At 37.9% G+C, this 285412-nt stretch overlaps 1 protein-coding gene and 2 pseudogenes across 3 annotated transcripts; 1 reads left to right on the top strand and 2 right to left on the bottom strand.

Moving 5' to 3' along the window:
• Positions 1-143935: 143935 nt before the first annotated feature.
• Positions 143936-146696, top strand: LOC118520828 (piezo-type mechanosensitive ion channel component 1-like; annotated as a pseudogene).
• Positions 146697-157913: 11217 nt separating this feature from the next.
• On the bottom strand, positions 157914-159370 carry LOC118520820 (cofilin-1 pseudogene; annotated as a pseudogene).
• Positions 159371-161601: 2231 nt separating this feature from the next.
• Positions 161602-272120, bottom strand: HACE1 (HECT domain and ankyrin repeat containing E3 ubiquitin protein ligase 1). Of its 3 annotated transcripts, XM_078054936.1 has the most exons (25): positions 271794-271874; positions 266036-266090; positions 265084-265172; positions 264567-264656; positions 263705-263809; positions 258306-258381; positions 239312-239443; positions 230666-230748; positions 221876-221972; positions 220793-220894; positions 219612-219718; positions 212764-212914; positions 205643-205977; positions 205059-205127; positions 204727-204814; positions 191228-191339; positions 191041-191138; positions 190786-190873; positions 186648-186797; positions 185937-186133; positions 178146-178277; positions 170979-171077; positions 170631-170701; positions 162874-162987; positions 161602-162337 (listed from the first exon to the last, which is right to left on the bottom strand). In XM_078054936.1, exons 3-25 carry the CDS (start codon positions 265110-265112, stop codon positions 162235-162237), a joined length of 2628 nt encoding a protein of 875 aa, XP_077911062.1. In that variant the 5' UTR covers positions 265113-265172; positions 266036-266090; positions 271794-271874; the 3' UTR covers positions 161602-162234. The 3 variants fall into 3 exon arrangements, with proteins under 3 accessions (XP_077911062.1, XP_077911061.1, XP_077911063.1); XM_078054935.1 differs by lacking the exon at positions 265084-265172 and having other exon boundaries at positions 271794-272120; XM_078054937.1 differs by lacking the exons at positions 239312-239443; positions 265084-265172 and having other exon boundaries at positions 271794-272120.
• Positions 272121-285412: the final 13292 nt, after the last annotated feature.

The following is a 285412-nucleotide window of genomic DNA, read 5'->3' as shown; positions in this document are numbered from 1 at the left end:
CACAGGAGATCAGACATTGTTTTCTTTTTCTTTGATTACAGTGAAACTTAGGGGAGAGAAGGTACTTGAGGAGTGACATAATACATATTTTAAAATACATAGAATATTTGAAGACAACCCAGAGTCAAGCGCATAACTTTAACAGCCATTACAAGAAATAGTGTAAATGTTAATGTGAAAATGAAAATAGGAAAGACTGAGGGAAGATGAGGCAATATTAGGAGACTAAAGATATCCTGCCAGTGTAATGAAACAAAAAAAAGGGGCCCTTGTATCTTTTCCCTTGTCTAGAAATTTTAAACTATTTGTTTATAAAATGTTTGTGTTTATAATGTGAGCACATCCAGATAGATATAAATCGTGTTTGGGCCATTGTCAACCTCAGGTTGCCACTTCAGACATTAGAATCTTTATCTGAAAAATCAAGTAAGAATCAGAACAGGTGTCTACCTCTGACCTTTCCTGCAAGGGCTCTTTCACCATGTCAATAGACAGCCAAAAGCCTTGTTGAGAAGAGGATTGAACCAGAGTAGGAAATAAGAATTTACTTACATTTAGGTCTACCTAAGGAAAAAAAGAAAAGAAGGGAAGGGAAGGGGAGGGAAGAGGAGGGAATGGGATTGGAGGGGATGGGAGGGGAGGAGAGAGGAGGGGAGGGGATGGGAGGGGAAGGGAGGGAGGGGGAGGGAAGAGGAAAAAAAAAAAGGAAAGAAAACAGAAAAGAAAAGGAAAGCTTTGCAGAGGGTGTCTGATTTCAATTTCCTGGTCATCCGGCCAAAGAAGCGGTGAAAAATCATACTTTAAGCATGGTGACAAGAAAAATCTCTTTTCAAATTGGGCATGAATTAATTTCTTCTGCCAGTCTTTGCTAAGCCTTCTCTGTGTGTCACACACTGTTTGTCCCTTGCTGGTCTAGGCTGACACTGACTTCTCTGTGTATGTTCCAGTTTACTGTGAATACCAGGTCTCTGCCACAGAACTGCTATGCGTCAGAGAGCTCACTCAGATGCTACCTGCTTCACGTTTTTACCCAGGGATGGCCTGGCATGACCACAATAACATGTCATCTAACTGTGTTCTATATTCTTGGCTACTAGAAGAATATTTTCTTAATTAGAGTTAAAACAAAATAAAAAAATATGCCTCAATGGGACAGAAATATGATAATAGTGATACTTCCTAGGAGTTCCTGATAAACATCCGCCTGAGTTATCTTTCTTGAAGTTCCTGCTTAACTCTGTCTTCAAAGCATTTTTAGCAATAGCATTTTACCAACAGCCCCATCTAACATAAGACATTCAGCCAGTGTCTACACAAAATATTACTTGAAACATTTGTTCAACATTTTGCTTTGGTTTTGCATCGCTGTACATGTATAGCCTGCAGCTATCAAAGTAGTCTAGGGCGCCTGCGTGGCTCAGTCGTTAGGCGTCTGCCTTTGGCTCCGGTCATGATCCCAGGGTCCTGGGATCGAGTCCCGCATTGGGCTCGCTGCTCGGCAGGAAGCCCGCTTCTCCCTCCCCCACTACCCCTGCTTGTGTTCCTGCTCTCACTGTCTCTCTCTGTCAAATAAATAAATAAAATATTAAAAAAAAAAAAAAAGTAGCCTAAGGTCGGGGGGGGGGGGCGTCTGGCTGGCTGTCAGCAGAGCACATGACTCTTGATCTCAGGTTTGTGAGTTCAAGCCCCACAGTGGGCAAAGAGCTTACTTTAAAAAAATAAAAATAAATTGGGCGCCTGGGTGGCTCAGTTGGTTAAGCGACTGCCTTCGGCTCAGGTCATGATCCCGGAGTCCCGGGATCGAGTCCCGCATCGGGCTCCCCGCTCAGCGAGGAGCCTGCTTCTCCCTCTGACCCTCCCCCACTCATGTACTCTCTCTCTCTCATTCTCGCTCTCTCAAATAAATAATCTTTAAAAATAAATAAATAAAAAATAAAAAAATAAAAAAATAAAAATAAATTTAAAAAAAAAGCCTAAGGTAATGGCAGTGAATGCCTGCAAGTGTGCAGTACTTCCTGTATCTACATAGCCATTAATTCCCTTTACAAAGCCCTGCTTCAGTAGATTGGCCACTCTTGTCAATAAGGGTCATTCAGTAGTTGCTTAAGTGCTAAAGCCTTAAAGGGAAGCAGTCCAGGAATCTGAAACACTACAGAACTAATCCCTTACCATATCTTCAAAATTTAGTGAAAATATTTACATATTTTCTGATGTTGATGATTTGCTTGCACTTTCTGCCCTTTAGAGGCTGTTGCAGAGACCCTACCCTGAGGTTGACTGCCTGGCTTTGGGCTGCTGGTTGAATCTATGCCTCTGTGATTGGAATGCAGAGTTGGGGCATGTTGACTCCATTTAACAGTCTTCAAATAGTGCTGGTAGCTAGTAAGTTTGACTCATGATTAGTCATTTCAAGAAAAAATGATAAACCTAAGCATTTCATTATCTCCAACTAATTTAAAAGCATCAGGAAAACAGTGGAGAGACAGAAGAAACCAGGACATGATGTGAGGAAACCTCCATTTCATTCTGAGAGCTGTCTCCATGTGACATTTGGCCAGTCGTTTAACCTCTCCAGACTGCAATTTTTTCATCCATTACATGAAGGGCTCACAGGAGATGATGACTCAGCTGCCATTATAAGATTCCAGACAGAAAGAACCTTTAGGAAAGAAATCAAGTGGAACAACAGCTATGATGGAAGGCCATCTATCCTAGTACTTAGAGCGTGAATCTGAAGTTGGAGAGGTTTCCGGACCCAGCTGGATATGAACCTGAGAGAATCACTTGTCTCATCACACAGGTTGGTAGAGAGGATTCCATAGATAATTTATGTCAAGCACTTAGCACGATGCATGACATACATAACTAAACCGATGATAACTGTTATTACTATTTTACATTTACGGTGTATAGTTTGGAAGCTGAATAGTGCACCAGATTCTTATAGTCTAATGTTTTAATAATTTAAGAGGTGTTGACATGACCCAGAGTTTATCCCAATACTAAGGGAGAAGAGAGGAGAGGTCCAAAACTAAGGCCTGGTTACTGCCTTAAACAGCCGCTGTGAGGACTGGAAATGATATATGCAATGCCTCAAGTACAGATACTTATAAAATGCTAGCTCTTAATCCATTGATGAACACAGGAAAATGTTAAATATTCAAAAGCCCATTGTCTTGGGTTCACTGTAAATAATTATATTTATAATGCACATACTCTACTGCTCTAAGATTTTATTTCTTGGTTTAGATTTTATACCCACTCACTGGGCTAAAAAGAAATTCAATATAAAAAGGGAATAATACAAAACTATCAGAGGGCAAAAGAGTATACTGCCAAAAAACAGTTATATTTGATTCCTTTTCTTAAATCATCCCCCAGAGAAACCTAATTCAAACATTTTTGGATTTATGCATGAATTGAAAACTTGCAAAGGAAAGTCAATGTGAAGAAAATATATCTTAAAGAGAAGTTAAAGATTTATTAAGATTGGAAAAAAGGTAAAAAAAAAAAACAGTTATATTTTTCATTACATATATCAAAAGATAGCCAATTTCTGTTTCCTGGATTTAATACTTATGGTTTCCCCAACACAGCTATTTCACATTTGTTGTGGAAGCAATTTTTTCCATTTCTTATAGTATACCAGGAATAATGACCTAACTTTGCAATACAGGTTAATGTTGTCCTTACATATAAAAAACGTACCTTCTATGATGGTAATCGCAATTTCTTACCTCACGTTTAAATTATCTACAAAGTAATCCTCTGCTGTAATGATTTTACGTATCTAAAGTTCCCCTTTGACTTTGTATTGCCTTCAAAATAAATATTAAATTCCTTGTCTAGATTGTCAACATTGTCTATCATGGTGCTTCTTGAAATCACTCTTCCATTGTTTCCCTCATGCCAGGTCTCACTAAGATTCAATCCTTCTTTCCTGCTTCCCTCCTCCTTCTTACACTCTCCCCACATCCCTGTATATCTGAATGTGGGTATGTATTCATCTCAAATATTTCTTCCTTCCAAATCTTTGTTCTTCTCACCTTTAATCTAATGCAAAAATTTCCAAGCTCTGAATTTGCCTTTCATAAACATATATCATGAAGAAGAATCTTTTCTCTAAACTTTCTTGAGTGCACTCCCATAGTTCACCATGAATCTTCTTTTTTAAATAGGGCATGAGTGGATGGCTTTTGAGTTAACCTTGTGCTTCTACCTTGTGCCTACCCCACTCTAATATTCAGTAAAAATATGTAATTACCCAACAGGAGTCAGTTGGTAAATATTTATTGAACTAAGCCTTGTTTTAGGCACTGGCAATCCAGCAGTAAATAAAAGTCTCTGTGGTCTTGGAATTTATATTCTAGTGGAGAGAGAGAGACAAACACATAAGCAACAACAAAAGCAACAACTAAAAGGATATTTTAGATAGTGATGGGTACTATATGTGTTTCAAAACCTGCACAAAAATGGTTTTGACCGTCACCGTTTTGTGAAGGCCCTGAAAATATTTTGTAAGAAAAACATCCCCAAATGTGTTGATCATAGATACTTCATTTATACATAGTACATTCGGACATCTTACAAAAGATCTTAACCAGCTACAACTACAACAGCATAATTATAAAATTTTGGTAGCAAAAATCTTGTGAAGGGTATGAAGCGAGATACTATTTCAGTGCCATCTGGTAACATTCCTTTTTTTGTTTGTTTTTTTTTATTTTTCTTAGCTCTGCACTCAGCCCAAGACCCACTTTTTCTCTTGCTTAAAACCTGACAGGTAATGGGGAGGCCTCAGGCACTGTTATTTGCCTTGAGTGACAGCCAAGGTAAGTGTAGCTTCACACAGTCGGAGACAACATTGCAGGAGAGCCCACCTAGACAAACATCAGAACTCCCACAATCACCTTGGTTCCTTGGCTTCCACCTCTAGGACAGAAATCTAAAGCCTGAGAGAAGGGTACCACCTATCTGTCTGCATATGTTTTCTTGGAGTGTGGTACTTCAGTAGAAAAATCTGAGAACTAGTGCAGGAATATCAATAATCCTATAAATTAAGGAAGTATTTTTGAAAAAATGTAAACTTGAGACTTACAGATCTTATTTAAGGAATTTTGTGTGAAGATGTTTGTACCACATATATAAGAAAAAGCTCAGTATTTAAAAGTAATAGAGTTTTAGGGATGCCTGGGTGGCTCAGCTGGTCAAGCGTCTGGCTCTTGGTTGCGGCTCAGGTCATCAGCTCAGGGTTGTGAGATCGAGCCCCACATTGGGCTCTGCATTCAGCCTGGAGTCTGCTTGGGATTCTCTCTTGTCTCCCTCTGTCCCTCACCTTTCTCATGCTCTCTCTAAATACATCATACATACATACATACATAAAATCTTTATTAAAAAAAAAGTAGTAGCATTTTAGTTTCCCCATACAAAATGAAATAAAGGATATGGAATAGATATTATAAAAAAGATTATTCATAAGTTAAAATTTGCCAATTATGTAATCATTGAATAAGATTTTGCCTTCTATTAGTATGTATATAAACTAAATTCAATAAAAATAATCACTTTCATCAAATTTATATAACATTAATGGAAACAAAAAGCAATAAATATTTTCAATTAAATATTTATAGCTTCTATCTCCTCTCCTACCTATCTTTATTAATTTCCTACAGTTTCAGGAAGAAATTCATTTCTAAAAGACCAACATTCTACCAGCGTCCTCTAGCAAAATTCAATTTTAATTATGATTCATAATTATTAACAACATAATTTATCTTTCTTAAGAGTGCAAGTAGTCTCCTAATCTGGGCAAAACCATGTGTGCCTCAGGGATCTATAATTTATTTCCTCTCAGCAAGATAATTAACCTATGAGGGTACCCTTATTTTCCTTAGAACTACAGGAAATTATGAGTAAATCCATGTCCCATGTGAGAATTTTATAAAGCATGTTTTGGTATGAGACTCTACCCCACCCATTTTTGGCCTTTGTATCAATTATATCATTATGCCCCATAGCAACCATTTCAAATAGTTATTATTACACCCAATTTTAAGATAAAAAAACTTAAGACAGAGGTCAGGCAATATACCAAGTTCATAAAATGTTTTAATAGGGTTGGGACCTCAATTTTTTTCCTCAGCCTCAGGTCCTTACCCCTCTGTCCCTGAGAAAATCTTAGGTGGTATCATGGGCCGAGCTGGAGAACAAAGCCATGGAAATGATACAAAGCAGGGAAATAACACCAGGACACAAGAAGAAGTAATTCCCCAGTGGTCACAATTAATACCCAGAGTCACAAATAATAGCTAAAATCCCCATACAAGCCTGTGGTCACAAGCCAAGGAATTGATCAGAGGCCAGGAGCTTCACCATCTGTGACTCACTGATCAGCAGGCTCCCTGGTCAACAGCAGAGGCACTGGGCATGGTCTGTTTATGAAGGAGGAGAGAAGTAGAGAGGGAGCACTTGACCAAAGGGGTTTAAATCTGCCTCCTATGGGTAGGCCATGGGAAACCTAATGGAAACAATATCTCCCCAACAGAAGATTTACATTTAACTGCCTCTACAAAGTACAATTTCTCATTTATTTCCTTTATTCATTTAATATTGAATATGAGTTTAAAAGTCCTGATAGTTTTCTTTTTTGATGTACTTTCAGACATCAATGCAAGAAATGTATAGTTTTATCAGATAGTTCAATTTGAAAAAAAAAAATATGTATATGAATGATGGCAAACATGGTGTTATTTTTTTTAATTTTAAAATATTTGAAAATAATACGTTATTTCCCAGAAACTTGATGGTAATAAGATTTTATCAAAAGTTCTGGCCAGAGTCCTTAAACTAATTATCACTAAATGGAAATAACATAGAATTGTTTTGAATAGATCTCCCTATTTTTCATTTCATTCTCTCTCTCTCTCTCTTCTTTTTTTTTTTTTTTTTGGTTATTTGTATCTTTACTTTTTATTATGGAAAGTGTATGCAAAACATACACCAAAGAAATAATAAACTTGTGGGGCGCATGGGTGGCTGTCGGTTAAACGTCTGCTTTCTGCTCAGGTCATAATTCCAGAGTCCTGGGATCAAGCCCCACGTCAGGCTCCCTGCTCAGCAGGGGAGTCTGCTTCTCCCTCTCTCTCTCTGCCCCTCCCCCTCCCCCTGCTCATGTTCTCTCTCTCTCTCAAATAAATAGATAAAATCTTAAAAAAAAAAAAAAGAATAATATAATAAACTTCTGTGTAAGCACTACTCTGCTGCACCAATAACTCCTGGTGTTATCTATAACATATTCAGTGCTTCAAACTCCAGATTTTTAAAGTAAATCTCAGAAATATCATTTTATCTGTACTTCTAAAATTTATCACCTTAACAATTCACAGTAATTATGTAATATCCTAAAACATTTGGTTACTCTTCAAATTTCTCCAACTGACTCATCTTTCTAAATATGTTTTAATTAAGATTCCAGTAAATTCTAGACATGTTGATTGGTCAACAGGTCTCTTATGTTGATTAATCAAGGTTTCCACTCTTTTTTTCCTTCTTCAAATTTATTTGTTCAACAAACCACAGAGTTCTCCATCATTTGGATCTTGCTGTTTACTTCTCCATGGTGTTATTTCACATGCTTCCTTGTCCCCTACATTTTTGCAAAATGGTAGATGAATGGAACTTTCTTGTTGTTTCATATACTCTGTGATTACTGCTAAGAAATTCCATCTCTCTATGCATAAGCTTTCCCACTTTCTCATATGAATGACTCACCCTTCTCAGTGAACTTGCTCATTCATTGATGGAGCAACATTGAGTACCTGCTGCACGCAACCCAGTGTGGAGTCGGTAAGATGATTGTGGCACTGAAGGGAGGTGCTCATAAGCTAGAATTGTGCTTACAAAGAACACAAAGAATTGATGAAAACTTCCTTTTACTTCCTTCCTTTTAGGACTCAAATAAATAAAATCAGAAACAAAGGAGAAGTAATAAAAACTGACATCACAGGAATACAAAGGATTATAAGAGAATATTATGAAAAATTATAAACCAACAAATTAGACAGCCTAGAAAAAGTTGATATATTCCTAGAAACATATAGCCTCCCAAAACTAAATTAGGAAGAAATTTAAAAATTGAATAGACTGATTACTAGCAATGAAATTGAATCAGTAATCAAAAAATTCCCAACAAACAAAAGTCCAAGACTAGATGGCTTCACCGGTGAATTCTATCAAGCATTTAAAGAGGAGCTGATACTTACTCTTTTCAAACTACTCCAAAATATAGAAGAGGAAGGAAAGGTTCCAAATTCAATCTATGAGGCCAGCATTACTGTCATACCAAAACCAGATGAAGACACTACAAAAAAAGAGAACTACAAGCCAATATCTCTGATAAACAAAGGTGCAAAAATTCTCAACAAAATATTAGCAAACCAAATCCAACAATACATTAAAAAATCATTCACCACAATCAAGTGGGATAAATCCAGGGATTCAATATTCAATATTCACAAATCAATCAACATGATACACCACATTAACAAGAGAAAGGAAAAAAATATGATCATCTCAGTAGATGCAGAAAAAGCATATGACAAAGTACAACATCCATTTTAGTAAAAACTCTCAACAAAGTAGGCTTACAAGGAACTTACCTCAACATAATAAAGGCTGTATATGAAAAACCTATAGCTAACATTATACTCAATGGTGAAAAACTGGGAGCTTTTCCTCTAAGATCAGGAACAAGAATGTCCACTCTCAGGGTGCCTCGGTGGGTCAGTCGGTTGGGCATCTGACTCTTGATTTCAGCTTAGGTCATGATCTTGGGATTGTGGGATCAAGCCCCACATCAGGCTCCAAGCTCAGCTCAGAGTCTGCTTGGGATTCTCTCTCCCTCTCCCTTGGCCCCTCCCCCTCCTCTTGCTCTCTCTCTCTCTCAAATAAATAAATAAAATCTTAAAAAAAAAAAAGAATGTCCACTCTCACCACTTTTATTCAACATAGTTGTGGAAGTTCTAGCCACAGCAATCAGACAACAAAAAAGGCAATAAAACTGTTAAGGAAGGCATCCAAACTGATAAGGAAGAAGTAAAACTTTCATTATTTGCAGATGACACGATACTAGATATAGAAAATTCCACCAAAAAACTATTAGAAGTAATAAATGAATTCAGTAAGGTCGCAGGATACAAAATCAATATACAGATATCATTGCATTTCTATACAATAATAATGAAGCAGCAGAAAGAGAAATTAAGAAAAGTCCCATTTACAATTGCACCGAAAACAATAAAATACCTAGAAATAAACTTAACCGAGGAGGTGAAAGACCTATACTCCAAAAACTAGAAAACAGTGACGAAAACAATGAAGATGACACAAACAACAGGAAAGCTATTCCATGTTCATAGATTGGAAGAACCAATATTGTTTAAATGCCCATACTACCCAAAGCAATCTATAGATTTAATGCAATCCCTATCAAAATACCAACAACATTTTTCACAGAACTAGAACAAATAATCCTAAAATTTTTCTAGATATGTCTCCTCAGGCAAGAGAAACAAAAGCAAAATTAAACTATTGGGACCATACCAAAATAAAAAGGTTTTGTACCACAAAGGAAAGCAACAACAAAACAAATAGGCAATCTACTGAATAGGAGAATATAATCACAAATGATATATCCAATAAGGGGTTAATATCCCAAATATATAAAAAACATACAACTCAGCACCAAAATAATGATAATAATCTGATTAAAAATGGGCAGAAGACCTGAATAGACAGTTTTTCAAAGAAAACATATAGATGACCAACAATGACCAACATATAGATGACCAACAGACACACTTTCCCTAATCATTAGGGAAATGAAATTAAAACCACAATGAAATATCACATAACACCTGTCAGCATAGCTAAAATCAAGACAAGAAATAACAAGTGTTAGTGAGGATATGGGAAAAAAGGAACCCTGATGCATTTTTGGTAGGAATGCAAATTAATGCAGCCACTATGGAAAACAGTATGGAGGTTCCTCAAAAAGTTAAGAATAAAACTACCATATGATCCAGTAATTCCACTACTAGGTATTTACCCAAAGAAAATGAAAACACTAATTCAAAAAAGAGTAATATGCACCCTTATGTTTATTGCAGCATTATTTACAATAGCCAAGATATGGAAGCAACCCAAGTGTCCATCCATAAATAAATAGGTAAAGAAGATGTGTAATATATATGCAATGGAATAGTACTCAGCCATAAAATAAGAATGAAATCTTGCCACTTGCAACAACATGGATGGATCTATTGGGTATAATGTCAAGCAAAATAAGTCAGAGAAAGATAAATGCCATATGATTTCATTCATATCTGAAATTTAAGAACCAAAACAAAGAAAAAAGAGACAAACAAAAAAAGAGACTTAAATACAGAGAACAAACTGGTAGTTTCCAGAGGGGAAATTGGTGGGGTGATGGGTAAAATAGATAAAGGGGATTAAGAGTACATTTATTTTGAAGAGCAGTGAGAAATGCATAGAATTTTTTAATCATTATATTGTACACCTGAAACTAATACAACACTGTATGTAAACTATACTTCAATTTAAAAAATAAAAAACAGGGCACCCTGGGTGGCTCAGTCATTAAGCGTCTGCCTTCGGCTCAGGTCATGATCCCAGAGTCCTGGGATCAAGCCCCGCATCGGGCTCCCTGCTCAGCGGAAAGCCTGCTTCTCCCTCTCCCCCTCCCCCTGCTTATGGTCCCTCTCTCTGTGTGTCTCTCTCTGTCAAATAAATAAATAAAATCTTTAAAAAATAATAAAATAAAAAATAAAAAAACAAAACAACAAACCTTTTAGAAATACAAAACAAAATAATTTAATTTTCTAGCAGTGGTTGAGATGCCTTAACAAGTACTTTGTCTTGAAGATTATTGCATTTAATTGGGAAGGCTTCCTAGATCAGGAGAGCCTTTGAGTCTGATATGTTAGCAAGGTGAGGAACAAGAGTGGGAGAGAAGGAAGGAGCGCTCACAGCAGAGAAGACCTATAAAGGGAGGCTGATGGGCACGACTTTCTTAATGAGAAATGGGATCCCTAAAGCCCCCCATGCAGGTTTGGTCATTCTTTCCTATTATAATGATTGTCAGAAGTGAACCCAGAAAGCATGTTGGCGTGCTGAAAGCTATTTCATATGTTGCAAATAAACACAGCAAGAACCTTGCTAACTTTGACCATTCAAAAACAAAGCCCTGCTAGCTTTTATACTTGACAAAGGAAAGTGTATGAGTTTCCTAACTCGATCAGGACACAAATATATCCATACTGCGTTTACAGGTGAGAATGATGCCAAAACAACCAATAGAGGTGTGACTATGAGCTAAATCAGCTGCTTGGCACCATGAAGACTGTTTAGCTCTTTCACGCTGTAAAACCTGCTACTGGGCTACCTTAAATGGAGAGTTAAGATGCGGAAGTAAGGAAGCTAATGTCCACTCAGGAGCAGTTCACTCTCCACACAGCTCACAGAGATTCATAAGCCTGGAAGCACACAGCAGTCATCTGGCAACCGGACAGGAACTCCAGCGATCACTCCCTCCTAGGGGACTAGGGGCCTCCATCACTGGCTACTCAAGTGCTCTCACAGCACCGTGCTGGGAAAGGTTTAACAGTCAGCTCTGTATAAGGAGCCTTGATGCGAAGCTTTTGCCAGTTTCTTTTGGGTAAAAGAATTCCCTTCAGGGCCACTTTCAAGCTGCGAATGTGCTGTCCCTGAACTCAGAGATGGGAAAAGAGGAACACTGTGGGTTTTTGGGGAACCACTGCCGGTGTCTCAAAAACGGACTCAGCTTCTCAGCGCTCCTACTCAATGGATCAACCTCTTGCTGCTGCACCCATCTCTCCTCTGCTCCGAGCTTTCCTCTTACTACTTCATCTCTGTGAACCCTCCTGCCACCAGCAATAGGTCTCATCGTTGAAACTCTCTGAGAGGAGGTCTGATTGAATTAGCCATTCCCCAGCTAGAAGGGAGAGCTCCACACAGCTGGAATTCTCTGCCAGGCTAATTGCATCTCCAATGCAATCAGCTGTGATTGTGTCAGGGGCTGATGCCTGCTACCAAGACAAAGAGTTTGTTCTGGAAGGCACAAGAACATTTTAGAAGGGGATGGTCTGATATGGCAGGCACCTTGAACGGGCTATCCAAAGCTTTACAACATAAGCAATTAAGCACCTGATTTGTGTTTGTGTTAGACCAACTGCTTCAGTATCCTTTGGAAACATCTTTACCTAAACTCCATTCCCACTGGCTTGCCCAGTTTCACACTGATCAGTGTCTGCCCAGAGGGGGAGGCACTGCAGAGAACTGCCAAAAGCTCAGAATGGGAGATCGGAGACCTGGACCTAGGGGGCTTGACAGTTACTTTGTCTTTTTCTGTGACCTTAGACAATCTCACTTAAACTTTCCAAATTTAAGTTTCCTCTTTTATAAATGAGAAAATTGCTTCTGCCCTACCAAATTATAGACGTTTTACTGAAGTGAAAAGGAGGAGAAGGAAGAGGAGGAGAAGGAGGAGAACTTCCCTTATAGAAGTGAATTTTAAAAATTTTAAAGCAAAGTTAACTTTTTTTTTTTTCAAACATGTAGGTATTAAGTGTGAGATTGGAGCTACTCTAGTTGAAAGAGGTGGCAGCAAGGAGAAGAGGCTACGACCCAATCTGCATGGCCTCCCTCCTGCATGCTCCACCCTCCCCCAATTTATAGAACCCCAGCAGGCCTCAGAACACCTCCAGAAAATGACTAGCCTATACAAATGAAAGATATTTTGATATCCAGAAATTTCCGTCCTATGTCAGCTTGGAACAAAAAAAGTATTTCAGTAATCCTAGAAACAAAAACATTCAGTAATCCTAGAAACAGCAACAACAAAAGTATCTCTGGAAATTTTTATTGTGAACAAAATTAACTGAGAAGTATTTTAAAAAGAAAGTGTTGAGACTACTGGACCCACAATTTCTAATCTCCCACTGTGAGCTAAGTCATGAATAGCCATTACTTCTACCAAAGTTACAATAAAATATGTGGTATTGTTGTTGCAGAGGGAGGAAGACAGAAATAGGTTAATTTTATCCTAACCCTCTATCTTATTTTGCTTCCTATATTTCTATTTACTGCAATGCACACCAATCTGACCTGAATTAGAATGAGCAGGGAAAAAGCCACATATGCAAAACTGCTTTTATTATGGTTGTTGTTAATAATAATACTATTTTTAATATTTTTACATTAGCCTCCAAAACCATTTTCTTGACCTTATCAGTGCTTTGGATATTATTGGATAAATACCAAAGGAGGCTTTAAGTGTTTAAAAAATAGGGATGCCTGGGTGGCTCAGTCAGTTAAGTGGCTGCCTTCAGCTCAGGTCATGATCCCAGTGCTCTGGGATCGAGTCCCGCATCGGGCTCCCTGCTCAACAGGTAGCCTGCTTCTCCCTCTGCCTGCAGCTACCCCTGCTTGTACTCTCGCTCATTCTCTCTCGCCCACACTCTCTCTAACAAATAAATAAATAAAATCTTTAAAAAAAAAAAATATTTGAGTTGTTGGCTTTCTATACAGCAAAATGTCAGTTTCAAATCTTTACTCCTATTGAGGGTACAAGTCTAACCAAAGTGAAGGTCGTGGAAAGAAACAAATATAATCATAATGTTAACGATAGCAAAAGTGCTTTTACGCTGTAACCCTCTACAGTCACCTTGAAATCAGATGAGAGTAGATCAACAATGTTCTGTCATCCATAATTTCTAGTCAAAGGTAGAAGCCATAGTTAACCTGATCATCTACCAGCCTATGTCAAATAGTTATGGTATTTTTCACGGTCCCAATAGGAAACAGAATTACAGATCTTCCGGGTGCCTGGGAGGCTCAGTCGGTTGAGCGTCTGTCCAGCTCTTGGTTTCAGCTCTGGTCATGACCTCAGAGTCATGAGATGGAGCCCTCCATAAGGCTCCACGCTCAGTGGGGAGTCGGCTTCACAGTCTCTCTTTCCCTCTCCTTCTCCCCCTGCTCACACACTCACTCACTCTCTCTCAAAATAAATAAATAAATCTTAAAAAAAAAAAAAATTACAGATCTTCCTCAACTATAAAATGGGGGTCATAATATCTGCTTCTAAGAACTGCTGTAAGGATTTAATGAGCTAATATAGATACATGTCTTGCTTCTATGAGGCCCTAAAGAAATGCTAAAAGTTATTATAAATATTTTCATGCAGTTATTTAATAACCACAAATTGGGCCTCCTCAGGGTTACATCCCAGTAAACACACCCTAAATTGAAATTTTTTAAGTTGAAAATGTAATTAATACACCTTACCTACCGAATATCATAGCTTACTAGCCTACCTTAAACATGCTCCGAACACTTACATTAGCCTACATTTGGGCGAAATCACCTAACACAAAGCCTATTTTATAATGAAGTACTGAATGTCTCAGGTAATTTATCGAATACTGTACTGAAAGTGAAAAACAGAAGGGCTGCGTGGGTACAGAATGTAAGCGCATGTGCTGTGAGCCCTCCCGTTGGTGGGGTTGACCCGCAACTGCAGCCCGCTGCTGCCCGGCACCACGAGAGTATCTACCACACATCGCTAGCCTGGGAAAAGACCCAAATTCAAAATTCAAACTAAGGTTCCTACTGAATGCATATTACATTTGCAACATCATAAAATCAAAAAATCATAAGTCAATCATAAATCAGAGACAGTCTGCATTAGGAAAAATTCCAGGAAGGATTACTTACAAAAATTCTAATTACAAAATTAGTAGAGTGGGTAGGGTATGAGGGAACTACCAGGGATAATGCAGAAACTCAGAATTAGCAGCCCGAGAGCTATAATCACACCCAGGCCTGAAGGGATAGGGGGGAGAATGAGATTATAAATGCCCAGGAGGGGGCGCCTGGGTGCCTCAGTCGTTAAGCCTCTGCCTTGGGCTCAGGTCATGAACCTGGGGTCCTGGGATGGAGCCCCGCATCTGGCTCCCTGCTCAGCAGGAAGCCTGCTTCTCCCTCTCCCACTCCCCCTGCTTGTGTTCCCTCTCTCGCTGTCTCTCTCTCTCTGTCAAATAAATAAATAAAATCTTTAAAAATAAATAAATAAATAAATGCCCAGGAGGAGAAAGAATTCCACAGGCCAGTGTTGTGCAATAGAAATAGGATGAGGCCCATACATAAAATTTTAATTTTTTCTACTGGTCACATTTTTAAAAATTCGACGTGAAATTAACAATATACTTTATTAATCCAATGTGTCTTTTCAACATTTAATCAATAGAAAAATTATTAATGAGATACCTTACATTGTTTTTTCATAAGTCTTTGAAATCCAGTGTGTATTTTGCAATTACAGCATGTCTCAATTTCAGCTCGCCATATATCAAGTGCTCCGTAGCCACATGTGGTTAATGGCTACTATGCTGGACAGTACAAGTGTACGGCCCCAACCGCCTTGATCTCCTTTTGTGGTAGGGGTGATAGGAGGAGGGACATTGGCCAAACCTAACCAGAAGCCGGTGGCAGAGGAGCCCACTGATGTAGTCCATACAGGTCAGAAAGTCTGAATGGAATAATCATTACCTTTAACCATCACACTGCGTGATAGATATTCTCAAGATCTGAAATGCAGAGGCATGGATGGAGAAGTTTGCTAATTGACTATACCAAGTGTACCTACCCTGTATGATAACTGTTCCTAGAAGTGCTAGGAATGAGAGATAGGGGTGTGAATATGCAAAGCAGGCAACATTCCATGAAAAGAATCACTTGGGATGATTTGGACAAGAATACACTGATACCAGAATTCACTCAACATATTAAGTATCCTCCATGAAGGGGCCAGGCACTATGACTCGTTAATGACAGTCTTCAACATTATACTAAAAGAAAAATACTTTAGGGGCACCTGGGTGGCTCAGACAGTTAAGCATCTGCTTTGGCTCAGGTCATGATCCTAGGGTCCTGGGATCGAGCCCCGCATCGGGCTCCTTGCTCAGCAGGAAGCCTGCTTCTCCTTCTCCCTCTGCCTGCTGCTCTCCCTGCTTGTACACTCTCTCTCTATCAAAAATAAATAAAATCTTTAATAAATAAATAAATAAATGAAAAATACTTTAGCCTATTAAAATATGCTGTCTAAAAAGAGACATAAAAGAAAGGGAAAAGCCCAAAAAGTATGTTTCCTAAGCAAAGACCTTATTTTGTTTTATTAGATCAGTGCTGTGATTATATGAAATATGTATTAGCCTCTTTAATTTGAAAAAAAACTGTCACTTTAGCATCAAAAGTAGTACAAAAGTATATGGAAGGGATGGGCTTAGATTCAAAATATCTAAATCTTCTCTACTAATTAATAATAGACTACAGTCAGAGAAAGACAAATACCATATGATTTCACTCATATGTGGAATTTAAGAAACAAAACAAATGAGCAGAGGGGGAAAAAAAGAGAGAGATAGGCAAACCAAGAAACAGACTCTTAACTATAGAGCACAAACTGATGGTTACCAGAAGGGAGGTGGATGAGGGGATGGGTGAAATAGGTGATGGGGATTAAGGAGCACACTTGTTGTGATGAGCACCACATGTTCTATGGAAGTGTGGAATCCCTATATTGTACACCTGAAAGTAATACACAGTATGTTAACTAACTGGAATTTAAATAAAAACTTAAAAACAGTAATAGACTATGTAAAGTTGAACATAACAGCAGTCTTCTCATCTATAAATTGAAAGTATAACAATATACTTTATGTTATGTAACTTATGTAGCCAATATTTTCATCTGTTCAACAATTTAATAAGCATCTACTATGTGCCAGACACTGTGTTAGGTACTAGGTATACCCAGATGAGCAAGATATGATCTTTGTCCTGAGTTTAGTAGGAAATTCAGACATATTAACCCTAAGTCTGCTCATAAACCTGGGTCACCGCGGGTAGATTCTCTTGAATTTTTTCTCTTTAATTTTCTTTTCTTTTTAGTCCTTATACCTCTAATTGCTTTGTCTTGTCTTACCTTCATTGTCTAAGAGCTCCAATACAAGCAGAATAGAAGTAAAGATAGAATTCTGTGTTTCGATCCCAACTTAAATGGAAATCATTCTAAAATCTCACCATTAAATATGCTTACTGCAGGTATTTGATATATATGCTTTAGGGTTAAGGTCATTCCCTTTAATTCCTAGTTTGCTAAAGATTTTTATCATGAATGAATTTTGGATTTCGTCAAATGCTATTTCTGTAGCTATAGTCAAGAACTGAAGGATGTGAGATTTTACCTTACTTGCAGGTTAAGTTAGCTTGTCACAATTCCATGGTGGCTGGCAGAAGACATGAAACTCCAGGGTCAGAGTCAAGAGACTTTTTTACCCATGGCACACAAGCAGCACAAATGTCAGCATATTTGTGTCAGGTCCCCTTGCCCCAAAGTCCCATGGGAAAAATAGATGGCCTCATGTGGAGCCTGCAAAGGCACTAGGTTTCATCACACGAAATGAAACCTGAGTTTAGAGAACCCAAGTCTCAAAATGTTTGCCCTCTGCTCCAGAGGGAGACATCCTTATTATACTGGACAGTAAGCATGCCTGCCTTTTGCTTCAGGGAGAAACACTATCTCTATTTTCCAAGGCTGTTCACTTTACATGCATACTTATCAGACAGTCCTGAACAAAAAAGAGTCACTGTCTCGACTTGCAAGATGTGCAGAAACATGAGAATTGTGTTCCAACAATTTTTCCAATATGGTACATAGTAACACCAATACATTTTCTAGAGTTGAAAAACTTCATGTTCCTTGGATAAATCCTCCTTAATTGTGGTACATATCTGGATTGTGATTTTTCCCATTTTTTTTTAATTTTTGTGTTTTGCTTATATGGTTAAAAAATAATTGTATCTATAAATTACATTGTTTTTATTGTTCTTGACCAGTTTTGGTGTCAAACATACACTAGCCTTATAAAAATGAGGTAGGTAAGTTTTTCTCTTTTTCTAGTCACAGAGTGAGTATATATAAAATAAGAATTTCTGTTATTTGAAGATAAGGTAAAATTAGCCTAGAGAATCATCTACACTTTGTCTCTTTAAGGGAAAGAAAACCGGATTATTGTTGGGGTTAATGTAGATCATGAAATCAGCCATAATACCTGGCTTGCTAAAATGTAACACAGAGGCTGCTGAGGGCAAGGGAAGGTTTCGGAGAAGGACGTAGGCCTTTGGAATGCAGGGGCCTGCATGAGCACTCTGCCTTAGGAATGCCGCGGGGAGTTGCCTTCCCCAAAGCTTTCTTAGCCCAAACAGCCGCCCTGTGATCTAAGAGACGTATGCATTGTCCCTTAGTCTGTGTTTAGCAGAACTCGTAGAACACGCAGATTAGTATATCGTATCTTTCCCGCAAACAGGTCCTCCTAGTTCCAGTAAGACCCCTTGTCACACATCACATGCTTGAGAAACAGTGATAAGGATTTGTGATTATCCTGAAGGACCAATAAAAGTGGGAGTAAAGAAGGGCAAAGTGTCTTCGTCTCTGAGCACTGACTCCCTTGCCTTCTCCTCTCTTTCACAGCAAAGTTCAGATTAATCTTTCATCCGTCAGTACAGGGATTGCTGGCCATTCCCAGCAGATTATTAATTCCATTTCTCTAGTAGTTATCTATCTAATTCTTGTGTTGATTTTGGTATTATATTTTTTCTCAGAAATTATCCATTTCCCTGCATAAAGTTGCTCATAGTATTCATTTATGAGTTTTTAAATCTTCACTTTTATACTCATATCCTTTTTCAAATATACCCATATATAATCTATATATCTCTTATATACTCTTCCAAAAAAAAAATCCAAAATGTTTCTTTATGTCTTTTTTTCTTTTTTCTTCATCAGTCTTGCCAAGACTTTGTTATAGAATTAATTCTTGGGGCAACTGGGTGACTCAGTCCATTAAGTGACCAACTCTTGTTTTCAGTTCAGGTCATGAGATCAAGCCCCACGCCAAGCTCCACGCTGAGCTGGAGCCTGCTTAAGACTCTCTCCCTCTCCTTCTGCCCCTCCCCTGCTTGCTCTCTCACTCTCTTGCTCTCTTGTTCTAAAAAAAAAAAAAAAAAGAATTCTTTCAAATTACTAATTTGGGATTATGTTGATCTTCTTTGTTTATTTGGTCTTTTACTTCAGTAATATTTCTCTCATCTTTATTATCTCTTGTTACAGTTTTATGTTCATCTATTCTTATTTTTATCCTTATAGTTTCTAGGATGGAACATGAATCATTTATCTTCAGACTTTTTTCTTTTTAATAAAGTTACCTCTAAATCCTGCTTTAGCTCCATCTCATAAGTTTTGATACATAGTTTATTTTTGTACAGCTTTTGAATTGTGTTTCCTTCCTTCACCCATATTATTTAGAAATAGAATTTAATAGTACCAAGTACATAGCAATTTTTCAACTAGCTTTTTTACTGACTTGTGGTCAGAGAATTAAAAAAATATTAGAGATGATATAAAGAGGTACATACGGTACATACAAAGTTAAAGATATACAAAGAGATTATTGATTTTACTTTTTTTGAGAGAGAGAGAGCATGCACACAAGCTGGGGGGGAGGGGTTGGTGCAAAGGGAGAGGGAGAGAGAGAATCTGAAGCAGGCTCCACACCTGGCGTGTGGAGCTCGGTGTGGAAATCAGGAGTCAGAGGTTAGCACCAACTGAGCCACCCAGGCACCCCTTAATTTTACTTTTTAATGTTTACATAACCTTACTTGTTTTTTGTTTTTGTTTTTTTAAAGATTTTATTTATTTATTTTGAGAGAGAGAATGAGATAGAGAGAGAGAGCATGAGAGGGGAGAGGGTCAGAGGGCGAAGCAGGCTCCCCGCTGAGCAGGGAGCCTGATGCGGGACTCGATCCTGGGACTCCAGGATCATGACCTGAGCCGAAGGCAGTGGCTTAACCAACTGAGCCACCCAGGCGCCCCACCTTACTTGTTTAATATTCTTGATCTATTGGTTTCATTATATATATATATATATATCTTTTAGTTTAAATGCTATTTCACTTGAGGACCTCAGCTTTCTTTTTTTTTTTTTTTAATTTTTTTTATTGTTATGTTAATCCCCGTACATTACATCATTAGTTTTAGATATAGTGTTCCATGATTCATTGTTTGTGCATAACACCCAGTGCTCCATGCAGAACGTGCCCTCCCCAATACCCATCACCAGGCTAACCCATCCTCCCACCCCCCTCCCCTCTAGAACCCTCAGTTTGTTTTTCAGAGTCCATCGTCTCTCATGGTTCTTCTCCCCGTCCGATTTCCCCCCCTTCATTCTTCCCCTCCTGCTACATTCTTCTTCTTCTTTTTTTCTTTCTTAACATATATTGCATTATTTGTTTCAGAGGTACAGATCTGAGATTCAACAGCCTTGCACAGTTCACAGCGCTTACCAGAGCACATACCCTCCCCAGTGTCCATCACCCAGTTACCCCATCCCTCCCACCCCACCCCCGACTCCAGCAACCCTCAGTTTGTTTCCTGAGATTAAGAATTCCTCATATCAGTGAGGTCATATGATACATGTCTTTCTCTGTTTGACTTATTTTGCTCAGCATAATACCCTCCAGTTCCATCCACGTCGTTGCAAATGGCAAGATCTCATTCCTTTTGATGGCTGCATAATATTCCATTGTATATATATACCACCTCTTCTTTATCCATTCATCTGTTGATGGACATCTTGGCTCTTTCCACAGTTTGGCTATTGTGGACATTGCTGCTATAAACATCGGGATGCACATACCCTTTCGGATCCCTACTTTTGTATCTTTGGGGTAAATACCCAGTAGTGCAATTGCTGGATCATATGGTAGCTCTATTTTCAACTTTTTGAGGAACCTCCATACTGTTTTCCAGAGTGGCTGCACCAGCTTGCATTCCCACCAACAGTGTAGGAAGGTTCCCCTTTCTCCGCATCCCCGCCAACATCTGTCGTTTCCTGACTTGTTAATTTTAGCCATTCTGACTGGTGTGAGGTGGTATCTCATTGAGGTTTTGATTTGGATTTCCCTGATGCCAAGCGATATTGAACACTTTTTCATGTGTCTGTTGGCCATTTGGATGTCTTCTTTGGAAAAATGTCTGGGAGAAGATATTTGCAAATGACATATCAGATAAAGGGCTAGTATCCAAAATCTATAAAGAACTCATCAAACTCAACACCAAAAGAACAAAGAATCCAATCAAGAAAAGGACCTCAGCTTTCTTTAATTTGTATTTACACATTAGATTTTTTGCCATCCTGCAATTTCAACTTTTTAGTATCATTTTGGTTTTGATATTTCACTTGGATGCAGGGTAAAGCTAACGGAGTTGTTTGGGGTTTTTTTTTAAGATTTTATTTATTTAAGAAAGAGCGAAAGCAAGAGAGATCACAGAGGGAGAGGGAGAAGCAGGCTTGCCACTGAGCAGAGAGCCCGATGCAGGGCTCAATCCCAGGACCCTGAGATCATGACCTAAGCCAAAGGCAGACACTCAACTGACTGAGCCACCCAGGTACCCCAAAGCTGACTGAGTTTTAAAGCCAATCTGATAATCCAACTTCTAACAGATGAGTTTAATCAATGTACATTCATTGTGATTGTAGCATTACTGGTGAATTTGGACTTACTTCCATTATCTGAATTTTTTTCTTTTTGCTTTCTTTTTATCATATTGTTTCTTGGTCCTTTCTTCACTGACTTGCTTCCTGTTGGACTGATATTTTTATACCTGTATTTTTTCCTCCTGTTCATTTAAAAACTGGATTGCATTGCTATTATTTTGGTGATTCATTTTAGCATATTAAAATTCATTTTTTAAAAGATTTTATTTACTTATTTGAGAGAGAGCACAAGCAGCGGGGGGGGGGGCAGAGGAGGAGGGAGAGGGACAAGCAGACTCCACAGTGAGCACGGAGAGGATGCGGGGCTCGATCTCAGCACCCTGAATCATGACCTGAGCCAAAATCAAGAGTCAGTAGTATATTAAGATTCAAACTTAAAAACTTTCTAACAAGATCTTGAATTATGTAATATTTCTATTTGTAATTAAAACAATGACTACATTACATTGAAAACCCTTGAAAGCTCCACATCTTATTATTTTTACATAGAGCTTCACTTTTTACTATTTTAAACAAATAGAGCATTTTTTGTAATCAATAGTTAATTAAATTTGCCAAAATATTTCATTAATGCCGTGTTCATTCTTGTTTCTCATGCTCCACATCTTCCCTCTGTGGTCACTTTTTTTTTTCTTACCAAAAAAAAATTCTTTTAGTGGATGCAAATGAGAAATTCTCTTACACTTTATGTGACTCAAATTCTCTTTATTTTGCCCTCACTCTTGCATGATTTTTTGTATATGCAATTTGAAGTTTATTTAGATTTTTATTCAGCACTTCTAAAACACCACTCCATTCTCTGTGGCATCAGTTGTCAAAAGTAAAATGTTGCTGTTTGTCTAAATGCTGTTAATCTGCAGGTAATTTTTGTACTTTCTCTGATAACTTTTAAGATTTTCCTTTATTCCTAATGACCTAGTATCATTATAATATTTCTAAAAGTGAATTTCATTATGATTTATATGGTTTTATCCTCAGAGTATATGAGGGATCATCTGAAATTCTAAAAATTTTATTTATTTATTTATTTATTTATTCACTTTATTTATGAGAGAGAGGGAGCATGAGTGGGAGGAGGGGCAGAGGGAGAAGGACAAGCAGACTCCCCACTGAGCAGGGAGCCCAACACAGGGCTTGATCTCAGGACCCTGAGATCATGATCTGAACCAAAGTCAGTCACTTAACTGACTAAGCTACCCAGGCACCCCTAGAAATTTAATTAACAGTTATCTTTCATGTATTGATTCTTTAATATTTCTTCCATTTTTGCTTTTTTATAACTCATATTAAATAAATATTGGAGCTCCTCAATTAATCTGTCATGTTTCTTAACTACTCTTCCATATTTTGTTTGTCTATGCTGCATGATGAATGAGCACTTGAGTTCTCCAAGTTTACTCTTCTCTTTTTGACTGTGTCCCTTCTAGAGCCTGTCCAATATATTATATTTTTATTTCACTGACTACATTTTATTTTCAAGACATTTGATTCAATCTACCAGTACATTATTTTATCCTCTCTATTTTTGTCTCACACTTTACTGTTCTTTTAACAACCATTTCAAAGTCTTTCTCAGACTTCTCTAAAATTAATCAGGAGTTTATGTTCTGATCATTTGTTTTCTGCTCATGTGGTTGTCTTTCTTAGCATCACATTTTTTTCATAAGTTTTGAAATTTTGGGGAATAGGCTAATTTCTAGTAAAGACTTTTTTTAATTTTATTTCCCTTTCTTCTTTCCATTCTTATTCCTGCATGTCTAATGGATTGAACTGCAATAGCCTCCATCCAGCCGATTCAGAACTAGTTCTGATGACAGCGACTGCCCTGTGTGATATTAATACTACTTCTTCAGAACACCTTTTGTGAGATCCAAATCTAAATTAGGTGCCACTTCAATGCTCTTCTGCTTGGATACTATAATTGCTATTTACTCTTGATTTCTGCTGCCAGCAAGACTATATGCTCTATAAGGGCAAGGTCCTGGCCATCTGTTCACTGTTATATAATCCAGCACCACAAACGATGCCTGAAACAAAGTAACACTCATTAAATAGTTGCTGAATGAGAGAAACAAATGTTTGCACCACTGAGTAATGTGTCTGATGGTATTGCCATTGTGCCATTTTCTCAGGACCCATGTGGTTAATTTTGGAGCTCTATGGGTCATGACTTTTCTAAGTGGCAGAAGCTTACTTCTGAATAGTGATTTAGTAAGCACTTGGCTTCTAATTCGATCAGTACTTCTTTCTTTCTGAGTTATTTTCACACTGGGTGGATCTGATGGGCCAGCAGCTATGAAACCTGGCAGGAGAAAGGGATAATATCTCTACTCTGCATTTTGTTCCATTGGTATAATTACTATGAAGATTATAGATTAATTAAACAGGCTCCTAGTTACCATAATACCCTCTTTGAAATCCAAAGATGAGGGATTTCATTCTACACAACCTTTTCATTTCTTTCTGAATAGAAACCAACTAAAATTAGCTCCAAGTCATTACTGGGCTGTCAAAATGGAAGTGTCTTCAGCATACTCACTTCCTGTCACTACTACCTGACAATCCTAGAATCATTTAAACCTCCTCACAAGTGGCTGTGGGAAGCACATCATTTCATTTTAACTCTAGAGCGTACTGAAGGTCACACTGAGATAGTCTGTAAAAACATGAGACAATGTCTCTTGATGTTTACAAAGTATTCTAAGTTTATTTATGTATATTGTTTTGTTTCCAAGACCTCTGATAACTACTATAATGACAAACATACACATTTCCTTTTTACCCATAGGAAAATTGTTTTGGGTTTGCTTTCTTCTCTTTCAGGTTTAGTAGTAATCTTGACCCCGATATTTATGATAAGATTTTTTTCTTAAAAAAGCTAATTTTTATCAAACATGCTCTTTAATTAGAATAGACACAGAATGGGGCGCCTGGGTGGCTCAGTCAGTTAAGCGTCTGCCTTCAGCTCAGGTCACGATCCCGGGTCCTGGGATCAAGTCCCGCATCGGGCTCCCTGCTCCATGGGAAGCCTGCTTCTCCCTCTCCCACTCCCCCTGCTTGTGTTCCCTCTCTCGCTGTGTCTCTTGCTGTCAAAAAATAAATAAAATCTTAAGAAAGAAAAAGAATAGACACAGAAGCACTATCTACTAATAGGCCCTAAAATCTATATGCCTCTGAGATAACACTGAAAAAAAAATTCATCCTATTTCTGTTTTTCTTTATACATTAGGGAAAAAGTAGATTTTTTTGTCTCTGAGACATTTGAATATTTTCCTAAATTTATCATTTTTCTGATAAATATTCAAGTTTATCATAATTATGCATAGAAAGGTCACAGCCATGGTTTCTTCCAACTATTACAGCCATCTTTATAGTACATACTTCATTGCATTTAGACCAGCTTAGTATATAATTTATGTTCTCAAACCTTAATTTACTTGAAGCCTTCAAAAGTTATATATATATATAGTTATATATATATATATGAATATATATATATAGTCATTCATTCCATGGTTCCAATTTCTAAGATTTTTTTCTAGTTGTACATCTTTTCATTATAAAAGCCAGTCACAGTCCTTACTGGGTTACAGATTAGATTTTTTTTTAAGTTTTTATTTTAATTCCAGTATAGTTAGCATACAGTGTTATATTAGTTTCAGGTGTACAATATAGTGATTCAACAATTCCACACACCACCCGGTGCTCATCACAGCGAGTGCTCTCCTTAATCCCCATCGCCTATTTCACCCATCACTACCTCCCCTCTGGTAACTATCAGTTTGTTCTCTATAGTTCAGAGTCTGTTTCTTGGTCCCTCTCTGTCTCTCCCTCTTTTCCTTTGTTCATTTGTGAGTGAAATCATATGGAATTTGCCTTTCTCTGACTGACTTATTTCACTTAGCATTATACTCTCTAGCTCCATCCATGTCATTGCAATTGCAATGGCAAGATTTTATTCTATTTTATAGTTGAGTAATATTCCAGTGTGTGTGTGTGTGTGTGTGTGTACCACATCTTCTTTATCTATTTATCAATACATAGACACTTGAACTGCTTCCATATCTTGGCTATTGTAAATAATGCTGCTATAAACATAGGGCTGCATGTATCCCTTTGAATTACTCTTTTTGTATTCTTTGGGTAAATACCCAGTAGTGCAATTACTAGATCATAGGGTAGTTCTATTTTTAGCTTTGTAAGAAACCTCCATACTGTTTTCCACAGGGGCTGCACCAGTTTTTTTCTCAGCAACAGTGCATGAGGGTTCCTTTTTTCTCCACATCTTCACCAACACCTGTTGTTTCTTGTGTTTTTGATGTTAGCCATTCTGACAAGTGTGAGGTGATATCTCATTGTAGTTTTTTTTTAAGTTTTTATTTAAATTCCAGTAGTTAACATACAGTGTAATATTCATTTCAGGTGTACAATTTAGTGGTTCAACATTTTCATACAATACCAGGTGCTCATTACAACAAGCGTGCTCCTTAATCCTCTCTCTATAGTTTTGATTTGCATTTCCCTGATGGCAAATGATGATGACCATCTTTTCATGTGTCTGTTGATCAGGTTACAGTTTAGACTGATGGAAGAAAACTATGATCAGGGAAAGAAGGTAGATACACCTATTAATTTCTCTCAGAAGCTGCTCCTTTAAGAAGTTGTACATGGACAGTCACTGAAGTTCACATTTTCAGTACAATCACATTAAAAAATCATAGGGGCACCTGGGTGGCTCAGTCGGTTAAGCATCCGACTCTTGATTTCAGCTCAAGTCATGATCTCAAGGTTGTGAGATCGAGCCCTGCATTAGGCTCCACACTGGACGTGGAACCTGCTTAAGATTCTCTCTCTCCCTCTCCCTTTGCCCCTCCCCACTCCAAAAAATTATAATGACATCACGAATAATGTTTATTGCAACTGTGGATTATGAAACCCTCACAATTCTCAAAAGTTATAAATTTACATCTGAAGACTATCAGAAACAAAGTATATTTAAGTAAAGTATAGTATTGATTAAAGTATATTTAATGTTTAAATGTAGAAAGAAAAAAGGAAAAGTCAGATATTAAAAAACATAAATTCATATCTCATAATATTAACCATCGGCCTAGGGAACAACAGATTGGCTATAAACTATGTGAAGAATTTGAATGTCTATTCTTAGACTCCTGTGTGTGATTCTTTTCTTTTTTTTTAAGACTTTTTTTTTTTTTTGAGAGAGAGAGTGAGAGACAGCAGGAGCAGGAGAGAGGGAGAGGGAGAAGCAGATTCCCCACTCAGCAGGGAGCCCGATGCAGGACTCAATCCCAGGACCTTGAGATCATGACCTGAGCCGAAGGCAGACGCTTAACTGACTGAGCCACCCAGGCGCCCCTCCTATGTGTGATTCTATGATGATAAACACACCACTGTAACAAAAAATTATTCATTTCTACGCAAATTGATGAATACCAACTACGTGCATAGTGAAAAAAACACTGTACTCTGCCTCAAGGAATTCACAGACTAATGGAAAATAAAGACAAATTCTGATGTTAGATACATTTTTCTGAATAAATCCCCAAGTCTTCCCATTAATAAAAGACACATGTGCTTCTGTAATTTATAATTACAAACAAATGATCTCTTTATTTTAATAAGTAAAAACTTCCATTCCAATCAGGCACTAATGTAAAATAGTCACTCACTTACCACCTGCCATCCCATTTGCTAATGCACACTGGAAAAGGACACTTTTTGTTGAGTGTCACAAACTGGATATTCAGTTTTGAAAACTAAGTATTATGAAATGCTTATAAAATATTTTGGTTAGAAGAAATAACCAGGCGATGAGCCTTCATTTATTCCACATTAACATAACAAAAATTATATGGCTTCATAAACTAACAAATTACAGAGAATCCTCTGTGTCTGCTATTTTCTTATCCCCAGCAGGTCTCTTCAATTATGTCTCCCATGTTTCATAAATTTAAATAATGAATCATCACCCACTCCAAAAAAGTTCATCAAAGATGGTAACATTAATGACTGCCAGTATCTTCTTCTGCAGACAACATTAGCTAATACTCTCAGAAGAATGGATGCGTACCATGGTCTTCCCTCAAAAGGAGTCTATACCAAACAATTGGACACAGGAATGGAATAGGAAGCATCCTTGTTTGTTCAGATGCCCACTGGCAGGCAAGGGAGAGACTGAGCAGAGCTTCCTTGCAGCATGGCCATCTCTGGCTTCTTAGTAATTCATAGCAACCAGACTATCCTCTTCAGAGCCTCTCAAGGACTTCTAGCTCATTAGAAATGGCTTGATGTCCTTTGTTTGTGTTGTGCATACAATATGCCTGGCACAGGCAACCTTCATCTTGCATCTGAAGGTTAAAAGGGTCCTCCCTCTAATATAATTCAACCACCACTTGCACAATCTCAAATATTCTGCAACTAGATAACAACCTAATGTCAAATTTATCAACTATATCCAAGATAAATTTTCCAGGTCACTTCAGAAGCTGGCTGCCAGTCTTAGAAACCTCTGTCTCTAGGTGATATCCTTTTCTCTTCTAGGCCTCTTGTGAAATTATCCACACTATTTTTGTCATTCTGTAACCTACAGACTAAATGGTCATCTAACCACTATCACCACACTGGATATACAACTGTGAAAGAATATCAATGACCTGGCCACTGCAACTTCTACTGGAAAGGGGAAAAAGAAAAGGAAGGAAAGGGCTGGAATGAATAGGAGTGGGGAGTTGGTAATTTTTAAATTTCCAAATACCCATGCAGTGAAAAAGAAAAAGAAACTGAAGGGTAGAGGAAGCCACCTCTTTCATCTCTGCAATTGAACACAAGGCTGGGGCTTGAATGTAGGTCTTTCCTCTTCTGCAACCTGTTCTGTGCTCCTCCTGCCTTCAGCCAGTGCCTCACAGGACCATGGTCTCCTGGGATAAGCCAACCCAGTGGAACTGAGCCCTCAATGCTACTTAAAGTTGCAGTTCTTTTTTGTTCACTTTTTTGCAAAAAGCAGGAAGCACTAATTCTCCTTGGTATGATTAAATAAACTGTCTAACAACACAGTCTTTATCTCTATGTAGTTCCCTAATGGCTCAAGGAGCCCCTGAATCCCCAGGTAGCCATCTCAGGTTCAAGTTAAGTGGGATTGTTATAAAGTTCTGATGGGGTGTGAACCCATCCTCTGCTCTAGATTTATACAACTAATTAGATATAGAGTTACTTGTACATTTGTAAACCAGTCCTGACAATGATACCTCTTCATCCTCTCTCAAGTCCATCCCCTCATCCCACCTCCACTGCCACAGCTTTAGTTCAGCGCTTCATCACTTCTCATTGGGGTTATGCACTTATCACACAGCCCTGTGGGTGATGATTTGCCTATATTTCTATGAGACAGTATTATAACTTCCCTGTGGGCAGGCATCGTATCCTACATGACTTTTTTTTGCCAGCACATTATAAACTGCTGGGCATATATTAGATACTCAGGAAAAAAAAAAAAAGTTTGTAGAATGAACTCATTTCTTGGCTTTTCTTCCTCTCACCAGTCTCTTCCCTCTAATCTACCTTCCACAATGCTACCAAAATAATCTTCCTGAAATATAAATCTGATCATGCCATGTGTCTGGCTAAAATCCCTTTACAATACCTAAAAGCCTTCAGGATAACATGCAAAATACTTGTCTTGTATTCATGCCAACCCCTTGTCTGTGTTGCCTGAAGGGAAATCTCATTAAACTCCGTCCCTACCAAAGCAGTTCCCTACCTCCCATGCTCTGTCACGCACACCTCCAAGACATCATTCAGGCAGTTCCCTCTGTCTAGGATGCCCTTGCTACCTTGATTCCCCAAACTAATGTCTTCATCCTTCAGAATTCGGATCAAATGTCAGTCTCTCCTGGAAGCATGCCCTAACTCTTCCATCTGGATTAGATGCTTCTCTGGGCTTTCAAAACACTCCACGCACAGTTTTAGCACAGCATTTATCACACTGAACAGTAATTTTCTGTTGACTCATACATCTCCCCACTTAGACTGAAAACTCCTTGAGGGCTTGGGGATATCTCATTCATGTTTGAATTTCTGCTGCCTAGCACAGTGTTTGGAATAATACCAGTTGTTTAAAAAAATCGACAAATGAATATAGGAATAAGTAAATCATGCTTTGCATGATTTGTTATTTCCACATCCACTGTTTTGTTTGATTCTCACTTTAGTCCCATGAAATTAAATGTACAGATACCAGAGTCTCTATTATGCTGATAAAAAGACAAAAAGGGTATCTGCCACAAGATTATGCCACTAGTAAATCAAAGATTTAGTTTCTTTTTTTTTTTTTTTTTAAGTAATCTGTACACCCAACGTGGGGCTCAAACTCACAACCCTGAGGTCAAGAGTTTTATGCTCTACCAACTGAGCCAACCAGGTGTTCCCAAGGATCTAAGTTTCAAATCCAGGTCCCTCTGGCTTCAAATGCAGTGTTTATAATGGCAATATTCAAGGATGCCTTAGCAGCTCCTCAGCACAGAAATTTAGCCACCTCATGGGCCAAATTGCCCAAAACTTGTTCTGTGCTCTATGAAGTATCTGGTTATTAACCTCAACCTACCTGGATTATTCTGAATTTCTTCTTCACTTATCCCTAGTCAGCGCTATGTTGGTTCTGTCTGTAAATGGCTAGCTCAGATGATCACAGCACAGTGCCAAGGAGAGAAGAATTATAAGGTTAGGATGTGTCTATGAAGCTAGGTTGGATTAATTCATCCAACACTATGCACATGTTCTTAACTCATACCAACTTCCTAGCAAACTAAGTATCCTAGGCTGACAGAGACTAGTTAAGATAATGTGAATTGATCCTGGCAGATCCTGAAATTTGTTCTTTGAACCCTACATTTTAAAGCAAATAAGAAAATGAAGCAATTCTAGAAGCCAATTACTCTACATATCCAGGAAGACAGTGTTACTGTGGCAAAAAGAGAGAGAATTTGCTCCAGCTTTTGAAAATATTTTCTTAACTTCTAACATCTGCTCATTACTGTTGCAAAGAAAATTAATAATATCTTCAAGCTTTTAAGTCCTCAGTATCACCCACTGATACCATTTTTTTCTCTCTTTTTACTTAAGTTTTTTGTAAACTAGTAGGATTCTACACACTGCATTTATACACGATTCAAAGGAAATTCTAGAACATTTTCAAAATAAAAGCTATAGTTATAATAACTCCTTATTTATAGAGAATCTACTCTGTACCAGGTACTGTGGTAAAGGCTAAATATTTGTTGACTCATTTATGAACTCAAAAACCACAAAAAGAAGCAGTATTTATCCCACTTTAAATATGGGATAAAAAATGTTCTGAGAGGTTATACGGCTTTCTTAATATCCCAAGTCTGCTAAAGTAAAAGAACTTGACTTTGAACTAGTATATCCAGCTCTAAACACCATGCTTTATGCTACTGAATCACTATGGCACATAGTAAGTGCTCAGTATTTTTGTGTAAATAAGCCAACTGTGGTTGAACCTGTCTTTACTCTAAGATGTTGAAGCTATTCATAAAAAAAGAAGCTTACTGACACGACATTAGATCTGACTGTCTAAAATAACTTTGTTAAGGAATGTACTTTAAGGATTTCGGGTTTTGTTTTTTTTTTTTAATGTACTTTAGGGTTTAATCACATTACTTTCACCTCAGTGGCCAGTGTAACCCTGAATGTTTAATTATGCTACTAGTTTTATACCTAATTAATCTTTTTCATTAAAATCCAGTGAAGCAGACAACTGAGATAATTACTGCAGAATCATCTTAATTAAAAATTTTAGCTTCTAATTAAGAGTCATTGTTTATCTCATCAGGGAACAGTTAGGATTCATGACAGGGCTGCCCTATTCATTAAATTTTTTAGCCTTTTTTGAGGTTGGACATAGCATATGATACTCCTACCTATGTGAGCATTTGTGTTTACACATGCACATATGCTCAAGTATACTTAGGAGTGTTTTAACTGTAGCAGAGGAAAATAATAAATAAAAAGCATGAACTCCAATGGAAATTCTGTCAGTGAAACCCTTGATCCAGTATTTATGTCTCAGCTAATTACAAAATGTTCAAAAGTGAATTATTTATACTTCCATTGCTAGTTGAATACATAATTATATTCACAACTGAACAAAAGCTGCCCTAAAACTTCTTACAAGTTATGAATTTAAACAAGGACTGTTGAACATCCACTCAAGTCTTGGCAGCATAAAGAAATAATTATTATTTCCCTAGATTCCCATTTCTGGAAATTTTCTTTTCACCATGAGAATCATGCAGACAGGACTTCAGAAGTAAGTCACAGTCTCCTTAGAGTGTAGGAAACTCCATCCAATCAGATGGTAAATACAGCCATGATACCTTGTCCCTCGAGAAACCCAGCTTCATTACTCACTGCAGCTGCAGTGAAGCCTCCAAGTGTATGTGTATTGTTGTGTAATTCATAACCAAATACTGGCAAATGCTTTAAGTCACTATCCTTTGCTTTGACAGTACAAGACCATTCTTAAAATTTCACAATGGTAGTTCTTCCTCCATTAAACTTGGGTAAAATTAACCACTGGAATTGGCTTAAGGATAATTGAAATTTATGAATATAAACCACACTAAAAGTTCCTATGTGGAACTATTTGGAAGCCAAATGGTTTCCATCAGCTATGACAATGACAAGCATGGCCTCACACAAAATCAAAGTTGACAACAGGCAATCAAATATTTTAAGCTCACAAGGAAAAATCCCACTCAATTTTTCATGCTAGCAGTTAGCTCACATAAAAGCTATGGGAGGTGGGGGGTAGGTAGAGGCAAGAAATAAAGTTCAATTCATCATCTACAACTAAAGTTTTAAGATTATCCTCTGAGGGGGGAAGATGTAGGAATTTGGGGAAATGACAACCTGCCCCCAACAACCAAGTGCTTTCTTTCTCTCCCTACAATTGCCATTGCCCTCCCACCCCAAGAACAGTGGACATACAGCTTTCTAATGAAGTAAGCAAGTGCTTGCTTTGCACTTACTCTTGGACAATGGACATATGATCTTTAAGTGCTCAGCATCCTCGTAAATGACATCAAAAATAATTTCAAACTGGAAAGGGGACTAGCATCAAAAGATAAAAATTCAAACTTCCCTTGAAGAAATCTTGGAAGTAATTACTGCTCTCAGTATGAAAAAAAAAAAAGAAGAAAAGATGGAGGTAGAAGAGAATTATAGTCTAGGGTCGGGTATTTTCCCTGAAAGTTACTAAACACACCTGATTATATTATACTCTTGTTATGAAGCTTTATTCCTTGGACATACAACAAACAGAAAGCATAAGATTAAATATGCATAAAAACCAGACTTCCAAATGAACACCAGCATTCAGATTTTTACACACATTCAAAGGTGCATTTTCTTCTGGGAACAATTTGTACATAGTTCCAGATGTTTTCCCTTCCAGAAAACAACAAACACTACTCAGCATCCATTTTGCCACTGTAAGCAATAGGCACTTTAACTCCTGTCTGCTGCACCATGGCCCACTGTTATTACAGCCAATGCCTCACCCGGACTTGTACTGTATATTGATGCTGAAAGAATCCATTCAGATAAATTACTGACTGGCAGCAGATGAGCTGATAAGGAGAGAGCATCATTATTTTACAAAATGGTCAATGCAGAGTACTGTAAAATAAAAATATAACCAAGGAATGCTTCACAAACGTAGCACATTTTATGGCAAAGGGGCTGATGAATAATGTGCCTCTGGAGACCATGCACTCTTCTTTCCCTGTACTGATTGTGACATGCAGGACAATGTTATGCTGCTGGAAGTGTCCAGCCACCAGGGTTAATTGGCTTATAAATTCTTTTGGCAGCAGAATACTGATGGCTTGATAAACGGATTATTAAAATAAAGGAGCACAAGGGCATAATGAGGAAAATTCTCAGAAAGGTGTTGGGGCTTCCAATTCCTAACTCAGCTGTTATGGAAGGATAAGAATAACTATCATTAGAGCCACCATTTCTTGAGTATTTACTATGTTCCAAGCCCTGGATTCACATACTATGATGGTTAATTTTATGTGTCAACTTGACTGGGTCATGGGATCCCCCAATATTTGGTTAAGCATTATTTCTGGGTGTGTCTGTAAGGGTGCTTCCAGAAGAAATTAGCATTTGAATCAGTGGACTCAGTAAAGCAGATGGCCCTCCCCAGTATGGGTGGGCATCACCCAATCCACTGAGGGCCTCAATAGATCAAGAAGGTGCAACACCCAAAAAACAGATAAACCAATTTAAAAATGGGCAGAAGATATGAATGGGCATTTCTCCAAAGAAGACATATGGATGGCCAACAGACACATGAAAAGATGCTCAACATCACTCACCATCAGGGAAATGTAAATCAAAACTACAACGGAGATATCACCTCACACCTGTCAGAATGGCTAAAATCAAAAACACAAGAAACAACAGGTGTTAGTGAAGATGCGGAGAAAAAGGAACCCTTGTGGAAAACCCAAAAGAGTCTACCCCAAAGCTGCTAGAACTCATACAGGAATTCAGTAAAGTGGCAGGATATAAAATCAATGCACAGAAATCAGTGGCATTCCTATACACCAACAAGACAGAAGAAAGAGAAATTAAGGAGTCGATCCCATTTACAATTGCACCCAAAACCATAAGATACCTAGGAATAAATCTAAACAAAGAGGCAAAGGATCTATACTCAGAAAACTATAGAATACTTATGAAAGAAATTGAGGAAGACACAAAGAAATGGAAAAATATTCCATGCTCATGGATTGGAAGATCAAATATTGTGAAAATGTCTATGCTACCTAGAGAAATCTACACATTTAATGCAATCCCTATCAAAATACCATCCACTTTTTTCAAAGAAATAGAACAAATAATCCTAAAATTTGTATGGAACCAGAAAAGACCCCAAATAGCCAGAGGAATGTTGAAAAAGAAAAGCAAAGCTGGCGGCATCACAATTCCGGACTTCAAGCTCTATTACAATGCTGTCATCATCAAGACATTATGGTACTGGCACAAAAACAGACACATAGATCAATGGAACAGAATAGAGAGCCCAGAAATGGGCCCTCAACTCTATGGTCAACTAATCTTTGACAAAGCAGGAAAGAATGTCCAATGGAAAAAAGACAGTCTCTTCAACAAATGGTGTTGGGAAAATTAGACAGCCACATGCAGAAGAATGAAACTGGGCCATTTCCTTACACCACACACAAAAATAGATTCAAAATGGATGAAAGACCTAAATGTGAGACAGGAATCCATCTAAATCCTAAAGGAGAACAAAGGCAGCAACCTCTTCGACCTCAGCCACAGCAACTTCTTCCTAGAAACATTGCCAAAGGCAAGGGAAGCAAACGAAAAAATGAACTATTGGGACTTCATCAAGATAAAAAGCTTTTGCGCAGCAAAGGAAACAGTCAACAAAACCAAAAGACAACCAACAGAATGGGAGAAGACATTTGCAAATGATATATCAGATAAAGGGCTAGTATCCAAAATCTATAAAGAACTTATCAAAATCAACACCCAAAGAACAAAGAATCCAATGGGCAGAAGACATAAATAGACATTTCTGCAAAGAAGACATCCAAATGGCCAACAGACACATGAAAAAGTGCTCAACATCACTCGGCATCAGGGAACTACAAATTAAAACCTCAATAAGATACCAACTCACTCCAGTGAGAATGGCTAAAATTAATAAGTCAGGAAATGACAGATTTTGGCAAGGATGAGGAGAAAGGGTACCCTCCTACACTGTTGGTGAGAATGCAAGCTGGTGCAGCCACTCTGGAGAACAGCATGGAGGTTCCTCAAAAAGTTAAAAATAGAGCTACCCTATGACCCAGCAATTGCACTACTGGGTATTTACCCCAAAGATACAAATGGAGTGATCCGAAAGGGCATGTGCACCCCAATGTTTATAGCAGCAATGTCCACAATAGCCAAACTATGGAAAGAGCCCAGATGTCCATCGACAGATGAATGGATAAAGAAGATGTGAAGATGTGGTGTACACACACACACACACACACACACACACACACACACACACAATGGAATATTATACAGCCATCAAAAAATGAAATCTTGCCATTTGCAATGACATGGAGGGAACTATAGAGGGTATTATGCTAAGCGAAATAAGTCAGAGAAAGATAAGTATCATATGATCTCACTGATATGTGGAATTTGAGAAACAAGACAGAGGATCATAGGGGAAGGGAGGGAAAATGAAACAAGATGAAACCAGAGAAGGAGACAAACCATAAGAGACTCTTAATCTCAGGAAACAAACTGAGGGTTACTGGAGTGGGAGGAGGGGTGGGAGGGATGGGAAGGCTGGGTGATGAACATTGTGGAGTGTATGTGCTATGGTGAGCGTTGTGATTGTGTAAGACTGATGAATCACAGACCTGTACCCCTGAAACAAATAATACATTATATGTTAATAAAAGAAAATAAAATAAAAAATAAACATGGTAATAAGGTAAAAAAAAAAAAAAGAAAGAAAGAGAAAGGAATACTCATGCACTATTAGTGAAAATAAAAACTGGTGAAACCAGAGGGAGACAAACCATAAGAGACTCTTAATCTCAGGAAACAAACTGAGGGTTGCTAGAGAGGAGAGGGGGTGGAAGGGATGGGGTGGCTGGGTGATGGACAATGGGGAGGGTATGTGTTGTGGTGAATGCTGTGAATCGTGTAAGACTGATGAATCACAGACCTGTACCGCTGAAACAAATAATACATTATATGTTAATAAAAAAATGGTGCAGCCCCTGTGGAAAACAGTATGGAGGTTACTTACAAAGCTAAAAATAGAACTACCCTATGATCTAGTAATTGCACTATTGGGTATTTACCCAAAGAATACAAAAAGAGTAATTCAAAGGGATACATGCAGCCCAATGTTTATAGCAGCATTATTTACAATAGCCAAGATATGGAAGCAGTTCAAGTGTCTATGTATTGATAAATAGATAAAGAGGATGTGGTATATATATACAATGGAATTTTATTCAGACATAAAAAAAGAATGAAATCTTGCCATTTATAATGACATGGATGGAGCTAGAGAGTATAATGCTAAGTGAAATAAGTCAGTCAGAGAAAGGCAAATTCCATATGATTTCATTCACAAATGAACAAAGGAAAAAAGAGAGAAAGAGAGAGCAAGAGTGAGATAAACCAAGAAACAGACTCTTAACTATAGAGAACAAACTGATAGTTACCACAGGGCAGGTGTGGGGGGGGGATGGGTGAAATGGGGGATTAAAAAGTACACTTATGATGAGCACTGAGTAATGTACAGAATTACTGATTCACTATATTGTACACCTTAATCTAATATAATACTGAATGTGAACTATACTGGAATTAAAATTTAAAATTTATTTTAAAAATAGATGAAGAAGGTGGAAGAAGAATTTGGCCCTTCCTGCCTGGTTGCTTGAACTGGAACATGGATCTTCTCCTGGCCTCAATGTTCCTGTCTCTCAAGCCTTCAGAATTGGGCTAAATTATACTACTGGCTTTCCTGGTTCTCTAGCTTGCAGATGGCAGATCATGGGACTTCTTAGCCTCTGTAACCGTATGAGCCAATTGCTTACAATAAATCTCTTCCTAGATATATCCTATTGGTTCTGTATTTCTAGAAAACCCTAACATACATACATTCTCTTAATCTATGAGGAATACTCCTGTGAAGAAGATATTATTATTCCTATTTTATAGACAAAACCCATATTCTTAACCACTTTGCTACACTGAATCTGATATTCAGAATATCTTGGAATATAAAATTCCAGTTTTTTAGAAGGCAAGGGTTTGTAATTTTCAATAGAGATGCTTTAAAAAAAAAAACTATGGGGGTGCCTGGGTGGCTCAGTCGGTTAGGTGTCTGACTCCTGATTTTGGCTCAGGTCTTGATCTCAGGGTCATGAGATTCAAAACCATGTCAGGCTCTGCACTCAGCAGGGAGTCATGCTTGAGATTTTCTCCCTCCACCTCTCTCTCTCTCTCTCTCTCTCTCTCTCTGAGTCTGCTTGAGATTCTCTCCCTCCCCCTCTTGCTCTGCCCCTCTCCCCATTCATGCTCTCTCTCTCAAATAAATAAATAAATCTTTTAAAAAAACTATTAAGAAAATAACCAGGAGGCATTTAATTCCATTTTTTAAAACAACCCAGTAGAAAAAAAATCTATTCATAGAATAAACTTCACTAACTTAGGCTAAAATGCAACACAAAATAATTTTTGTGAATTTCACATTATATTTTTAGCCCCATTAATGTTGGCAAGCACGAGTTGATCAGGTATCTTTCAAAGCATTTCATAGATAATGTAAAAACAACCCAAAGCACATCTAATGGAAACACAAAATAATTTATTATTTTTTGGTAAATATTATATTTATCTACCTGCACCCTCAATAGTGAAACAAAATAATTTATTTAAGAGAGAATACAGACCTTCAGCCAACATAGTATAAGTCTCATGTTCACAAAATGGTAAAATTACCCTAGAGAACTAGGCAATTTTAACAATTTTGTAACTTATTTTTATTTACCAGAAAGAGAGAAGATGGATAGATGAATGGATGGATGGATGGATGGATGGATGGATGGATAGATGATAGATAGATATAGATAGATAGATAGATAGATAGATAGATAGATAGATAGATAGACAGATGATAGATAATAGAACAATTGAAAGGAATCATTTATAAGCAAACATCAGAATTTTAGACCCTTAAAGGTTACCTATTCCTAGTTCCCCAAATACAATTTAGCCCCTACAGGACAAAGTAGACAATATTTAGCTTAATAGTTTCCTATAGCTGGTGTAACAAATTACACATAACAACAAAACAAATGTAATATCTTACAGTTCTGGAGATCAAAGGTCCAAAATGGGTTTTATGAGCTAAATTCCAAGTGTTGGCAGAGCTGCATTCTTTCTGGAGGCTCTGGGAGAGAGTCCAGTTCCCTGCCTTTCCCAGCTTATAGAGGCTGCCTGCATTCCTTGCCTTATTACCCCTTCCTCCATCTTCAGAGAACATCACTTCAACTTCTGCTTCCAACATCACATCTCCTTTTCTAACTCTGACCCTCTTGCCTTCTTCTTATAAGAACCCATATGATTACACTGGGCCTACCTGGGTAATCTGGTCTACTCTTCCCATCTCAAGATCCTTAACCCCATCTACAAAGCTCCTTTGCCATATAAGGTAACATATTCACAAAGTCTGAGGATTGGGACATGGACATGGACACCTCTGGGGAGCCCTGATTCTGTCTACCACAAACTCTCTGTAAGACAACTATCACAGCTGGGGGAAGGAGGGAAGCCAGGACCTTCTTTATTTAAGGAACTAACTTATTACCTATCATAAACGTGGCCAAAGGAAGGTAGACCTAAGGGATGATCCCCAGAACTTCTCTTATATATTTATTGCACTTGGTAATCCCATCCAATTTGTCTTAAATACTATGTACATGCCAAGGATTCCAAAATTACCTCTCCCAATCAGAGTCTATAACCAACTACCTACTCAACACACCCACTTGGATGTCTACTAGGCAGGCAACTCTGACTCAGTACATCTAAAATTGAGCTCTTCACTCCCTCTCTCCCAAACCTGCTTCTCTTACAGTCTTCCCTACCTCCATTAAGAACAAATTTCTCCTTCCAGTTATTCAGGCAAAAACCTTAAAATTATTCTTGACTCCTTTATTATTTTCACAGCCTACATCTAACCCATCAGCAAACTCTGTCAGTATTCCATTCAAAATATATCCAGAATCCCATATCTTCTCATCTCCACACCCTGATCCAAGCCACCACCATCCCCCTCCTGTGTTCTTTCAATAACCTATTAACTGGTCACCTTCCTTTTACCCTTTCCCCCTATGGCATATTCTCAACATAGCCGCCAGCATGGTCTTGATAAACCCTGAATGTGGTGGATGTTACGGGGTACCACCAAGATGCCCCCTTCAGAACTGAACTACTCGCTATGCCAACAGCCTGGAGCATTGGCTGCCAATGGCCTGCACCTGAGTCTCCTCTTGGAATTGCCCTCACCTAACAGGAGCTGCCTCGCTCAAGTGTTGCCTTTCCCTTCAGGCATAAACAATGACTGATCAATGTGGAGATACAAAAGCTCCACCCCTTTTCCTCAATGTGAGCCATGGCAGCTGCAGGGCTCCCTTCAGATCAGCGGAGGCCTCTGTTGCAACTGTATCACATTTCATCTCCTCCCCTGGCCAGTCCTGCTCCCCAACTCACTCAGAGGTGTTGCTTCTGAGAACATTTCCAAAATAAACCTACTACATGTAACTAAGCATCTCAGAGCCTATTTCCAGGAGAATTGGACTTAAGACACTAAATCAAGATCACATCCCTTTCCTGGTCAGAAACTTCCAATTACTTTCCATTTCATATAAAACCCACTGTCCTTATAATGGCCTAAAAGTCTTAAGTGAAATGGCCTTAAGTCTTAAGTGAAACCCACTGTCGCCTCATCTACTACTACTCTTGTCCCTACTACACTAACCAACCACATGCCAAGCACACTCCTTCCATTGGCTGTTCCCTTATCTGGAACGCTCTTCCTCCACATATCCATACTGTTTACTCACCTCTTTCAAGTCTTTACTGAAATGACACTTTGCTAGAGAAGCCTTTCTTGATCATCCTATGACACTGGAATTGCCCTACACTCCCATACTTCATACCCTACTTTGTTTTTCTCCATAGTGCTCACCCAAACATATGCTATAATACGTGGTTTGCTATATGTATTATCTTGCTTATCTCACTATGAAGCATTTTGTGTGTGTGTGTCTCTTTCATTCACTGCTGTATCCTCTATGCTTCAAACAGTGCCTGATACATGGTAGGTCTTCAGAGTACTTGTTGAATGAATGAATGAGGGCCGATTGTGTACCAGACACCTCTCTAGACTTATTTGCATATATCATCTCATTTCATACTTATAACAACCCCTCGAGAGAGAGAGAAGTATTATGACATCCATGTTTCAAATGAGAAAACAGTCTCTGATAATCAGAATATCACATACAGAAGTGAAAAAGCCCAGATGTGAACCCTTGTTGGTCTAAATGCAAAGTCACATTCTTTCCACTATACTAGGTATTCAGGTACACAATTTGAGCACATAAGGATGACTACCTGACTCACTCAGAGAACCTGTCCCACTGCAGTTACATTACTCTGTTCCCAAACAAATGTAATCTCAACTGAAAGGACAATTCTAAAAAACAATTTCATTTTATAAAATGTCCATGTGTTCACTGTTACTGTAGATATTCCACAAAATATTTAAAATTCCTAGCTTTGTAGTAATTGCTGTTATATATGCCTACAAAAGATTAATTAACATGCCGATAACTTCGTGCACACACCGAAACCTTCCCCAAAGCTAATTACATTGTTAGTAGTGTTTGGAACAGTAGGGGGCGGGCGAGGGGTGCAAGTGTTGATAGAAAACAAAAGCCTGGGTTTTATATCTGAGTTAATGGAAAAAAATAACTCTCTTTTTCCTACTTAGCAAAAGAAAGCTCTATAAAGGAAGTGGGATTACATGAGCTTTCTAAACTCCAGAGAGGAGGAAGTTTGGCAAGTTGACACTATGGTCTTATTCAGTGCTCAACACCCATTAACTTCAGAGAAAACTTCTAGCCTGGATCAGCTGGGCAGGATGCAATGCAAATGGGAAATGAGCCTGACCCCATCACAAAAACCTTCAGCTCCAAACACATGTGGGTCTGATGGAATCCACTGACATAAAAGGAAGGTGAGAAAGCTCCAAATTGGCTTTTACCATCTAAGGATGTTCACACACAAAGCGTGCATTGTACCCACTAATGAAAGACATGTGCTAGAGCGGTTACACATTGCAACTGAATGCAAAACTAATGACATGAAAGCCACGGTGCCTCTACACTGACCCCTGTCAAACCTCGGGCCCGACTTGTAACAGGCAGAGCTAAACCAATTTATCACTGAAGTATGCACCATTTAATAAAGACTGGTGAGACTCAACCTGCCACAAATGCTGAAAGCTTGAGGAAATGGCCTCCCAAGTCCCCTTGTCCTTTTCCCAAGCTCATCTTTAACCCTTCAGGGATGGACGGACTGACTGAAGTAAAAGTTTAAATAACCTTAGGGTAGCCTGACCTTGTGGATCCTGGGGTCACTTGAAAATTACTACTCTGGCAGAGTTAACGCCTGTTTCTGTAATTCAATGGAGTGTGAATTAAGTGGAAAGGAGCCATTCTCTTTTTTGAACCACCACTGGCATCTTGAAACTGTAGGTCAAATGATGTTTCCATATGCCAAAAGCCAACGTTGGTTTTACTAGTGGCATTTACAGAGTCATTATCGAAATATATTTTAATTTAAATAAAAATGAATCCTATAGGCTTTAGGCTCTGCCCAAAACTTCATATTTTCAAGAGAAATAAAAAATCCTGCTAACCCCATCACTGTCATAGAAACAGAAAAATCAATGCATTACAGGAAGATGTTTCAATAGGAGTGAATCATGCAGGGCTGAGAATAGGGACATCCACATCAATTTTAGACCACTAGAGATAAATGATTTTAGCAAAAATTCAGCTGAAGTCAAGGAAATCATAGCAATTTCTACCATCAGTCCCATACAGAAGCTTTTTAGTAATAGTCAAAGAATATATAGTTAGATAGGCTCTAAGAAGTTAAGAAACCTCCCAAAATCTTTCCTTATTTTATTTCTCTTTTCAGTATACAGTCATTTTTTATGACAAATTTGTACGACTGTAGGAATTGTTTAGGTGCCTTGAAGTCTTATAAAGCTTTTTTTTTCTTGACAATGCACCAAAGATCATGTTTCTCTTTAACTGAACCAAAAAAGTGGATGAAGCCAAAATGCATTTATTATTAAGTTCAGCAGCCATAGATTATGTTGAAGACTGTAGCACTTTTATGCTCCTTCATCTGGGAAGACACTATTAAAAATCTGCCCATTGTGCTTTTGCATTTCATTCCTCCTTTTTCTTCCACCAAGGTAATGGAAGTATCAAGAGTCTCTGAAATATTGGGTAAAGAAAATCAAAAGGAGCATTCACAGCCCAGAAAACTGTTACTAATCATTAAGAGTTTGTTACTTTTATTTTTCTTGAAGTACTTTATCATTTAAGATGTTTTAGACCAGAAAAAAAATCTGGGATGAGAGACAGAAACTGTTCTAAGCACTTTATGTGTATTAACTCAATTTGTACTCAGAACAATGTTATAACAAAGATCCTATTATTATCCCCATCTTACAACCGAAGAAACCAAGGCACAGAGAGGTAAAGTAATTTATCCAAGGTCAATACCTATCAGTGGTAGAGACCAGATTCAAATCAAGGCAGCCATACTGCAGAGCCCATGCTCTTATTCACATCATATTATCTTCAGAAAGGCAACGAGAACAACTCGAAGCTTTCATCTTAATAATAAACAAAAAAAAATCATTCAGTTTCTGTGTATTCTTATTAAGGTCCCAAAAGGAGAGATTATACATCTCAGTGAATTTCTCTCAGGTGAAATAATGTGGATCCTCAATTCATTTCAAAATTTCGTACAAAATATGAAGTATTCTTTTTCTAGGGTAAAGGTGGTTAATTTCTGTTAAGACAAAAAACATCATAATGAGAAGAGCAAGGATGAGATGTTCACTCTTTTAGCTTCGTTATTTTTAGGGTTTAGTTTCATGTTTCAAAATCACCACACCAGAGTCTCAAAGCAGATGGCCCCAAAGCAGGTTTTGACTATCTCCAACCCAATCATATTTGGGAAGTAAGCAACATACAAATTAGAAGTCTAGCAAACAGAAAATCAAAACAAGGCATGTTCTTCTGCAAAAATTAAGTAAATTCCAAGCTCATCATTTTAAAATTCAAATGTCTACCTTTAAAAAACAGCAGAAAAGGAAACAAAATAAAATTTGGCAGGAATATGGATCCTCTCTCTCCAGTCTGCTCTACTCCATATGATTCATCACAAGCTTTCCCCTCCCATTTCCGGATGCTTGACCACCCAGCAGCTTTTATTTCCATTTGCCATGATTTGAAAGGACTTTACACATCTTTTAAGCATTCTGATTGTTCAAATGGAAAATTCAAAATCAATATCTCCAGAAACTCTTGAGAAATCTGAAGGGGGCAAAAACTTAAAATCGATTTCTAAAAACAAGTATTTGTAGGAAATTCCAGAGTGGAATAATTTAAGTCAAGTCCACCAAACAAGCAGAGAGATGATCAACCTCTGTAGTAAATATTACTTTCTTTGAACATTTTGCCCTCTCTTATTACTACAAAGAATGAAACAAATGCACATGCATGTGTGTGTGCACTCACACACACATTCTTTCCTTTTCAAAGGATTTGCCTTTGGCAGAAAAGACCAAGGATCCTATTGAAGGTCTTGGTTCATGAGGGAAGTAGGTGGGTGGCCACTGGCTTGGCTTCTGTTTGGTGCCTGAAGATGATCCAGAAGTGATACTGAAGGATCCATCCCTCTCCAAGGTACTGGAGGCCTGAGGCAGTCTATTCTTTATTTTACCTTCTTCCAATCAAGTATGGTGCTCTGCACTTTACAGGAGATTGATTACTGTTGACTGGTTTATATTGTCTGGCAGAGTTAGAGGGAAATTTGAAAGTTAATGAACAATTTAATTCTCCAGAGGATGTCTGCATCGTCTGGAGAATTTTGGTCGTATAGACAACAACAGCTTTTAAATACAGCTGTGATATAAGTAATTTCATATAACACTGAGGGTACCTTACAGCCATTTCTTATCACCCAAGTCACTGTAGAATGAATCTTGACAATGATCAGTAATGATACATTATGGGTAGCATGCCAATAGAAGCCCAAATGTGAGACATCAACCATGAGCTAACGTTTCTGATAGGTATCATTTAAAGATAGACCATTATGGCCTTCAACTACCCATAAAGATCCATCTTATAAAATATTATTATTATTTAATTATGAATGTGGCAGTAGGCTCCAGGTTTTTATGTATACCCTGAAGCTATCACTAAAATATTTCAGATAATATAAAAGCATGTACCTGTGTAAATGCTAATAATAATAATACCATGGCAGAGCAGAGCAGAAAGTTAAAAAAATAGACAGAGCATAACTGTGTGTGGGGGCTCTGGTAATTGGAAGAGTCAATGGCCATAGGATTCAAGAAAATAGTCTCCCTCGAGAAGGAGACTGATTGTCCTGCATTTATACAGCAGCTAACCTACACTAAGCACACTTTCCTTTGCATATTATTGGTGCCAGCCCGATGAGGCAGAAAATTGCATCGTGTCATTTAATTTCCCAATCTTTGTTTTCATTGTATTAATCTTTTGGCTTTGCTTCACTTTATAATTTGAAGGCTCAGCAAGAAGCAAACCAAATGGAAATTCAGCTTACTTTCATGTCTAGCTGAATGTGTTTGGTGCAGTTTCCAAAAGTTTAATTCTACGTAATACTGTCCATGAATAATAATAGGCTGCTTCTGCATGCAGACTTATTAGTGTTTATTAAGGGTTGCCTTAAAGTTTCTGGGAAATATGCCCAAAAGTCAGTCACCAAAACATGATTAACAAATTGGTTACAGAAGGAGAACAGATAATTTTTAAAAACAGAAGTATATCATCCTGTCAAGAAATAAGAACTAAAACCGTCAAAAATGGATTTACCCTAAGTGAGCTTATCTTTCTTTCTTTCTTCCCTCCTTTCCTTCTTTATCTTCCTTCCTTCTTCCCTTTCTATTATTCCAATAAAGAAAATAAAAGGAAATAAATATTAAACATAGAAGATTCAGACTCTAGTGAGTTGCACAAGAAGTTAGTATCTTAGAATATAAATAAAAGGCATTTACAGCATTTAGGGGGTGGCCCTGGAGTGTAAAGCTTTGAATTGCTTGGACTTTGGAATCAGACCAACCTGACTTCATCTCCTGCCATCTCTACTTCCCAGCAATGTGTGTTTTGGTGATTATTTAACCTCTCCAAGCTTCACTCCCTTGTCTGTAAGATAGGGAATCTATAAGGAGTGTCTGACAAGTTGTTAGGAAAAGCGAGTATGAAATGTGTATAAACACCTAGCGCTGGACCTGGCATCTAGAATATCCTCAAGGAGGGGCATGTGACATTGCTGCAGGGACTGCTCACTGTTGCTGCCATTGATATCAATGTGTACTCAATAAAAGTAAATGAAAGGGTATAAGAATCAGCCAGGGCAGGTCCCTAACCTCTACCAAAATAACTCCAGTGTCACAAATACTGCATTTGAGAATGCTGAGCCTTGGAGATGGAGTTCCCTTTTTCTCCTGACTTGTGTTATTTGTAATGATTGCAAGCTTGCAATATATAACTGACCTTAAAACTGGAATATACCTTCTACATAACTTCTTCACTGTTACAAATGTCATTATCAACCTATCCACTTAACCAAAGATATTAAACCATTGATTCTTTTATGTCTGTGGGTCCATCCAAAACATGGTTTATAATGAGTCATAAATAACAAAGAAATACCAGCGAACCAAGGAGGAATGTATGAAATCACATCTGAAGTAGACAGCGGGCTCACTTAGCTTCTCAGATCTCACAGTCACTAAGTCCTTCTTCAAGGCAATATTTTAAGAAGTCCAATGGGTCTCACAAACGTGGATAAGAAGAAAAGAAATGGAGAGAGGAATTCACTACACTTCCTCAAATAAAAATAAGGTTCAGCTAAAACTCCCTTTCCAGTTAAGACTGTCTAGTTCTTCACTGGTCACCAATTCCTTTGATAGATCTCGACACATGTGACACACCAGCCAAGGGAGGTACTATTGAGTCCATTTTAAAGATGAGAAAAACTGAGGATGGGGAAGGTTATATGACATGTCCAAAGCTATAGAGCTACTAAGTGGCAGATTTGAAGCTTGAATCAAGGTCATCTGACTCCAAATTCAATGTTCACACCTTACATTGGTGCTGAACACTTCACAACTTAAAACCCCTGCCATCGCTATTCAGAGGAAAATGTAGTGATTTGGCCTGAATATCCATAGAAATGGACTAGTGAAGGCTACTTTTTTAAAGAAAAAATATCAACTTTGATTTAATTGTTTGCTTTTAAAAAAATATCTCCCAGTCAGAATCTCATCTTCCCCTGTGTACCCACAATCCCTGCTAATAAAGTCTAACACGTTAAAATATATATATATATATGTCACTCTGAGAAGAGATATGGGTGGAATTTTGCTGTTTACTTTTGTTAACTTTTCTTTTTAAAAAAAAATTGCAGCATCACATTTTTTTTTCTTTTCTCTTTAGCTCAAAAGATGGGAAACGCTGTTTTCTCATTTTCCTCAGATTCCTATCATGCTATTTGTGCCAACCAACCCATTACAAATTGTAGAAATGACATCCTTCCCTCAGCTGAACTCCCCAGGCATCCACAAGTAGCAACTGAAAGTCCCTAGGCTTCCTGCGACTTAGACTTTACTTTTTCAAAAGCCCCTGGAAATAATGTCAAATTACAAGAATTTGCACTCCTAGTCAGCTCAAAATACCTGCTAAGTTTGTTACTATACATCCTTCTCAAAGTGAGTCATCACTGTTATAAAATGAATTGGTCTTATATAAATGTCAATTCTGGGTTATATTTGTCAAGAAACTCAACCTGTTTCTAATACCTTGTTTGAAATCAGAGGATGGATGAGTTTCTGTCATACAGTATGACATGGTATTAATTTATCGAGCCTTTTTTTGCCCAACAGTGGAGGTGCCTTAGGAAGTTGATTACCAGCACTTTGTGCTAACTGACAAGCAACTTCTTAGCTCCATGAATGCTATCCCAAATAGTTAATCATGAAGCTAATACAGATAAGGTGGAAGTATGTATGCATCATCAGGACAAGCAAATTATAAAAGAAAAAAAGATCATTATGAGTTCTGTAGCTAATGTTTAAGGTTGTTCTTTAATGCTATTACCAATTGCCTTTTCAATTTTTTCCTCAAGATTTTTTAACTGTTAAGGTATCTTTTAATAGCTCAATTCATTTCCTATTAGTCTTGGAATTTAACAAGGCTTCATGGCAAAGCAGGTCTGGAAGAAATCTTATTAACTTTCCCTCAGGATAATAAGTCCCATATGGAATAAAAAAAGAAATCCAACTCCCAAAAGACAGCAGTCATTAGAGTCAATGGAGAGTTAATGTGATTTTTAATAGGAGAACCATTACAATTCTCAGGACCCATAAAGTTGGTACCACACTGGGCATCTATTTAAATATAATCAGTGATTCCATTATTATCCTCCTCTAAAGAAAAATTAACATCCTCTTCTATACAGTCTCAGATTTTTCTCAGGGAATTATATAAGTCCTGTCATCTCTTTTCTTATAAATAAACAAGACACTCATGCTTGTCTTTCCTGAAAATTTTTCACTAATTACAAAAACCTTTATTCCATTGCTCATTAGAAAATTAATTTGAATTGGGAATCAAAATAAGTGGCTCTAGTGTGAAAATCAGTAACATAAAATTGACATTTTATATAATTTTATATCAGGTATACAAGCATCAGGTATATCTGGTAATACATAAAAATGTTTTCTACCATATGTATTGCTGAATATCCATACTTCATCTACAGCTTCCTCTGGAAAGCATCAAAGCTAAGATGAAGAAAAAATGACAACACAATTCAAATAACTAATTCAGAAAACTAAGAATAATACTCATCATTGAGACTGCATGAGAAAATAAAGATCATCATTTGGAAGGGCCTCTGGAAAGTAAAAGTATAATCAAAGAAAAGTTATATTGGGGATGACAGGACAAATGTTAGTTTTGGATTCAGAAGACCTGGGCTTGAAGACCCTAATCAGAATGTGACTTTCACCAAATCATTTCACTTCTAAAAGCTTTTATTTCTTTGTCTGTAAAATGAATTGTTAGACATGATCAAGTACAGCAAATAGATATCATCTGAAACCCCATAAATAATAATCTAGCAGAAGCAGCCTGGACGACCAGATTGAATCCAGGCTCAGTAGGAAGAGTGTTGTGTTCAATTAGTAATGTCTGCCATGGAAGGAGAAGGTGGGGGCATATGAGCATGAATTTACTATCACCAGATTAAAGGATTCTTAAAACTTTCTTTCAAATTCTAACATTCTTTGATTCTATTAAACTATAACCTAGAATTTTTTTCTTCTTTTTTAAGATTTTATTTATTTATTTGTCAGAGAGAGAGATAATGAGAGAGAGAGAGGCAGGCAGACGGAGATGCAGGTTCCCTGCTGAGTAAGGAACCCAATGCAGGACTCAATCCCAGGACCCCTGGGATCATGACCTGAGCTGAAGGCAGACGCTTAACCGACTGGGCCACCCAGGCATCCCAGAAGAATTTTTTTTCTTGTCTAGTATTTTTACTTGCTACAAATAAATGTCCATCTCAACTCACAGCAGAAAGATCCAAGCCACTAACTTTGGAAATATTGAACGATATGATGACCAATTTGACAAAAGAGAGATTCAAAATAAAAAAGTGTAAAAGGAAAGTTGGGCACAGTGGGTCTGAAGCTTCCCTATGAGTCTGAGAAGTTTCTGGACGGAAAAGAGCACTGTTACTCCAACTTGCCCTCCCTCACAGACTAACAGGCAAACAGCTAATTAACTCCGTAAAACAAGAAAATTGTTTAAGTTGGTAATGATTTCCCTGGAAATGATCCATTTTCCCCCAATCCAATGACATAGCAATATTCATTGCTTATAATGAAGTATAAAGACTGGATAATGCAGATTAAAGTATTGCCAACTTCAAGGTTTACCAATAAGCTGATTTGCAAGACAACAATATTTCATATCATGTGCTGTAATATTATATATCAATGTTTAATAAGCATTTCATAAGTTTTGGCAAGCAAATGAGAAATGGATTACCATAGAGAGGTGATGAAATATTTATAATGCACAATAGCTACTATTACACTGTATCGGTTCAAGAAATCTTAATAGTAAATTGAATGGAAATATAATACAGTAATGGATGTGGAAGTGTTCAATAGGCCATTTATAATGAAATATGGAAGTGTTTAAAGAGAGTAAATACATTTGCAATGGTTTTTGATTAGCTATAACTATATATGATTCAACCATCCCTTGTGAATAGTGTGCAGATATTATGATGGCTTATAATACTTAGAATAAAGTGGCAGCCTTGGAGAAATTTTTTAGGAATCCTTAGTAACTTTCAATAATTAAATCTGTATCATTACTTTGGAAAAAAATTATTCTTTCACTTACCATACTTTCCTAAGAATTTTAAATTGCATTTCTTTAATAAATGGTCCTTATTTGTGGTTAGTGGTACTGTTTTTCATTTTTTATAAATCATAAATTTGACCTCTGTTTTTGTTCATATGACTTTCTACTTATAGCAAATGGGCCAAAAACAACAAAGAATTATATCATACACACACACTCACACACATTCTACCAGGAAAGAAAATATTCTCTAAAATTAAGACAATTGTATAGAATCATCAAAAATTCCAGTCTCTCTATATTGTTTAGTACAGTTACCAAATCTGTGATTCATAAGCCCTTCATTCCTTCAACAAACACTTCACACCTCTGCCTAACACCCTGCAGTAGCCTTCCGGTTACCACACGAAACTGACAACAGTCCCTACTGGGCCCACAGAGTGTGACAAAGCTCCTGTCCACCCCTGCAATCTCATAATTCCATTCTGGCTCTCTAAGCTTCAGCTGCACCTGTCTTCTTTTGAGGCCTCAAAATAAGTCCATCCAGTTCTTGTCTCAGGTGCTTCGCATATATTCCCTCTGCCTGAAACACCTCTCCTGCCCCATCAGCCCCATTCTTGCTTCAGAGCTCAGCTCCTTCATCACTCCCCACAAGTTAGGTCAGGTTCCTACAAGGATCTCACAGCACTCTCTACTTCTTTAATTAGTCCCTTGTCACAATCGTCACTAAATAATTAATGGTGTCTATAAGTTGTCTCACATTTAACTCTCCTACTAGAATGTGAACTCCATGAGGGAAGGGACTGTGAATCTTTTATGTCTTAATTGTCTCCAGCCTTGGGACAGTGTCTTGCACATAATAATGTTCAATGAATATTAATTTATTATGAATTAATGGATATATAAATAAAAGCCCACTCACAGACATTGTGTCAGTTACCGAGAGGAACAAGGTAGAACCCAAAATTAGTTCATTAAATCTGAGTTTAGTTTTATAGAAGCCAACTGTTATAATCAGAATATTATTCACAAATTCAAACATTTGGGTTTCTTTTTTTTTTTTTTTTTTTTAAAGATTTTGTTTATTTATTTATTTGACAGAGAGAGAGAAACAGCATGAGAGGGGATAGGGTCAGAGGGAGAAGCAGGCTCCCCGCTGAGCCAGGAGCCCGATGTGGGACTTGATCCCAGGACTCCGGGATCATGACCTGAGCCGAAGGCAGTCGCTTAACCAACTGAGCCACCCAGGCGCCCCAAACATTTGGGTTTCTTTAGGCTTTATAAAGTGTTTCTGCTAACAGACTGCAACTCAGAACCTATAATATTTTCACCCAACTCACTCATTTGCTAATTGAGATAGATCCTCGTTCAGGATCTGGCCTATTTTCTCTGTCCTTGATTCTATTAATAACTAAAACTGCACTCTCTAAGGGTAAGTCCTAATTGTGCAAAAGAAATATTCTTGTATACTATACCTCTCCTTTATGCTGGGTGAGGTAACAAACAAGAAAACAGCATAACAAGAGTAATAGGATTGTACCAGTCAGAGATATCCAGAGAAAGAGAACCAAAAGATCTATGTATCTATCTATATCTGTCTATCGAAAGAGAAGAGGAGAGAGATTTAAGGGAATTGGCTCATTTATTTTAAGAGGTCACTTGGCCTCTCAATTGTGGGGACTGGCAAGTTCAAAATTCAAAGGGCAGATCAGCAAGCAGGAAAATCAAACAGGATTTCTATGTTATGATCTTGAGATAAAATTCCCTCTCCTCCAAAAAAAACCTCATTTTTTATTCTTAAAGTTTTCGATTGATTGAATGCATCCCACTCATATTATGGGGGGGTACTCTCTTTCACTTAAAATCAACTGATTATAAGGGTAAACCACATCTACAAAATACCTTCACAATAACATATAGACTAGTGTTTGACCAATTGGGTAGCACAGCCTATCCAAGTTGACACATCAAATTAACCACCACAAGGACTCTAATAGATTTGTATTTTTTTTTAAATATTTTATTTATTTGACAGAGAGAGACACAGTGAGAGAGGAAACACAAGCAGGGGAAGTCGGAGAGGGAGAAGCAGGCTTCCCGCCGAGCAGGGAGTCCGATGTAGGGCTCGATCCCAGGACCCTGGGACCATGACCTGAGCCAAAGGCAGACGCTTAATGACTGAGCCATCCAGGCGCCCCTAGATTTGTATTGTTAATAACAAACATTCATTCCCTCCTATCCCCAGTGAGAGGAATATAAATTTCCTGCTCTATGAATTGACATTACTTGCTTTGGCAAATGGAATACAAGCTCATCCTGAGACAAATTTTCCAGTGTGATTTTATGGTTTGAATAGCTCATTTTGACTGTTCCCTAGTGTCATGAGAATGGGTTTGTTCCACAAAAAGACTTTCTTTTATTTTAGACCCTAGAATTAAGACAGTTTGTAGAGCAGACCAAAATCTAACCACCAATCTGGATCAGAGCTGAAGGATAAGCAAAGTCACCATCATCAACCCACTACTACTGACATATAACATGAAGAAAAATAAACCCTTATTTATTTCATAAACTACTGAGATTTGAGGATTGTTACACAGAAAAATCACTAGCAAAAGCTAATTAATACAAATACTTTGGGGAAGCCTGCCACATTTGATAGTACAGCTGATCCTTGAACAATGCACGGGTCAGGAGTAACTAACCCCTGCACAGTCAAAAATCCATGTATAACTTTTGACTCCCCAAAAAGTTAACTACTAATAGCATAGCCTACTGTTGACCAGAAGGCTTACTGACAACATAAACTGTCAATCAACACATGTTTTGTATGTTATATGTAACAGATACTGTATTCTTAGAATAAAGTAAGCTGGAGAAAAGAAAATGTTAAGAAAATCATAAGAGAAAATACATTTACAGTATTATATTTACTGAAAAAAATCTGCATGTAAGTGGACCCATGAAGTTCAAAACTGTGTTGTTCAAGGGTCAATTGTATAAGGCATCGTATCTAATCCATTTATGCTACCAATGACAAATATACATTAGCTATATGAAGCTCATTCTTAACTAGACAGATGCACAGCATGGCCTCTATGGTGGATATTTTGTTTTACAAAACATAATGTAAGTAGAGCTATTTAAAATTTATTTAGGACTCACTGTGTTTCAGAGAATCTGAGCTCAGCATGTACAAAGATGAATGTGACACAGTTTCTCCATTTAGAAGCCACTAGACTAGAAAGGAAAACTGTACATGTCAATGTATAGAACAAGAGCTTGACATTAAAGTATACCTCATGAGTTATGGCCTCGCCTCTCTGCTAAAGCCTTCTGACCAAAGCCTTCCTCCCATGCCTTAAGACTTGACTTGTTACTGTTTTCTTCTATTGGCTCCTGAGAAAAATCCATTGCCTTAAAACCAACATCCATATAATCCATCCTTTCACCTAAACAGAAAAATGGTTTTGTAAGAGAACACAACTGAATGACAGACACAATCATGACTCAGAATCCCATCCTACCTCCTCATCTATAAGTCCTTTATGAAATTCAAATCTAAACAGCTCTTCCAGCATTCAAAGTTGTCTGCCACCTGTCCCAGGCCCCTACAGCCTTACCTCCTACCACACCCAACATGAGCATTCCACTCCGGTCAACTTCCTCACTGCTGCCCCAATGTGCCCACTGCGCTGTTTCCAAAGTAGCTTTTGTCTCTCAGCTTCACACTCAGACTTCTCCACTTGGCTTTGTGGTGCTGGCACTGGGCTCTGCAAATCATATCTCTTGTTTTTTGCCAGGTGGGCTCTGCCAGTAAGGGGCACACGGGGAAAGGACTGAGAAAGGAAAGGGATCTTGCGCTTTCCTATTTGCTCCCTGCTTGGGTCAGCATAAGGAAGAGTCCTTTGCCCTGAAAGGGGCAGTTAGTTTGGTTCTAGTTGCAGTGGCAGTTTTAGTTTGCTTTTTTTTTTCCCCAGACTTCCAGCACCAACTTTAGCATGCCCCTTCATAGATACCAGCACCAGTCCCTCTTCTGTGGCTTGAGTCCTACCTTCTTGGGATCACTCCTCCCAATGTCTAAATTCTAATAATCCCAACTTCCCTTGGGTTCCACCAACCCTAGAGATGATTGTGGCTTCCTGCAGTCACTGCCTCTCATGACACCTCTGAATCCCCTTTTGCCTTTTCAGTTCTCCAACTTCTGGTCAGTAATTCTTTACAGGAAATTCTCCCTGCTAAATAAGTGGTATGGATTCTGCTATCTGACTAGATCCCAACTGATAGAGCCTAAAGTAGCATCCTTACTCTTAACTCTTGATTTGGTTTTGGTTTTGCATTTATTCCATGCTTTTCCCTCAAGTCAAACGAATAGTTATCCCTTTCTCATCCTCCAGGACTTGACTCTAGTCATGTGTCCTTGATGAAGGCTTCTGCCCCAACCGTTCTCTCCCTCTGAAGTCGAACAGTATAGTTATCACAGGAAGATAGACTCTCTGTGGAATGCAACATGGAGGACTGGAAAGGGACATTGACCAGGACTCAGAAAGCCTGGTTCAAGAGCCAGCTCTGCTAGTCACTAGTCCTATGAATTTGGGTCTTTCTAGGATTCAGTTTTCTCCCTATAAAAGAGGGAAAGTTAGATTAACTAATCTCTCAATCCCGTTATAACTGCACTCTTTCAGAACTCTCTATTCTGTTTCTTACTGGTAAATACTGTCTTTCCAAGAAGATTATAACCCCCTTAAGGCCAAAAGCTTTGCCTGAAACTATCTTTAGCATGCCTCCCACTCCACTCCCATCCTTAGGATGCCTGGCACAGTTTTGTGGGCCAAGCACACAGTGAGAGCTCTCTAAACCTCTTCTAACTAAAATCTCAAAATTATACTGAAAATCTGTGTGAACCAGAAATTGCAAATTAGTGGGCTGGAAACCAAATTCTGCCCATAATCATGATTTGCTCGGCCCAGAGTGAATTTTTGGTAACTAGTTGCCATGATTTTAAAACTGGGAGATTTGGGGGTGCCTGGGTGGCTCAGTCATTAAGCATCTGCCTTCAGCTCAGGTCATGATCCCAGGGTCCAGGAATCGAGCCCCGCATCGGGCTCCCCACTCCGCGGGAAGCCTGCTTCTCCCTCTCCCTGCTTGTGTTCCCCCTCTCACTGTGTCTCTCTCTGTCTAATAAATAAATAAATCTTTTTAAAAATAAATAAATAAATAAATAAATAAAACTGGGAGATTTTATATACAAATCCAAAATGCAACCTTCAGATTTCACAGATGAGAAAATTTAGGATGAAGAGGTAAGGGAAATTGTCCAATGTCAAGGACTCTATCAAGAGGAAAATGGTCACTGAACCATAAATACTTCTTTTGATTTGGGGGTTCCTGAACCTCCTTGCTTCTGTAAAATGATACCATGAAGTGAGGATGGGGGAAAGAGTGCTATAACAAAGGAAAACTTAAATCTTGAACTATATTTGTCTTTGTCGTTAGCCAAATCCTCTCATTTATCATTAATGTACAGCAGGTTTTAATACTCTACATACCTTAAAACATTTTGAATGCAATTTTATTTTCAAGTAGTTTTAAATGATCAACAATTCATTTCATTTGTATTGGCATTCATAATTCACAGAATTCACTGTGATTGATTTTGAAGAAAACTGATACCAAAGTACTTACTCTCTGTAATGTAAAATTAATAGCAGATGCATGACTGAGGAAAATTTTTTCCTGCTGCTTTCATAGCTTTCAAAACTCTTGGACTCTACTCTGTTTATATCCCAGATGCTATGTTGTCCCCCTTACTAATTTAATTCCCTGTAGCATTTAAAAGTGGTGGCTACTCTCTCTAAAAACCCTTTTGTGGCTTTCTGCTTTGAAGTAATAACAGCAGCTACCATTTCCTGAGCCCTTCCTACGTGCTACCCAGCAAATTAAGTGCTTGGTAAATGCTACCTTAATTAATACACGAGAGAAGCTTTGAAAGTAATATTATCCCCATTTTACAGAGAAAAACAGATGAAGCTCAGAGACGATGAGTAGATTGCCATCAACGACCCTGCTAGCATGTGGTGGCACCAGTTTTCCTGATGTGATACCATCTCTCTCAGTGTTCTTCCTTCTTCTGTTTCCTCTACTTCTTAGAATCTTTCACAGGCCCCTCTTCTTCTGCTGGATCCAATATGTCCCCAGGCTTCCATCTCCACCTATGTCAGTGACAAATACAATAACACCAGCTGTACATGGCCATTTCAGAACTCTGTCCTAAGCTCACGGCAGTACATAGTTGTAGTTGGAGCCCCATAGCCCTTCAAACTCAACCTGTCTACAACAAAGGCTTCATTTCCTCTTGTAAGCCTGCTCCTCCTCCACATTTCCTTTTATGGTGAATGGCACTACCATTCTTTACTGATTCATTCAAATCAGAAATCTAGGTAATTCCTGCTCCTAATACATGCACTCTCCTACAGGTTGGAAGAAAAATTGCCCCAATTTTCAGCTAATCTCTAGAATCTATCATCCATACTTGCATGAGCGGGGCCTCTTTCAAAATTTCAAATCTGTCCACCTCTGTTCACCTTATTTAAGCTCCCTCAATAGATCACCATGATCTTTAGAATGCGATCCAGGTGGTTCAGCAGAGCAGGCACAGCCCTTCCACATCCGGTCTTTGCTGATTCTCCAGTCTAACCTTCTACCCCTCCATTCCCCAAAGGAACAAAATTACTACTGCTGCCCTGAACAGAACCGAGTCATTTGTGTCTTAGTATGCTAGCAAATACAGTTTCCAGGAGTCAAAATTGTCCTCCTAGCTAACCCTTCCTGCCCTTCTAAATGCTGCTCATGCCCTCCTCTTTCCACATCTCTGACAGTTCCTAAAGTCTGTTAGGCTCCTCCTGGGCAGCGCTCCCAGCCTGCCCTTACCTATCCCTTAGCTGGTTCACAGAGAACCCTTGCTGCTGGTTGCTGCTCAGTCTTACTTACTAGACTCTGAGATTCTTTAGTTGAGTTTATCAGCCCTATAACCCAGATCCAGACATTATCCAAGAGGCACTTGACAAGGAAAACTATACTAGAAAGCCAACTAAGTTCTAAAGTAAAAAGCAGGAATGTTCACAGTACAATTACAAATCTGTTTGTGCAAATATAAAATTGTAGTGCTGAGAACAACTTTGCAGGTCTAATCAAATCCTTTTAACTTACATATGACAACCAGAGAACTTAGCTCAGTGACTTATTCTATGCTAGACTCATCCTAGAACAGCAGTTTAGAAAGGGTTAAGTGATCTGACCCTATGTCTCAAACTAGAACACAATCACCCTTCAAGCCCACATAAATAATGTATTTACATATAATCTGTCATGTTATAGAAAAGGTCTTGGACAGTTTGGAGACATACTTAAGAGAAAATCAGACTTCAGTTTTCTTACAGCTAATGAAAAAGTCCTACAGTGGTGGAAGATGGAGATTGTGAGGTGGAGAGGATTATGAAAGCTGAAGAGAGGTAGGCTAAAATCCCTAGTGAGATTAACATTTAAAGCCCTGCTATAAGAGTTGGTGCATTTTCTGAAAGTGGATTACAAATTTGCCTGCAAGTTATTTGGCAGCCAACATAGAGAGGTAGGTAGAATCTATCTTGAATCAGAGTAGAAGATAAAAACAAACCAATGGTTCAGGAGAAACATTCCTGATGCTGAAATCTGAAAGGAATTTCTCCCATGGGTCTTTAGGAAGAAAAAAAATGTGAAATAGAGTAAGCAATGTCTTTCAAATAATTCTGAGTTTCATAATATCATCTGTATAGTATTATTCAATAAAGGCCCAAAGCCTTAAAAAGTACAGTTCAGAAAAATAGGAGGGATTGGGTGGAGGGCAAAATCATATGGAATATATACATATATTTCTCTACATAAAACAGGTTGTGCACTCCATGAGGGCAAGCAGCCCTTGTCTTGTTCACTGTTGTGTTCCTTAGTGCACCATCTACCAGAGTAGAGAGTCTCAATGGTTCAAAATGTTCAACAAAAAAACCAAACGAATTAATCTATATAAACAGTCAATACCTCAGTCAATCAAGTAAGAAAAGTAAAATGTAAGAAGTACAACTTTTCAAGGCAGAGCCACGTTATTGACTAGGATCCCGGCAGATATCAGTTCCAGGCCCTACATTGGTATGCAAAGAATTTGAACAACAGTTTCAGAAGAAACATTTCAAGTTTGCAGTTAATATTAAATTGGAAGGGACAGCAAATAATGAGAAACAAAGGAGGCAGATAAAAGGGTTTTAGATATTTCAAGTACCCACCCAGCTAATAAATGCAAATGAAGTTCTGTGCAGATAAGCACAGAATTATGAGTCTGGAAGCAAAGAAGAAAAAGGAGGACTATCTGCTTAATGGAAATGAGCTGCACGGTGCTGACCAGGAATGAGATCTGGAGAATTACTGCAGAAGAAATCCCTCAAGCTTTCAACCCAGTTTGCTGCAATGGAAAAGAAACATGATGATGAGCTGTATTAAACCACAATACACAACTATCAAGTCATGCTCCACATTGGGTGAAAATGAAACCACAGCAAGGAAAGAATAAGATTTTTTTTTTTTTAATTTAAACTGTCATTCTATTCAGGGCAAACCATTCTCAATGATTTTTTTTTTTAATCTTGACCTTAAGTAATTGTCTTCTCCAGATGTATTGGAATGTGGTTTCTTATGATTTGCTTGTATTCTCTGCCACTTTCTACGCCATCCCACAGTTATTCAAGGGTTCCCCAGAACACAGCCATCATACCTGATAGCAGGAGCTATCACTATAAAAATTAGAAGTCACGTGGATTACAAAGGTTGAGTGTTTCTTCTGCCAAAGCCTTACATTTTCTTCATTGGTCAAAAAAAGAAACATAGATTCATAGCTTTTAAAGCTAGAAGACATTTTAAGTACCCAGCAACTATGACTAGTTACCATGTTACAGCTGAATTTCTCAGATTCTAAGGTGCCGTAATGTCAGCTGACCACATTACAGTCTACTCTAGAACTGAGTCAAACTTAGCACACAGCTGAAGGAGACAGGTATGGTGGAAGGAATACCCAAAGACTTCCTTGGTCAAAAATAGTTCTCCCTTTTCTGGTTTTTGTTCCTGAAATCCTATATTCATTCATTCAACAAATATTTCTTGAGTCCCTTCTATGGACTAGGTACTGTTCTAAGTACTGATGATAGAACAGTAAACATAAGAGATAATATCCCTACCTTCATTGAGCTTAAGTTTTAGGAAGGCGGGAGAGACAATAAACCAATAAACACAGAAATGAGGCAGACATTCTCAGGTAATGGGAAGTGCCAGAAAGATAATTAACTGGATGATAAAACCAGCGAGGGGGCAGGGACTACTTAAGGAAAATGATCAAGAAAGACAATTCTGAGAAGGTGACATTTAAGGACTTAATGAGGAGTCCATAGGGAATTACAATTACGACCTGGACAGGTTAAGGCATTAAAAGAATAATCATTTACTAAAATCGCATTCTGAATTGATTTCTCAGATTTTCAATCCAATCACTTTGTAGGACTATGTAAAAAAAAAAAGAGAAGAGAGAACAAATTCTATTTCATATGAAGGAAGGATACAATGGGTTAGGAAGACAGGATGTGAATGAGCAGGTCCTCGACCTTGGTAAAGAAGGAAATAAGGGAAAACGCTTCCTGAAAGTGACCAAAAACTGAAGGGATAGGATTTGAAACACAATCATCAGAGCACGCTCCACCAGATTTAGCTATATTTTCCCCAGTAATAACCTTACTACAGAGATGGCAGTTTTTTCACTTCATCAGTCACTTCTACATACATAACTTACATAAACAAATAGTGATTCAATTTTCTTTTGAAATAGGAAAAGCTGCAGGATGCTGTGGGGGCAGCTGATCCTCAATGGCCCCTGCCTCCTGGTATTCATGCCCTATATAGTCCTCCCTCCTGAGTGTGGGTTTGACCCTGACATTCACTTCTATAAACAGAATTCAGGAAAAGTGATGAGATGTCACTTCTGAGATGAAGTTGCAAAGAGACCATGGCTTCCTTCTTACTCGCTCACTCACTCTGAGACAAGTCAGATGCCATGCTGTGAGCTGCCATGGAGGAGCCCATGGAGCAAGAAACTGAGGAAGGACTGAATCCTGCTGACAACCACGTGAGTTGGAAAGCAGATCCTCTCCCAGAAGAGCCTTCACACAAGACTGCATTCCCAGCCAGTACTTTAATTGCAGCCTTGTGAGAGAAACTGAGGCAGAGGCTTCTAGCCAAGCCATGTGTGGATTCCTGACCCACAGAAACTTTGAGATAATAGATGTTTGTTGTTTTAGGCTGCTAAGTTTGGGGAGTTATGTGTTACAGAGCAATAGATAACTAACCTATATACCAAGAAGGCGCTTTCAAATTGTGTCCCGCCTCCCTTTGAAGATCTTGTACTTTTACCCAACACTGCTTATATAGTAAAATTCTGTCTCCCCATACCTTCTTGAGCAAAGAGAAGCTGAAGTTTAGGCATGGAATGAGGTTACCTACAAAGGTGGCAAGTTAAAGGACAATACTAACAGCCATTAAATTCCTTTTCATTCTGAATATAAATCCATAACAATATGACATGGGATATTAACAAACCCTAGCAAAGTGTCTGCTGCCTATAATTTTAATTGTTTGCTCAACCAGACAGAACTTGATGATTTTCTTTCCTGGGGTTAGTCTGGAGCATCCTTAAGTTCAGATAACCAAGGGATACCGCACCCTCTCCACCTGAAGAAGAGCATCCCCAGTCCCCCAACCAACTGGAAGTATTACAGCCAATCTCTACTTTAGCCACTCTTTTCTGGTAGCCCCCTGAAGTTCTCACCTTGACTTCACCACTCACAGAACCAAATAAAATGTGATAAACTCCCAACTAACACCAGCAAAGAAAATTAAATCAATTAAGATCATTAAGAGTTTGTAATTCAAATTGAATTACTTTTGGATTAAATACCATCATTTCTCTAATATAAACTCATTTATTTAGCTGAACCAAAGAAGAGCTTTATTATATCTAAATGAATAACACTCTCCTTGCTTATCTTTGAAAAGCTAAGGAATTTCTCCAGAACACTGTACAAGGTTGCTCCTATCATCCCAAAATAAATATAATACTAATCAAAACAGACAGCCCCTATAGAGTACTGCCACTGGCTATTAGCTCTAAGGCACTATACAGTAGGTCTTCTTGAGCACAGCAACTACAGTGATACTAGGTTTTGCAAATTCAAAGAGGCAGTTCTGGACTACAGAGAACTTCCAAATATGAAGACAAAAAATACATTTAATAGACTTTGGAAAGCATTACTCCCTTGCCCCATGGCCTTACCATGAGGGGAACCAGTCCAACCAGGACAATCCAAAGGAGGAAAGGCTAAGAGAATTTCCCTATTACCACCTCTTTGTTTTTTTGTTTGTTTTGTTTTGTTTTTGTTTAAGATTTTTTATTTATTTGACAGAGAGAGACACAGCGAGAGAGGGAACACAAGCAGGGGGAGTGGGAGAGGGAGAAGCAGGCCTCCCACGGAGCAGGGAGCCCGATGCGGAGCTCCATCCCAGGACCCTAGGATCATGACCTGAGCCGAAGGCAGACGCTTAACGACTGAGCCACTCAGGCGCCCCCCACCTCTTTGTTTTAATCTTTCCACAGCATTGGCCTACTTAAAAATCAATACATATGTCAACCTTTCATCATCAGCAGTTCTTTTAAATAGGCTTCCATTCCAGGAATAGCCACAGATTTAAGGCCAAACTCTCTGCTGTGGCACCACTGAATGCCAAGTAGGAATACCTAAAATAGAATTTGGCCACAACAACACTGATCCTCTCCAACCACCATTTAAATTTTGCTTTATGGGAAGCAGTGGAAAAACATGCTTTTCCTATAAACCACTCCTGATATAGTTCATCTACAAAGAAATCCAATTTCAACTTTAAGGTTTCCTTTGCCAGATTCAATAAAATTTCAAGCCTACATTTTTTTTAATGTATCTTTTTCTCCCCAGTTGTATTGAGTAATAATTGACATACATCACTGTGTACATTTAAGGCATGCAGCATGACAGCCTGATTTATATATATTGTGAAATAATTACCTCAATAGGTTCTCCTAACATCCATCTTCTCATTTAGATACAATAAAAAGAAAAGAAGAAAAGGAAAAAAATCTCCTTGTGATAAGAACTCATAGGATTTACTTTCTTAAGAACTTTCCTATATATCACACTAATTATAGTCATGTTGTACACTACATGCCTACTACTTATTTGTCTTATAAGTGGAAGTTTATACCTTTTGACTATCTTCCTCCAACTCCCCCTTCCCCCCACCCTCTGCCTCTGGTAACCAAGAGGTCTGATCTCCTTTTCTATGAGTTTGGTTGTATTTGTTTGTTTCTTTCTTTCTTTGTTTTAGATTCCACATATAAGTGAGATCATACAGTATTTGACTTTGTCTGACTTATTTCACCTAGCATAATGCCTTCAAGGCCCATCCATGTTGTCGCAAATGGTAAGATTTCCTTGTTTGTCTATTTGTTTGTTTGTTTTTAATGGCTGGATGATATTCCATTGTGTGTGTGTATATATCACAACTTCTTTATCCTTTCATCCATCAGTGGACACTTAGGTTGTTTCCATGTCTTGTCTATTATGCTGCTATGAACATGGGGGTGCAGATATCTTTTCTAGTTAGTGTTTTCATTTCCTTTGGATATATTGCCAGAAGTAGAATTGCTAGATCATATGGTAGTTCTATTTTTACTATTTTGAGGATCCTCCATATTGTATTCCATAATGGCTCTAACAATTTACAATTCCACTAACAGTGCACAAGTTTCCCTTTTCTTTACATCCACAGCATCACTTGTTATCTCTTATCTTCTTAATGAGAGCCATTCTAACAGGCATGAAGGGATATCTCATTATGGTTTTAATTTCCATTTCCCTAATGACTAGTGATGTTGAGCATCTTTTCATGTACCTATTGGCCTTTCACATATCTTTTCTGGATAAATGTCTATTTAGGTCCTTTGCCCACGTTTTAATTGGGTTATTTGGGTTTTTTTACTACTGAGTTGTATGAGTTCTTTACATATAATGGATATTAACCCTTTATCAGATAGATGGTTTGCACATATTTTTTCCCATTCCATAGACTGTCTTTTCACTCTGTTGATGGCTTCTTTTGCTGTGTGTGTCATTACCAAGACTCATGTCAAGGAGTCTTATTTCTATGTTTTCTTCTAGAAATTCATGGTTTGAAGTCTTACATTTAAGTCTTTAATCCATTTGAGTTAATTTTTGTGAGTGGGGTAAAATATTGGTCCAGTTTTATTGTTTTACATGTAAATATCTAATTATCCCAGCAGTCTTTATTGAAAACACTATCTTTTCTCCTAAACACTATCATTGAGTATTCTTGGCTCCCTTGCCAGTATTAGTTGACTGTATATGCTTGGGTTTATTTCTGGGCTCTCGATTCTGCTCCACTGGTCTATTTGTCTGTTTTTATGCCAGTACCATACTGTTTTGATTACTATAGCTTTATAGTATAGCTTAAATCAGGAAGTGTGATGCCTCCAGTTTTGTTCTTTCTGAGGATTTCTTTGGCTATTCATAGTCTTTTGTGACTCCTTATAAATTTTAGGATTGTTTTTTCTACTTCTGTAAAAAATGACATTGGAATCCGGATAAAGATTACATTAAATTTATAGATGGCCTTTGGTAGTACTGGCATTTTAACAATGTTATTTCTAATCCATGAACACAGGGTACCTTTCCATTTATTTGTCTTCTTTGATTTTTTTTCATCAGTGTCTTATAGTTTTCAGACTAGAGATCTTTCATCTCCTTAAGTTAAACTTATTCCTAAGTATTTTATTGTTTCTGATGCTATTTTAAGGAATTGATTTATTTCTTCTTCAGAAATTTCATTGTTAGTGTATAAAAATCCCACTGATTTTTGTATGTCAACTTTGTATCTTTCAACTTTACTGAATTCATTGATTAGATCTAAGAGTTTTTTGGTTGAATCTTTAGGATTTCCTATATATAAAATCATGTCATTTGCAAATAGGGCCAATTTTACTTCCTTATTTTCAATTCTAATACCTTTTAGTTCTTTTTCTTGCCTGATTGCTCTAACTGGGACTTCTAGTACTATTTTGAATAGGAGTGATGAGAGTGAGCACCCTTGTCTTATTCCTGAAACATCGACAAAATCTTTAACCTCTCAACATTCACCATTGAGTATGATGTTGGCTGTGGGCTTTCCATACACCTCCTTTATTATGTTGAGATAATGTTTCTTCTATGCCTAATATGTTAAGAGTTTTTATCATGAATGGATGTTGAGTTATATCAAAATGCTTTTTCTGCATCTATTGAGATGATGACATGATTCTTTTCTTTTATTCTATTAATGTGATGTATCACATTGATTGATCTGCATATGTTCAACTATCCTTGCTTCCCAGGCATAAATCCCATTTGATCATGCTGTATGATCCTTTTAATGTGCTACAGCATTCAGCTTGTATTTTATTGAAAATTTTGGCATCTATATTCATCAGGGATATTGGTCTATAATTTTCTTTTCTAGTAGTGCTTTTTTCTGGATTTGGCATCAGGATAATGCTGAACTTGTAAAATTAGTTTGGGAGTGCTCCCTCCTCTTCATTTTTGAAAAAGTGTGAGAAGGATTGGTGTTAATTTTTCTTTGAATGTTTGGTAAAATTCACATATGAAGACATCTGGTTCTGAGCTTTTCTTCATTGGGAGACTTTTGATTACTGCCTCAACCTCCTTAGTGGTAATTGGTCTATTCAGATTTTTTATTTCTTCCTGATTCAGTCTTGTCCCATTTCTTCTAGGTTGTAACATCAGGTTCTTCCATCAGTTGTGATACCTCCCTTTTCATTTATAATTTTGTTGACTTGATCTTCTCTTTTTTCCTTGGTTAGTCTAGCTAAGGTTTTGTTAATTCTGTTTATCATTTCAAAAAACCAATATTAGTTTGTTTAATCTTTTCTATTGTTTTTCTGTTTCTAATTTTCATTATTTCCTTTCTTCTGCTGACTTTGGACTCAGTTTGTTCTTCTTTTTCTAGGTCTTTAAGGTGTGGAGTTATGTTGCTTATTTGGAATCTTTCTTACTTCTTAATATAAGCATTTACTGCTATAAACATCACTCTTAGAACTGCTTTTGCTGCACCCTACAAGTTCTGGTATGTTGTGTTTCCATTTTTGTTTGCCTCAAGAAATTTTTAATTTCTCCTTTAATTTCTTCTTTGGCCCATTGTTCTTTCAGGAAAGTGTTGTCTAATTTCCATATGTTCATAAATTTTCCAGTTTTCCTCTTGTTATTGATTTCTAGTTTCAGGCCATTGTGGTCAGGGAATATAGTTGCTATGAATTCAGTCTTCTTGAATTTGCTAAGCTTTGTATCCCAACATATGGTCTTTCCTAGAAAATGTTCCATTTGCACTTGAGGAAAATGTATTCTGTTGTTGTTGAATAGAATGTTCTATATATGTCTGTAAGATCCATTTGGTCTATAGCATTGTTCAAATCCACTGTTTCTTTATTGATTCTCTGTCTGGATGATCTACCTATTGTTGAGAGTGAGGTAATAAAGTTTCCAACTATTGCTGTATTACTATCTATTTTTCCTTTCAGCTCTGCTGAAAGGTGCTCCAATATTGGGTGCACAAATATTTACAACTGTCACATCTTCTTGAAGTATTAACTCCTTTGTCATTATATAATTACCTTCTTTGTCTCTTCTTACCATTTTTAGTTTAAACTCTATTTTGTCTGATATGAGGAGAGCTACCCTGCTTGTTTTGGTGACCATTTGCTTAAAATGTCTTTTTCTATCTCTTCCCTCTCAATCATTATGTGTCTTTAAGACTAGAGGGAGCCCCTTGTAGGCAGCATATTTGGATCTCAGGGGTTTTTTTAATCAATTCAGCCATTCTATGTCTTTTCATTGGAGTTTAATCTGGTACACTTAAAGTAATTATTGGTAGGTAAGGGCTTACTATTGTCATTTTGTTAATTGTTTTCTAATTGTTTTGTAGATCCACTGTTCCTTATTTCTTATCCTTTTTATCCTACTTTTTTTTTGTATTTTGATGTCTTTTAATATCACTTTGTTTGACTTCTGTATCATGTTCTTTTGTGTAATTACTATAGAATTTTCTCTTGTTGGTTACCATAAAGCTTACATAAAATATCTTAAACTTACAACATCCTATTTTAAACTGATAGCAATTTAACTTCAATAGCATTCATAAACCCTACACTTTAATTTCTCCTCCTTCTCACATTTTAAGCTATTGCTGTTAAAATTTACATGTTTTTTTATATTGTGTAACTAATAACAGGTTATTTTATAGTTATTTTTAATACAATCATTTTTTAAAAACTTTAAAACTAGCATTGTAAATGAATTAGGCACCATTGTTACCATATTGCAGAATCTAATTATGAATATATATTTACCATTACCAGTGAGACTTAAACTACCTTTGTATGTTTTTATATTAACTAGCATTCTTTTACTTTCACTCAAAGAACTCCCTTTAGCATCTCTTGTAAGGCAGGTCTGGTGGTAATGAACTCCCTCAGCTTTTGTTTGTGCAGAAAAGTCTTCATACCTCCTTCTTTAGTGAAGGACAACTTCACCAGGTATAGAATTCCTGACTGACAGTTATTTTCTTTCAATATTTTGAGTATCTCATCTCATTTTCTCCTGGTCTGAAAAGTTTCTGTTGAGAAATCTGTTGATAATATTATGGGGGCTCCCTTCTATGTAACTTCTCTCTTTTCTCTTGCTGCTCTTAAAATTCTTTCTTTGTCTTTGACAATTTAATTATAATGTGTCTCAGTATAGCCCTATTTGGGTTCAACCTATTTGAGATCTTTTGAATCTCATAGATCTGGATGTCCATATCTCTTCCCAGGTTTAGAACATTTTCAGCCATTGTTGCTTGAAATACAACTTTCTATCCCTTTCTCTTTCTCTTCTGCTTCTGGAATTCCCATAATGTGAATACTGTTTCTTTTCATTGTGCTCCATAGATCCCGTAGGCTTTCTTCACTCTTTTTCATTCTTTTTTTCTTTTTTGCTCCTCTGACTGGGTAATTTCGAATGTTCTGTCCTCCAGCTCACTGATTCTTTGTTCTACATGGTCTAATCTACTTTTGAAACTCCACTGAATTCTTCAGTTCAGTTACTATATTTTTCAACCTTAGGATTTCCGGGGTTTTTTATGGTTACCATTTCCTTGTCAAATTTCTCATTTTGTTCATGCATTGTTTTCCTAATTTCATTTAGTTGTCTGTCTGTGTTTTCTTATAATTCACTAAACTTCCTTATGAGGATTATTCTGAATTCTTTGACAGTTCATAGATCTCCATTTGTTTAGAGTCAGTTATTGGAGTTTTACCAGTTCCCTTGGTGGTGTCATTTACCTGATTTTTTATGATCCTTGATTCCTTATGTTGGTATCTGCACATTTGAGTAATCAGGCTCCTCTTCCAGACTTTACAGGTTTGTTTTGGCAGTGACAGTTCTTCACCACTCAGCTCAGTTTGGGTTTCTGGGTTATATCTTTGGGCAGGGGGAGCCTGCTAACATGGTCTATTTGGGGGCAAGCTCTGAGGACAAGGATGGCGGGGGGTGTAACACTGACTGATAACAATTGGATAAGACTGTTGGTTTGGTTCCCTACCCGAGAGGCTGTAGGATGGACTCCATGGCTGCCTGGATTTTTTGGGCAGGCTAACTAGATAGTTGGGACTGGGTATTAGATTCAGTATCAGATGGTACTATGAATTAGCTTCCCTGCCCTGGTAGGGCAGCAGAATGCGACCCAGGGCCTATACAGCTCATTGCTTGTGGACCAGAATCAGGCCGGAGTGTACACTAAATTTCCTGGTCAGGGGAAGCCAACAGTTTTGCTCTTCAGATAGGGTAAACCATGGGCTGTGCTCTCTATTCAAGTGCCACTGTACATAGGACTGTTGGATGAGCTACACAGCTTCCCACATGCTCTGGTTAGGTCCCTTGGTCAGACAGTCTAAAGGCTATATTCAGCAATTGGCAAATTAAATTCCCTACCTGGGCACAGTGGGAGAAGCAGCTCCAATGCTGGTAAAGCTCTTTGTTGACTTAATTTATGCTGACCTGCACCCCCAAGTTCCCTGACCAAGAAGGGCCACTGGCTTTGCTCTGCAAACTATTGGCTCTGCCCACCCACCTCTTGGCTCAAGTGCTGCTGGACCACACATCTTCCAGCAGTTGTCTCCAGCCCTTCTGGTCAAATAGGGCTGGCAGACACTCCACAGCAGGTGGGGCTATGATTTAGCTCATCATCTGGGTGTGAGTAAACAGGGCTCTCGGGACCTCAAAACTCATTTGAGGATCTACATCAAACAGATCTGCACCCTGCTGAGTTCCCTAGTTGGAGGGCAACCCAATTTGGTTCCCTAGTTAGAGAGCAAAACCTCTGGTTGGGATTACTACTTGGACACCATAGGTTTGAACTCAGCCTGCCAAGATCCATATACTGTTTGCTGCAAGCACCTCCCCACTTCCCCATGACAGTCAGATTCCCATTGGTTGAGCACCACAGATTCCCCTGCAATCCCTGGAGGTGTGAGATCAGAGTAGGGGCTCCCACAAAACAACCCACAATGCTGGGGAGGAGCTGGTTGTCCCCACTGTGTTCTTTTTTCCCACTGAAGGACTGGAGGCTCAGCAGAGATCTGTTGGTGTGGTGCTGCACTGGCCTGGGGGAGGGGCCATTTTTCTTACTCTTCTGATGCAATGTCTCTTGATCTCTGTGGTACAGGAGATGCTTCAACTTCACCTATGTATTCTAGGATGCTCTCAGTGGTGTCTTGTTCTTTAATACTTGTTAATTGTTCTTCTTGTGAGGGGAGTAAAGTCAGGAACAGTCTATGTCACCATTTTGGTGACATGACCCCCCCACCCCTACCCAGGCATACACTTTTTAACCTATGTCCCTTACACGGGGCAGCTGGTGGCTGTCGGTTAAGCATCCGACTCTTGATTTCAGCTCAGGTCATGATCTCAGGGTCCTGAGATGGAGCCCTGGGTCAGGCTCCCAGGACAGAGTGTGTTTGAGATTCTCTCTCCCTCTCCCTCTCCCTCTGCCCCTTCCACTGTGTGCTCTCTCTCTCTCTCTCTCTCAAATAAAATAAAATAAATAAAATCTTTTTCTAAAAAAATCTATTTCCCTTACATTTACACTAGTTCTCAGGTATTTATGAAAACAGACATTTGAAAAGTCAGAGAGCCAAGATATCATACCTACACCAAGCACAAAGAGCACAAAAGAGCAAAGTGGGACAAAGACAATGGGTTTTTTTTAATATATTAATTTAAAAAATAAAAAATAAAATAAAATAAAGTGTATTAATTTGTTAAGCTATCAAGTGAAATGAAAAAATAGAAGGGTTAATGTAACATCTTTCTATGAAAAAAACAAAATTATTTACAGTATTTCCCTACACACCATTGTATTTATCTCTTTATTCATCAGACTGTTTGTTGTGCTTTTTTATGCATTTTTTAAAAATAAAAATCACGCTAGCTTTCATCAAAACTGGCAGTATTTTCCATAACATGCAAAATTCATTATGTTTACAGGAGAAACCCTGTGAGAGAGTCACTAACTTTAAAGACTATAGGATGAAAAAAGAGATTGTTGTAGAAATTTCCTTATGTTTACACTCCTGACCTTTAAGAAGAGCAAAACTACATTCATTTGAAAGAAGCATTCATATAAACAATACTATATTCATTATATAGAATAATAAATATATTGGTCAGAATAATCAATTCTGTGGATCAAAATTAAAATGCCAAATGTTTTTATGTTCTCATCTTATAAAATTATTTAACATCCTTCATTAACTTTTCTGAGAAGTTCCCAAAACTATATCTACATTAGATTTCCCAATCCCTTAAAGGTGTAATTTAATTAAGCCTTTTTACTAAAATAATTCTGTACTCTATAAATAAAATGATTTAAAAGTCTATCCTTCACAGGCAAAACACTTGTGAAATCCAAATAAAGTCTATAGTTTATTAGTATTATACCAATGTGAATTTCTTACTTTAATAAATGTACCATGGTTATGTAAGATGTTAACATTAGGGGAAGCAGGGTGAAGGATATACAGAACCTCTCTGTACTGTCTTTGCAAGTCCTCTGTAAATTTTAAGTTATTTAAAAATAAAAAAATTTTTAAAGAAAATCAGATTTTGAATTTCACTTGGAGAAGAAAAGGTCCTAACATTTTATATGGAACCTATTCATAAACATGCAATTAACAGACAACATGTGTTCTCAATTGACTTCTGACATTAAGCCTATTTTATAGATCTAGAGACCACACTAAGGCAATAGGGTTATGACCAACATGAGCACAACATATCTGTATTCTCACTAAGACCACAGCTTTTCAAAGTCTCTGTTAACCAACATCTATTTTCAGTCACAGAAAATAGGGGAAGCAGTTATTTCTAGATTAAAATTCTCCTAATGAGGAAAGCATTTTAAAAAGCAGGTATTATGAAAAATTGTATTCATAAACAAAGCAGAACATTGAGCTTACCTGTCCATGTTCGTTATTTACATGGAAATATTCCATGTAGAACTAATATCTACCTTGACTCATGAGAATGTTGAAGTCTTTATGATCAGCAGGCACATTATTTAATCCTTTAATAAATAGTGAAATCCCATTGATAACCAAGGTGTAACTGTGTCTACACATCTGTCCAATGAAGAACCCCACTGTCAGCTCAAACCCAACACAGAAATTATTCTTCTTGGCAAAAAGCCAAAGGAACCCATAAACCTCCTCTCCACTTTATCACAGAGCTAAACAAGAAAATTATTCAGATGGAAATGGACAAAATGCATAGCTGAGGGTGGTGCCTGGGTGGCTCAGTCAGTTAAGCATCTGCCTTCGGCTCAGGTCATGATTCCAGGGTCCTGGGATCAAGCCCCGCATCGGGCTCCCTGCTCAGCGGGAGCCTGCCTCTCCCTCTCCCTCTGCCTGCCGCTCTGCCTACTTGTGCTCTCTATCTCTCTGTCAAATAAATAAATAAAATCTTTTAAAAAATGCACAGCTGAGAAAATAGGAAAGTTATATTGAAATAATAGTGGACATAAATATTTTGCAATGTTACCAGAGAAAGCAACCCATGGAACCTATAAATGACAAAGGCAAAAGAGATCAAATCCTTACTTTACTCAAATCTGCAAGTAATAAAAGGCATCCCGGACCAGGAGGGTTCTGACTCCAGCACAAATGAATGGGACAAGACAGAACAGCATGGAGAAAAGAGGACACGGAAAGCCTGAACAACTAACAAATAGGAGAAATGGGAACCAGATCAGAACAGAAACAGTTTCCATGGTGGGCAGAGATACAAAACTACAGGTCATCAATTCCTAGTCAGGAGGGGCCGGAAATGAATAGCTGAGTCCTTTGGCATATCATTTGATACTTTTGTTCAATATAATTGCACTTAAAACAACAGTATAATAATATAAAATAATATATATAATAAATAATAATAAAGTGCAACTCACAACCCACAACATGGGTTCACTCATTCTCCATATATTTATTGTCTTAAACCTGAGTTAAAGAAAGTTTCCAGGTCTTTATAACCCTGCCTGGTCACCAGACTGAGTGACCACACTGACAATGGTATTCATTCTGTGCCTGGAGGGGCCCAGGAGGGCAGGGGGTTATAGGTTGACCCACCACTCACCCTCTAATGCAGAATGCTACTCTACGAAGCCTTGTTTCTGGGTGCTCCAAAATAAACATCATTCACTTGACTATGTTTTACATTTAAAATGAAGTGGGGGTGGGGGACACCTTGGTGTCTCAGTCAGTTAAGCGTCTGACTCTTGATTTCAGTTCAGGTCATGATTTCAGGGTTGTGGGATTGAGCCCCACATCAGCCTTCATGCTGGGTGTGGTGCCTCCTTAGGATTCTCTCTCTCCCTACTCACTCCTCTAAAAAATAAATAAACTAATTAATTAATTAAAATAAAATAAAATAAAATAAAAGTAGCAATTGTCAGCAGGCTCAAAGGAGCATAATGAAGTATTTGTTTTAGGGACACCTGGGTGGCTCAGTCAGTTAAGTGGCTGCCTTTGGCTCAGGTCATGATCCCAGGGTCCTGGGATCGAGTCTGGCATCAGGCTCCTTGCTCAGCAGGGAGCCTGCTTTTCCCTCTGCCTGCCGCTCCCTCTGCTTGTGCTCTCTCTCTCTCTCTCAAATAAATAAATAAAATCTTTAAAATACAATAAAATAAAATAAAAAATAAAAAGAATATTTGAGATTTATCCATGTTAAGAACTGCTTGTTTATTATCTCAATAACACTGAAAATATGTTACAGATGTTATTTTGCATAAATATTTCATAATTCAAAAGAAAAAGGACTGCTAAAAGTTCTAGAATGACATTTACATACATATGTGCATATGTACGTAACATAAATGTACATAAACATTTATACAGATACAAAACATATATATTAGTCTTTATATTTGTTCTTCCAAAACTGTTTTTCAGGAAGATTTCATTTTCACTCTGCAGTCCTCCAAAGAGACAGCTAAAAGTACTGCATATTATCTTAGTTTTAAATACTCAATGCAAAAGTCACAAAACCCTCTGCAGTATCATGCAGTGAATCAGTGAAAGATAGAATAAGGAACAACTTTCAAAAATTACAATAATTCCACAGTTCATAAAAGTTGTGTACCTTATTAAGATTTCAACATAATTTAATATTAGTAAAGATAATTATTTTTTAAATCCATTAAATTATAAATGCACTACATTTATAGACTATAGTCCATTACACAGGTCTCCAGAAGTCCTGAGTACGCACTGAAATAAAATAAATGTTCATATCATTTTCTCCTCACTTTCATGACTTGAGGTTAATTGTAAGCTTCTAAAAACAATCTAGACTTCACTTGAACTAGCTTCAAATGAGAGGTCAGCAATGAAATAAGCAAATGTTTTGAGCTAGAGATCTGGTTTCAATGAACAAGTATAAAAACACTTACTCTTTAATTCTTTGAAGCATTTTTTTTAATCAAATGATTTAGTAAAGGTGTTTGGCCTGCTTTCCTAAAAGGATTATAGGTGCTAAGAAAATCAAACTATAATGGGAATGCGGGATATTTTAATAAGATGTAAAATCATTACTATTCCAGACTAAAGCTTAAACTTGCCCAAAATATCTCCACATCTTCACCTTCCCTGGGGAGGCCAGCCCCTACTAGAAGGGGCAAATGGAAGAACAAAAGAGGTCCAAACATGGACTCATGAACTTTCGAAGCACTCTTCATTGTTCTTCAACGAATACTTGCTGAATGCTCGTATGTTTAGCACTGGGCTACAAACACTGATGAGCTAAAGGATATAGCTAGCACCTTCCTCCTGGAGTTGTCCCCTAGTAGGAGAGGCAGACAACAAACAAAGTATTTGATTCACCCTTCTGATAATGGCTAGGAAGAAGAATTTGAGAAGGAAGTTCTCCAAGCTAGACAGAAGGTTAAATACATTTAGGGAGATGGGGCAAGTAAGGAGAGGAACATTCATCTCCTTAAATAAGAACAGCAATGACGATGAACCCAGAAACAGCTTCTACATGGAGAGATGGTTCTATGCTACCAAGTATTTCACATGCATTATCCCATTGAATTTTCACAACCCTGTGGGAGAGGGAGAGGGTAGGTTTTATTGTCCTGATTATTCCAACCAGGAAACTGAAGCTCAGAAAGTAAGGGCACTGGCCTAAAGTGCCACCACTTGGCAATGAACCCTCTATGGCTAGACTTCACTGGGGTGAACCCAGCGAAGACCACACACCCTAACCACACAATGAGAGGAGTTTGCTGCACTGCTGGACAAGACAGGTACAGCAGAGGCCATTCCCAAGAAACATCCTCAAGACCAGGATTTTCCTCCTTAAATAACCCTCAGTAAGTGTGAGAGTAGGCATGTCTTTCCTCGGGGGCCCAAAGAGGAAAATATCCCACCCCACAGTCCTAGAGACCCCAGCAAAACAGAAGAATCTCTTATAAATGTACTTTGTCAAAAGAGACCAAGTAAAATCATTTTAAAATATGATATTTATTTCATAATAACATAAAAAAGTTTAGAGAGAAAAAGCAGGACAGTGAGTACATTCTCTCCCTTTTAATATTTTTCAAGGAAAAATAACAAAATTAATCAGACCAAAACAGCTTCCTGTATCTACCGTCACATACTAAAGTGAGAACTTGCCTTTCTCCCACCACCTCGTCCAAAACTGCAGCACTGGATAAGACTGGTAGGTAACTAAATAAACATTGGGTTTTTCTTTTCTTCTTATAAAACTGTCATGCTGCACACATCTCAGCAATGTGTCTGTCTTCTCTTTATTAGAAGCAGGTCTATAAAATCGAAATACAATGTAAAAGATGACCTCAAGCGAGGCTCTGTGGTTTGGCTATAAAAGAGGCCGTGGTGCTTTGGCATGCAGTCCCACCCCCTGCCCGTGGTTCCGGCTCCCTGAGAACTTTGCAGGACTGCAGTGCAGTAAAGGGTCTCCATAAATGAAAGGAGATGGGAGAGGGGGAGGGAGAGAGGGAGGTTGCAATTTCCTTGTGTGCATTGAGCCTGAGCATTTTCTATTTCAACTAAATATGAAGAATCATGGCCTTGTTTTAAGGATTTCAGCAAAAGAAGACAGTTTAAAACCAAATGCCTACTCTCTGCTATGGCAGTTCTATTGGCAGGCTGTAATTTGTCGGAGAGAGATAATGGAAATGCAGTTATGTTTGTATAATCCATGGGCTGTTTATCAGCTAGGTAAAGCCCAAAGATAGAGGTAGCAGCAAATCTTTCTGTCTGGAAAAAAAAAAAAAAATCTTTTGATTCTGTAGAAGAAAAAAAAAGAAAATGCAGTTCCATTTCATTTCTTTAGAGGTAATTCTGAAGCAAAGGGAAGAGGTTAATGGAGGAAAAGAATCTGTGGGACTATAGGTATGTCTCATATCATATATGGAGCATGAATGTGCATTTCTCAAAAAGAGAGATTTCCATTCATGTCCTGATATATCTTTAGCCCATAATTTGGAGGCAAGTAATGTAAATGACAGCCCCACACAAATCACTCCTTTGATACTAGGACTGCAACAACCAGAACCTTCTTCTGGGGGAAAAAGTTATTGTAATCAATGCAGGCAATAATGTGTTACCTTTGTTTTGTTTTGTTTTTGTAATTTTTGGCTTTTCTGGAAGAATCAAGCCCTAAGCAAAACCTCACCCTTATCTGAAAGTATTAAACAAGCATTCACTAGTTTTGTCGTGAGAAATAACATACACAGATATAAATGTGATAGGCTCCTTAAGAACCATGTAAAGTAAACTCTGAAAATTGCTTCTTTATTCCGATATCAGTATTTACTTCTGAGCTTTTATTTTCTAGGCTGCATGTTTTACTCTGAGATATAATCTTGCTTCATCTTTTCAATGTCAGTATGTCAGTCTTCGATTGAATCAACAACAATGAATATAGAGCTTATTTAGTAATAAACAGAAGGTACATGCACAGACTACAAAAACGCCGTGTAAATACATCTCAGAATACGGCAGCCCGAAATTTCCAGCGTATCTCACAACCACACTGCATACCACTGAAGAGACTAGAGTGAAATGACATTGCAGACCGGGGCTTCCCTGCATGGTTTCTATCCTGATCAGTGTCTGCATTTTTAAATGCAAAGAGGACAACACATAAATCATAAGTTTTTTCTCCTGCTTAAACATCCCTTACTGATATTTCATTCTCTGTATCCTCAGGTGAGCTTCAAAAATGAATCCAGCCATCAGCATCCAGCCACACAAACTGCAAACCATTCTAGCTTTTCTTCTTCTGATTCTTTGGGGGAATATTTGCTCCCTGGACTCACACAGTCCAATTTTACCAAGCTCTGAAAGTATTGGGGTGCTTCTCCTGCACAGGGTGTTGGTCAGGATTCAGTGCAGCAATCCCCAGAAAGAACATCACACAGCACTTCATGCACAGCAAGTACTCATTAAATCATGAGTTATATTTGGTATTATCATAATTAGTGATTTTCTAGCTATTTTACCTAGACCAGAATTTCTCATTGGTCCCCCAGAGAAAGACTGCTACAAAGGAAACTGCATGATTTTTAGGGGACCTGTATTCAAATTTTGGCTTTGCCACTTAACAAGCTCATGACCCTGGGTAAGTTACTTTAAGTCACTTAACTTCAGTTTACCTATCTGTGCAATGGACATGGTAATACTTAGTTCATAGGCTTGGTGTCTGGATTAAATAATAAAGCTCCTCACTCCAAAAGGCAGGATGGCAGACAGTGATAGAGTATGGAAACTGGGTACAAATACCCGTACTGCCCATTACTGTGTAACCTTGAGTTCTTTAATCGTGTCTCAGTTTCCTCATCTGTAAAATGGGCGTAATAATAGTGAATATGCCTAATACGGCACTGCGAGGATTGAGTGAGTTATAAATGACCTCCAGAAGAGTGTCTAGAAGGCAGCAAATGTTAGTTATGGTGATAATTGTCATTTTTTTTCATTTAGTAATGAGGAATTTATTGAGGAATTACTATGTATCTGTCACTGTTCTAGTCACTGAGGACACAAAAACAGTATAATCCCTGCACTCATGAAATTTAGAGTCTAATGGGAAGATAAACAATCTAATAACCACAAAGATAAATGTATACTTACAAACTAAGATACGTGCTTTGAAAAAAGGGAAAGGTTTTATGAAAACATAACTAAACAGGGGAGTGTTATCTTGGGGAAGAGGCATTTGAACCCGGAGCTGAAGGATGAGATGTTAAGTAGGAAATGAGGACTGGGGAAAGGGACCCCTGTGTGCAAAGGCCTTGTGGTGAGGGAGCATGTTGCATCAGAGGAAGTGACTGGAGACCGGAGAAAGGGGGAGCATAATAGAAGAGACTGGCAAGGTATGCAAGCGCCACACCATGCAGGGCTTGGAGGGCCAGGGTGAGAACTAGAGATTTTATCCTAGGAGGATAGGAAACTTTATGGGAATTTAAGCATTGGAAGGCAAGGGATGTTGATGGTGACATAATCAGATTTGCATCCTGAGATGATCTCCCTGACTGATATGCTTTGGATACAGACCTAAGTGTATGCCTGGGAGACCAGTTCAGAGGCTATGGTGGATGGTACTAGAGCTGGTGGTGGAGATGGAATCAAATGGGGAAAAATGAGTGAATTTAGTGTTTGGTCCATTAAAGTGCACTACAACAGTTCCCTTCTTCTGCCGATCACTGCCTGACACAGGTTTTCTATCCCTACACCAAGGGCGCGGCTAGAAACAGACATGTATTATCACACCATGGAGTGGGACATGACCTAAGGGTGATCTGGGTCAGAATGACAGGAGTGAGCTGAGGCAAGCACTCCCAAAGGAGAGTTTTCCCCTGGGCTCCCCAGACCAATCCCAGCCAGCCCGAGCAGAGGCCACCCTACCTCCCAGGAGTTCTGGGGACCATAGTAACTCCACATATGGGGCAACACTACAGCTGCTTTCTGAGCCCACTGTTGCCTCTTTGCCACCTGGCAAAGGAAACCAGCCCTGATCCACCTAAGACCCACTCCTAGGTCTACGTCCGTGATCAATCCAAACAGTATCCATCGATCTTCTTTGTTGTTTATACCCACTTGTTGCCAAAACACTGCAAAACGCGACTTGTGGACATTATCCAGTAGGTCTCTTTCTTGGTCACAGAGAACAGGTCAAGTGTCAGGTTCAGCCCCTGTCATTACTGACATGTCCCTGTGGAATATTGTTACAAAGCCTGACTCTCTGTGATGAAATTGGTTTTCTTTTAAGCTGCCACTGACTGTGGCACTCATCTATTACTTTATACTGACTTTTTTTTTTTTTAAAGATTTTATTTATTTATTTGAGAGAGAATGAGATAGAGAGAGAGCATGAGAGGGGGGAGGGTCAGAGGGAGAAGCAGACTCCCCGCTGAGCAGGGAGCCCGATGTGGGACTCGATCCTGGGACTCCAGGATCATGACCTGAGCCGAAGGCAGTCGCTCAACCAACTGAGCCACCCAGGCGCCCCTATACTGACTTTTATAAACAGATTCTCACTCAACAAGAGTCTAATATTTATTGAACATGTACTATGTGGCATGCCTATGTCAGGTGCAGGACACCATAAGATGAGTGGCCCATCTCCAATGTCAAGTTTCAGCAGTCTAGTGGGGAAGACAGGTATAAACTGATTAATTACAACATGATATGGGATTGCAAATCTGAGGGCATGAATAAATTGCAGAAATCCAGAGCTGGATATAATTAATTTCTGTCTGGGGCGGTACATAAAATCTCCACAGAATTTGTTGCAAAACACAATAAACATTAGATAGCCTTTCGATTAACAACTTCCTTCTGGCATTTTGTTCTTACCCTTTAACCTCGCTGCAATTGCCTTGTAGTTTCTGCACTATATTATTAATGGAAATGTTTCCCCTCATTATCCAGCAACTTTGTTACATAGACAATTATGTTCTGGAAGATGCTTGAGAACTTCTTTAGCTGATAAAAGAATTAACCTTTTAGACTAAGGCACCACTTGCTGCTGGGCACAACTCGCAAGGATTCTGATTACTTGGAAAATACATAGCATCTGTTTTGCATGTGTATGTAGTATAACCTAGTAAATAACTATTCATAAGGGTAAAATTTTATTACAGCTAGGAAATTAAAGAATGATAATCCTCAAATCATGCTTCTAAAACAGTCAAATCTTAATTTTTTGAGCTTCCAAAGAATAGAAATGTCACAAAAACTCTCTGGGTCTCAGGGCCAACACTACAGGAACAGAAGAGGCAGCTATCTGCTAGTGACTTAAGGACTGTGGAAAACCTACCTGCCCCAAAGTATCTTCCTCAATGACTAGGCTACTTGGTCAGTAGTAGAGATGTGAAAACAATGTCCTCTTACATGCTCTGAGAAAGAAATGAATTTAAGAACACAAGAATTAGGGGCACCTGGGTGGCTCAGTCAATTAAGCCTCTGACTCTTGATTTCAGCTCAGGTCATGATCTCAGAATAGTGGGATTGAGTCCCACATTGGGCTTCACGTTCTGCATGGAGTCTACTTGAGATTCTCTCCCCCCCCATCTCTGCCCCTCTCCCCACTTGCACTCACGCACACACATGCTCTCTTTCTGTCTCTCTCTCTCTCAATAAATGAATAAAATCTTTAAAAAAAAACAACAAAAAGAACACAAGAATTGGGGGACACGTGATATAAACAGACAGGTGACTCCTACTCTGGATTCTCTGGAAAAATGTCCTTTTTCCATCATATCACTCTTAATAACCCCAAGAACAGAATCCAAAGCTTTACCCATGCACTCAAGGCCCTTTATAATCTAGTGCCACTTACATTTGCCAACTTGTATCCCACCTTCCCTACAAAAGCCCTTTGTTCCAGACTAGCATAATCATTGTCCTTAGTTCATGCTTTCCTCTTTCCCTCCATGTAGAGATTGGGGCAGGCAGAGTTCTGCTGGAGGCAGCTACAGAACCAGCTCCATTCCTTGAACTCACACCATTCAGTGAATTCCAGCGTCCCAAATTATACTATCTATAATCAAATTAGTAACTGAACCAAAGAGTAACCTCAGAAATAAACATCTAGAAATAGACACCTGACCTAGGTAATGAAATAAAAGAACTGGTAGTCTTCCTGAAGGATCTAGGTTCTGTGCCTTTAAAGGCATTACAGAACAGATCAGGCTTTAATCTGAAAATGGCATGTTAACCACAGCTCTGGTTAACAAAATCTTTGTTACCAAATGAAAGATAAGGGCATAATAATAACAAAAAGAATAGCTGTTTATTGAGAACTTGTGAAGTACCAGTGCCATTCTAAATGCTTTACATGTATTGATTCATTTAATCCTCACAGGAGTGCCCTGAGGTAGGTAATGTTTATTATGCCCACATTATAGGTGAGAAAAATGGAGCTGGGGGTTGAGTCATTTGCTCAAATTCACACAGAGCTTAAGTAGAGAATCAGAATTTTACCTCAGGCTCTCTAATTCTGGAATCTATGCTCTTGACTCAGTAGCCAGGTAGAAAAATGTCAGACTACAGGTAGAACTATATATGAAGTGGGTCTAATGTTTCAGGTTTTCTGGGATAAAATTTACTGATTAAAAGTCAAGAAAAAGGATATGCTTGTTATTTTCTATAATTGCTGAATTCTTTGTTTTATCCAACCAAAATGCAAAAGAATAAAAAGGCTTCCTACCAAATATACCTTCAGATGCAGGAAAAATGAGCAATGCCTTTTCCCAAATTACAGTTAAATTTAAAGAACTGGATTAAAATTTTCTCCAAAAGTCTAGATGAAAGATACACAGCTTGACCTACAAGGTTTACTGTGAATTTATCCCATTTGGCAAATGTCTTAATCTAAAGCAAGTTCATTATTTTATTAGAAGAGTTTTCACTGAAAGAAAACATTCAATTTTATTGAACTTTATATTTACCCTAATAGTTCTGAACATGAGTCATAACAATTGTTGTATATATACAAAGTGAATATTTCACTGGCTTTTTTCTAAGTTACACAACGGAATAATATGCATCTATTAAAAATTAGTTTTTTGAGTAGTTTTTAGCAAGGGATAAAGAGCCTTATCCTATAGTGTCAAGTGAAAATGACAAGATTTTATATTTAGAATGACTACATCACTGGGCATATATATTCATAAAAAATAGGCTAGTAGAAAAGGTTAATATTAATAAAATGGTTGTCTTTGGGTGGTGGCATGTTGTGATTTTTTTTTCTTTATGCTCTTTTGTTTTTCTGTTTTTCTAGAGTAAACATCTTTACATTTGTAATGAAAAAAAGTAAAACTTTAAAGTAAATATGAACAAGAAAGTCATTAGCAATCCAAGTTCTGTTTCTATGCTCAGCTCTTTTAAGGAACATTTTACCATCTACTTAGGAAAATTCTCTTTGAACCACACACCAGATGTAAGTTTACCTTTATGAGACCTATCAGCATTTTATAGACAACCACTAATCCAGAATAATAAGGAAAATCAGGCATTCTTTCTGTAGAGGGGAAAAAACATTTTTTCTCTAACTGAGAAGAAATAAAATGGGCTTTGTACTACATCTGAATTGTGGTTCAAATACTTTAGCAAATTAGTTAAGCTCCCTGAGCCTGAGTTTTCCCACATGTAAAAAAAGTTGCTATTAGGGGCGCCTGGGTGGCTCAGTCTTTAAGCATCTGCCTTCCGCTCAGGTCATGATCCCAGGGTCCTGGGATCGAGCCCCACATCCGGCTCCCTGCTCAGCGGGGGGCCCGCTTCTCCCTTTCCCACTCCCCCTGCTTGTGTTCCCTCTCTCACTGCGTCTCTCTCAGTCAAATAAATAAATAAAATCTTTAAAAAAAAAAAAAGTTGCTATTAGAATTAAATTCAGTAGCATAAGTCAAGTGGCTAGCTCAGGTGACTGCAGCCCCAACTGACACCTGACGGCAACTGCAATGCTAGTTCCTTTATCTCACGCTCGGCCCTGAAACCCGGCACCACGTCCCTAACTGGGAGGAAACACAAGTGAATCTCATATAAGAACTGTATTTTAGATTCATCTAAAATACCAGTGGCTACAAATTGAAGGATAGAGAAAATTCTATAGTATTTGCCGGTCAACACCAGTTATTTTTCTGGTCAATGTAGAATAATTCCAGTTCTTAATGACCATTTAACTTTCTGAACAAAAATGAAAAATTGGGTTACTTGATTTTAAACACAGTTTTCACAACCTAACTTGTGTTACATTGAACACATCTTGTTTATTTTCTTTCTGTCAGTCTGATTTTCCTTCCCGGTATTTCTGTTTCTTTCTTATATTATTTTGGACATGTGGACAATGCAACAGTTACTTTATTAAACACCTAAAATGCTAAGTATATTCTTATAGCTGGATCATTTATCAGGTACAATTTGATCTAAATAATGCTAAAATATGTTATAACCTCCAAATGTCAAGAAGTACATCAAAGAAAGATTTTCTTCTGTTTAGTGTAAATGATTATTAGAATGGGTTAGAACCCTCCTGTGATGTTTATAGTGGGCATTTTCTCCTTGTGAACATTCAGTCTCTGTCTTATCTTCTGACCTTCAAAGTTTCCTTAAAAGCATTCTAGTCCTTTATAATATAGTTATTTTAACCAGGTTTTATAGATCATACAGTCCTTCTTACCTAGTATCAGTGACAGAACAAATATAAAATAGGATTAGATGAGCATATCTGAGGTTTTATCATAAGTATGTCATTTCTATTATTAGCATTCATCATTCTTGTTATTTGTGGAGTTGGCAATTCTTCTCTCTGTCTTGCTAATTCCCACTTATTTTTTTCAGTTCTCATATTAAATAAGACCCATTCTGGAAAGCCTTTTCTGAACACTTCCCACTCCTACGATTCCCCCCAACTTACCACCTCAGATGAGGTGGGGGGCTCTAATTACATTCTCTCATCATACACTAGATTTTTACTTTATACCACTGTCACAACAACAAATAAGTCATTACTAGTATAATCTATCTATCTGAGTAAACTAAGACTTCCATGGGACAAAGATGTACCTGCCTTTGTACCCCAGGTCCTCCTGTGGTATCTGACTTAGAAAAGATGCTCAATAAGTAATTATTGAATAAATGAATGAACAAAGCCAATACTTGCTGCCAGTAAAAATATCCAGGTTTATGCTTTCAGCTCAATAAAACAGCCTGAATCTCAAGAGTTTTGTATTTATTGTGTAGTTTAGTAAAATATGTCAAGGAACCATTTTTCAGCTTCTAGTAAATATCTACACCAAAATAAGCAAGTCTGGCTGCCATTTACTCAAGCATTTGTGTTACCAAAGAATATTTACAACCACAGAGTTGACAGCAAAAGATGCTTTCTAAATTCAGATACATATAGGCTACTGTTTTATCAAGTACCTTTTTTCTTGAAGATTTACTATGAGAATCAATGAAATGTCTGCTTTGAGATATAACAAGGGTGATTTCCGATAGTTATCAGGAAGATGATATCCAAAGAAGATAGAGTATATTATAAGGCATGAACAAAATTAAAATCGGAAGAATTTAAGTTAGTGTGCTCGGAAAGAATATAAAACAGAAATTTCTCTAGTGAACCAGGGTCAGATCCTCAAAGTTGCCCTAAACTCCATAATAATAAACAAGCCCACACAGCCAATAAGATCACTTTAGGGAGCACAGTGAGTTTTTTTGAGCTGATGGAATATTCACTGTGGAGTAGCCTCTAGGTTTACACATTACTTTAATAACAGGGTAATTCAGGTTATTCTACTTGCCTTCTGAAGTCATGATAAACAGCTTCATCTGGGACAGGAACTAGGCATGGCGTCAAGTGGGTAGCTTAAACTCCCACCGTGTGCTAAAAAAGAAATAATGAGAACACAAGAGTGAAAAGCAAAGCTTCAAACCCTCATTATAGTAGGCACCAAACAATTAACAAAAAGCAACACCAAAGGTTTTAAGACAATAATATAGGTTTTTTCCTTTGTTCAACAAATAATTTATATGCCAGGCACTGAGCATGATTTTAGTGATTAACACAGGTATGATGCATGCCTTTCACTGTATTTACACAATGTCTTATGAAATACAAAATAGAGGCACTAGTATCTAAAGAATATTAGTAAATGTTTTTTTGTTTATTATTAATGAAATGCTATAAATGGCATGTCATGTGTACCAATCACTTAGAAAACTTTTCAAGAATTCAACTAGACTTTGCAGTCACAAATGACTACAAGAGACAAATGAGTGCCCCAAATGATAAAGGCTAGAAGAGTCCAAAACTGGAGGTTCTCATGTCTGACACAGGACTAGAGCTGGGCTTTGGGAAAATGAAGACCTGGAGAAAAGGAAGAGGACCTTGAGGACCTGAAGAAAGGCACAAAGAAGACATGGACACAGGAGTGTTGATGGCATCCAAGGAGAAGTCAGTAGGCAAGTCTGACTGAGGCAGAGGGTACCAGTAATGAAGCAATCAAAGATGGGGTTGGAAAGGTGGGCAGATTCCTCAAATATCTTATACCTTATACTATAAAGTCCTCAGCATTCAGAAGAGAACCTTGAGGAAATCCTTGCATTAGAAAGACTAATCTGGTAGCAGTTCCTAAGATCTGATTTGAAAAATGGTGCCAGCTGGCCTAATTAGAATCACCTGGAGCACTTTATGAATACCACGGATCCCAAGTCCCTCATTCCTAGTAACTTAGAGTATGTCTAAGAGAATGAATATATCTATTTTATTATATATATAATATATATAATTTTAATATATATAATATATATAAATTTTTTTTTTTTTTAACTAGTACTTTAAGTGATTTCTTATGTGATTCTGAGGCACAGCCCAGCATGGAAAGCACAGCTATAGAAGCTGAAATGACTACACTGGCCTAGGGAAAGTGACAAGGACCAGGCCTAGGGAGTGCAGACTGGCCTGACTTGAAAGACAGACAGATCACTCAGTCTAAGTCAAAACTATAAGGTTTAATTGACATCTGGAAATATTTGTAGGAACTTTTGACCCCCAAAAGTACATTACTCTCACATTGCTGTGCTCAGTGTTTAGAGTAAAAGGTTTATTATGCAAGGACTCTAAATGAATCAAAAAACTGCACATCTTGACTCCATCTGTTTTCTCCTACCTTCATCCCATGAGGAGAAGAAGGCAAGTTCCTCAAGTCAGAGAACTTACTCCCTGCCCTATCCCAGCCCCAACAATGGCAGTAACACAGACTTGACAAGCAGTCATTTTTTTTTTTTTAATGAATGCTTAAGTGAATGAAGAAGAATGAGTCTTTTCAATCGCTAGAAAAATCAGCTGTCATTCACAGATCTTTGGAACCATGTCTAAAATATCCATTCCCCAGGTGGAAACCAGGACAATTCAGCTATGTCCACCATGGATATTGAGTGCTTTTGTATACTCTGCAGGGTTCCAACACTGGGAAGAGACCTGGGGAAATCTTTTTTAAAACCAATGTTGAGGTCACAGAGGCAGTAAGAGTAGCAACACTGTCACAGTCGATTTCAGCCTGATTATAAAAAACATCTGCCGTCTGCAAACATCATGCCTTTCTGGATTTGTTGTGGGTTTTTTTTTTACCCCCTAACATCTGCAGGAGAATTTCTGGTCCATGAAGGAATCCCTCCTCTTCCCATTTGAATTCCAGAAATCTGAGTTTAGTATTTGAGAGTTCTAGAAATTCAGAGCTTAGTATTTAGGAGTTAGTAGATCATATTTTTTTTTTTTCTGAAAATGAATAAGACTGTGATGGCTATATAATCAACTGTTACTCCTTTAATTCAGATTTTTAAAAATCATTTTAATTTGGCATAATTAGCTAAAATGACCATGTTGTAAAGTAACCTGCCTAGTTTCTTCATTAATGACCTCTGAGAACATCAGCCTGACTTTAAAAGAGGGAAACTGAGGCCTAGAGAGTTGATGCCATGCCTGAGGTTTATCAGCTTCAGAGCCACCGCTACAAAAAGGTCTTTGCTTTCAAGAGTAAATTCTACAGTATGATGCTGCCTCTCTTAAAATAAAGAAAAGCCTAGGAGTTCATGTATTTTAAGTCTAGTGCTTTTTATTATATAGGCATTTTTCCTTCAGTAATCAAGAAGCAACTCAGTGAGAAACAAGTTTTAAATTTCTGTGGGTAAGATTCCTAATTTTAAATAATTCTGTTTGACCAAATAAGAGAAATTAAATCATCCTTGAGACAAATTAGGAGGGGAAAGCATAAAATATATAAATAAAGTTTGCTTAGTTTCTCCAACAGGAGTTTTTAATAAAGAGCATGGCGGGGGGCAGGGGTGTGCAAGTGGCATCTCTCCCAGCAGGTAGGAGTATGTTTATTACTGGCATTGTTTAAAATCACTGAAGCATGATAACAATAACAAAAGAAAGCAGAGCACCTACTTTTATTATCGTTTTTAAATTCTCTACAGATAATGTACCCCCTGACTGTCCTTAGTAGGCTTTTACGGAGGGCCAAGTGGGAGCTGTGTTTAGAGATAATCCAAGGACACAAATCACTGCCACAAATATTGTCACCAGGGGTAGAAATAATATTAGAGAAACACTGGAAAACATTTAAGATCTTAGTAAAGAGTATAAAAATGAGTAGCAATGAGTGAGAAGCAGTTCAAAGTATATCTAGGTGATATGTTGGATGAAACAGCTCTGAGTACATGGCACAGGAAAGCTCCACAGACCAAATGAAAGACTGTTCTAGATTGTTCAACCTCCTCAGACCAAAGGAATTGGCCTCAGTTCCTCCATTAGGATCAGGGCCTGGTTTGCCCTCACCATCCATTCACTGATGTATGAATCATTAACTGATAGGTTAATGTAAAAAAAGAAAAGAAAAGAAAAATAGAAAGTGAATGTAAATACTACAGAATAAATTCTATGAAGTTGAAAGAACAACTCAAAATGTGACGATGAAGGAAAAGTCCTCATGCACCTCATCCAGCCTCTTCCATTCCCAACTTTGTGCTGTTCAGGATGCCTGTCCGGGTCATCCATTGCTTCTAAGGTCCATCCTGTGTGGCAGGGAAGACACTTTAGATTCCTGGGTGGAGGTCCTACAACCTGGTCCTACTAGGCAAGTGTCACTTTCTGCACTCACAGTTCAGATTCTAACCCTCATCAGAGGTAGATGATGACCTTCACAAATAGGGAAACTGACTTCAAGCAATACATTCCTCCATCCTATGATGAAGGACTCTACTGTCCAGGGTTTCATGTCAAAGCTAAGTACTCTGTCCACCTCTGAGAGAGTCACAATGTACATTAGTCATACCATAGGTTCTAAAGAGTCATATTCTGAAGAAACATGTTTAACTTTGTTTTACCAGGTATTTCTGCAAAATCAGTAGGGCACAGAACCCTTTTTCCAAAGAGCACCTATGAATGTATGTGTGGACCAGCATTCTACATTTAGAACCAGATGGAGTTAGGGAATTCACCCTTCTTCTTAAACATATTTTCTGAAACAGAACAATTCAAAAAGTCCTATACTTAACATTTGATTGTATAAATAAAGGAATGACTTGAATTACAGAATTCCAAAATATAAAGGCAAGGCTAAATGGTGGCGAATCTTGAATGTAGACACCCTCTGTTGCATTACTGGTGTTCACATACGTGTAAAATTTAATAATAGTGGAACAATGCTGAATATTTCATTGATCTTATATACTCATATGCACAGGGATATACAAAGCCCATGAGTATTTATCGTTTGCCTCAACCTTCCCCGCCTCTTTCTTTTTCTGGTTATGAAGTATCAAAAGGTTTAAAAAAAATGAGTTTTACTTTTTTTTTATTTTTAATTTAAGTCAATGACAGTTTTCTATTGTATTTGGATTTAGAGTATCTCTACAAAAACAGCTACACATTTCTTCAAATGTATGCAATCACTTAATGGGAAGTTTTAAAGTCTTAATTAATGTGCTATTTAACACCTTTTTAACCACCTGTTATTCAACACTACATTTAGCAGATGTTATCTCTGAGGCCAATTAGGTTTTTTCATCTGAAAAGGGTGTGGGAGGTGATAGATTATTGTTGCCATGTAAGAGGAAAACTTCACATTCATTACTATCAACTTACAGCCTATTTTTTCTGGCACCTCTAATTTTTTTTTTTGTCACATTTTTCCTTTAGCCTTTATAACAACCTCTAGTAGTGGACTGTCTCTCCCTGGGGGCTGTCAGTTACAAGATGCCCTGAATCAGGTGTCATTAGCTGATAGAACATTCATCTTCTTTCAGGATTAGAAAAATCACCAAATAATGATTAGAGACAGAGGATTTTTAAATATCCTAACCATATATCTCAATTCAATATTGATTTAAGTGATTAATTTTTCTATGATGATATAGCATCGTGACCAATCAAATATAATGTTTACAAGGTGTATTAATCATAGTTTACAGTTTTCTTAGAGGCATGATGGATAGCGAATGTTTCTTTGAATCAATAAATGCAAAAAACTATTTGCACTAGAAATATGGGAGCAGACACACGACCTGCTTAATTTATATATGTTTTCAAAATTCCAGCAGTTTCTTAATTATAAACTCCATTTTAGCTTATATTTAAGGGTTTCTTCCATTAGCTTGTTTTTATTGTTATGGAGCAATGGAAAACAAGTTCCAAACGTGGAGCTGTTTCTGCACTTCATACAATGTCAAACTGCAAATAACAGCTAGCCATACGAACTATCCAGAAAAAACAATATTTTACGTAGAACTATATAAAACAATCTGTGTATGTTTTATTTCCTTGGAGAACAGTCAAGATTTAAAGATTATACCTAAAGTATGGTCAAAAGAAATAGATCAAGATTTTATTAAGCAGAACTGAGATCTTGTAACAATAAAGGTTTCCTCTCACAATTTTGAATTATTATATTTCTTTGTTTTTTTTTTTTTTTACTCTTTACACAAATTCACACATTCACACCATTATCCTATGGATAACTGATTGATTTTTTTAATTTACTTCTTTGTGATTTTGTTTGTTGCCACTTTCATCTTGTTTGTCCTTCATTTTTTGTCCTTCTTGTTGGAACCCAGTCATTACATACATTCAATTTCAGAGGACCTTCCAGACTCTCAGCTTAGCCCTGCTTCTAACACGAGGCAATTGCCTACATTGTTCCAATGGGTGCTCCTTCCCTGGAGCAAATTTCTCAAAGGTAGAATTTTGAGCAGGGATCCTTTCATCTTGACATGTGCTGGAATAGAGCTTCTAAATATGCGGAACTTGAAAGGGGATCTCAAGATAAGCATAGGGATCATATCATTTGTTTTCCAGTATCCCCTGGACAGCGCCGCTACAGAAGAACATAATTATGTGAGAACAAATATCATGACAAAGGTGATGTATGACTGGTCTCACAACCATGATACATGTAGCTCCTGAGTATCTGGAGCCCAGGCTGATCAGCCCAGAGGGCAAGGTGGAAAACAGTGCCCACTCCCTGCCCACAAACAGTACCCCAGGACCAACCCCATAGACAGTGCTTGATCTTAGGAAACAGACTGAATTTATCTGGAAATTTATCTGAATTCAAAACGTTACTTCTCTAAGTTTTGCATTCAGTTGGTTCCTTCTGAGAGTTTTAACCAAGAGATGTTTTACTTTACTCAGAAAACAGCCCAGTGCTTCAGAAAAAAAAGAATCTGAAAAGACCCAGATGCCCCCCAATGATATCTCAAATGTAAGATTCATTTATGAAAGCATCCTTTTGGGGTACAAGGTTAATATCAGAGAAGGCAGGTTGAAAACACTATTTTGTGACACCAGTTTTTTACTGTTTCATTCAACAGACACTTATCTAGAACCAGTTACATAACAGGCATTTGCCTTACACTGAACACTGAAAAAAAAGAATGACTGACTATTCCTGCTCTCAAGGAGTTCAGAATCTAGTGAAATAAGTAGACAAGAAAATAAATACTTTGGAATAGAAGCAATAGTGCTGTGACTCAGAAACAAATAAAGAACTGTAAATGTTTAAGGTCTGAGCAACTAATCTGCCCGAGGATGTCATAGCCAACCCCAGAGAGGAAGTGAATTTGAATTGTGTTAAAGAATTTGTAAAAGATTTCCAGAAGAGGAAATGTATTCCAAGAAGAAGGAAGACCATGCGCAAAAGCATAGTCATGCAAGAAGCTGGTATATCCTAGAAATGATAAAAAGGTCCCTGAAACAATAGTGTGGGGTGTTTGAGGATTAAAGCCTTGGCAGGAAATGAAAGTGAGGCAGACAGATGTAAAGTCCCTTATAGTAAACATATGTTGTCTGCCTATTATTGGGTCTTTTGACAAAGCACTCCCCTACTCCTCCTAGTTGGGAAGGCTGACAACACCTTGTTTTAGGCCCTAGCTGTGGACAAGTAAACCAAGCTTGATCCACTGGGGTGCTCCATACACTGGACCAAGTGATAGGGTCAAGAATAGATACATAACCCCTCTCCGTCCCTCTCTGCCCCCACCTCCTCAAAAAAAAAAAAAAAAAGAATAGATGCATAACCGAAACTTAGCCAATCAGAATCCTTGTCAAGGCTACCAGCAGACCCAGCTTGGTGTCTATGACCTGTTCGATCACAAAGCCTCTTTATTCAGTTCAAAAGGGTCCTGCACTTGGTTTAATGCTCTGCTGTTGCCACTTTGAAATTCTCAATAATTTTACCTTGTTTGGAAAGTGAAGTCCCATAGAACAACAGGCATAACATGAGCAAAGAAAATACACACTCTGTTTGCAGGATAGCATTTATGATGCCCATAAGCACAGCCTCCCAGTGGACCCACATGTAGCAGTTCTGTAAGACTCAAAGGATGAGGTAAATATGTTACATTTAAAATTGAATAAATGGGGGTGCTCACAGATCCAAGAGGCCAGGCTTTCCATTTGAACCAAAATTTTCTTCCAATGTAGAAAGAATGCAATGGCATTTTAAGAAACAAGACTTCATCATATCCTTTCTTACTTGTGTCACTTCCCTTTATTAGACAAACTCACTAAGAACAATGACATGGAAGGAAAGGAAAGATAGGGCAACTCATAGTTCCTTTTCCTTTCAGTTATTTCTGACTCATCACTAAACTGAAGGGAACAACAGAATGTGAGTGTATCCAAGAAACAAGAAAGGTCTCAAATACACAACCTAACCCTACACCTAAAGGAGCTGGAGAAAGAACAGCAAATAAAGCCTAAACCCAGCAGAAGAGAAATAATAAAGATCAGAGCAGAAATCAGTGAAATAGAAACCAAAAGAACAGTAGAACAGATCAACGAAACTAGGAGCTGGTTCTTTGAAAGAATTAATAAGATTGATAAAACCCTGGCCAGACTTATCAAAAAGAAAAGAGAAAGGACCCAAATAAATAAAATCATGAATGAAAGAGGAGAGATCACACCCAACACCAAAGAAATACAAACAATTATAAGAACATATTATGAGCAACTATATGCCAGCAAATTAGATAATCTGGAAGAAATGGATGCATTCCTAGAGATGTATAAACTATCAAACTGAACCAGGAAGAAACAGAAAACCTGAACAGACCTATACCCACTAAGGAAATTGAAGCAGTAATCAAAAATCTCCCAACACACAAGAGCCCAGGGCTAGATGGCTTCCCAGGGGAATTCTACCAAACCTTTCAAGAAGAATTAATACCTATTCTTCTGAAACTGTTCCAAAAATTAGAAATGGAAGGAAAACTTCCAAACTAGTTTTATGAGGCCACCATTACCTCGATCCCAAAACCAGACAAAGACCCCATCAAAAAAGGAGAACTAGAGACCAATATCCTTGATGAACATGGATGCAAAAATTCTCACCAAAATACTAGCCAATAGGATCCAACAGTACATTAAAAGGATTATTCACCACGACCAAGTGGGATTTATTCCTGGGCTGCAAGGTTGGTTCAACATCCACACATCAATCAATGTGATACAATACATTAACAAAAGAAAGAACAACAACCATATGATCCTCTCAATAGATGAAGAAAAAGCATTTGACAAAGTACAGCATCCTTTCTTGATCAAAACTCTTCAGAGTATAGGGGTGGAGGGTACATACCTCAATATCATAAAAGCCATCTATGAAAAACCCACAGAGAATATCATTCTCAATGGGGAAAAACTGAGAGCTTCCCCCCTAAGGTCAGGAACATGGCAGGGATGTCCACTATCACCACTGCTATTTAACATAGTACTAGAAGTCCTAGCCACAGCAATCAGACAACAAAAAGAAACAAAAGGCATCTGAATCAGCAAAAAAGAAGTCAAACTCTCACTCTTTGCAGATGATATGATACTTTATGTGGAAAACCCAAAAGACTCCACCCCAAAACTGCTAGAACTCATACAGGAATTCAGTAAAGTGGCAAGATATAAAATCAATGCACAGAAATCAGTAGCATTCCTATATACCAACAACAAGACAGAAGAAAGAGAAATTAAGGAGTCAATCCCATTTACAATTGCACCCAAAACCATAAGATACCTAGGAATAAATCTAAACAAAGAAGCAAAGGATCTGTACTCAGAAAACTATAGAATACTCATGAAAGAAATTGAGGAAGACACAAAGAAATGGAAAAACGTTCCTTGCTCATGGATTGGAAGATCAAATATTGTGAAAATGTCTATGCTACCTAGAGAAATCTACACATTTAATGCAATCCCTATCAAAATACCATCCACTTTTTTCAAAGAAATGGAACAAATAATCCTAAAATTTGTATGGAACCAGAAAAGACCCCGAATAGCCAGAGGAATGTTAAAGAAGAAAAGTAAAGCTGGTGGCATCACAATTCCGGACTTCAAGCTCTATTACAAAGCTGTCATCATCAAGACAGTATGGTACTGGCACAAAAACAGACACATAGATCAATGGAACAGAATAGAGAGCCCAGAAATGGGCCCTCAACTCTATGGTCAAGTAATCTTTGACAAAGCAGGAAAGAATGTCCAATGGAAAAAAGACAGTCTCTTCAACAAATGGTGTTGGGAAAATGGGACAGCCACATGCAGAAAAATGAAACTGGCCATTTCCTTACACCACACACAAAAATGACTCAAAATGGTTGAAAGACCTCAATGTGAGACAGGAGTCCATCAAAATCCTAAAGGAGAACACAGGCAGCACCCTCTTCGACCTCAGCCACAGCAACTTCTTCCTAGATACATCACCAAAGGCAAGGGAAGCAAGGGCAAAAATGAACTATTGGGACTTCATCAAGATAAAAAGCTCTTGCACAGCAAAAGAAACAGTTAACAAAACCAAAAGAGAACCGACAAAATGGGAGGAAATATTTGCAAATGATATATCAGATAAAGGGCTAGTATCCAAAATCTATAAAGAACTTATCAAACTCAACACCCAAAGAACAAATAATCCAATCAAGAAATGGGCAGAAGACATGAACAGACATTTTTCCAAAGAAGACATCCAAATGGCCAAAAGACACATGAAAAAGTGCTCAACATCGCTCGGCATCAGGGAAATCCAAATCAAAACTTCAATGAGATACCACCTCACACCAGTCAGAATGGCTAAAATTAACAAGTCAGGAAACGAAAGATGTTGGCGGGGATGTGGAGAAAGGGGAACCCTCCTACACTGTTGGTGGGAATGCAAGCTGGTGCAGCCACTCTGGAAAACAGTATGGAGGTTCCTCAAAAAGTTGAAAATAGAGCTACCCTACGACCCAGCAATTGCACTACTAGGTATTTACCCCAAAGATACAAATGGAGTGATCCGAAGGGGTACATGCACCCCAATGTTTATAGCAGCAATGTCCACAATAGCCAAACTATGGAAAGAGCCTAGATGTCCATCAACAGATGAGTGGATAAAGAAGAGGGGGTATATATATACAATGGAATATTATGCAGCCATCAAAAGGAATGAAATCTTGCCGTTTGCAACAATGTGGATGGAACTGGAGGGTATTACACTGAGCAAAATAAGTTAATCAGAGAAAGACATGTATCATATGATTTCACTGATATGAGGAATTCTTAATCTCAGGAAACAAACTGAAGGTTGCTGGAGTGGTGGGGGGTGGGAGGGTGATAGACATTGGGGAGGGTATGTGCTATGGTGAGTGCTGTGAAATGTGTAAGACTGTTGAATCACAGACCTGTACCTCTGAAACAAATAATACATTATATGTTAAAAAAAAGAAGAAGATAGTAGGAAGCGTAAAATGAAGGGGGGGAAATCAGAGAGCGAGACGAACCATGAGAGACTATGGACTCTGAGAAACAAACTGAGGGTTCTAGAGGGGAGGGGGGTGGGGGGATGGGTTAGCCTAGTGATGGGTATTAAAGAGGGCACGTACTGCATGGAGCACTGGGTGTTATACACAAACAATGAATCATGGAACAATACATCAAAAACTAATGATGTAATGTATGGTGATTAACATAACATATAAAATTTAAAAAAAAAAGAATGTGAGTGTATTAAGAAGTGAAATAAAAACAGTTGAGCTCATTTTGCACAACATTTCCTTTGGTGTAGTAAGAACAAAATATACATGAATTATATGTATGTATTATAAATGGTATAATTTCAGTGCTTCCATCTATGAGTTAAATGCTCTTATATTTGCATTGAAAACTGGTGTTGCACAATATAATGATAAATGGTGAGATTCATACTCATTCTTAAAATTTTAGTTTTTCTTTACTTGGAAGGACATTACATAAGAAATTTTTAAAAAACAGAATGACAAGTTGAAAGAGAGCATACAGAATTTTTTTTGAAAGCACTTTATATTTTAGTACCTTTAATGACACTTTTTCCTGGTGTTTGAACAAGAGACCCCACAAATTACATAGCTAGCCCTGGCTATTAGGAGAGATGTTTCTTTTCCTCTAGGATCCCAAGTTAGAAGGGCAGTGTGAGCTGTGACTCTCATGTGACTATCTTCCTTAGCCAGGTGAGTGAAGTCAACTATAGTAAGAGAAACAGAAGCCAAAATGCAAAGAATAACATAGATGAAAGAACCCATACTGTCATTTTAACTTCTGGGTGTGGCCAGACCAAAGTTAAGGGCACACTTGTCCTTCTTTGTTATGTAAGTCAACAAATTCTTTTTCTTTTTTTTGTCGGGGGGGGGGGGGGGGGTGGAGTGCTTAAATAGTATGAACTGGATTTCTGTCACTTGCAACCAGAATGTTGACTAATATAGCCTCGTATGCTAAGCATATGGAGTTCTTAGATTCATACTCCTGGAAGCTGAACAGAGGCTTTAGAGAGCCAAGAAGACAGGTGATTTGGATTCTTTTTTAAGTCAGTTTTATAATTTCAATGAGAAAAAAATTTTTTTCTTATCAAGATTTTATTTATTCATTTGACAGAGAGAGACACAGCGAGAGAGGGAACACAAGCAGGGGGAGTGGGAGAGGGAGAAGCAGGCTTCCCGCAGAGCAGGGAGCCCGATGCGGGGCTCGATCCCAGGACACTGGGATCATCACCTGAGCCGAAGGCAGACGCTCAACAACTGAGCCACCCAGGCGCCCCTCAAATGAGAAAATATTTATAAAATATATAAATAATATTTGTAAAAGGTGGAAAATACCAATATAAATTAATATGCATATACTTACTACCCAATTTAAAAATATCTACCAGTGCCTTTGATGGCCCATAAGACCTTCCCTAATTAGTCCCCTGACCATTTTCACCCACCCACCTCAAAGGTAACCACTGTGCACTTTGCAAATAGCTTTCTCTTGCTTTTTCATATAATTTGGGTGTTTTTTCTGGGGAAATGGAGAAGAGGGATTGGACGGGGCTAGTCTGAAGTCTAGGAGACCAGGAAGGAGATAGCATAAGTCTGAGCTCACCTGATCATTTGTGAATGCTTTGTGTAACCACCAGATGATGTTTCATCAAATAAAATTCAGGCAACTGATTAATTTATAAAATTATGTTTTTTTAAAAGGCGAAAAGCGTCTTGTCTTTTTTTTTTTTTAACCACAGGTAACCATTTAATCAGAGCAAGAGTAAATACCTTACTATACCATGACTCAGTTATTCAACCACAGAAATGAGCTTTGTGTTTGGGGGGTGGCACAGAGGGTAGTGGGTTTGCTACCTGCCTCACCAGTGATGCCAGAAAGAGATGTAGAAAAGAAAAACAAGAGGAAGGAAGGACAGGAAAGGACAAACAATTCTATGTTTCATGCTATGTTACCCTCTCCCAACAGATAAAAAAGCTACCTGACACACATTATGGTATTTCTCATGACTTTACATAGGACTGTCCTTCTCCTTCTATCAAATTCATTTTAATGAATCACAGGAATAAAAGAAGGAATAGTTAGCCCAGGGAAATAATCCCTAATTGTAAAACTTTGTGCAGTATAGTACTGAGTTAGAGGTCCATAGGAACTGAGCTTCCCAGTATATGTGAAATCTTCCTTTCACATCCTCACATTCTTGCTGGTCACAAAATGAGAACTTCAGGGGTGCCTGGGTGGCTCAGTTGGTTAAGCGACTGCCTTCGGCTCAGGTCATGATCCTGGAGTCCTGGGATCGAGTCCCGCATCGGGCTCCCTGTTCGGTGGGGAGCCTGCTTCTCCCTCTGACCCTCACCCTTCTCATGCTCTCTCTCTCTCCTTCTCTCTCTCAAATAAATAAATAAAGTCTTAAAAAAAAAAAATAAGAACTTCTGCTCCAGCTGTAAACACTGTAGCTACCTAAATACTAGCAGGAGGAACATTTTTTTCTGTGTTTTGTGATGAGAACCTGATATCCATTAGTCCACTTTGCACTGTTGGGTGGATCAATGGGTTCAAGGCTGCTATACATGAGTGGCCTCTTACTCAGGTTCTCTGAGCCCAATGGGTATGAGCTGGTCCGTAGTCCTTCAAGGAGATGGCAGAGGAACTATCACTCTGCAGACCCAACCCCTTCCCCCATGCGTGTCCTACACTTGGAGAGGGAGTAGGAAGCCCATTTGGCCCACATCTAGGCCATATTCTACAGTTTTATGCTTAATAAAATTCCCATGTTTATGTTTATTTCTCATTGTCCATTTCCTGTGTCTATTTCTCAGTTGCTTTAGAACTCAGACGGGAGATGGGATGGACTGATTGGCCCCTTGAAACCTGAACATACAACATCCCTCAAATTATATAATTCAGTTAACTATTTATGAATACAAATACAAGTACAAATGAATATATAACACAGTTCTAAGGAGTAATAAAAAAAAAAGACAGACATGTAAACTCTAACTATGAAAATCAATCCTATCGCTAACTCATAAGGTCTTCAATAAAACAATGTGATTTTTTTACCCTCCTGTTTTTCTATAAGCCATAGCCTCCTCAAATACAGCCTCAGGATTTGTCATGCTCTCCAGACTCCATGCAACAATTTCCAAATACTTAAATCAGCAAAACAAACTTACCCATGAGCAACCTAGGAGCTGCCAGCTTCAATTAAAAATAAGTGGCGTACAACAGACGGATGAAGGATCATTTTGATGCAACACCATTTCAGTTTATACAATGCCTTCCATCTCTAAAAATAAGCAGACCTGAATAACAAAAAAAAAAAAAAAAAATCCCTAAGAAACAAACATTTGTTCCATTCAATAAGAACAAATTGCTTTTATGTTATCTGAAAGGGTTTAGTCAAACAGAAATACTGGCATTGAACCACAACATTTGAATATTTTGGCAGAGGTGATTTTAAACCATTCCTTTACATAATTTAATAAAAATGGCAGTACCATTGGAAAATAACGGAACAGAAAACTTTGCAACATACAATCAAGTTACCATAAAATGCGAACATTATAAAAGCAGTTAAGTTTTATTATGCTGTTAATAGCTTATATGGGACTTACTCTTTAATGCCCTTGAAACCATATTTTTTAAAAGATGATTTTTAAAATAGAATAAGATGACTTCAAATGCTACAAAGTACAGTTTTCTATTTTAAAACTGTTATCTCCAAATATGTAAGGAAAAGCTGTTTCTAACTAAGTCCAGGGGCACCTGGGTGGCTCAGTCGGTTAAGCAGCTGCCTTTGACTCAGGTCATGATCTCAAGGTTCCTGGGATCAAGCCCCACATCAGGCTCCCTGTTCAGTGGGGAGCCTGCTTCTCCTTCTCCCTCTGCCTCTCCACCTGCTTATACTCTGTTTCTCTGTCTCTCTCTCTCTCAAATAAATAAATAAAAACTTTTTAAAAAAATAATAAATAATTAAGTCCAGAAATCTTTATGTACTCAGTAGTTTTCAGGGCCAGTTTCCCACCTCCCACCCCAAGTTGAGGTGTCTTTTCATTAGTTCCTATTATGATTGCTCCAAATCGTCTCCATATTGCCCAGCCCCCAATGCTGTGTCCTCCACCAGACTTGCAGTGATGAGCCTGTGACACTGAGACGAACAAACAGGCTCTCATCTTCTCTCCTCTCTTCCCCCAAATCTCTATTGCCAACCATCCTTCTTTCTCTCCTTACTTTTGTGTTCTTCCTATTTCAGGCTAATCTGGAGAAGCTCTTCCTTTATTCCACTTGCCCTCCATCTGTTCCAGCTTCCTGCCTCCCACAACAGCCTCAACCCAGACTTCTCCCTACCCATCTCCAAAGGTGCACAGGGCTCTCTGACAAACTACCTGACAGATTTGGATCAAATCCAAATCCCAAACTCACTTGCCAGAGAGGTCATGCAAATGAGAGAAATAAGCAAGGTGGAAAGGATAACCATCAGGGATGGGGGCTGTATGGTGAACCCAAGAAAGCACATTGTTTCAAATTCGGACAACCAATTATTGCCAAGAGGAAGCAAAGGCCATTGCTGTCAGATCTCCCAGTTTTTTCAAGAGAAATAAAAATTTATATTTTATATGAAACCTCCCAATTTTTAAATATTGGAAACTAATTTTGGGGGATCTTTGAACACCATGGAGCACAACAATCAGTTAAAGCACATTGTGAAGCATGTGTGCGGCCAGTCTGTCGTCTCTGTCTACACCTGCTACCTCCATGTCTCCAGTGTCCTACTCCTTACCTGTTTTGCAGTCTGGCTTCCAACCACATCACTATATTGAAACTCAGTGCAACACTCTCTGGCTTCATCTCAGTTCTTTTCATCCCTAAATTGCCACAGCAGTTGACATCAGTCACTGATACTGATGACCGACTCATGCTCCTGGAAGTCCCCTCTCTCGGTGTCCATGACATCATGTTTTCCTGGGTCTCTTCTTCCTTCTCTTTCTTCTTCTCCAGTCCCTCTTCCTCCTCTTCACCTCCCACATCCTTCTCTACTACCTTGTAGGGTAGTATGGGGAGGTTCAGATGGAGAGAATGCTTCCAAAACAAACTCCACAGGGCAGATTTTGAGAGGACAATATCATCGGTTAAGCATCAATTGTGTTTCTCACACAAAGGGGATATTTGGCAGTGTTTCTGACCCTAGGACGTACATTAAAATCACCTAGAGCGGAGGGATTTAATTGGTCTGGGTTGTAGCCTGGCCTCGGGATGTTTTAAAAGCTCCCCAGGTGATTCTAATGTGCAGCAAAGTAGAGCACCACTGGTATACTTGGTGACTAAGTAGGTGGATGACTATTCAAAATTGATGACTCTCACCTTGTGCAAATTGCTGCTTTCAGGCTCTGCCAGACAGTGTGGCTCCACATATTCATTGAACAGGATTTCTGAATGCTAAGGTGTGCCGGCACCATGGCCCTCAAGGAAGGCAGTGGGCCTGGCTGAGCCAGCACCGGCTGCTGAACATCCTCTCTCAGAATCGATCCTGTATAATCGGAATAAACTTTTCTGTGAAAGCAAACTGTTTGTTTCACTGGAATATAATTTGTAGAAACTTCTCTTATACCAAGGCCTTTCCCTCGGCTTATAAACAGAAACCTTCCAAATCTTTTTTCTCTCTCTCCAACTCTGAACACCCATATCAACTTTACTTCTGCATTTCCAACTACTTGGTGGACATTACTACTTTTCTTCTCCCTACCACCCAAATCTTCTCCTCCTCCCAATTCTCCATTACAATGTTTTCATTCTCCAGCCCACTGGAGTGTGAAATCTTGACACAATTCTTGACTCTTCTTTCTAGCTTCTCCTTTACGTCTAATATTGTTTCTTCTCTCACACTGTTACTGCCATCTTGCTGTGTCTCCCCATTCCCACTACACCTTCCAACTTAAGACACTGCTATTTCATGCTTGACATATGGCAATGGTCCTTAGTACGCTCACTGCTCCCAGCCCGTTCCTCAACTGTTCTATTGTGCTCCATAATCATGTTTCCCACTTCGTACAAACCTTTGCTGCACCCGGAGGAACAGACTTAGGCCTACAGCCTGGGTCTGCTGAGCTATGTCTTTCCACCCACTGCCTTGAGTAAAGACTCAGAGATGTGCTGCGCCTGTTTTGGAATAGTGTCTTGCACCTGGTGAACAGGCAAACCCAACCTAGAGTCTACCGCATAGTCAGGCAGGTGGCTATAAAATCTCCCAAGAATGCAAAGGTGAGCCTCTCCCTCCTGGCCAAATCTTCACCCACAGAAATAGATTCAGCAGCAGCAGTGACCTCTTTAGGAACTTTGGGAGACCCATGCCTCCACTTGAGAACATACCAAACAGTCTCCTGTTTTATGTAGTTAATTCCAAATGGGTATGTTTCTGGATCCTTTTACACTGAGAAACTTTCATCCTCTTGTTGCATCTATTGGCATTTTTCTATATTCCACATCATCCTCCCCAAAAGACAGCTGCACAGATCTCCAATACGCAACAGTTAAGATCCATTCTCCTTGGAGCTGGCATCCTAGGTCCTTCCCAATCTGGCCTCACTAGTCCTTCTGGCCTTATCTCCCACTACACCTTTATTCCTACCCTCTGCTCTGGTCCCAGTAGGCTGCTTGCCACATTCATTAAGGTCAATAAGAGTCTGAATCACTGAGATGCCCCATCCTAAAAAGGGTATGGCCTTTCATACTTTCCATTTATTGAACTATAAAAACGCATTTCTGAAGCTAAAACTCCAGCATAAGGAGAAATGTTGGAGATTATCATGAAAATTATTCTTGTTGATTTTAATAAGTTCTGTCCTTTTCTCACTTCAACATTATGATTATAGTTTTATATAACCCTTGACAACACTTGACAACATACTTTGCATACATCATCTAATACACACAACAATCCTGTGAACACCTACAGATGAGCAAATGGATACACAGAGATATTATTTTGATTTTCCCAAGGTCACACAGTTTATAGGTGGCACAGATGGTTTCCAATCCCATTTGTCCTGATTTTAAAATCCTATTAACATTCTACTACCCAGTCTTGCTTTATTTACTTATATAAATCTCCACACTGTTCACCAAAACTTAAAATGAAAATTAATAAACTACCTATCTTTGAGAATTTCAATGCTTTGTGGATACTGTTCTCTTTTAGAGCTGTAATAAGGAGAATATGCCTCTCTGTAGATCTGCATCATTAGAAACCTCATGTACTCAACCTGGACTCTCCACAGATGGAGAAATGAAAGCTTGTAAAAGGCACTGGAATTGATCAAAAAAGATAGTAATGAAAAGTTAAGAAGACAAACAGCATTTCAGTGATTACATTGTTCTGCACAGAAAGCTGTCCATCATCAAATACTGGCCTCTTTATGTTGTCATGCAAAAATCTAATTGCACCATTTACCTCCTAGTGCTGTAGAGAGAACAGAAGAGCCAAGCATCATTTCTTTATTACTGTCATTTGCCATGGATTCCAACACTAGAAGGAAGGAGTAGAGATTATACAGAACTATAAGAATCTACTCTGTTTTAATACTGGTAAAGATAAATTTGTGTCCCTTGAAAAACCCTTGGTATCCAGATGGGATGGAGGGTTGGGAACAGCTGAAGTGAGTGAAGGAGGCATGGGATGAACTCTCAAGGCCCGTCTCATGGCACACTGCTTGGAGGGCTCAAATGGCTCAATTTAAAAGCAGTCAAATATGAATATTTTTCACAGGAACAAATTTTATTCACTTGTAAAAATGAATGCTTTCTAAATCTTTGACTTAGCTATCTCACTTCTAGGAATTTAACCTAAGAAGAGGAAATACACAGATACATACACACATACACACACAGAGTCACTCACACATGTGATAATAGTGGTTGAGTATGAAGACAGTAGCAGAGGAAAAAGAAGGAGAGGTGAAAAGAGATTTAATTTTTACTGGGTCCTTTGGTACCTTTGCACTTTTGTCAAGTGAATACCTATTACATATACATGAAATTAATTAATTTAACAGGATTATTCTTAATTCATGCCTCAAATACATAGTCTGTAACCCAGAAATGTCTCTTTTAAAAATATTTACAAATAAGCACCAAGAAATCTGTACAAGGATATTTAGTGCAGTAGTATTTATTATACAAAAGATTGGATGGAATCTAACTTGCATCAACAGGAGAATGGTTGGATAAATTCTAGCACACCCATTCAGTGTACACTCCACAGCCATGAAGAATATATCCAAATGCAAAGTACTCTGCAAAACGAATGTTTGTTTTTTTTTTCCAAAAAAAGCACCAAAGTGAAGAACAACATGTATAGCTTATTACCATTTTTTGTAAAAAGTAGAGAACATAAAAACAGAGATAGAGATACAGATATTCCTGTATATACTTAGAGACTTTCTAGAAGGAGACTAAGGAAACTACTAACAGTGGTTAACAGTTTGGGGGGGTTTCTGAGAGACTGATGGTTTGGGGCATATATCCCTTTTTGCTTTTAATTTTTAGTCTTGGTATAATTTTTCAAATAAAAAGGGGTTTTTAAAAAATCAGTGCCTCAACAGAATGACACAAAGAAAACCTACTTCAGTTACATATATTAATCAGCCTTGTTCTTTATTCATAAATCTGAGCAGACAATTCAGCATTAACAGTATCTAAGGAACAGCAACAATCCAGAAGAGAAGGACCAACATGAGCAAAGAAAACAACTGATCTGATCTGGAAGAGAGTCACTTAATATTCCCAGAGATATTTGGGATACCTGGGTGGCTCAGTCAGTTAATCGTCTGCCTTCAGCTCAGATCATGATCCCAGGGTCCTGGGATTGGGCCCCCCACATCAGGGCTCTGTGCTCAGTGGGGAGTCTGCTTCTCCCTCTCCCACTCCCCCTGCTTGTGTTCTCTCTCTCTCTCTGTCAAATAAATAAAATCTTAAAAAAAAAATCGCATTTCTTATCTTCAATATAACTTGGATTAAGTTATGAATTATATTTTTACATTTCAAAAGTACTTAAAATCTTCACATTTCTCATATAGGTATATATACCAAAATCTCTTTGGGAAGTACATGTTTCTATTTACCAACCTCAAACAAGCCTCAGGATAGTACATATCATTAAGATAACTCGAAATGCATTCTTTTTTTTCTGAATCTTTTTCATAAACTCCATGGTCAGATATTTTGCAGAAGGCTCTTCGGCTTAAAGTAGAAAATTCTCTTCTAGAGATAGCTGAAGAAAATTTGAGATGAAGAAGTTTAACCACTCTTTTGTGGGTCACAGCACTGACGTGCTTCAGCCCTCAGGGCACAGCTGAACTTTTAGTCATTGACTGCATTAGTTACCCATTTCCTTCTTTCTCTCAGTGTCTTCAAGCTGAGTTCATTTAGCACATTGGTTTACAGTAAATTCATCTGGCGGATCCTCCCAATCCCTTCGTAACAGTGAAGTTTGATTAGAGATGAGGGAAAGGATGCCACCCATAGTAGAAGTGACCAAAATCCAGCCCTCCCTTCCCCCTTGCTAAAAGGATGCCTGTGTTGTTTGGGTGTTCCCTCTCTTCTGTATATGCTGGTACGTCCCTATTTCCTGTTCCCATTGCCAAGGATTAATTTGAACAAGGGCATGTAGTATAATTCTGAATATTGTGATGTGTAGGAAATCTGGGGAAGGCTCTCCTTATTAACAGTAAAAAAGTCTAGGGATAAACATCCCCTGCTGCTGGAGGTCGTTGTGTCTATGAGGGCTCTCAGAGCTGTGGCAGTCATCTAACAACCATGTGGGGATCTAAGTCAACAGATGCAGGAGGGCAGAATAGAACGACGCAAAGAACTGAGGTTCTTGTTCTTGTCGAGCAACTGAATCAATCAATCTGGAGCTGTTCCATATTCACACTTCTGTTATGTAAGATAATAAATGTTTCTCATTGTTCAAGCCATTTTTAGTCCGTTTTCTGTTACTTAGCAGATAAATCCATCCAAATTGGTACATATGAATTATTTCTCTGTGTTATCCCTCTCTTCCTCCATTGAGCCAACATTTTAAATATTCTTAACATAATTTAATTGGTATTAACATTTTTATGTAGGTAGATTTTGGCTTTCTTCAGGGACAAATTCAAATTTATCCTGTTTTATACTTTACCTTGGCAATCTACTTCAAGAAACTGAATCTTATCAAAGATATCTGGTTACCATACCCATGGGGTACTAATTATGTTAAGGTCATGCAAATAGCAGTATAAGACTACAGTGCTTTTTGATAGCTGAACATATCCATTTTGACCAAAGACCCTTTCCCTTATTAAAAAAAGAAAGAAAAGAAAAAACTTAGTTATACGTGGAAGCTAATTCTTATCCCAAACTTTTTTTGAATAGACTTTCATTACAGCAACTCCTTGAAGCCTATTTGGCTTTCACAGTTTAATTTCTTTGCTTTGAGTTGATATTATTCCCTTAATCCCACTAATCCCCTGAGGAAGATGAACATAATGGTGAACTTCATATAAGAAATATTCTATTAAATTTTGAAATGATTGAATTGTATACCTAAAAATAAAATATGAATCCACATTGAATTTATATAACTTCCTGCCCAAACTTCTGGATTTAAGCCATCTTTTTACCAATACTATTTCCAAACATCCCTCTATGTGAGCTTTATCAAGACAAGTGTCAGAATTCATAAAATCAACCAGACCAATTGAAAGGCCTATGTTAATTACAAATCATAACACAAGTCAAGGTTAATTACACTTAGATTTTAAATGTTTTGCTTGAGGATGCTAAGCTTATTTAGTCTAGAACAGATTTTTTAAAATAAAATGCTTATGTATGAAAAATATAACAGTTTACTACAGCTGTGGGATGGGGGAGGAAGCACTACCCAACACTATTTAAACATTACATATTCATCTCAAAACTAACAAAAATAAGCACTGTGAATGTAAATTATTCTCAGGGCTTTTTAGCTCTTAAAAGGAAATGTAAAGGCCATAATCTCTTAAGCACTTCTGAGCAATAGCAATTTTTTAAAATTCTAACCTGGACGAAGCTAAGATGGCAACATTCATTTCTGGCGTTCACAGCCAATTTTGTCATACAAGTGCTTAACTAATATTTTTTCACTCCTGCATTCTGTTCTAAGGAGAGTTTTCCAGAACAAAGTCTTAAGTTTAAATCACAGTCAAATTACTCAGAATCCACCCTACTATATTTTTAGCAGCTCTCTAGCTCCTTATAAGGAAAAATATTGGAGGGGGAATTAGAACTTCTAGGTAACTATAAGAATGTGAGAGAGAACAATCTTACCCAGTCTGGAAAGTGGGCATGGGATTTCTAAATCCAAGAATCCTGGAAAGTCTAATATGAAACTGAATGGAGATATTCTACAAGTAAAAAAAGAAACGCTTTCCTTAAGGGAAATTCAAAGTAATTTTAAGAATTGTACTTTAGCTATGCAACATATAAACAACTAGGGGATCTGGTGGAGGGTATATAGAGATCTTATTTTTGTAATTTTTGAAAAATCTAAAGCTTTTACAAAATGGAAAATGTAAAAATGCTTTAAAATGCTTAAAAATTATTACTGTTTTGGTATAAATTAATTCAATTGTCTAAAAGGTTTTTTTCTAACCAGGTTCAAAATAGATTAGAACGTTATTGTGTTGGGAAAACCTTCAATCTGTACTCCATGGCCTCAATTCTTATCTTAGTTCTCAGTGGTATTTAAAAACATCAATCCCCATAGATAGACAGATTTTTATTTTCATACAGCTGAGTTCTACATAGAAGAAATACTAAAAACTCCATGAACATAAGCCTCAGTTTGGATAGTATTTGAAATCTGACTTAAATACATTGCTCTTTTATTTGGTAGTTTATCAGTTCCTGTCAAATTAATTATATAAGTTATATAAATAAGTATATATGATATACTATACTTATATTTAATATATACTTATAAAGTAAATAGATTAATAATATAGATAATAATATAATGATAAGTTATAAAAAATAAGTGTATTTCCATTATCCTTATTCTTAGATGATGCTTGATGTATTTATGACCTTGGAACTCATTATTAATTTTCAAATGGTACAGCATATGCATCTGTGTGTTGATATGTGTGTGTATGTTACCATATTGAGAGAGCAAAATAAAGAAATTATGAAAAAATGTTAAAAATTATTTTATTTACATGGAGAGCACATGGGCAAATTTCTGTATGTTTGAAAATATAAAATATCACTGTACTTCACCAAAAACCACAATAGTTCTCACAAAGATAGTACTAACAACTTTGTTTAGAGCATCACTGATTCTTTTTAAGCAGACAGTTCTTTAAAAAGTGTTTTTTCTGTTTTTCTTAACTACAATAGATTAGAAGCCAAAAATTAAAAGAGAAAGAAATGGATGTTAGAAGCAGTCATGATCCATTTGACAAACATTTATGAAGTATCTACAGACTTGTAAAACAGCAATGGCCAAGATATGATCCTGGTCCTAAAGGAGCCCATGATCCAGCTGGCAACAGAGACATGCAAACAAATAACCATAATGATAACTAAGATAACTAATACAGAGAAAGAACATTAAATAGCAGATACAACTATATTGATAACCAGTGAGAAATGAAACTCACAATGATGACCCTGAATTGGAAGTAAAAGTTCAAATTTCATTTCATATACATTTAGAAAGTTAGAGTAATTAATATATTTTATAAATATTATTGTAAAAATATTTTAATAAACTAAAGATTTAAAGTTTACAGAGGAATGTTTTTACTTACTAAAAATTTTACGTCTCTGGAAGGGGGAGGAGCAAGATGACGGAGGAGTAGGAGACCGAAATTTCGTCTGGTCCCAGGAATTCAGCTAGATAGTTATCAAATCATTCAGAACACCTACAAACTCAACAGAAGATTGAAGAAAAGAATAGCAGCAAGCCTATGAACAAAAAAGTGACCACTTTCTGGAAGGTAGGAGGTGTGGAGAAGTGAATCTGAGGCGATATACAGGAAGATAGACCGTGGGGGAAGGGAGCCTCCATCAGCCGCTACCAGAAAGTGATAGAACCCCGGAGTACGAAATCGGAACTTATAGAAGTCTGCCCTGCTGAAGGATGTCACTCCAGTGGCTAAGTGGGGGGGTGGAACCCTCGTGGGACAGTGTGGTCTCAGGACCCTCAGGGGCACAGAAAGACTGGGGGTGCCTGAGTGCAGCAGAGCTCCCAGGTATCGGAGTAGGGAAGCCGGCTGCAGAGACGGAGCCAAGGTGTGGGCTCTCAGCTCGGGGTTGCCATAAACCATGATCTGTGGCACAGTCGGGCCACTGCTCGTCCATCAGGGACCCAACAAGTGGCAGATCCGGGGAGACTCCCTTTCCTCCCCGAGAGGAGCAGCGTGGGAGTGCACCGCAGGAATGGGCTGGGTTTGGAGACTCCAAACAGGGTCGGGTGCCAGAGACAGAAATGCTCGGTCACAGGTCGGGTGAGCACAGAGTGCAGCCGGAGACCAGGGAGACGGGAGTGACTGACTGCTTTTCTCTAGGGGCGCAGTGAGGAGTGTGGCCCCGAGTTCTCGGCTCCTCCGGGGAGGAGATTGGGAGGCCGCCATTTTCACTCTCGTCCTCCAAAACTGTAGGGAAAGCTTGCAGGGAACAAAAGCTACCCAGAACAAACCCGAGCAGATTACTTAGCCTGGACCGGCAAGGGCAGGGCAATTCCGCCTCCGGCAAAGACATTTGAGAACCATTGCAACAGGCCCCTCCCCCAGAAGATCAGCAAGAGCAGCCAGCCAAGACCAAGTTTACCAATCACTGAGAATGATCAATGAGAACAGCAGAACTCCAGCACTAGGGGAATATAGCACATAGAATTCATGGCTTTTTTTCCCCATGATTCTTTAGTCTTTCAAAGTTAATTTTTTAAATTTTCTTTTTTTCTTTTTCTACTTTTTTAGTTGAATTTTTCTTCTTTCCTTTTTCAACCAACATCTTACCAATTCTTTTAAAATCTTTTTTAATTTTCATTTTTACAGTCATAGTCTATCCCTTCATTGTATTTAACCTTATTTTTTGTATATATGTAAGTTTTTATTTCTTTAAAATTTTGGGAGACAATTTCTTCTAACAGACCAAAATACACCCAAAATCTAGTGTGTGGCTCTGTTCTACTAACCAGCATGATCATATTCTTTTTTTTTTTTCCCTTTCTTTTCCCCCCAGTTTCAGGTCTCTTCTGATTTGTTTAGTGCATATTTTTCTGGAGTCGTTGCTACTCTTTTAGCATTTTGTTCTCTCATTCATCTATTCTCCTCTGGACAAAAATGACAAGACGGAAGATCTAACAATTGTAAATATTTATGCCCCTAACATGGGAGCAGCCAATTATATAAGCCAATTAATAACAAAAGCAAAGAAACACATCAACAATAATACAATAATAGTAGGGGACTTTAACACCCCCCTACTGAAATTGACAGATCATCTAAGCAAAAACTCAACAAGAAAATAAAGGATTTAAATGACACACTGGACCAAATGGACTTCACAGATATATTCAGAACAGTCCATCCCAAAGCAACAGAATACACATTCTTCTCTAGAGCACATGGAACATTCTCCAGAATAGATCACATCCTGGGTCACAAATCAGGTCTCAACAGGTACCAAAAGATTGGGATTATTCCTTGCATATTTTCAGACCACAGTGCTTTGAAACTAGAACTCAATCACAAGAGGAAAGTCAAAAAGAATTCAAATACATGGAGGCTAAAGAGCATCCTACTAAAGAATCAATTGGTCAACCAGGAAATTAAAGAATAATTTTAAAAATTCATGGAAACAAATGAAAATGAAAACACAACTGTTCAAAATCTTTGGGATACAACAAAGGCAGTCCTAAGAGGAAAGTATATAGCAATACAAGCCTTTCTCAAGAAACAAGAAAGGTCTCAAGTACACAACCTAACCCTACACCTAAAGGAGCTGGAGAAAGAACAGCAAATAAAGCCTAAACCCAGCAGGAGAAGAGAAATAATAAAGATCAGAGCAGAAATCAAAAAACAATAGAACAGATCAACGAAACTAGGAGCTGGTTCTTTGAAAGAATTAATAAGATTGATAAACCCCTGGCCAGACTTATCAAAAAGAAAAGAGAAAGGACCCAAATAAAAAAAATCATGAATGAAAGAGGAGAGATCACAACCAATACCAAAGAAATACAAACAATTATAAGAACATATTATGAGTAACTATATGCCAGCAAATTAGATAATCTGGAAGAAATGGATGCATTCCTAGAGATGTATAAACTACCAAAACTGAACAGGAAGAAATAGAAAACCTGAACAGACCTATAACCACTAAGGAAATTGAAGCAGTCATCAAAAATCTCCCAACAAACAAGAGCCCAGGGCCAGATGGCTTCCCAAGGGAATTCTACCAAACATTTCAAGAAGAATTAATACCTATTCTTCTGAAACTGTTCCAAAAAAATAGAAATGGAAGGAAAACTTCCAAACTCGTTTTATGAGGCCACCATTACCTTGATCCCAAAACCAGACAGAGACCCCATCAAAAAAGAGAATTACAGACCAATATCCCTGATGAACATGGATACAAAAATTCTCACCAAAATACTAGCCAATAGGATCCAACAGTACATTAAAAGGATTATTCACCACGACCAAGTGGGATTTATTCCTGGGCTGCAAGGTTGGTTCAACATCCACACATCAATCAATGTGATACAATACATTAATAAAAGAAGGAACAAGAACCATATGATCCTCTCAACAGATGCAGAAAAAGCATTTGACAAAAGTACAGCATCCTTTCTTGATTAAAACTCTTCACAGTGTAGGGAGAGTGGGTACATACCTCAATATCATAAAAGTCATCTATGAACAACCCACAGCGAATATCATACTCAATGGGGAAAAACTGAGAGCTTTCCCCCTAAGGTCAGGAACACGGCAGGGATGTCCACTATCACCACTGCTTTTCAACATAGTACTAGAAGTCCTAGCCACAGCAATCAGACAACAAAAAGAAATAAAAGCATCTGAATCAGCAAAGAAAAAGTCAAACTCTCACTTTTTTTTTTTTTTTAAGATTTTATTTATTTATTTGACAGAGAGAGATACAGCGAGAGAGGGAACACAAGCAGGGGGAGTGGGAGAGGGAGAAGCAGGCTTCCCGCAAAGCGGGGAGCCCGATGTGGGGCTCGATCCCAGGACCCTGGGATCATGACCTGAGCCGAAGGCAGATGCTTAACAACTGAGCCACCCAGGCACCCCCAAACTCTCACTTTTTGCAGATAATATGTACTTTATGTGGAAAACCCAAAAGACTCCACCCTAAAACTGCTAGAACTCATACAGGAATTCAGTAAAGTGGCAAGATATAAAATCAATGCACAGAAATCAGTGGCATTCCTATACACCAACAACAAGACAGAAGAAAGAGAAATTAAGGAGTCAATCCCATTTACAATTGCACCCAAAACCATAAGATACCTAGGAATAAATCTAAACAAAGAGGCAAAAGATCTGTACTCAGAAAACTATAGAATACTCATAAAAGAAATTGAGGAAGACACAAAGAAATGGAAAAACGTTCCTTGCTCATGGATTGGAAGATCAAATATTGTGAAAATGTCTATGCTACCTAGAGAAATCTACACATTTAATGCAATCCCTATCAAAATACCATCCACTTTTTTCAAAGAAATGGAACAAATAATCCTAAAATTTGTATGGAACCAGAAAAGACCCCGAATAGCCAGAGGAATGTTAAAGAAGAAAAGCAAAGCTGGTAGCATCACAATTCCGGACTTCAAGCTCTATTACAAAGCTGTCATCATCAAGACAGTATGGTACTGGCACAAAAACAGACACATAGATCAATGGAACAGAATAGAGAGCCCAGAAATGGGCCCTCAACTCTATGGTCAACTAATCTTTGACAAAGCAGGAAAGAATGTCCAATGGAAAAAAGACAGTCTCTTCAACGAATGGTGTTGGGAAAATGGGACAGCCACATGCAGAAGAATGAAACTGGGCCATTTCCTTACACCACACACAAAAATAGACTCAAAATGGATGAAAGACCTAAATGTGAGACAGGAATCCATCAAAACCCTTGAGGAGAACACAGGCAGCAACCTCTTCGACCTCAGCCACAGCAACTTCTTCCTAGAAACATTACCAAAGGCAAGGAAAGCAAGGGCAAAAATGAACTATTGGGACTTCATCAAGATAAAAAGTTTTTGTGCAGCAAAGGAAACAGTCAACAAAACCGAAAGACAACCAACAGAATGGGAGAAGGCATTTGCAAATGACGTATCAGATAAAGGGCTAGTATCCAAAATCTATAAAGAACTTATCAAACTCAACACCCAAAGAACAAATAATCCAATGGGCAGAAGACATGAATAGACATTTCTGCAAAGAAGACATCCAAATGGCCAACAAACACATGAAAAAGTACTCAACATCACTCGGCATCAGGGAAATACAAATCAAAACTTCAATGAGATACCACCTCACTCCAGTGAGAATGGCTAAAATTAACAAGTCAGGAAACAAAAGATGTTGGTGGGGATGTGGAGAAAGGGGAACCCTCCTACACTGTTGGTGGGAATGCAAGCTGGTGCAGCCACTCTGGAAAACAGTATGGAGGTCCCTCAAAAAGTTGAAAATAGAGCTACCCTACGACCCAGCAATTGCACTACTGGGTATTTACCCCAAAGATACAAATGGAGTGATCCGAAGGGGCACATGCACCCCAATGTTTATTAGCAGCAATGTCCATAATAGCCAAACTATGGAAAGAGCCTTGATGTCCATTGACAGATGAATGGATAAAGAAGAGGGGGTATATATATACAATGGAATACTATGCAGCCATCAAAAAAATGAAATCTTGCCATTTGCAATGATGTGGATGGAACTAGAGGGTTATTAGGCTAAGCAAAATAAGTCAATCAGAGAAAGATAAGTATCATATGATCTCACTGATATGTGGAATTTGAGAAACAAGACAAAGGATCATAGGGGAAGGGAGGGAAAAATGAAACAAGACGAAACCAGAGAGGGAGACAAACCATAAGAGACTCTTAATCTCCGGAAACAAACTGAGGTTGCTGGAGTGGAGGGGGGTGGGAGGGATGGGGTGGCTGGGTGATGGACATTGGGGAGGGTATGTACTCCGGTGAGTGCTGTGAAATGTGTAAGAATGATAAGTGACAGACCAGTACCCCTGAAACAAATAATACATTATATGTTAATTAAAAATAATAAATAAATATTAAAAAATAAAAATAAAATTTTACTTCCCTGGATAGTGTTGGGGAGGAAAAATATTTTATTCTAGTCTTCTAGGTTCTTTGGCTGGTCTAATAATCAAATTCACATAAAACAGATTAACAGGAGAAAAACAAATTTAAGTATTACCAGGGCCCTCTAAGAATATAAGACCCACAGGCAGTCAGGCAAATGAGGCTTATATGTTACCCTGAGCTAAGAAGAAGGGGACAGAGGTATGGGACTCCAAAGGGGAGGAAGATGATTCACAGGAGATGGAAAGAACAAATGTTTCAAAATCAAATATTTGTCATGCTATGAGGAGAAGTCTTTCTTATGTAAAACAAAGTCATCTTTGGTGATAGCTCTCTTCCTGGTGCACACTCCTTATCTATCTAAAGTATTTTGAGTAATTAAGGAAGAATTAAAAAGAATAACTTCTTGAGTCTTCTGTGTCTTAAAAATAATCTGTCTAAAATAATCCTAATGCCAAAGAGACACATTTTGGAGTGGCAAATTTTGCTCTCCTACAGTAGGAAGCCTCAATATTCTTAAGATGTCAGTTCTCCCTAACTTGATCTATTGATTCAGTGCAATCCCAATCAAAATTCTCAAAAGTTACTCTGTGTATCAACAGGTATACAAAATAAACTTTATATGAAAAGACAAAAGACCCAGAAAAACCAACACAATATTAAAGAAGAACAAAGTCTGAGGATTGGTACCAACTGACTTGAAATACATACTATAAAGCTAAAATAATTATCAAGACAGTGTGATATTGATGAAAGAATAGACAAATAGATCAAGGGGACAGAATTGAGAGCTCAAAAATTGACCCACATAAATATATGTCAACTTATCTTTGACAAAGAACAGTCAATTCAATGGAAAAAGTGAAGTCTTTTTAACAAATGGTGCTGTAGCAACTGGACATCCACATACAAAAAAAGAAAAAGAAAGAAAGAAAAGAAGAGAAACAAGGAAGGAAGGGAAGATGGGTGAGAGGGAAGGAGGGAAGAAGGAAGAAAGGAAGGGAAGAAGGGAGAAAAGAAAAAAAAAATCTAGACACTGGCCTTATACCTTTTGCAAAAATTAACTCAAAATTAAAATGGGTCATAGACCTAAATGTAAAAAGCAAAACTATTTTAAGACCTCTAGAACAAAGAAGAAAATCCAGGTGACCTTGAGTTTGGAGATGAGCTTTTAAATAGAATACCTGAAGCACAACCCATGAAGGAAAAATTAATAAGTTGGACTTCACAAAACTCAAAAACTTCAGCCCTGCAAAAAGAGAATGTTAAGAGAACGAGAAAATAAGGCACAGACTGGGAGAAAATATTTGCAAAACATCTAATGAAAGACTTGTATCCAAAATATACAAAGAACCCTTAAAACTCAACAATAAGAAAACAAGCAACCCACTTACAAAGTGGGCAAAAGATTCAAATACCTCACTAAAGAAGATGTACAGACGGGAAACACGTAGAAAGATGTTCGACTTCACATTTCAGAGAATTGCAAATTAAAACATTGATGAAATACCACTATATTCCTATTAGAATGGCAAAATTAAAAAAAAATCATCAATATCAAATGCTGGCATGGATGTGGAACAACAAGAACATTCATTCAGTGCTGGTGGGAGCACAAAATGATTCAGCCACTTTGGAAGACATTGTAGCTGTTACTTACAGAACTAAACAGTTTTACCAGAGAATCCAGTGATCACACTCCAAGGTATTTACCTAAATGAGTTAAAAACCTACATCCACACAAAATCCTGCACACAAATGTTTATAGCAGCTGTATTTATAATTGTCCCAAACCAGAAGCAACCAAGATGTCCTTCAAAAAGTGAATGGATAAACAAACTGTGGGACATCCATACAATGGGATATTATTCAGCAATAAAAAGAAATGAGCTATTAAGCCACTAAAAGACATAAAGAAATCTTAAACGCATATCGCTTAGTGAAAGGAACCAATCTGAAAAGGCTACATACTATATGATTAGAACTATATGACACTCTGGAAAAGCCAAAACTATAGTGATGATTAAAACATCAATGGTTGCCAAGAGTTCAGGGAGGGGAGTGGAAGAGGGATGAATAGGCGGAGCACAGGGGATTTCTTAGATCGGTACAACTATTCTGTAGGATACTATGATAGATACAGAACATTATGCATTTGTCATAACCCATAGAACTGTACAACACAAAGAGTAAACCCTAATATAAACTATGGATTTTAGTTAATAATAATGTATCAACTACAGATTTTAGTTAATGATGCTGTATCAATATTGGTTCAATTATAACAAATGTACCACACTAATGTAAGATGTTAATAAGAGGGGAAAGTGATTAGGGGAGAGAGGGAGTGTATGGGATACACTGCTCAATTTTTCTGTAAACCTGAATTGCTTTAAAAAATAAAGTTTATTAATTTTTTTATTTTTTTATGTAATACACACTTTCCCCAAATAACAAAGCTCTGTTGGAATAAGCATGTGCTGCTCATAGTTAAGTCTTTATCTACACTAAACTGGCTTTTTATGAATTGTCAATCACTTTTAGATATGCTAAAATAATGAGCACATAAATTATGGGTAGGCCCTGGGCAGAGTTTGGAAAAGTGTGGTTTTCAAAACACCTGCACCAAAATCATTTAGATGCTTGTTAAAAATCATGTCCCTACTAAATCAGAGCCTCAAGGAGTGGGCAATCTGCATTTTTAACAAGTTCCCTGGGGATTGTGATGCACGGTAAGTGTGGGAAGCACTGCATTAATAGTGTATAAGGATAGTTAAGGAATAGTCCTTTTATTTTATTGCTTATAAAAAGCAAACAATTAAAACATACCAGCTGCCCAGTAATTGAGAACAGGTTTCCCTTCATCTCTCTGGCACAGGAAGACAATCAGTGACTTATTTTGCAATTTCAGGAATTCTAGCCATAAGGACTAAATTCTCCAGAAGTACTTTGTCATATAACACCTTGTTTTTTAAAATGCTGGTTTTTCAAGAAAGAAATAACTAGATGGTGAAGACTAGACGGATGCTTATGGTCCTTTTGTATGTTTTTAATTGAAGCCTTATGAATCATAGTTTTAATAAAGGATTAAAGAAAAAGCTGATGCTTAATCATTTATTATTCCCCAAATTGAATAAATATTTTTAATAATATTTTCAGATGGCATTGCCAATTCCTTTTTTCCTCAAGAAAATTAATTTCTATGAAATAATTCGGTCTTGCCCTTTTCAGGAAGATATAATTTTACTGTGTCTATGTCAAAGAAGGTCACGGAGTCAGAACACAGGGCAATGCTTCACAGCAAAGACCTAGAACAATGATAGAGTGAGCCTGATCAATCCTAGCTGTCATCATTTCTTTCAGACTCTCCACCTTGCCCTTTTGTGATTTTAGCAATCCACCTTTAAGCTGTATTGTATTGTTATTACCCAGATTGATCCAGTGGTCAAACTTCAAGCAATCTTTGCCATTCGTAACACAGCAGAAACTTAGGTCTTTCAAATCTTTGCCTTACCCTGCTGCATCCTTTCCTGGGGCTCTGACATATCATTTACAATCCTTCCTCAGTAGAAATGATCTGATGGTAGTCATTTACACTGATCAGCTAAGCAGAGCTGCTCAAATTGAAGCGTGTGCCACAGTCATCTGGAAGGCTTGTTAAAATGCAGATTGCTGGACCCCACCCCCACAGTTTCTGATTCAGTGGGTTTAGGATGGGGTCTGAGAATTTACATTTCTAATGAGTAATGCTGATGCTGCGAGTCTGGGGGCCACACTTTGAGAATCACTAATATAAGGTAATTTGCCACTTTTCTTCAGGTATTTGTTCCAGATAAAGTGACCGGTGTTATAATTTATGTAAATTGTTCCAAGACTCATCAGAGTGAGCATCCTAATTAACAACCCCTAGATGGTATATTAGAAATGATGCGAGACACCTGGGTGGCTCAATCGGTTAAGCGGCTACCTTCGGCTCAGGTCATGATCCCAGGGTCCTAGGATAGAGCCCCGCATCCGGCTCCCTGAACAGTGGGGAGCCTCCTTCTCCCTCTCACTCTGCCTGTAAGCCACTCCACCTGCTTGTGCTCTCTCTATCTCACTATCTCTCTCTCTGTGTCAAATAAATAAATAAAATCTTTAAAAAAAAAATGATGCAAATTAGGGGTGCCTGGCTGACTCAGCTGGTAGTGACTCTTGATCTCAGGGTTGTAAGTATGAGCCTCATGTTAGGTGTAGAGATTACTTAAAAATAAAAATCTTAAAAAAGAGAAAAGAAATGATGCAAACTGACAACTCCTTTTGACAGTACAGTGGTCAGAGCACCCTATTAATTATTTTTTTTATTTTCCAACAAAAATCTCAAGTTAGCACAGGAGAACTCTGGCCTTTTACTTGTTAACCAAATCTTAACTAGCCAAATCTCTCAGCTGTCCCCACCTTGGAAGCACTTTCACTCAATTTCCACTTGCCTGCCTGTAGTCTTCGCGAATCTGTTGGACATGGGCCCACTACGTGAAGACCTGCCTCTTCCCACCATGAATCCACACCCACCCCCCCATGGCCACCCTGCAGAACCCAACCTACCTTTCTGATCTCATCATGCATCCTCTCCATCAGAGCTCCCTAGAGGACCTGAGGAGTTCCAGCCCAACTCCCTCCAGGGTTCCCAGGACTCGTAGGTGTGTGATAAATCCCTGGCATCAGTCCTCTTGGCTGCCTCCCGCTGACACGATTTGGAGGAGGATGTTTACTCTCTTTTAAAGGGAATTAGAAGCATGCCAAAGCTAAGGTGAGGCAAGACCCATACTTGATAACTCAGTAGATGGCAGGAGAAAAGGGAGCTTTCACACAAAGGAGTGTATTGTTGAAGAAATATCATGTCCTGCTTTCTTTGACGTTCTCTGATATTTTCCTTAAGTGAAGGGCCAACCAGAATGTTCTCTCACCTTCAAACAAGAGTGGCAAACACGGAGAAAAGAGGTTGCACTAAGAAGACCAAGATTAAGGCCAGAGGAAACCAAGCAACAAGAAAAGTGAGCCACTTTGCCAGCAGAGGGCGGCAGACCACATCACAAGCAGGACCCCATCCACAAGTAGCAATTCACAGGAAGTCCAGGTCTGCAACAGCCGGTAATTATGGGTATGCTGAAGGGAGTACACTGGACTATTATTGTTGCTTCCATGTTGTTATTTCTCATGGCTAGAATACTAACAGGGAAATGTCAGCATTGTATAGAAAAAGAGCACAGGACTTGGAGTCTGGAAAGCCGGACTCCAGCATTTTCTAGCTATTTGACTTGGTCAACAACCCAGAGCCTCCATTTTCTTTTCAGTGAAATGGAGGGGAAAAATAATAAAACCAAATAGCAATCTCATGTGGTTCATCAACATCACAGGTTTGCCCTCGAGGCCGATGAGTAAAAGGAAAGAAAATCTATATGCACAAACATTAGTTCTCTCTCAGAAAATATCTGGGCTGTGAACTCAAGACAAAAGCAATGTGTTAACCCCAAAAGGCCACCTCAGCTCTTCACAGGTTCCGGTGCTCAAGAATTCTTTAACCTTATCACTATTGTGCAAGGCTATTTGGGGCACTGGCCTGCAGAGATAGAGGGGATTTCTGGAGTAGAAGTTCATTCAGGAAGACACCAAATCCCACTCAGTAATTAATGGCACAGACCAATCCACCCCAATCACAGGTACTTAAGTGACACTGGCAAAAGAGAAGCCAGGAGCCACAGTGCAGATAATTGAGGTGGGGGAGATTAAGAGAAAGACCAAATCTACGGCTGTCTCTTCCAAACAATTACTGGAAAATTGCAGAACCAGTCCGCCCCAGGACACCTCAGGGAAAATATTACTTTGATTGTGTGATTGCATCTTTCACAGAGCACACAGAGCAGTGCCGGGCATTGCAAGGCAGAAGCTAAGAGCTCCAGTAGTTATATTATGCCTTTGCGGGGTTGCTATGCTTAGTTAATGTCGAGAGAAGCACAAAATTCAAATGCCAAAGTTAAAATCACAAATTCTGGACTAAACTACAAGACAGAGTTCCAGATGATTTCATTCTATTTTTATGTGGCAGGCTATTAATTGCAATCACTGCACAGAATTTTTATTTTAGGACAGCTAAGGTTTCTCTTGCCTTCAAGTCCCAACCAACATAGTCCCCTGTGCTGGAGAAATTTCTCTAACCAATTTTCCTGTCATCTGCCTCACAGGTTTGTTCAAATTGACACTTGAGAGTTAATTTACACCTTCCTATTTTACAAAAACAATCCCAGAAGAAGGTACCAAATGATCTCTCCCATTTGAATTAGAAGTCTAAATTTTGATTTTCAGCCTCTGCTACATATTATGTAAACGGGAACCCTTGAGGAGGACACTCAGATGAATTAGGAAAATTTTTCTATCCTTTAAATTATTTTCTCAACATATCCAAGCTGGTTACTTTTTACAAAAGATTTTATTTATTTATTTGAGAGAGAGAGAGCATGAGCAGGAGGGAGGGGCAGAGGGACAGCAAGCGAGATCACAGAGGGAGAGGGAGAAGCAGGCTCCCCACTGAGCAGCGAGCCCTCCCAGGACTCTGAGATCATGACCTGAGCAGAATACAGCTTAACTGACTGAGCCACCTAGATGCCCCCAAGCTAGTTACTTTTAAATCTTCCTCCACCTCCGGTGCCTGAGTGGCTCAGTCGTTAAGCGTCTACCTTTAGCTCAAGTCATGATCCCAGGATCCTGGGATTGAGTCTCACGTCAGACTCCCAGCTTGGCAGGAAGCCTGCTTTTCCCTCTCCCCGTGCTTGTATTCTTGCTCTCGCTATCTCTCTCTTTGTAAAATAAATAAATAAAATCTTTAAAAAAAAAAAAAATCTACCTCCGCCTCTTCTTTAAAATCAAGCTGACAAACAAATCATTATAAACAGTGCCTTTTTAGGGAAATGAAAGATACCACCACTGAATTCTTCTACAAGGAAGTCATTAACATAGGTAATTGAAAATTAGAACAGTCTCTGAATAATCATATCTTTTCTGAACCTTAGAATAGATCTAGGGACCTTTTAAAATTGAAACTAATATGTATTAGAATTTTTTAAGCTAAAATATATTTAAGACCAGCACAGGATTCTTTTGAAAACACATGGTATTTATCTTATTCAATGACACTGGCTGTTGCCTGTCTTCCTGCCCTCTGGTAGTATTAACACTTCCCTGCCCTTGGTAAATTAGGCAGGGCCAAGTGAGTTGTTTCAGCCAATGAAATTAGAGAGTAAGAGCACACAATCCCTTCCAGCAGAACATTGTAAGAGCCAATGCCTGATTGGCCTATTCCCTTACCCAGCCACAGTATCCAGCTATGTAGCCTGAGCTCTGAGTGAGAAAATCACCACTCAGAGGCTCCTCGGAGAAAAAAATAGACATGTGGTACCCACGACTGATGGGCAATAAATATTTGCTGTTTTAAGCCACTGAGATTTGGGGGTTCTTTATATACCACAGCATAATCCAGCGTATCCTGACTGATGCCCTTTCAGAAGATCATACCTTAATAATTCACCAGGACACAGGCTTTGTAGCAAGCAGAGGTCAGGGAAGATATCACTGGGCAAGGCTACAGAGGGATTTGGTTCTCAAAAAGTGGTAGGAACCTATAGAAAGAGCTAGGCTTTCAAAACTGAGACAGGCCATGTTCAAAATCTGGCTCTGAAACCTACCTACCCTAGATTACATGGCAAGTTCTTTCATATCTCTCAGTTTCCTCCACCACAAAAATGAGGATAATAATACCTTTCCTAAATAAGAACCTATGTGTAAAATACCATTCACACAGTAAAATTTCAATATAGCTTAAGAATAGTTGCTATTATTATCACTTGTTCTTATAGAAGAGTATCTGAAAATGGACTTGAAAGAGCAGAATAAATAGTTCCACTTGTTCATCCTTAAAAAATGTTATGTTAAGCACTGACACTTATATTTTCTAGTTAAACAAGCCCTCTACAGGAAATATAAATTTTATTAATAGCAGTACTGGCATCTTATGAATGCAGAAAATAATGAATATATAGATGTTAAGTACACAGCAAGTCGATGATGGAGAGGGATTTATTTATTTACTCAATTTATGAATTTGTGACCTTGAAACTCTAATGCAAAAAAGCCATTAATCCCAATTTGTAAAGTACATGAAACTAGCAATACGAGTGGTAATATAGATAAAGGACAACACAAGAAGAATTAGAATGGCTTTTAAAGCAACATTTGTCTGCTCCTTTCTCATTAAGCCTGTTTTAAAAGGTGAGGTATATTCCTGACCCTAAAAATTAAAATTCCTCACCCCAATCAATCTGGTCTTGTACACTGAGATATACTGCCTTCCTCCACAGGCTCTAAAAGAATTCATAAACCCTGAGGTAACCAGAGATGAATTTCTTAATAAAAATTCAATTTGCAGGGTTTAGATATTATTTACTTCTTGATTGGAGAGCAATTTGTGAACCTTACCCAACATGGCTACATAACTTCTTCCTCTGGCAATGGGAGTAAAATTGATTGGATCTTTTCACAAAATAACACAGGGGTTGATCCAAATTTTTCTCTCTCACATCTCACATATGACCTTGCTATTTACTTTCTGTCAAAATAATCCTAGCATGCCAGCCACCAGGCAAAACATAGATTTTTATCTAAGAATTTTCATCTTTGTTTAGTAAATGATTCTGTCTGTAACAGATTCCTTCTGCTCACCAAATCCGAATAGGGAGAAAAAAAAAAAAAAGGATAACTCGTGTTTGTCCATTTGTTTCACCTTCATCAAAAATTTGCTGACACTAGTTCTTCCTTCTCACTTGGACTCAGGACTCCTTTCCTTATTTTGCACTTCCAGAGCTATTAGTTCTCTTCAATAATCACTCAGGACTTAACTATACCTTCGAAGCTAGAAAAGACGCATCTCCCAGCCACAACCACATGCCCGCCTATCAGCTGCACAGGCCCGTTGAAGGCCCTGGCTCTCTGGACTCAGCCATGTTTCCTGAACCGCTGGCAGAACAAGATAGTCCATACGGGCACAGCAATACAGGACTTTCAGAGCCTAAAGGAAAATACAACCTATTACATTCTCTTGGAATTTATCAGCTTAGGTCATAAATACTTGGAAAGAGCCCCTCTTTCCCATGAGGGAGTCGTTGCTGGGAATGGGAAGCATGAACACAATGGGCTCTGCAATGACATCCCCAGTAAGCTGTGCTCCCAGAATGACCTCACTGACCAATGGCTGAATTTAAATTCAGGGAAAAGTAACAATACTAAAACTAAAATGCTCATCTGTCATAGCACATGGTAGGATAATTTCATGCAGCACCCACAAGCCCAATAACTTGGAGGGTGTACTTCAAAGTTGAAAACTGCCTTTGATTCTCCCAGGGGCTAGGACAGAGGACACAGTAAAGGAGACATCTAATTGAAACTGCTCAGAAGCCTCCAAGTGCTTCAGGCTGAAAGTTACCAAACACGATGTGAAAACTGGCTGGATAGTCTGCATTTCCTTTATGCTACATCCTGGGGATCTGGTTATAATCATGGATGTTATTGATCAGAACTAGACTTTGGTTGATGGTATATGAAGTGGTATGAGGATGTATGCTCTTATGTGTGAATGTACACAGCTCATTGACTTTTACTCTCCAACTCCTACACCGTGCTCATCAAAATAGTAGAGGAGCTGCCCCAGAAAGGAATATCCATCCAAAACAGTCCGTTTAAAGATAGGCCAAGGACAGTGCTGCCAGAGAAAGGAATTCCAACATGACAGATGTTTGACTGTTATAAGTTCAAAAAAGCAAAGAAAATGAGAAACAGAAGCATGAAGCTGAGATTTGAAAGGCTTCTCTCTTGAAGGCCGCACCCAACAGCAGCTGCTAAGACTGCCATTAAGGCACCTCTAAGAAGACTATCAAGAAGGCTTTACCCAAAATGCTGAAGATCAGAAATCTGCAGACATCTTGGTTCCAGCCTAGGACATTACAGGTCAGAAGAGCTGGCTTAGAAGCCTCTGGTAAGAAATAATAATAGTTTATTTTGATAACATGCAATCCAAATAAAGTTGTGTTTGCTCCTGCTCTGGGACCAGCCTCACTACAACTATATATTTAAAAACAGAAAACAAAATCCTAGCTCTGGATCACGACCGAAGGTTTTCATTAAGGAGAGATGGTTGGGAAGCAAAAGAGGTATTAAATTACAATACACAACACACACTGATACTTTCTTTTTTTTTTTTTTTTTTTTTTTAAAGATTTTATTTATTTGAGAGAGAGAGAATGAGAGAGAGCGAGTACATGAGAAGGGGGAGGGTCAGAGGGAGAAGCAGACTCCCCGCTGAGCAGGGAGCCCGACGCGGGACTCGATCCAGGGACTCCAAGACCATGACCTGAGCCAAAGGCAGTCGCTTAACCAACTGAGCCACCCAGGCGCCCCACACTGATACTTTCTAAAAATCCTCCTTCCTCATCTCTGCTCCTGAAAGTCCTACTTCTTGGCACAGCTGGCCCTCTTCTCATTCTGTTTCTTAAAATGTTCCAGAACCAGTAGGCTCGACTTCTCACTAGCCTGTCAGCATCTTTCCTTTATTTTTTTTTTTTTTTTTTTTTAAAGATTTTATTTATTTTCTTGACAGAGAGAGACATAGCGAGAGCAGGAACACAAGCAGGGGGAGTGGGAGAGGGAGAAGCAGGCTTCCCGCAGAGCGGGGAGCCCGATGTGGGACTCGATCCCAGGACCCTGGGATCATGACCTGAGCCGAAGGCAGACGCTTAACGACTGAGCCACCCAGGCGCCCAGCATCTTTCCTTTATTCCTCAGATAGTTTCAGGCTCTTTCTTATGTTCCGTCATCAATGCTCTGCAGTGTCTTCAGTTTTTATCTCTGACCATTTCCCCAACTAGATCCAATAGCTTTGTAAGGAAGAATCCCAGATCCCAATAAGACAGAAGAAGGAAAAGGATTGTATAAATTGCTCTTTGATTATTCATTTTTCATTGCACACACACACACACACACACAGGTACACACACACTCATACAGCACAGTGATAGGCTATATGGAGAACTAAAGTCAAATATTCACTAACGAACTAACTCTGTTTACCCCACACCCTCACAACAACATCTATCCACTCCTGTGCTCTCTGAGGTCAGCATTTTGGCTAGCATCTGGCTATATTAGTTTCATATTACTACAAATAAGTGACTTAAAACAACACAAAATTATCCTTCTATAGTCCTGGAAGTCAGAAGTCTGAAATGAGTCCTGAGGGGTTAATACCAAGGAGTTGGCAGGGCTGTTCTATCTGGAGGTTCCAAGGCAGAATCTGTTCCTTGCCTCTTCTAACTTCTAGAGGCAGCAGGCTTTGATTGGCTGGTGGATGCATCACTAAAATCTCTTGTTTCCAGCCTCAATCCACTCCTCACCCTGATCTCCTGCCTTCCTCTTATAATGGCCTTTGTGATTATATCAGACCCACCTGAATCATCCAGGAAAGGATCCTTATGATCTTAAGAGCCTTAACCTAATCATATCCACAAAGTCCCTTTCATATAAGGTAACATTCACAAATTCAACGGATTAGGATATGGACCTGATTGGGGAGGCCATCATTCAGCCTACCACACTATCAGATGTCACAAAACTTATTTTAAAAAACCAGTACAAATTGGATGCAAGACAGTCACAAAGAGAAATTGCCAGACTTGCAAAAGATGAGTGAATTCATAGTCAACGAAGTTATGGTTGAGAACTGCTGGGATTATGACCAAAGCCATTGACAAATGATGATTCAGCAGAGATAGAACCTTTTACAATTGAAAAAAATAGAAAACCAGCAGGAAGAGTAACAGCTGGGTACAGCAAAGAAAAAATTATGTAAATACCACCTGGTTAAGAGAGAATCTTAGAAAACTGATGAAGTCCTCAAATTTTTTGCTTATGATGCAAAAGGTGAAATGATATCATATATAATCATACAATTGTCTTAGAAGTTTTTTCCAAGAACAAATCAATCTTGATTAATGCCTTATTGCCTCTAAGTTCATAATTATAATTATTGTTAAAATTTTTCCAGTACAAAAACTTATTTTCATAAGTTTTAGTTTTAGTTTTCAAGGCAAGAGACCAATTTAGACTTTTTCATCTTTTACTACGAAGTTTTGGTCCCTACTCTAAGTGGATTCATTTTAAATGGCTATTTTCTAGTAAAAATTTGCCTTGGGAAAAAAGAAGGGATTGGGGGAACCCACCAATGAAGACAAAAATGTACTCTAAAGGGGCAGGGAAGAGGCCCAAAGCCATAGTGCAACTGAATAGGGAAAGCTGTGGAGACCAAGGCCATATACTACCTTAAAAAGAGCCCATTTCCCTATCTGGGCCAAAGATTTCCCCCTTATTATAGCCTGAAACTTTAGCTGTGGGGGGAAAAAGTCACCAGTCTGGAAAACTTCACCCTACAAAGTGATCCCAAAATCACAATGTCATATGGGAAAGTATTTCACATTTCTAAAGGGGGGCAATAGCTACCATTTATTGAATGCCTCCAAAATCCAAATAGGGTAGGGTACATTCTCACTAATGCTCTACAAATTAAGTACCATCCACCACTTATTGAAGCAGCAGCTGAGTTTCTACAAAAGTTGAATTATTTTCCCAGGATCTCACAGATAGGAAATGGCAAAGTCTGAGAGGAACTGGAATCTTCCCCACTCTGAAGCTACTTTTACTACATCATGTTTCTTAGCGTGGTTGTGTGTCATGACAGGTGCACCCTTGGTCTCAAGGACCTACCTTTCCCTGTCATAAAAGGATAGATGAGACTGACTGGATGGGTAGACATTATAACCATAGAAAAATCAAGAGTATAAAGGGAGAACATCTGGTCTTAGGACTTTTTCAAGATTTGTAACTTTTATGACTTTGAACAATAAGGATGTTTTGAACCTCTAAAAAGATTTCTACTTCCTCTATAAAATGAGTTATTAACACTTGTCCTCATACATTTGTTGACTCCAAGGAAACTCACCTTAAAATTGAGATGAGTAGCTAGAAAACTCAGTATTAAAATAAAGATGTCCATTTAATGCTACCCCAATAAAGATACCACCAGCAATATTTGGAATCTAATTCTAAAGTTAAACATGGAAAAATAATCTTGCAAGAATATTCTGAGAAAGGAAAGTAATTAGAAGGTAAGCCCAACTAGGGAAGATATTATAAAGCTACACTAATTAAAGCAGTACAGTATTATGCCTGAAAAGGACAGAACAGAGTCCTGAAATGGATTCAAATACATTCAGGAATTTAAGATATGATCAAAGTATCCTTACAGATCAGTAGGCAAAAGATGAACTGTCCAGTAAATGTTGTCAGAACAACTGAGTAAGCATCTGGGGGAAAAGACATTTCTACTTCTTACCTTTCACAAAAATAAATTTTGGATGGATATATGATTTCAACATATGAAACAAAACTATTATAATTGCTAAAAGAAAGCATGGGAGACATTTTTACAATCTCAGATTAGGATGGTTTTGAACTTACATTACAACTGTAATATAAAAAATAATGAATTTGACTCCATAACAATTTTTAATTTCTGCTTGAAAAGAAATCACAAAGTGGAGAAAATTAGCCCCACTGTTGTTTCTATTCTTCTTGCATGCCTCAGGGTATTTTCACTTGTTATTCCCTCTACCTGAAAATGTTCTTTCTCCGGTTTGCAAAGAACAAACAGGAGAACCTATTTGCAATACAAATAAGGATTCCAACATATCAATCAGAAAATACCAAAAACTCAAAGGAAAAAATGGGCAAAAACAGTACATCACAGAAAATGAAATACAATGGCTTTCCTACATATTAGAAAGTAGTCAACCTTACTCAAGTTAAGTGAAACTCAAATAACACTATGATTCCATTTTTTAACAATCAGATTGGAGAAAAACAAAATTTTGACTGCATATTATATTGGAGAGGTGAAACAAATACTCTTATAACAATGTTGGTAGGAAGGTAATTAGAACAATCGTTGGTTCACAACCTCGGGAGTGCCTGTGTGAAATCTGAAATGAGCTCCCATAAACGAAGGGCAAGGAGAGAACCAAGAAAGAAGCAGACCACTCACTCCAGACTGGTTGGTGGCAGGTTTAATAAGTAAGGGAACTTACATAAAGGCTTGACTTAAGTGGCTCCAAGACAAGTAGATCTCCACACCCACCCATCTGAATCGTAAAATTTTATATAGAGGCCTTAAAGGGGTTGTCATGTATACCATCCAGATGGTCTCAAGAACACATTACTCTCGCAAGGTGGTGTCCTTGAAAACGGCTCCAGCTGTGGGCACGGTGCGTAGAACATATATTCTAAGGACAAGGGAGGGGGTGAGGAGCCTCCAATTGCCCAGGTCCAGCTTACAGGTCAACCAGCAGTCACATCCTCTCCATGATCTTCTCCAACAACATCTTTACAGAGAAATTTGGGAGTGTCTACCAAAATGTAAATGTACAAATTGCTGACACATAAATTCTAGTCATACAAAAATTAAATATCTATGAGGCACCTGGGTGGCTCAGTCAGTTAAATGTCTGCCTTCGGCTCGGGTCATGATCTCAGGGTCCTGGGATCGAGCCCTGCATCGGGCTACCTGCTCGGTGAGGAGTCTGCTTCTCTCTCTCCCTCTCCCTCTGTGTGTGCTCACTCTCTCTCTCTAGTTCTCACTCTCTCTCAAATAAATAAATAAAATCTTTAAAAAAAAATTAAATATCTATTAAAAGTTTACATATACATAATCTAACCCTAATATATCCTATAAAAATACTCTCACATATACACAAACAAGTAAGTAAAAGGGAATTAAAATGTAACTTTTTTTTTTTTTTTTTGGTAACAGAAAACAATCAGATAAAAACCAAACACCCTTGGGCGCCTGGGTGGCTCAGTTGGTTGAGCGACTGCCTTCGGCTCAGGTCATGGTCCTGGAGTCCCGGGATCGAGTCCCACATCGGGCTCCCTGCTCGGCGGGGAGTCTGCTTCTCCCTCTGACCCTCCTCCCTCTCATGCTCTCTGTCTCTCATTCTCTCTCTCTCAAATAAATAAATAAAATCTTTAAAAAAAATAAAAATAAAAATAAAAATAAAAAAAAAAAAAAAAAAAAAAACCAAACACCCTTTGGTTGAAGGACTGGTTAAGTAAGTGATTGCACACACACACAATAAAATATTCTGCAGTCAATAATGGTAGCAAGATAGTTCTAAGTGAATGAGCTCCAAGTTACATTGCTATATGAAACGAATGAAGGTGCAGAACAGAACATACAGGATGCTACCACTTGTGAGTGTTTTAAGGGATATATGTATACAGTTACATGTGTTCATTGTGGGATCAAGGATAGATGAAAACTTTTGATCATGTTCATATATTATCTATTCAAAAAATTAAGGAAAACCATGTTCAAGCAAGGCCTTGAATATTTGGGCAATTATCTGTGATTTACCATTGCCGGCACCACTGAGCCTTGCTGTTGACACAGGTAAGGAAAAACTGAATGTATATAATCTCTTACCTTTCGCTGAACACTGAATTCAGCGAAGTCTGAAATGCAGTGGGAGATAGCATAAAGCAGTGCAAATGCACAGTACGCATCTGGAGTTAGAAGATTCAGGTTCAGTCTTCAGCTCCACGTCTTAAAAGCTGTGTAATCTAGAAAAGCTGTGAAATCTAGGAACTTACATTTTGAACCTCAGTTTTCTCAACTATCAGTAGGAACAAATGTATAGGGGTTTCCTGTGAGGTTCCAACAGGGTAATGATAAAACTAAAAGTGCCATGTCAGCCTAATGTGACATAAACATGCTAGTTAATATCTAATTCCTATCTAAGAATTTAGTGCCATATAAACTGAAAGTGACATAAACAAGCTAGTTAGTATGTAATTAATTTTTAAGAATTAAGAAACTCAGTGGCCTGAGTAGAAGACAATAATCTGGAAAGTCTTGATGAAGGTCATATGATAATGAGGATTAAATTTAAAAACCCTCAGCTGCAGCAGGCAAAAATGTTCAATGTGCCCAAGTAGAGGGCACTATCACACATTTGTCCAAAGAGTGGTGTAGGGGGTGGTGTGTGTGTGTGTGTGTGTGTGTGTGTGTGTGTGTGTGTGTGTATGTGCATGTATGTGCATGTTGGGGGGAACATATGTATTTTTTCCTTTCAGCTTGAACCCCAATCAAGAAGTATGTCTTCCTCTTCGAGGATTTTAATGAATTCAGCCCCTCCTTCTGCCCTGGCAGATGCTGAACACAAAGTGACACAACCCAGAGGCAGCTGGCTACAGAACACAGAGCACAATGAAAGACAGAAAATTATGACAAGCCATTTCCAGGTGGACCAGAAGCATTTGGTCAAGTAAATTTGAAAGTCAAATTTCCATACAATTGTTAAAAACACGTAATTTAAAATCTAAATATGACTAACCTCAAATGAAACTGAAAAAAAAAAAACCTTGCAAATAATACTAAGGACTTTACAATAAGGAAAGGGTAATATACACGAAGTAAGAATGAACAGAATGATCAGCAGAACACAGAAAAGTCAAAAAGATGGAAGAATCAGATGAATCTGGATATGAGGATTTTAATACCTATCTGCAAATTCTTTGACACTCCTGTCCTCGGAAGTTAGGTTTCTATGTTCTCTGCCTTTGAATCTGGGTTGACCTTCTTGACCAGTTCACCTATAGCATGGTGAGGGTGACTTTCCTAGTTATGGGACCTAAGAAGCCATAAAGGGCCCTGTGCTCAGAAGGGTTCCTGACTTGGTTTAATGCTATGCTACTGCAATCTTGAGATTTTTAGCAACAAAGGACTCACATTTTCATTTTGCACTGGGCCCCGCAGATTATGCAGCCAGTCTTGCTTCTGAACCTGGGTCATAAAAGGCAACAGCTTGCACTTGTTTCTCTGGAACACTTGTGCTAGAGCCCTAGGCCACGACAAGAGCACTCTGAATTAGCCTGAGGCTACCATGCCATGAGGAAACCAAACTACCCCACCCAAGGAGACCATAAGTGCTGAGTCTACATGAAGAGAGAGGTGCCCCAGGCTGCTGATGTTCCAGTTCCAGAAAGCAAAGACTGTAGACCACTGAGAGACTCAGAGCCAGAACTGCCCAGCCAAGCCCTCCAAATTCCCAATCAGAAACTGTCAAAGATCATATAATAGTTGTCAATGTTCTAGGATTTTAAATTTTAGGGTGATTTTTAATTTTTTTTTTAATTTTTATAGAACAACAGTTAACAGGAACATTGGGATATGCCAGACTAGATTTTATTCCTTAAACTATAAATTCTTAATCTTTTTTATAAATAAAGGAGAAAAAAGCAGTAAGAAAGAATAGAGACACTTTCTTTAGCCCTTTCTCTAGCTATTAGTCATTAAACAAGAAAGGGAGACAGTTTTGGAGAGTAACTAGGCCTGGAACCCAAGAAACAAGGCACATTCTGACCAGTCAGTGTCTAGGATGGAGCCTTGTCCTGGATCCTGGTGAGCCAGGGGTGCATCAACTCCCAGAGCCTTAGTTGAATGGGATAATAAGAGTGAAAATAGACTGTCTCTTATTAACCTAAGTAATCTCCATTCGGTTTGAGTGTCTCCGGTTGAGTGTCCACCCTCCCACTGCTGAGTCCTTCTGAAACTCCAGCCTCTGATGGGGTTTGTAGGGCTAAGGGATAATGGCAACCATTCATCAGACTTATCATGAGCCAGACTCTCCACCTACACTAGCTCTCATTCCACAAACAACACCATGGGGAGGGTTTTACTGTCCCCCTCCTAGGAATTAGGAAAAGAAGTTTAGAGTAATGAAGTAACTTTATAAAGTTGATGTCTACTGAGTGCTGATTATGGGCAGGCTCTGCTGTATATTCCATATGCATTATCCCACTGAACACTCACAGCGCGCCCTAAAGTAGGGACTAACATCATCCTTGTTTTACAACAAATGATACATGTTTCAGAGACGTTAGCTAACTTGCCCAGAATCACAGAGTGGCCTTGAGAAAGTAGGGTTCCACTGGTTCGAAATCCTGCTCAGACCCTCTCTTCTCTGACAACTCCAAAGGCCAGACTTGGCCCAGAGGACACCTTGTTGCCTCGTTTTCAAGGTTCCTCTTTAGAACAGGGAAGGAGAGGCAGTGCCCTCAGCATCAGGACTACGGTCTTTGGGACATTTCCCTCAACTCTCATGGCCATGTTATGAGATTACTGAAATGTATGGGCTTTACAGGTTAGGAGATGCGTGAGACCTATTTTATAACAGATATCATTATAAAACTTCAGTGAGTTCATTTTGTGCCCCACAAGGGCTTCTGCCAGTGGAGTGTGCCGTTCCGGTTCATAGTAGCCGACAATAGAGCACAAGATTTGGCAGTGGCCTGGGGAAAGCTCTCTAGAAACACAGGAGTTCATCTTGCCTCTAGCTGCATGAAATGTCTTTGTGTGTTTGTAGACCTGAGTGTTGTTTGGCTCCACTTCTCGATGACAAGCAAGGCAGTGGTACTATCATGACTGGGCCCTATCACCATTATGCAAGTGATGTGAAGCAACAGAGAACCTAAAATTTCCTGCCTTCTTGGCTTATATTCACAAGTTTTTTTTTATAACCTTCAGAGCCAATTTTGTTGGCAGTTCCTAAGGTTAGCAACATCACCCCCATCAAACACCTCTTTTCTATCCCCTAGATGGGATCTTACACTATCTATTCCCAATCATTGCTTCTTGCTTATTGTGTAAATTGCATTTATCACTCTAAAAGGACTTGAAACATTTTGACTGTTTTCTTCTAGGTGGAACTTGAAATGCATCGATTTCTGTTGCTACAGACCTAGCTATATGTTTATTATCTGTCACTTCTAGTTTACTTAGAAGTTGCCTCTGTAGAACCTAACAGTCTAAAACTAGTTCACAAAAGACAGAGAATCAACAGCCATATTTCATCCACCCTCCCAGTTCTATCCAACATGTTTCTTCTGGAAAGGCCCCTGGCATCAGAGGGCTCTCTCTCCTTCTGTGGCAACCAGAAAAGCCTTCTAAATGCCTCCAGCTGCTAGAAATCAAATTCAGATCAGAAATTCAGATCTGTGATCAAACTCAGAACTTCCTGTTATTGCTCACCGTCATGACTGTATGCTACAGAGCAAAGCCATGTGAACCTCTTTCCAGGACCTCCATAAAGTCAGGACTATCCTTCCCTGAGCTAGATTCTCGGAGAAGTAAAGGCAGGTCTAGAGGATGGAGCGTGGGCTTTGAAGCCAGACAGATGTGGTCTTGCAAAAGTCACTTAACCTCTGGTTTTCTTCTCTGTAAATGGTAATAATAGCTCACTTGCAAAGTTCATGTAAAAATTAGAAATAATGTCTGAAAAAACTTGTTTTCATGCTTAACAGATGGAAGCTCCTCAGTAAACAGTAGCCATTATTACTATGAAAAGAAACTAGTATAATAGCTTTTCTTTTCAATGTTAGTTTTATTTTTAACAAACTTACACATGCACATACTTTATGTGGTCAAATAGGGCTCTCAGTCTTGTCATAAAAACACTACTCCTTACATTAGGCCTATTTTCTACTCAAAATGCAATGCCAAACTGTTTTCTAAATTGGTTGGATCCATTTACACTCCCATGAGTCCATGGGCTCTTTGATTCTGGAAACTCCTTTCCTTCAAAACTGAGATACTTTAAAAGTTATTTTTTGGTCTACATTCTGGCTTATTCAACTTTTTCTTCTCACCCTTCTGATGAATTTTTTTTTTTAAGATTTTATTTATTTACTTGACAGAGAGAGAGCAAGAGAGCACAAGCAGGGCGCAGATGGAGAGGGACAAGTAGACTCCCCGATGAGCAGGGAGCCCGATGCGATGCGGGGCTCAATCCCAGGACCCTGAGCCAAAGGCAGATGCTTAACCGACTGAGCCACCCAGGTGTCCCTTCTGCTGAATTTTTATTTCTTCTTTCATAGTTTTAATTTTTAGGATCTCTTATAGTTTTCTGAATGTTACTTTTTTATGGCCAGTATTTTTTGTCTATGGCAGCCATATCTTCTTTCACCCCTCTGGTTAATAATTTCCTTTGGTCATATTTTTCTTATTGCCTTCCTAGGGCCTCCTCCCTCCAAGATTCTTTTTTTAGGTTGTTTCTGTCAGCCTTACTGGATGCTTTCTTAAAAGGTCTGACAACTCCTGGTTGTCTGCCTCTAAAAGTATTGCACTAACAAATTTATTAAAGCTCTGTGTGCATGCTGAGGCTCAGCAATTTCATTCTGTGGCGTCATCTACCTTGGTGCCTCACTGGCAAACACTGAATATCAGGAAATGAAGGCCGTTGCCTTGGGCTGATCAGATCTTTCAGACAAGACTCTTCCAATCACCTGCATATAGGTGAAGTCTGACTCCATATTCTGGGAACCAGGAGAAGAAATAGAGGCGGAACGGAGTCACAACAGTCAGTGGGTAAGCATTCACTTAATCTCCCTGTTTTTACTACAGTCCTGCAAAAATAAACCTAATTTCCTGCCAGGGTAGGTGAGAGGCAGTCACCTGTTGTGCAAAGTGGGAAAGAAGGTCTTAAGATCTGTTTCTGTGTTAATTGGGAAGATAGTTTACTTTTCCCCAAAACAGTTCAAAAATAGGCAGCTGGTCCTGGATGAGTGGACTTTGCCCCTTGAGAAGCGGGGAGGGGGGCGGGGCGGGAATCGAGGTGTGTTCTATTTGTTGCTCCACCTTCTTCTAGGAGGTCCTCTTCACGTGGTCCAAGTGAACTCAACACATGATATCTATATGCCAGCTCACAGGAAGTGAGGAGAGAGAAACTGAAGGGCAATTAACTTCTTCTCTAAGAGCCTGAGGCATCACATCCTATTTAGCTAGAATTTATTCATGTAGCCATCTCTCCCTGCAAGAAAGACTGAGAAATGTCATTGATAACTGAGCAGCTAAAACTTGGTGACAAGGGGGTTCCAAAAGGAAGAAAGGGAGATTGGATTTGGGGACAGGAGACTTCTCTGCCATAGCTTCTCAAACAAATTTTCAATCAGTCCTTCTGTTTTTAGCCCCACCTCCACTTCCCCTTCTAGAAGAACCTGTGACACCAGTTCAGGAGCTTTCTTGGGATTTTGTAGTGTTAACAGGATTACTTTTTTAACTTTCCCAACTGTAGGCCAGGGTTGAGGTTTCTCCAATCTGCTCTGGCATTTGCAAATAATCCACCTGTTCTCTACTTTCCTGAATTTCATGGCTGTTGTCTTTCTCTGATCTCCTTTTCCTTGAGGATGTATTCCTTGTTAAATAAAACCTTTTACACTTATTTTATTGGGATTGGGGAGGGAATGATGGTTAAGTAAGTGTGCTCCATCTGCCCATTTGAAACAATTCTGGTTTCACCAATTCTAATTTTTAATCAGGATTAAATGTGATAGGCATCTACTTTTGGTCCTTTCATTGGTTATCTTTCATTTACTCATACATTCACTCCACGAGTATTTGTTAAATGTCTGTTACACGGCAGTCATTGGGACAGACAGTAGAGAGACAATGGCTTTAACAACCTCATAGCCCAAAGAAATAAACAGACAATAAATACATTTTTAAGAGATAAACATGCAATAAAAAACTAAGAAACATGCAATAAATAAAACAGTACACTGAGATAGAAAATAAGGAGGTAAGAGAAGGCTTCTTTGATGTGGTAACACTTGAGGTGAGATTTGAAAAAGACCTAGAAGCCACCAAGCAAAGCACTGTGCTAAATTTGCTTTGTTTCAGGAACTAAAGTATGTTACTGTGAGCTTATGGATTCCTACCTTTACAACTTCCTACCTTCTGACTTCTAAATTGTACCATAAAATTTTTTCTTGTTTTTCCTTCTCAACTTATGTTAGTAGTGATAATAATGACATTACCTTTTGACTCAAAAGACAGGAATTCAAATTCAAGTTCTGCCATTTTCCAGCTATGTGACTCAGTCAAGTTTTTCAACTTCTCAGAACTTAATATCCTCAGTTGAAAAGTGAAAAATTATATAAGGTTTATAGTGAGAATCAAATTAGATGATTCATGTGGAAGTACCTGGCATAGAGTAAGTACTCAAAAATTGTTGAAACTAAATTCAAATATTGAACACGTTCTCAGATACATTAACTTGGATTCTCCCCCAAACAGGCAAAAGAATCATGAATTAGTTTTCTAGTCAAATAAGGAGAAAAAGAAAAAAAAATACCACCTGTGAATGTTACAAACAAGTATCCTAGGTAATGAAATCAGAATGAATGGGTCAGAAACATGGCTTTCCCGCTTAGAATTTCATCTGATGGTGACATCCAGAACTGTGCTGTGTAGGGCAGCAACTGTGCCCCTTGCCATCTGTTTCAAGGGTGGGGATGTAACATGCCTCAACACCTACCCTCCCAGAGCCTATTACAGAAATACAGTTAATGGGCTTACCTAATGTGCTTTGAGTAATTCTTTTTCCAGCATGTATAAACTCTTGGTAAGCGTAAGCTTTGTTAAGTTTGAATTTGAAGTAATCTTATTTATTTTTCTATAACTTAATGTCTTGTATAATGCCCAAAGTGGTATTATTTAGACTTAGTTCAAGAAACCTTGATCATTCACTTCCCAGACATACAATACTGTGTTAATGTGCTGGGAGATGTACAAGGATGAACTTAATATTTATAGTCTAAAATATAATAAATTATAGACAATTCCAAAGTCCTTTTTCAGTGATTCAGAGGGCACTTTAGGATCTTACAACATTCCAGAGTAACCATTGTGAATGTCAGCTACTATTCTATATGGTCATGCTTATAAGGAAAGGCTGAATAAGATCTATAAGATACAAAATCGTAACAAAAGAGTGAGTTCTCTTCTTAGAACTCCCACAGACAGTACTCAGTTCTATATGGAACTTGGGAGCTTTGTATTGTAGTAATCCAAATGCTGAGAGAACTGCCCTCCAGATCCTGAAGTATTCAGTAGCCAGGTCGGTGTCCAGTCCTTTTTTGCATTCTCAGTACTAAAATCAGGTGAGCATGCAGTGTACACTCAAAAAATGTGAAGGATTGGATAAATGGATAAATATCTAATGCTTTCCTTTTCTATTTATTGCCCTAGGAAACATACAGTGGTAAATACTGATATTAAAGACACTCTACTAGTACATTGAAACTTAGCATTAGCATTGCACATAGTGATGCTACCATTTTTTCAAGATTTTGTTTTTTAAGTCATCTCTACATCCAATGTGAGACTCGAACTCACAACCCCAAGATCAAGAGTCACATGCTCCATTAACTGAGCCAGCCAGGCACCCCATGATGCTACCATTTCTACAGCAGCATGTATGAGTGTGAATAAAGGGTTAACATCAGGTCTGGCTGAGGCAGGCCAGCCTGAGAATGACCTCCGGTCTCCCATGGTCTTGTTTCCTTAGAAACAGTAGAGTTAAGATAAATGGGGAACAGTTGTTTCTCCCTCGGCATTGCGTGAAACAAAAACCTGAGCTTGGGGATCTGCAAGCTGGCGTGCAGACCTCAAGCTTGATGAAAACCATATACAAGATTGGTGGGGGAAGTGGCCACTCTGTGACAAGGTGACCCCACAATACCCTGACTCTCACACCTTGTTCCTGGGTGAGACTGCTACTAGGTAGCTGCAAGGCCTCCCCACCAGCTGACGGCACTGTATCTCCTTGCTGGTATCCTGCTTGTTTCCTTCCAGAAAGTTCAGTAAGAGTAGTATTGATTAAAGCCTGTCTGTGTCTCCTGAGTCTAATTTGCCAACTTGGATTCATAATGGCAACCTAGCTGTCACAGTCGGTAATCACACCTGGCTCTCCTGCTCCCAAATGTCACCTTCAGCACAGAAAAGGGGGCAGTTAAAAAACAAAAACAAAAGAGAAGAAAAATCTCCAATACTATGTTCCCCAAGATGGAAAATAAAATGTTTGCAAATATTTGGGGATGCCATGAACCCCAGGCAAAACCCAGACTGGCTCCCAAAAGGTCAGCACACTTGATGGTCACATCCCAGCAAAATGAGACTGGAGGGGATTAAAATTAATCCAAGTGCCAATGTCTGGAGTAGGCGCTGCACAATTTAAACTGTATCACCAAAGAAAGGCCATTTGGGAAAGGAAGTGCAAAGGAGAAAAAGCAGGATAAGGGTAATTTGATGACTAGGCAAAGGTCAAAAGGGCATATTCGAGAAGGTCCCTCTGGATCTGTGAAACAAGAGGGAATAAAAGCATATGCATGTTCACTGAAATTAAAAACCCTTTTAGATTGTCTTCTCTGCTAAATTCTTATGACTTGAAAGATTTTAAATTCCTGAAAGGAACTCCTTCACCTCTGAGTCAACGTTTAGCCACTTTAATGTGCTCTACCTGGGAGTTTGGTTCGTGCCTTTAAGCCAGGAAAAGAGTTTTAAGAGGGTCTAATACTCCCTTCAGGCATATGTATTTTTTCAAGCACCAAACAGAGCCCACAAGCTAATGAAGCCTAAAGAGGCCGTGTAAGTGATATCAGACAGAGCACCACCCCAAAGACCTGGTTCAGAGCACTTAGAACTCATGACCATCTTTACTATCATTGATCCATTATCATTCATTTTTTTTAATGCACTGAGAGCCCACCCTGAGCAAATCAAATTGGCCCTAAATTTCTTTTACTTAATTTATCTCATGCGACAAGTTCCAAAGAGAAGTGTGCTACAGGTCATTACTCTCCATATATTCAAAAACATCTAAACAACCTACAGTGGATCAATTTCAAGAAATATTGAGAGTTTTAGTTATATCAATATAAAATTAATGTAGATGTCTTTGAAATGACACATCTCCCTCCAATAAAATCCTAGACGCAATATATTTAAGGTTATCTATACATACTGATATTAAGTAAAATTGTTTATGCTCCTATAGCCCTTAATACATTTAAATATTTTGCATAACTCATCCCATTGATATTCTCAATAACCCTGCGATGTAGTAACGCAGATATTATTACTATTCAGCTGTCTTAGAAACAGAAGGTGATTTAAAAATGTCCATAAGAAAACAGAAAGTTGTTAAATGACCTTAAACTACAAACTAAATAGTATGACTTCCAGCAAAATCCTTTTTCTACTATATAACTTAATAAAAATTAATGCAAGAAATTTTTTTCAGTTCACTTCTACAAAATTTCGAAGTTAATAAAAACAAATGAAAGTTGGGCGCCTGGGTGGCTCAGTCATTAAGCGTCTGCCTTCGGCTCAGGTCATGATCCCAGGGTCCTGGGATCGAGTCCCACATCGGGCTCCCTGCTCAGCGGGAAGCCTGCTTCTCCCTCTCCCACTCCCCCTGCTTGTGGTCCTGCTCTCGCTGTCTCTCTGTCAAATAAATAAATAAAATCTTTAAAAAAATTTTAAAAATAAATAAATAAATAAACAAATGAAAGTTGTTAAGTACCTCTTTCCCTCAGAAATAAGATAACTAAGTAATTTGTAAGTTATTATGTAAAAATTCAAGCTTTTAAAAAACACAGAGCCATTTTTCTGATGCTACTGGGTAAGGAATTCATTCTGTTTCCTTTTTATTTCCCAGGAGGGATTTATTAGACAAATACCAAGTTTAAAAATTCATATACCTCAAGCACAAGTTCAAAAATTTAATTTCAGCACTATGAATACTTTAATTTCCTGGGACTAAAATTTTTAAAAATCAAAATCTAGACCCACTAACTTTAGCATGCATTCTAACAGTTTACCAAGCTCCGTATTTTGTTTCAGAACAGATCTAGTGGGCATTTCAACCCTTTGAGGTAATCTTCAGATTTGCATTAAATTCTTCTGGAAGATTCACACTTTTATAGTTGGGGAAAAAATTAATGACTTCTGTAAAGGATAGAAAAAAGTATTTATAATGGGATTGAGGGGCAGGAGCTTTGCAATTAAAAATACCATTTAAACATTTTACTTAAATCCAACCAAACTGGAGTGTCAGCGCAATTCTATTCGTTAATTTTGACATGATTTACTGAGTATAATCCCCTTAAGTCAGAAGCTGACCTCCACAGCATTCAAGCTTCCTGTGGGATCAAAAGGAATAATAAGAAACATGTTACTACTGTAAAATAAGCAAGTCTGGTGTTGTGCCGCAGGTTTGTTCCTATGTTGTCAAATAGACAAGCATGCAGCAAATACTCAGCAATAACAAAATAAATGTCCAGAGACCTTTTTCCAACCAACAAGCCGACAACTCAGCAACTTCAAACAGATTTTTTTTTCTTTCAGAGCCAATTCACTTGCAGTGTAGGCTGATAAAGCAGTATTAATCTCCTGCTTTAAATCAAGTTTCTGTCACTGGGCTCCATTAATCTCCCCCCCGTTATCAAGTGTCTCCATGGCAGGAAATTATATTTCTAAATTGAATTTTGTTCTGTTTCGATGTAGTAAGAAATATTTTCCAGACTACTAATAGGATGCATAAAGATTGTGACTCTGACAATACTGTTAGATAAATAAAAGCTATAAATTAAACCCACCTTCGTTCACCAGCAAGCATAATAGCAAAATAGAAAGCATTGATTACCTGGAAAGAGTAATCAAATAAAAGATTTTAAATGAAAAGTGAGGTAGCAGATGGTTAACTTTTTAATTTACCTTTTTATTGCTATTGCCCATAAAGGAAAAAAGAAAAAAAATCAATTCAATGAGTCTCCTGGTGTTAATAAAACACATATTGATTCTTAGTGCATATGCTTACTCTACAAGATGCTCAACCTGGTTCTACCACTGCTAATGGAAGCAGATACTGTTTATGAGCACGTCAGTGGAGACAAATTCACAGTAAAGAAATGTCTCTAAGCTAGATTTATTATTAAAGAACAAAAGCTTATAACCACAAGTAACAAAGAGATTTCATTTTATGGTTAGAGATCCACTCATAGGAGGCCAGGACAATTCAGCCAGATCGCAGTTCAGTCACTGGAAGAGGTCTTCAAAATTATAGTCTCCCTTTTTGTCAGTGAACAATAATGATTTCAATAAGGTTTAGTTTTTTTCCATTGATATAAATTGCCATATACTGCCTCCCTTAACACGTCTAGATTCTCTTTGACAGTAAAAATTTGGAAAAAGTCTCTTCAACTTGTTATTGAAAACATGGCCTCAAGGTGGTCCATTAAAACTTCCCATGTTTAAAGAAGCATTGCATGAAAGAAGCTTTTCATTGTGCATCCATGTATGAGGCCTGTAGAACACATAATTAATGCTACCTATACCAAGATGCTTGAAGGGTAAGTAGAATCTGACAAATGTACAAAGGAATGGAGGGGGGGCAGTTTTCCAGACAGAAGAGAGATGAATGGATACTAGCACTTCTTTCCCACCCTCACCTACAGATCTTGACCTGAATAGATAAGATATATGGATCAAATCGCTATAACTTCTTTAACTTCACATTTAGAATACTTCAAGCAGAATTACCATGGTGGCTTAAACCACTGTTACACATACTATCTTCATCAACTTCAGTATTTTGAAGTTCCATTAAATTAAACATGTAAAGCTTATTCATAACAAATAAAAGAATAACAGTGTAACATCACAGAACTTAAAGTTTATAAAAGTAAAACTAAGAATCTGATGAAAATTATAAAGAATACCTTCAAAATAATAAGCAAGTATTAACCAGAACTAGACAGCAAACCAAAATGGAATAGATTATGTTCAGAAGAAGAACTACAACATGTTCTTTTCATAAATAAAAGCAGGTAGTAAAAAGAGAAGTCAGCATTTGAAAAACATACATCCTCCTCCTTTACTCTCTGTGCGGATCTTACCTACATGTGTGAGAAAGAAAAAACTGCAGCATCACAAACAAGAGGTCGTAAGTCACATTCCTTAAGAATAACCAAGTGGTAATGGTAAGTTTGAAAAACTCTGAAGCTTATTTATTATTATTACTACTACTAATAATAATAATATAATTTTGACCAGAGTGCAGACTATAATATGCTCCTGGGAAGAATGGCAGCAAAAGAGAATGATGATCATTGTTTTTCTATATGCTGCAATTCGACAATGTATTACGCATAAACCACAACACCAGGTATCTAGCCTCTGGACTTACTTTTTTTTTTTTTTTTTTTTTTTTTTAAGATTTTTTATTTATTTGACAGAGAGAGAGATAGTGAGAGCAGGAACACAAGCAGGGGGAGTGGGAGAGGGAGAAGCAGACTCCCTGCCAGGCAGGGAGCCCGATGTGGGACTCGATCCCAGGACCCTGGGATCATGACCTGAGCCGAAGGCAGACGCTTAACGACTGAGCCACCCAGGCGCCCCTGGACTTACTTTTTATCAGAAACCCATCTCATCAAGTGTGATGTACATTTCAAGTATTTCTACCATGCTCTGTTTAATACCAAAAGGTTTGGTGGGGTTCCACATGGAATTAATTTGTGATCCTAAAAGCCAATTCAGGACAGTCTCAATTTCAGGCTAAGTCCATCTGCCAAAATGTTGCTTCACACATGAAATGCACTTGCTAGTCACTAATTTTCAGAAGTGTCTCTTAGTCAACTACCCATATGTAAAACATATAGTTCAATTGTGATTCATTAAAGGGAAAAAATCTATATTGCCTAAACAAAGCACAAAACAGAAGTCACAAACAAAGGTGTAAAAGCACTTCAATTTTCCAGTAGAGAAATTCTTATACTGCATTTCTTAGAATTTTCCAGCAACACACATTCTCTCATGCTGAATGTTCATGATTTTCATTCTCACCATTAAATGGTCCCATTTTAAAAGGATCACCCTTCTTGGCAAAACATATTTAGATACCCAGTTGTGTTGGTTCAAAGGCTTCTAGTTCTAAATATTTATAGGTAGAAAAGAGAAGTGTTAGGAGTCTACTTCACCCTGGTTTTTCCTGAGATTTGAAAAAGACTGATCAACCACACAACAGAACATCAGGATGTGGCCAGAGGCTTTGTTCTTCAGCTGTGAGAAAAAGTTTCCTCAGGAAGGAAATCTTAAGTAAGAAAGTTATCAGGAAACTAAGGACTATGCCAGTCATCTATAAAGAGCTCAAAATACTTCAGAGAGCAAAATATTCAACCAAGTTCTTTTTCTATTTTTTTATTTTTTATTTTAGAGAAAAAGTGGGGGAAGGGGCAAAGGGAGAGGGAGACAGAGTCTTAAGCAGACCCCACACTGAGCTCAGAGCCCAACTTGGGGCTCAATCCCATGACCCTGAGTTCATGACCTGAGCTGAAACCAAGAGTCAGACACTTAACTGACTGTGCCACCCAGGTGCCCCAAGTTCTTTTTTTAAACAGAGAAATCAAATCCCAAGTCCAGCCAAGGAGAAAAAGATCACAAGGGATATTCTATCTCTATCTCAAAAAAAAAAAAAAAAAATGGCACTCACTCTCAATTTTTAAAATGTGAGTATCTTTAGTCACTTTCAAGTATAGCTTTATTTTTTCCCCAAGTATAGCTTTAAATATATTGAGAGCTTTGCTTTGAATAATGGTGCTGGATTCTCCATGGTGTGTTTCCCAGGCCATTTTCCTTGAATGTCAAATTGCTCAGGAAGCTTCCTTAGGAAAGCCTTACTTCCAGAAGAACCAATCCTTAAAACTTGAGCTGAACAGAATAGAGGCTTGATTTTAAAGCATTTTGTCAAGTTCTAGCTGAATAGAAGGGACAACTCCCAGGGCCATCTTTGAAGACCCAACTTTATAAGCAACTGGTTAATCAAAAGAAAGCTTAAAAAGGGAAGAAAGTTCATTGACATGGCTTCTTAATACCTATCTGGTTCCAAATAGCCAATATCTATATTAAAAGGCTAAAGCCAATAACTTTTTTCCTGTCTGTATCAGTCTTAAGATCTAGCAAGATCTACAATCTCCTAGAATTCTTTCAACTAAACTCTTCAGCAACATCACCAATCCACAGCACGGAGGAGGAACAAAGCAGGATACAAAGAAACTAAAACAGCAGAGCCTCTCACCTTAACAGAGTTTTAAATTCATTGCTGCCATTTTAAAATTTGGATATTTCCCATAAATATCCAGATTTATGGCTTTTTTTTTTTTTTTAATTGTAGGATCCAGCATCACTGGGCCCTCATTTCAGTCTGGCAATAATTGATTGGCCATGAGTAGCTACTGCTTAATCCATGGACCAAATAATCTCCAAAATCCTTCCAAGAACAAAATTCTGAGTGTCTAAATAAGACTGTACTTAGTTGTTAAACTTTTCATTCAAATAGCATTAACAAAATAGAATTCGTAAGTGTGAAGCTCAGAACACTTCTTCGAAGTGAAAGTGAATTTCAGAATTACGATTACTAAAAATGACAGGGAGGTTCCTCTTGTACTAAGCAGGATTACCATGGCAACAACACATTATCAGTAAGGTAAAACTAACCTATCCCATGATGGCCTAATCCCAGCTCACCTTTCCTACTAGTGAATGAACAATCCAATGCCTGGTGAATTCTGCTTCATAATGATAGGAAGAGACAACATCAAAGGATCATAAAGCAACATTGTTATGAACGCTTGGCCACCACAAGCCAGTTATCCTTGTGGTAACTCTTCTGACACTTCCTGCTTAAAACCCAAAAGATCAGAAGGATGCTGAGGGCCTGCTTTCATAATGTGTATTCATACTGAAAATCAAGATCAAGTGAGTGTTTGTCCTGCACCATGGGAGCTCACCTTCCTGAGCTCACCTTAGGACACCTGTGTTACTGTTTGACAGGTGTACCACCCCAGGCCTTTGTGGCAGCCTGCCAGGCCCCACTGCCAATGTGCTTACTGAAGGACATTTGAGAAGGGTGGCCCACTCAGAGTACTCAATCATGGTGAACAAGGCCAAGAAGGCCATCTTTGTCCAGGTTCATCTCTCCAGACCCCCAACCTTGAACTGCAGCCTCTTAAAGACCTCTTCTAGGGCCTCAGAGGTCTTATAGTCAAGCTTCTGAATTTCACTCTAGAAGCTCTGCACACACCACCCCTTGGACCAGGGGTCCAAGGTGGCATGAGGGGTGAGGAAGAGCAACAGGTGGAGCTGACCAAGGTGGACTGTGGCCCAGGGCCAGGCCAGGGCTCCTGCTGCCATGAAAGAGGAGGCCGCCCAGCACATGGTGCTCACAGGGCCAGACACAGAGGTGGACACCCACACCAGGCACAACCTGACTGGCCACAGCCCCATCCAGCAGCACCAGGCTGGCTGAGCCTAGAGAGATGTGGGCCCACCTCATCATGGACCAGCACTCTGTACAGGTGTGCCCTTATCACCATGATCATATGGAGCATCACCTGCCATAGCCAGCTGGCCTTCATGTCTTCATGTTGCTGCTCTGGGCTTGCCTCATCTGGACCATGTGTAGCTGCCACCGGCTGACCATGCTTGGAGCACCTTCCATCCTGCTCTACAGACTGGCACTGTGTGGCCTATACTACATGTGGGCCACGGAGCAGTGTCCTGAGCTCCCCACCACCCTGGGAGCTGTCAGCCTGGCCATCTGGGGCTAGAGAACATCCACTACCTCTGCCTGAACCTCGGCGCCACGGTGCGGTACACTCTGACCTTCTGGCTCCTGCTACACCAGTTTGTCAAAGAGAAGCTGCTGAAGGTGAAGGCCCCCCTGCACCAATGGAGGTCACCATGGCAGACACAGAGCTCATGTGGATGCTGCTCCAGAGTCTGGCAGAGCCAGTCACAGGGGTCTATCTATGCCAACTACTGGATCTGCCTGTCTGCTGGCATGCTCATCATGGTCAGCTTTGCCAACTGCCTCATCATCTGCAAGATCATCTACATGTTCACACGCAGGGTGTGGCGAGTGGGACCCCACTGGTGCAGCAGCAGGAGGAGGAAGAGTAGGTCTCCGGGGACAAGGGGCTGAGCACAGCTGGCTCCCACCAAGCCACACAAGTCCCAGAAGCCATAGCCAACAAGTGGGGCCTGGTGACCAAGCAGCTGCTGGACCTGGCCACCGGCTTCTGGGACTTTTGTGGTGTTCTTGTGATGCCTGCTGGAGCTGCATGTCTTCAAGCTGGTGGTCCTGTCTAGATGGCCCTGAAGGAAGTGTTGGTGATGAACCTCCTGCTGCCCTACTCCCACTTCTGGCCTCCTGCCAGTCCACCTTCTGGATCTGCATTATCATTATGTCCAAGAGGGTCTATCAAGATCTTCAGCCCCCATGAGTACTCCAGAAACTGTACTGAGCCCTTCCTCAATAGCACCAACTTGCAGACAGAGATCAATCAATTCTTGCTGTATCAGAGGCCCATCAATCCTGCTAACCGGTTTGGGGTGTAGAAGGGCTTCCTGACCTGGGCTAAATCCAGAATCCCCTACAGACCCTGCTGCTGGCATTTGAGGCCACCATGTACCGATGCCAGGAAGATCTCCACCCATAGCACCTGCTGGCCCCACCAGCTGCCCAAGCTGTCTATATATGACAGCACTCTCCAGTGGCTGAACCAGGGCCTCTCAACTGCCTCAAATTCTTCTTCTACAAACTTGGACTGGAGATCTTCCTGGCCGTGCACACGTTTGGGCTGCGCAGGAACTTTGTGGTCATCCTGCATGGCTATCCTCACCCACCAGCACTCTAGGCTATTGCTAGCCTCTTCCTGATACTCTTACTGCTTTACCAGGACCTGCTATACCTTGGCATTCCTCCTGCCCTGTGCATAAACTACCTGTGGCCCTGAAGCAAGACCATCCTTGTGAACTCCACACTCAAGTGGCTGTCCCTACCCCACCAACCTCATAAGTGACTTCCCCCTGCTGCTCTGCACCTCCCAGCAGGGGCAGCTGCCCTCTCCCAGGCACACCCAGGAGTGGCTGACATCAATACTGACCACCCGGAACTAGTGGGGGGCGCCCCACCCCACGCCCAACTTTATCCCCCACAGGTCCTACCTTAACAGGCTGAAGGTGGCCATCTTCTGTTTGCTCTTCTTGTTGGTGTTGGTCAAGGGGGCTGCCCACATCAGCCCCTTCAAGCTGGGCTACCTACGGGCCAGCTTATACCTGCTGCTCTTCTGCACCAAGCTGCGGAAGAACACACGAGCCTGCTCCCGCCATGGGATGGCCTCATTCTCTATAGCTGTCATCTTGGAGAACGTGCTCTTGTTCCTGTCCTGTGTGTCTGTGGAGCAGCTTCTGCTGGGCCATCCAACTTTTATTCAGCCTCGTGTGCCGCATCAAAGGTGACCATGCCCCCAGGGAGATGCTGGGCAGGGGCCAGGACTGCCGGCTGCGCGTGGAGGAGGCCAGGTCGTCCGGGACAGCCCCTCTCCCTGTTGCCGCCGCGGCAGCACTGCATCTTCCTCAGCCACTACTACCAAGGCCGAGCCTGCAGGAGTTTCGCCCTCTGCGGGGCTGCCCACCTCAAAAGCATCAACCTCCACCACAAAGCGCTGAAGTCCCTGGCGCAGCTGTGCCAAGCATAAGAAGCACGGGCACGACACGGCGGGCGGTGGCCCTCCAGAGACCAGGAGCCAGGGCCGGGCAGTCCAGAGGACTTCTCCCTGCTGCAGTGACAGTGGTGGTGGCTGTGACTGGACCACGTCACAGTCATCCACTCCTGCCTGGGACCACAATCTGTTCGAGTCTGACGGTGAGGAGAAGAAGACCCAGCCCGAGGACCCCAGGCAGTGAGCACAGAGAGCCTTCCAGATGGCACAGCAGGGAGGGGGGACCAAGGTGCTGGCGGTGCTGAGGCGGCGGTGGCAGGAGCGGGCAGCCTAGCTGCCCACAGGCGGCGGCCTGCGGCCGGAGGCGGAGCCCGCGGAAGGCCGGGACGCAGCGAGAGCCGAGCCGCGCTTCCTGTGCGTGAGGGGCCGTGCGCGGGTGGACGCGCGGACGCACTGGCTGCACGCCTCCCCAGCGCTGCGAGCCACGTGCTGCGTGTGCAGCGGCGGCCACCTGCGCACCCGGGAGCTCCTCCCGAGGGGAGAGAGGCGCTGGCGCGTGCCGGACCGGCTGTAGGAGAGCTAAGCCCAGGCCACGCTGCAGGGCCCCGCGGAGGCCCGTGCTGCGCCAGGCACAGCCTCCAGCGAGCACAAGCAACAACACAAGCAGTCCCCTCAGCACCGGCTGCAACACCCACAGCGGCAGCGAGGAGGTGGTGCCGAGCCCAGGACTTCCTGTGCGGCTCTGGGAGCTTCCAGCCAACACAGGCATCCGGCCACGCATGGCCTGTGCATCCCAGAGCAGGAGGAGGCCCAGCGGTTCACAACAGGGCAGGCCCGGGCACTGCGGCTGCTGCGGGTCGTGTACCAGTGTGCGGCCGCCCACTCGGAACGAAAAAGTTTGACTTCCTTCCCTGGAACAGTCACGCAGTGATGCGCCACTACGAGAACAAGCCCTACTTCGTTTCATGCATGCTGGGCCTGAAGAAGACTGAAGGCTAGCTACATCAGGTATGACCTGGTGCGGCTCATGGCTCTCTTTGGGAGGGCCCAAAACCCAGAGGACCTGCAGGAGCAGAGGGAGGCAGATGCTTGGGGATAGAGGAGTCACCCCCAGGAGAGAGTGAGGGCAACTGGGCTCCACCTGCAGAGCTGCTTCTGTCTGTCCCTGGCCCTGAGTGTATATCCGCAGCAGGTGGCAGCTGGTCTGGCAGCTCGATGACCCACCCACCACTCAAGGAAGCCAGCAAAACCCTGAGCCCACACATTCCCTCCAAAGCTAGATGCACATGTCGTGGCAGTCACCCTCCTCTGGGCTGTAGCTGCTTCATAGGGTTGGCTTCAGGCCTGTTGGGTGCAGAAATACACTTGGGGAAGAGATTGGGGATGATTACTGACCTGTCCGAGGTGCTGGCCACCTTGCTGTCATTGCATCCTGCTGCTGGGGCACAGGTCCATGGTGTACTCCATGGTGCTGCATTTGGCCAAGTCCCTCTGGAAGTTCCAGGCTGGCTCTTCTCTGTGTGAGTAAAAAGCATTGTTCCATCCAGTGCTTGGTTATGTTGTGTTTTCCTTGGTGACTCTGATACCAGGATGCAGTGGACAGACGTGTTTGGACTCTGTCCTGGGTGGCTGGCAACTGTAATGATCTTTTCTATCCTCCATGTCCTTGGAGTCCTCCCCTGGCATTGATTACTGGTAACACAGTGTTCTACTGGACGGACTGCTAATGGATACCTGGGTTTCTTTTGGGTGATAAAATATTGTCTAAACTTAGATCATCATGATGGCTGCACCACAAATATACTAATAAATGACATGGTAACGGTGTTCTTTGTCGATAAGAATTCACTTCAAACTCGCTAAAAGAGTCTTTCCTCTAACACTAGTTTCAGTACTCTATTTGCTGATCCACCAGAGATAGGTTGGATGTCAGCTTAATGTCATCTCAAGCCTCATTTTATCTACAACTAATGCAGGCTGAGAATGCAATGTCAGGCATTAAGCTTAAATTTCACTTAAATCAGACATTCCATTCGTTTTTTTAAAGATGGTTTAAATTTTAGCATACTGCTATTTTAGTCCTCTTGATAGTATTGGTTCTTCTATTAAATTACTAGGTCCATTCAGAAAGGGGGAAGGGAGAGATGTCTATATCCCCAAATACTTTCCATTGTTCAGCCCAGAAGATGGATCCATTTTACCCCAAGTCTAATGGTAGTGAATGTTGTATGAATGTGGAGCAGAGTGGTACCTCAAACATTGCTACTGACTTTGCAGTACATTGTTATTAAAAGCAGTACATAGTTGCTATTAAAAGCAATGTACTCTTCCCTCCCTCCCATATACCTGCGGTCACTTTTGTTTGGCATGTACGCTCCATCACATTATTACAAAACTGTACCCCAGAGTACTGTTAACTCAGTTTTCTCTTTGTATCACTACATTCGATGTATTTTTCACATCAAGGTGTTTCTATAGACTGGACAGAGTTAGAGTTCAGCTTCTTCTAGCCAAAGTGTTTAAATTTGACTAGACAGCAGCAATTGCTTTTTAATCTAAGCAAACTGATCTGTCAAAGGCAATCAACTCAGGGAAGTTATTTCAGGAGGATCCTAATAATCCCGATGAATCACACTGCCCTATGTGAAACTCAGCTGCTGAACTCTTGACATAATGTCACAAGTACTTAGAGGAATTAGTACATACAGCTGAACTCTATGTTGACACACAAACTCTAGCCTCTCGTGCATAAGTTAATGACCACTGCATTTGGTCTGGGGAGGAATAATGTGTGTGGTGATGTCAGTTCATGTTTATTTTTTTTTAAGATGTTATTTATTTATTTGAGAGAAAGAAAAAGTACAAGCAGGGGGACTGGGAGAGGGAGAAGCAGGCTCCCAGCTAAGCAGGGAGCGCCATGTGGGACTCGATCCCAGGACCCTGAGACCATGACCTGAGCCAAAGGCAGACACTTAACTGACTGAGCCACCCAGGCACCCCTCAGTCCATCTTTAATGATGATGTTACATCCCCTAGGCTGCATGTTGCATAATGTTCACAAGCATTTATCAACAGTATGTTTAATTCCTCTAGATGTAAATAAAGGTTTGTTGTGATTTTTAAAAATCACCTATCTTTAGGGGCACCTGGGTGGCTCAGATGGTTAAGCGTCTGCCTTCGGCTCAGGTCATGATCCCAGAGTCCTGGGATCGAGTCCCACATCGGGCTCCCGGCTCAGCGGGGGGCCTGCTTCTCCCTCTGCCTCTCTCTCTCTCTCTGTCTCTTATGAATAAAGGAATAAAATCTTTAAAAAAATAAAAAATAAAAAAAATAAAAATCACCTATCTTTTAAACAAGGGTTCCTAACCTCTTAAAAATGCTCCTACCAATTTAGGGCTTTCCTGTTACCAGGATCTTTAAGTAATTTTTCTTGTTTAAATATTGCAACAATAATTGAGAGGTCAGTAGAGATGGTAACATCATTTATATCATTAGTAAGTCACAGAACTGAGACTCAAACCTCAGTCTGATGGCTTGATGTTTTGAGGTCTTCCTGATGCTGTAAATCTTGTCTTTGGAGCTTTTGTTCTAGTGTTAGGATTACTAGGATAGTGTGGAATAGCATTGTTGAGAGTCTTGTCCCCAAATAGGGCAGCCCTGTCAGGTTCCCTCTGCTCCCCACAGCGAACCCTACCAAACTTAAAATAAGGAAACAGAATAGATGGGGAGGCAGCAATAATGAGTGGGATCTTATGGAGGGCTGGGCTGAAAATTTTCCCTAAGTGATGGCACAGGTGTTCTTTGAGAATGACCTACTCTTACAGTTGGAGGAGAACTTTAAGAGAAATAATGACACACAATTCAGAGGGCACTGAAAGAGTCGCTTGGCTAGAAGATAAGCTTGGAAGAATAATATATAGTAATAGTAAGAATAGTAAGAATAATAGTAATATAATTGCTAATGTATATTGAACACTTAATATTTTCCACTATTGTAAGTGCTGTATGTATATTAATTTATTAAATTCTCATCACAACCCTGTGAAGTAGGTAACTGTTACTCTGATGAAAAATTGAGGCAATTGGGGGTTGACTGACTTACCTGTGACCACACAGCTAGTAACTTGGGGAAACTGATTCTCCAACTTGTGCTCTAATTATTGTGTAGTAGTAATGATGAATTTGAAAAGACTTCCTGAGTTATGATAAATTTCATTTACTTTCCTGACTTAAGGACAATAATGTGTATTTCCATCTCGGGCAGTATTTCAGCCTCGAAGAGTCTGACTGACCCTTCCATTCGAAAACACCCAAAATTGATGCATAATATTAAAAGGAAAAAACTTTTTAAAACATGCTAATAAGCTGGCAAGAAAGTGAGGAATACTGGGGTGGCTAAAGTCACATGAAAATGTGGACCCACTGGGATCGAGCCTGGCATCGGGCTCCCTGCTCAGCGGGGAGCCTGCTTCTCCCTCTCCCACTCCCCCTGCTTGTGTTCCTGCTTTCACTATCTCTCTCTGTCAAATAAATAAAATCTTTAAAAAAAAAAAAAAAGAAAATGTGGACCCAGTTTTTACTCTGATAATATTCAATGATCCTGTAGACCTTGATCTTTGATTTCTCATAGGATCATGGGGCCTGGAGACCACAAGTGGCCTGACTGAGGTGGCTCCGGAGTCTAATAGGAGACTTCAGTGACCCATACATAGATCTACTTTCTACATTAGAGATAATAAGAAAAACTAATTTCTTGGGGCATCTGGGTGGCTCAGTCAGTTAAGTGTCTGCCTTTGGTTCAGGTCATGATCTCTGGGTCCTCGGATCGAGCCTCGAGTCGGGCTCCCCACTCAGTGGGGAGTCTGCTTCTCCATCTGCCCCTCCCCCCACCCCCTGCTTATGCTCAATCTCTCTCTCTCTCAAATAAAATCTTAAAAAAAAAAAAAATTTCTCAATCCCCAGGTGCTAGTAGAGGAGAAAAAAATCTCTCCTAAGATTCATAACCACAAACAGACCTTTATTTGTGTTTCTCGTCCAAATTTACACCACTAGAGTGGTGCCAAAGAAACTTCAGGTTAAGAATATGGTTTAAAATTGTACTGGGTTGGTAATGCACTCAGATGCCTGGCAGAATCAAAAGCAACCCCACTCAAAAGGGGCCAACTGTAAAGTCAATTCCCAAAGAATTCCCACAAACTACCAAAGAATAAAATTTCAGAGCAGAGTATCACAAAACACATAAAGGACCATGAGTATAGGGCCATTGGAAACTATAATCATAAGAATTAGACTCCAGAAGACACCAGATAGTGCAATTATGCAATAGAGAATGACAGGTGTAACCTGGTAGTATTTTGCTTCAACTGTACCACTTATCTCTTGCTGTCTATCCTTGGGCTTCTCTGATGTCAGTTAGGATGTATTCAGAAATCAACTAGGCACTCATGCACACACGTCTGGAAGTATGGAAGACTGCCTTCCCTGGGGCAACCTTTGACCAATGGACTATGAAAGCTAATGGATAAATGCTCTCATCTTTCACTCTCTTAGTGGACAATTCTGAGATACCAGCTCTTCAAAAGGTCCTGATGGCACTGAGTCCCAGTTGCCCACAGTGAAGATCAATCCATACGGCATCCTTATATTGGCTTTCCCTCCCTTGTTTCCCTCTCTCCAATCTCACACTCCTGTTCCCTGCGTTCACTTCCCCAATAAACTACTTGCCTACTTGCCTGAGAATTTTAAATACGAATAAGGAACAAAAGACTAAAACATGAAAAGGAAGACTCAGAAAAAGAACCATATAGAACTTCTAGAAATGAAAAATAAAATAATTTTAACTTAAAATTTATATTTAAAATTTAAAAGATGGTTAAGCAAAAAAACAGATACAGCATAAGAAAGAATAAACTGGAAGATGAATCAATATTTTGCATAATGCAGAACAGAGACATAGCATAAAAAGTATACAAGAGATAGAAATATCGACATCTACAAAAGTCAAATTGGAATTCCTGAAGGAGATAGCACATGGATATAAATACAAAATATGAATTATTATGTAAATTTAAATGAAAAAAATAAATATTTTTAAAAGTAAAGATTATTAGATTGGGTAAAAATAAATAAAATCCACTTATAAGTTGCTTTAAAAAGAATGCTATGACATAAGGTTAACAAATAGTTGAAATTAGAAAGATGAAAAAATATATACAGAGTGCAGATAACCAAAATCAAGCTGATGTTACTATATTAATATCAGATAAAATGGACTTTTAAGACAAAAGGCATTGAGATAAACTACATAATGAGAAAAGGTTAATTCACCATCAGATATAAAAATTCCAAACAACTCTATACAATATAGCTTGAAACTATATAAAGCAAAACTTAAAAGAATTATAAGAAGAAATATATAAGCTGGACTTAGACATAATGGATATCTTTTCCCAATCTGTCATCTGTCTTTCTTTATGATGTCCTTAAATAAAAGAACCTCTTAATTTTGTAGCAAGCAATTCTTCATTTGAGTTGTTTGGGTCTTAAAAGTTTTTCTGCACCCTCAGGCCATAGTCTTTAAATGGTTTTAAGGTTTTATCTGTAAATTATTTTTTTGCATTTTTGAGAGATTACATCTTACAGTTTTAGCAGCTATTGTAGGTAGTATCTGATTTCCACTTAAATTTTCTGATTATTGCTGATAAAGACAAATACTATCATTCTTATCTCCCATTAGGTCTAATAGTTGTTCTGTTCAATCCACTTATTTCTTATGTACACAATCATATCTGCAAGTAACTTTATCTCTTTCCCATCCTGATAACTTTTAATTCTTTTCTTTACATAACATTAGCCAAACCTTCAGTATTATGTCAAACATTAATAGTAGTATTGAGTATTCCTGTCTTGGGACAGATCTTGATGAGAATAAATTTTCCCCATTAACATGATATTTGCTGTAGAATTTTTGGTATACAATGTCTTTATCAAATCAAGGAAATTCTTCTAAATTTTGAATTTTGACAGTTTTTATCAAAAGGGGTTGAACTTTGGGGTGCTCGGGTGGCTCAGTCGGTTGGGCGTCTGACTCTTGATTTCAGTTTGGGTCATGATCTCAGGGTCGTGAGATCGAGCCCCACATCAGGCTCCATGCTCAGCGTGGAGTCTGCTCGAGATTCTCTCTATCCCTCTCCCCCCACCCCTCCTTCCATTTGCGTGCTCTCTCTAAATAAATAAATAAAATCTTTTAAAAGGGGGGGGACAGTTGAACTTTATCAAGTGCTTATTTCTGCATTTATTGATGTAATCATATGATTTTTAACCCTTATTCCAATAATGTTCTGACCTCAAAAACTGTTAAGATAGTAAATGTTTGTGGTTTTAGGTTACTAAATTTGTGGTAATTTGTTACAGCAGCATTAGAAAACTAACATACAATATGTGATTCTCATAATTTTACATCTCCTTTATAAATTGTAGCAGAGAATGGTTAAGAAACTTGCCCAAGTTCACACGGCTGAGGAGTCTGGCTCCTGGTTAAAAACCTATGTGTGTAGGGACGCCTGGGTGGCTCAGTCGGTTAAGTGGCTGCCTTCAGCTCAGGTTATGATCCCGGATTCCTGGGATCGAACCCTGCATCAGGCTCCCTGCTCAGCGGGGATCCTGCTTCTCCATCTCCTTCTGACCCTCCTCCTGCTTGTGCTTATGCTGTCAAGTAAATAAAAACCTTAAAAAAAAACACACACACAAAAACCTATGTGTGATTTTTCAGATGTGTCTATGGGCAATTACAAAGTCTTTACCTGGCAGGCCCCATGGGAAAAAGGCCCCTACCCAGACTTGGCACATAGCCAGGGCATTGCAGTCTCTGAAGGCAGTTGCAGTCAACAACTCAAGACTCCCCTGCCCAGTCACGCTCTTCATATAATTGCATTCCTGGTGCAATTATATGAAGGCCTGGTGCCTTCATTTCTGGGTCTATCTGAGGCCTGGGGCAGAAGCCTTCTTCAGATGCTTCTGCTGAGTCCTCCTTTTGAGGGGCAGTGGGGGCCACCTTCAAAACAGGTGGTTCCACTTTGACTTCTCCACTCCTAACCCACCTCCTTCACCCTCCCCCCAACCACAGGGTCCATAAAATTGCTAGAGCCTTCAGTTCAAGGCTCCCACAAGAGTGGGACATCTCCCATGTCTGTGTTGATGCACCTGACCCTGGATTAGTGTGACTTTCCATGAGGGAAATATAACAGGCAGAGTCAGTGCCTTCTCATTTTAGACTCATATATAACCATCCCTGCAGGTGATTAAAGGCTTAACTCTTTCATTTTTGGCTTGTTGCATTAATCAGCTACTCTAACATCTGAAGCTCAGCTCACCTCCCCAGCTCAGCTCAGCTAATAGTAGGAAAGCTAGAATTCAAATCCGGGCAAGCTCTGCTCTACTGCCTCCCTTTGTGTTAGACCACTCTCGTCCAGGGCAATAGAAGTTGACTAAAGTATACAGAACAGGTAAACTCAACAAGAGTTGTGATGGGTCGGATGTAGAAGATAAGAAAAGGGAAAAGAATAAAGGATGACTTTTTGGTCTTCAGCTAAGAGCAATGAAGTAGATGGTGGTGCCCATTTGCTGAGACAGGAAGGATTGGGATGGGACGACAGGTGGCAGGGAGACAGTGGGAAAAACAAGAGATCCTCTCTGGATATATTTAAGGTTTCAGATTCTTAATAAATATTCAAGTGAAGGTGTCACGTAGGCCACTCATATGGAATTTTGGAATTTGAATATCAATTTTACTTTTTTTCTCTATTCCTAGATATTAGGAAAAGAGAAATACTGTATTAGACAATACTGTGCAGGCACCACCTTAAGTTAGGCACTCCTCCCCACTCTTCCAGTAAGCTCTCAGAAAGAATCAGATATTGCCACTCTGCCGAGAAAAATATAGAGCCATCTTCAAATATAGTTGGAATGTGGACATAATAGTCTCCAAATTATGAAAACTAGATCAGAATTCTCAAGGAATGACCAGAATCTAGAACTGAGCAAGCTAGTAATTCACTAATTAAAAATCTGAGAACATGGGGCACCTGGGTGGCTCAGTCGTTAAGCATCTGCCTTCAGCTCAGGTCATGATCCCAGGGTCCTGGGATCGAGCCCCACATTGGGCTCCCTGCTCAGGTCCCTGCTTGTATTCCCTCTCTGTCTGTCAAATAAATAAAATCTTTAAAAAAAAAAAAATTCTGAGAACGCAGCGACTGCTACACATTAGCCTTAAGTTATTATCATTTTTAACTTGATTTTCAGTCATTTGTTCAGTCAACAGGGTGATCAATTTATTTCTCTTCTAATCTAGAGAGCAATTTAATAATTCAGGCCAAATATTTGAAGTTCCTTGGATATTCAGTTTATGTTAATCCCTTCTTCCCCTACACTAATACATTTCTGTGCTGGTTTTTACACTTAATCATATGCTATACGCAGTTTCAAAATATGCTTTCCATCTGCCCAAACGAATTTTATTTCCTTTGAGGGTAAGGACTGTGACCCAGTCCCTAAACCAGTGTTGAATACATTTAAGGGGAATTTGTTGAAGTCATTCAGAAAGTTGTCTCCGCTAACTATGTATCCAGCACTCACCTAGGATGACTCGCCCTCCATTTCACTCAAGCTAATTCAATTCACACAAGCCTACACTAATAGTCAATATATTCTCAGTTTATAGTTTTAATGGTATTGCAACATTAGATTCATAACATATTTCCAAGCACCAAGTGTGCTTGAAATTGAACATTTTTATAAAGATAATAAAACTTAATGACTACCCATGATCTACGATCTGACAATACAGCTGTTCTTTTTCATCTTGAGATGGTAAAATACCCACCCTTGCTTATTGTGGCACAGTGGGAGAGAAGAAATATAGTCCTATTAATCACTCTTAACTATCAGCTTATTAAGTTATAGTTTCCCAACAGGCTTGTCTTACATGACTGTTAATAGGCTGCAGGTGTTTTTCTAAAAGAGTCTTTTTATAATGCAGTTATGTCATAAAGAGACGGCATGGAGTAAAAGAAAAACTGGTGGGCTAAGAATCATAAAACCTAGGTTTTAAATTCTAGTACTAAAGTAGCCCCGAAGCCTGAAGCAAGTCACCACCTCTCTGATCTCCACAATTTTCTCATCTGTAAAATGAGAGGACTTATTATAAATGAAATAAATGCATTTGTGCCATTTATACCAGATCAGTAGGCAGGTAACCATAACCCAGGACCTAAGAATTTCACAAAGGACATTCTAACAGAAACCTCTCTACATTAAAATAGCTTAAGCTAAAGTGTAAAATTGAGATTTGTTACTAGTTAACTTTAGAAGTAAATTTTGTTACCTAACCACTGTGGATGTGCACAGGGACAGAGGAGTTTGTTTCATATGAGAAAAACAGTGACTACTAATACATGTTAATATGCCTAAATCGTGCTGAAAATAGCCAAAATTTTACTTTTAGCTAAAAACCCACTCACAGAGGCAGCTGTTATACATACATTTTGCAATCGATGAAAGGGTTACATTCCAAAAGCTTAAGTCCATTTTTGGAAAACTTCGTAAATGGAAGCTAGATTTGTAGTTTAGCCATGAGTATAAATGTTGACATAGCTAGACTATGTAACAATAGTAAATGCTCAAATTCTCGGTCCTGAGAATGGGGTTTGTGTCATGTAGATGAGTTTCCTCCCCTGCTCTTGGAAAGAAGACTCAAGTAAGCAATGATTAAAATTGATTTACCTTTGTCACACCCTTCTACCTCTAACCTTTTTTACACTCGGGTAAGGCACACAGCTGTAATAGGGCTGCTGGAACAATGCTGTCCAGTCCTACCTACCTTAAGTTTCAACAGCCCTTCCTTGAACCTTCAAAGAGTAATTCTACAACCATGGAGCAATTGATAGACATTTCAACAAATAACCCAGAAAATGTTACCACTCTTAAACTATAACTAGTGTTGAAAGAGACCATCTGTTACTTATAAAAGAAAAATATTAGAAATCTATGTTAAAAACTTTAGAGACATGCTCAAATAAATGATACGTTCATACAATAGATTATGCCAAAATTTAAAAAAATGTTTAAAAGTTAGTTGTAATGACATAGGAAATATACAAAATATAACGCTGAATAAATAAAAAAGATACTTAATGCTATGTTCTTTATGAACTCAATTATGGAAAAAATGCATTAAGACTAGAAGCTAATAAAACTTTTGGGTAGTAGGCTTGTAATTTATGGCTTTTTCCCAGTTAATACATGAATCCATGCTTTCCAGATTTTCCCATATCAAATAAGCATTTAAAAAAGGGGGGGAACCCTGGGTGGCTCAGTCTGGTTAAGCATCTGCCTTCAGCTCAGGTCATGGTCCCAGGGTCCTGGGATGGAGCCCCACATCAGGCTCCTTGCTTAGCAGGGAGTCTGCTTCTCCCTCGGCCTTTCACCCTGCTCGTGCTCTCTCTCTCTCTCTCTCAGGCTCTCTCTCAAATACATAAATAAAATCTTTTTAAAAATTTTTTAAAAAAAGGAGAATCAGAGAAAAAAGTATAAATTCAAATAAATCTCTAATTAGAATTTTAGAGAGCTATAAATAGTGCCAGTTATCAGGCAATGTGGAAACAGAGCTTTGTGAGCAAAAGAGCATTCCTTTCTTTAACTTTGTTTGCAAGAATTTAATTAGACTTATTTGATTTTGTGTGCGTGTGTGTGTGTGTGTGTGTGTGGTTTTTTTAAACTGAAGGTCCCTTACTGGTCCTGCTTCCATGAGTGGCTGCCACCAGGGGGAAAGGGGAGGGGAACCAAGTGGGCAAAGAGGGGTCATCTCCACAACATTCCATTTATGCACAGAACAAAACCGACAAGCACAGAGTCACTATACTGAAGTTAGAAGTTACCAGCATAGGAAAAGGAACAGGTGGGGAATTGGAGTGTCATAAGAACATACAGCCCCCCCCACCAAACTGGGGTGCCTGGGGAGGGTGGGGGGACTTGGTCTGCTTCAACCCAAGAGGAATCAGATCAAAAGTGGTTTGGGAAGGCTAGAACCGTCAGGGATGGAGGGAGGAGGAAGGTCTGGGGGCCAGGGGGCCGTTTGTCAACTGGGGTGAAGGGATTGCCCTCCCCCTGCTGGGATCCCCCCAGCCCCTTGGGTCTGGCAGGAAGGGGGCAGCCTGCAACCCCCATGAGCAGGTCTGGGGCTGCCAGGTGCTCCAGGCAGGGGGCTGGAGGGGGCTCATAAAGGCTTGCCCTCCAGGGAAATAATGGCACTGCCCCCCAGCTTCTCTGCCAGGGTGCAGCGGTCCTTGACTCCTCGTAGCAGTTTGCTTGTAATTCACGCTTGATCTCCATCAGCTTCTTCATGATGGCGTCCTTGGAGCTGGCATGGATCATTCTGCTCTTAAGGGGTGCAGACTCAGGTGCCCAGAAAATAAACACCAGGTCTTCCTTCTTGGGTCTCCTTGGTCTCATAGGTTGTGTCATAGAGGGCACAGCGGCAGGCCTTGTCTGGTAGCCTCTTGACGAAGGTGGCACAGGGGTGGTCTACAGTCTGGCCCACATCCCCTATCAGGATCTCCTTGCCCTGCTCCAGGTAGGATATTCTTCTTGTCCTGGCTTAGACAGAGGAGTACTGCCTCCTTGCACTTCTCATCTCCTCTGGTGTTGAGGACTTATGCACTTAGCCTCACGTCACTGAACACCTTGAAAATGTAATCAGAGACTGCCATTTCAGAGGCCATGTTTCTGAAAGCGAAACGGAGATAACAAAGGAGAGCCAGAACAGAGGAGGGCCACTGCCACTGCTGCTGGAATCTGACTGAGAGAGACTTATTTTCAGTTAACCACATTATAAAATATTAAGTTTTGTGGTTATGAAAATATTGCTTATTGCTACTGCTATGGCATTTTTATAGATCCAATAAAACCTATTACTGATGCTTACTTCCCTTGATTAAAGAGACCAGTGTTTCTTTTTACATGAATCACATAGAAAATAACACAGGCATGGGATTTTGACAAACAGGAAAAAAAGGTTATACAATGAAAAAGTCTTCATCCCATCTTACAACACTTTCCCACATATAGCAGTAATCCATGGCCCAGAAATCAGTCTTGTGTAGAAGTGCCCCACGTATATTGTATTTATACACTAATCACTCTTCTATACACCTTATTTCACTTAACATACTTCAGAAACATTTATGTATCAGTATGTATAAATCCATTTTATTCTTTGTAAATACTATTTAATATTCTACTCACGGCTGTAATTTATTAGTAACCCCTTACTGATAGACATTTAAATTATTTCCAGTTTCTCTCTATAACAAACAAGACTTCAGGGAACATACTTGTACAAATATCTTTATGTACATGAACAAGATTATCCATAAAATAAATTCTTAGAATTGTTGAGTCAAAGAGTATGTGTACATTTAAAAAAACTGACATTGCCAAATTGCCTTCCAAAGAATTTGTACCAATTTATACTCCAGGGTAACATTTCTGATCAATACAGATTCTTTATAGCATATTCCAATGCTGTCATTAGCCAAGAAGCTAACACAAATGAGGGAAGCAGAATGGGGTAAGAAGACAGTAGACTGAAGAGCATGAATATTCAGTCACTGAAAGAAGTGGCTTCTCCTCAATTGCAGCCAACTATGCCTTCTAGGAATCAGTGCCCAATACTGTTAGTGTCTTGATCTCTCAAAAGTCTAAAATCTAGACTTCTGCATGAAACCTCCAGATTTTTTAAATGTTGACAACTCATTTTAGATTTTTAGAATTGGCACGACAAACAAAACTGTGAGTGGAAATCATCTACTGGGCCTCCAAATTGTGACCTACACTTTAAAGCTTTCATTTCTGCCCCCATATCCAACCAACAAAGACTGTCATGGCTGTAGGCTGCGTTTAGCATACGGTTTTAAAGCTGGGATTTCCTTAGATTACATTTTATTTCTGGACAAACTAGAAGATTTTATGAACTACATCGTCACTATTCCCTCAAACTATGGGAACAATTTAATCTACTCTTGCCCCGATGTTTTTATTAATCAGTTTTCTACATTATGGTCCTTTGCCCTATATTTTTATTCCTTTAGAGTGCTGCGTTCCTGTTTTCTCCATTATATGGAATCACTACATGTTTTAAGGGCAGAGTCATTTTCCTATGAGAGTAATCTTTTACCCAAAGGGGATAAAAATCTCTAGTCATTTTTCTGTACTACTTTGCATTCAACATATCCATCTACCTACAGAAGAAATTGTGGGAATAGAGTATATTAAAAAGACTTGTTGCCTCTCACTTAAATAGTATTTTTAATCTATAAAAAATATCTTATATTAACTACATGCTTATAGTTAAATAAAGACAACATAAAAAATAAACCCTGAAGTTGCTAAATCTGTATCAAAAAATATTCAAATTCAGGGGTAAAATACCATGAAATTTTTAATATTTTATTATCTCTTCTATATAAATACTTGCAAAAGGACCAATCTGACAAAGCCCAATGCACTGCACGATTATAAACAGAAATGTTTGTAAACATTAAAATTATAAGCAATATATGAGGTCAGTTACCTATCTGAAAATTCAGAAGGCAACAATCTCTTATACAAATGAATTTTGAAAATCAAATTTTAAAAACTATTAGCTTCATTTATTGTAAATATGCATGAGTCTTAATTTTAAAGCTAATTGTCATTTTTAAAGAATTCCTAGTTTTAATATTAATTTGTTCAGAAATTCTTTTTATATATAATATATAAATATAAATATATATTCTATATAAGTAAATATATATGATATATAATATATAAATATAGATATAGATATACCTGCAATAACAAAAGAAGACCAAAAGACATGTATTAAAGAAGCTTTATAATGTAACAAAGCTTTCAATATATATTGAAAATATGAAAGCTACTCATAGGAAAAAATCTGCATGAATCATTTTACCAACATTGATGCCACTGTGTGTAATTTTACCAACACTGATGCCACTGTGTGTACTTTTAGTTTCCAAAGGCAAAGTCCTAGACATTACAAGTTTCTCTGTTAGCACTTCTAAATAAGTGAGTGTTCCTACTTCCCCTTAAAAGGTATACTGTAACAACTCAAGTGTGTAAGAAAACTGATTAGGTCACCCTAAAATTTAAAAACCCAAAGCTCTATATTAGGCACATGTCATTTATATCAACATTTTAATCATGAAAAATAAACAAGAATAAAAAATTACATATTTAAATTGTAATGTGCACATTGGATTACTTCTTCAAATGTGTTATCAGAACTCACAGATAAAAGTAATAAAAAGATTGAGTTAAAATATTACATTTAATTTTACCTAAAATATAAATTAAAATAGGGCATAAGAAAAACTTTGAGACCACAATACATATATGGAAAACTGACCACTGAAAGATGCAAATAATTCATACAATATAAGCTTTAATATATAAATTAAATGTCATTTCATCAGCTGTTAGTCACATCAGTCTAAACTTTACCTTATATATTAAAATATTAAAAAGCTAAAAAACATCATTGCAATATAGATTCAATATGGGAAAATACATATTTGTGGCTTTATACACAATCTAAATTAATCCATTCTATACAATAGTTTTCCAAAATATAAACAGCACTTTACATGCAACAGAACATACCAGGCTGGGTGTCCTAATATAATTTAATATAGAGGAAAATAAAGAGAAAACACCTTTTTAACAAGACAGTTACACAGTGGAGGTGGAATGTAGAATAAGATTTTGCCTTAACACAATCTTGGGTAAGAGTAAAGAAATATGAAAAAGGACAATTTCTACTACTTTCAATTAGCATTTTTTAAATTGAAGAATACTGTGATTTTATATTTTCTAATTGTATCACAAACAGAAAACATGGAAGGTAGGGGAGAAAGCGTGATCCCCTTTATGAATTTTAAACATCAGCCCTGCCGCCTATGGGCTGCATTTAGGCTCCTTTTCTGTTGACAGTTTCCTAAATTATTTCTGCCACTCTGAGTTGCGCATCAGTAATCAGATGAATTTCCCAGACTTCTTTATGCCATTGTGTAACCATAGCTGCCACAATGTAATGCCACAAGAAGTCTGTCCTTGAGTATTTCTTTACTTGGGTATTCAGGTAACTTGAGCATGTTGATGCTTTAAAAGAAAAATATACCACCATTAAATGGGAAATCTATGAAATTTCTGATTGTTTTGTCTAGCAGTGAAAACAGTACTCAAAATTAACATAAAACCACCCTCTCAAATTTGCATTCAAATTGGAAAACCCTGAAGTAGTATTTAAAAAGAAAAAAAAAAAACTGCTGCATTGCAGTTTCCTTTAGCATGCAAATGTAGTGGAATAAAATAAGTTCCTTTCAGCCTAAAATAAATAAGCAATAAGGGAATTTAGTTTGAAGTGATGGTGTAACTCAGTGATACTTATGACAGTATAACTTCAGTGAGACTTGAACTACATTCAATTAAATTATAGGTAGTTTCCTCAAATATTTTCCCTACCAAAAAAGGGACAGGCAAGGGATTATGTTGGTACTTATTTATCAGTGATTCCAAAATGCTGAAAACAGGTTACTGTTGAGGTTTTCCTCTCAATGCAGCAGTCGTCAGACCTTTAATCATTCAAAATTAATCAAGACACTTCACAATGCATTTAAATAAACAATTTAACATACCATGTGCTTGAAGTTGGTAGGAGATTTGGGGTATATGGCACAGCAGCAATTGTAAAGTTCTGCAATCCACTTCCACCCATGATATTAGCAAATCCACCATGTGGGACCCTGGAACTAAGAGTTCATATCTTAGTAAGTTGTAATCATGAAACAAATATCTCTGTGATAGATAAAATATATTCAACTCTAGGGCACTGACAAGGTTACATTTTTGGTTCTGCAAAACTCCAGCTCATTATTAAAAGATACTTTGTGGCCAGTTAGCAAGCTTCCATGGAGACTCTCCTCCACATTTCTATAAGCCATACTATGCTTTCAATTGGCCATTGCACATACCTCTATTATTGCACATAGCATACTGCATGTACAATTGTTTTCTTCTATGTGTCTCTCCCTACTCAATTGGGACTAATTTGAGGACCTAAATGTGTCATATCTGTATTTGTACCCCTGGGGTTAGCAAAATGACTGGCATCTAACGTTCATTCATTTGATATCTGCCAAATACATGAATGTTTGCTTGATTAATTCAAGCAATATAGAGGCTCGTAGACATAATCCAAACAATTTCCTACATGTGAAAAATATCTAGGGTCTGATGGGGTTCAGGGCAGGCCATCCCCAAATATGCCACTTAGGCATACTAATTATTTCAAATTAAAGTTACTTAAAAACAACCAGTGCAAAAAGGACACTTTAACCTTCCTCTGTCTCCCTGAAAGCAGGAAATAAATCTCCCATGTGAAAGGTACTCTCCCTGTACCAGAAGGTAAAGAAACATCCTGTGACCAGAGATAGGGAATTCAGGGCTGAGAAGGCTATAGAAACAAACCTCATTACTTCTTCACCAATTTACTATCCTAAGCATAAACTTCGTCTTTTCAATTCTTCAAAAATGTATTGTCTCTTTATCTAAAAGGTGTAAATCCTGCTTACTTTGGTCACTTCTCTGAGACTCATATTTCTATGAGCTCCAAAACATATGGATTAAATTTGTTTTCTACCTGTTAATCTGTCCATGTAAATTTAATTCTTAGACCAAGAAGAATAACTTTAAAAGGTAAAGGAAAATTCTTCCTCCCCAACAGGTCACCGGGTTTTTGTTTTGTTTTGTTTTTCACTGTGGGAAAACTAGAATATTCTTTATATTTCTGTCCCAAAGATTCACAATATCAGATGTATTTCTTTTTTAATGTCACCTAACATAAACATGACAAGATCACATTCAAATTCGAAAACCCCAACAAAATGCATAAACAGTACTAGAAAATTTAATCTTGGGTACATGGCTACAGAGAATATAATTGCAACTTCCTAAATTCTATTGTTCACATTTGAAAGACATTATTTCAAATGAGCTTTTGTATGTATCATGATTAAACAAACTGATCCTGTAAAACATTTTGTTTTTAAACTGAGATGCTATGGTGTTTTTTAAATAAGAATGATGACCAAAAAAAAAAAAAAAAAAATTTAATGTATAGGTACTAAAGGTATACTCAGTCAGAAGTCTGACTAGTATTAGAAATGTCTTCTAACATAGTATTCTTAGTACAAAGCATAATTCAGTTCATTTAAAAAAAAAAAAAACTGAAAACCTTAAATAGCCAAAACGATCTTGAAAAAGAAGAATAAAGTTGGAGGTTTCACAGTTCCTGATTTCAAAACTTAAACTACAAAGCTATGGTTATGAGAACAATGCAGCACTGGCATAAAGACAGATATACAGAAATGGAATAGAATATCCCAAATAAATTCTTGCATATATGGCCAAATGATTTTCAACTACAGTCCTAACATTCAATGGAGACAGTGTGTGCAGGGGGAGAGGGAAAGGGAGAGGAAAAGAGAATCTCAAGCGGACTCCCCGCTGAGCATGGAGTCCAACATGGGCTCTCAATCTCACAACCCTGAGATCATGACCTGAGCCAAAATCAACGTCAGATGCTTAACCGACTGAGCCACCCAGGCACCCCTAGGATGACCATTTTAAAGAAAAAATACAAAAATTAAAAAAACAAAAAACAAACGAAAAAAAACCAGAACATAGTAAGTATTGGAAAGGATATGTAGAAACTGAAACGCTTATGCATTGCTGGTGGGAATGTAAAATTTACAGAAGCTGTGGAAAACTGTATGGCTGTTTCTCAAAAAACAAACACAGAATTAGAGTATATAGCCCAAAGAATTGAAAACAGAGACTAAAAACGATTATTTGTACATCCATGTTCATAGCAGCATTATCCACAAAAGCCAAAAGGTAGAAGCAACTCAAGTGATCATACATGGATGAAGGAATAAGCAAAATGTGGTATATATATACAGTGGATTATTATTTATCCTTAAAAAAGGAAGGAAATTCTGACATATGCTACAATGTGGATGAACCTTGAGGACACTAGGCTGAGTGAAATAAGCCAGTCACAAAATGACAAATGATGTATGGTTCCATTTATATGAAGTACCTAGAGTAGTCAAATTCATAGAGACAGAAAATAGAATGCTGGTTGCCTAGGGCTGGAGGGAGGGAGTATGAAGAGTTAGTGTTTAATTGGTAGAGTTTCAGCTGCAGAAGATAAAAAGGTTTGGGAGCTGGATAGCAGTGATGGTTGCACAACAATGTGGATGTGCTTAATGTCACAGAACTGTACTTAAAAATGGTTAAAATGTTAAATGTTACGTACTTTCTGCCACATACACTATAAAAACTGTGGAAAAATGCACCAAAATTTTCTGTTTAAAATCATAAATGATGGGAGCTTGGGTGGCTCAGTCGTTAAGCATCTGCCTTCAGCTCAGGTCATGATCCCGGGGTCCTGGGATCGAGCCCTGCATTGGGCTCCCTGCTCCACGGGAACCCTGCTTCTCCCTCTCCCACTTCCCCTGCTTGTGTTCCCTCTCTCACAGTGTCTCTCCTCTGTCAAATAAATAAATAAATATTTTAAAAATATAAAATCATAAATGATATGTATACATTCACAGGGGAAAAAAATAATAATCCAATATAAATAAATCTCTAAAAAAGAGCAGTTTTCTTTTATAGCTGGGAAGTTGTTTGGTTGCTATTAAATGCTTTACTGATGAAATGCCTGAGCTTACCTTAGAAATCCAAGTGAATATTAAAAGTCTTGTTAATAAACACTAATTGCATGAGCAATTCCTACTTAGGGCAAAAGAATAGCTAAAGAAGATCTGGACATGTGTGTAAACTGAAATAAAATTCAACATTAGTCTATGCCTATTAAAAAGGCAACCAAAAATGAAAAGGGATAAAAAGCCAAGCTGTTCTGAATTTCCTGTAGAGGTAGAATTTAAAAGTAAGTACACCACTTTATCAGGATAAGATGAGAAAATGAGACTTGATACCAATTCTTACACAAATTAAATACAGTATTTCAACATCTGAATGATCAATCTAATGTTTTTCATGTCACCAAATTTTGGAAAATAAGCTTAAAAACCTAAAGATTTCCCAATTTTAAGATCTAAATTAAAATTATACTGTAAACTGATATTCACAAACAATCTCTGAAACTTTATTCCTCTTCTTCTAAACTATAAACAAATATGACTCGGCTCTGTACTTGAATAATCAGTGAATCTTAAGATCATGGCTCATCAAGCTTAAGTATGTATGAGAAAAATAAATGAAATGGTCTTTGGTTGAATATTATGACACTTGGATTATACAATGTAAAATTACAGTCAATAAAATGACATACTTCTATTTTATACACAAAGAAATCATCAAGTCTGATCTTCATTATTTTTTTTTTTTTTTTTTTTTAAAGATTTTATTTATTTATTTGAGAGAGAGAGAACGAGAGACAGAGAGCATGAGAGGGAGGAGGGTCAGAGGGAGAAGCAGACTCCCCACCGAGCAGGGAGCCTGATGTGGGACTCGATCCCGGGACTCCAGGACCATGACCTGAGCCGAAGGCAGTCGCTTAACCAACTGAGCCACCCAGGCGCCTGATCTTCATTATTCTTAAGGGGTAACGAAACAATAGCATAGTAAGTCATTTAATTAAGACGGTCTTATAGACCAACAAAATAATGTTACACCATAAAATACTTAAAAATTACTTTTGGCATTGATTCTTGGTTCTAATAACTGGAACACATTTGACTTTTCAGTAAGGTTGCACTAAACTAAACTATGGACACAGAGTAAGGCAGATTTTAATATCTAAATATAAACAGATAATCAGAATTTTCCAGAAAGTGCTATTGAAAAAAAAAAATACAAACTAAGTTCAGAATGGCAAATACTATACCTACACTTAAGCCTAATTAATCGAAAGTTAAGGTTTAAAAAAACTTAAAATTTACTCAGTCTGAATTCAAAACAAGGGCTCTGTAGACTTAAGTGTTGAAAGGTGGCTTCTTTGGCATGATGCGAAAGCTTAGCTCTGTGTTGTTCCCCTCAGCTTCCTTGGCTTCTATTTTTTACTCACATCCCTCACCTCAGTTTAATTAAGGATTCACAAGCTACACTTCATGTCCAGTTAAATAATAAACAGTGCAATTCTTTTCAGTACTGCTAACAATGACTATATGATTGACCTGGGAGAGGCACTCTGTATTACTAATACAAGAGCTTTTTATTCTACAAGAGCAGCAACTTAACAGACATTTTTAGTACCAGAGAACTTGAGTAATTGTAATTGTTATCTGCACTTTAAAGACTCATACCAACCAAATCATGGTGGTGGGGATATAATAATCCATTAAATGGTGTTTAGATATAAATCATTTAGAAAATAGTAAGAGCCCTACCTCAATACATAAACCAAAATAAAATCCAGATGGCTTAAAAATTGGAAAGTAAAAACAGGAACTATAAAAAGTTAACAGAAAAAAAATGTAGATAACATATAATCTTGGGAGTGGGGAAGGATTTATAAAAACCACAAAGAAAAGTACTGATACTCAACTTACAAAATTAATACTTTGATTTTATAGATTTTATAAAGTAAATTTATAACTGAAAATACGTGGAAATCTGCATATTTAACTTAATGAAGTTAAAAGGCAAATGATAAACTGGGAAAATTATTTGCAGAGTTAATGTCCCACATAAATAACATTTAGAACTGAATTTTTTAAAATGACAGTAGGGGCACCTGGGTGGCTCAGTCATTTAAGCATCTGGCTCTTGATTTCAGCTCACGTCATGATCTCTGGGTCATGAGATCAAGCCCTGTGTCTGACTCCATGCTCAGCGGGGAGTCAGCTTGGGATTCTCTCCTTCTCCCTCTTCCTCTCCACCTGCCCCTCCTCCGGCTCTCTCTCTCAAATAAATAAATCTTTAAAAATAAATAAATAAATGACAATAGAATGCATAAAAATTAAGACAGGCAATAAAAATAAATATATAAGAATTATATAAATAAAAAATTATATAAAAATAGAAATGAGGGCGCCTGGGTGGCTCAGTCAGTTAAGCATCTGCCTTCGGCTCAGGTCATGATCCCAGGGTCCTGGGATCAAGTCCACATCGGGCTCCCTGCTCGGCGGGAAGCCTGCTTCTCCCTCTGCCCCTCCTCCCTGCTTGTGCTCTCGCTGTCTCTTATGCTCTCTCTGTCTCTTATGCTCTCTCTCTCTCAAATAAGTAAAATCTTAAAAAAAAAAAAAAAAAGAAAGAAAAGAAAAAGAAATGATTACATCCTGTACTGATGGAGTAAAAGGAATAGGCTCTCTCATTCCCTGTTGATATAAATACTGGTATCTTTCTGAAGGGTAAATGAACAATATGTATCAGGTTATAAAAATTTATATACTTTCGTATCCAAAAATTTCCCTTCTAAGAATTTTTGCTATATAAATAATCAAACTAGCCCACGAGTGTATAAGTGCAAGAATTCCTTATTTGTTTAGCATTATTTATAAGCAGGAAAATTTAGCAATGAAGGACAATATCAATGAAGGAAGGTCCATAAACTGAAGAATAGGTAGCCATGAAAAAATCAGATCTATAAACGGAACAATTTTTAATAATATATGGCTAAATTCAAAAGTTATAAAAGAGGAACAATGTTTTTAAAAAGTAGAAATTTAGGGCACTTGGCTGGCTCAGTTGGAGAGGCATGAGACTCTTGTTCAGGTCATGAGTTTGAGCCCCAGGTTGGATGCAGAGATTACTTAAATAAACTTAAAAAAAGAAAGTAAAAAAATTTATGTATGTGGGAAAAATTCTGGAATCTCAGACACTTGAGATTAGAAGTGATTTTTTTATTGAAATTGTCTAATCCTCCTACATAGAATATATAATTTTTAATTCTTTTCATTAAATTACCCAAATCTCTGGGTATTTCTTGGCATTAAGAAGCCAAAAAAACCGTAACACAACACTAAAACAAGGCTTTCTTTCATATCTTTAGCCTATAATCTGTGAATATTCATGTTCTCTCTTCTTTTTTAAGATTTTATTTTTAAGTAATCTCTACACCCAACATGGGGCTCAAACTTACAACCTCAAGATCAAGAGCCTCATGCTTTCCCAACTGAGCTAGTCAGGTACCCTGAATGAATATTCATGTTTTATTTATTGTTTAAATTTAGATTATAGTGTGACACCAACTATTTTTCTAATTATGTAGTTAAAGGACTTAGAAAATAAAGCAAAATGTTAAATTATTATCTCTGAATAGTGGAATTACTTAATGAATTTTCATTTTCTTCTATCTACATTCTTCATTTTCCAAATTTTCTATAATGGTTATGGACTACTTTTAAGATAAGAAAATACTGGACTTTAAATTACATATATATTTTATAGAGAAATACACTCACAATTATGTTTTTAAAATAGAAAAAATAGAGAAGTAAATACACAAATTGTTTATAATAGTTATTGCTGGCAGGGAGTGGTGTTCCTTGTTTTAATTTTATGTGTGTTCCAACTTTCCTAGAAGAACCATGTACATTTATAATGGAACAAATGAACTATATTTCCATAAAGAGGAGGGCACAGATAAAATTCTAAGATGCTAAGAATGAAAATCAGATTTTTTTTAAACATCTTTCAGAAATGTAACTTAAAGGAGGTTAAAATCATCTAGTTTTCTAGTATCTGTGATATTTAATCAGTCCAAAAGTAGACTTTTCAAAGATATGTGGTATCACAAATTATTTTTTAGGCCATGAATCTTGAAATTTTAAAATCTGGTAAGAGGGGCGCTTTGGTGGCTCAGTTGTTAAGCTTCCGACTCTTGGTTTCTGCTCAGGTTATGATCACAGTCAGGGTTGTGGGATCAAGCCCCACATCAGGCTCTGCACTCAGCACAGAGTATGCTTGGGATCCTTTTCCTCTCCTTCTGCCCCCCCCCCCAATAAATAAATAAAATCTTTTAAAAAACTGGTAAGAACTGGAGAAAAACAGCTGAGTACGGATATTATATGTGTCATGCGTATGTGTGTGTGTGTGTTGTCCAGCAACACACAAATATTAAAAATTTGGCACTACCACTGACTTACCTACAGAATGAAAAGATTACCAAATTATAAAATACAATATATATGCTGATTGTCCTGATTGGAACAGTTTATTTTCTTATACATTAATATACATTAAACAAACATTTGAGCACTACCACAGATTTTATCGTTAATGGCTAAATAAATCTTTAATACCTAAAAAATGGGAAGGGAGGTGGAAACTGACAATTCCAAGTAATAATGCATTTTGGTTGTTTAAGCCATCAAAACTGCAACACACTAAATTCTTTCCACATTAGCATAAAAACACTTCTTACCTGCCAGTAACAAATTGCAAGAGAAGAACTCTCTCCTCTGGAGTAATGTCTTCCACAACTTCCCAGAACCACTAACAACAACAAAAAAACTGAACTGATATTTCAGAGTAATTGTAGACTTCTTAATACCCAAGAAATATGTAATATTCATAAACATATTTTATTCTATGAAACTCATTTATCAAAAATGCTTTCATACAAAGCTTTCATATGCAATATTCCCAGGAGAAGAATTTAGGGAAAAATTTCACTTTGTTAATTAATGTAGGTTTTCATCCAATAGTGCTGAAAAGCTTATAAAATTAAATGGCAAACTTAACTTCATTCTAAGCTCTGGAGAGATTTTACCTGAATAACTGGATCTTCTCTTTCATAGCCACTTGTGTATTCTGTATTTCTTATCCAATCGCTCACATCAATTTCTGGCATGCCAGAAAGCAGTAGCTCCTTTGGGGAAGAAGAAAAGTATTTCATTAATCTTCATTAGGAAAAAAAAGCTATTACAATAAAATAGTAAATTTGCCTTAATTAGAAACTAATCCCATGTAAAACTGATTTATTTTTGTGACAGTTTCTGCATGTCATCAATAACAAGAACTCTTCATATTGATAATCTCAAATATTGCTGAGATGTGGAAATGTCTCCACACGATACAATTTCATTAAAACATGAGACAAATACATAAACACATATGCAACAAGTTTACATTTGCAAAATTTTATGAATGTTATTATATTTGGTTTATGTTTAATTGTATGAATTTGTTAAATTCTAAAGAGACCACATATGCTCAACATATGAAAATGATAACAAAGACCTGAATAAGTCCTGGGTTAAGCAAAGGAAGAGATCATCAAGAAACTCTAGTCACTAGGAAAAAGAAGTAATATAATAAAAAGAGGTAACATAATAAAAATAGTTGTTGTTTTAAAAAAAAAACAGAACAGATTCAGGCCTTTCAAGAACTCTATTTTGGAATGATTTGCATCCTCTAAAGCCAAAATTCCCCAGTGTGAGAAAAAAATGCAATTTCCTAATGACTTTTGGTAGTCTTTTTTTTTTTAATGTGAAGATCATCAAACACAGTATTAATCAAATAAATAAAAATGAAATTAAGAATGTCAAAAATACTTAACCATTCTGTTTTCCACGAGAAAAGAGAACATGGAAAGAGCTTGTCCAGATGGCTCAAATGAGCCCATATCTCACGACTGGATGTGTTTACACAGACAGATAAGGCAACGACTATACTACACTTAACCAAATACTGACAAGCCAGATCAGAAGAGTTTGGTGTCACAGACACAGATACAATGTGGTTCAAGATCATGTCTCCTACAACAACTACTCATGCATACACCTGACTAGTACAGAAGTGTGCTCTGAAGAAAGTTAATGAAGGCTAGTAAGAGGCTCTGACAGCTCTTGTAGTTTCTAAGATCTATTCAGAGTCTACAAGGTTCTCCCTTTTACAACATATCTGAAGCTGGATTTTCTTCATTTAGTTCAAGCAGACAACATATTACAACTGATTATATGTAGAAGGAGATATGAGAACCTACTTGTCTTCTATTAAGTAGATATTAAATAAACCTACAAAAATGTAAAATACCACTCTTCTCACTATTTTTAGCTTTATCCTGGAAAATGCAATTTTCAATCTTTAAATGCTATCATATTAATATGTAATGGATTGTTATTTCTACATTAAGTAAATATTTTACATTTTTGTTTTAATTTCAAATGCAATATATATCAATATAACCCACATGAACAAAAACGTTTGTTGTAAGGGTGTCCTAAAGCCAAAAAGTTTGAGAACTGCTGGCCTAGGGTATATTTTAATCCTCCTTTCCATAGTATTATAAAATACTTTTACTAGATGGACATTCTGATTGTCTCCATTTTAACAATCCAAATATATTCTCCACCATTCTTTGCACTATTCTGAGCCCCAGGAGACCAATTCTTGCAGACTGGCTTTCTTGCCTATCAGCTTTAGGTTGGGCTCCATCACTGGGAAACAGGCAGGATTCTGGAGGTGAGGATATTTCCTGCTCCCACTTTGCTTCAGCACATCTCTGTAGTAGCCATGTATCCTCAACTATAGCTATTATCAGATTCCCCCTCATTGGTACTTCAGGCTCTCACTGGGTCCTCGCAATACGATAGCCCCCCACTCTTACCCACAATTTTGCTTTCTGTGGTCTCAGTTACCGCAGTCAACTGTGGTCCAGAAGCAGATGATCCTCCTTCTGACATACCGTCAGAAAGTTAATAGTAGCCTAACGCTAGGTCATGATAGCTATGTCATTCCCCTCACATCATCTCATCACACAGACATTTTATCTGACATCATTAGAACGAGGGTGAGTACCACACAGTAAGATATTTTGAGAAACCATATTCATATAACTTTTATTATAGTACATTGTTATAATTGTTGTTATAAATATTATCAGTTTTTATTATCATTGTTGTTAATCTCTTACTATGCCTAATTTGTAAATTAAACTATACCCTAGGTATGCATATTTAGGAAAAAACATAGTATATACAAGATTCAGTACTATCCATGGTTTCAGGCATCTACTGGGGGTGTTGGAACAGATTCCCTCTTGATAAGGGGGCACTACTGTAATTCCTCCACCTGTCTCTTCAATTCTACGGATGATAAAGCTTTCCACAGTTGCTAGTCTCTGGATGCCTCCCTATACTCTTGTTATTCTTAACACTGCCACACCTCTGTAATAGCCCCTTTGTTAAAGTTTCGATCTGAGCCATCTGGGGAAATTCTGTTCCCTGGCAAGACACTGATACAGATCTGCCTAAAGGGAGTAGGGATGAATTTTACACATTTCTTACAAGCCATGAGAGTCTGTTCAATCCTCTTCCCTTCTAGACTGAAGATAAGCTTTTAATAATATTAAGTATGCTTTCATTATTAATAATTATGAATAAAAATGAGACTATATTCTCTCAAGAAATTCGAAGCATTTCATGAATATCATATTATTATGATTTTTGTGAAGAGGATGAAAGATCTTTATTATCCCACTTAACACCTGGGCAAAAAAAAAAAAAAATTATTAAACTGACTAAAAACAAGTAGATGAAATGGAATTCCACAATCAAAAGAACATACAGCAAGAAGATTTCAAGTCCCAATCAATAATTGTTTTTTAAAAATATGACAAAATAAATGAATTAGTCTGCTGGCAATGGCTATAACACATAAATCCCATGCGAATGGCCAGCAATGGAGTCATGCAAATGTTCATAGCCATTAGCTTACCCAGTATTCATACGGCTCAATGTGTTAATACCAGATGCACATCTAGCTTAGATGCCTGTGCCAACTTTTTAAAAAAGTTTCCTATCCTAATGTAGCACAGCCCTTTCCTATGAAAGACATAAAGTCATACAAAAGGTTCTAAAATCAAGTCCCATTTATAACTTATGCCTCTGAGAGACAGTTTGGCAATACTGATGAAGACAGACCACACTCTAGGTCACAGAACATGGGTTCCCAGTCTGGCTCTAACACATACTCTATGAACAGGAGGAAGTTCTGTACCTTCTTTGGATTAGTTTTCCTCATCTATAAAATGAGAAAATTATACTTATATCAGAGGTCTGTTGTAAAAATTTTAAAAGTTAATAAATATAAAAGTGCTTGGCAAATACTGCGTTTTTAATAATAATTTTCATCACTGCATAAATCAGGATTATGCTGACAAATAATCCCTCCATCTCAATCAGCTCAACATAGTAAAGCCAGAGTCTAAGAAAGATGAGGAATCCTGACCTAACTTCTAATAAAACCACAACTGAAAACTTAACTGTAGCAAACCTAAATATGAAAGATAAAAGAATAAAGAAAGCTTTTAAAAGAAAACATGGGGAAACACCTTCATGACCTTGGAATAAGAAACACGTTCTAAAACACAAAAAAGGACACAAAAAAGATCCATTCATTAAAAAAAAGAAAAAACAGGGTGCCTGGGTGGCTCAGTTGGTTAAGCGACTGCCTTCGGCTCAGGTCATGATCCTGGAGTCCCTGGATCGAGTCCCGCATCGGGCTCCCTGCTTGGCGGGGAGTCTGCTTCTCCCTCTGCCTGTCACTCCCCCTGCTTGTGCTCTCTCTCTCTCTGACAAATAAATAAATAAAATCTTTAAAAAAAAATAAATAAATAAAAATAAATAAATAAAAAAAAGAAAAAACAAGTAATAAACTGAACTGTGTTAAAACTAAAAACTTTTATTCACTAAAAGATAACAGAGCAGAAAATATTCACAATATATAAATAACAAACACTCCTATAAAGAATCCTATAAATCAGTAACAAAAAACCAGAAAACACAATAGAAAAATGGACAAATTACTTGAGCAAACACTTTAAAAAAAGAGTACAAGTGGCCAATGAACACATAAACACACTAGGGAAATGAAACACCATTACTGATCCACAAAAATGGTAAAAATGAAAAAGAAAATATTAAGTGCTAGTGAAGATATGGAATACCCAGAACTCTCATACCTATTGGTGGGAATATAAACTGACACACCACTTAAACTATTTGCAAATATCTACTATAATAGAATAAATGTACACTCTATGTCCCAGCAATTCCACTTCAAGAATGCATACATATATCCTCCTAAAGACATGTACTAGAATGTTTGTAATAGCACTATTTCAAATAACCTGAAGCTGAAAAGTACCCACCAAATGTTCATCAACAAAAGAACAGACCTCTCTCTCTCTACATATATATATATATACATACACACATACACTGACAAAATGAAATACTATAATACAATAAAAATGAACAAATTACAACTTCATCAATAATATGAACGATTCTCACAAAAAGTTGAGCTAAGGAAGGCAGATCTATTCTAGGTGACTATTCCACTTACATTAAGTTCAAAAATGGGAAACCTAATCTATGGTATATTTAGAACTCAGAAGGGGAAGCCCGGGTGGCTTAGTCCATTAAGCATTGGACTCTTGTTTTTGGATCAGGTCAAGATCTCACGGTCATTAGATGGAGCCCCACGTTGGGCTCCATGCTCAGCAGGGAGTCTGCTGGAGATTCTCTCTCTCCCTCTGCCCCTCCCCATTCTCAGATTCTCTCTAAAAAATAAATAAATAAAATCTTAAAGAAAAAATAGACTGATGAATCACTGAACTCTACCTCTGAAACTAATAATACACTATGTGTTAATTAACTGAATTTTAAATAAATGTAAAAACAAGAAAAATAATAAAATAATGTTAATGGGAAAAAAAAAAGTCTGAAGAGCGGTTCCCCATGAAGAGGGATAGTGACTGGAAAACGACAGGAGTGGACATCTGGGGTGCTAGGATTTCTCTGTTTGATCTGGGTGCTGGTTTTATGGGTGTAGTCAGTCTGTAAAAATTCATCAAACTATACATTTATGATGTATATACTTTTCTCTACATACATTGTAAATCGATATCATAAAACCTAGCAGTATCAGTCAGGAGGCAAAGTTTTTGTCAGTTATTACATTGTTGCTATCTGTTATTTTACACAAAGGTCCAGAAAATAATGTAAAATTCTCTGTTTTGAACGTCACAAGGCCAATTTAATATTAGTACAGGAAAAAGTCAGCTTTCAATCATGTTTAATAATAGTTCATAAGTACTCCTCCATTTTTAAATGCTAAAAATAACTTATTGCTATGCAAAAACTAGACAAGTCTATACTAAACAAAACCATTAATCTTAAACCTAAAAATACAAGCAAAAAAAAAACCCCTCAAAACTGACATTTAATGAAACTAAGTCACAATGGACTTCAAAATTAACTTGCAAATTTTATTCACTACTATACTAAGATATACTATGAATGATAAGCCAAAAATACTGGTATATTATGTAAAATTAAGAGGTATAAACCAGTGTACTTATTCATATAGTAAAGTGAAAAGCATAGGGTAAAACTAATTTTATAGGAAAGAATAAAAACCAAAGGATACTTTTCCATTGATCTAAAATTTATTATTCTAAATTATAATTTTTTAAATAAAAAATTAGCTATACTCTATTTAAAACAGTGGGGGTGCCTGGGTCTGGGTGGCTCAGTCAGTTAAGCATCTGCCTTTGGCTCAGGTCACAATCCCAGGGTCCTGGGATTGAGCCCCACGTTGGGCTCCCTGCTCAGTGGGGAGTCTGCTTCTCCCTCTCTCTCTGCCTCTGCTCATGTGCTCTCTCTCTCTCAAATAAATAAATAAAATCTTTTAAAAAAAATACTGTGTTTAATTAAGGAGTTAGACAACTCAAGAGTTTGAAAATAATTTATTACCAATCATAAGAGAGAAAAAGGATATGAGAGAAAATGTAAACATAAAGCATATAAAATTAGAAATCCTGTTAGGTCATAGTAAAAGGCAGGCAAATTAAAAGTGCAAAACACTTATTAGAAACTAGAGGCTGACAAAGAGAGGACTCCACATAGATTTAAAATGGAAAATGACAATTATATATATGGTAAATAAGAAGCTAGAGAAAATTAAACAAATACAATAAGAAAAACCCCCTAATTCTTCTTTTCAGAATGACAAGAAGTTAGTTATCATTATCTTGTACCTCATATGGTCAAATAAAAAATTCACAAGTACAGTTGATCCTTGCTTGAACAATGCAGGGGTTAGGGACTCTGACCCCATGCAGTCAAAATCCACGTGTAACATTTGAATTCCCCCAAAACTTAACTATTAATAGGCTACTGTTGGCCAGAGGCCTTACTGGTAACATAAACAATAAACACATTTTGTATGTTATATGTATTACACATATCCTATTCTTAGAATAAAGTAAACTAGAGAAAAGAAAATATTATTAACAAAATCAAAAAGTGTCTGGGGTGGTTCAGTTGGTTGAGTATCTGACTTGGTTTGGGCTCAGGTCATGATCTCAGGATTGTGAGACTGAACCCCGCTTTCGGCTCCACGCTTGGTGTAGAGTCTGCTTGAGATTCTTTCCCCTCTTCCTTCTCCCTCCCCCTCTGTTCCTCCCCAACTTGCATGCACGTGCCCGCTCTCTCTCACTCTCAATAAATAAATCTTTAAAAAAAAAAGAAAAAAAATCAAAAGGAAGAGAGAAAATTTACAGTGTTATACTGTAAAACATCCATGTTTAAGTTTGAACCCACACAGTTCAAACACGTGTTGTTCAAGGGTTAACTGTAATATGATTATTGCTTTTGAGAAGACTGGCCTTCAACATCTCCCATGTAAAATACTATGAAAATGTATTCCATTTTTGTTTTCATTTCACACTAAGGAATTGTTACTCTGGTTATTAAGCTTAAGAGAAGCACAATCACAAATCTTGTAAGAAATCTCTAAACATGAACATTAAACCATAATGTCTTATTATACATTATTTTATCATAGTACTCCAAAATTATTTCTGAATTATAGCAACTGGAGTTTTGTGTTGTTTTGTAACCACAAATGAACTGATGTTTTTCCTTACCAATTCATATTCATCAAAAAGCTGTATGAGGGAAGGTGGAATGAACATATGAAAGCCCTGTAAAAAAGCATTGATCTGAGGCTGAATGGCTCTTGTCATTCGAAGTTCAGTAACAAGCTGAACATACTCCGCCTATTAAAAAAAAAAAAAAAGTGATGATTTTTTTTCAATTTCACATACTTAAGATATTGTTGATATAATCATTTCTCATTTAAGAGGTAAAGGTTTGGAATTAATTTGGCACCATCATTCAAGTATCTCAGTAAACCCATAATCCACCAATCACTAACTACTTAGGCCAAAATCCTAGGAATCAATCACCATGATTTTTCTCACACGCTGTATCAGTGAGTGCTATCAGAACTACCTCCAAAAAACATTCTTAATCCGACCCTGTCTCACCATCTCCACTACTACTACCCTGGTCCAAGCCATCATCATCACCTTCACCTGGATTACTGTAACATATGGTGTCCCAGTTTCCATTTTTGTCTCTGTACTGCTTCTTCCATACCACCAAGTGATCTTTTAAATATATAAATATATATTTTACATACAATTTCATATATAATTCAGATCACATCACTCCTGCCCAAAACCCTACAGTGAGGGGTGCCTGGGTGGCTCAGTCACTTAAGCACCTCTCTCCCTCCCTAAAACAAAACAAAACAACTCTACATTGACTTAAGTAAAAGACAAATTATAAGGCCCTAAATGATCCAGCCTTTCTTTGCTCTCTCATCTCATTTCTTTCTTCTCTCCCCCTTGTTCATTCTCTCTATTCCCCAAACATAAGCTTGTTCAGGCCTCAGTGTCTATACTTCCTCATGTCTCTGACTGAACTATCTCATTAGAATGTAACCTCTCTGCAGGCAAGGGCTCTGTTTTGTTTTCCAGTATATATTCCCAGCTCCTAAAAAACTGGCTGCCACTTTGTAAATGTTCAACAAATATCGGATGAATGCATACATTCAACAAGTGCATTTAATACAGACCTAGAACTTGATAAAATGGGTCACTTAAGCATAGTTATTTGATTCTGAATTAAGGTAAACTATTTTTACACATTTCATTTTAAAATACATCATCACAGAAAATAGTAAAATAGTGTCACTTAAAATTTAACTGGTAATAAAGAATATATTTTGGCTCAGACAAGAATCAATTATTATATTTATCAATCAACTCTATCAATTGTTATCATTTATATATTTTAAATTACATCTAAGTGAAATTTTGTGACTTAAAAGCAATATGCTGTATATAGTTCTTACCTCCCAGGTATGAATGTTCTAAAGAGAGTAGAGAAAGCCAATTTTAGGTTCCTTCCTTTATTTTTTGAGGAGGCACTAATCTGAAACTCTGCCACCTCCCACTTTCTAACTCTACACCGGGGGGAAAAAACCCACAAGTACTGAGCTAGAACGTTATATATAACCACTGGCTATGAATTCTCCATCCATGTCAAAGCTATAGAAGTGTCATGGTGGCTTCCCCATAGTTCTCCCCAAGCCCCACATAGCCCCTTGTGCAATCTAGCGCAGGGAAAGCTGTCATCTCTGCTATTCAGTCTACTCCCACGCCCAAATCACACTCCCTACCACCCACAAGTTTTTCCTCCACTGTACAGGAATTATCAGTTACTACATTTAGGTAGTTACCAGAGAGAGGGAGACAAAAATATGTGCCAAACAAACAGAAACAGAAACTAGATTTTCACATCCAAGAAATAATATACATAGCACACTTCCAAGTGATAACCAGCAGTGATTTCAATATTAGCACATCATTATCTTTTACTTTATGTCTGCTCTACCTAAACTTACTCAACTGCTACAATTTTTCTGCTCCACTCATTCACTACTGTTTAAGATGCTATATGAGACCCTATGTTCCCTTAGTAAGAACAGCTTTTTCCCAAAAGGTTTTGCTCTTAGAATCTTATGGTACTATTCAACAATCATTGTTCAAGACCTTAAATTATGAAGCATAAAAGTAAAAGATTTGCAGGGCACCTGTGTGGCTCAGTTGGTTAAGCATCCAACTCTTGATTTCAGCCCAGGTCATGATCTCAGGGTCGTGAGATCTAGCCCCGTGTCGGGCTCCACACTGGGTGTGGAGCCTGCTTAAGATTCTCTCTCTCCCTCTCCCTTTGCCTCTGCCCCTCTCCGCCCTTCCCCCACCATTCAGATGTGCACACGTGCTCTCAAAAAAAAAAAAAAGGGTAAAATATTTGTGAATTGCTCAAAGTACACTTTACCAATTTTAATTGGCCATTGCATTCCGTATTTACCAGAGTAGTACACATTCTGTTTTCAGTTAATTCCTATTACTTCCCTCACACATTCTCTTTTTAAAAATTAATTTCTACAAGTATACTAATCTTTCCTTACATGTTCCCTTCTATTCTTCTAATATGGAATATTATTCTAATATTCTAAATATTTTCCACATTTATTTCTATAACTTTGACCCATAGTCACTGTATACCAATTTGTGGAAATCAGCTCCTTCAAATACCAATTTCCATATTAAGTTAATTTAAATGTAGATGAATTTTGGTCTAAATTATTTCTCAGAAAAATAATAAAATCCTAGCCATCACAAATCCTGCTGAGATGTTTAGTAAAATAAAGTTTTCCATGTAGCTAAAATATAACTGTGTTTAACAGAAGAAAATATAAATCCAAGTGAGCTAAAATGTTTCCCTGCTTCCTTAAACACTGTACATCCTCAAAGAGAGTAACACAAATTAACATTTTCTTTATGATACAATTATTACTATGAACATCCACTATTATTACACACTAACTTTTTGATTATTCATACTGTGCAGAAATATACTGGCTGCATTCCCGTTATACAGGCATCCAAGTGACTCACCTCCCCACACTTTATGCTCTGCGTAACTACATCAAGTATCTTACATGCTTTAATAAGGAAACAGTGGATATGCAGATGACAATCAGTCCACAAAACACCGGCATAAAGACTTGCACAATCAAACATTAAATATAAACCAAACCGAAACTATCATTTTCTTTTAAGTTATTACAAGAGATTGATATAACTTGGGTCAGGGGATCTTCTTTTATCCCTAACAGATGGCATATCCTAGGAGTCATGTCTGCTCCCACCTGAGTTTTATTGTCTATTCTTTGAAGGCATTAAATAATACCAGATGCCAAAGAATTAAATTGAAGAATTAATCATATTAAAGAATCTTAGTACTTGTACTGGTGAAGTAATTATGTTAATACATAGAAAGCTTTCAACTTAGAAAGCTTCAGCATAGAAACAACAACAGCAACAAAAAAGAGCCTTAGCAACTTTTTTCTGGCTTAACCTCTGACCCTTGTAACTGATATAAAATAGTTAAGTAAAAAAGAAACTGCAAAGCGAAAAACATAAAAACACTGAGATTATGAAGACTGAACTTTCGGACAATATGTTCCAGTTAAATTATATGTCTACATTTACAGAAACATTTTGTTTTAATAATCTCTAGTCTTCTGAATTTGTGGAATAAATATTCATCTCTCCGAAATCTTCCTTAAAATTTTAACTTCTCTTCAGGCTTTGAACCTAAATTATGTCTTCTTATGAGAAATGGTGGTGATATTGAAAATAAATGCATTTTTAAGCTATTTTTCTTCTTGAAAATCTTTTCATTATTTCTTGAAAGATATCTAAATAAACCATATTTACTTAAATAATAGTTAACTTTTACTAGTGAAAACAAGAGTTTCTTTTTTTCCCTCCTCTAAGCAGAGGAATAAACTGGGCCACATTTGTAAAACAATTTGGAATAGTTATTTTTTTAGTAATTAACAGTCTAAATGGCATTATTATTGACATAATTCAATTTACTGTTTGAATATAAAAGCTTCTTTCCTGAGTTTATCCACTTATTACCGCTCTGGTATCTAAGAGTTCTCATTGAAAATTTTTCCACTGAGAACTCCAAAGGATAACCAGGTTTCTCTTGTAGGAATAAGCAGATATACCAAAAAGGCAAGAAATTATCTCATTTTCTCCATCCTCACTGCCTTTGTCTTATAAAATCCTCATGCATGCTCCCCAGACCAATACCACAACCACTTATCAGTTCCCTGACTCCAGTATTGCCCCATTTCAATTCATTCTTCACACTCCAAGCTAAGTTTGTTTGTGTGTGTGTGTTTTTAAGAAACAGAATCCATTGATGGAACTTACCTCTATAACATCTACAGTCATCCCTACAGTCTTCAGAATAATTTTCAAATTCTTAATTGTGGATACAGTCCTTCAGAATTTGGCCCCTGTCTACTCCCCTCATTTTTTACCACTCATTTACTATGCAAGCTAAGATCTACAACTCTGATCTACCTGTGGTTCCCTGAACACATCATGCTCTGTCATCCTTAACTTCCTCTAAGCCCAGAACATTTCCTTTTCCCCCTCCTTACTCCTATCTGACCACTTAATGCCTGTCCTCTATAATTCAGCTTCCATACCACCTCCTCCATTCCTTGATACCCTGTCTTACCCACTCCTATTTCCCTCCCAGCCTGAATGAACTTCATGATTAGTACTATAAAAGTGTTAGCATTTAAAGCTCATGTAGCTTACTCTTCAGTTCTAGGAGATAGAACTGAAGATATAAGAAAATCTGTCACTTCTAACTCAAATTTTATGGTTCCATGATTCCAGCTTTCGGTCAAGAATAAAAAAAGAGGGGACACCTGGGTGGCTCAGTGGGTTAAGCGTCTGCCTTCAGCTCAGGTCATGATCCCAGGTACCTGGGATCGAGTCCCACATCAGGCTCCCTACTCAGTGGGGAAGCTGCTTCTCCCTCTGCCTGCCACTTTCCCTGCTTGTGTTCTCTCTCTCTCTCTCTCTCTGACAAATAAATATATAAAACCTTTAAAGAAAAAAAAAGAATAAAAAAGTGAAAAGTAAAAGCAAAACTTCTAAAGGAAGATGAAAATACTATTTAAATGTAAATGCTCAGCTCCCGGTAATTCAGCCATTTTCAAAAGTGAAACCAGAGTTTAGTTTTATTATTATTTTTTAAGATTTTTTAACAAATTGATAACAATATTAAATTTAAAAGAGCATTATATTTCAAATGTGGAATGTACATATATTCTTCTGCCTACATCATTTGTGTTTATTTAATGTACTCCTTTTTAAACAAAGGTATTTTCATCAATTTGGTTTCCCTCTATAATTACCAAAGCCTTGGATGGGAGACCAAAGCCTTTCCATAAAAATTAGGAATAAATGACTCCCCCATGTGGAGATCAGCTTACACAGATTTTCTCGTACTAACAAACTTGGTAACTCATTTAAGCTTCAACATGCTTACAGATTTTGAAGTTGAACTCCAAACGTGACAATTTTAACTTTATACCTATAGAGATAAGTAAGTAAAAGGCTAACCTTAACGTAACAAAAAAGTTCATGAAAGAAATGTATGTTAAAAAATAACAAAATCTCTAAAAATTGAAAGTTTTACTTGTAAACTGAATACTTTAACAATCTTAAAGCAAGGGATCAATTTAAGATGCAGGTATGTTTCTATAGATTTTTATTTTTAAAAATTAATCAGGTTGCTTATTGAGTGAGCATTAATTAAATGTTTAAACATCAACAATTTGATATACAATTATACTTGACTCAAAAAAAAAAAAACAATTATACTCGACTCTTTCTGGTAATACTAGAAAATTATTCTGAAAAATGTTTACATCACAAAAATGAAAGCTGAGAAGAATTAACATATTAGTGATCGAGATCCTGCTTTTATTACCCAAAGCTAATCATTAAAAAAAAGGTTCAGCCTATAATCAACCAAACAATTAGTTACTATAGTTAAATAAAAATATTTAACTTAGAAGCAAAAGTTTCAGGCTCTTTAATATTACAATAGTAAGTATTCCAGTCTCAAACTGGACTCACAATGAAAGGTACACCCTCAATGGGTGTGTATACTCTTGATATTATTTACTATCTTCCTTCTTTCTAGATTTCATTGAAAGACACAAATGCCAAAGAACTAATAAAATGTCTTTTTAAAAATCTAAACAAAAACCATGTGATAATGGGAGGGAGAGCGTTAGGAGATACAAGTATAAATATAGCTATACATCATGCAATTGTTAATGGGTCTTTCCACTTTGTCATATAAAACATATCTGAGAGGGTGACAAGTCCACTCACCATAGTATTCACAGATAAGAATCATGTTTGAGTTTCTCTGGTGAAAAACGATCACTTTCTTATAAAAAAGACTCTATAGCTTCATTACCCTTAATTGAGAATAGGTCTCCAGTGTAAAATAATAAATGCACTATAGGGTGCACAATCTAATAATTAGAAGATTTTAAAAAGTATTTTCATTCACTGGCAAGCTTATACATGTTTTAAAAATACAGCATTTTACTCTTTTCATCTTCTAGAGCTTAACATGACTCATTATATTAAAAATCAAGTAAGATGTTCCTTAACATGATTAATTTTGTGAAGGAAGAACATGAGACTTGAAACTAGGAGACCTGGGTTTTGGCCCCAGATTTACCATTAATTCTTTAGGCTTCAGTGTCCTCATGTGTAAAATGAGAGGGCGAACTAAAAAACATCTAAGTATATATGTGCAAAAACAGCTTCTGATCTTATTTTCAAAAATTAAACTTCATGTTTTTTTTATATGTATAGTATCTAGAAGTCGCAAAAAATAAAACTATATAGCATAATATAACTTTCCAATACCCTGTACATATCTCAAACTAAGAGCCTCTTTTTACAGAGCACTAGCCAATAAGAACTAACTTTTGTGTTGTGGTTTTCAGTTTGCAAAATCCTAGTAATGATTCTGTATGGGAGCTATTACTATCCCAATTCTACAGAATAGAAAACTGAGGCTCAAAGAGGTTAAAATGCAGCCAAGTCTCCTGGTCTTTAAAAAAAAAAAAAATCTGTATTTTACTAAATCAATGGACATTATTCCTTAAAGTTAGTTGCTTCTGAAGCTGTCTTGGAATTATAATACAACTAATGGAAAGGAAAAAGATTTTAGTCTTGTTTAACCAGAAGTTGCTACTGGTAAATGACAGAAGTGGAGTTCCCACACCAGATTTCCTGACTCCCAATTTCCTACATATCAAAATATAACATAAAACTGAATTATATATTAAAATAACATATTTTTCAATAGTGACATTTAAAACATATGCCAAAATTTAAAACTAATATGTGCAGCTGTATGTCAATTATTTCTCAATAAAACGGGGGGAAAAAATTCACAAACAGAAGATAGAACAATAAATAAAAATAATCAAGTTATAAAGCTTAAAAAAAAAAAATCAAGTTCAGAGGTCTAACAGATTTACTGGATCCCAAAAGCATGTACAAAGTTTAACACAGGAAATTTTTCTTTTCTCTACTGGAACTCTTAACATCGTACTTCAAACCATGAAACAGTGACTAATGCAAATATGATTTTGATGTAAACTTCTATATCTAATCTAATTTTTCAATAAAGAGATGCCCAATTTATACAATCGACTGAATTGTGCTTTAGGCTGCTTCAGGAACTGCCTCAGCTATCTAACACAATAGTGAAATGATCCTTTCTAACTCAAAAGTTTGATACTTGATGTTTTAGTTAATTTAAATATTTTATCTGTTATAAAATGTTACAAAACTCTGTAACAGCACAAGTTTTTCTAGCTAGTGTCAGGAGGCTAATCAGCAAACTATCAGGGCCAAGTTACAAACAATGGCTAAGATAAATATTCAAATACTCACTTTATTATTTTGTGTCACAAGAATACTTCCACCCCCAGGTTTCAAAGGCACCTCTTCCATTGCTCCAAACACATCAGTTTCAACAGAAAAGGTTAGCTCTAGACCCAGATCACTAATGTCATTATCTAAAATCCACTGCAAATTTTTGGCATATTCTGGATCAATGGATGCCACATCTTGGTAATTTACAGGAATACCTAAAAATGCAAACACAGAGCAGTTATATTCTAAATGTTTCTGCCTTTCCTTGTTTGTTTAATGGTATAATACTGCCCTCTACAGATATTCCATAAAACTGCAAAATATAGTCCAATTCACAGCATGATTTAAGTGGAGGCTAATTCCTGGATTTGGAAGTCTGTTAATTTAAACTCGTTTTTTTCCACATTTTTATAATGTAATCTTTCTCTGAAATAGCTATACAGAAAAATTATTATATACTTCAAAAAGTGCCAATTCACTTAGGTATATTCATATTAAAATGCACTCTTAGCATAAACATTACACACTAAAATGATAATTTTTTTTAGCAAAAAAGTAGATTTTTTTTTCTCTACCTCATAGGCTCCCAAATGCCTTACATACACAGTTTCCAATTGAAAGAAAAATTACCTCAATCCAAATGCCTCCACTTACCTATTTAGTTTTTCCTAAAGATTCTAAGAAAAACACTTCAAATAAGTGCCTCTGGAAATAACAACAGAGCCATACCAAGAATGTGCTTATAGAATGATCTTGTGAAGTAAATGTTGACAAGCTGCCTGTGGTTCAAAGCTAATCCCAAGATCTGTCCAGCAAACCGGAAATAGTTCAAATGATCAGGATTTACATAGGAGTTGCTATTAGGCTGAAAAGTTGTTCCTATTAAAATAAATACAAAATAATTTATTTCTAAGAATCTAGATGCAGAAGAAAGATCGCTTCAATGCAGAAACTGAATTTGAAATTTTCACTACTTTTTGCTCCTTATGGAATAGAGCACTACAAGAGAATAACTAAAATTTTAAATGTACAACTGTTCATATACAACTTCAGCAAAACCAAGGTTACATTATGTATAAACTTCCACCAGAATGTTCTTTGTGAAATATATAACAGACAATGGAATTGTCAAAAGGTAATCATTAATTCACACATACTTATGAGAGTAAGTCTTTGCAGAGAGAAAATTACTTTTAACTGAAAGTAGTTGGAAGATGTGTCAAAGAGATTCTGGAAATAATATATTAAAAGATAATATACATAACATGTTTTCCTCAGCAATGTAGAAATACTAGGCTGTGAATTAGGACAGGCATTGTTTCATTCATCTATACATGCCCAGTGCAGTAGATTTTCACTACTTTTTGCTCCTTATGGAATAGAGCACTACAAGAGAATAACTAATTTTAAATGTACAACTGTTCTTAAGTGATGAACTTGATGCCTTTTACCAATTATCAGAAAATCACCTAAATCCACAAGTCAACCAATTATTCCTCACAACAAATAATCAACTTTATTTTTCTTAAGATTTTATTTGAGAGAGAGAGGGAAAGAGTGCGCGTGCAAGCAGGGGGAGGGGCAGAGGGAGAGAAAGAATCTCCAACAGACTCCCCACTGAGCCTAGGAGAGGCCAACTCAGGGCTCAATCTCACAACCTGAGATCATGACTTGAGCTGAAACCAAGAGTCTGGACACTTAACGAACTGGCCACCTAGGCGCCTCACAAATAATCAACTTTCAACAAGTACCACTGAGGTATAAAAGTAAAAATGGCAAAGGCAATAGTTACCAATTACTGTCAAAACCTAGTATGATTCCACTTATATGAAAAAAGGTCTGGAAATAGTGGTGATGGTTACACAACACTGTCAATGTATTTAATGCCAGTGAATTGTACACTTTAAAGTGGTTAAAATAGTAAATATAATGTTACATATTTGATCACAATGAAAACAAAAGTCTAAAAAAAATCTAGTGCAATGGAAAAACCTAATACCAAGACTTCAACTTTAAAGAACTCTTTTTGTACTGTTCTGTGATGATCACTAACTCTGAAGACAACTGTTATTCTTTCAACAAATATTTATTGAGCTCATGCTATTTACTACTCTTCTAGGCACTTACACTAAAAGAAAGAATAAACTGCTATATCTAATGAAATAGGATCCAAAAATAAAATAAAATAAAATAAAATAAAGGAAAAGTAGAAAGTTTTGGAAAATGAGATGTTTGATCATTTCATATACATATTTTGACAATGATTCACTTTGTTCATTGAGGGTCTTTGATTTCTCACTGTTGGCACTAGACTACACTGCCATGACCAATTTACTTAGATATAAGGTACAACTGTGGAAGCTTATGGTTGAACGACTTAAAAGGGCTACATGAAGCTAGTCATTCACTGTCAAGTACCTTTTGAGAATAATTCCCAGTCATGGGTAAGACTGGGTATTAAAAGTCACAGGAAAGTTTTGTGAGATGAAGAAGAACTTCAAGGACAAACATAGTAATTCCAAAGATATAAATAATCTAAGAATAGTCACAAATATTTTTACCTATTAAAATAGTGAATGCTTAGGGCACCTGGGTAGCTCAGTTGGTTAAGTGGCTGCCTTCGGCTCAGGTCATGATCTCAGGGTCCTGGGATCAAGCCCTGCATCTGCTCCCTGCTCAGTGGGGAGTCTGCTTCTCCCTCTCCCTCTGCCCCTCTCCCCACGTGTGTGCACATGCTCACTCTCTAATAAATAAATAAAATCTTTAATAAAATAAAATAGTGAATGCTTAGGGTTACTGATGAATCAATCAGCAAAGATTTTTGATGACTCAACTTTCCACCCCTAGGTCTGTAATTTATAATTCCTTTGCTAAGTACTTTCTGGGAAATCTAGGTTATTAAAAAGAACAGATAAGGAGAAATCAAAAACAAAAAATAAATAAGGAAACAAATAGGGAAAAAAATAATAGTTTTTAATTTGAAAACTACTTAAAACAGAACACAAAGTTTAGGTTCTGTTTTAAGTTCAAAATAAATGTAACTGTGACACAGCTATTTTCATCACCTCAGAAAAATCCTAGTGAACAAGAAAATATCATTTTCCACATAATAATAGCTTCTAATAATTATTTCTACTTTCTATATTTCTTAGGCACTAGGCTAAGCATTTTTTACATAACGGCTAATTGATTTCTCTCTCACCACATTACAAAACATACATTATCACCATCTTCAAATGGAGAAACTGAGGTCCAGAAAGGTTACATTTATTGGCCCAAGATGATGACAACAAGAGGAACAGAGCCAGGACTCACATCCAGTGTAAGATCAAAGACCAAACTCTATGGTAAGCATCTTAATTTAATTAGAAAGCAAGTTTTAAAGAAATTATTATAGACATGAGGACTACCCAAACATTTCCCACATTCAGGAATTTTTAATTCAAAATTTCAGTGTAATTCCCTTCGTGTCAATTAAACATAAGAACAAGGAAATATTTCACCAAGATTTTAATTTATAAATACTGTAATCCCAAAGAGAAGGCTTACAAAAAGGACAAATCACAATCTTTATGATCTCTGTGCGTTAGCATATGCTCTACTAATATATTCATAGTGTTAGGAATTACCTTGACTCATAATTCCACATCAAATTTGTTTTTCAGGTATGAAACTAAACAGACACAGAATAATGGACTATAAAGAAATGAAATAAATCTAAAATATAATGCTCTAATGCTAAATCTTGCTTCAAAGATTAGGCCTAACTAAACCCAGCACCTCATCAAACTTGTCATAAAAACAACAAAGACAACAAATTCACCTCAGAGCAAAAAAATCAGAAGTTATAAATTAAAGCAGACAGTCCCATATCCCTAAGTAACTTCAAATACACCATGTGTGAATACATAGGTGCATACCTACAGCTCCCTAGCATCCCTACAGCCCACCGCCCCATTGCCTCTCTCCTAAAGTCATCCTTCTTATTCAATGGAGATTTGCCTGCCGGTTTGGTTGGAGATAATCAGAAAGTACAATTAATGATGCACTCTCTCCTTATAAAAAAAAAAAATTTAAACACTGGGAAAGAAAAGATCTTCAGGAAATAAAAGCAACTCTGTAAAGCATTTAAAAACTGAAATCCCGCCTTCACTTGTATGTTTTTCTTAAGTTAGAGAACTGTGAAGTATTCTTCACACAGATGAGGCGGTAACCATTTCCATTCAGCCTACAATATCAAATTAGAATTGTGCAGGTCCAAATTACCATTTCAGCAAATAGTTTATTTGTATTATAAGATAATAAGAGCTTTTTAGGTTTTAATCTTTTGAAAGGACTGAAAACTAAGTTACTATACATAGATTATAAGTTAAGATTTAACACCATGATTTCTAGACTGTTTTTTATATGACCAATAAATTTTAAGACTTGGAAACTCAAATAGGGTTAGCAAATTTTAATTTTTCCAAATAAGTATTTTTCTAAGTCCGTCTACTAGCATTATTTCACAAAAGGAAATTTTAGCTCAAAAAAGTCTAAGGACAATGCTTAAAATTATATAAATTTAGTTTTATTTTACAAAGGACTGATGAAAACTTCCGTGGAGCCAGCACTGGCCCTTGAGACAAATATTTGAGAACCAACTATCTAGAGGAAAGAATGCTAGACTGAATCAGGTTCCACTCATGATCCTACCACTCATTAACTGTGTTAACAAAACCTCTGAATTTCAACTTTCTTTTCTAGGAAATGGGACTATGCCACACCTAGCTCACACGATTACTGTGGGAATCAAAGGATAAAATGCACTGCTGTAGTTGGAAACTATGAGAGCCACAGAGAAAGTCCTGTGGACTGTACAACTTACCGTCAGCTGACTGGGTGAACAATGCGTAATCAGGATTGACGATCTCATTAGACAGAATATCGAACCACTCACGCACAACACCTTGACCCTGAGTTCAAGAAAATAAAATTAAGCATCAACAGAAATACATGGGAAATTTTTTCTGAGTAATAACAAATTAAAATCATTTCAGATGTCTTCCCTTATCAGTTATGCATCCCACTGCATCCCCATCTTTCACACTGGGTGGCGCCCAGCACTGATCTTTATGCCCACCATGCCTTCTTCTCCATGGAACCGCACAGCAATCCCTTGCTTCAGCTTTGCACAATTTGCTCTTGACACAACTTCACAGCTACTCCTGAAAATAGAATCTAAATATATAGCATTAGTTAATTTCATGTATGAAAACTTACAGTAACTACTATTTGGGGCCTCACACACATCAGTTTCTTAGACATACCTCTGTGAACCAGCAGGATATCATTTTCATTCACTGGCCTGTGCACCATGTCGGAATCTGGCTGTCCTGAATGCAAATGTTCATAGAACCACTCACAGCGATCTTTAAACGGCTAACCCAACAAAAAACGGTAAAATATGTTGGCAGTTACCTATCAGATTACTTCATGAGCCTGCTAATGCCCTTCCTACAAATAATCATTCTTAAACCTTTATTTATAATAAATAGTTCTAGATAATGTTCTGACATTTCAAAAACTATTCACAAAAAGGTAGATCTTAGCTGAAATACTTTGATTACAAAGAGTATATTTTTTAATTCCCATTTTAACAGAAAAGACTTGATAAATCAGGTTATATCTAAACTTAATTATCAGATATGAATTGACACAATTTACTCCTAATTTCTTTTAAGCCCAACAATGCTTTTAAGAATGAATTTCCAAATCCAGAAAAATTACATTGCATGTTATATTTAATTTTTCGTGAAAAGAGTCTTCTAGATCTAACTTTATTCTTCTTTTTTTTTCTTTTGAGAGAGAAAGAGAGAGAGAGAAAGAGCATGTACGAGAGCTCCGGGAGGGGCAGAGGGAGGAGAGGGAATCTCAAGCAGACTCTGCACTGAGCCCAGAGCCTGACACGGGGCTGAGCTCATGACCTGAGCTGAAATCAAGAGTCGGACACTTAAAATTGATTGAGCCACCCAGGCACCCCTATCTAACTTTATTCTTATTTCTATCCTTTGAATATGTAGTGTAAACCTTGACAATTGGGGTATTTTTTCTTATTTTAATATAAGTGCCTGACTGAAGCTTTGATTGCCAAGGCAACCACTTCAAAGAGGCATCTACTTCAAAGATGGCTATCTCAAATAAACGGAATGCCAGCCACATAACTTAATAAAGAGCCAGGCCACCTTCCCACAGGGAAGCTCCTCTGTTTTAGAAATCTTGGTTGATTTCTATAACTGACCATTTGGCCCACTTGTTGTTCTTCCTCTTCCCGTGCTTTAAATTCCCGCTCTTAATGTTTGAAATTCACCAACAGTGAGCTTGTGAAACCCTAGGCTCCCACCTCAATCCCAATAAAAGCAGAACCTCAGGCCCATGTGCGTTATCATGCTCGCACGCACACACTCTCCCACTCCCTCACCTCCACCATGTGTAATACCCAGGTCCCATAAGTAATAAACCTTTATTTTTTTCAGTTTCCTTTATTGCTGAAGGGCATCTTGCAATCATAATAAGAACCACAAGGGCTGGTCTAGGCACAAGACTGGTTATCGAAAGGCTGAGACCAACACACAATTGGCATAGATGGCAGGACTGCATGATTGCCCCTGCAATTAACCAAGGGGAATGTCTTTACCTGCAACCTGCCTACTAACTGCCAAACTCACCATCTGAGAAAGGAGCACCTTTAGCTGGGGGTCTGCCATGCTGCTCTGTGCTTTCACACATTGCTTCTGTCATGTGTTGCCTGCAGTATCCAACCTAAAAGGTCACAGCTGCCATAGTAATTCAAGAATCTCCCCAGAGCAGCATGATCAAGGCCATATGATCTAATGAGATGATCAGACTACTAATTATAAAGGTCTTAATTGACTATCAATGTGTATAAGGGACCTCCAAAGCCAAGGAGAGCGAGGGAGGGTGGATTAGACTGCAAGGCTACTGCTACTGCCAAGGAGGGTTCTGGGCCAAAGGTAGATAGAAATGATTCCTTAGGTGAGGAGGACTGGAAATTTCCACTTGCAACCACTGAGTCAAGTGGGTTGTGCCCAAATCACATGTCCTAACCCAGAAGAGACAAACAGCCTTGCAAATGGAAGCCAATGGCACCACAGAGGGACATACAGCAGAGGCCTACCGTCTGTGTCACCACTTCACTACCATTGCTACTTGTCCCCTGACCCAATAGGACACTATGGGTCCAATCCCTGGTGTGGTATGGCTAAAAAATTAATGGACAAATGTAAATGTCCTGAACAATCTAAGAACCCTGAGGAGGCACACCAGCTCCTTGATAAATGTAAAACCCCATGGGTGCTTCCTAGGTGTTACTCAATTATGCACACAAAAATGCCAAGGCTCTGGTTTATGCTCCAGAGGCCTAGGGACTTTTCCCAAGACCCCATGTATATCATGCTACTGAAGGAAGACTCCAATCCAGGAGAGGTTTCCTGAGACATCCTGAAAAGTAAAGCAGCCACCTACAAAGAGGGCTGACAGTGATGTCATCCAAAATTTTCTGGTAACAACAATTTTCAAGTAAGATTAAGGTAACAGGATAAAAACAAGTAGTAGAAATTGAGATCAAAAGCTATATATACCTTAACTGAAATTCAAACCTTTCTTAAATATTTTATGCAGCAGGTAGGAGAGAGGGGAACTAATTGGTTATTGCAGGTTTTCTTGGTTGTCTGGATCAGGCTCTTAATTGTTACTCATGGCAGCTAAAATGCATCAACTGGCTGCCATCTCTAAAGACCCTAAAATCCATAACTTTTTTACAGATCCATCTGGACTATAATGCTCCTTCCTTCTGAAATAGCACATTTTCTAAGCCCCCTCAAGCTTTCTACTGAATGGGGGCATAACTACAAGCACACCTCACGAGGTGTTCCTGCTGCCAAGGGAAGAGCAGACCGGGTTATCGAGGCCTCTCCTGAGGAGGAAGCGGGAATTGGGAAGACAAAGGCCCCTAGAGCCACTGATACTCATACCCAAGCCCTCCCTCTCCTCACTTGGATATACACTACCTGGCACTATACTCATCCTTCCATCGCAGTGATCACTGCTAAGGCTCACAGAGGAAGCCCATCTCCTGCTGCACAAAATTCAGTCCAATGGGTACAATGGGTACATCATTTCCATGACCACAGTGATCCAAATAACCCCTTCCAACCTGAAGAGGACTCATCTGACCTTGAGTCCAGAGAATTACTTTTACAAGGCACTCCCCCAATTACAGGGTGGCACTACTACATTTTATTGTGACCTCGGAAACCATCGTAAAAGCCCTAGAACTCCTAGGAGAAAACTTACATCCTTTCTCTGTCCCTTGAAGATGTAAATCCTTCAATGTCTTTGAAAAGTAAATACCCCAGGAGGTAACTAAAACTCTGCCCACGACTGCCTGAGACTAAAGGAAAAAAAGAGGGGAAAGAGGCCTTTTAAAATACAAAATGCTATAAAAAGCTCTTTTGCCCAAACTCTAGTCCACAGACTCCTTAAAGATTATTTGTTAAGGATAAATACAAATCTTCAAAGTCTTCTCCACAGGTATTAGTAAAAAGCTTTAGCCACTGGAGCAGGCAACCTTAACTTATTCTGTCTGCCAATTTGGATTCAGCTGTTATTTATACACTAGTGAGTTTTATATTGTTGTACCTGATTCATGACTAGAATGCTGGAATTGAAGCTATAGGTCTCTGTGTCTGTCTGCATGTTTATGCATGTCTATGGATATGTTATATATGTGATTTTCTTCTCTCAACCTCCAAATGTACTGCCAAAATTAATTTGTAAAAGAACTCTATTTAATTGGCTTAAAAATAAGCACTTATGAATTAAATATTCCTAAAACTCAAAAATATTTAAGATTTTATTTATTAGAGAGAGAGAGAGAGAGAACAAGCAGGGGGAGGGGCAAAGGGAGAGAGAGAAGCAGACTCCCTGCTGAGCAGGGAGCCCAATGCGGGGCTTGATCCCAGGACCCTGGGATCATGACCTGAGCCAAAGCAGATGCTTAACCAACTGAGCCACCCAGGCGCCCCCAAAACTAACCCAAATTTTTACAAGTTCACATGATCTGGGATAATCTTTGGGAAGTAAAAGCTAGTTTAAATTTGGTGTAATTAAAAAAAGTAGGTCTTCAGATATATATATATATATATATATTTAATATAATGCAGATTATATGTAATTAATATATATAATAATCTATAACATATTATACACATGTAATACATATTATATGTTAAATATAACAGAAATCATATTAATATAACTAATTATGCTAAATAAAATGCAGATAAAAAAACATATTCTACCAGGGTTTACTAGTCAAATAAATTCATGTTATCTCTATTACAAAATCTGTCAGCAGGAAAAATAACTTGGGATGATGCTACCTAATGGAAGTTTTTCATGGTCGTCTAAATGTAATTGCTGTGATCAAGAGATTTAAATAAATGTTTAATGGTATAAGAGTTTCTAGGTGAACTTTTCAGCAATAATTATGTGTTATGGTATGTCTACTTAAAACCAGTTTCTAAAATTTTTGTTAACTTCCAGCCCTAGAATTTTGCTAAGTTAAATGAAGGGAACTCATTGAATGTCTAAATCATTTCCAAATAAGATAAAATACTGAAACAGTAATTGCAAAACTAGTTGAAGTTTACCTACTTTTGATCACTTACCACAGAGGAACTAAAGATATTTGGGTCTGTTAGTACGCATGTCTTGTGACACACTGAAAAGCTGTACTATGAGGAAATGTATGTTGATAGAAATTATAAAATATACTCATAAATCTGCCAGTGTAAAGAATGCTGGTGTAACAATTCACAAATTTTACTTCTTGCTTTTCATTAGAAATTAAGGCTTCTAAGGGCTAAGAATTCTAATTAACATATGTAATTACAACTACTAAATATGGGAAACATCTCTGCATGCAAGGAAAGTAGCATGTGTCTTTAGCTAAGAGAAAGTATGAGGTATGAAGATGTATTTTTGTTAAGGGAAAAGAAAGTAAAATTGTCCTAAAGTAAAACTGGTTATTTCAAAATGGGAAAGAGAAAATAAAAGACAAAATGGTATAGAAAGTTGAGAAGAAAGAGAATTTTACCTTGTGTGGTTGAGTTAGCTAAAACAGAATCGTTGTTATAAGGGTTTGTTGTTTTTTTATAAGCTTTAATATCAATACTATGCTTATATAATTTTCTTTCCTCTGCTAAAAGGACAAAGTTTTCTTGGGAGTATTGGTCGGCTCTTGAAAACAGATTATGAAAGGTTTTGCCTTGGGGCACCTGGGTGGCTCAGTCAGTTAAGCGTCTGCCTTCAGCTCAGGTCATGATCCCAGGGTCCTCAGATCAAGCCCCGCATCGGGCTCCCTGCTCAGCAGGGAAGTCAGCTTCTTCCTCTCCATCTGCCTCTCTCTACCTGCTCATGCTCTCTCTCACTCTCTCTCTCTCTCTCAAATAAAAAAATAAAATCTTAAAAAAAAAAAGAAAAAGGTTTTGCCTTATCTTTTAAGTAATCTAGCTAGAAAACAAAGATTCTGTGTTTTATCAAAATAATTAACCTCTGTTTCATATTGCTTTAACCAGGTCTTTGATTACTTAAGCAAACAGTCTTCTCAATATTAGAGGAGCTGAATTTTGCTCAGAACTATGTAATCTTCTGTATATGCCTTTAAAATCTTTTGTCGCTTTAAGTAGGTAATTAAGTATTGTTTCATAATTATCTGTGATCCTATTTAGTCAAGTGTCCAAAATCCTTTGATGTTTTTGACTAAGTTCCCAAAATCAAATTCTAAATAAAATCTTTTTGACCTGGAAATAACTCTGGGATTTTCTAGAGAACCCTGGAACATCTCAAAAGATCTGTTCACTCTATAAAAAGAGAAACATTTAACTAATTAGGCTTATTTGATAGGCAAAATTATATGAGAAGCACTGTCAAATAAGAAACAATGCTAAACCTTTCTCATGGATATCTTTGTATGGATATGTGCTATTAACGTAAGTGTTCCAGAAATTCTATCAAATTCCTAAAAATCTGATACAAAATGTTATCAGTCATCATTCCAGTTATCATCTTAAAATGTGTGTCTAAGAAACAGTCAAATTTCCTTGTCAGCTGTGTTATAACTAACTCTCATCAGATCTTTAAACATGGGCATTTTTAAGTCTTTTATCATTTACAGACAGTTACTGTTTCACTCTGATGCTTTTGCACAAATGCTTCATCTTCAAGAAGATTCCTGGAAAGGACTCTGACAAGCCCAGGTTTCTGATAACTTTCAGATCATATACTGAACTGGGTAAGAAATGACAGAACTCTAAGGAAAAACTAGATTCATAAAACTGCTAATAGAAGATCAAGATCAAGAATCACTAGGACTGGATGAACTGATGAGAATGATTATAATTTTTTACGAGTTTTGTTCGAAACATTGCTGGTTCTTTAATCTTTTGTTTTCCAGATTTAAGGAAACTTTTTCTCTTAAGATAGCTATGACTTACAGCAATTTGGTAAAGTATACCTTTGTGAACCAAGATGAAACAATCACTTATTTCCCCCCCCATCTGATCCCTCCAGAATCTGGAAACTCTCAGTGAGTATTCTTCTATTTTCATAGCAGTATAGTTATTTGCATAATTTCAATGGACAATCTGTTCTCCTTGTACCAGGACACAACTGGAAACACTGGTTACATTACCAAGGCTTTGAATGGAATGTCATATTTGAGAGATATGCACAGATTCAGATATGACCAGACAGCTTAAAAAAAATAAGGCTGACTTTATGGAACCAATTAAGCCCCTTAGGAAAAATCAGTCTGGTACCTTATTTATAGGGTTCCCAGCAGCCTTACCAGGTGAGTGAGGAAGGTCACTTCCTGGCAGGCCCAGGAATATCAGAATATTTTAAGAACCTGAAAAAATGAGGAATTCACCCAAATCTATAGGTATTATAGATGAAGTCTGACATCAAGTCTTTAGTTTGGCTTCCTAGCCTTGAGCAGCTTTTAAAAAGTTCAATCTGAGACTCCTTATGAAAAATTCCAGCAAAGCTGACTTTTATTAAAAGAGTCTAGAGGATCAATCGCGATTCATGCTGCACTTACATAAATAAGCAGGCCAAGTTTACAGAGACTGGACTTATTTTACAAACACTTTAGCCTTATTTTCCTTATCTCTGATAGAAATGAGAATGACTATACACAGAACAAATTATGTTTTGGTAATACACCTTTGTGGATATCAGATTTTAGTGCTTTTAATTGTGCTTGGGGTTTTGTTTTTTACCTGTAAACTAAACCAGATCATGAATTCTAGTTTCTTCCAGTATTTGGCTACAACTCTCCAAACTAACACTTCCAATTTTTCTCTCACCCTTCTGACTTGGAATCACTGAGAACTTAAAAGTGCCTTTTTCCTAAAGCCATAAGAGGTAGAATGAAACAACTTGATATAAACTTCAGAGAAATCATCACAACACCTCACAGACAGACAATCTTTGTGCCTGTTGCTGAGTGGGCAATAGCGAGTTTACCTGAACACCTGAGGGCATCAACAGAAAAATTCAAACTGCAAAGCTGCTTTGAGCCTAACATCTTGAAATCCTGCCCTCAGGATTCAGATTTAGTTTATAATTTACTCCGGCCATTAGCCTTTATTTTTCCTTTGTTTCCATAGAAATGCCTCTTATTAAATACCTGATTTCTCACAAATACAGGCCTAACTTTGGGAATCCACTTGCAAGACCACCTCCTGAAATGAGATACAACTGTTTAATTAACTGACCTATTTTCATGGCTGGACCTTTCAAGTTTGGGACAATGGCTACAGACTGGATTTCAGACTACTACCTGTATAATTATTAAGTTTTGCTATTATAATTCTATTTAGGTGTGTACATTCTGGGTTACAACATGCCCTGCAACGGACTTTGAGCATTATTTTTTTTTTTGAAGATTTTATTTATTTATTTGACAGAGAGAGAGAGAGAACAAGTAGGCAGAGAGGCAGGCAGAGGGAGAAGGAGAAGCAGGCTCCTCGCTGAGCAGGGAGCCCGATGTGGGGCTCGATCCCAGGACCCTGGGATCATGACCTGAGCCAAAGGCAGCGGCTTAACTGACTGAGCCACCCAGGTGCCCCGGACTTTGAGCATTATTATCAGCTACCCAGGCAGTTAAGGTCCTCACCATTGACTCTGATGCCTCAGAATGGGCTGTAAACACTGACAGTTGTTTGGGTTTTTTTTCTTTTCATAATGCAGGTGCCTGACTTAAATTTTGATTGCTGTGGCAGCCACTTCAAAAATGAGCTATCTGGAGGAGGGAGATTGGGGCAGGGGTGGGGGGCAGGACACACTGCCAGCCACAAAACTAGATAAAGAGCCAGACCACCTCCCCACTCTGAGGTTCCTTTGTTGTAGAGATGTTGGTTAATTTTAGTAACTAACCATTTGGGCCATTTGATTTTTCTTTCTCTTCCCATGCTTTAAATTCCTGCTTATTTTTAAATTCACCAATAAAGACTGAGCCCTCAAAACCCTAGGCCCCCACCTCAACCCCAATAAAAGCAGAACCCCCAGCTCAGGAGTGCTCACTCGCGCTCTTTCTCTCTACCCATGATCTCAGTGTGGCCCCAGGTATGCTGAGTAATTTCCAGGTCCTGTAAGTAATAAACCTTTATATTTTCAAAGTCTCCTGATGGTTATTGTTGAAGCGTATCACTCAGAACCACAAGAGCTGGTCCAGCCACAACACCGGTTTTTGATAAGCTGAGAATGACACACAACAGAATACATACGGCAACTAGAAAGGAACAATTACCCTGTTTTCTTCCTTTCCTCCACCCTAAAAACTGAAAAATAAGATCTCCTGAACAGCAAAGAAGTCTCTATCTTTTGGTCATTTGCCAGATAAGCAAACTGCAAGTGACTTGTAATTTTTATGATTAATCAGGAAGTACTACATGCCGAGTAAGTGCCAACACTGTTACTGCAGCTAACATAAGAGCTTTAAAATCTCAATTTCATTGTTAAAAACTAATACAGCTAAAGAGGTAAGACTAACATAGAACAAATAATATGTATATAATATCAAGTTCTAAATGGTGAAGTACAGAGTTCCACTATTGCGGTATAGTGCACTAAGAATTTAGAGACTGTGGAGATGAGGAGAGTACAAAGCTTTCAGGAGGTCACTGTTTGAACCAGGACATTAAGCTGGGTAAGACTTGCTCAAGCAGGGAGAGAAGAGAACACACCAGGCTAAGGGAGTCAAGGAAAAAGGCACATAAGGTAAAACTGTATCTCCCTGGAAGATGCAGTGAAGGTAACTGCCATAACCAGAGTCCTATCCCTACAGAGAACGAAGGGGCTTTGAAGCTTGATAAACATGGTTTGGAATTCTGGCTCTGTCACTACTAGGTTTGTGATCTTAGGGAAATTACTAAACCTCTCAGAACTTTAGTTTTCCCATCTATAAAATAAGAAAATTATTTCAAGGGCTAACTGTAAGGATTAAATGAAATAATGCAAATACAGAACATAATAATCATAATTACAATCATTAATTAGCTAACAATTATTAAAGCACCTATAAGCCAGGTACTGTTTTCAGCACTTTACATGCATTTTCACACATAATCCTCACAATACTATGAGAAAAAGGGCCTCGTATCATCCCCACTTCACAGAAGAGAAAAATGCAGTACCAAGAGGTTAAGTAACATGTAGAAATACTCAATACCCAGAATGCTCAATAAGTAGGTTTTCTTATTATCACTCAGAACAATGTTAAAATTATTTAACATGACAGAAAATGACAGGAAACTTATTCATAACCATTTTAAGTTATTAAACTGTATCCTTTACAAAATGTGAACCAAGAAATAAAAGCAAATGTCATTTTTTAAAGTAATTCAAATGGAACATTAAAACGTACACAATGTTACCTTCAAAAGCTAGTAACACATGTAAGATCAAAACATCCACACACATTTATATACACCTAAAAAGCCAAAGGGCATGTTTTTGTATGTAAACTTTCTGAGTACCTGCATTTCCATAAAATAATTCGCAAAACAAGACTGATCACAGAGGTTCCTCTTAATGCATTTGTACAGCAATACAAAATGTCTCTCCCTTTAACTACAGGCCACCTGAAAGCCACCAATAGAAGAAGAAATCAATCCCTTACCACAGGTAATTGTTTTTGTTCTTTTACACTTTGTTTTTTTGTGAACTGCCTCCAAGTTACAGAAAATTTCTAAGTATAATAGAGTACAAAGTATTTTTTCCTTGATATGAGAGTAAGCTGCCAACATGATGTCCAGTCACCCTTAAATACCTCAGTGTGTATTTCTTATAATCAAGAGAATCCTACATAACCAGATACCACCAAAATCAAGAAATTAACCCTGATACTTTACTATAGCTAATTCTTAGACCCCCATGTCAAGCTTTGCCCGTTGCCTAATATTTCCTTCACAGTGTAAGAATGGCACTTAGTTGTCCTGTCTCAGTACAGTTCTTCAGTGTGTTCTTAATTTTCATGACCCTGACTGATACTTTTAAAAACTGTAGGTCAGTTATTGTGGAGAATGTCCCTCCACTGGAGTTAGTCTGCCATTCTTCTCATGATTAAATTCGGGTATACATCTTTAGCAGGAATATCAAAGAAGTGATGCCATATTCTCCTCAGTGCATCCTATCAGCCGGCACGCTGGTATGTCTGTTTCGGTCACTGCCAAGTTTTCCACTGTAGTTTTTCATCTTTGTAATTCTTAAGTATGCTGTGAGGAGATACTTTGAGACTGTAAACACACCCCACCCCTCATCAAACTTCCCATTTATTCATTAATTGTTTCAGTATAGTACAGACTTATGGGTTCCAATTTTATTTATAGTATTTTGCCATCATAATTTATTTGGATGTTCAAATTGTTCAGCTTTGGCCAGTGGAGTCCATTCAAACTGGTTCTGCGTCATGCTGACATAATCCTATCACTCTCTGAACAACTTATCATATCATAAGAGGTTCCAGGCTCATTTGTACTTTCCCTGACCCGGCCCTGAAATTAGCCATTTCTCCGAAGAGCCCTGGTTAACTGAGAACAGGCCAAGAATTGGGTGCCAGATTTGCTATATCTTTCAATCCACCCTGAAAACTTTAGGTTCACCCTGATATCTCCAATTCTAATCCAACAGCATGGTTCATTCTATTCTCCTCCATTCTGTAACTTCTTTCTCCAATACTGAGAAATCAGGCTCCCATAATAAGTATACTTACTTACTTGATGAACTACCGCACCCTGTATATAACCAATCTCCTGTCACTGACATGGACACATTACTTCATGGATGCCCTCTACCCTACTCGGGCTCTGTCAGTCTACCCTGAGCAACTGTCACCATCCTCTACACTGGACATCCGCCAAATGGTGCTCCAACTCACATACTCTACTACACAGACAACCTCCTTGACATACGCAAGCTCCAACCCCCACAATAGGCCACCACTATGCATGTGAACACCTTTCTCACCCTGGTCAGGCAACAAAACCTCCTCTGTGGGTAAAAAAAAGGTGGATAGCTTAATGCAGATGCTTTTGACTAAATTGTTCAGGAAGGGAAGAGGAAAACAGAAGTGAAAAGCAGAGATAATATTAAGAATAACAAACTATCTCTTTCAAAAACTAAAAGCTTCTTTCACATATTATTTCATTTGCCCTAGAATGGAGTCACATAGTTTAGATTAAGAAAATGAATTTAAAAAACAGACACACTCTTAAATTCTGGTTCTCCCACTTGGTAACTGAATGACTTAAACAAGTTGCTTAATCTCTTCAGTTAAAGAGTACCTATCTCACATGATTGCTATGAAAATAATCCATGTAAAGCAAATAAATTTATGGTAAGTGACCTAAAATTAGCATTTAATAAAGGTAAGTTACTATCTCTACCTTCTCGTTTACATTATCATTTTTAACAGATGCCAAAGGATATCTATATACATGTGTATAATTTTATAAAAATTAGTTCTTAGTTTTCTTTAACTTCTGAATGGGTGGGTGTCCCTAAAGACATTTAAAAACACCTATAGTATCTATCTTACAACTACTAACCAAACCAGAGCCTCCAGTCTATCCTACACTTTAGACAAATTATTTCCTAAAATTTTGCCAAAGTCATATCATTCTCCTAAACCAAAGTTATCAGGGGCTGCTAACAGCCTAAAAAACAAAGAAGATTCTTCAATCTGACAATCAAGGCTTAACACAGTGTGACCCCAACCCACCTTTCCAGAATTATATGTCATTCCTCACCTACACAAAATTTCTGCTTCAACCACTGTAACTTTATACACTTTTCCATTTACAAGCCCTGGCCTATATGTTGACATAAGAATGTTCACCCTCCCCATTTACTCCGAGCAAAATTTTGCAGTGCTTTTCAAGGTCCAGCATAAAATCCACCTCCTCTTCAAAATTTTCCTTGACTATACAGCAGCAAGGTCTTCCTCCCTTAAACTACTAAACCACCAAGTAATAATGTAATTAGTATTTTACAGGTACATTTATTATCTCTCCTGCTAGAGTGAATTAAGATCTTTTTGGAGAAAAGACATATGCTTTCTATCTCCAAATAACTACCATTTATTGAACATATATGCCAGTTACTATTTAAAATTTATTCCATGGGGCGCCTGGGTGGCTCAATCGTTAAGCACCTGCCTTCGGCTCGGATCGTGATCCCAGGGTCCTGGGATCGAGCCCCTCATCGGGCTCCCTGCTCGACGGGAAGCCTGCTTCTCCCTCTCCCACTCCCCGTGCTTGTGTTCCCTCTCGCTCTCTCTCTCTGTCAAATAAATAAAATCTTTTAAAAAAATAAAATAAAATTTATTCTTCACAACAGTTTTGTGAGTTTGGTGTCATTATGTCTACTTTATAGATGAAGAAAGCAAGGCTCAAGGATGTTGGAAATGTGCCCCAAATTACATAGCTGGTAAGTAGCAAAACAAGCTTTTTCCTAGCATGTTTCATGAAACATGAGATATGAGGAATGAACCTTGCCGGGGAAAAGACTCTCAGGTTAAATAAATTTGGATGATTAACAAAGTTAAATCACTATTTTTAGCAGAGGGTTTCTCAAAGCCTTTTAAGAAGTTGCTGATATGCTTTATAAATCTCCAACAGGGATATTATATTTTCCAAATGCATTTGGGGATAAAATCCTTTTCTCAAGGACCATCAGCCTTATAGGACTAATGCTCCAGTAAACTCGTTTCAGGAAATGTGACAATGTATTCTGTTGTCTTTGCACACAGTGGGCACTTAATACACACTTCCTTTAAGATTAAAAAATGCCCCTCATACTTAAGTAACATACTGAGGCACCTGGGTGGCTCAGTTGTTAAGCGTCTGCCTTCGGCTCAGGTCATGATCCCAGGGTCCTGGGATCGAGCCCCGCATCGGGCTCCCTGCTCCACGGGGAGTCTGCTTCTCCCTCTCCCACTCCCCCTGCTTGTGTTCCCTCTCTCGCTGTCTCTCTCTCTGTCAAATAAATAAATAAAATCTTAAAAAAATAAATAAAGTAACATACTAATGTAATTCCACATACTAAAGTAAAGAATAAGGTAATTTCACTCCTCTTACAGCAGGAGGTCTCAAGTATAATAATTACTTCACTAAACTGTATTCAAATTAAAAAACTTAACTTTCATCAGACAGAATAAAACAAGATTAAGAGAAATCTCTACCTGTGCTTTTATGATATGCATGAATCTTGACATCAACTCAGGACATTCAAGGAGGAAGTGAAAGTGGTCAAATATAATTTTGGGATTTCTAAAAGAAAAATATAACTTGTTTAAATGGACAGGAAGAATGAGTTGCATTAAGTGAAATGCAAATTCAGATATACAGATACTGAAACAGAAAAAAAATATTAATCCACACCTACTATACTTTTACTTGTCATGTAGTATTTTTTGAATAGTAACAGAAATAACATTATTTTTGTTGAGATAAAAACTGTAAGTAAAGAAAGAAAAGTCTACAAGGGCAATCCATGAATCCAAGAAAGCCTTACCTATTAACAAAGCATTTTAAAACTTCATCATGTTTGCAGACAAATTCAATGAAACGGGGTGAAGTCATTCTGTGGAGGATAAAAAAAACAATCAGAACACACAGAAATTGGTGATACAGCAAATTTGATAACTATGTATAGAATTGGACTGGCTTCTAGACAGAAAAAAAAAAGATTTGGGTTTGGACTAAATTTGAGAAACTGAGGCATGCCCAGTCAATTTATAAGGTTAAAAAATATATATATAACTTTTCTTTAACAGAGGATATGCCCAGTGACTTTTTAAAAACCTTGAAATTTTATTTTATTTTTTAAAACCTTGAGATTTTAAACGTCTCTGCTCTATACATTTTGAATACATAATTAAGTAATCCTATACAAAGTGACATTCACCATTCTACATGTTAATAACTTATATAATGCTTAAAACTCAAATATTTTAAGAATAGTATAAGTGTCCTACAACAAGATCAAAACAGAACCTAAAATCAACAAATTATTATTTGTTGTTACTGAAATTATAAAAAAATCATAGCTTTTCTTCATCTATCAGAAAAGGAAATAATAAGCAGAAACCTTCTTACCCTGGAGGCATCTGACAAGAACAGCACATGTAAAAAGCTTGAATGACAGCACTTAGCCGGTTAGCTGTCATAGAAATAACATCCTGACAGTCTGCACTGGCTTCCTGTTTCCCTCCAAGAGCATCTGGTTTAGATTCCCCTGTGCCAGTGGATAGATTTTCATAGCTCCCAGGTCCTGGAGGTTCAAATGGAGGAATGGAAGTACCATCTTGATCTTGGCCTTTTTGTTTCAGTAAAATAGAAGTGATATCCGTTGAGTCCTTTTTGTTTTTCATCAGTTCTGTAGCTATTAAAACTAGCCATTCATCTAATGAGTGCCAAAGCAATTCGAGAGGCTAGGAGAAAAAAAAAGAAGTGTTTTTTAAACATCATTCTTAAACTCCAGGAAAAAAAACTCACACAGCCAAACAAATAATATAAAAGAGAAAATTTATCCTAGATACTTCTATTTTCCCATGTTAATGTGATAGCAATGCCTAAAGGTAAGTAACAAAAACATATGAATGCCACATAAATAACAATTTCTTTGCTTATAGCAAAAATTTAATTTGCATTTATTTATTCCTTGGAATAAAAAGGTAAAACTAAAATCTAACAAAAAAATTTATAAGCAATCTTTCCTCTTTTAAAATTTTCAAATATTTACCTTTAAAAACATATGCTACTTTTATACATACAATCCCCCAACCTTTACTATATTCATGTGTTAACAATTTTCAATTATAAATCTTTTCTCAATTAAAAAAATAAGAATTCCAAAAAAAAAAAAATTAGAATTCCTAAAAAGCTTAATAAACAGCTTAGTTTTGGGGTGCCTGCCTGGCTCAGTCAGTGGTGCATGCAACTTGATCTTAGGGCTGTGAGTTCAGAGCCCCACACTGGATGTAAAGATTATTAAAAGAAATAAATAAACTTAAAAAAAAAAGTTTACTGTGCTCTTTTCTTTACATGTAATTCAGATTTTGAAAATGTATAGCACGAAATTTAAAAATATGATGTCGTATTTATATATATACACACATATACATGTTTTCACACACATATACACAAAATCCATCTCTAATAACTAGTAACTATCAAATACTGACTAGCAAATTCTTAATCCCAACTAAAGATTAACAGCTTAAAAAAGAAAAAGGGAGGGAGAGAGTAAACTATTTCTTATTTCTACACTATTTAAAATATTCCTTTTAGGAATAATGAAATGTCTTTTGTAAATAAACAGCAAATGAAGTTTCCTTTTTAAAATATTATGTAATCGGGCGCCTGGGTGGCTCAGTTGGTTAAGTGACTGCCTTCAGCTCAGGTCATGATCCCAGGGTCCTGGGATCGAGTCCCATATCGGGCTCCCGGCTCAGCGGGGAGCCTGCTTCTCCCTCTGACCCTCTCCCCTCTCATGCTGTTTCTCTCTCACTCGCTCTCAAATAAATAAATAAATATTAAAAAATAAATAAATAAATAAATAAAATAAAATATTATGTAATCACAAAAGCTACAAAAGGACTAAGTACTGAAGAAGATGAAATATATGCATCATCCCTAATAATTAGTAATTTTTAACAAGGAGAAATATTATCAAAAGATATGCTACCAGGGATCTAATATACAATATTAGATTACTAGTTATCAATACTGTACTGCTTACTTGAAAGTTGCTATGAGAGTAAAGTTTTAATGTCCTCACCATAACAACAGGAAAATGGTAATGTGAGTTAAGGATGTGTTAACTGACCTTATTGGGGTAAACATTTTGCAGTACACACGTGTCAAATTATCACACTGTACACCTTAAGCTTATGCAATGTTATATGTCAGTTATATCTCAATAAAACTGGGGGAGGGAGGGAAGGACCTGCTAGAACATTTTTAACTCCAAATAAAAATTAACAGTTATGGGGGGGGGGGGAGCAAGGATAGCAGTTAAATGTTCCTTCATTCCTACACTATTTTAAATATTCCTATTGACACCGAGATCATAACCTGTAACCAAAGGCAGTCGCTTAACCAAGTGAGCCTCCCAGGTGCTAAATACTCCTACTGAGAATATAAACTGTCTTTCTGCAAACGAATGTAAAAGTTAATCTTACTTTTTGTTTCTTATAGGATCACAGAATGCTACAAATTAGACCATGTGCTTCAGAAAGACCCATGCCTACAGTATTTCAACCAAAAGAAATGATGTTACTTTTAAAGATTAAAATATTAAAATCTTACTTCATGGAAACAGATTCCACAACTATATTTGGAAGTTTAGGAAATATTTAAATAACCTGTTCTTCCAGGAAATTCTTCACAATTATTTTCTAACAAATTCCTCTGCTATATGTTCAGTCTTTCTTCAGGTTTCCAGAACATTCTCTCTGAGAGTATTTGACTTACTGAATTTGCAAACAATTAAATCAGCCCTAAGTCTTCACCATAACATTAAACCAAAAAGCAGAAAACAAAACAAAATAAAGCAAAAAGTCCGCACTATCACCAACAAAAACCTACTTCCTTCATTCAACAAATATTTAGTTAGTACATACTTGGTAACAAGTAAGCAGAGTGAGAAACTAATTATACTCTCTCTGAGGTTGAAATAAGCACCCCTGACCCCCACAAAGAGGGCTTTTCCATGGTTAGGCAAAGCAGTTGGGAGATTCAGGATCCCTGAGCTGCTTAAAGGAAGGGCAAGAAGCACCACCAGCTGCCATAAACACTGACATGTACCAAAAATGTCTTAATTCTCCTCATGAGCAAAGCAAACACACTGTAAAAGATGAAAAAAAACTTTTTATGTCAGCAAAACTTTTAGTTTTACATCACAAAATGAACTTCCAAAACATAAAGAACAGGTGGTAACTTCTTGAAACCAACACAGTGGATAGAGATGAAGCCTAAGGCAAGAAATGATAAACCTGCTGCTCACACAGATGAGAGCACTGAGCCTGAACCAACAGCAATCCTATTTTTAAATACTGACAATGTGTAAAAATTAAAGGCAAATTTTGAATAATCCAGAAATAATTTTTTTAAACTCAGATCTGTGTAAAAATGGTAGTTCTAGAAAGAGTTTTCAGTAAAGGAACACAGCAAAAATTAAAAAGAGAATAAGGGAAAAAAAGAAGTAGTAAGTCATCTTAGGCCTTTCTTTACTTTTCTCTTTTTCCTATCTTTTCTTTCTTCATTCACACATGCATTAAAACCAAATTCCAACCTCGAGGTATTTTTACCTAAAGAGTTGTCCCTTGGAAGATTCGTTCAGAAAGTTCATGCCTCAATAACCAAAAGAATACTGTGAAAATAGCTTTAATTTCTAACTGTGGTAGCAGCCACAGATAAAAAGGATTAAAATAAATTTTTAAAATTAAAAATAAGCCATTGCAAAGCTTATCTATGATGCTTTCTATATCCATAAATAATAATAGAAAACTTTAGATAAGCTACAAAGCAACATATATATCAACTATTACTGAAAAATGAGTCAATGACTATGGAAGCCATTAGCAGGCTTCTTGGCATTGTGAAATATTGCTTCATGTCATATTACTGAATGGTCTTCACTACAGAAATATATTCTACACATAGTAACAATGTTATGACAATCATACACAGTTCTCAAAACATTTTAAGATCTATTTCAAAACTATAACATATAATCTCAGACTTATCGGACAATTTTAAAAAATTTAAGATCCATATAAAGTGAGATACAAATTTGACAGGAAAGTATTACTAACTTAAGTTCTTTAATAGTAACTTGAAGTTTTCTGTTAGTCTATTCTCAATTTGATAATGTCAAATGTTATAACCCAGAAGGTAAGATTTTAAAGTTAAAAGTTTCTCAATCTTTCCTGGCTTCCAAATTTTTCCCAATTATAACTCTACGAAAGTGTTAATAGTCACAGCTTACTATTCACACACACACGCGCACACACACACACAGCATATCAAGACTCAGGAAACCTAAATTGTCTTCCCCATGCTCACACTGCTTCAATAATCATAACTACCTTCTCCTTCAGATGCCCCAAAGTTCCCAAAGCACTAGATAAAAATCTCTTAACACTGAAAAAAAATGGCTAAGTGTTAAGATTAACTTAAAGGATTTATAAGATAAATCAGAAAACTAGTAACAGGATGTTAAACAATTTCACCTACTAAAACCACATGGCCTATAAACCCACTCATTCTTAATGGAAAACCCATTAGTTAATCCTAACAATAAAGTGACATGTTAGAGTACCTAGTTAATGAAATGGAAAGTAGGGATCAATTGCTACCTTAGACAAAATGTGGTAAAAATTAAAATGGTATTTCCAGTCTAGCATTGCAGGAACTCAGGAAATGGTTACGATCTTTACAACTGTGAATCACCCCACAATGAACAGAAGACTTTATATAAATAGACGACAATGTAGTTTTTCTTTTTTATCCTTGTAAGCTGGAGGGCAGATCATTTTGTCATCCTCGTCTACATTTAATTCATAAAATTATATGAAAGACACTATAAGTTTTTAATAGTAACAGCTAATGTTTTTTAAAAAATTAGGTGAGTTATGGGCACCTGGGTGGCTCAGTCGTTAAGCGTCTGCCTTCGGCTCAGGTCATGATCCCAGGGTCCTGGGATTGAGCCCCACCTTGCGCTCCCTGCTCAGCGGGAAGCCTGCTTCTCCCTCTCCCACTCCCCCTGCTTGTGTTCCCTCTCTCGCTGTCTCTCTGTCGAAAAATAAATAAAATCTTAAAAAAAAAAAAATTAGGTGAGTTTTGTAATAAAAATATTTTACCAAAGTGAAAGGTCAAAATTTAAGAGAAAATAAGTGGTCAGAGGCAAAAGAAGTTGTCAATAATGCAGAAAGCAATAACTTAAGAAAAAAAAGAAACTAACAAATGAAAAAAATAGAAAAAAAGAACTTTTGTATTATATATGTCATTGATATATCACAATCAAAACGGAGTTTAGATACCATAAAAGAAAAGCTCAAAGAAAACCAATGACACCCTTTCCTACTCTGTTATACCTGTACTGATGGGCCAGATAGAAAACTAACATTTTAAATCAAGCATTAAATTCCTATACAGAGGCTACGAATTAGCACATTACTTATTTTCTGATATCATTAGGAAACACAGCAGACTTAAATTTTAACAACAAAAAATCAGGCAATAGTATATATAATCTACATGCAATTTGGATAAGAGTGACTGTATCTACACCTGATTTGATTTTCTATTCATTACAGATAAGTAGAAAGGATAAGCAGAAAATCAAATCAAGCCTAGATTTAGTAACTAACAGCATGGGCCACACCAGAATACATTAAGAACAACTGCAAGTAATGTGAATGTTTAAGCAGTAAAAGTCACTTAAAACAGCACTGACAAAACAGTAGATCAATAATTAGATTCAAATTTTGCAAGGACAGTAAATTATCACTCCAAACTAGTGCTGAAGAAGTGTTATGTGAAAAGCCAAAATTTGAATTGCAAGAAGATGTATAACTGACTTCTTCCAGGAGGTGGCACAATAGGGGAAAAAAAAGGAAGGAAAAAGAATCTCTCTCTCACGCACTCACACACACACAGCTGAAAACTCTTTCCTACACTAATTCTTTAAAAAACAGTGAAGCAGACAAACAGATGCAAGACACACATACCTTTCTAAAAGCCTCTCATACCTATTTTAGTAGATTCTATTAAAGAATCCTATTTTAGTAGATTCTATTAAAGAATCTACTAGTGTCAAAATGCTTACAAAACACTTATTTGTAAGTGTCTGCCAAAAAAATTTCCACGTAAGAAAAAAATCATTTAGCATAGGTCATTAGTTTTACTTCAAATTTTAGAGACCGTAAAGCTGTCAATCATAACTAGTTTTTGAGGAACTGGCACATAAAAATATTTGTATCACTTTTTGGATAGACAACCTATATTTATACTCAAAAGACTAAAGAAATATAAGCCTTTATGAACCCAAAAGCAAATTTTATACAATGAAAATCTCTTAGGATAAATTACCTTTAAAAAAATAACATGAAAACAGTTATAAAGTTACACATTTGTCCAACATCTGAGTTATTTAAAAATATAATGCCACAAAAAAAGCCTTAACAATAGCAATTATAGCCATGTTCATTTTGCTTAATTCATAAAATTGTAATTTAATTTGGGTAGCAACATTGACTTGGGTCTTACAGGAAACAGCTGAAGCAATACAAAATATTTTAAGAAAATATGGGGCACCTGGGTGGTTCAGTTGGTTAAGCATCTGCCTTCAGCTCAGGTCATGATCTCGGGGGTCCTGGGATGGAGCCCCGCCACGGGCTCTCTGCTCAGTGGGGAGCCTGCTTCTCCCTCTGCCTCTGCCCTCCCGCCACCACCGCCCCCCCATTCATGCTCTCTCCCTTCAAAAAGAAAAGAGAAAGAAAGAAAATATCGCAATGATTTTTCCTTGAAGTGATCTCAAGAATTAATTGGTAGTAAACCTAGGAAATGAAAGTAATCTTACTTCAAAAACACATACACAGACACACACACATACCACACATATGATAATAACCTCTAAATACAAACTAGGTATTTTCAGAGGGGAGGTGGGTGAGGGGATGGGTTAAACAGGTGATGGGGATTAAGGAGTGCACCTGTCATGATGAGCACCAGGTGATGTATGGAACTGCTGAATCACTATATTGTATACCTGAAACTAACATTAACACTGTATGTTAACTAACTGGAATTAAAATAAAAAACTTAAAAAATAAATGGACACAAGGAAAAAAAAGAAAACTAGATATTTTCTTTCCTTCTGAAGAATTTTTTTTAAAAAAAGCATGACGCCGCATACTGTCACATTTAAAACCTTTAATCCAATAAAAATGTAGATTTAAATAATAAATATCTTTACCCTTTAGAATACAACACTAATAGAATTAAAATGTTAGTTTTAAGAAAAATATAGAAAACTCACCACTTAAGATTGCTGCTGATTAGACAGAAACGAAAGGGGAAAGGTGTGCCTAACTTAAAAGTGGTATGAGTATGAATCGAACTTTGTGAGGTTTCTGACTAATGAATGCATGTTTTATCAAATTCATCTCTTTTTCAATTATCTTCCTAACAACATCATGTACTTTTCTGACCTTGAACACCTGGCTTCTTGGAGTTTTATTCCCGTTGTAGCTCAAATCGATTCCATTACTGGGAGAGGATGGACCAATTCGAAAGACATGACAAAATATCCTCACAATCCTTAAAAGGCTCTTCATTTGAGCATCATAATTACTAGATAGGCTGAAAATAAAAATTAAAATATGAACAGGTTAGGTGGAATAAAACAAATTATATTTTAAAATACTTAACTTAAGACCTTTTTGTCACACTGACCATGGGTTTCCTAACATAACTAGCAAAATTCCTATCATGATAGGGTTCGAATGTTTTTTTAATAGGAAGTTGCTATACATTACTCGAATTGCATATGAATGAATTATTAATGTTTAAGCACCCAGAATATAACTGATAATCAAAGCATAAAAATATGAAGTAAAGGACCACTGTTAAACAGTTTCTTGAGGCACCAACTTAAGGCAATCTCCAATTTCCACTTCCAAAAGTATGTATGTAAATTACACTGAGTCTTTAGAACTCTGAGAACATTTCACAGAGAAACAATGATAGAAATGTTATGCTCTTAAGTCAACCCACAACTCAACTGAAGAAGCTGAACTAGATTCTACTCTCCTATCCATAACCTCATTTCCCCACCTCTCCCCAGAACAGTAACCAATTGTTCATGTACAGTAGAATATTTACAAATTGAATAATCTTAAAGTTACTATCAGCAAGGGTGGTTCTCTACATAATGGGTAGTCTTATGACTCTACATAAATATAGAATATACATCCCACTACGAAAAAAAAAGAAAAACTCAAATCCAATTGACTATAATATAGACCTTCTTTGACAAATCAAAAAGCCCTTCAGAATCTTATAGTGCCTGGGGATTGTTCATCATTACAAATATCAATCAACTACCCCTCCACAGAGAAACTGTAGGAGTTAGGCTAAATCTTTACTGAATCTAATGACAGATCTTAAAAAAAGTAGTTGTTATTGCTCAGGGGGTGGTTTTATTTTGAAATCTCTAACATCAGTTATCTTGGGTTTTTTGGGGGGTTTTTTTTTGTTGTTTTTTAAAGATTTTATTTATTTATTTAATTGACAGAGACAGAGAGAGCAGGAACACAAGCAGGGGGAATGGGAGAGGGAGAAGCAGGTTTCCCGCTGAGCAGGGAGCCCGATGCGGAGCTTGATCCCAGGACTCTGGGATCATGACCTGAGCCGAAGGCAGCCGCTTAACCAACTGAGCCACCCAGGCGCCCAAGCAGGGAGAGTGGGAGAGGGAGAAGCAGGTTTCCCACTGAGCAGGGAGCCCGATGCGGGGCTTGATCCCAGGACCCTGGGATCATGACCTGAGCTGAAGGCAGCCGCTTAACCAACTGAGCCACCCAGGAGCCCCTCTAATCAGTTATCTTGTATTACAACAGTTGCTCAAAAGCAGAGTAAAGAGTTACATAAACTTTTGGGCAGAATGGTATGATTGCCTTTGTATACATTAATTATCAAAGCTTACCCTATCTTTCCCTAAGTGTATTTTACTTAGCTCACTAAAATTTTCCTCTACGATATTTTTAGGTATCCTTTAACATTAAAAAAAGTTAAGGATTAAACTGAGAGTTCTAGAGGGGAGGGAGGTAGGGGGATGCGTTAGCCTGGTGATGGGTATTAAAGAGGGCACGTACTGAATGGAGCACCAGGTGTTATACGCAAACAATGAATCATCAAAAACTAATGATGTAATAATGTATGGTGATTAACATAACATAAAAAAAATTTGAGAGAAAAAAAAGTCAAGGATTAGGTTGATGGGGAGATGGGCAAAACAGATAACAGGGATTAAGAGGTACGAACTTCCAGTTATAAAAATAAGTCAAGGAGATGAAAAGTACAGTATAGGGAATATACTCAATAATATTGTAATAACGTTGTATGGTGACATATAGTGACTATACTTATGGTGAGCACTGAGTAATGTACAGAACTGCTGAATCACTGTGTATCTTGTACACCTGAAACTAATATAACGTATGACAACTACACATCAATAATAATAATAAAAAAAGGAATTAATAATGTGGAAATAGCAAATGCCTACTGCTAAAAGTATTCCAGTGTGGTAAGTGCCAAATAGAGGGTATTTTCTATCCTGGTGACATGTGAACCCAAAATTTTCTGACATTTTCACTTCAATATTCATGTTGTTTCTCATTGTAAGAATAATGAAATTGTTAAAAAACAGTCAATAAAAATTAGCTATCAGTTACAAGTGTTAGTAAAATATAACAGTTACTGCTATCCATGCTGTATTGAATTGGAACAGCTCTATCACATTAGCAAAACTTGCTTTAGTAACTTTGAATCAAATGGGTATAGAATTACTACTTTAGCTTGTACTGATTTTTACGTATTTGTCTTTATGAAGTGTTTCTAATTTTATATCCTAAGATTGATGAGAATGACAAAATAGAAATGTAGTTTGGCTGAAACTATTTCCTTCTTTGTGTTGTGACTCTTGGAAAAGTTAACTATGATGACTCAAATTCTTCCAAGAGAAAGAGGTGAATCTGACTTTCCTCTGTAAAATTACCATATACATAAAGATTTAAGTACCTGATCTAGGACACATATCATGAGTTATCTTAAGTATTTTCTTACACAGTGGAATCTGAATATCACTATCAATTATTAATACAGTTTAATAATTTTATTTACTGTACCCTTTAAACTTCTTCCAAGCTGATTCACTGGATCTAAAAAATGTTATTTTTCACTTTACAACCAGTGAAATATCTCTTTAGTATTAAACAAAAAGATCATAAATCCAAACTTCATTATATCCTTCTCCAATTGATTATAAAATGATAATTTCTTCCCAAGCCGTGAGGTGTCTCAATGTAAAAGTTTTAACATTAGTTTCCTAATGCAAAGCCCCATCGATATACTTACCTTTGGTTTACGTAAGAGTATACTTTCATTCAGTGTCTCACTAAGCAAACAGCTATAATTTCTCTGTTCATTTGCACACTGATAACTATCTTTATCTTTAATCAAAAGTATACAGAAAGCAAGATAACTAACTTATTTAGTGAAACACAACATTATGTGCAAAAGGGCCTTCAGTAGATATTTATTATCTTTAGTAAATATTCCTAGAATCAGTTAGACAAAAGGCTATCAGCTTTTTCAAAAGTAAGCTAAATAACATCTCAGTTATCACTAAATACATATTTGAATCAGTTTCCTTAATTAAAATTTCTATTAAAGTATGTGGCCAAAATTATATCACATTGTGGGTTAAGAAACATAAAATGATTCACAAATGAATGAACAAAAGGGAGACAATTTGCTGAAGTACCATGAAACATAAACTGGCAGAGGAGAATAATTTATATTTGAGATCCTCTTAAGCCTCTACATTGGCAATTGTGAGATAATAGAAAACATATATATTGGTCTCTACTCCTGGTTGCTGGCACAGAGTTCCTAAAACCCTCATAATTTCTTAAGTGATAAGAGTACTAGGAGCATCTTTTGTCCTAATATTTGGTCTTTGACCCCATTTCCTGACATAGAGTTCCTAAATCCTTTGTAATTTCCTGGGTGACAGCAATGTCTTTTGTTCTACTCAGGTGACTCTCTGTGGGCTCCTGGATGAAGTCATGATTAGAAGTTTGGAATTTCCAGCGCCACACCACAATCTCCAAAAAGGGGAGAGGGCCTGAAAATGCAGTTAATGACCAACATGCCTACAAGATAAAGCCTTCACAAAAAGCCCAAAATACGGGGTTCGGGGAGCTTCCAAATCTAAGAGGAAAGAGGTCATGAGAACCTCTGATTTGAAGTGAAGTCAGACAGAAGGTGTGGGTAACCTGGGGACCTACTACTTGCAATTGGCATCTGAAAGTGGGAGCAGTCTCATAGGAATGAGCCCTTAACCTATGAGATCTGATATATCTCTAGATGGACAATTGTCAAAGCTGAGTTAAACTGTACACCAGCTGATGTCTAAAGAATTTCTTGGTATGGGGAATAAAAAACCCACACATCTGGTGAGCACGGTAGAAGTGCGAGAATAAAGGAGAAACACAGGATTTCCCAAAAGAGTAAACAATACAATAAATTCTAATAAAATACTAATAACCAATACTCACTACCAATCTCAAAAAAAAGATACTTAGAGCCCCAAAATGGCCATAATTAACAGATTTCACAGAGCATACGAAAAGTAGCACTATAAGCAGTGAGGCAAGTACATATTGGCAAAATTGTTTTAAAACCTGTTATGGTCATGGCTCCCTTTTTCCCATTCTACTTCCATTCCACTAATCTCCTTGTTACTTTTAAGAGCTAGATTGTAACCCAGAATCTGCTCTCTATGAGTGAGAATAGGAATCCTGGTTCTTCTATGTGTTATCTTGGTAAATGGTTAAACTTCAGTTTTCTTCTATGTCAAATGGAAATAACTACCTAAATAACAAAATTACTGTGAGGTTTAAATGAAATAATGTGAATGTTCCTTAGCTAGTGCCTGGTTAATAAGTATTAAAGGTAAACTTAAAAACATAAATACATAAAAACAGAGGCTTTCTCATTACTGTGGAAAAGCAAAAAATAGGACAAAGACTTAAATAGAAAAAAACAGGTCAGTTTTCTAATGTAAGAAATGTAGAGTACTGGGGCGCCTGGGTGGCTCAGTTGGTTAAGCGTCTGCCTTCAGGTCCTGGGATCGAGCCCCACGTCAGGCTCCCTGCTCAGTGGGGAGTCTGCTTCTCCCTGTCCCTTGCCCCCACTTGTGCTCTCTCTGTCTCTCTCAAATGAATAAATAAAACCTTTTAAAAAAAAAAAAGAGGGCACCTGGGTGGCTCAGTCGTTAAGCGTCTGCCTTCGGCTCAGGTCATGATCCCAGGGTCCTGGGATCGAGTCACACATCGGGCTCCCTGCTCCACGGGAAGCCTATTCTCCCTCTCCCACTCCCCCTGCTTGTGTTCCTTCTCTCGCTATCTCTCTCTGTCAAATAAATAAATAAAATCTTTAAAAAGAAAGAAAGAAAGAAATGTAGACTATTTATAATAACCATAATCATTATCTCCGGGATTTTTCCATTTATATAATCATCATCATCATCTCTACTATGTGCGAGACAATATGCTTGGCACTTTATAGTACCTTACCATTGTATTTTTATAATTCATTAAGAAGATATTTAATACCATTTTCCAACAAGGAACTAAAATCCTGACCAGGCTATAAATTAAGTATAGGGAGAGATCTTATCTGTTTTATTCACAATCACCTACCAGATGGCCTGGTGGATAGCAGGCATTCAGAAACATGTATTAGATATATGGGTAAATGATAAAGGTAAACTCAAAACAGTTACTTGCTGAGATCACACAGCAAATAGTGATATCTGGATTTAAACCTGAGTCTGGCTGACTCCCAAGCCATGCCTTTATTTAGTATGTCTGAATTGTAGAAAGTCCTCATCAAATAAATGGATTAATAGAAATGACTAAATAAAACAAGAGCATTATATAAAGCTGAAATTCAATGAATTCGATAAACAACCTAAAGTAGTCTCAAAGGTAGAAACTAAAAAAAAAAAAAAAAAAAACAGGAAATGCTATAGTGAGTAGAAATGCTGAAGAAAGATGTAATGGATAAAAGAACACAAGGGGGTGACCCTGGTATCATGAAAGGTAAGGGGCCTAGCAAAGATCCTTTTAAATAAACAGTACAGAGTGTGATTCTGGTCTGAAGGAAGACAGAAACAAAGGGCTATCATAATGGACTCAACAATGTAGCCAATTTATAAAAACAGCATGGAGTTGGGAGGAAGAAACTCCAGTTGCAACCACAGAGATGAGAGAAGACTGTGACCCATTCTAAGACTGTCAATGTCTTAAGAGAAGTGAAAAGAAAACTGCAAAGGGGAAAGCATCCAAATTAGAAGTAGGCCAAATTTATAAGCTAAGAAAAAACACATTAACCATTTCTAAATGACTGTTTATCCTTCTTTAAGATTTGAGAAAGAGAACATGTGTGCGTGAGCACAAGCAGGGTGAAAAGCAAAGGGAGAGGGAGAGAGGGAATCCGAAGCCGACTCCACACAGAGAATGGAACCCAAATAGGGCTCAATCTCATGACCCTGAGATCACAACCTGAGCCGAAATCAAAAGACGCTTAACCAACTGAGCCACCCAGGTGCCCCTAAGTGGCTGTTTATTCCTAATTGGGGCTGTTTATTCCTAATTGGGGCAGCTAACCATATACAGTGAAGTATAGTTGCAGGAAAATACAATACATATAAATGCAAGTAATATAAAGGCATTACCTCCATGGATATAGCAATGAGCCATTAAAACCATAGCATCTTTTGGAAAGAATAAAGAACTGAATGAAGGGGGACAGTTTAGGGCAAAAACTTTATAAGGGGTCATGAGGGTATACTGAGAGGCTGAACAGTAGCCCATACACAGAGTTCTATAAATTAGTGATCAACATTCCTAAACTATTTTCTTGGGGGAAGGACCAAAAAAAAAAAAAGACTCCTAAACTTTCTTGATTATTCTTCATGTACGATTTACTTAGGACTAATCTATCATTTTATAGGATTTTAGACACTTATGTCCAAATCCACTTAAGTAACTCTCTACTTTTAGTCCCTCTAGAGAAACTAAAGTCTCTCAGTAATAGTTGATTGCCCTGGTCTTTTAAAACGAAACAATAATAAATCAGCAAATTTTTAAAACACCTTCGCACTGACAAAAACATCAAACAAAATAAACCATTCCCAGAAAAGCCTGAAAGGAGACAAAGGTGACAGATACTGCTACCTATTGATTTGCTTATATTTTGGAACACTTACCTAAGCAGTTTATGCCCATTTGTTGTGGCAACTTCAGCAAGGCTTGTTAGAATCTTTAGGTACTGACTTTCACTTTGCTGAGACAAATGTTCCAGAACTTGCCGCAACTAAATTTTTTACAAATAAAAAAATGTGATTATACAATAATCCACTAAACTTTGTCAAGAAATTATATACCTATTAGTTTAAAAAGTATCCCAAAGCCAATTAGCTGAAATCAAGTCCTTTACAGTTATTTTGCCTTGCATAAATTCAAAAGCTAATATAGACATGACATAAAATCCTTTCAAAATCACCCAGTTTTTAAAGCAATGAAAAATGCAAATAGATAGAAATCACCAAATTCAGGGGCGCCTGGGTGGCTCAATCATTAAACGCCTGCCTTAGGCTCAGGTCATGATCCCAGGGTCCTGGGATTGAGCCCCACATCGGGCTCCCCACTCAGCGGGAAGCCTGCTTCTCCCTCTCCCACTCCCCCTGCTTGTGTTCCCTCTCTCACTGTGTCTCTCTCTGTCAAATAAATAAATAAAATCTTTAAAAAAAAAAAAAGAAATCACCAAGTTCATTTACAGAAATTTAATTCCAAACTTCTAAAATATAAGAGAAGTATAAACTGCAATTTTTCAGAGTAAAGCTATTATAATACAGAGCTCAATAAACAAGCGATTACCAATGACATTATGATATTCCTCCTGAGATTATTTTCCCCTACCTATGGGGAAAATTCCAATTATTTTAAGTAAAAACCAAAGACCTCGGGGCACCTGGGTGGTTCAGTTGGTTAAGCATCTGACCCTTGGTTTCAGCTCAGATCATGATCTCAGGGTTGTGGGATTAAGCCCCAGGTTGGCTCTGGGCTCAGTGCAGAGTCTGCCTGAGAGTCTACCTCTCACCCTCTCCCCTTGATCGCCCCCCAACGCATGTGTGCGTTCTAAAATAAATAAATAAATAAAATCTTTAAAAACAAAACAAAGACCCTGAGGGCAGAAGACTCATAGGGCTAAATAGCAGCACAAAGTTTATTAATAGCAGCACATACTTTCCTATAACGCAGACAAGCAAATCTGAATCATTAAAATATTTATAATACTAAAATTACTAGGCACATTTTAAAATGCCATATATGCCAAACATGAACAAAAAACCTGTTCATTTACAAGCTACTAGTACAATTACATTACCATGTTTTCTCGGAGATCTTCATTCTGTGTCATTTGAATAATTGTCTGGAAAAGCCTAGGGTGATACTGAATTAATACTTCACATGTCTCTCCATAGCCACCCTAAAAAAAAAAAAAAATTTTTTTTAATTATCTAGGTTCAAAAGAAGTTCCTAATGGAAAACTTATTTCCTCTACACACCAGTCTGACACTAAAGGTGTGGGTTTTCCACACCAAGCAATTCTCCAACTCTCTGTGGACAACAACTGTCATAAAATTTAATTCAATTCTGACGCTAACCCAGAGTTAACACAGACCCCACAGGTTAGGAGCTCAGTCTCATAAAAGTGCCCCCACTTCAGAAGACACTCACAAGTCCAGGCCACCCACACTTCTAACTAACCAACTTTAAGTCAGGAGTTCCCATAAACCACCCCCTCAGGTTTGATAATCTGCTATTTGCTGTTTGATAACAGCTCACAGAATTCAGGGAAACACTTTATTTATTATAAAGGATACAACTCAGAAACAGCCAAATGGAAGAGATGCACAGGGTAAGGTATGTGGGAAGGGGCACAGAGCTTCCATGCCCTCTCTGGGCATGCCACCATCCCACAACTTTGATGTGTTTGCCAACCCAGAAGTTCCCTGAGAACCCCACTGTATACAGGGTTTTTATGGAAGTTCCATTACATAGGCATGATCGATTAAATTATTGGTCGCTGATGACTGAATTCAACCTCCAGTCCCTCTCACCTCCCTGGGAGTCACATGACTGGCTTCCAGGCAATCAGCACCCATCCTGAAGCTATCAGAGGCTTTAAGCCACCAGCCATCTCATTAATGTACAAAAAGACATTCTTATCACTCTGGAGATTCCAAGTGCCTGAGAAGCTCTTGTGTTAGGAACTGAGATGAAGACCAATATATATTTCTTATACTATCACAGTTCCTTTAAAAGATCATATTCTTTAAAAAAAATCATATTCTTTACAGAATAAAAATCTTTGCATCCACCCTCTCATTTGAGGAAAAAAGGTGATTTTACCAGTCTCAGTCTCTATTATAAAGTAAAGGGCTAAGAATATACATTAACAACATACCTGTACACATAAATCCAGAGGCGTTACTCCATTTTTATCTGACAGATATTTAGCTCCTCGTAACAGAAGAATCTGTGCTGTGTCTCTCTGACCGTGACTGTACAGAAGTAAAACCATGTTAAAAAAATTTTTTTTTAATTTAAAGTCTTTCTCTATCAATTATGGACAGTCAATATGAATCAAGAGAAGACTAACAATTTTTAAAAATTGAGAGGAAGATCTGAATTACATCCTCAACATCCAGGAAAACATTTCCCAATGTTAAATCATACCTTCATCACGTAGATAGGAAACTGACTTATTAAATCTTAGAATTGAACTTAGAACACATTACCTACAATAAATCATAACATTTAGGGATAAACAGCTACTATTCAGGCTTATGCTCCATTTTTTTCTTTCAATCATTTCCAACCTTCTTCCTACCACACCCATCCAAGTCTCTAGACCTCTTAGTCAAAAAAAACCTCAATATTCAAAACAAGAGTATATTTTATGGCACTTTAATACTTGGCAAAAAAATAAAAAGGAAGGAAGGAAGGAAGGAAGGAAGGAAGAAGAAAATACAACTATCAAAATAAGAGAATGAGGGAAGGGTAGGGATTAATTATCCAAAAATACTATCTAGCTTTCAACCTTCATTTTATCAACCCACTCAGTTTGGCTTCTGTTGACAGCTATTTAATCTGATCTAGAATGAACAATGCTCTTATCCACATGCCCATTCTACTTATTCTCTTTCTAGTAGGAGTAAAATTAGTAACCATCATTCTTTCAGCTAGGAGGAAGCTAATTTGAAGACAGTAACCACTAGACTCTAGGTCTCATTATTCAGTGAGCTAATCTGATCCAAGATACTCTAGACAATAAAAAATAAAGTTACAATCCACAGACACTACAGTTTGAAGTTAATTTTACGAAATGCCCAAAGAAGTCATACGGTTTAGAAGAGTATCTAATCAAAAATTTGTTTTGTAGATGACAAAAGCTACTAACTCAAGCACAGGTGAAACTAGAACTCAGATCCCTGTCTTCCAAAACAAGACTCTTCTACGATACCATTACACCCAAACCAGTATGTCATTTCCCAAAGAGAAAGACACACAGATTTCTCAGAGTTAAAAAAAAAAAAAACCACTCATTCTTTACCACAAAATGACACTGCATAAAGTGTAATTTATAACCAAATGGCATTAAACAATTTAAAATTTTTTAAGTTTAATAAACCCTACTATGAATGTGATGGCAGATATTATAGATATATCACTCTCTCAATACTTTATTGTCATACTGATTACTTAGCTTAATACAAATATCAAGAGGCCAAAACTGGCTTAAGAACAGTGCCTAATTTATTCCAGAAAACCAAGAAACCAAATAAATCAGCAATCTTTCCAAAAGCAACAGTAGGTAGTTTTACTATTGTACATCAAGAAAAGTCTTCATCAAGCATCATTTGTCATTAAGCTGGGAGTACTGGTCAACACATTATATATTAAAGCTAACAGCAAGAGTTTACAATTAACACCATTCTATTCTTTGTAATACCTAAAAATGAAAGCTAAGTGAAAAGAAACTAACTTATTAATTTATTTAGAGAGACAGTGTTATCTTTGCTACTACGCTTGATTCTGAAAAACCCAAAATTGCAAAGCTAGTCTGTTCAACTTTAATGACATTTCTTCTATAATTATTTAATATCCATGTGTCCAATCTTTCCAATTAAACTATAAACTTCTTCACAATATATTTGTTCCATAGCACCAAGCACAGTAGTTGGCTTATAACATATATTCAATACATATGTTGAATTATAGTTTTTAACTTCAGGTACCATTCATTTGACAAATAAGCATTAAGTAAAGTAGTGTACTACAGAGAAAAAAAAAGACCTGAATCACAGTTTATTTAGGATCTACTAAATGACAAGCATAATGCTCAGTTCTTTGTACAAAGTCTGACTTAATCCTGACACTATTATAAAATAAGTATTCATTCCATTTTTCAGTTGAAAAAACCATGACTTGAGAAAACCACAGTTATTCAAGATCACAGTTACATGACAGAGGAGAATTTGAATCTAGGTCAGTCTAACTCCAAAATCTTTCATCTATATATTATTCAACCAAGATGAATAAACAGAGTTTGCCCTCAAAGAGTAAACAATTTAGTACTCAAGAGAGTATGGTACAAGGTGCAAGGGGATACATGCTATGAGAAAAATAAAATGGGGATCACACACAATGGACAGACAAGATCACCATGTACAAATGGGACACTGTTGAATATATGTGGTTTTACAAAGTCTCCAAATAATTTTATTTATCATATATAGCAAAAAGGATAATTATCATGAAGGAAAAAGAATACCATTTTGACATTTTTAGAAAACTGGAGTAATTTCTAAAACTACATTAAAATCTCATCTACAATCAGGTAACATTTCATTTCAAAAATAAATTAAAAGCAAGAAACAAGAACTAAAATATATATAAAATCTGCATAACCCGATTAGGGCTTCAAGTGCCTCACCGACAATACTGCACGACATTAAGACTAACCTATAACAGGGGCGCCTGGGTGGCTGTGGTTAAGCGTCTGCCTTCAGCTCAGGTCATGATCCCAGGGTCCTGGGATCGAGCCCCGCATCGGGCTCCGCACATCGGGCTCCGCGCATCGGGCTCCGTGCATCGGGCTCCCTGCTCAGCGGGAAGCCTGCTTCTCCCTCTCCCACTCCCCCTGCTTGTGTTCCCTCTCTTGCTGTGTCTCTCTCGGTCAAATAAATAAAATCTTAAAAAAAAAAAAAAAAAGACTTATCTATAACAAACTGCTCAGAGTGTTGCATAAAAGATTTTTCAGTCCAAATAACTGCAAAAATTTGCCCAGTGAACAAATATTCTTTATAATTCAACTATTTTTTTTTTTTATATTGATTGAGATAATAGTCCCTTCAAGGAAATGCCAATGCATTCTCTGGAAACTAAGTTGGCAAAGATTTAATAAGAAAGCTATAGTACTTCTAACGCATTTAGAAGTGATTTTTCAAGCACCTTCAGTCTCCTAATTTTAGGCTTTCAAGGATATGATCTGAAAACTTGGCTAAAGTGCATATAGCACATATACTGCAGTATTTTTCTGGAACAACTTATAAAACAAAGAGACTGTATTTTCTAATAGTCTTTCCTATTCTAAAGTTTACAATTTTGAGTCTCTGGCTGTTTTATATGGCTTTGATTGTGAACTGAAAGAAGTTGCTTGGCAGTAGCTACAAATCCATGTTCAGAATCACACCTTTTTCTATTTCTCTACTGCAGATGTCTATAATTACATAAACATCTCACTAGTTTACTGTATCTATATAATCCCAGCTAACTCTCACTTTTCCTTTTTTTTTAAGATTTTATTTATTTATTTGACAGAGAGACAGACACAGCAAGAGAGGGAACACAAGCAGGGGGAGTGGGAGAGGGAGAAGCAGGCTTCCCGCTGAGCAGAGAGCCCAATGCGGGGCTCGATCCCAGGACCCTGGGATCATGACCTGAGCCAAAGGCAGACGCTTAACGACTGAGCCATCCAGGCGCCCCCTCACTTTTCCTAATAGAAAAAAGTTATCCCAGATATAGAAAATACTTGAAAATCATTATACATCCAAACCTTTATTTAAGAACTCAGGGGAATGGGAAGCATACAACTGAAAATAAAACCAATCTAGCAATTTAAAGACTTGAGGCATTTGTAAATACTATATAAAAGTCCTAGGGGTGCTTGGGTGGTGCAGTTGGTTAAGCAACCAACTCTTCGTTTGGCTCAGGTCATAATCTCAGGGTCATGGGATCAAGCCCTGCAATGGGCTCTGCACTAAGACTCTTTCTTCCTCGGGGCACCTGGGTGGCTCAGCCGGTTAAGCATCTGCCTTTGGCTCAGGTCATGATCCCAGGGTCCTGGGATCAAGCCCCGCATCGGGCTCCCTGCTCAGTGGGGAGTCTGCTTCTCTCTCTCCCTCTCCCCTGCTCGTGCTCTCTCTTAAAAAAAAAAAAAAAAAAAGACACTGTCCCTCTCCCCTCCATGCACTCACTCTCTGGCTCTCTCTAAAATAAATAAATAAATCTTAAAAAAAAAAAAAGTCCTAAAAATAGGGGCGGCTGGGTGGCTCAGTCAGTTAAATATCTGATTCTTGACACTGGCTCAGGTCATGATCTCAGGGTCATGAGATCAAGCCCTGTGTCGGGCTCCATGCTGGGCTTGGAGCCTGCTTAAGATTCTCTCTCTCCTGGGCACCTGGGTGGCTCAGTTGGTTAAGCATCTGCCTTTCACTTAGGTCATGATCCCAGGGTCCTGGGATAGAGTCCCACATCAGGCTCCCAGCTCAGCAGGGAGTCTGCATCTCCCTCTGCCTCTGCCGCTCATCTCTCTCTCTCAAATAAATAATCTTAAAAACAAACAAAAAAAGATTCTCTCTCCCCCTCTCCCTCGCCCCCCCAAAAAAAGTCCTAAAAACAAAGCTGCCTAAAAATGGGGGTGGGACGGGGGGAATCATTGTGTGCCTATAGTACACATGAAAGAAAGCTAATGAATTATGTATTATGCAAAATGCCTAGAGGAAAAAAGTGGCTGGGAAATAGTTCCTGTCATAATTTTAAGTCAAAATCAGTTTGAAAATGACTCATTCACAGCAGCACTACATAATTAAATATGGCTCAGAATGAGAATATAAGTAACAAAAAGAAAAAAAACGAAAAGGTCTGTATGGTGAAAGAAGAATCCTATTTCTCAGAATAGAAATCTTGTATAGCAATAAAACTGAGGACAACCATACTTTGTGCTCACTGAGGAGTGGAGAACTGTGCTACAGTTTAGTAGGCACTTACTAACGACTAAGTGCAAAATACCCTGCCAGATGCTTTCTATAAGCCATCTTATTTAATTCTCACTATAGTCCCACAAGCCAAATAGCAGCATTTCCATTTCGTAAACAAAGAAACAAAAGCTTCAGAGGTCAAGAAACTTGACTTAAGTTACACAGTTTTGGGGCCAAGATTTGAACCCTGATTCCAAGGCTCCTTCTCCTATATATCTCAATACTTTTGGAATGTAATCCAGAATTTTTTTAAAAAAGCATATGATGATATATCTAGTAATACCTCTCAACCAATAAAAACTTACATTAAGGTTTTTTTTTTTTAATTTAATTTGTCTATAGGGTCAACTTGTTCTGTTTCCCACATTCCTTTCCCTTTTCACTTATCAGAGAGAATACACTGGGAATAATTTATATGTTTAATGTATACCTATATCTAGATATCACAAATAAAATTAAAAGTATGCCTACAACAAATACCATATGATTTCACTCATATGTGGAATTTAAGAAACAATACAGATGAACATATGGCGGGGGAAGACAGAGAGGAAAACAAACCATAAGAGACTTAAAAATAGAGAACAAACAGGGTAGATAGAGGGAGGTGGGTGGGGGATGGGCTAGATGGGTGATAGGTTTTAAGGAGGCACTTGTCGTGTTGAGCATTGGGTGTTGTACATAAATGATGCATCACTGAATTCTACTCCTGAAATCAATATTGTACTGTATATTAACTAACTAGAATTTATATAAAAATTTAAAGAAAAAAAGTCTGCCTACAAATGAACCATGTTCTATATCTATCATCCTGCTACAATGATAAATTTCTTTTCTTGTTTCAATTTTAATCAGACTTGCCTAACTATCTCTGTTCAAAGAAATCTAATATTTGCTAAAATAAAAGTTAATGATGGGAGGGGTGCTTGGCTGGCTAAGTCAGTGGGGCATGCGACTCTTGATCTTGGGGTTGTGAATTTGAGCCCCATGTTGGGTGTAGAGATTACTTAAAAGTAAAATCTTAAAAAAATTAAAGAAATAAAAGTTAATGATGGGAATATAATACTAACAGAAAGTACTTCTAAAAAACTCTTTTACCATACCTCTATGCTCAGACTAACCATAAGAATATCCACGTTCTGCACAACACTAATATACCTACATTTAACTATTATACATGCATTATTTTATAGAAGATACTTCTCAAACATGTAATTATAGCAATTCATTCATTCAAAAACATTTACTAAGCATCTAAATGCAAACCACTGTAACTACACATTGAATATAAAGTGGTGAATAAAATTCTTGCTTTTACTGACCTTTCAGTCTAGTAGGAGAGAGATACTATAAACAAGTAAACAATTACAAAATACAAAGTGTTATAAAAGAAATAATTGGGGGGCACGTGGGTGGCTCAGTTGGTTAAGCATCAGACTCTTAAACTCAGGTCTTAATTTCAGGGTCATGAGGTCAAACCCCATGCTGGGCTCCATGCTGGGCATGGAGACTACTTAAAAAAAGAAAGAAAAGAAAAGAAAAGAAGAGAAAAGAAAAGAAAAATGACTGTGATGCTGTGCAAGAAAATTTGGGGACAGGCCTACTCAGACTGGTCAGGAATTGCCTTCCTAAAAAGTCACAATTAAGCAGTGACATAAAGAAAGAGTCAGCCACATAAAAAGCCAAGGTAAGAGCATTTCAGGAAAAACAGTATGCAGAAAAGCCTGCTGGAAAGAGTCCCTTGCATTTGGTGAACTCAGAGAGCCAATGTGTCGGAAACAGTGAGCTAAGCCGAGGTCAGACCATGCAGGTCTCACAGGCAAAGGCAGAATACGTATTTTATTTGAAATGCAACAGAGGCACTGAGAAGTTTTAAATACAAAGTTTAAACACAAAGTGACAAAAGCTGATCTTTTTTTAAAGATTTATTTTGAGAAAGTGAGAGAGAGAATGGCGTGGGGGCAGAGGGAGAGAGAAAGAGAGAGAGAGAAAGAATCCCATGCAGACTCCATGCCGAGCACAGAGCCCGGAGCCCAGCTCAGGGCTCAATCCCACAACCATGAGACCATGACCTGAGCCGAAATCAAGAGTCAGATGCTCAACTGGCTGAGTCACTCAAGCGCCCCAAGTCAATTCATTTTTTTTTAAAAGATCACTCTGGGGGCGCCTGGGTGGTTCAGTTGGTTGGTTGGTTAAGCGACTGCCTTCGGCTCAGGTCATGATCCTGGAGTCCCAGGATCGAGTCCCGTATGGGGTTCCCTGCTCAGCAGGGAGTCTGCTTCTCCCTCTGACCCTCCCCCCTCTCATGCTCGCTCTCTCTCTCAAATAAATAAATAAAATATTAAAAAAAAAAAAATCCACATAAAAGATCACTATGGCTGCTCAGGAAAGGACAGATGGGAAGGAAACAACAGAGAAATCAGGGAGACCAGTTAAGTGACGACTGCAGCACTCTAGACAAGCGCTAACAATGTTAACTAAGGTCATTTCAGTGAGTTGGAGAGAAGAGATTCAGAATATATTCTGAAGGTGGAATTTACAGAACTTACTAATAAATTCCAAGTTCAGGGTCAGAGAGAGACAGAGAGAAATAAAAAAATAATGATCTAGTTTCTGGTTTAAACAAGTGAAAGGATAACAGTACCAATGACTGAGATGAGAAAAGGTAGACACAAGGTTTGAAAAGGAAAATCAGAAGCTCTGTTTTGGACACGCTGACATCTGAGATTCTGTAAGACTTACAAGTGATGATGTAAATCAGGCAGGTGGCCATTCAAATCTGAAGCTTCAAAGAAAGGACTGATCTAGAGATAACTGCTCAAGATAGGATGTGATTTCAGGTAATCAAACAATGACATTATTCATAAATTCAGGACGCCATGGAAAGAACTGGTTTTCTAGCCAAGCAACCAAAACATAAGTATAATTTAAGAAAATGGTTGGATTCAGATAGCATATTTAGAAGTCTAGAGATCCAAAAGTCCTTGTATTCTAATTCAAGGTTGTTCAATGATGATTTGAAGCAGTCTAATAAAAGTAACATCAGCGACCCTAAAGAGAAGCTAAACAAGAATTAAAGTAGGTCTTTTAGGCTAAAACAAACCTCCAGTAAAATGATGTGTAACAGAAAAAAGGATAAGAAGAAAAGAGGAGCTTTCTGGAGAACTCCATATCTGCATTTAAGAGCGTAAATAAATACTGCACTTCATATAATCTAAACCAAAGACAAGAAACAATGGTTTACTGTAAGCTGCTTCTAATTGCAAACTACATTTATATAACATAGTATGTATATATGTGGGTGTGTATGTATGGGGTGGAGTATGTGTGTAATTGTTATGTTGTTAGTTCCTTATAGACTTAGGTTTATTACTGTATCACTAACGCCATAATATATGGCACACACAGAGTGCTAACTAAATGTCTGCTTATTACATGAATGAACCAACGAACAAAATACATGCTTCAAGAAAATGAACCAAGACAGAAGCACAAAAACAACTTAATGCATAATTTAATATCTAACAAGACAAATTCGAAGATTTTTTTTTTAAAGTTACAAATCCAAAGAAAGCAAAGACATGGATGGCTCTGGTCCAAGACATAGTTTAATAGTTTATCCCTCTGGAACTGACCTAGTACTTAACAAAGAAAACTACGGAAATTACTGGATTATAGAGATGTCTTTTTTCATTACTTATTAAGTAATTAGTCTAAAATTTAAAATTTAAATAATCAAGTAAATCAAAAGCTCCCACCTATAACATATAAAAACACTGGCAATATAATAGAAAATGCTTTTCCTTGTGCAGTTAGGTGAGCACAGTATTTGTGGGAAAACAAGAGAACTTTAGAAAATATACAGAAATGCTTGTGTTTGGAAATGCAATAAATACATTAATGAGAGCATCTGGAAATATAAAATATCCTACCTGCAAGCAAAGTACAATGGAGTAGCTCCAGATACATTTGGCCTGTTAATATCAGCACCACTGTCTAGCAAGCACTGCACTGTCTGGAGGAAAAAGAAACAAAAAGTAAAGCCAGAGAAGTCAAACAAAGACACAATTATCACAATTTAAATAGATATGAGGAATGCTCCTGCCACTACCTGAAATTTTAAAGTAGAACAAGTAGGAACATGACAATTATGATGGCTGAACTTCTTCAACTTTTTGGTTAACTCTCTAGAAACAATATATGTGGAATTATCAATGTAATATAACCTGTGTTAACCCGGGAAGGCTCTAGAAAATCGCTGACCACGTAGCTACCAAGGACTTGCAAAATGGCTAGAATAACTAAGGAACTGAATTTTTAATTTTATTTTATAATAATTAACTTAAGTTTAAATAGCCACATATTGCTAGTAAAGTTAACACAGCTCCTCTAGATATTTGAATTTAGAAACCAGAATTTTGCCTCTAACAACAAAAAATAGGTACCAGAACTATCACTTTCTTAAACTCAAACATAATTATTAATCATCATTATTAAAGTTCAAAATGTTGAAAAGCTAAGAAGTCCTTTTGCTAGTAACAGTAACCAGTTTCTGGTAACTCAGTTTCTCTGATAGTCTCATTTATACATACTCTGTCTCCTAAGCTCATTCTGCAACCATCTGAGTCATACTAAGAAAAAGCAAGTTAATATAAAATCTTAATGTAAAATCACATATTTGGTAACTAGATATATAGAATGTGGCTCTCCTGAAAGCCTTAAAAAAAAAGAAAAGAATCTCTTCTGGTTTTATTCCTTTGATCTTCATTTGGGTTTCTCCTGCAAAAAGGAAGAAAACATGTAAAAACCCAAAAGTTTTTGGAATTACACTGTTTAATATTACTTCTGGACTGAACACACATGTTCATTATTGCTGTTCTAAAATCTAATACAAGGTCAGTAAAATAATAAGACTATAAGCCCACAAGGAAGAACAGGAAAGAACACAACAGCATACGAGACAAGTCAGTAAGTTTTGGTAAAGTGGCAAGCAAGTGGAGGAATAGAAACCAACTTAGCAGATCAAAAGCAGCTGAAGTCTAAGTGCCTGCAAACGTGGATTCCAACACACCACCAAATTCTCCCTGTAGAACACACATACAAAATACAGGGACTGGAAGTACCAGGTACCTTCTAAGACAGGAATAGTTACAAAGAGCTCTAAACAGGAATATTAGTGAAAGCCTATACAAGAAACAGCTGGACCTTACCACTGGACCCTTTCTCCCCATGCCACAGAGTTAGCCACTATCTCTCCCTACAGTGTCTCAAAATAGTGAGGTTTATCATCTGGACAAAGTGAGTAGGGAGGCTCTAGACTGACAAGCAAGATACCTAGATAAAGCAGAGATAAGGAGCCATGATGAACACAGTTAAGTGAAAACTTCCAGCCCCTACATTCCACTAGGCTCCCAGAAATCCAGTAGCCAGGCTAAACCTCAAAGGGTGGAGAAACTAAGAAATTCCCAAGTCAAAAAAAAAAGGAACTGATAACTATCTAATGAATCTTTCTTTGTAGAAAATAGTCCTGAGATATTCTGTAGGAGCATATACAAAAAATTACTAATTCATAAAAAGAAAATTGAACAAAGCCAATTATTAACTTTAAGAAAAATAGTCACCCTTGGGCGCCTGGGTGGCTCAGTTGGTTGGGCGACTGCCTTCGGCTCGGGTCATGATCCTGAAGTCCTGGGATCAAGTCCCGCATCGGGCTCCCTGCTCAGCGGGGAGTCTGCTTCTCCCTCTGACCCTTCCCCCTCTCATGCTCTCTCTCTCTATCTCATTCTCTCTCTCAAATAAATGGGTAAAGTCTTAAAAAAAAAAAAAAAAAAAGAAAAGAAAAATAGTCACCCTAGACAGAAAATGTTATAATTCATTACTTGACTCAGCAGTAAACAATAGTTACCTAACTATATATACACCTAATCTTTTCTGTCAAAATTTACAATTTAATTTTAGAAATGGGGAAGAAGGCATGGGAAGAGGATTTAAATGAGTTAAATCCTCACTCACCAGGACAAGAAATGATTCAGCGATATCTGAAAGTTAAAGAGCAACAGAAGCATATTATTTGGAAATAGATACCAGAAGGAAAACTAAAAGAGCTGAAAATTGTTGCCTGCTGTTCATGACTGGACAAAAAAGGGTGGTTTAAGGGACTATCGTTGTTTATTGAAAAGATTCTGATAAAAGTGAAATATTTTAAGATACAGTATTCATGTATTACTACTTGAATTCACTTCTAACCCAAGAGGAATAGAAACACTGTTACATAAAATTTTATTATCAGCTATAGAATTCCTTTAAACTGAGGCCAAGTGGTCAAGCACAGCTTTCAAATATAAGAAAAATACTATTTTATAAGACAAGGCCTACTTGAGCCTCTTGATTATGGCCTTCTCCTTTCTGAGTTTTGACCTAGAAGCTGTGTCTACATGGCCCAAAACAAGAATGAGATGGACAGCAGCAATAATGTTCATTAGCTGTTATAGAAATTAGACAAAAAGCTGTAACTCAAAAGGCTCAGGAGAGATGAAAGCACTATATATACTGAAAATATATACTAATATGCAATTAAAACCAAGCAATTCACATAGAAGCAAAATAAATTATTATTATTAGCTTAAAGACTTTTTTTTTTTAAAGTAATCTCTACACCCAACGTGGGGCTTGAACTCACAACTGCTAGATCAAGAGTTACATGTTCCACTGACTGAGCCAGCCAGTTGTCCCAGAAGCAGAAATAAATTATTAAAAAACATACTACGCATTTACAAAAATTATATAGTTGTTTAAAATACATAATGATATAATAATATGAGTAACCTTAACATGTGCCTGGACACTGTGCTAATAAATTTAATACATCCTGTGAGGAAACATATTCTCTCTACTCTTAAAGTAGGAAACTGTCCAATATCCGCCCCCCCAGCAAAAAACAACAACAACAAAAAACTATTCTCCTATTCCTAGATAATCTACCGGGGGGGGGGGTCCTTCCTCCATACAGTATAAGAAACTGCTAGGAAAGATCCTTGAAAGAAAAGCATTGAAAGGGAATTTTCATATGGCTTCAAGAAACCCTTGAGAAGAAACAACACATTTTCAACAGACTTCATGACCCTTCAAGTGATAAAACAATATTCTGAGTGGAAAACTAATGTGCAAAGCTAATGTTTGGGTCAATCTCCAAAGTCATTTAATTGAAGGCAGTGACTAACCAAGACCACCTGTGCCCAATACACTGAAAAATTACAAAGCAAGAAATCCAAGGCAGATCTACTTTATCAACGTCAACTCGCTAAATAACAATGATCAAAGTAAAAAGGAATAGATATTCAATATTAAGATTACAAGTAAAAATCTGAGTTGTGGTATTTCTACTTGCTAAAAGACAAAACAACAAAAACAGCATCTTTATCTTTTATTAAAAATAATTCTGATATGACTTGACAGCAATGCACAAATTACTTATCCACTAAGAAAAATAGCCAACTCACTAATCAATGACTGGTTTACATAGGTTTTTCTATAGAAACCTGTCCACCTAAACCTATCAAAACTTTGAAGTATTATATAACATCTAGTAAAAATCATTATTATCCAGTTGTGTCTAAAATTACAGTAACAGGGCGCCTGGGTGGCTTAGTTGGTCAAGCGACTGCCTTCGGCTCAGGTCATGATCCTGGAGTCCCGGGATCGAATCCCGCATCGGGCTCCCTGCTCGGCAGGGAGTCTGCTTCTCCCTCTGACCCTCCTCCCTCTCATGCTCTCTGTCTCTCATTCTCTCTCTCTCAAATAAATAAATAAAATCTTAAAAAAAATAAAAAATAAAAAATAAAATTACAGTAACAGAACTATTATTTGTTCACATTTCCCAGAAGTGATTAAAGGAGAATTCTAACATTAGAATAAATAAAATTACTCTGAACATAAAAATACAATCTAAAATGTTAGTCTATCTACCTTTGTGCCTCAAGGCTGAATCCAATGAAACGTTTTTGCAAAAGCTTTCAATTAAGTTTGCGTGGCTGTCCTGTAATTCTCTGGATGAAAAGCTTGAATGCCGACTAAAAGGTATCAGGAGAGCTGACTGAACATAGGTAAACACTGTTCCTTACCAAGTTTACAATTTCAGTAAAACATGCAGTCACTTCTTTCAAAGACAGTGTATGTAATACCAATGTCAAACAATTCTTTTAAGTTTCAGGAGCTTAAATATACTCTAAGCAGGGTTCAACTATCATTTTATATTGTTTGTGAAGCTTCATATTTAGCTATATAAATTTAGCAACATCTAATCCCGATGTGTACTCTAATTTACACAAACTGTGACTAAAGCAGAGATAAGGAGCCATGATGAACGCTAGGATTTTTAAATCCAAGTTATTCTAGGAAAACAATAATCAACCATTTGTGGCAATTTAACACATTAACAAATCTTAAAGAACTAATAACAAAGAAAAAAGTCACCAAAAGTAAGTTCAGTTTATGGCCAAAAAAATTGGAGTCAATTATATCCATGTAGAATAATATTAGGTTTTACCATACTTTCTAAAAATGAGATTAAAAATCAAGTAACACACTGGTCCTAGCTTACTGCACAAGACTAAATGAATTAAGGGTCCAGATAGAGTGCTCTCTGTACTTTCCTTGCAGAATCACATCATACACATTAATAATGGTGGAAGGAAGGAAGGAAGGAAGGGAAGGAGAGAGGGAGGGAGGAAGTAATAGTACCAATACTATTATTGCTCTTAAGTGTCTTCCGAAGTGTTCACAATGCTTTACTTAATTACATAAACAGTAAACAGAATATACCATAGGAGGTAGGTAAGGGCAGGGGAAGAAAAATTTGCCAAAGACTATATAATAGGCCAGCTAAATACCAAACTCTGAAGTGATTTTTAAAATCAATATCCCAAGACAAACCATAATTTTGCTATTGTAAAGCTAGTAACAGCTGACCTAAGGAAAGTTATAAAAAAATTAAATTCCTAAGGAGTTGTTATGCTCATTTCTTTCATCTGATCCTTTTTAAATAGGAACAGAGAGTAGTTTAAAATCTATTGGGGCACCTGGGTGGCTCATTTGGTTAAGCATCCAACTCTTGACTTTGACTCAGGTCATGATCTCAGGGTCATGAGATCTAGCCCCGTCTCTCAAAAATAAAAAATAAAAAAACTCATAGTGCTATTATGTTGCAAGGACATAAAATGGTCAAAATGCATTCTCAACTACCCAAACCACTTCCTTTCAACAAGACCTTTATCGTGGTTTACCTCTAACAAAACCAACACATCTATATTAAATCATGGCAAAGATTATTCAATTTCTTAGTTACAACAAAACTGCATTTTTCTTCTAAATCTTTTGTCTTTTAGAAAATAATGTAAATCTGAACAGCACTTCTTGTTATCAAAGCGAAAATAGCAGTATTCAGTTACAAATTCTACAAAGCTTTAGAGCTCTTAACCAGTTGATCAAAATGTTTTCATGCACTCCTGAGATTTACCCTAAAGTGAGATTAGAAAGTAAATTTAAGAGGATTTATCATTATCTCTTTAATCTGAAAAGTGCTACTAATTAATACCTTTTAAAAATTTTTTTTTAAGATTTTTTATTTATTTATTTGAGAGAGACAGAGAGAACACGGGCAGGGGAGGGACAGAGGGAGAAGAAAAGGGACAAGCAGACTCCCTGCTGAGCAGGGAGCCCAACTACAGGGCTTGATCCCAAGACCCTGAGATCATGACCTGAGCTGAAGTCAGATGCTTAACCGACTGAGTCACCCAAGAACCCCTCTTTAAATGCAGCTTCTTTCTCCCTTTAAAGTTTTCTATTTTATTTTGTAAAACATATATAATCAATATGCAAGCTTTTAAGCTTAAAAATAAATCTTGAAACCTATATGCACTGCTACATGTCTATATGGAACCAAGTTCTGAAGACCTTTTAATGAATTTATGCATGAACTGACTTTGAGACAATAAAAAGGCCATTTTTACTTGCAGCTAAAGTAAGTCAGTAGGATATCTGACAAAGCATTTTATACTCAGTGTTCAACTTATGGAAAGATATACAAAGAGTTAAAAAAAATCAATAATCCCTATCCTGTAATAATTTATCATATCTATGCTCATCCAATGAGATTTGAACATGTCCCAGAAATACATAAGTAATTATAAGGCATAGGTAATATTAGCACAACTACCAACAAAGATTTTTAGGAGTATAATTCAGCCTGGAGGCTAAAAGATAGACTAATTTTTCAAGATTCCTTCTTGCCTCGAGGAAGAATTAAAGATGCATACAATGATTCATAAAACACTAAACATACTCTCTATCTGTTCATGATCCTCACAGATAACTATAATTGACCAACTATAATAGAATGGAATCTCACTCACCAATACAATCAACCACAAGTCAACATGGCTTTTTGTACCCTTCCTCCTCTACTATATCTGCAAAACCTCACTCTGTGAAACTCATCATCGCAGTGAAGTCAGGCCCCCTTATAAATCTTTTGAGATTATAATTCTTCAAAGGCATCTGACTATGAGGAATTCTCCCTTACTTCACCACACCTGCTTTAGGTTGTAAAGCATATGGAGTATATTATACTCATACTAACTATTCTTCAATAACTTCAGAAGGCAATTCTAAATTTTTAATGCAGCCTGTAATGCACATGTTTTGAAATAGGGTTTTCTTAGTAATTCTTGTCTCTTCACTGGCTCAAGGCAGCTAAAATTAGTTTTCATAGATCACTTCTGATCTGAATCCCAGTTTTTTGTACAAAAATTCTTGGCCAACAGGTAGGATTTATAATCTTATATATGACACTCCACTCCTGTTATGGCAAAGTGTTTATATTAAAGTGGGTGCTTTTCTGTCCTGTAACAACTACCAGCAGGACTCATCCTCTAATGTGCAACCATTGTTTAAAAACCTGGGCCATTCTAGATTAGGACATTTCAGATCATTTTTTTTTTCACACAGAATACTTTTTAAATTAATACTGCTGACTCTCAGAAAGTAAAAACTAGTGAGAAGGAAATACTCCTTGAAAACACTGGGTTAGTTTTCAGATGATAAAGGACAAAAAATAAAAAATAAAAATGAACAACTAGTTTTCAGAAGAAATTCCAGGGAAGAAAAAAAAATTCTATATCCCTCCTCTTATGCAACTCATTAAACATAAGACAATGTTACTCTTGGCCTCACTATCTTAAAGAAGTGCAATACTCTGAATTATAATCACATATAAATCCATTTAAACATGTAGCATCCTACATCCTGAACCCAGATTAGGAAAAAAGTGCAGAGATGAAAATCAAGATTCCAGTAAGAATTCTCAGAACACAAAGATAAGACCCAGAGAGAGTGTGTCCAAAACAATACATATTGGGCGCCTGGGTGGCTCAGTCGGTTAAGCTCTGCCTTCGGCTCAGGTTATGATCCCAGGGTACTGGGAGCGAGCCCCACATTGAGCCCTGACATCACATCAGGCTCCCTGCTCAGTGGGGAGCCTGCTTCTTCCTCTCCCTTTGCCTGCCACTCCCCCTGCTTGTGCTCTCCCTCTGTCAAATAAATAAATAAAATCTTTAAAAAAAATACATATTAAACACACAAATTTCTGTATCTGCAGTTATTGATGGTGATTTTTTTTGTTTTCGGCTGGTTTTTGTTCTTATTGTTATGGTTAACAAGTAAATAAATTTCTATTAACAACAATGTTAAATGTGGGGAAAAAAAAAAAACTCAAAAGTAACCAGGACAGGAAACTATAACAAGGCAGATTTTAAATTTTAAACTAACAATTTTTGTATAAGGCAGCAGTCTCCTAATAAAAGAAAAACTATTAGCAACTTTTAAAGTTAAATGTTTGTACATGGGAGTAACAGGAAAGTACTGACGTAAAACAAATGCATGATCTTAGAAATCTAAGTAAGAAAGAAAACAACCATCACTCTAGTCTTACATCATATTCCAAGACAGCAGAAAAATATGATAATCTAAGCTGAAATATTTAAGCAATGTCAGTGCTCACTTTCTTACCATCTAATCCCAGTAACTGAGGCATAATGGTAAAAAATAAAATATAAAAAAGTTATGTGATAATAAGACTGAGAATAAGAACATTATTAGAATTACATGTGATGGACATTGAGGAGGGTAATGTACTATGGTGAGCACTGTGAACTGTTTAAGACTGATGAAGCACAGACCTGTACCCCTGAAACAAATAATACATCATATGTTAATTAAAAAAAAAAGAAAAAAATTACATGTGAACATACATTTAAAATTTTAGTATATTCAGCTATCAAAATCTATGAATCAGAAATAAATTTGAAATCCAAATACTTTAAACAGATTTAAAAGCACTATTTTCTATTCTTTTTATCCACAAAGAATATATATTAATCATAAGTCCATATGATGCAAAAAATGTTTTAAGATTTTGCTACGATGCTTCATGTTCCCAATTATGCACAGTGAAAAACTTTTCATGAATTCAAAGTTTTCAAAAATAAATACATGCAACTTAAAGTCCTCATGGCTGAATTTACCGTCTTGTGACCGTTCTGGCAAGCCACATGCAGCGCTGTCTGCCCCATCGCATCCTCAACATCGACGTCACTGACGTGTTGTACAAGGTCATGGAGTAGTTCTGTCCGCCCATTCACGGCCAGCCAGTGTATCTGTACAGCCATTTAGTTACTTAACATTTGTGCAAGGAGTGTTTCATAAAAACAGCAGATAAATAATGCTATTATTTCTCAAACGTGAGTATGATATACACACTAAAGATTAAAATAAAAGCCCATATATTTTCCTATTTTTTATATGGGGAAAATATGCATCAAGATGTAGATTACACCACCATGTACTTCAAAATCAAGCATTTCATGGATCACAACAGTTAAATACCCTAGACTTAGGATCACCAAATACCCTGCTTCCTAGATGATCCTGGACTCTATGCACAGCTTGTCTCTAAAGAAAAGGTACTGGATACTTTTCCTTCCCCAGAAGTAAACATGAATAAAAAGGTAATTAACACAACAGACATCATATTCTTTACTTCTTGTATTTTCCAAATAACTCATGTATCATACATAAATAGTAATACATAGGGAGGATAAAATACTTATAACTCTACCACTCAAAGATAATCAATGTTAAAACTCTGGACTATGCTATCCATGCATTTTTCAATTGACTGTTTTCCATTAAAAACTGTATCATGAAACTTGTTTTAGGATGGCAGCTTAAACACATGCATCGACTTCTATTTCTTCCCCAAACACCACTGAAATGACAATAAAGAGTACTTTCCTTAAAAGACAGACCCATTACGATAAAGATAAAAAGATACTATAATAGCAACAAGTTTTGCAAGTTAAAAGCTTTTGTCTGACTTGTCAGAACAAAAAACTGAATCCTAAACCAGTAATAGAAAAAGCCAAGGAAGGTGACTCAGATCACTAAAATCCCAAAAGGCTCAAGAATCGGTGATAAGCACCTTGCATCTCTTGAAGTAGGGATGAAAACTGGTGGATTTAGACCCTTATATCTCCAACCCTCCCCAACTCTTCCAGGCCAATAACTGCCCCTTCCCAATCAGAGAGAACACAAGAGCCTTGAAAACAATCTCTAGTAAGTGACAACCGGCACAATGAAGCAAGACTATCACATTGTAAAAGGGAGACAAAGTCGTTTACATACTGAATACTGAAATCCCAAAGAATTCTCCTCTACCTAATTTCCAGAATGCTAACACCCTCCTGGCAATTGTTAGAGCTTTCTCTGAGGAATCTAACCAGCTTGAGAGTAAATGCCTAAAGAAATTGATATCGGGAAGGATCCAAAAGGCAAATGCCCAAGAACACTGAAGCCCATAGTGAATAAACCTCATTCATTCAAACGGGGCTTTCAAATAGCTTTTTCCAATTCCACCAAACATTTGACAAATGCATCTAGTTTGAAAGACAAAATACAAAAAAAAAAAAAAACCTAGGGAAAAAAAAAGTAGAGAAGGAACCATGAATATTCAAGGAAAAAACTTCAAAAGAAAAAGCTATATTTAATACTCTCAGAGAGGGGCGCCTGGGTGGCTCAGTTGGTTAAGCGTCTGCCTTGGGCTCAGGTCATGATCCCAGGGTCCTGGGATCGAGCCCCACATCGGGCTCCCTGCTGAGCAGGGAGCCTGCTTCTCCCTCTGCCTCTGCCCCTGCTTGTGCTCTCTCTCTGTCAAATAAAAAAAGAAAAAAAAAATACTCTCAGAGAGAAAACATACTGACTGCATCCTTCAAACAAGAACAGGCTACTATTTTTTTTAAAAGGACAATGAAAAGCAAACAAACTCCTGGAACTTAATACTGTGACAGAGACATGCAAACTCAAAAAAGATTTAGAAGATAATATTGAGGAAGCCTCCCAAGAAGCACAAAAAGACAAAGAAATGGGAGAAACAAGAGAAAAGGTACGAAAATTAAAAGGTTAGCCCAAGAGGTCCAATATTCAAATAACAGGAATTCAAAAAGGAGAGAACAGGCAAAACAGAAGATTGAAATCATCAAAGAAGTATTTTACGAAAATTTTTCCTGAGTTCCCATTACATGAGCTTCCAGGATAACACCTCAGCATTACCCAGCCAAATGGATATAATTAAACCAAACCCAGACCTATAATCCCGAAATTTTAGAACTCTAAAGACAAAGTAGGTTCAATAAGTTTCTAAAAAGGAAAAACAGAACAGGTTTCATAAAGAGTCAAGAATCTAAATGGTGGGGCACCTGGGTGGTGCAGTCGGTTAAACATCTGACTCTTGGTTTTGGCTTGAGTCCTGATCTCAGAGTTATGAGATCAAGCCCCACATCCCTCTCTGTGCTCAGTGAGGAGTCTGTTTAAGACTCTCCCTCAGGCGCCTGGGTGGCCCAGTCGGTTAAGCGGCTGCCTTCGGCTCAGGTCATGATCCCAGGGGTCCTGGGAATGAGCCCAACAGCTCCCTGCTCAGCTAGGAGCCTGCTTCTCCCTCTCCCTCTGCCTGCCACTCCCCCTGCTTATGCTCTCTCCCTCTCTCTGTCAAATAAATAAATAAATATTTTTTTTTAAAAAAAGACTCTCTCGGGCACCTGGGTGGCTCAGATGGTTAAGCGTCTGCCTTCGGCTCAGGTCATGATCCCAGGGTCCTGGGATCGAGTCCCGCATTGGGCTCCCTGCTCCTTGGGAGCCTGTTTCTTCCTCTGCTTCTCTCTCTCTCTGTCTCTCATGAATAAATAAATAAAATCTTTAAAAAAAAAAAAAAAAGAGGCGGAGCAAGATGGCGGAGGAGTAGGAGACCTGGATTTCGTCTCCTCTCAGGAATTCAGCTGGATAGGGATCAAACCATTCTGAACACCTACAAACTCAACAGGAGATCAAAGAAAAGAAGAGCAACAACTCTCTGAACAGAAAAGCGACCACTTTCTGGAAGGTAGGACGTGCGGAGAAGTGAATCCGAGGCGATATTCGGGAGGATAGACGGCGGGGGAGGGGCCTCCATCGGCGGCTTCTGGCAAGTGATAGAGCCACGGAGCACAAAGTCGGAACTTTTAGAAGTCTGCTCCGCTGAGGGACGGCACTCTGGTGGCGAAGTGGGGGGTGGAACCCTCGCGGGACAGTGTGGTCCCAGGACCCTCGGGGTCACAGAAAGACCGGGGGTGCCTGAGTGCGGCAGAGCTCCCAGGTATCGGAGCAGGGAAGCCGGCTGCAGAGACGGAGCCCAGGCGCGGGCTCTCAGCTCGGGGTTGCTATAAACCGTGATCCGCGGCACAGTCGGGCCACTGCTCCTCCAGCAGGGACCCAACAAGCGGCAGATCCGGGGAGACTCACCTTCTTCCCCCGGGAGGAGCTGTGCGGGAGCACACCGCGGGGATCTGCTGGGCTTGGAGACTCCACCCGGGGTCGGGTGCCAGATAGAAAGGCGCGGTCACAGGCCGGATGAGCGCGGAGTGCAGCGGGAGACCGGGGAGACGGGAGTGACTGACGGCTTTTCTCTGGGGGCTCGCTGAGGAGCGGGACCCCGAGTTCTCGGCTCCGCCGGGGCGGAGACTGGGAGGCCACCATTTTCACTCTCCGCCTCCAAACCTGTACGGAGAGCTTGCAGGGAACAAAAGCTCCGGAGAGCAAACCCGAGCAGATTACTTAGCCCGGACCGGCAAGGGCGGGGCAATTTTGCCTCCGGCAAAGACATTTGGGAACCACGGCAACAGGCCCCTCCCCCAGAAGATCAGCAAGAACAGCCAGCCAAGACCAAGTTTACCGATCAATGAAAACGGCAGAACTCCAGCGCTAGGGGAACACTGCACATAGAATTCATGGCTTTTTTACCATGATTCTTTAGTCTTTCAAAGTTAATTATTTTTTTTTAACTTTTTTTCTTTTTTCCTTTTTTCTTTTTTTTTGAATTTTTCTTTTTCCCTTTTTCAACCAACATCTTATCAATCCCTTTTTTAAAGATTTTTTTTTTTTTTTTAATTTATTTATTTGAGAGAGAGAGAATGAGAGAGAGCAAGCACATGAGAGGGGGGAGGGTCAGAGGGAGAAGCAGGCTCCCTGCCGAGCAGGGAGCCCGATGCGGGACTCGATCCAGGGACTCCAGGATCATGACCTGAGCCGAAGGCAGTCGCTTAACCAACTGAGCCACCCAGGCGCCCTTATCAATCCCTTTTTTAAAAAAAAACATTTTTATTTTTCATTTTTAAAGTCATATTCTATCCCTTCATAGTAGTTACCCGTATTTTTGGCATATATATATAAGTTGTTCTCTCTTTAAAATCTTGAGATAGTTTCTTCTAACAGATCAAAATATACTCTAAATCTCTAGTGTATGGTTTTTTTCTACTCCCCTGCCTGATCACATTCTCTCCCTTTTTTCTTTCTTTTTTTTTTTTTAATCCTCTTCTTTCTTTTTTCAAACAACTTATCAAATCCTTTTTAAAAATTTTTTATAATTTCATTCTTTACAGTCATATTCCATCCCTTCATCATATCAACCCTTATTTTTGTACATATATAAGTTTTTCTTTCTTTAAAATTTTGGGAGGGACTTTCTTCTAACAGACCAAAATACACCCAAAATCTAGTGTGTGGCACTGATCTATAATCCAGCCTGATCATATTTGATCACATTCTGTTTTTGTTTTGTTTTGTTTTGTTCTGCTTTTGTTTGTTTTTATCTTTATCTTTTTCTTTTTTCTTTTTTTCTTTCCTTTTCTTTTTTCTCTCTTTCCCTTTCTTTTCCCACTGCTTCAGGTCTTTTCTGATTTGTTTAGAGTATATTTTCTGGGGACGTTGTTACCCTGCTAGCATTTTGTTCTCTCATTAATCTATTCTCCTCTGCACAAAATGACAAGACGGAAAAAATCACCTCAACAAAAAGAACAAGAGGTAGTACCGACTGCCAGGGACCTACTCAATACGGACATTAGTACGATGTCAGATCTAGAGTTCAGAATCATCACTTTAAAGATACTAGCTGGACTTGAAAAAAACATGGAAGTTATTAGAGAAACCCTTTCTGGAGAAGTAAAAGAACTAAAATCGAACCAAGTAGAAATCAAAAAGGCTATTAATGAGGTGCAATCAAATATGGGGGCACTAACTACTAGGATAAATGAGGCAGAAGAAAGAATCAGTGAGATAGAAGACCAAATGATGGAAAATAAAGAAGCTGAGAAAAAGAGAGATAAACAACTACTGGATCACGAGGGCAGAATTCGAGAGATAAACGATACCATAAGACGAAACAACATTAGAATAATTGGGATCCCAGAAGAAGAAGAAAGAGAGAGAGGTGCAGAAGGTATAATGGAGCAAATTATAGCAGAGAACTTCCCTAATTTGGGGAAGGAAACAGGCATCAAAATCCAGGAAGCACAGAGAACCCCTCTCAAAATCAATAAAAATAGGTCAACACCCCGACATCTAATAGTAAAACTTACGAGTCTCAGAGACAAAGAGAAAATCCTGAAAGCAGCTCGGGAGAAGAGATATGTAACCTACAATGGTAGAAACATTAGATTGGCAACAGACTTATCCACAGAGACCTGGCAGGCCAGAAAGGACTGGCAGGACATATTCAGAGCACTAAATGAGAAAAATATGCAGCCAAGAATACTATATCCAGCTAGGCTGTCATTGAAAATTGAAGGAGAGATAAAAAGCTTCCAGGACAAACAAAAACTAAAGGAATTTGCAAACACGAAACCAGCCCTACAACAAATATTGAAAGGGGTCCTCTAAGCAAAGAGAGAGCCTAAAAGCAACATAGACCAGAAAGGAACACAAACAATATACAGTAACAGTCACTTTACAGGCAATACAATGGCACTGAACTCCTATCTTTCAATAGTTACCCTGAATGTAAATGGGCTAAATGCCCCAATCAAAAGACACAGGCTATCAGATTGGATAAAAAAACAAGGCCCATCGATATGCTGTCTGCAAGAGACTCATTTTAGACCCAAAGACACCCCCAGATTGAAAGTGAGGGGGTGGAAAACTATTTACCATGCTAATGGACACCAAAAGAAAGCTGGGGTGGCAATCCTTATATCAGACAAATTAGATTTTAAACCAAAGACTGTAATAAGAGATGAGGAAGGACACTATATCATACTTAAAGGGTCTATCCAACAAGAAGATCTAACAATTGTAAATATCTATGCCCCTAACATGGGAGCAGCCAATTATATAAGGCAATTAATAACAAAAGCAAAGAAACACATCGACAACAATACAATAATAGTGGGGGACTTTAACACCCCCCTCACTGAAATGGACAGATCGTCTAAGCAAAAGATCAACAAGGAAATAAAGACTTTAAATGACACACTGGACCAAATGGACTTCACATATTCAGAACATTCCATCCCAAAGCAACGGAATACACATTCTTCTCTAGTGCCCATGGAACATTCTCCAGAATAGATCACATCCTAGGTCATAAATCAGGTCTCAACCGGTACCAGAAGATTGGGATCATCCCCTGCCTATTTTCAGACCACAATGCTTTGAAACTAGAACTCAATCACAAGAGGAAAGTCAGAAAGAACTCAAATACATGGAGGCTAAAGAGCATCCTACTGAAGAATGAATGGGTCAACCAGGAAATTAAAGAAGAATTAAAAAAATTCATGGAAACCAATGAAAATGAAAACACAACTATTCAAAATCTTTGGGATACAGCAAAGGCAGTCCTAAGAGGAAAGTATATAGCAATACAAGCCTTTCTCAAGAAACAAGAAAGGTCTCAAGTACACAACCTAACTCTACACCTAAAGGAGCTGGAGAAAGAACAGCAAATAAAGCCTAAACCCAGCAGGAGAAGAGAAATAATAAAGATCAGAGCAGAAATCAATGAAATAGAAACCAAAAGAACAGTAGAACAGATCAACGAAACTAGGAGCTGGTTCTTTGAAAGAATTAACAAGATTGATAAGCCCCTGGCCAGACTTATCAAAAAGAAAAGAGAAATGACCCAAATCAACAAAATCATGAATGAAAGAGGAGAAATCACAACCAACACCAAAGAAATACAAACAATTATAAGAACATATTATGAGCAACTCTATGCCAACAAATTAGATAACCTGGAAGTAATGGATGCATTCCTAGAGATGTATCAACTACCAAAACTGAACCAGGAAGAAATAGAACACCTGAACAGACCTATAACCACTAAGGAAATAAAAGCAGTCATCAAAAATCTCCCAAAACACAAAAGCCCAGGGCCAGATGGCTTCCCAGGGGAATTCTACCAAACATTTCAAGAAGAATTAATACCTATCCTTCTGAAACTGTTCCAAAAAATAGAAATGGAAGGAAAACTTCCAAACTCATTTTATGAGGCCACCATTACCTTGATCCCAAAACCAGACAAAGACCCCATCAAAAAGGAGAATTACAGACCAATATCCCTGATGAACATGGATGCAAAAATTCTCACCAAAATACTAGCCAATAGGATCCAACAGTACATTAAAAGGATTATTCACCACGACCAAGTGGGATTTATCCCTGGGCTGCAAGGTTGGTTCAACATCCGCAAATCAATCAACGTGATACAATACATTAACAAAAGAAAAAACAAGAATCACATGATCCTCTCAATAGATGCAGAAAAAGCATTTGACAAAGTACAGCATCCTTTCTTGATCAAAACTCTTCAGAGTATAGGCATAGAGGGTACATACCTCAATATCATAAAAGCCATCTATGAAAAACCTACAGCGAATATCATTCTCAATGGGGAAAAACTGAGAGCTTTCCCCCTAAGGTCAGGAACGCGGCAGGGATGTCCACTATCACCACTGCTATTCAACATAGTATTGGAAGTCCTAGCCACAGCAATCAGACAACAAAAAGAAATCAAAGGCATCCAAATTGGCAAAGAAGAAGTCAAACTCTCACTCTTTGCAGATGATATGATACTTTATGTGGAAAATCCCAAAGACTCCACCCCAAAACTGCTAGAACTCATACAGGAATTCAGTCAAGTGGCAGGATATAAAATCAATGCACAGAAGTCAGTGGCATTCCTATACACCAACAACAAGTCAGAAGAAAGAGAAATTAAGGAGTCGATCCCATTTACAATTGCACCCAAAACCATAAGATACCTAGGAATAAATCTAACCAAAGAGGCAAAGGATCTGTACTCAGAAAACTATAAAATACTCATGAAAGAAATTGAGGAAGACACAAAGAAATGGAAAAATGTTCCATGCTCATGGATTGGAAGAACAAATATTGTGAAGATGTCAATCCTACCTAGAGCAATCTACACATTCAATGCAATCCCCATCAAAATACCATCCACTTTCTTCAAAGAAATGGAACAAATAATCCTAAAATTTGTATGGAACCAGAAAAGACCCCGCATAGCCAGAGGAATGTTGAAAAAGAAAAGCAAAGCTGGCGGCATCACAATTCCAGACTTCCAGCTCTACTACAAAGCTGTCATCATCAAGACAGTATGGTACTGGCACAAAAACAGACACATAGATCAATGGAACAGAATAGAGAGCCCAGAAATGGACCCTCAACTCTATGGTCAACTCATCTTTGACAAAGCAGGAAAGAATGTCCAATGGAAAAAAGACAGTCTCTTCAACAAATGGTGTTGGGAAAATTGGACAGCCACATGCAGAAGAATGAAACTGGACCATTTCCTTACACCACACACAAAAATAGACTCCAAATGGTTGAAAGACCTCAATGTGAGACAGGAGTCCATCAAAATCCTAAAGGAGAACACAGGCAGCAACCTCTTCGACCTCAGCCGCAGCAACTTCTTCCTAGAAACATCGCCAAAGGCAAGGGAAGCAAGGGCAAAAATGAACTATTGGGACTTCATCAAGATCAAAAGCTTTTGCAAAGCCAAGGAAACAGTCAACAAAACCAAAAGACAACTGACAGAATGGGAGAAGATATTTGCAAATGACATATCAGATAAAGGGCTAGTATCCAAAATCTATAAAGAACTCATCAAACTCAACACCCAAAGAACAAAGAATCCAATCAAGAAATGGGCAGAAGACATGAACAGACATTTTTTCCAAAGAAGACATCCAAATGGCCAACAGACACATGAAAAAGTGTTCAATATCGCTCGGCATCAGGGAAATCCAAATCAAAACCTCAATGAGATACCACCTCACACCAGTCAGAATGGCTAAAATTAACAAGTCAGGAAATGACAGATGTTGGCGGGGATGCGGAGAAAGGGGAACCCTCCTCCACTGTTGGTGGGAATGCAAGCTGGTGCAGCCACTCTGGAAAACAGTATGGAGGTTCCTCAAAAAGTTGAAAATAGAGCTACCATATGATCCAGCAATTGCACTACTGGGTATTTACCCCAAAGATACAAAAGTAGGGACCCGAAAGGCTACGTGCACCCCGATGTTTATAGCAGCAATGTCCACAATAGCCAAACTGTGGAAAGAGCCAAGATGTCCATCAACAGATGAATGGATAAAGAAGATGTGGTATATATATACAATGGAATATTATGCAGCCATCAAAAGGAATAAGATCTTGCCATTTGCAACGACGTGGATGGAACTGGAGGGTATTATGCTGAGCGAAATAAGTCAAACAGAGAAAGACATGTATCATATGACCTCACTGATATGAGGAATTCTTAATCTCAGGAAACAAACTGAGGGTTGCTGGAGTGGGGGGTGGGGTGGGAGGGATGGGGTGACTGGGTGATGGACACTGGGGAGGGTATGTGTTCTGGTAAGCGCTGTGAACTGTGCAAGACTGTTGAATCTCAGATCTGTACCTCTGAAACAAATAATGCAATATATGTTAAGAAAGAAAAAAAGAAGAAGAAGAATGTAGCAGGAGGGGAAGAATGAAGGGGGGGAAATCGGAGGGGGAGAAGAACCATGAGAGACGATGGACTCTGAAAAACAAACTGAGGGTTCTAGAGGGGAGGGGGTTGGGAGGATGGGTTAGCCTGGTGATGGGTATTGAGGAGGGCACGTTCTGCATGGAGCACTGGGTGTTATGCACAAACAATGAATCATGGAACACTATATCTAAAACTAATGATGTAATGTAGGGGGATTAACATAACAATAAAAAAATTAAAAAAAAAAAAAAAAAAGAAGACTCTGTCCCTCTTCCTCTGCCCTTCCCCCACCCCATGCAAACACTCTCTCCATCTCTCAAATAAATAAATCTTTAAAAAAAAAAAAAAAAAAGAATCTAGCGCCCAGCTAGCTCAGTCGGTAGAGCATGAGACTCTTAAAAAAAAAAAAAAATCTAAATGGCACCAAACTTCAAAACTGAAAGCTAGAAGACAATGAAGCAACGTTTTCAAAATTCTAAGGGAAAACAATGTGCAGCCCAGAATCTTATTACCAGCTAACTCATTATTAATGATTACATAATCAGACTCAAAATTCAAGTAATGCGAAGTATAAACGAATTTACTTCCCATTAACTCTTTGTCAGTTAACTACTGGAAAATGTGCTCCAGCAAAGTGACAGAATAGTTATCTGCAAAGACAGACACAGAATCCATATAAAAAAGAACCCAAAACAAGAGAAAGGCAAAAGAAATCTCCAGAATGATGAAGAGATATTCTAAACAAAAACTGTGAAGGAGGCCTAGAAATCACCCAAACCAGCTTAGAGAGGACAGAAGTCTCCATAAAAGACTCCTATCAAAATTAATCAAGAAGATGAAAGACACTGAATACTTATCATGAGGATATTTACAAAGCTCAGGTAAAGTTTCACAATGAATTAATAATAACTACTTAGAAAAGTTTTAAAAAAAATTTAAGCTGCAATAAGACAAGAAACAAAGACCTAGAGATTAGAAAGGAAAAGATAAAATTATCTCCATTTGCAGATGACATGACCGTCTACATAGAAAACCCTAAGGAATCTACAAAAAACTCCTAGAACTAATACGTGAGTTCAGCAAGGTCACAAGAATACATGATAAACACACAAAAAAGGAATCGCATTTCTACAAACTATCAGTGAACATGCAGAAACCAAAATTAAAAACATAATACTATTCAGTATTGCTCCAAAGAAAATGAAACTTAGCTATACATATACACTTAAAACATGCACAAGATCTGTATGGTGAACAGTACAAGAGGTAAAATTTCATTTACAAAAAGAAATCAAAGACTTAAATAAATGAGGAGACATACTGTGTTTCCAGTAAAGATACCAATTCTCAAACTGATCTATATTTAATACAATCTCAGTAAATATCCCAGCAAGGTTTTTTTGTCATAGTCAAGTTTATTCTATAAATAAGTTTATTCTATCTATAAATTTCTGGCAAAGAAACCAGAATAGCTAATATAATCCTGACACAGAAAAATAAAGTGGGAGGAATTACTCAACCAGATATTAAGGCTTACTATTTAGTATATAGCTACAGTAATCCAAACTGTGGTATTGGCAAAGGGACAGTCACATAGATCCCTGAAACAGAATTAAAAACAAAAAAAAAAAATTCATATAAATATGCCCCATAGATTTTTGAGAAAGATGCAAAACCAATTTCATGCAGGAAGGATAGACTTTTCAACAACAGTGCTCGAGTAAGTGGACTTGATGAGCAAAAAAAAAAAGGGACGCCCAGGTGGCTCAGTTGGTTGAGCATCTGCCTTCAGGCTCAGGTCCCAGAGTCCTGGGATCGAGTCCCACATTAGGCTCCTTGCTCAGCAGGGAGCCTGCTTCTCCCTCTGCCTGCCGCTCCCCCTGCTTGTGTTCTCTCTCTCTGACAAATAAATAAATAAAATCTTAAAAAAAAAAATGAACTTCAACTTAAGCATCACATCTTACACAAATATTAGCTTAAAACAGATCATAGATTTAGATGTAAAGTATAAAATAATAAAAATTTAGAAAAAAAATCTGAAAACATCTTCAAGATCTAGAGTTAGACAGAGTTCTTTAATTTGATACCAAAAGCATAATCCATAAAAGGAAAAACTGATATATTGGCCTTCATCAAAACTGAAAACTTTTATACAAAAGATCCTGTTAAGAATTAAAATGGCAGAGGGGCGCCTGGGTGGCTCAGTCGTTAAGCATCTGCCTTTGGCTCAGGTCATGATCCCAGGGTCCTGGGATCGAGTCCCACATCGGGCTCCCTGCTCGGCAGGAAGCCTGCTTCTCCCTCTCCCATTCCCCATGCTTGTGTTCCCTCTCTCACTGTGTCTCTCTCTGTCAAATAAATAAACAAAATCTTTAAAAAAAAAAAAAAAAAGAATTAAAATGGCAGAGAACTGGGTGTTATATGCAAACAATGAATCATGGAACACTACATCAAAAACTAATGATGTAATGTATGGTGATTAATGTAACACAATAAAATTAAAAAAAAAAAGAAAATGGCAAACTAGAGATAGAAGAAAATATTTGCACATCACATACCTGATAAAGGACCCGTATCATCAGTATATAAAGCACTCTCACAGCTCAAGAGTTAAAAGTAATCCAATTAAAAAATGGGCAAATGACATGAATCGACCTTTCACATAGAAAGATATACAGATAGCAAAATTACTCAAAGAATACAAAAATACTAATTCAAAGGGATACATGCACCCCAATGTTTATAGCAGCATTATCTACAATAGCCAAACTATGGAAACAGCCCAAGTGTCCATCAACTGATGAATGGATAAAGATGTGATATATATACATAAGAGAATATTACTCAGCCATAAAAAAAAGAATGAAATCTTGCCATCTGCAATAACACAGATGGAGCTAAACAGTATAATGCTAAGTGAAATAAGTCAGTCAGAGAAAGACAAATACTATATGATTTCACTCATATGAGGAATTTAAGAAACAAAAAAAACAAGAGGGGGAAAGGAGAAGGGGAGGGGGGAGAGGGGAAAGGCAAAACAAGAAACAGATTCAGAAACTGACAGCTACCAGAGGGGAGGTGGGTAAGGGGATGAGTTAAACAGGTGATAGGGATTAAGGAGTACACTTACTGTAATGAGCACTGAATCACTATACTGTACACCTGAAACTAATATAACACTGTAGCTTAACTGGAATTTAAATAAAAACTTTAAAAAAGAAAAAAAAAAGATACACAGATAGCAAAAAAGCACATGAAAAGATGTCAATTAGGCAAATGCAAATTAAAACCACAATGAGATAGCAACTACACACGTATTATGGCTAAAATAAAAAACAGTGACAACATCAAATGCTGGTGAGGATGCTGAAAAACTAGATGACTCATATATTGCTGCTCAGAGTATGAAATGTTGCAGGCACTCTGGAAGAGTTAGGTAGTACATTTTAAAACTAAACATGAAACTACGATACAACCCAGCAATTTCATTCTTGGGCATTTATTCTAGAGAAACGAAAAGTTTTACATCCACACAAAAACCTGTACATTGTTTACATTTATAGCAGCTTTATTCAAGATAGCCCCAAACAGGAAATGACCCAGATGTCCTTCAACAGGTAAATGGTTAAACAAACAATGGTACCTCTATACCAAGGAATACCAGTCAGCAATATAAAGGAACAAACTATTGATACATACAGTAACCTACGTCAATCTCCATGGAATATGATGAATGTACAAAAGCCAATCCTAAAAGGTTCCATACAATATAATTCAATTTATATAACATTCTTAAAAAGACATAATCTTAGAAATGGAGTACAGATTAGTGGTTGCCAAGGGTTAGGCATGGGGTGAAGGGGAGGAAAGGTGTGGTTATAAAAGAACAACACAAAACATCTTTGTAGAGTTGGAAATGTTCAGAATATTGACTATAGTAGTGGACACATGGACTTATACAGGTAATAAAACTGTATAGAACTTACTATACATAGACACACACAGATAAAACTGGGTACAAATAAACACGTAAAACTGGGGCAATTGGAACAAGACAAATTATATCAGTATAAATATCCTGGCCATGATATTATACTATCGTTTTGTAAAATGTGACCATTGAGGGAAACTGGGCAATATATAGAGGGCATTCCTCTGTATTATTTCTTACAGGTACATATGAATGTAAAATTATCTCAATTTTTTTAGAATGCCATCATTAACTACATGAAAATCAAAATGCTATGTAATAAAGAAAAGTAACTATAGCAAACTATTTGGCCTAACTATGAACATTATAGTATGTATATAATTTTTAAAAAATCAAAATACTGAAAAATGATCTAATTAAAATTACAACTATATTGGAAAGGTGTGAGGGAAATGTGCTTGTACATGATGGGATAAGGGGAGGTGGGACTGAAAAAGAGAGGAAATAACCTTATCTTCCATAAAGTCAATTGGTGACGCCTAAAACTGAAAAATCAAAAAATAGCAATACTAGCATGTTATTTAGATGTAAGGAAACAATATTTTTACATCTATTAAAATAGTTGAGAAGAGCTAACTACAGAGTTAGAAGTTTATAGAGCCTGAGGAAGAAAGTCAAGAGAATATGTCCTTTTTGTGGGGTGGGATCACAATACAGATATGTATTTATTTGAAGTATAATGTCATACAGTTCAAATGCCATACAATCCATCTATTTAAAATATACACCTTAGTGGTTTTGGTATATTCACAGTTGCGCACTCATCACCATAATCAATTTTAGAACATTTTCATTTCCCCAAAAAGAAACCCACTACCATTAGCAGTCACTGCCTATTTCCTCCCTTGTCCTGAGATAGATAGGTAAGATACATGTCTCACCCTGATTAAGTCAACATTGCCTGCAGTATTTTTTTACTAATGTTCTTTTGCTTTGTTCTTGTAGATCTCTGTTAGAGGCAATGAATTCTCTGACAGTTGTTGGGGGATGATATAGGCGGCATCATCAACCAAATATTCCATCACTCCCACTTCTTCACTTGTATAATTTTGCTGAGTTCAGAACAAACCGAGTTAAGTCTAATGACCTCACCCCTAAAAGCAATATGTATAAGGCAGGGAAAAGTCTACGAAATCCCACCATGATTTTATGGTTTATGGTACTGAATGACAGCCTTTGCAGACACCAATACTTTGAATTGTTCTTTTGCTTGTCACTATCCCCAGGCCACCCTAGACAATGTGCCTTAGTAATACTCAGGATGGATAAGCATAAAATGTACTTCATTCAAAAAGCAGCAGGAGAGGGGCGCCTGGATGGCTCAGTGGGTTGGGTGTCTGCCTTCGGCTCAGGTCATGATCCCAGGGTCCTGCGATCAAGTTCTGCATTGGGCTCCCTGCTCTGTGGGGAGCCTGCTTACCCCTCTCACTCTGCCTGCCACTCCCCCTGCTTGTGCTCGTGATATCAAATAAATTTTAAAAATCTTTAAAAAAAAAAAAAAAAAAGCAGTGGGAGAGGGCACCTGGGTGGCTCAGTCAGTTAAGCTCAGGTTATGATCCCAGGGTCCTGGGAACGAGCACCATGTCGGGCTCCCTGCCCAGCAGAAAGCCTTCTTCTCCCTCTCTCTCTGCCGCTCCCCCTGCTTGTGCTTTCTCACTCTCTCTCCCCCTATCAAATAAATAAATAAAATCTTAAAAAAAAAAGTGGTGGGAGAGCGATTTTGAAGGTGAATGTGGGAAGGGTAGGCTCTCTACTGCAGGATGTTCTTGAGCACATCATCTTGGGAAAAAAAAGCACATCTCGAAGCTAAAGATCTGGAAAATGATCCCTGTAACTATCCATGCCAAAGACCTTTGGAAAGTCTCCATGAACCCCTGGGGTACCTGAACACCAGTTAAGCTTACCACTCTAATGTAGCATGCCTTCTTTCACCTCCAAGCCTTCACGAATCTATTCCGTAGAGCCAGAACTCTCTTCCCGCTCCCCCAACCCCACAACCACCACTTGAACCAGTCTAACTTCTGTTCGTCCTTCTGGCCTCAGCTCATGTGATATGTCCCTGGGATGCCTCTTCTAATGCCCTAAGTGAGGATGGGTCCCCTGCCAGACTTCCATAGCATCTCCTTCTCCTATGTTGACATTCATTACACTGTGTTACCACGGCCTGTTAACTTTCCAGTCTTCCTGTAAGGAAAAATAAGATAAAAACATGGAGGGAGGCAAATCATAAAAGACTCTTAACTACAGAGAACAAACTAGGGGGGTGGGTGAGGGGATATGCTAAATGGACTTTAAGGAGAGCACTTGTGATGAGCACTGGATGTTGTATGTAAGTGATGAATCACTAAATTCTACTCCTGAAACCAACACTGCACTAAATGTTAACTAACTTGAACTTTAATAAGAACTTGAAAGAAAAAAAAACTTCCCTGTCTTCCTTATACGTTTGGGGACAACAAGGACCATATTCATGGCTCTATCCCACAATAGCAAAGTGCCTAGCACATAGTAGGTATTCAAGAAATTCCTGTTGAAACAACAAATGAAGAAATATGAGGAGTCCTTTGTGAGGATAACCAGCCTAGAAAGCATGCACTCAACAGTTCTCTCTTTTTGTAAGAAAAATCCTGGGGCTCTTGGCTCCTCATTGAAAGTTTCTTCCAACTCAGGAGCCATTGGCTTTACTGTCCCACATGTTTGGTGGCAACTATTCAGTTCTGCAGCAACATGTTTTCACCATCCCAGCTTCCTTCAGCTGATCGGGTCAATGGGCCCAGCTGTTGAATTAATTCCATCATGGTGGTCTGGGACTAGGAAGAATCATGTTGGTGGCCAGAACAGTTTCCAAGAGGAGGCGGCACACTATACCATTCAGGGCCATAGGAGAAAACACCAAGGCTGGTCCCAGGCAGAAAGAGTGCAGAAACTATTTTTCTACAATAAGCTTTGTAGAATCATTTGACTCTTTAAATAGATGCATTAATAATATTTTAGGTAAAAAACTTTTCTACTCTACTTCTCCTAAAGTTCAGGAGTGAAAGGGAGAAGTTAGCAGATAAAAATTTATGTGATTAGATTATGTTAATATTGAACATCTTATCTTGCCTATACTAGATAGTGTCCTAAGGATAGGTCTATGTTAGTTCCATAATTTTATAATCCTCAGTAGTAGCTACCATATCACTAAGCATCTTGTAAATATTCATTCTACAGTTTTTCTTTACAGAATAGATGGCATTATGTTGTTAATATATAAAAAAATCGGGGCGCCTCGTGGCTCAGCTGGTTAAGCATCTGCTTTCGGCTCAGGTCGTGATCCCAGGGTCCTGGGATCAAGCCCCGCATCGGGCTCCCTGCTCAATGGGGAGCCTGTTTCTCCCTCTCTCTCTGCACCCCGGCTCATACTCTCTCTCATTCTCTATCTCAAAAAAATAAATAAAATCTTAATATACACACACACACACACACACACATATATATAAAACAAAATCTAGATTATCACAGGAATTGTGGGTTCCATATAATAATGAATGAGCTTATTCTTTATCTTTAATAAGTCATTCACAGAGAACAAAGCAAATCTTAGGGAAGCTGTTTTTTTATGCCCAGTATCCCCACCTTCATTTTAGTCAGAAAGCCTTGAAAACTGGCATGGTATGTAAATAATATTCTTTATCCACAAATTAAAAGATTCAGAATCTACAAATACTACCAAGAAAGGTAAAAAAAAAAAAAAAAAGAAAAAATTTTTTTTTCAAACCAAGAAACAGGCTCTTAACTACAGAGAACAAACTAATGGTTACCAGAGGGGAGGTGGGCGGGGGGGATGGGTGAAGTAGGTGTAGGGGATTAAGAGTACACTTATCATGATGAACACTTAATAACGTATAGAATTGTGGAATCACTATAGTGTACACTTGAAACTAATAAAACACTGTATGTTATCTTTACTGGAACTAGAATTAAAAACTTAATAAAAAATTTTTTCAACTTTATTGAGGTATAATTGACAAAATTGTAGGATATTTAAAGGATACAACATATTGATTTGATAGGCATCATGAAAGGATTCTCAATATCCACTTAATTCATACATGCATAACCTCACATACAGGAAGGTAAAATTTAATATATAAAATTTAACATCCACAGGGCGCCTGGGTGGCTCAGTCGTTAAGCATCTGCCTTTGGCTCAGGACATGATCCCAGGGTCCTGGGATGGAGCCCCGCATCGGGCTCCCTGCTTGGCAGGAAGCCTGCTTCTCCCTCTCCCACTCCCCCTGCTTGTGTTCCTGCTCTCGCTATCTCTGTCAAATAAATAAATAAAATCTTAAAAAAAAAAAAATTTAACATCTTCTGTCACAACTTCAAAATAATTTCTCAATAATCACATAATTCTATTTTATATCTACTTCTAAAATGAATAAAGCTCCATTAAATGATAATGATTAATATTTTTAGATTTCATGTATAGAACTCTTGAATCACTATATTGTACATCTGAAACTAATATAACACTGTATATTAACTATACTGGAATTAAAATAAAAATAAATTTTTTAAAAATTTTTGGATTTCAACAATCTTTTCAGAAGTATCCCACACTACCTCCAAATAACATCTATATGGATCAAAAATATATTAACTTATTTTTGAAAAGAAAGTGACACAGCAAAATGGATAAAAATACTAGTTTAGGTAAGATATAACAAGTCTGAAAGATATAGACCAAAATATTAACAGTGATTATCTCTGAGTGCAGAGGATAGTGAGTGATCATTCCATTCATTACCTTTTTCCTTTCTACCTAGCCATCCAATTTTTCTGAAATGTACATATTAAAATAATTTTAAAGGACATAATAAAAAATAGCTCTCCTATAATGAACTCATAACACAGCAGACATGCTCCTAAAAAATCACCTGAAAGTCAGTGACAAAAGCTAGAGGAAAAAGGCTTCAAAATAAATGAAAGGTCACAAACAAAAAGGAGAAAGGAGAAACATAGTGAACCCATAACTTAATAAATACAGTAGAAAACTATGTCTCAAATCTTTCTACGGAAGTAACCTGCAGAAACACTTGTACTGCACTTTGCATTACTATCACCTTCAATATTATTTTCTAAAAAGTATTTTAAAGCTCTCACATAAATTCTTAGCACTTACTGCTGTAAGGCCTTCATTATTACAAATGTTGACATCAGCACTGTATTCTAGTAATTTACTCATGCACTTCTTCTGCCTGAAAAGAAAAAAGAGACAGAGATAACTGGTACAAGAAAAATAAGCCAATGACAATTATTTTACTGTAATATTGACTACACTCAATACTAGTTGATGGCAAGTATCAATCTATAGTTTTTTTTTTAATTTTTTTATTGTTATGTTAATCCCCATACATTACATCATTAGTTTTAGATATAGTGTTCCATGATTCATTGTTTGTGCATAACACCCAGTGCTCCATGCAGAACGTGCCCTCCTCAATACCCATCACCAGGCTAACCCATCCTCCCACCCCCCTCCCCTCTAGAACCCTCAGTTTGTTTTTCAGAGTCCATCGTCTCTCATGGTTCTTCTCCCCCAATCTATAGGTTTTTAAACAAATGTTTTAACATTTGAAATAAAATGAAAAAACTGTGACATATAAAAAATACGTAACAGTGTATATGTAATAGCATATTATATACCGTATGTTACATATATAGTACTAACATATGGATATACTACATTTGTAGTACTATATATGCTATATACAAAATAGTATATAATAGAGTATGTATGTTTATGTGTTATCATTCACTCAATTAGATCATAAATTTCTCATGCCATGGGGCACCTGGGTGGCTCAGTCGTTAAGCGTCTGCCTTTGGCTCAGGTCATAATCCCAGGGTCCTGGGATCGAGCCCCGCATCAGGCTCCTTGCTCCGTGGGAAGCCTGCTTCTCCCTCTCCCACTCCCCCCGCCTGTGTTCCCTCTCTCGCTGTCTCTGTCAAATAAATAAATAAAATCTTAAAAAAAAAAAAAATTTCTCATGCCATGAATTGTATATTTCTTTAATAAACTCAGTATTAAGCATAGCTAGGTGCTCTCAATGAACTCAATAAAACTTTATTGACTGATTAGTAATTATTCAATCCTTTAATAGCTAAAATTTTTATTAACTGAAAAGATCTTTTTATAAAAGGGAATAAATTACTTTTCTGGCTTTGGTTTTTGTATCTGAAATGAAATTAAATGTCATTTAAAATCAGCATTATAGTCAAAGAAAACAAAGAAAAAGTTCTGAGAAACTTGTAAGTTCAACATTTATAAAGCTTATCTAATAAACTGTTCTGAAAACCGTAGGAAATAAATCTTCAACAATCCTGAGACAACAGACCAGACAGCCCTATTAAAATGAATACATTGTTCAAAATATGTGTATGTGTGCCTATACCCCATTTCTAAAACATCTTCAAGAGCCTCTTAGACCACTTGCCTATTGCCAAAACAAACACTTAGGTGGAAATGGGCCAGGGAAATAGTCCCAAGGAGGTGTTTAGAGGGAGCTGCTGAAGAAAAGCAAAAATCCATAATGCTTCCCAAACCAAAAATGAACTGTAAAAGACAGAGAGCAGTATGAGAAATGTATCCTTTTTTTCTCATTTAACAATCATTATTGATATTTTATAGAATCTCAGGATGTCAAAACAATCCACTAAATGAGCACTTATTTTGCCAAGAATTAGAGCTAAAATATTAATTAACACATGGGCTCTGTCCTTTATGAGGTCACAACCTAGCCCAAAATATAAAGAAAAAAATCGTGTTTCAAATCTGACCAACATGCAACCTAGAATACACAACAATTCTGAAGTCTTTTATTTTTTTTAACAATCTCATATAATCATGAGCAACACTGGATCCTCCTGTACAGGAAGCAACTATTTTCCTGCCCAGATATTGCAACAATTACGGGAAGCTTATGGTAACCCAAATGACACAGGGGCAAATCATCTTAGTGCTCTGTGGTAGCTCAATGGGTCTTCTACTGGGAAGGAGGGCAATTCAGTACCAGCGCACCCAGTACTACCGGTTAATAAGAGGAATGATAAAGCAGGCCAGGAGAATTCTACTACTCATCTAACGGTAACTGAGGGAGCAAAACAAAAAACAAACTCCCAAACACGGATGGACAAGCAAAAGGGGCATAAGTCCCCTGTGACTTCCGCTTCAGCCTAGACAAATTTGAACTCATAAAGAAATTATAATAAAAAGCTATTTCTGAAAACATCAGAAGCTACAAGGAGTAACATGTACTCAACCCACTCAGTAAACATTTATGGAGCCACTCTAAGTCATACAAGGCACCCAGTAACAAAAACTAAAATAGTCAAGTATTGAATATCATAATTTTTTTTTTTTTTTTTTTTTTTGCGAGAGAGAGAATGAGAGACAGAGAGCATGAGAGGGAGGGGGGTCAGAGGGAGCAGCAGACTCCCCGCTGAGCAGGGAGCCCGATGCGGGACTCAATCCCAGGACTCCAGGATCATGACCTGAGCCGAAGGCAGTCGCCCAACCAACTGAGCCACCCAGGTGCCCCTATCATAATCTTTATAGAAACAGAAAGGTATCCAAATTAGATGTTAAGGTTACAAACTCTTCTTGTTCCTTCTCTCCTCACTGACTTGCCATGTGAATCAAGCAATTTCTATCATATTTCTTCACCTTTATATGTAACAGTCTCCAACTTAAATGTTCTCACACCCCCACCCAAAAAAAGATAAATATGTAAGGTGATAGTGATGGATGTGTTTACTAACTAAATGAAAGGAATCCTTTCACAATGTAGATGTCTATCAAATCATAATGATGTACGCTTTAAAAATCTTACAATTTTGTTGGTTATAGCTCAACAAAACTAGAAAAAAAAAAGTAATGATCTCCTAAATGACTTAAGTCTCTGACTACAATGGCAATAGACATTTCATCCCCACTGTGCACCAATCTCTCCTTTCACTTACAGTCGTGGATCTAGAGTACTGAGATATTTTTCTACGTGTAACTTTTTGAAAGAGATTTGTCACTAGCTTACCAACCCTTGGGATAATGTATCTAGATCTGAGATCAATTCAGCAAGGAATGAATTCAACAAGATCTATGACCTTGGGTGTGACATCCTACAAACATCACCAGTGTGGCTAATTATTATAAAAATAGTTGTTTAATTAGCACATTGTTACCTTGTTACCTATCAGAACAGTGGACAACTGGTTCACATGCTAAATCAAGAACTGGATCAGACCAAACAGGGTCAAAGGAGTATGCCTTTTCCCTGTCCAACCTAGATATCACTATGGTTCTTATATTTTTGGTTCCACTTTAATCCTTGTATGCAAAAATTTGGTCTCAGAATGATGCAGTACACAATTTTAGCCCCATATCTCAGTCAGGCATCTCCCTCAACTACCTAGAATCTCAGGTCAAAACAAGAAACAAAAATATTTTCAAGAGTAATCAAAAAAAGAGGGGCAGACGGGTGGCTCCATCAGTTAAGCTTCTGTCATCGACTCAAGTCATGATCCTGGGGTCTTGGGACTGAGCCCTGCAGCAGGCTCCCTGTGCAGTAGGGAGTCTGCTTCTCCCTCTCCCTCTGCCCCTCTCTCCCCGCCACTCATGCTCTCTCTCTCAAATAAATAAAATCTTTAAAAAAAAAAAAAAGTAAACAAAAAAAAGAAACATAGGAATATACCTTTTTTTGAGAGACAAGGGGAAGGAGAGATAGGGGTAGGAGCAAAGGGAGAGGGAGAGAGCGAATCTTAAGCAGGTTCCATGTCCAGCACAGAGCCCAAAAGAGGTCTCATGACCCTGAGACCATGACCTGAGCCAAAATCAGAGAGTTTGAAGCTTAACTGACTGAGCCACCCAGGTGCCCCAGGAATATACTTTTATATATTTGAAACATGTTTATAAATATAAGTTCTTCAAGCCCTGAGTCAAAAACTACTTTTTTCATTTTAAACATAATTCCAGCCATTTGGTATGGCTTCTCAGTCCAACAGAATTTTTTTTAAAGATTTACTTATTTTAGAGAGAGAGCACACACACATACACACTCCCGCACAAGAGAGAGGGGAGGGGGAGATGGGGACGGGGAGGGACAGAGAGAGAGAGAGAGAGAATCTCAAGCAAACTCTCTGCTGAGTGTGGAGCCCAATGTGGGGCTCGATCCCAGGCCTCTGAGATCATGATCTAAGCCGAAATCAAGAGTCGGACGCTTAACCGATTGAGCCTAGGTACCCAGGCACCCCTCAGTCCAACAGAATTTTAAGACATAAAAAAATAGGGGCGCCTAGGTGGTTCAGTTGGTTAAGCATCTGCCTTTGGCTCAGGTCATGATCCCGGAGTCCTGGGATCAAGCCCCGTGCTGGGCTCCCTGCTTGGTGGGAGGCCTGCTTCTCCCTCTCCCTCTGCTTGTGTGCTCTCTCTCTCTCTGTCAGGTAACTGAATAAAATCTTAAAAAAAAAAAAAAATAGTAAAAAATAGTAGTAAGTAGAGGCAGACACAGAGATGTGACATCTGAAATTCTCAACAAAAAAGTGAGAAAGAAAGACATAAAAAGTATAGTAGGGTTTAAAATACCACACAATGGAGCACCTGGGAGGCTCAGTTGGTGTCTGATTCTTGGTTTCGGCTCAGGTCATGAACTCAGGGTCCTGAGATGGAGCCCCATGCTCAGCAGGGAGTCTGTCTGATATTCTCTCCCTCTGCCCCTACTCTCTCTCTCAAGCATCTCTCTTTCTCTCTCTCAAATAAATAAATCTTTAAAAAAGTAAATATAACTTTTTTATATTATATATATTATATAAAAGTGAATATATATATATATATATATATTATATAAAAGTAAAATAAACCAGCATAGAATAACATAAAGATGTTCATAATGAAGACCAGAGTTATCAGGAAAAAGCAAAAATATATTTACATTTTAGAAACACTACTTTTATAGGGGGAAAAATTATTTAATAAAAAATTTCAAAAGGAAGGGTAGTAAATACACTATTTATTTAGAAAACTTTTTGTCATAATTAAAACGAAAGATAAGTTTTGGTACTGAAAGGAGTAAGTTATCCTAATTTAGAAAGCTTACTACAGTATAGCCCATTCTCAAAAAGATATAAATAAGCTGGGTATAATATATTTACTCCGTCTTTAATTCCATTAATAAAATTAACTGAACAAGTGATTTGGAAAATAAGGTATGGAAATAGATGTGAAAAAGAATGAGCAGGAAAAAGGACACCCAAACAAAGAGGGTGACAATGATGCTTTTTAGAAAATAAAATATCATTATAATACAAGTAAAAATGAACTTAAGTATATTTTCAAGAAAAAATATTAGTAAACAATTTAATAAATTATTAAATATGACAGTTATTTAAATATTGAATACAATGACCCACGACCCTCTTCCCAAGGCAAATATTGGTCAAAAAAAATCACCAAATCAAGAGAGCCTTGAATACTGTCAGTCATAACTGATAATAAAACTTAAGCTACTCAAGGGACAAAATATTTACCCATTTCTAGCTGCCAAATGAAGGGGCGTACAGCCTGAAATATCTTGATAGTTAGGATTTGCTCCTTTCTTTAATAGCAGGACCAAGCATTCCACCGAACCACAACTAAAACAATATTAAAAACAGTTCAGATACATTCAACAGTCAGTTGACATACACCTCAATTAAAAAAACAAAAAGCTCCATTAAACATATTTTTAAGGTCCATTATTAACCTACAATTTGATTTAACTTCTGTCATAAATAGTAAATATCCTCTACTTTCAAGAAGGTACATTCTACTATGAAAGCTATGAAGTATTTGAGATGTTCAAATAAAGCAAAATAAAGTATTAACACATAAAAGAAACCACATAGTACTCTCAATTCTTTGGCCTCCCAGAAGCCAAACATATTATGAAAAATTAATTTTAACATATCTACCTAAGTCCTGAAAGGAAGTTAGATTTCAATTAATTGATTGATTACATACTGGAAGATTATGGATTAAAATCATTCTCATACCTAAGTAAAAAATATAAAGCCAATGGTTTCATGTGCAGTTAACATATAAAATTTCATACTGGTAGGATGAGAGAAAATTTTCAGTGAATGTACTCTCTCCAGTACATCCAGGAAAGATAAACTACTGATCTGACCTAGAACAAGCTAAGATAGTAGATGTGAGACTTGAGTCTGACCTCAAGGTTGACGTATCTAGAAAAAGAATGCAAACACAGCACACTATGCTCTAAACAGAATAAAGAACTATTCAGCAGTCTATTCTCATCTCTTCCCATAACTATTGTGGGACAACACTGATCCAAAGCTTACTGATCACTGTGCTAGACCAGACTTTAATCCAAAATATCCTCCTTCTTACTTTGCTGCAATGTGAAGCAAGCTTCTTTTCACACGTCCAAATGCATAATTGACATCAAACTTTGAATTTGATAGTAGCTCAGAAACAGACCTAAGCCAAAAGAAAATTAAAAGAATCAATATGTGAAAAAAAAAAGTTTTAAAAAACATAGTAACTCAAGTTAATTGCCCTTTAGTTACTCTAACCAATTATCCAAAAAGTTCTGTCCCAAGTCAGTCAAAAAACAAAGCACTATTCTCTAAGCACAGCATAGTAGCCAACAGTTTCATCCAAAAAACAACTGCACTGGGGTGCCTAGGTGGCTCAGTCAGTTAAGTGTCTGATTTTCGGCTCAGGTCATGATCCCAGGGTTCTGGGATGGAGCCCCACATCAGGATCCCTGCTCAGTGGGGGGTCTGGTTCTCCCTCTCCCTCTGCCTCTCCCCCAGTTTGTGCTCTTTCTCTTTGTCTCTCTCTCACTCTCTCTCTCTCTCTCAAATAAATAAAATCTTAAAAAAAAAACAAAAACTGCACTGACCTATAAACTGGTGTTGAAGGTTTCCTCATCTGCTGATCTATATCATCTGCTCCGAAGATACCTAAGTTGGCTTCAGTTCTCCCTAGATTCTTGAGAAACAAAGAGAGTTGGGCTAGCTGCTCCCCTTGCAAAAAGTATAGCCTCCCTATATTAATTTTGGCCAATTAAGAAAAATCAGATTTAAACATGTTTTAGTTGTATCACACAGGAAGTTTAAAGCAAAAAATTATTTATATTTTAAACTTGTTTCAAAATGGTTTCCTTGTCACCTTATTATACCAACTACCCAATGGCTAACCACAGCAGAGCTGCCTGCTACAAGTATAAACATCTCACCACCCAGCCAGATAACTGTATCTCATATGCGCCCTGTAAAGAGTGTCCACACTACATCAATGAAAAGAACATCAAAGCAGAACGTTAGGAAGTAAGTTTCCATCAGCCCTAACCTTTTGCAATAAAGATCAGTAGTGACCTCTAACTGAAACCATCACAATGTTGTTCTAATTGTCAGTGACCAACCAAATAACTGACTTAATATCTGATAATTCATTCAGAACATCTCTTACCATAGAATTTTATAGTTGAGATGGATCTTAGAAAATCTTGGTTTTTATTTCACAGACAATAAACTATAAAAGAGGTTAAACAACATGTCCCAGGACAACATCTATGTCCAAACTGTGTTTGTGCATGTATATGTTTACAACATAGGTAAATTTATACTTCTCTTGTATTTTCTTTTTTTAGTTTTTGGGAGGTTTTGTTTGTTTCTTTTTTCTTTAAAGTAGGCTCCACATGCAGTGTGGAGTCCAACATGGGCTTGAACTCATGATGCTGAGATCAAGACCTGAGCTGAGATCAAGAGTCGAATGCTTAACCAACTGAGCCACCCAGACGCCCTTCTTTTTTATATTTATACAAAAAGCATAAATTTGAAATAGGCACTCACCTGTGTTGATCAGCCATAACCATTGGCATTAATGTATAAACAGCAGTTTCATTATCTGAGTAAAAAACAAAACAAAACAAAAACTAAACAAAAAACAGAAAAAGAATTTATGTCCTATGTTTTTCCAAAGGGTGAAACTTAAAACTACCTCAGAGTTTTCCTAATTCCATATAAAAAGTGAGAAGAGGAGAAAGATTAAAGATAGTGTGGAATACCAGAGGCATTTCAAAATCTGCAACAATGCAGAATTTCTTATCCTAATGCTAGACCCCTTTACATCATCACCAAAGTGCTTAGCTTCTGGATTTGATGGGGAAAATGAGACCTAGTATTTTCTGTAGCTTTAACAACAGAAACTTCTTTTACTTCCAAAAAAGTGTTTACCGAGTTCATGTTTTATCAAACTTACATGTAGTTTGGGGGAATTTTAAGCATATATAGTGATTATAGATATATATATGCTAAAATAATTTTTAAACATTAAATATACATAATACTTGCTTCTTGACAATATTATAACAAAAGGAATTATTTTAGAAGCTTTTACAAAACAGCATTAAAATCTTACTTTTCCACATTACTTTACACTTACGCACATTTTCCTTTATATCTTTTATGAAGTTCACAGAAACATGATCCAAAAGAAAAGGTTAAAAGTCAACAATATCTATGATATTGGACTATACTTATATAAATTCCAGCTTTGTTTGGATTTATTTTTATATATTACTAATGGTCATCTCAATTCAATGCATTTTAGAGGTTTATGGGTTTTTTTAAATTATTTACAGAGAAGTAACTCTAACAACTCTTAAAACATTAATGCCAATGCTAAAATTAAAGTTTTAGGAGGAAAAAGGGTTTTTGCATAGTATCAAGGTATCTCCCCAAAATACTAATTACAAAGGGAAACAGTAAATTTACAGTGGAGAACCCAGCAGATACCACCTTGATCAACTGATAAAGGATAATGTCACCAGATATAATACATACTGATATCATGTAATATCATGTAGCCTCTGATACGATCCACCAAGAATAGAAAAAAGATCAGACAAACCCAAATTAAGGGGAATTCCACAAAAATACCCAAGCAGTCCTCTTAAAAAGTCTCAAGGCCATTAAATACAAGAAAAGTTTAAAGAACTATTACAGTTTGGGGAGGCTAAGGAAACACGGATGACTAAATGCAACGTAGTATCTTGATTGGATGCTAAATTAGAAAAAGGACATTAGTGAGAAAACTCATGAAATTTTAATAAAGTCTGTAATGCAGTTAATAGTATTATGATAATGTTAATTCCTTAGTTTTGATAAGTGTACTATGGTTGTAACAAAATGTGAACATTATGGGAAGTTGGGAGAAGGATGCATGGGAACTCTGTATTATTTATGCAACGTTTCTGTAAGTCTTAAATTACTTAAAAATAAAAAGTTTTATCAAAAGAAGAAAAAAGGGGAATTGTTATCATTAAAAGAGTCTTAAGAGATGATCAACCAAGTAATAATATGTGGACTCTGGGTACTGATCCAAACAAATCAACTGTAAGAGGATGTTTCTGGGAGAAGAAAACTCAATAGGGACTTGATGATAATAAAAATCATTGTCATTTGTGTTGGCTCTACCGATAGTATTGTGGTTATGTTTGAATAAAGCAGTTTATAGATTTAGAAATATATACTGAAGAAATATATACCAAAAAGAAGGAAAAAAGTTATCAACATTTCTTCACATCTTTGTTCATTACTTCACTATTTGTAAGTATATCCATGAAAAGCAATTTAGTCCTAGTAGAACTATTCTGAAGTTTCAGCGTGCAGAGGCAACAACTCTTTTATTACAAAAAAAAAAAAAAATCCTAGTCCTAACAGCCCACATGTTTTAAACCATTATCTTACAGGCACTGTTCTAAACGCTTTACATGCATCATCTCTTTTATCCTCACAACCACTTTATGAAGTAGGTACTATTATTATCCCCATTTTACAAACAAAAAAACTGAGCACTAAATTAAGTAACAAGCTGTGTGATGGTGGCACTAAATCGTTAAGCTTGAATTCAAACCTGGCTGATTCCAGAGCCCACACAATAAAAATCTTACAGTACACCCAGTATACTACATATAGTAACCAAAAGGTCTACAATAGTCTTTTATGTGCAAAACACTCTAATTTGTTTTTTGTTTTTGTTTTTGTTTTTTAAAGATTTTATTTATTTATTTGACAGAGACAGACACAGCGAGAGAGGGAACACAAGCAGGGGGAGTGGGAGAGGGAGAAGCAGGCTTCCCGCTGAGCAGGGAGCCCAATGCGGGGCTCGATCCCAGGACCCTGGGATCATGACCTGAGCCGAAGGCAGATGCTTAACGACTGAGCCACCCAGGCGCAGTTTTTTTCTAATTTGTTTTATTCTCTTCTATTTCCTTTTTTAAAATGCTGACTGCAATAAATTGTTCTCATTAACTACCGGTGAGTCACCACTAGCAGTTGAAAAATACTGCACTTACGCCTCCCTGGGCATGGCAACATTTTTTCTCTCTCATATGATACACGCCCCAGTAAACATCTGAACTTCCAAACCATGACAATTTCATTAAGTCTCTCCATAATAAGCAAAGTCATAAACAGGAAGGACCCTTATTTTTAATTTAAACTTATAAATCAAGTTCGTACATAATTTTAAGTGAGCATAAGCTTCATAAGGTTCGCATGGGTTTTAATAGGGTGTTTATTTAGACAAAATTTAGATATAGATCTCACTTTTTAATTCACATATAACCCTATAAAAATATAACTCATACACCAAATGGTATGAGGAAATAAATATAACCACAACTATGATGCTAGAAGGAGACTATCCAGGAAAAGATATACTATGAAAGAAGAGAATAAAATTTTTTCTCACTTGCTTCCTTCTCCACGCTCAGGAAGACACCTTAAGAACTAGGTATATAATTAAAATTTTCCAGAGTGATAAAAAAAAGTTTAATCTCTCACTTTTTCAGATATGTTGGCCATTTGATTAGTTGATAAAGTTCCAGAACTCTACAACTAAGAGGAAAACCTTGAAGAAGAGGGAGCTCAGATTCATTATAACATATACTATTTCTCTTTAAACCATCAAATGGGAACAATTTTCTAAAAACTGATGATCACCCTAATCATCATTCAAATATATGCTAATATGGGCTCAAGTTCCATTATCTTACGAAACAAGCTACATTCACTGTAAATTCAGTAATTTAAGACTATTTTTTCCACATAATCAAACAATATAAACCAATTTTTAAAGTCCACTGAGAATCCATATCCCTAGAGTAATTTATTTCTCTTCACTTCCTCTCTCACAAGAATATTCCTATGTTAGCCCTGCCTAGGATGACTCAACAACCTGCACTCCATTATTTACTGATAATACTTAGTGGTAATACTCAGGTTTTCATCATCCCAAAGAAATATAAATGTGCTCTACCAGAATCCAATTCAGTCAATCAAATCTGCAGTTTAATCCTATGCAACAAAGTTAATTTTAGAGTAAAAGCTGATTAAAAACTTTCTAACCTTAGTAATGTGTTCCAATCAGATGCTTATTAATCACTGAATTCTAACATGGCAAAATAAGTATCTGAATATTTTCTAAATGTAGAGAGATCTCAGAACTTTTGTGCAGTCTTTAAAATGCAAGCCCAACAACGTGGATTTTTATAACTAGATTTTTATAACACATACACATACGCACTTGAAAGAGGGAATCTCAGAGAATTCAAAAAGAAAGATCTATCAGAACTTAGGGACCAAGCCAAATTAAAGAAACAAGATGAGCAAATTCATTATAATTAAAAAAAAAAACAAATGAAAGCCAAGATGCCACTTTTGCCTAGCAACATGGGAAAATGTTTCATTTTTACTTACTATTCTAGTTTCCAGGGACTCTCAAGACTGTTGGTGGAACTTTCTAAAAAAGTAAGTTGAGAGGTTGATACTCAGAGCTTTAAAAATGTTGACATAATTAGATCTATAATTCTTCTTCCACTTATTAATTCTAAGGAAAGACTTAGAGAAAGACTAAGACTTAAAAACTACAAAGCTGCTCCTCATAAAATCTATTATCAAAACAAAAATTAAATTCAGTATTTGTTACATGTATCCTATGAAAAGCTGCAAGGTCATTAGGCATATTTAAAGGTATTTTAAAAAGTGGTGTTTTCTAAAAGCAAAATAATAGACCATATACCGTATGATCTTAATTTGGTAGAGAAAGAAAAAAATAATAGAAGGAAATAAAATACTAACATTGTTTATTACTGAATGGTAGAATAACCAATTTTCGAATTTTTCTTCTTGAAATTTTCTACAATGAAAATATATTACTTAATTGTAAGACCAGGAAACATTATCAAGGTCTTCTAAATCATATTTTTGTAAAAAATAGTGGGATATAAACTAAGCAACACAATTGCCAAGTCAATGAAACTGCATGCTGTGTTCTTCACTAACCTATCCCAATAATTTGTGGAAAATGAATGAGGACAGCACTTGAGAAATGGACTCAAAGGTAAAAGTTGGAAAGAAAACACAGAAAGTAGAAGTTCAAGCTGGAAGTCTATAGTTACTAAAATCATAATTATTTTCAGTCAACTACTTCATACTAGCAAAGTACCAAGTAGAAAATTATTTTTCAGAAAGTCACATAAATCATCCCTATTCTTAATCCTAAGTAGAGACTAGGGGGAAATTTTTTCATGAAAATTATCCACAAAGTTCCCATTCCCATATTTACTAGATGGCTCTCTCCTAACGTCTCCTATAACCTACAAATCACCTCTCCAGCAGCAATTCAAAGAAAGTTTTGAAAAATTAAAGATACACTAATACAATGCATTAAAAAAAAAAAAAAAATCCCCAGCCTTAACCTCCTACCCCTTCTCTCACTGGGGCAAACGGAACGGAAAGCCTCCTAGAGGCAGCAAGGCCATATCCCACTGCCACTAAAACGTAGGAATTCGTGAGGCTGCAAACAAAACGGCTTTATTTCTCACCTTCTTTATTGCTAGTGCTTTCTTTGCCTGTTCTAAAGAAACCCTGGCACAATGAACTAAAATTCCTGAACTACAAGGATCATGCCTTATTCCTCTTTGTGGAAGGTCCCCAACCCACACTTATGTCTGATGAATAAATGAAGACAGGCAGGCATAATTTCAAAGTGTATATATACACACACGCACAGTACTTTAAGAGTACATACTTGATATTTAACACCCTTTTGTCTGTTTATTGTCAAAATATCAAAATACAGTACTCTCCATTTCCGAAAAGAAAAGAAAGGCTACTTAATTCCCGCTCTGCAGCTTAAAATAGAAATACTATTTTGGTGCATCTCTCTAGCCCCGGCTAGCAACGACTGTACAATGACCCACAACTGTAATGTTTTCTGAATCCGGGTCTCCGCCATCCGACTGATATTTTTGCCCCTTTGCCAAAACCCCAGATCCACAGTCGGGAGATACTTCTGTCCTGCTTCTTCCAGCACCGGGGCCCGCAGAGCCCAGACCCTCCAGCAAACTCCCACCTGCCTTGGTGGGAGCAGCGGTAGAGGGGTAGCCGGGGTTCCAGCCTGGCCCCTCCTAGCTAAAGAAAGTAAATGTGGGCGTTTTCTCGGCTTTGGGTTAGTTTATCCACCCGACCTCGCCGCAGCCCGAGCCCCGCCCCCGCCACGCCACGGCTGCCCCAGACACCCCTAACCCCTCGCCCAGCTCACCGTCGGGCAGCTCGACTGTGCGCGCGCGGCGCAGCGAGCGCGTCAGGCGGTTGAGCTGCTCCATCGCTCTCTCCATCCTCGGCGCGCCCTCCGCGCCCACCCCGCCGCGCCGGCGGCCTCCGCGCCTAGCACCCTACATCCCGCCCCGGGCCCGTTCGACGGGCGGAGGCACCGGCTCGCCCCGGATAACGCCCGGAGCTGCACGGGCCGCTCCAGGCCGCGTCCTCCGCCGGGGGTCAGGGACTGCCGGACCGACCACTGACGGGACACCCGCCGCTGCCGCTCGCGCCCTTCCTGCCACCGCCGCCGCTTCCCTCCCGGTTTCGCACGGCCTTCTGGGAACAGTAGTTCAGAGCCGGCGGACTCGCGCGCCTGAGGCGGAGCCACGCTGGGTGCGCCGGTGGCTCCGCGCCCAGACGACGCAGACGCCGTGGTAGAGAAGTGAGTGCGGGAAGCGAGGCCGAGACTGGGCGTACCCCCAAGTTCGTGGAGAGACTTGCTGTGTGGCCCCACGCCCTCTCCGGCCCGCAAAAGTTGTACAGGAGAGGAGCAGCTTCTTTTAATTTTGTCACTCTCTTATATAGCAGATTGGGGTTTTGCACAGTTGTTCTTTAAAATAAATCCATCCTCCTCTTCATTCTAGTTTGGGTACATTTGTTTTCCAGATGCATGAACTGCTGAAAGAGTATATTTTTATATGTCAAACTTAAAAAAGAATAAACTCAAACAAATGCAAAGTGGAATACACATTTTCTCTCACTGCAAGTAGCTTAATTATTTGTCTCCCCTTTTGGGCGACTTCATGAGGGCAAAACACCACTCTATCTTGTGTCTTGTACTCCCATACTTACCACCTGACAAAAAGAAGAAACTTTAAGGAAGATCTAGATGATGACACCCTGAAAGAAAATTTTGGTTTCTTTGGTACAGTGCCGAAGCGTCAAGGTGATAACAGATCCCAGTGGGGAATCCAGACTTTTGTGAGTTGCAAAAAAATTTGACAATACCAACAAAGTGTGGAAGAAATGAATTATGAGGAAATGAGTGGGGAAAAATCGTGTTTGTCAGCTCTGCACAGAAGTTGAGCATAAGCCAAGGTAAAAACAGAAATTTGAGCAGCTGAAACATGAAAGAATCCAATCCAGGTAAATACAAATCTGGCTACACGCTGACAGTGAAAAGTTATGGGAGGAATTTTCTTGGATGCTGAAGTAATAAAGAAGCAAAGAGCTTGGACTTTCTCAACTTCTCCTTCAAAGAAGCAAAGCTATTCCCAACAACAACAACAAAAAAAAGGCATTGTTCCTGCAATGAATGGGCACATGTGTGTTGATGATATATGTTGGCTGACCAAGAGAGTCTCACCTGCCCATCCAGGATATGCAGGGGCAGATGGTAGCTGGCATGGTGTTCCCTGCCAATGCCAACCTAAATCAGTTTCAGACTGCAGCTATTGGTCAATTTTGTCATCACTGCAACAGGCTCAGGGCAGACCTTCTAACTAGTTAGTTCAGATGAGACCTAAACCAGTCTAACAAGATTGGGAGGCCAAAGCTTCAAAGGAATCCCAAATGCTACAGCCCAGTCTGGGTCATGCCTAACCCTTTCAAATGGAAATGCTTCAGCCTTTCTTGGCCTCCCCATTACCATTCAGATCAAGACCACTACCGTACAGAAGTTAAAACCTCAGCCCCTGTTATCACTACCACTCCCTAAACTGTTACTCCATATAAATTATTTCCAATGTCCGGTGGGCATCAAGCCTGAAAGTCTGGGTACAGGGGCAGGATTGCCCAATAGTCTCCATAGGGGGCATTGTTCCCCATGCTGGTCACTGTTCTACATAGGAGCAGAAGATGCTGGAAGAATGCTGCTATAGATTGTCAGGTCTAAATTCTGCAACATGATGCAGTCTCTTAAATAGCTCCAAGGTGTATGAAGCTACAGTACTATTACAGGATTATCACCTCCTGTCCAGTAGAATTTTCTACAAAGATAGAAATGTTCGGGGCGCCTGGGAGGCTCAGTTGGTTAAGCGTCTGACTCTTGATTTGGGCTCAGGTCATGATCTCAAGGTTGTGAGATCAAACCCTGTGTCAGGCTCTGCTCTGGGTGTGAATCCTGCTTAAGATTCTCTCTTTCCCCCTACCCTTTGCCCCTCCCCCCCAAAATAATAAATTTAAAAAACAAAGATTGAAATGTTCTATAATCTGCGCTGTCTAATGTTGGGGTTAATGGAGAGCATGAAATCAGCCATAATACCTGGCTTGCTAAAGTGTAACATGGAGGCTGCTGGGGGCGATGGAAGGTTTCAGAGAGAGGCCTACATGAGCACTCTGCCTTAGGAATGCCGCGGGGAGTTGCCTTCCCCGAAGCTTTCTTAGCGCAAACAGCCGCCCTGTGATCTAAGAGACTTATGCATTGTCCCCTAGGCCATGTTTAGCAGAACTCGGAGAACACACAGATTACCATATCGTATCTTTCCTGTAAACAGATCCTCCTAGTTCCAGTAAGACCCCTCGTCACACATCACGTGCCTGAGAAACAGTGATAAGGATTTGTGATTATTCTGAAGGACCAATAAAAGCGGGAGCAAAGACGAGCAAAGGGTCTTCGTCCCGAGCGTTGACCCCCTTGCCTTCTCCTCTCTTTCCTTTCATCTGTTGATACAGGGCTTGCTGGCCATTCCCGGCAGTCTAAAATAGTAGCCACTAACCAAGTGGAGGTACGGCGTGCATGAAATATGACCAGTGCAAGTGAATTTTAAATACATATTTAAGGGGCACCTGGGTGGCTCAGTCGGTAAAGCGTTTGCCTTAGGCTCAGGTCATGATCCCGGAGCCCTGGGGTTGAGCCCCACATCGGGCTCCCTGCTCAGCAGAGAGTCTGCTTCTCCCTCCCCCGCTGCCCCTTCCCCCGCTCTTGCACACGCTCGCTCACTCTCAAATAAAATATTTTAAAATAAATATGTATTTAAATGTAATTAATTTAATTAATTCATTTAAACTAAATAGCCACATCTGCCTCGTGACTACCATATTGAACAGCGCAGCTTATCACACCGGGAAGGAGAACAACAACAACAACAGAAAAATCAAATTAGCTGAAGAACTGAAGATTTTCTCACTTGTCCTGTGGAAGTCAATACCAAGGATATCAAATGAAAAATTTTAAAAGGTCATTTTTTAATCAAAATTCTATTATTAAAGCGTAGAGTTTTTCACTTATAAGAATCTGGATTTTTTCTTGAGGCAAAAAAAAAAAAAAGAATCCAGATTTTTGGGGCACCTGGGTGGCTCAGTCAGTCAAGCATCCGACCAGATTTTGGCTCAGGTCATGGTGTCAGCGTTGTGGGATCGAGTCCTACATCAGGCTATGCACTGGGTGTGTAGCCTACTTAAGATTCTCTCGCTCTTCCTCTGCCCCTCTGTACCCCTCTCCCTCTCTAAAAAAAAAAAAAAAAAAAGCCAGAATTTTCTGTGGCCCCGTTTTAACTTTGTTTTTTCTATTTCTGAATTTTTCCTCCCTGGAAATTGGTTTTATTGGAGATACCCAAGCTTAAGTTTCTCCATTTGAAATAAGAAAACAATCAATTTGACAAAAAGCAGGAAGAGAGCGGGGGAAAAAAAAAGCAAAGAACAAGGAACATCATTGTAAAAACAAAACACAAAAACAAGACGGTAGGAATCAGTCCAAATATCCACGGCCATAGTCACAGAAAATATAAACAGAGGAAACCTTAATGGTTAAAAGACAGAAGTCTTAGATTGCATGAAAATATAAAACAAAATACTTATTTGCTATTTCTAAAAGACCACCATTTGGGGTGCCTGGGTGGCTTTGGCTCAGGTCATGATGCCGGGGTCCTGGGATCGAGCCCCGCATTGGGCTCCCTGCTGAGAAGGGAGTCTGCTTCTTCCTCTCCCTCTGCCCCTCACCCCTGCTCATGCTCTCTATCTCTCTCTCTCAAATAAAATCTTTAAAAAATAAAAATAAAAAAATAAAAGAAAGACCACCATTTGCAGGAGACCACCGTTTCCAAGAGGAAATGGGAAGAAAGATATACCTAATAAGTTTTAAAGAACTGGTATTGTTATGTATTAGTCCAGGTTCTCGAGAGAAACAGAACCAATAGGATGTGCGTACATATATAGAAAGAGATTTATTATAAGGTATTGGCACATGTGATTATGGAAGCTGTCCAGTTGAAAATCTGCAGTGTGGGCAGGGAGGCTGGAGACCCAATAGAGCAGATGGTGCAGATCAAGTCTGAAGGGAGTCTGCCAAAGAATTCCCTCTTGCCAGTCCTTTCATTCTATTCAGGCCTTCAAAAGATTGGATGAAGTCCACTCACATTATGAAGGGCAATCTGCTTTACTCAGAGTTCACTGATTTAAATGTTAATCTCATCCAAAAAGATCCTCCAAATGGACACATAAAGTGAACCATCACAAACACTATTAATATTAGCAAAATAAACTTTAGAGCAAAAAACATTATTAGAGTCAAAGAGAGTCACCAAGAAGTTTATAATAGTCCTGAATCTATACCTGACAACATGGACTAAAAAAATCTACACTTGAATTACAAAAATAAGTTCTACCACCAATAGTAGATTTTTTTTAAGATTTATTTATTGGAGCGCCTGGGTGGCTCAGTCGGTTAAGTGTCTGCCTTTGGCTCAGGTCATGACCCCAGGGTCCTGGGATCGAGTCCCGCATCGGGCTCCCTGCTCAGTGGGAAGCCTGCTTCTCCCTCTGCCCCTGCTTGTGTGCTCTCTCTCTTGCTCACTCTCTCTCTCATTCTCTCTCTAATAAATAATTATTTATTTATTGGACAGGGGGTAGGGGCAGAGGGAAAGGGAGAGAGAGAAACCCAAGCAGAATCCCTGCCAAGCACAGAGCCCAACACAGGGCTCCATCCCACGACCTTAAGATCATGACCTGAGCTGAAATCAAGAGTCAGACACTCAACTGAGCCACCCAGGCGTCCCCCCCCCAACTTTTTTAAGATTTATTTCTTTATTTTTGTGGGGGGAGAGGAAGAGAGAATCCCAAGCAGACTCCCAGAACGGTAGATTTTTAATACCCTTCACTCTGTAACTGATAGAGCTAGAAAAAAAAGATAGATAAGGAGATACAAGATTCAGAAAATTAAATACAAGCCTCATCAAGGGCATGTGTGAAACATTCACTCCCCTAACATAGAAGGACTACACATTCTTTTAAAGTACCTAAGTTACATCTACAAAAACACAAAGGGCAGTAGTGCTTGTCTTCCAAACAGTATCAGTCAGGGGCAACTAAGGAGACCATGAGAGAAGCCAGGCTAGGGTAGGCTGGTAACCCCAAGGAATGGAGTGGACAGAGGCAGCTATCAAAGGAAAACAAAGAAGGCTGTGGGTCAAGGAAGGCAGGGGACACAGGAACCAGAAAAACTAACTGGAGCTGAGCCAAAGGAAGCAGCTATAGGTCTCATTAAACCACACTCTCTCATTCAGTATGCAAGCAACAGAATTTTAATTTTTATTTATTTTTTTAAAGATTCTGTCTATTTGAGAGAGGGAAAAGAGTCACCCCTACCTACAAGCAACAGAATTTTTATTTTATTTTTTATTTTTTTATTTTTTTTTTAAGATTGGCTTACAATCTGGTTTCTGCCCCGACTACTGTTTTGTTTTGTTTTGTTTAAGATTTTATTTATTCTTTGAGAGAGAGAGACAGAGACAGAGCACAAGCAAGGGGAGAGGCAGAGGGAGAGGGATAAGCAGACTCCCCACTGAGCTGGGAGACTGACGTGGGGCTCGATCCAGGGCCTGGAGATCATGACCTGAGCCGAAGGCAGACACTTAACCATCTGAGCTACCCAGGGGCCCCCAGAATTTTTAAAGTTCAGGATCTGGGGCACCTGGTGACTCAGTCAGTTAAGCATCTGCCTTCAACTCAGGTCATGATCCCAGGGTCCTGGAATTGAGCCCCGAGTCAGGCTCTGCACTCAGCAGGGAGTCTGCTTGTCCCTCTCCCTCTGCCTCTGCCCCTCCTCCTACTCATGCTCTCTCTCTCAAATAAATAAATAAAATATTTTTTAAAAATTTTAAAAAATTAAAAATAAATATATTCATTTATTCATTCAGAGGTATGTATTGAGTATGTCCCACGATCTAAGCACTATACCATATATCTTAAATAATATTTTTCAAATAATTACACTCATGAATATACAATTACAGCTAGAGATAAATGCTCTGAAAGAAAGGAAAAGCATTCTGTGATAGACTGAAAACATTTAGAAAGGCTTTCCCAAGAAACAGTCTTTTAAGCTAAGAATCAAAAGATGAATAGGAGATATCTACACATAGGAGAAAGTGTGGTGAGGAACATTCTGGATGGAGAGAAAGGTATTTGCAAAGATCTTGGTGCATGGAATGTTTAAGAAACCTAAAGAAAGTTGTCTTTCAGTTACATAACTAAAAGCTAAGGAGTAAAAGGGAGTACACTGTGAGATGACACATGAGAGGAAGCAGTCCACGCTGGGCTTTGAAGGCCATGGTAGGGCCTTTGCCATAACAGCAGTGGAAAGGCATTAAAGAATTATAAGCTCATGGGAGAATATGATCAGATCCGTCTTCAGAAGGAAAAAAAATCTCTCCACCTAAAGTATGAAGAATGGATTAGACTCATGGTAGAGTAGATAAGGAGAGACTAGTTGGGGGTACTAGTTGGTCTAAAAGAGATGAAATTGTCTTTTGCACTAGCATGATTACTCTGTCAGTAGAGAGAATAAGCTGGATTGAGAAATATTTTGCTGATAAAATCAATAACAAATCATGATGGATTGATATGGGAAATAAGAGAAAGGTGGCTCATGCAATTGCACGATTGATGGCACCATTGCTTGGAACAGAAAACACTGGAACAAAACAAACTATATATCTTTTGTAAGATTTTATTTATTTATTTGACAGAGAGAGAGACAGCAAGAGAGGGAACACAAGCAGGGGGAGTGGGAGAGGGAGAAGCAGGCTTCCCGATGAGCAGAGAGCTGGACGTGGGGCTCGATCCCAGGACACTGGGATCATGACCTGAGTTGAAGGCAGACGCTTAATGACTGAGCCACCCGGGCTCCCTCTGAACCAACTTTAGAGGAGGAGATCATGTCATGAGAGTTTGAAGTATCTTTGAGGTAGTGAAGTGGGGATATCAGGTAGATAATTGAACATATATGGCTATTCTGGGCTAGAGATAAATATTTGGAGATATCACTGTATAGATGGTGTTTGAAACCTGTTAAGAGTATAAAGTAGAAAAAGAAAAGAGTATAAAGTAAAAAGTAGAGTTAACTTGTCCAAGATTGATCCCTGCAGGTTGACTTCCCAAAGGGAGAGCAATCTTTGCAAAAAGCTCAATGGAAACTGGACAAATCTGAGTGGTAAAGGGAGTCTATCCCAGTAGAATATTGAGGTGTTGCATCAGGGTGTGCAGGAGCGAAGAGTAATAGAGAGGTAGCTGGAGTGGGATGTGGGGTTGAGAGGTTTTCTGTTTTGTGTTTTCAAGTAACCAGATAATCGAAGATGTCTTAAACACTCTGGTTGAAACTAATTGAATATTCCAGAGAAAAAACAAAGTCTTAGTCCAGTCAGGCTGCTATAACAAAAATCTCAGAGAGTGGGTGATTTAAACAACAAACAGTTATTTCTCACAGTTCTAGAGACAGGAAGGTCAATATCAGGGTACCAGCATGGTGGGGTTCTGATGACGCCCTCTTCCAGTTTCAGACTGCTGTTTTCTTGTACCCTCACATGGGCCCAGATTGCTAGAGAGCTCTGTGAGGTTTCTTTCTTAAGGGCACTAATCCCATTTACAAGGCTTCATCCTTATGACCTAATCACCTTCCAAAGACCCCACTTCCTAATGCCATCACTTTGGGGGTTAGGATTTCAATATATGAATTTTGGAGGAATACAAACATTTGGTCCATAATAAGGAATAATCAATGATGTAAGATCTAAAGCACAGGAAGCTTTGTAAATAAATAAATAAATAAATAAGAACTGCTTAAATGTTCAACAATAAGAAAATTGTTCAATAAATTGTGGTATGTTTACATAATGCAATGTTTTGCAGCCATTAAAAATGGTATGTATGGGGGCGCCTGGGTGGTTCAGTCGTTAAGCGTCTGCCTTCGGCTCAGTTCATGATCCCAGGGTCCTGGGATCGAGCCCCACATCGGGCTCCCTGCTCCGCGGGAAGCCTGCTTCTCCCTCCCCCACTCCCCCTGCTTGTGTTCCCTCTCTCGCCGTTTCTCTGTCAAATAAATAAATAAAATCTTTTTTAAAAAAGTGGCGTGTATGAGAAAAGGATAGCATTGATCCTGGGAAGGGCAAGGCGGGAGGGGGGCTCTGGGGATGGAAGACTGAGTGACAAGGACCAGCAATGAAAGGAAGACTTACCACTGTATACCTTTGCAAATCTTTCTAATTTTGACCTCTATAAATTCATTTCTTACTTAACACTGTGAAAATAAACATAGTAAATAATTTTAAACAACAAGAAACAATGATATATATTAAAAGTATTAATAGAGGGGGCACTGTGGTTGCCCCCAAAACATTCAGTCTCCCTGTTCTTTTATGACAATCCTTATTTAATTTTTTTCCAAGGTAGAGGATTTTAAAAATTTTATTAAGGAATTTTTTTTTTACATAAAAGTAAGGAAAAGAGCAAAATAAAACCCAGTATACTTATCACCCAACCAATCTTGTTTTGTCAATATTCCCATTTACTCCCCCACCCTCACACTGGATTACTTCCCCCCCCCACCGTGGGATTTTTATTGGGGGCTGGGGGTGGACATGGGGGTATCATTAAGTTCTTGGCACAGGAGCAGGGGTATAGGAAATTTTAGAGCCCCCTCCCAGGGCACAGCCACAGAGGAGAGGGGCGGCTCTCCTGGTATTCAGGAGAAGGTAGTGTTAAGCCGCTCCCTCACTTTGTTGAAAGTCTCCAAAAACCAGTTCCTGGTCTTCACAGGAATGTCACTCTGCTGATGCTCTCAATGGCTGCCTGGGCCTTGTCCTCCAGGGCACTACCAAACTCCTTCAGTTTATTGGGATGCACTCCACGGTCTGGAGGTTTGTGGGGCCGCCTGGGCCAGGGCTGGGCCTTCCAAAACCAATCCACAGAACCACCACCAAAACCAGGAGAGACAGGATGAGCTTCCTGGCTGGGCCAGAGAGACAGTCTGATCAGTCTCAGGACAGCATGCGGTTACACTGGATTACTTTAATGTAAATTTCAGACATCATAGCATTTTATCTGTCAACATTTCTCATGTATCTTTAAGAGATAAAGGACTCCAAAAAATAATTACACTACTATTATTATATATAAAATATTTGCAAAAATACATGGATATTGTCAAATATCTGGATGATGTTCAAATTTTCTCAATTGTCTTAGACATATCTTTTATTTTTAAAGATTTTATTTATTTATTTGAGAGAGAGAGAGGACGAGCAAGGGGAGGGGTAGAGGGAGAAGCAAACTCCCTGCTGAGCTCGAGGGGACATGGGTCTCAATCCCAGGACCCCGAGATCATGACCAGAACCAAAGTCAGATAGTCAACCAACTGAGCCACCCAGGTGTCCTTTAGACATAACTTTTTAACTGAAGTTTAGTTGACATATAATATTATATTGGTTTCAGGTGTACAACATAGTGATTTGACAAATCGATATATTACCCGATGCTTGCCACAATAAGTATAGTTACTATCTGTCACCATATAACCTTATTACAATATTATTGACCATATTTCCTATGCTGTACTTTTCATCCCTGTGACTTATTTTATAAGTTTGTAACTCTTAATCCCTTTCTCCTATTTTACCCATCTCTCCCTCTGCCCTCCCCTCTGGCAATCACCAGCTAGTTCTTTGTATTTATGAGTTTGTTCTGATTTTACTTGTTTGTTCGTTTGTCTTGTTTTTTTAGATTCCCCATATAAGTGAAATTATATGGTATTTTCTTTCTCTGACTTATTTCACTTAGCATAAAACTCTCTAGGTCCATCCATGTTGTCATGAATGTCAAGATTTCATTCATTTTTATGGCTGAGTAATATTCCATCGTGTATATGTATAAATAAAATATCTTAGACATTTTTAACAATTGGGTTTTTTTTTTAAGATTTATTTATTTGAGAGAGAGAGACAGAGCATGAGCGGGAGGGGCAGAAGGAGAGGGAGAGAGAATCTCAAGCAGACTCCACACTGAGCTTGGGACCCGATGTGGGGCTCGATCTCACAACCCTGAGATCATGACCTGAGCTGAAACCAAGAGTCAGTCGCTTAACCAACTGTGCCACCCAAGGTGCCCCAACAATTGGTTTATTTGAATCAGCATCCAAATAATGCTCACATATCACATTTTGTTAATATGGTACAAAAGCTTTTATTCTATAAGATCCCCTTCCTCTTTTTTTTTCTTTCTTTTTCCTGAAAAATTATTTATATAATTCCTAATTTCATTCAGATGTCCATACTTCTGTGCAGCCCATGTGCTGACACCATCCCTGACTCTAGAGGCATGTGGCTCAGATGTAATCTCATCCCAGGCCACTACTGACAGTTGATAGTTCAGAATTCAGACCAATGAGAAATAAGAAGTTGCTAAAAACTTTCAGGAAAGAAGCTTCCTCACTCTTCTAAGGACGCCTCCAGAATGCAAGTGCTCATGTATGCTTTCTTTCTCCACACCCCATCCCCTTCTCTTTCTCTGGTACCATATTTCTGGGCAAAATATTTATCATTTTACTACTAAGATCAGGTATAAGGCAAGAATGTTTGTTTTAATCACTTCCCTTCATTATACTAGAAGTCTAATCAGTGAAAACAGTATTGGAATAATTTGATACTCATTTGGAGAAAAAAAAAGAATCCCAATCTCTATGTCACATCACACAAATTAATCTAGGAAGGATCATAAATCTGCATAAGAGCTAAAACTATAAAGCTTCAAGAAGGAAATATAGGAGACTATTTCATGACCTGGGAGAAGGCAAAGATTTCTTATATAGGACACCGAAAGCAAAAAAGCATAAAAGCAAGCGTTTGATGTTTTCAATGTTAAAAACTCATGTTCATCAAAAGATACCATTATGAAAATGAATAGGCAAGTTATCCATGGGAGGGGCACCCGAGTGGCTCAGTCAGTTAAGCCTCCATCTCTTGATCTCAACTCAGGTCTTGATCTCAGGGTCGTGAGTTTGAGCCCCACGCTGGGCTTCACACGTAGCCTACTTAAATAAATAAATAAATAAATAATAAGGGGCGCCTGGGTGGCTCAGTCAGTTAAGTGTCTGCCTTCAGCTCAGGTCATGATCCCAGGGTCCTGGGATCGAGGCCTGCATTGGGCTCCCTGCTCAGCGGGGAGCTTGCTTCTCCCTCACCCTCTGCCTGCTGCTTCCCTGCTTGTGTGCTTGCTCTCTCTCTCTCTCTCTCTGTCAAATAAATAAATAAAATGTTTAAAAAAATTATCCATGGGAAAGAATACTCAAAAAGCACATATCTCATAAAGAATTTCTTTGTTGTTGTTTCTTGTTTGTTTTTATTTTGAGAGAGAGAAAGCTGGTGTGCCCTGGGTGGAGGAGCAAAAGAAGAGGGAGAGAGAGAATCTCAAGCACGCCCAGGTTGGAGCCCCACACAGGGCTCAATCTCATGACCCTGAGATCATGACCAGAGCTGAAATCAGGAGACAGAAGCTTAACCGACTGAGCCACTCAGGTGCCCCCCCTCTTTTTAAGTAAGCTCTATTCCCAATTTGGGGCTTAAACTCATGGCCCCTGAGATCCCCAAGATCAAGAGTCATGTGCTTTACCAACCGAGCCAGCCAGCCACCCCTCCTAAAGAATTTCTATTTAAGGGCACCTGGGCAGCTCAGTCGGTTAAGCATCTGCCTTCGGCTCAGGTCATGATCCCAGGGTCTTGGGATTGAGTCCCTCATTGGGAATCTCTGCTCAGCAGGGAGTCTGCTTCTCCCTCTCCCTCTGCCCCTCCACCCTGCTCGTGCTCTCTCTCTCTCACACAAATAAATAAATAAAATCTTTAAAAAAAAAAAAGAATTTCTATTTGAAAAACTCCTACCATTTAAAAGACAACCAGCAGGGATGCCTAGCTGGCTCAGTCAGTAGAGCATGAGACTCTCGATCTCAGATCATGAGTTCAAACCCCATATTTGGCATTAAAAAAAATGTTTTTTAAATCAATAAATAAAAGACCTAATAAATTGGAGATATTTGTGATATAGTACTCTCAGAAAATTCACCCCTGAGATAGAAAGACATTCTTATATCTTTTATGACCCACAAGGTTAGTATTTATTCTAATAAAGCAGGAGCCTTCTTCTCTAAGACTAAAATGAAATAATACAGGAATAGGGTGGAAGATGTTCTCCTTTCTAGACAACATTCATGCTTAATATATGGGAGAGAATTAGTCCTGTAAAAACCTAACTGCAGTAAAATAAATTTTTTTGAGTCCTGAGATAACAAACTACAAATATTGAGGACATATATATTAAAAATCCATACCTACCTCTATGAATTCAGAGCACTATAGATACCAATTCTCTTCTTCACATATCAAACATGGTAAGTACCTGCCAACAGCAGACATTCCTCGTGGATACAAATTGCAAGGCACTAGAACTTTCTTGGGAGTAGATTATTGCAAGCCTACATGAAATTTAGGATTAAAAAATGTATTCACTCTTGGGAGAGATGTAAATCATGGGATTTCCATAAATCCCATAAATAAATTGTGACTGTGTAACGTAGAAGCTTTTGGCTATGACTAAAATAATTTTGATGTTTAAAACCTTCATATAGGGCGCCTGGGTGGCTCAGTTGGTTAAGCGACTGCCTTCGGTTCAGGTCATGATCCTGGAGTCCCTGGATCGAGTCCCGCATCGGGCTCCCTGCTCGGCAGGGAGTCTGCTTCTCCCTCTGACCCTCCCCGCTCTCATGTGCTTGCTCTCTCTCATTCTCTCTCTCTCAAATAAATAAATAAAAAATCTTTAAAAAAATAAAAAAATAAAAAAAAAAAATAAAACCTTCATATAACTGTTGCAAAAATGTCATGGTTTATGCTAATATTAAAAGCAGTCCTGGGGCACCTGGGTGGCTCAGTCGGTTAAGCGGCTGCCTTCGGCTCGGGTCATGATCCCAGGGTCCTGGGATCGAGCCCCGCATCGGGCTCCCTGCTTAGCGGGGAGCCTGCCTCTCCCTCTCCCTCTGCCTGCCTCTCTGCGTACTTGTTCTCTCTCTCTATCTCTCTGTCAAATAAATAAATAAAATCTTTAAAAAAAAAAAAAGCAGTCCTATGTCTTCCAAAATGAGGCATTAGGATATAAATAGAGATAGGCAACCTCCAGAATGAGACTCATTCTGAGAATTTTAAAATTTTAAACTTTTAAAGCATTTGCATAAATAAATGAAATGAAATCAGTAATTAGTCATATGAGAGAATTTTATGAATTTTGTAGTAAGTTTAATGGCCTTAGTGATCACTTGAGAGCCTGAAAGATCATGTTTCCTACCAAAAACAATAGTGTCAAGAAAAC

Source organism: Halichoerus grypus, chromosome 9, assembly GCF_964656455.1.
Source record: "Halichoerus grypus chromosome 9, mHalGry1.hap1.1, whole genome shotgun sequence".
In the NCBI taxonomy this organism is placed as follows: domain Eukaryota; kingdom Metazoa; phylum Chordata; class Mammalia; order Carnivora; family Phocidae; genus Halichoerus; species Halichoerus grypus.
Note: the sequence above shows the minus strand (reverse complement) of the source record. Positions and strands in the feature narration are given on the sequence as shown.

Excerpts from the sequence above, each read along its gene's own strand:
- HACE1 (XM_078054935.1), bottom strand. The coding sequence starts at position 271,869 with ATGGAGAGAGCGATGGAGCAGCTCAACCGCCTGACGCGCTCGCTGCGC. Across the intron at positions 221,973-230,665 it reads CCATTGTACTTTGCTTGCAG|TCACGGTCAGAGAGACACAG; the intron begins GTAGGATATTTT and ends ACTTCTGTACAG. Across the intron at positions 162,988-170,630 it reads TTGCAATTTGTTACTGGCAG|TTCCAGGGTCCCACATGGTG; the intron begins GTAAGAAGTGTT and ends ATGAACTCTTAG.